Source organism: Bufo bufo, chromosome 1 (assembly GCF_905171765.1).
Source record: "Bufo bufo chromosome 1, aBufBuf1.1, whole genome shotgun sequence".
NCBI lineage: Eukaryota > Metazoa > Chordata > Amphibia > Anura > Bufonidae > Bufo > Bufo bufo.
The window spans coordinates 816,210,094-816,498,451 of NC_053389.1; the positions used below are offsets into that span (position 1 = coordinate 816,210,094).

Genomic DNA, 288,358 nt, shown 5'->3' on the forward strand with positions numbered 1-288,358 from the left:
AACTCGGCCCCCGCCCACATTATAGTCAATGGGGACGGAGCGGCAGTCCGGGGGCACATGTGAACTAGGGGCAGGACGGATCCGACAGGCTGTTCACCCGACGGAACAGCCTGCTGGACTCCCCTTCCACTAGTGTGAAACTAGCATCCGTAGTTCCGTTATGCGGATCTGCACAAAAAAATAGAGCATGTCCTACTATAGTCCGCATAATGCGGTCCGTGGTCCCATTGTAGTCAATGGGTCTGCAAAAAATGCGGATGATATGTGGAAAGGTGCAATATATTTTCCACAGGAAATAGAAAAAAAATAGCCCTGCCCCCTGTGAACCCAGGAAAGCAGAGTAGAGAGAAAAGCTAATTGTTCTGATACATCCCTATGGGACACCCGGTCAGAGGTGTACCACGACCGTGTCCAAAAGGACCGGTCATGGGAGGAGATTGCAAGAGAGTTGGTACCTACAGTGGGGTCTTCTGCTTCTTCATGACGTATGCCAACTCACTTTAGTGAATATATTGTAAATTATATTTTTTTTGTGCAAGAGGCCTAGTCTGAAAATGTCTTGCATTGCATACATTTAAAATTCCCTTTCTGCAAGGCATAACTTAATGCATAGCAACCGATGTCTTACATGTAAAAATAAAATTTTTGTTATACTTTAATAACAACATTTTATTCTATATTTCCAAATGTCTTTGATATGAATTGATAATAGGCCTCTTTCGCATATTTGATTATTAGGGCTCATGCACACGGCCGTTGTGCGTTGCACTGGGGACTGCCATATGCAGCCCGCAATACGGCCACGGCCGGGAAACGGCCATGTGCATGAGCCCTAAAACTAGAAGGATGTCTGTATCAGCCTCATACACACGACCGTAGGAACTCCGAGACATATGGTTCGTGAGTGGGCAATATGTCCCGGGACAGCATTGATCGTGTGCACTGGAGTAAAATCATACTTTGAGCTATAAATCAAATTTTGTTTTGTAATTTTTAATGAATAATTATAAAATAATAATTTTTATTTTTAAAATACTTTTTTTCTTTTCAGTAAAATAGATTAAAAAAAAGGTGGAATACATGCAGAGACCAATTTAGAAGGGAAGTTAACGCTAAACAGCGCAGTGGAGATGGCGGGTTAAAAAAAACGTACATGTACAATGTAATTACGAAATTAAGTAAATTTTATATTATATATTTATAGTTTATATAAATTTTAATATATAAAAAATTCATTATATATATTTTTTAGACAATCTGGCTCAAGACCTCACTCTACAGATGCAGATACACAGGAGAGGCGTCTGCAACTGAAACACAGAAGATTTACCGATTGCAGAAGACATCATACAGGCCACCGCAGAAAGGACCCCAGTTGGTGCAGCACCAGTTTGCCGTTCATCTGGCAGACAAAGGCGACGTCCTCTGATCGATTCTGATTTAGATGTTCGAGGCCAGATTGATAGTCTGGTTTTCGAATATTGAAATTGAAATCAATCACACAACAAGGAAGAAGTAACTTTAAAAGGTCCTGCTCCTTCCTTCCCAGAAGAACGGCAAACGCGGTGGATTTCTGCGGTTGTGCTAATCGATCAATTTGCTGGGCCTCAAGAGCCGCACGATGTAGTTAATTTTTTGTAACATTCAAGAGACAAAATGCTAAACATTCAAACCCCTCCTTCACGTCTTCACAGACCAGATCCCCCTATTGTTCACACCCCTGGCCCTTTTTCGCGTGAATTATTTGATTTGTATTTTTTTTTGTTATCATAAAAAAATATTATATTGTTACTATTGTGTATGTATTTTATCTTTAAAAATGTAATATTTTTTAAAAAGTATGTTTGTTTTTAATATTGATGACCTATTATCTGTTTAGGTCATTATTATTAAATAATATTTTAGAAAAAATTATTTTTTTACAATTATAATAAGGCCTCATGCACACAGCCGTTGCCAGGCCATCGCCGTATTGTGGCTCGAAAACAGCTTGAATGGGTCCGCTATCCGGAAGATGCGGTGCTGTGCTGTGCGGAACGGAAGCACGGATCGGAAGCCCACGGAAGCACGCCGCGTTTCTGTCCGTGCCTCCGCACCGCAAAAAAATAGAAAATCTATTTTTTCACGGACCCATTCAAGTTGCGGTCCCCAATACACGGAACGGCCACACGACAGAGACTCATCTTTTTAATGATACAGTACCTAATGACTTCAATTTTTTTAAATCACACCAATGCTTGAGCAGCATTTAGGATGAGTAAACAGTAGATGTTATCATGTCCCCTCCCCTTTTAAAGGGGTTGTCCGGGTTCAGAGCTGAACCCGGACATAACCATATTTTCACCCCAGCAGCCCCCTGACAAGAGCATCGGAGAATTTCATGCTCCCATGCTCTCCCTTGCCCTGCGCTTGATCGCGCAGGGAAGGGGCTCTTTTTGTTAAAACAACACATTGCCGGGCAGATGCTTCCGGCAAGCAGTGTGTTTGGTGACATCACCAGCTCTGATGGGCCGGCTTTAGCACTGCCCTAGCCTTTTTACAGGCTAGGTCAGCGCAGAAGCCCACACATTAGTGCCGGTGACATCACCAAACATACTGCTTGCCGGAAGCATCTGCCCGGCAATGTGTTGTGCGCGATCAAGCGCAGGGCAAGGGAGAGCATCGGAGCATGAAATTCTCCGATTCTCTTGTCAGGGGGGCTGCCGGGGTGAAAATGATGATGTTATATACTTACCTTTTCTGCGTCGAAGTTTATTCTTTGTGGATTGCGGGCCTGATTACGTCTGGTGTTGTCCTTGTTCATAGCTGAACGCAGACATATCCCATTATAAAAATGGGACATGTTCGTGTTTAGCTGTGAAGTCATACATAAATTTAAATTAATATTAAAATGATTAAGTAATTTTTAATCCACGTCAAGGGTCCTCATTCTCTTGCGAGTCCCTAATCTAAACTAACAACAGGGGATCTAACTGAACTAAGAAAATAAAAATTTAAATAAAATTTAAAACCAGATTCCAGCTGAATTCAACGACTTCCACGGATGGCGTCCAACTGCCACGACAATGCCCCCTCAAGACTGCAGTAGTAGTCGGCATAGAGTTACCGAACAGCTAGTCCAGCCGTTCCAGGGCGTCAGGTCTAAAATGACAGAAGATGTCATATTTAGGCCCAATTCTGCATCTGTGGAGGCATCGTGAATCCTGGTCAAGTTGTGTAGCAGTACACAGGCCTGTATCACCAGGATGGCATTGTTCGGATTCATCTGTATGGATGACATGAACACTCTCCACTTTGTGGACAGTATTACGAAAGCGCACTCCAAATACCGACAGGCACGAGTCAATCGATAGTTGAAGATGTGCTTCCGGTCATCCAGATCACGTCTAGGGAAGTGCCGCATCAGGTGGGGTGACAATGCGAATCCTTCATCTGCCACAATCACAAATGGAGCCGGCGGACCTGCAGATTCAGGAAGTCTACTGGGCTCTGGCAGGGCAAGCTGGTTTGTCTGAAGCCGTTCACCCATTCTGGAAGCACTAAAGATGCGGACGTCTAAAGTGCTCCCATAGGCCCCGATATCCACAATTACAAACCTGTAGTTACTGTCAGCCAAGCCATCGGCACTACAGAAAACAATTGTTTGTAATTGAAGTATCGGGACAATGAGTGAGGCCGCTTCTTTACACGGATGTGTTTGCCCCAATGCAGTTAGGAAACTGCGCAGATTGGTGAAATCCCTCGGTGATATAAAGCCAATCTTCCGCCTTGGGGATGGGCATCACCACTTCTCTGCCAAGTCACTGCCAGATGACTTGGAAGGTATGAAAGACGATCCCAGAGATTGTTGAGATCCCAAGGAGAAACTCGAAATGCAAAGATGCAAATGAGTTTCCTGTTGCAAGGAATCTAAAAAAAAATGAAAAAATGTTTTAATAACCATTTACATAAGTTAATATTCAATATATAGTATTAATTAACATGATAAAATTCACTTACCTCAAGGTGACTATCAACCTTTGCTCTGCTGCGATGCTGAACCTCATACTGGTGTCCATGAAAGTCAGGTCAGGATGAAGACAGAACAGCAGGTGATCAAATGCTTCCATGGACTTCCACGGCAATAGTTTTTGAATTTGATGGGGTCACGTCGCAGCTCGTTATACAAGGTATGAAATTGCCCTTTGTGAAGGCGCTGAGCAACAATGGGATAGACCCACTGCCGTCTCCTCTTTCTCCCCGGTTCTTCGTCCAGCATCGATGAACGCCGTCCGAATCGCTGAGAAAGAATCCTGTGAAATAGTACTTTATCCATAAGGTCTTCTGCCATGATGGTCGCTGAGAAATAGGAAGAAAACTATGCAACCCAAGCATAGGGGCACTTAAAACTTGTGGGTATCCAGTTTGGGCCTTTGTCAAAACAGAAGGAAGAAGAAGAAAGAGCACCAAGACTACCAGTGAGGGCGAGAAGCATGACAGACGCAAGAACATGGTTATTCCATATGTAGCTGGGGTGTCTGAGAAACTCAAAAGGATTTTTAGTAAACATCACATCCCTGTCTGCTTTAAACCCAGCAACACACTGAGGCAACAACTGGTTCACCCCAAAGACCCAACGCCTAAACACAAGATGGAGAACATTGTGTACGCAGTCCAGTGCAATGAGGAATACTCAGAACTGTATATCGGCGAAACAAAACTACATCAGCGTATGGCTCAGCATAGAAGAGCCAAAACCTCTGGTCAAGATTCAGCCATGTACTTACATCTAAAAGAAACAGGTCACACCTTTGAAGACAGTTAAGTACGTGTTTTGGATAAGGAGGCCGATTGGTACAAACGAGGTGTGAAGGAGGCCATCTACGTAAAAATGGAGAAGCCAAGCTTGAATAGAGGCGGGGGGGTTAGACATCTATTGTCTGCCACATACAATGCTGTCTTGACACCTTTTTCTGGGAAGTCTTTATCACCTACTGACTCCAATTAGGATAATGGCATCAACACCTTTGACCCCATGCTGGGTATAATGACGCCTGACCCCATGCTGGGTATAATTACCAGATGTTGATTCAGTTACATATTTATTCCCAGAGAATTCTTGTACAGTCACTCAGAATTGAGAAAGCTCGTTGGAAGAACAAGTGAAACGTTTTCAAGAAATCTACAGTACGTCCAGTTGCCTTGATTTATTCTTTACAGATATACCATGACCTGGATAAATGAGAACCTTCCCAGACATACAGCCAAGCAAAGGTTTCTCACACAGCTCTGAACGACACCAAAACGACACCACAGTGTGCTGTCCGCATCGGCATTTCCGTTCCGCATCCGCATTTCCATTCTGCAAAAAAATAGAACATGGCCTATTCTTGTCCGCAATAGCGGACAAGAATAGGCATTTTCTATTATAGTGCCAGATCCGCAAAACACTTATGGAAATGTGAATGGACCCTTAAAGTGAAGAAATAGCTTGGTTATTAGGGGATAACTCTACTGTACTGTGTTCTTGAGGTGAAGTATAATGTGAGGTAAGTAATTATGAGATGTAGAGATGAGCGAATCTTTCAAAAATTCGATTCGCCGGTTCGCCAAATTTTTGGGGAAAAATTTGGTTCGATACAAATAAATTTGCAGCGAATTAAGTTAAAAAACTGATATTTCCTGGCTGCAGAGAGCCTTTATAGGGGTGTAGAACACTGTGCCTTGCAGTAACACGCATAAGGAGTCTGCTGTGGTAGGGAAATAATGCTGTGAGTTAGTATGACATGCAGATGACAGGCGTCGCTCTTAGAATCACTGCACACTTCACTTATTAGGGCAGTCACGGGGCCAAAACTGACCAAATAACTGAAGTATCAACTCAGCCTTACAGGTCAATGTTAGTGCCAAGAAGAAGCGCACTCCTTTTACTCCCTCATCAGCTGATTCCACATAGACGTCTACAGAACCTGTTCTATTAAACGCTTATACAAGTAGAGCCCCCGACAGAGTGGAGAGGGTGTCAGCAGTAAGTTTGTGTTGACGTCACTGATTAATTTGCCCTTCCTCTGATCCGTCAGAACAATAAAACGGATCTTGTCTGTGGAGTATCCGCCTTCACTTGATCAGCATTTGGTCAGTAATCCATCAGTATTGCTAATGCCAAAAAAAACAGGAGTGATCTAAAACAGAGATGTTTTGTACCCACTCCTGCTTTTGTCTACCAAATCATAAGCCAATTCTGATGGGACCATACAGGCCTTACAGCTGCTACACAGACAGGATCTGTTGTGCATCTCATTTTTCCTTCCTTCTGACAGATCAAAAGAAAGGTCAAATAAATAATGATGTCAGCCAGGCCGAAAGCCAAAATAGTGGACCAGTCATGAAGTGGGGAGGGTGGGAACAGCATGAGAAGTCCACAGAGTGGACCTATGACATAGTGGTGAGGTGGAAGCAGCATGAGGAGACCACAGAGTGGCATAATTACAGGGTCTGGAGGTTGAAGCAGAATGAGGAGGGCACCGAGTGGTACAATGACACAGTCTGGAGTTGGCAGCAGTATGAGGAGGCCACCGAGTGGCAAAATGACAGACTCTTGAGGTGGCAGCAGTATGAGGAGGCCACCGAGTGGTACAATGACAGAGTCTGGAGGTGGCGGCAGTATGAGGAGGCCACCAAGTGACACAATGACAAACTCTTGAGGTGGCAGCAGTATGAGGAGGCCACCGAGTGGTACAATGACAGAGTCTGGAGGTGACGACGACAGCAGCAGCATCAGGAGGATACCACAGAGTGGCAAGGTGACATAGTGTGGAGATGGCAGCAGCAGCATTAGGATACCACAGATTGGCTAGGTGACATAGTGTGGATATGGCAGCAGCATCAGCATACCACAGAGTGGCAAGGTGACATAGTTTGGAGATGGCGGCAGCAGCAGCATCAGGAGACCACAGAGTGTGAAGGTGACATAGTGTGGAGATGGCAGCAGCAGCATCAGGAGACCACAAAGTGACCCGGTGACAGAGTGGGTGAAAGAAGGAGCACTTGGCCTCAGATGTGTGGCATCAGGCGGGTGGCAGCATCAGAGTAGTAGCTGAGGCAGGTAGCCAGAAGAAACCAGTCTCTTTTGTCAAAGTGTTGGTGTGGCACTATGGATGATCTAGTCTGATGCATCAGGCATTGGTGGGTGGAAATCCTGACTGATCCACACCTGACTCATCTTGACAAAGGTCAGTCTCTCCACATTTTGGGTGGACAGGCAAGTTCTCCTTGGGGTAACTATGGCCCCGCCACACTAAACACCCGCTCTGATGCCACCCTACTGGCCAGGCAGGCCAGCTTTTCCAGGGCAAACTCTGCTAGTTGCAGCCACAAATCCAGTTTGGCTGCCCAGTAGTCCAGCGGATCTTCAATGTGGGTTGGACGGGTGCTGTCCAAGTATGTCACCACCTGCTGGTTCAGGTCCTGCTCCAGGTCTACCTGCTGCTGCTGGTGAATAGTTTCTTCACTATGACTTACTTCTACCGCCGCTGCTTCCGTGAACCCCTTTACAACTACTTCCCGGGCAGGTAGGCTGCTGCGAAGCAGGTGGTCTACCCTGGGGACGTTTGGCTCCCCACCTCCCACTGCTGCCACCCTGCTGACTCCCAGCAATGCTACCACCTTGCTGGCTCAGCCGCTGCCTCACGGCAAGCTGCCAATCTCTTCTCCCAATGACGATGAAGCCCCTTTTGCACCCGGCTCCAAAGTGCGATCGGCTTCATTATCATCGAGTAGAGTCTGCACGTCACTGATGTCCTCCTCAACGGTCTCTGGGTCAGGAGCCTGACAGCTCGCAACACCACCTCCCACGCCACTCTCCTCACCACTACTTGCCCGCCTAGCGGAGTAAGCGGAGGATGTCTCCTCCAGATCTTGGCTGGGCAGTAGCTGTTGACCGCCCTCTAGTAGCTCATCCTCGCTGAAAAATGGAGCTGAGCCTACAGCATATAATACTTCTCGCGGTGAGGGAGCAGAAAAGGAGAGAGGCAGGTTGAGGACAGGTGAGGGCACAGGGCCTGCTCCCGGGCCATGCCAACTAAGGGTTGTGTCTGATGAACTTTTTTCTGGGGGTGTCTGATGTCACTTGGGATGAAGTGGATGATCGAGTTAACCAATCAAGAACCGCTGGGTTGCTGGTCAAGACACGACCGCTATATGACACTGGGAGCTCAGGCCTCTTGCTGCGACTCCTGCTGCCACGCCCCCTTACTCTGCTGTGTCCTTTGCCTGCGCCAGAAACATTTAGGCTTCTGCCACTACTCTGTGCATGGCCTGACACTTCTCTGTCTGACATACTTTTAGCTGAACTAAATAAATTAAAAGCAAATTAAAACACCCCTAAAAACGACGAATATATTTTTATTTCTGTACTGAAATAGGCCACTAATCGCTTTCACCACAAATAACTGCAACAGTGAAGTGCGTATATATTTTTATTTTTGCACTAAAATAGGCCACTAAAGACTTTTCAGCATAGCACTTGCACCCCAATAACAAGAACAAATTGCTGGAATGACAGAGCTGTATAATGGCTATTTGGATCCCCAAATAATCTTTCTCTGCACTTGTAAATCGCTTTCCTATCACTGTCCCTAGCGCCTTCTGACGTCTCTCCCTGCACTAAGATGCTGTAAAATGTTTCCTCCCTATCCTTTCCCTGCACTTATAAATATTTTTTTCATTTTTTTTTTCACAATGAGGTTTTTCCTTTTGCTGTCACTAGTGCCTTCTCACGTCTGTCCCTGCACTCAGAACGCTGGAAAATGTCTGAGTCCAAGATGGCAGCCGTATTTATAGGGCTGTGACATCACAAGGCTGGCTGGCTGCTGATTGGCTGCATGCAGGGCCTTCCCAGAATTCCTTGCCCCATGTCCTCACACGTGTAGCTGCCATTTTAGGAAAAATTGTGATTTGCTACCACACAGCGCAAGGAAATTCACATTTGTTGCTGATAAAATTCCACTTCATCAGCTTCGATTCGCTCATCTCTAATGAGATGTCTTCATTAGTTTCAAATGTGTGACAAACTAACGATACAGGGACAGAAGAATGTATCATATAACAGTAATAGGTACACCAGCGTTCCACAAATGGAGAGACTTGTACTTCAGATCTGCCAAAGAGCTGGTCTGAAGGAAAGGAGGCTCTTACAATTAGGAGCTTCGATTCACATAATATGTCTATCTGTCTAGATTTGCTACACCAAAAAACAGGTCATGGGAAAGTAAAATGGGACGGGGTGGGGTTGGGAGGGAGACCTGCTGGGCTATGTAAGGCCAAGAACAAGTGTGTCATGGCAAGCTCCCTATTTCAATTCTCTATAGATGTTTATAGATATATAGTGGGTAGAGGGACCAGACCAAGTAAAAGCTGGGTGTCGGAGGGGCAGTAGAACAGATAATAGGGGTCTGGTGTTGGTTATGGCGTATTGTGGGGATTAGTAAAAACAAATAATCCAGTTATAGTGCATATAGCAACAGAAAAAGCTAGTATCTGCGAGACTTGCTTAACAATAGACATCCAGTATGGAATTATAAGCTGGCAAGTCCACCATAAATGGTAGTAAGTACCAGCTGCCACAGGTGCCCTCCTGAATACAGGGAGTGCAGAATTATTATGCAAGTTGTATTTTTGAGGATTAATTTTATTATTGAACAACAACCATGTTCTCAATGAACCCAAAAAACTCATTAATATCAAAGCTGAATATTTTTGGAAGTAGTTTTTAGTTTGTTTTTAGTTTTAGCTATTTTAGGGGGGTATCTGTGTGTGCAGGTGATTATTACTGTGCATAATTATTAGGCAACTTAACAAAAAACAAATATATACCCATTTCAATTATTTATTTTTACCAGTGAAACCAATATAACATCTCAACATTCACAAATATACATTTCTGACATTCAAAAACAAAACAAAAACAAATCAGTGACCAATATAGCCACCTTTCTTTGCAAGGACACTCAAAAGCCTGCCATCCATGGATTCTGTCAGTGTTTTGATCTGTTCACCATCAACATTGCGTGCAGCAGCAACCACAGCCTCCCAGACACTGTTCAGAAAGGTGTACTGTTTTCCCTCCTTGTAAATCTCACATTTGATGATGGACCACAGGTTCTCAATGGGGTTCAGATCAGGTGAACAAGGAGGCCATGTCATTAGATTTTCTTCTTTTATACCCTTTCTTGCCAGCCACGCTGTGGAGTACTTGGACGCGTGTGATGGAGCATTGTCCTGCATGAAAATCATGTTTTTCTTGAAGGATGCAGACTTCTTCCTGTACCACTGCTTGAAGAAGGTGTCTTCCAGAAACTGGCAGTAGGACTGGGAGTTGAGCTTGACTCCATCCTCAACCCGAAAAGGCCCCACAAGCTCATCTTTGATGATACCAGCCCAAACCAGTACTCCACCTCCACCTTGCTGGCGTCTGAGTCGGACTGGAGCTCTCTGCCCTTTACCAATCCAGCCACGGGCCCATCCATCTGGCCCATCAAGACTCACTCTCATTTCATCAGTCCATAAAACCTTAGAAAAATCAGTCTTGAGATATTTCTTGGCCCAGTCTTGACGTTTCAGCTTGTGTGTCTTGTTCAGTGGTGGTCGTCTTTCAGCCTTTCTTACCTTGGCCATGTCTCTGAGTATTGCACACCTTGTGCTTTTGGGCACTCCAGTGATGTTGCAGCTCTGAAATATGGCCAAACTGGTGGCAAGTGGCATCTTGGCAGCTGCACGCTTGACTTTTCTCAGTTCATGGGCAGTTATTTTGCGCCTTGGTTTTTCCACACGCTTCTTGTGACCCTGTTGACTATTTTGAATGAAACGCTTGATTGTTCGATGATCACGCTTCAGAAGCTTTGCAATTTTAAGAGTGCTGCATACCTCTGCAAGATATCTCACTATTTTTGACTTTTCTGAGCCTGTCAAGTCCTTCTTTTGACCCATTTTGCCAAAGGAAAGGAAGTTGCCTAATAATTATGCACACCTAATATAGGGTGTTGATGTCATTAGACCACACCCCTTCTCATTACAGAGATGCACATCACCTAATTTGCTTAATTGGTAGTAGGCTTTCGAGCCTATACAGCTTGGAGTAAGACAACATGCATAAAGAGGATGATGTGGTCAAAATACTCATTTGCCTAATAATTCTGCACGCAGTGTATAACTGTATTGCCGTCTTCAGGACGATACAGTTTCATACTGTGGTGAGGGTGAAACTATGTTGTGCTGCACTGTGGTATTTGGCTTTGCTGAGGCAGTATTCTTTGTTTTGCTATGGTATTGGGTTCTGTTGGGGTGGTGGTATTTTCTTCTGCACTACAATACTGCTTGCCCTGCCTACTTCTGGTGGCCCTGTCTTTTGTTGCTCTGCCTTCTCTCAATTTTGACCCACCTACAACATGGGGCCACTTTTAGGTCTTTTCCAGGGCCGTAGTTTGTAGCCACTTTCTTGAATTTTAGTGGCCTAAATTTATCTTTCAAACTCGTTTGCCATGCCTTTAAGAAGGAGGGTGTGGTGTCAACAAGTGACAGTAATAAATGTTCATAAATGGTAGAGACAGTTTTCTTTGGTGGACTGGGTTTAGCTGAGAACTCTTTCGACTATGTGAGGACGCAACCAAAACCGTGTGCTTTTGAAACAGACTAATATGGTTGGGAAAACCTAATGAATAAAAGAGTGTTAATGTTTTTGCCATTAAGTTGTAAGATAGCTTCAAATGGAAATAGATTCAGTGCCTTGCAAAAGTATTAACCTCCCTTGACTTTTTTCGTGTTTTGGTGCCTCACAACCTGGAATTAACATGGATTGTTTGAGAATTTGCATCATGTAATTTACAGAACATGCCGACAACTTTGAAGATGTTTTTTTATTTTATTGTAAAGCAAACAACAAATAGGACAAAATAACTGAAAAAGTCAATGTGCAGAACTACTCACCCCCCTAAAGTCAATACTTTGCAGAGCCACCTTTTGCGGCAATCACAGCTCCAAGTCGCTTTGGATAAGTCTCTATGAGCAGTCGCCACATCTTACCACTGGGATTTTTGCCCGTTTCTCCTTGCAAAACTGCTCCAGCTCCTTCAAGTTGGATGGTTTGCGCTTGTGAACAGCAATCTAAGTCTGACCACAGATTTTCTATTGGATTGAGATCTGGGCTGTGACTCGGCCATTCCCACACATTAACATGTTTCCCCTTAAACCACTCAAGTGTTGCTTAAGGGCTCTTTCACACCTGCGTTGTTGTCTTCCGGCATAGAGTTCCGTCGTCGGGGCTCTATGCCGGAAGAATCCTGATCAGGATTATCCTAATGCATTCTGAATGGAGAGAAATCCGTTCAGGATGCATCAGGATGTCTTCAGTTCCGGAACGGAACGTTTTTTGGCCGGAGAAAATACCGCAGCATGCTGCGCTTTTTGCTCCGGCCAAAAATCCGGAACACTTGCCGCAAGGCCGGATCCGGAATTAATGCCCATTGAAAGGCATTGATCCGGATCCGGCCTTAAGCTAAACGTCGTTTCGGCGCATTGCCGCATCCGACATTTAGCTTTTTCAGAGTGGTTACCATGGCTGCCGGGACGCTAAAGTCCTGGCAGCCATGGTAAAGTGTAGTGGGGAGCGGGGAGCAGTGTACTTACCGTCCGTGCGGCTCCCCGGGCGCTCCAGAGTGACGTCAGGGCGCCCCAAGCGCATGGATCATGTGATCACATGGATCACGTCATCCATGCGCATGGGGCGCTCTGACGTCATTCTGGAGCGCCCGGGGAGCCGCACGGACTGTAAGTATACCGCTCCCCCGCTCCCCACTACTACTATGGCAACCAGGACTTTAATAGCGTCCTGGGTGCCATAGTAACACTGAAAGCATTTGGAAGACGGTTCCGTCTTCAAATGCTTTCAGTACACTTGCATTTTTCCGGATCCGGAGTGTAATTCTGGCAAGTGGAGTACACGCCGGATCCGGACAACGCAAGTGTGAAAGAGGCCTTAGCCGTGTGTTTGGGGTCATTGTCCTGCTGGAAGGTGAACCTCCGTCCTAACCTCAGATCACGCACAGAGTGGGACAGGTTTTGCTCAAGAATATCCCTGTATTTAGCACCATCCATCTTTCCCTCAACTCTGACCAGTTTCCCAGTCCCATCCCCCCAGCATGATGCTGCCACCACCATGTCTCACTGTGGGGATGGTGTTCTTTGGGTGATGTGATGTGTTGGGTTTGCGCCAGACATAGCATTTTATTTGATGGCCGAAAATTTAAATTTTAGTCTCATCAGACCAGAGCACCTTCCTCCGTACTTTTGGGAGTCTCCCACATGCCTTTTCGCAAACTCACAACGTGCCTTTTTGTTTTTTGCTGAAAGTAATGGCTTTCTTCTGCCACTCTGCCATATAGCCCAACTCTATGGAGCGTACGGCTTATTGTCGCCCTTTGTACAGATATTCCAGTCTGCAGCTCCTCCAGGGTTACCTTAGGTCTCGGTGCTGCCTCTCTGATTAATGCCCTTGTTGCCCGGTCTGTGAGTTTTGGTGGGCAGCCGTCTCTTGGCAGGTTTGCTGTTGTGCCATGTTCTTTCCATTTGGTTATAATAGATTTGATGGTGCTCCAGGGGATTATCAAAGATTTGGATATTTTTTTATAACCTAACCCTGACTTATACTTCTCAACAACATTGTTCCTTACTTGTTTGGAGAGCTCCTTGGTCTTCATGGCAGTGTTTGGTTAGTGATGCATCTTGCTTACGTGTTGCAGCCTCTGGGGCCTTTCAAAAAAGGTGTGTATATGTAATGACAGATCATGTGACAGTTAGATTGCACACAGCTGGACATCATTTCACTAATTATGTGACTTCTGAAGGTAATTGGTTGCACCAGAGCTTTTTATGGGCTTCCTAACAAAAGGGGTGAATCTATTTCTAAACAATCGTTTTATTTATATATTTTTCTCATTTCACTTCACCGACTTACACTATTGTGTTCTGATCCATCACATAAAATTCATAACAAAACATTGAACTTGAGGCTGTAATGTAACAAAACATGAAAAAAGTCAAGGGGGGGGGGGGTGAATACTTTTGCAAGGCACTGTATGTGGTGTTAGTGGAGATAAAGGGTTGTAAAACTTGTGGTGGAGTCTTAGTGCCAGATAAGTATAAGTCAATCATTTTCTAGATGCTTGATTATTGTGTATTTATCAGCTTCTATATTTTATGACCAATATATGTTTTAGTGACCATGAGATCAGAGGAAGATGGATCAAAGGTTAGAGTATATCAGATATTCATAGTCCTCCGCGCTAGAAAACTTTTAGCCATTAAACTATCATGAAGTATACAGAGACATTTTTCTAATGCATATTAATGTTTGGGTGTGGTCATATTTGTCCAATCAATTACTGCGAAGTATACAGGAGGTGTAACTTTCCTTATGCATAATAACGTGCTGATGTGGGAACAAATATTAATGTAACCGTGATGTCATGTACGAAAAGGCGTTGATGTTTATGTACTGCAGTAGACTGCGGCATTTTAAGTTATAATAATAACATGGTGTTTAAGAAGCTATCGTTCAAGAGATATTTTACGATTTAATCGTCCAAGACCGCCCAGCTTTCGACAGTCTGCAATTTCAAGCTGGAAGAAGACACTGTCTTTCTTCTCAGCACCTCATGTCCCTTCTAGTCGAATACAGAAAATCTACTGTCTGCCATACAGTCTCTAGATTTCAGTCTTTAGAATTTACTGTATAGAATCGACTCCTAAAATCCACTGTTTGGAATCTACTCTCCAGGGTATACATTCTAAAATCCAATCCTTACAATTCACTCTGTAGAGTTCACCCTCTAGGACAGTGTTTCCCAACCAGTGTGCCTCCAGCTGTTGCAAAACTACAACTCGCAGCATGCCCGGACAGCCAAAGGCTGTCCGGGCATGCTGGGAGTTGTAGTTTTGAAACAGCTGGAGGCACACTGGTTGGGAAACACTGCTCTAAGATACATTATCTAAAATCCACTCTTTAGAATCTATTCTCTAGAGTCCTCTCTCTAGGACAGGCAGACTGCGATCTGAATACGGACTGCTGTTGCTAGAAGTCTGGACCCCTGCAGGTCCCACTCAACTGTATGTGCATCCTCAGGTCACATATATAGTCAAATGGTGAAGTATTTAAATAAGAGGCAATATGGGATCATCATTCTGTGAGGGGGCATCATTCTGTCTTGGGGCACTTAAAAGGGTTCAGCAGTTTTTGGAGATCATAGATCATCAGCATCTGATCGGCGGGGTCTGACACCTGGGATCTCCGTCGATCAGCTGTTTGAGGAGGCAGCATCGCTGGCAGTAGCGCCGCGGCCTTCTCGCTGTTTACTGCAGGCCCAGTGACGTCACGACTAGTATCAATGGCCTGGGCGGGGCTAAGCTCTGTTCATTTGAGTGGAGCTTAGCCGCGCCCAGGCCAGTGATACTAGTCGTGACATCAGGACACCAGGAAGAAGTACAACAGCGACTTAAAAAGATTAAAATAGACAAATCGCCAGGACCGGATGGCATACACCCCCGTATCCTAAGGGAATTAAGTAATGTCATAGCCAGACCCTTATTTCTGATATTTGCAGATTCTATACTGACAGGGAATGTCCCACAGGATTGGCGCATGGCAAATATGGTGCCAATATTCAAAAAGGGTCCAAAAACAGAGCCCGGAAACTATAGGCCGGTAAGTTTAACATCTGTTGTGGGTAAACTGTTTGAAGGTTTTCTGAGAGATGCTATCTTAGAGCATCTTAACGGAAATAAGCAAATAACGCCATATCAGCATGGCTTCGTGAGTAGGGATGAGCGAACCCGAACTGTATAGTTCGGGTTCGTACCGAATTTTGGGGTGTCCGTGACACGGACCCGAACCCGAACATTTTCGTAAAAGTCTGGGTTCGGGTTCGGTGTTCGGCGCTTTCTTGGTGCTTTTTGAAAGGCTGCAAAGCAGCCAATCAACAAGCATCATACTACTTGCCCCAAGAGGCCATCACAGCCTTGCCTACTATTGGCATGGCTGTGATTGGCCAGTGCAGCATGTGACCCAGCCTCTATATAAGCTTGGGTCACGTAGCGCTGCACGTCACTCTGCTGATTCAAGCATAGGGAGAGGTTGCTGCTGCGACGTTAGGGCGAGATTAGGCAGATTAACTCCTCCAAAAGACTTAATTCAGTGATCGATCTCCAGCTGTGGATCATTGAAGTGCTGATATTGACTTGCTCACTTTTTTTAGGCTGCCCAGAGCGTTTTTATATCACTTTTTTCTGGGGTGATCGGCGGCCATTTTGTGGCTTGTGGTGCGCCAGCACAAGCTACCACCAAGTGCATTTAACCATCAATAGTGTGGTTATTTTTTGCTATATCCTACATCAGGTGCAGGCTGAGCCTGTGTCACCGAAGTGCATTTAACCATCAATAGTGTGGTTATTTTGTGCTATATCCTACATCAGGTGCAGGCTGAGCCTGTGTCACCCAAGTGCATTTAACCATCAACAGTGTGGTTATTTTTTGGCCATATACTACATCAGCTGCAGGCTGAGCCTGTGTCACCCAAGTGCATTTAACCATCAACAGTGTGGTTATTTTTTGGCCATATACTACATCTGGTGCAGGCTGAGCCTGTGTCACCCAAGTGCATTTAACCATCAACAGTGTGGTTATTTTTTGGCCATATACTACATCAGGGGCAAGTTGAGCCTGTCACCCAGCGCCTAAAAAATAGGCCTGACATTTCTATTCCTCCAAATCAGTACAGTTTTAGCTGGTCAAGTTATATTTAGTGACCGTAAAAGCACAGTTTTTGTTCTGGGTTGAAAAACTATTCCCAAATTTGCCATTCTCAAAATTAGTAGTTTCTGCTATATCAGGCCTACTTTAAATCTATCCCAAAAAGGATATCTTAGATTGAAGGTGCTGATAGTGTCATTCTGAAAAACTTAACACACACGCTACCGTGCAGATACAAGTTTAATTCTGTGATTAAAGGTATATCTGTCACACAGAGCGTAAAAAATAGGCCTCACATTTATATTCAACCAAATCTGTCATTACTGGTGTGCCTGTATTAGTGTAATACGGTACCTAAATAGATAGCCAGATAGTGTTAGGTGTCTGTAAAAAAAGGCCTGAATTTTAATTCAATACATTGGCCCGAATAATATTTTTCTTATTGTGGTGAACGGTAACAATGAGGAAAACAACTAGTAAGGGACGCGGACGTGGACATGGTCGTGGTGGTGTTAGTGGACGCTCTGGTGCTGGGAGAGGACGTGGCCGTTCTGCCACAGCCACACGTCCTAGTGAACCAACTACCTCAGGTCCCAGTAGCCGCCAGAATTTACAGGGATATTTGTTGGGGCCCAATGCCGTTCTAAGGATGGTAAGGCCTGAGCAGGTACAGGCATTAGTCAATTGGGTGGCCGACAGTGCATCCAGCACGTTCACATTATCTCCCACCCAGTCTTCTTCAGAAAGCGCACAGATGGCGCATGAAAACCAAGCCCATCAGTCTGTCACATCACCCCCATGCATATCAGGGAAACTGTCTGAGCCTCAAGTTATGCAGCAGTCTCTTATGCTGTTTGAAGACTCTGCTGCCAGGGTTTCCCAAGGGCATCCACCTAGCCCTTCCCCAAGGGTGGAAGAGATAGAATGCACTAACGCACAACCACTTATGTTTCCTGATGATGAGGACATGGGAATACCACCTCAGCACGTCTCTGATGATGACGAAACACAGGTGCCAACTGCTGCGTCTTTCTGCAGTGTGCAGACTGAACAGGAGGTCAGGGATCAAGACTGGGTGGAAGACGATGCAGGGGACGATGAGGTCCTAGACCCCACATGGAATGAAGGTCGTGCAACTGACTTTCACAGTTCGGAGGAAGAGGCAGTGGTGAGACCGAGCCAACAGCGTAGCAAAAGACAAAGAGGGAGCAGTGGGCAAAATCAGAACACCCGCCGCCAAGAGACTCCGCCTGCTACTGACCGCCGCCATCTTGGACCGAGCACCCCAAAGGCAGCTTCAAGGAGTTCCCTGGCATGGCACTTCTTTAAACAATGTGCTGACGACAAGACCCGAGTGGTTTGCACGCTGTGCCATCAGAGCCTGAAGCGAGGCATTAACGTTCTGAACCTTAGCACAACCTGCATGACCAGGCACCTGCATGCAAAGCATGAACTGCAGTGGAGTAAACACCTTAAAAACAAAGAAGTCACTCAGGCTCGCCCTGCTACCTCTTCTGCTGCTGCCGCCTCGGCCTCTTCTGCTGCTGCCGCCGCCTCGGCCTCTTCCTCCGCCTCTGGAGGAACGTTGGCACCTGCCACCCATCAAACATGGGATGTACCACCAACACCACCACCTGCGTCACCAAGCATCTCAACCATGTCACACGGCAGCGTTCAGCTCTCCATCTCACAAACATTTGAGAGAAAGCGTAAATTCCCACCTAGCCACCCTCGATCCCTGGCCCTGAATGCCAGCATTTCTAAACTACTGGCCTATGAAATGCTGTCATTTAGGCTGGTGGACACAGACAGCTTCAAACAGCTCATGTCGCTTGCTGTCCCACAGTATGTTGTTCCCAGCCGCCACTACTTCTCCAAGAGAGCCGTGCCTTCCCTGCACAACCAAGTGTCCGATAAAATCAAGTGTGCACTGCGCAACGCCATCTGTGGCAAGGTCCACCTAACCACAGATACGTGGACCAGTAAGCACGGCCAGGGACGCTATATCTCCCTAACTGCACACTGGGTAAATGTAGTGGCGGCTGGGCCCCAGGCGGAGAGCTGTTTGGCGCACGTCCTTCCGCCGCCAAGGATCGCAGGGCAACATTCTTTGCCTCCTGTCTCCTCCTCCTCCTACTCAGCTTCCTCCTCCTCTTCTTCCACCTGCTTATCCAGTCAGCCAGACACCTTCACCACCAACTTCAGCACAGCCCGGGGTAAACGTCAGCAGGCCGTTCTGAAACTCATATGTTTGGGGGAGTTGTGGCGGGGTATAGAACAACAGACCGACGAATGGTTGCTGCCGGTGAGCCTCAAGCCCGGCCTGGTGGTGTGCGATAATGGGCGAAATCTCGTTGCAGCTCTGGGACTAGCCGGTTTGACGCACATCCCTTGCCTGGCGCATGTGCTGAATTTGGTGGTGCAGAAGTTCATTCGCAACTACCCCGACATGTCAGAGCTGCTGCATAAAGTGCGGGCCGTCTGTTCGCGCTTCCGGCGTTCACACCCTGCTGCTGCACGCCTGTCTGCGCTACAGCGTAACTTCGGCCTTCCCGCTCACCGCCTCATATGCGATGTGCCCACCAGGTGGAACTCCACCTTCCACATGCTGGACAGACTGTGCGAGCAGCAGCAGGCCATAGTGGAGTTTCAGCTGCAGCACGCACGGGTCAGTCGCACTGCGGAACAGCACTACTTCACCACCAATGACTGGGCCTCCATGCGAGACCTGTGTGCCCTGTTGCGCTGTTTCGAGTACTCCACCAACATGGCCAGTGGCGATGACGTCGTTATCAGCGTTACAATACCACTTCTATGTCTCCTTGAGAAAACACTTAGGGCGATGATGGAAGAGGAGGTGGCCCAGGAGGAAGAGGAGGAAGAGGGGTCATTTTTAGCACTTTCAGGCCAGTCTCTTCGAAGTGACTCAGAGGGAGGTTTTTTGCAACACCAGAGGCCAGGTACAAATGTGGCCAGACAGGGCCCACTACTGGAGGACGAGGAGGACGAGGATGAGGAGGAGGTGGAGGAGGATGAGGATGAAGCATGTTCACAGCGGGGTGGCACCCAAAGCAGCTCGGGCCCATCACTGGTGCGTGGCTGGACGATGACGATACACAGGACGATGACGATACGCCTCCCACAGAGGACCTCCTTACCTCTGGGCAGCCTGGCACACATGAGCGACTACATGCTGCAGTGCCTGCGCAACGACAGCAGAGTTGCCCACATTTTTACGTGTGCGGACTACTGGGTTGCCACCCTGCTGGATCCCCGGTACAAAGACAATGTGCCCACCTTACTTCCTACACTGGAGCGTATTAGGAAGATGCGCGAGTACAAGCGCACGTTGGTAGACGCGCTACTGAGAGCATTCCCAAATGTCACAGGGGAACCAGTGAAAGCCCAAGGCGAAGGCAGAGGAGGAGCAAGAGGTCGCCAACGCAGCTGTGTCACGGCCTGCTCCTCTGAGGTGATTCTCTGCTGACATGAAGCCTGAATCTCTGTTATGGGACCTCTCTCCTCTGCCTGGGTGCCTGGGCCTAAATATGTGACAGTGGCCTGTTCCAGTGGTGGGTGACGTGAAGCCTGATTCTCTGCTATGACATGAAGACTGATTCTGTGCTGACATGAAGCCAGATTCTCTGTTACGGGACCTCTCTCCTCTGTCTGGGTGCCTGGGCCTAAATATGTGACAGTGGCCTGTTCCAGTGGTGGTTGACGTGAAGCCTGATTCTCTGCTATGACATGAAGACTGATTCTGTGCTGACATGAAGCCAGATTCTCTGTTACGGGACCTCTCTCCTCTGCCTGGGTGCCTGGGCCTAAATATGTGACAGTGGCCTGTTCCAGTGGTGGGTGACGTGAAGCCTGATTCTCTGCTATGACATGAAGACTGATTCTCTGCTGACATGAAGCCTGAATCTCTGTTATGGGATCTCTCTCCTCTGCCAGGGCCTAAATGTGTGACAGTGGCCTGTTCCAGTGGTGGGTGACGTGAAGCCTGATTCTCTGCTATGACATGAAGACTCATTCTGTGCTGACATGAAGCCAGATTCTCTGTTACGCGACCTCTCTCCTCTGCTATGACATGAAGACTGATTCTCTGCTGACATGAAGCCTGAATCTCTGTTATGGGACCTCTCTCCTCTGCCTGGGTGTCTGGGCCTAAATATGTGACAGTGGCCTGTTCCAGTGGTGGGTGACGTGAAGCCTGATTCTCTGCTATGACATGCAGACTGATTCTCTGCTGACATGAAGCCAGATTCTCTGTTACGGGACCTCTCTCCTCTGCCTGGGCCTAAATATCTGACAATGGACTGTTCCAGTGTTGGGTGACGTAAAGCCTGATTCTCTGCTATGACATGCAGACTGATTCTCTGCTGACATGAAGCCAGATTCTCTGTTACGGGACCTCTCTCCTCTGCCTGGGTGCCGGGGCCTAAATATATGACAATGGACTGTTACAGTGGTGGGTGACGTGAAGCCAGATTCTCTGCTATGGCATGAAGACTGATTCTCTGCTGACGTGAAGCCAGATTCTCTGCTATGGGACCTCTCTCCAATTGATATTGGTTTATTTTTATATATTTTATTTTTATTTTAATTCATTTCCCTATCCACATTTGTTTGCAGGGGATTTACCTACATGTTGCTGCCTTTTGCAGCCCTCTAGCTCTTTCCTGGGCTGTTTTACAGCCTTTTTAGTGCCGAAAAGTTCGGGTCCCTATTGACTTCAATGGGGTTCGGGTTCGGGACGAAGTTCGGGTCGGGTTCGGATCCCGAACCCGAACATTTCCGGGAAGTTCGGCCGAACTTCTCGAACCCGAACATCCAGGTGTTCGCTCAACTCTATTCGTGAGTTTCTATGAGGAGGTAAGTTCTAGACTTGACAGCGGCGAATCAATGGATGTCGTATATCTGGACTTCTCCAAGGCATTTGACACTGTACCACATAAAAGGTTAGTATATAAAATGAGAATGCTCGGACTGGGAGAAAACGTCTGTATGTGGGTAAATAACTGGCTCAATGATAGAAAACAGAGGGTGGTTATTAACGGTACACACTTGGATTGGGTCACTGTCACTAGTGGGGTACCTCAGGGGTCAGTATTGGGCCCTATTCTCTTCAATATATTTATTAATGATCTTGTAGAAGGCTTGCATAGTAAAATATCAATTTTCGCAGATGACACTAAACTGTGTAAAGTAATTTACACTGAAGAGGACAGTATACTGTATATACACTACAGAGGACAGTATACTGTATATATACTACAGAGGACAGTATACTGTATATATACTACAAAGGACAGTATACTACTACAGAGGGATCTGGATAGATTGCAGGCTTGGGCAGATAAGTAGCAGATGAGGTTTAACACTGACAAATGTAAAGTTATGCACATGGGAAGGAATAATGCAAGTCACCCGTACATACTAAATGGTAAAACACTCGGTAACACTGACATGGAAAAGGATCTAGGAATTTTAATAAACAGCAAACTAAGCTGCAAAAAACAGTGTCAGGCAGCTGCTGCCAAGGCCAATAAGATAATGGGTTGCATCAGAAGGGGCATAGATGCCGGTGATGAGAACATAGTCCTACTACTTTACAAATCATTAGTCAGACCACACATGGAGTACTGTGTACAGTTCTGGGCTCCTGTGAACAAGGCAGACATAGCAGAGCTGGAGAGGGTCCAGAGGAGGGCAACTAAAGTAATAACTGGAATGGGGCAACTACAGTACCCTGAAAGATTATCAAAATTAGGGTTATTCACGTTAGAAAAAAGACGACTGAGGGGAGATCTAATTACTATATATAAATATATCAGGGGTCAGTACAGAGATCTATCCCATCATCTATTTATCCCCAGGACTGTGACTGTGACGAGGGGACATCCTCTGCGTCTGGAGGAAAGAAGGTTTGTACACAAACATAGAAGAGGATTCTTTACGGTAAGAGCAGTGAGACTATGGAGCTCTCTGCCTGAGGAGGTGGTGATGGGGAGTACAATAAAGGAATTCAAGAGGGGCCTGGATGTATTTCTGGAGTGTAATAATATTACAGGCTATAGCTACTAGAGAGGGGTCGTTGGTCCAGGGAGATATTCTGATCGCCTGATTGGAGTCGGGAAGGAATTTTTATTCCCCTAAAGTGAGGAAAATTGGCTTCTACCTCACAGGTTTTTTTTGCCTTCCTCTGGATCAACTTGCAGGATGACAGGCCGAACTGGATGGACAAATGTCTTTTTTCGGCCTTATGTACTATGTTACTATGTTACTGGGCTTGCGGTAAACAGCGAGAAGGCTGCGGCGCTACTGCCAGCGCTTCTGCCTTCTCAAACAGCTGATCGGCGGAGATCCCGGGTGTCGGACCCCCGCCGATCAGATACTGATGATCTATTGAGAGGATAGATCATCAGTTTATAAAAACTGAGGAACCCCTTTAAGGAATTATCTTGGGGCATTAGGGGCATTATACTGCATGGGGAAACTATGGGCGCATCATGCTTTGTGTGGGGAGGAACTATGAGGGCATTATACTCTGCAGGGGAACTAGAGGGGCACCATACTGCCTGAGGGGACACTAATGGGCATCATTACTGCCTAGGGGACCCTAAGGATCATCAATATTTAGAGATGGCACTAAGGGGTATAATTATTTTTAGGTGGTGTGAGAAATATAGATTAATATTTACTGTCAGCCATGTCCTCACACCCCCATTTGCTGACAGAAAGCAGAGGTAGTGAACTCCACAGGAGGGCCCTGCTTCAAAGCCCCCAGCCCTGATTGTCATTTGATTCACCTCTTGGCAGGTTCATCAGTATACATGCAAAATAAGTTTCCACCCCCCAGCCATCTGAGTGTCAGCTGGCAAGGAAGAAAGCCCCAGGGGGTCCAGGCTTCAAGGAGGCCCCAGGTGGAGAAGGTCACACCTCAGTCCACCAGTTTGGAGCCAAGCTAAATCCTGCAGGAACACCCCCAGCAGGAGGTATCAGCCCGCCCAGGATCAATGAGACCTCCCAGACATGTTGGTACCTACCTTTCATAAGGAATTATGAATCGCCTGGCCATCGCAGGCGCAAACCGGATACATATTTGTGTCCCAGTGGCCACGATGTACGAGCCCATGGTCTTTGTTTAATGGGACAAGGTCAGGGGAGGGAGATATCCATATCTCCCCATAGAAACCACATAACGGTACCAGGTTTGGACTCCAGAACCCAGGCGGATCCGTTGGTCCCAGAACCATCTCCCTGTGACCTTCTGGACTGGAGCTATGAACCCTAAAGGGTTTTGTGGGTCATTTGCAGCCAGTCCAGCATAGGGGGATTGGACCCCTCCCAAAGGCTGGGAGGGGAGGGGCCGGCTACCAGTTAAAAGACTTGTGCCAGCAAGAGGGCGGCGTCTTTCTCTGAAGAAGGGTCACATCTTACAACTGTGTTTAGAGGGACCCAGGAACTAGCTGAGATCACGGCCCTTCATGTGGACTCCAGTAAAGAGCATCTCACAACCAAAAGGAACTGTAATGACCGGCATCACACAAAGGGAGGGAAATGGGAAGGCCCTGTCCAAGGGAGAGGGAAAGGTGGTGACCCCTGACTCACCTTGCGGCTGGCACCTGACTGCCCTGACGTCCCTAGACGGGTTCCTCACCCGTACGCCGATCATGTGCCTAAACCCTGGCTTTCCCTAAGATGAGCCCTATGAGGTGAACGGGGCGGTGGGATCACTAGTCCGCACCACTGACACTAAGAGGAAAACACCAAGGTGAGGACAGACAATACAGACAAACATATAATCCCAGGTGGGCGACAACAGCAGACCACAAAGGCCCAACAGGGATCCGGAGGGTAACATTCTGGAACAACAACCAGGGAACACAGCTACACAGCTCCAGTGGGTCAGTATAGAAGTCCAGGCAGGAAGCTCTATATCTGGCAACCAGAGAAGTGGGAGAGGGGAATATAAGGAGGTTGGGAGTGCTGGACAAGAAACAGCTGAGGAGAAGGAGCTACGGATCCCTGAGTGAGCCAAAAAGGGTTGCAAGGCAAACCCAGAAAGCTACTATAAAGAAACAGCACTATCTTTCTACATAGAGCACGCAGCCACCCGCTGCGACTTCCTGACCCCGGGTATAACGGAGTCAGGCGTGGCTCTTGACACCCTCGTGACAGGAACTTTCATCTTACCCGGTAACTGACTTTAACACTGCTTAACCCTGTTGTACCCATATAATCTGTATCTGTAACCTCAGACCACTGTATATATTCTCTGTGTATATTGTGTTAAATCTAGTGTGCCCTTACGGCGATTAAATATATAATTTAATCTTGTGCTATCTTGAATCTCGATCACGAATCCCCACGTCCGTGTTTTGGCCTAGTTATAAGCTACCGCGGGTTGGTTTCTGACCCTATATAATCCCGTTAGCGGACCGGGCTTATATCAAACGAGAAGCTGGTGGCAGATTTCCCAGGCTGAGACAGCGCTGTTTTCACTGCGCAGTGAAAAGGCTCTCGCAGCTTGTTGCCTCTCTGTGCCCGCGTGAACAGGAGGTGTGTGTGTAAACTGTACCAAGCTGACCGTACCTGCTCCTCTGGAGGGCGTACCGTCACGTTTTTGGTAAACCCGTGACCATACTGCGCTCGTGAGCTTGACGTAGGCGACGTCAAGCGGGCACGAGGTGTGGTATTCGTCACAGGTGACACTAAGAAAGTATCCTTGTGTGTGGAGACATTAAGGGGACATAAATACTGTGTGTGGGGGGCACAAAGAGGATTGAGTGGGATTAGAGGTGAGGCCTATTCTTGTACTGAATTACATGCCACTGGCATTGTCCTTTCTTAAATTTTTTGTGGCTCGGACCTTCACTCTACCCACATACAGTATGTGGACTTAAAAAAATACTTGAGTAACCTTGTACTAGGATATACTCTCTAAAATACAATCACTAGAATCCCCTCTTTACAAACTACTCTAGAACTCACTCTTTAGAACTCACACTCTAGGATACTCTCTTTAAAATCCACTGTCTAGAATCCACTCTCAAGGATACACTCTCTAAAAACCAATCCATAGAATACATTTTCATTTATTCACTGTTCAGAATTCACTCTTTACAATCCACTCTTTAGAACTCACTCTCTAGAAGCCAATCTTTAGAAGTCGATCTCTAGAACCCGCTGTTTGAATGTGACTACTCTTAATTAACTCTTTAACATCCACTCTTTAGTGCCCACTCTCTAAAATCTAATTTCTAGAATGGAATCTTTTAGACCCTACTCTGTAACCCACTCCCTAGAATCCAATCTTTAGAGCCCACTCTCTAGAATCCACACTCTAGGATTTAATCTCTAGAACTCTCTCTATAGAATACACTCTTTAGGCTGCCATGAAATAGTAATAAACTTACTTCACTAAAGTCCCATGTTTGTCCATTTTACCAATCTCGGCTGCTTTTCAAGGCCACCAAACACGTCACAATGATAAATACCCTATTATAACTTCTTATCTACTTTTCACTAATGCCTGACAGTACTCTTTACTTAGTGTAATACCTTTATTTAGCTGTACATGTCCTGTTTGTGCCCCTGGATTGCAATTAATTAAAGGGAAGCTTCCATCAACTTTTTGTATTACATATTAGCCTATATGTGACTAGTCTATGAATTATTGTTTAATTAAAAAAACAATTTTTTTAGTTCACTATGAGCTCTTTGACTTCTTCCTTTGTATTTTTAGCATGGCGAACAGTCTTACTTAAAGGGGTTTTCCGAGATATTTTTACTGATGTCCTATCATCCGAATTGATCATCAGTATCTGATTGGTGGGGATCCGACACCCAGGACCCAACCGATAGTTCTTTGAGAAGGCACCAACACTCGCAGTAGTGCTGTGTCCTCCTCGCAGGTTACCAAGCACAGTGCCGCACATTGTATAGTGGTTGTGCTTGGTATCGGAGCTCAGCCCCAGTCACTTCTATGGGGCTGAGCTGCTCCTAGACCATGTGAGTTATGAACGTGATGTCACTTGGCTTTGGGAAAAATGCTAGAAGTCCGCGGCGCTACTACTAAGGATGTTGCATCTTCATATAGCTTATCGGCATGGGTCCCGGGTGTCGTACCCCCACTGGTCAGATACCGATGACCTATCCAGAGGTCATCATTAAAATATCTCAGAAAACCCTTTAACTGTCTCAGTCAGATCATCACCATAACCATAGAGGGAAAGGGGTGAGATTCACAGATTACACCAATCTTTGTCTACAGTCGTGGCCAAAAGATTTGAGAATTACATAAATATTGGAAATTGGAAAAGTTGCTGCTTAAGTTTTTATAATATTAATTTGCATATACTCCAGAATGTTATGAAGAGTGATCAGATGAATTGCATAGTCCTTCTTTGCCATGAAAATTAACTTAATCCCCAAAAAAACCTTTCCACTGCATTTCATTGCTGTCATTAAAGGACCTGCTGAGATCATTTCAGTAATCGTCTTGTTAACTCAGGTGAGAATGTTGACGAGCACAAGACTGGAGATCATTATGTCAGGCTGATTGGGTTAAAATGGCAGACTTGACCTGTTAAAAGGAGGGTGATGCTTGAAATCATTGTTCTTCCATTGTTAACCATGGTGACCTGCAAAGAAACGCGTGCAGCCATCATTGCGTTGCATAAAAATGGCTTCACAGGCAAGGATATTGTGGCTACTAAGATTGCACCTCAATCAACAATTTATAGGATCATCAAGAACTTCAAGGAAAGAGGTTCAATTCTTATTAAGAAGGCTTCAGGGCGTCCAAGAAAGTCCAGCAAGCGCCAGGATCGTCTCCTAAAGAGGATTCAGCTGCGGGATCGGAGTGCCACCAGTGCAGAGCTTGCTCAGGAATGGCAGCAGGCAGGTGTGAGCGCATCTGCACGCACAGTGAGGCGAAGATGGAAGATGGCCTGGTGTCAAGAAGGGCAGCAAAGAAGCCACTTCAGGGACAGATTGATCTTCTGCAGAAAATATGGTGAATGGACTGCTGAGGACTGGGGCAAAGTCATATTCTCCTATGAAGCCTCTTTCTGTCATGAGGGTGTCAAGAGCCGTTATACCCGGGGTCAGGAAGTCGCAGCGGGTGGCTGCGCGCTCTATGTAGAAAGATAGTGCTGTTTCTTTATAGTAGCTTTCTGGGTTTGCCTTGCAACCCTTTTTGGCTCACTCAGGGATCCGTAGCTCCTTCTCCTCAGCTGTTTCTTGTCCAGCACTCCCAACCTCCATATATTCCCCTCTCCCACTTCTCTGGTTGCCAGATATAGAGCTTCCTGCCTGGACTTCTATACTGACCCACTGGAGCTGTGTAGCTGTGTTCCCTGGTTGTTGTTCCAGAATGTTACCCTCCGGATCCCTGTTGGGCCTTTGTGGTCTGCTGTTGTCGCCCACCTGGGATTATAAGTTTGTCTGTATTGTCTGTCCTCTCCTTGGTGTTTTCCTCTTAGTGTCAGTGGTGCGGACTAGTGATCCCACCGCCCCGTTCACTACATAGGGCTCATCTTAGGGAAAGCCAGGGTTTAGGCACGTGATCGGCGTACGGGTGAGGAACCCGTCTAGGGACGTCAGGGCAGTCAGGTGCCAGCCGCAAGGTGAGTCAGGGGTCACCACCTTTCCCTCTCCCTTGGACAGGACCTTCCCATTTCCCTCCCTTTGCGTGACGCCGGTCATTACATTATATCTGGCCCTTATTTTATGAAGGTAAAAAAAACAAAAAAAAACAAAAAACTTTTTCTTTCTACCTACTTAGAATCCAGTATGGATCCAATTGCTGCTTTGTCAAAGCAACTTCAAGGCCTGTCTTTGGAGGTGGCAGGATTGAAGGCGTCGGTCCTCCAGCAACAGCAGCAATTGCAACAGACTGCAAGCCCAGCGGTTGCTACAGGTAACCAGGTTGTTGCGGAACCCAAGGTTGCTCTTCCTGACAGATTTTATGGGGGAAGGGACAAATTTGTGACGTTCCGTGAGGCCTGTAAATTATATTTTAAGCTGCGCCCTTACTCCTCTGGTAATGAAGAACAGCGGGTGGGGGTTGTTATTTCCCTGCTGCAGGGGGACCCGCAATCCTGGGCGTTCTCTTTGCCCACTGATTCCCAGGCTCTCCGGGCAGTGGATAAATTTTTTGGGGCCTTGGGTCTCATATATGACGACCCTGACCGAGTCGCACTGGCTGAATCCAAATTACGGAGACTCCTACAGGGAGAGCGGCCAGTAGAGGAGTATTGCTCAGAGTTCCGTAGGTGGGCTACGGATACCCAATGGAACGACCCGGCTCTCAGGGGTCAGTTCTGCTCTGGGTTATCCGAAAGGATTAAGGATGCGCTTGCATTATATGAGACCCCCTTTTCCCTTGATGCGGTTATGTCCTTTCTATCAGAATAGATAGACGTCGTAGGGACAGATTGAAAAATCCGGAGCAATTGGTAACCCCTCCCAAGCAGCAGTTAGTCTGTACGGACTTAGACGAGCCTATGCAGCTAGGAGGAACTACTCGTCAGGTCCATCCTCCTGAGGCTCGCCGTAGGCGTGGGGTTTGTTTTTTCTGTGGGAAGAGGGGTCATTTTATTAATGTCTGTCCTTCCTTCCTCAAAAACAAAAGACCGTCGGAAAACTACTAACCCCAGGCTGTGTGGAGGATGTCAGCCGGGGGGTATACGTTTCCTCCATACGAACATCACAATTTGTGTTGCCAGCGGTTGTTGTTTTTGGCGTTAAGACGGAGACTATTTCTTTTTTTCTAGACAGTGGAGCAGAAGTAAATTTGATAGATGCCCATTTTGCCCACACTATGGGTTTGTCTCTCTGTACGCTACAGAGACCTATTCCCATATTCGCTATTGATTCTGCTCCTCTGTCTCAGAGAAACCTCACTCACATTGTCCATAACTTACACCTTCGGGTAGGGGACCACCATAACGAGTTGCTTTCATGTTATGTTCTGGAGGGGCTTCCCACTCCGGTGGTGTTGGGTCTTCCCTGGTTGGTAGCGCACAATCCAGTGGTGGATTGGCAGGCCAGGGAGATATTGGAGTGGAGTGAGCATTGCAGAGAAAATTGCTTAAATAGCAATTGCTTAGTCGCCTCCATAGCTACCCTACCTACATTTGTTTCGGACTTTGAGGATGTTTTTTCTGAAAAGGGTTGTCAGAAGTTACCACCTCACCGTCCTTATGATTGCCCGGTTAACCTGATTCCCGGTTCAAAATTACCCAAGACCAGGTTATATAATCTTTCGGGTGCAGAGAGACAAGCCATGAAAGATTATATCTCCGAGAGCTTGGCTAAGGGACACATCAGACCCTCTTCTTCACCCGTGGCTGCAGGGTTTTTCTTCGTTAAAAAGAAAGATGGGGGCCTGCGTCCTTGCCTAGATTTTCGCGAATTAAACCGGATCACCATCCGAGACCCATACCCTCTTCCTCTCATTCCTGACCTGTTTAATCAGATTGCGGGTGCTAGGTGGTTCTCCAAACTTGATCTTAGGGGGGCCTACAATCTGATTCGTATCAAGGAAGGGGAGTAGTGGAAGACGGCTTTTAACACCCCTGAGGGGCATTATGAAAATCTAGTCATGCCTTTCGGTCTGACCAATGCCCCTGCTGTCTTCCAACATTTCGTTAATGACATTTTTAGTCATCTTATCGGCAGGTTTGTGGTGATATACCTAGATGATATTTTAATTTATTCGTCTGATCTGAAAACACATGAGGTGCATGTCAGACAGGTACTGCAGGTCCTACGGACGAATAAATTATATGCTAAAATTGAAAAGTGTGTCTTCACCGTTCAGGAAATACAGTTCCTAGGTTATTTATTATCTGCTTCAGGTTTTCGTATGGATCCTAGGAAGATCCAGGCAATTTTAGATTGGGATCTTCCTGAGAACCTCAAAGCACTGCAATGGTTCTTGGGCTTCGCAAATTTCTATAGAAAATTCATTAAAAATTATTCGGTGATTGTAAAACCCCTTACTGACATGACTAAGAAGGGGACTGATTTTTCTAAATGGTCTGACGCCGCTAAAATTGCTTTTTCCTCTCTAAAAGAGAGGTTTACCTCGGCACCTGTACTAATCCAACCTGATGTCTCCCAGCCTTTTATTGTTGAAGTCGATGCGTCAGAGGTGGGAGTGGGGGCGGTGCTGTCTCAGGGTCCGTCTCCTGGCAAATGGCGTCCTTGTGCTTTCTTTTCTAAAAAACTATCTGCAGCAGAAAAGAACTATGATATTGGCAATAGGGAACTAATAGCTATTAAACTAGCGTTTGAAGAATGGCGTCACTTTTTAGAGGGGGCAATCAACCCCGTCACTGTGATTACGGACCACAAAAACCTTCTGTACCTCGAATCAGCTAAGCGTCTCACCCCTAGACAAGCTAGGTGGTCGCTATTTTTTACTTTGTTATTACCTATCGTCCTGGGGCAAAAAATACCAAGGCCGATGCATTATCTCGTTGTTTGCCTGGAGGGGGTAATGTGAGTGATCCGGTACCCATTCTACAAAGAGGAGTGGTTGTCTCTGCGGTACACTCTGTTCTGGAGGGGAAGGTGTTAGAGGCCCAGGGGGACGCTCCGGTCTCTTGCCCCTCAGAGAAATAGTTTGTACCGTTGAACCTGCGTCTCGAATTATTAAAGGAACATCATAATTCGGAACTTGCTGGGCACCCGGGTAGTAAAGCAACCTTGGGGCTATTGTCTCGTCGTTTTTGGTGGCCAAGGTTGCGTCAGGATGTAATGGATTTTGTGTCTTCTTGTTCTACTTGTGCGCGCGCGAAAGTCTCTCATACACGTCCTGCAGGGTCTTTATTGCCACTTGTCATTCCCAATAGGCCATGGACACATCTGTCAATGGATTTTATCACTGACTTACCTTTGTCTGCGGGTAAAACAGTTATCTTGGTAGTAGTGGACAGGTTTAGCAAAATGGTACACTTCATTGCGTTACCCGCACTACCTAATGCTAAGACTCTTGCTCAGGTATTCATCAGTGAAATCGTGAAGCTTCACGGGGTCCCTTCCGATGTTGTTTTGGATCGGGGAACCCAGTTTATTTCTAAATTTTGGAAAGCTTTTTGTTCCCGTTTGGGGGTACACTTGTCCTTTTCCTCAGCTTTCCATCCTCAGTCGAATGGACAGACTGAGCGTACCAACCAAAACCTTGAGACATATCTAAGATGTTTTGTGTCTGAAAACCAAGAGGTGTGGTCATCATATTTACCGTTAGCCGAGTTTGCCATAAATAATCGCCGTCAGGAATCTACTGGTAAGTCACCATTTCTTGGTGCATATGGTTTTCATCCCCAATTCTGTACTTTCAAAGAGGGGGGGTCTTCTGGGGTTCCCGAAGAGGAACGGTTTTCGTCATCTCTTTCATCGGTATGGCTGAAGGTGCAAGCTAACTTGAAAAATATGGGAGGTAAATATAAATGCATGGCTGATAAGAGACGGTCGCCAGGTCCGGACCTAGGAGTGAATGACTATGTGTGGTTGTCTACTAGGAATATTAAATTAAAGGTTCCCTCTTGGAAACTGGGTCCTAGGTTCATTGGCCCTTACAAAATAGTAGCCATCATTAACCCCGTGGTTTTTCGCCTGGAGCTACCTCAGACTTTTAAAATCCATAACGTCTTCCATAAGTCGTTACTCAAGAAATATGTTCCACCTCTAGAACCGTCACCGCTGCCACCCCCTCCTGTTGTTGTGGATGGTAATCTAGAGTTTCAAATATCCAAAATTGTTGATTCTCGTCGGGTCCGCCGCTCTCTTCAATATCTGGTGCATTGAAGGGGTTACGGTCCCGAGGAAAGAATGTGGGTTCCAGCGTCTGAGGTAAACGCCGACAGGTTAGTTCGGGCTTTTCATGCCTCTCATCCTGAGAGACCTAGTTCTGAGTGTCCGGAGGCCCCTCGTAGAGAGGGGGGTACTGTCACGAGGGTGTCAAGAGCCACGCCTGACTCCGTTATACCCGGGGTCAGGAAGTCGCAGCTGGTGGCTGCGCGCTCTATGTAGAAAGATAGTGCTGTTTCTTTATGGTAGCTTTATGGGTTTGCCTTGCAACCCTTTTTGGCTCACTCAGGGATCCGTAGCTCCTTCTCCTCAGCTGTTTCTTGTCCAGCACTCCCAACCTCCTTATATTCCCCTCTCCCACTTCTCTGGTTGCCAGATATAGAGCTTCCTGCCTGGACTTCTATACTGACCCACTGGAGCTGTGTAGCTGTGTTCCCTGGTTGTTGTTCCAGAACGATACCCTCCGGATCCCTGTTGGGCCTTTGTGGTCTGCTGTTGTCGCCCACCTGGGATTATATGGTTGTCTGTATTGTCTGTCCTCTCCTTGGTGTTTTCCTCTTAGTGTCAGTGGTGCGGACTAGTGATCCCACCGCCCCGTTCACTACATAGGGCTCATCTTAGGGAAAGCCAGGGTTTAGGCACGTGATCGGCGTACGGGTGAGGAACCCGTCTAGGGACGTCAGGGCAGTCAGGTGCCAGCCGCAAGGTGAGTCAGGGGTCACCGCCTTTCCCTCTCCCTTGGACAGGGCCTTCCCATTTCCCTCCCTTTGCGTGACGCCGGTGATTACACTTTCCGATTGTTTGGGGCATCAGGAAAAAGGCTTGTCCGGAGAAGAAAATGTGAGCGCTACCATCAGTCCTGTGTCATGCCAACAGTAAAGCATCCTGAGGCCATTCATGTGTGGGGTTGCTTCTCATCCAAGGGAGTGGGCTCACTCACAATTTTGCCCAAAAACACAGCCATGAATAAAGAATGGTACCAAAACACCCTCCAACAGCAACTTCTTCCAACAATCCAACAACAGTTTGGTGAAGAACAATGCATTTTCCAGCACGATGGAGCACCGTGCCATAAGGCAAAATTGATAACTAAGTGGCTCGGGGACCAAAACGTTGACATTTTGGGTCCATGGCCTGGAAACTCCCCAGATCTTAATCCCATTGAGAACTTGTGGTCAATCCTCAAGAGGCGGGTGGACAAACAAAAACCCACTAATTCTGACAAACTCCAAGAAGTGATTATAAAAGAATGGGTTGCTATCAGTCAGGAATTGGCCCAGAAGTTGATTGAGAGCATGCCCAGTCGAATTGCAGAGGTCCTGAAAAAGAAGGGCCAACACTGCAAATACTGACTCTTTGCATAAATGTCATGTAATTGTCGATAAAAGCCTTTGAAACGTATGAAGTGCGTGTAATTATAATTCACTACATCACAGAAACAACTGAAACAAAGATCTAAAAGCAGTTTAGCAGCAAACTTTGTGAAAACTAATAATTGTGTCATTCTCAAAACTTTTGGCCACGACTGTAGATCGATCAAGAGAACAATTCTACATCTATTATTAATAATGAGGATTACCCTACAGATAACACATTTCCCTCACAGCAGCAGTAAACTGACAATGGGTTCCCTAGGAAGTCTTATCATTTGTGCTGACTGCTACACAAGGACAATATGTTGTAATGAATTTTCAATAGCAAAATTAAAAACAGCCAATAATTGTAAAAAAAAAATTTCTATGAATTCTGACTTTAAAAATATACCTATTTCAGTAGTGGTTGTTCAGTTGGGATGTCCTCTCAGCCAGTCACTGACCACAGTGGTGACTTGTCTCAGTCAGTGATTGGCTGGGTGAGTTTTTTAGAAATTGACTGGTGTGATGTGCTATTCACTATTATGACATCACAGCAACTATCCATGTCGGCAGTTTTCCATCAGAGATTTAATGCAGATTCGCAACCTCACAGCAAACCGGCTGCTACTGTGAGACTGTGAACTAACCTACATGTTCAGCTAAATATGATATAAATTGGAAATATTTGTAATAATTTTTTACTGCTATATATATTTTTAACTTTCAATTTTGTTTATAAATACGCATTTGTTCAATCTGTGCAACACCAGATAGCAGAGTGCCCTTCATTATATATATATTTCTTAATTACTCTGTTGACGGTGGTTGTGTCGTGGAGTGTGCACCTGGACCATAATTTTGGGCTAGTTGAGCCACTGTGACTTTGAGTTTTTCTTGCTATTCCCGGGGACGGGCATCAGAATGGCAGCATCAGGGCACTGGTGAGGTAAGTAATGCTTCTTTTATTTGTTTTATTCTTTCTTTTTTCTAACCCACTGGACATTCCCTTTAGCCTATAGTCTACACATCTACTGGATTCCAATCTCCATGCTTTCTGACTGTATAAGTTGGTGTTCCCCGCATTTGTTCCCTTTGTATTTGTTGGTAAAGTTTATGTATTACTTAACATCCATAATAAGTTTGGGTAGGGTTTTTGCCAGCAAGTCAATCCTATGAGGCTCTACAGGCCTCTACCACTTTAGGACCTAGAGTGGGATAGTCAGAGCAGGTCCTACACATCTGCTACCAAAGACTCGCTTCCCCTTCCACTGGATGTTCAGAACAACTGAAGCCAGACTAAGGAAATTTCCCATACAGAACTGCCATGCTGTGTCCTCTACATGATGTTGGGATGAGTACATTGGGGTTGTCATGTTACATCTCATGACTTCTGCCACAGTTACCCAACATTGTGACAGACATAAAGGTTGTGACACAACATTATGTCACAGTCAGGAGATTATGTGATGTCATGGGATATTAAGTCAGGCCAGGAAAAGTGCAAAGGGGGGGGGGGGTGTTTCTGTCCTTTACTTCTGGAAATGATATGCAAAGTAACACAGTTTCGACACATGAACTTCAAACACGTTGCTTCTCCATTAGCTTATTATGACCATGGTCAGTCTTAGAGATGCACACTTTGTGCATTACCACCCCTGCTGAAGGAGCGCACTACAGACGGCATCAGAGGCAAATGTTAATACTGATGGTATAGTAGTGGTGTATATTGTTATGTGGTGCTGTCTGAACTTCTTGTGGGGCACTGCCACTTGCACGACATGACCAACAATATGCAACGTGCAGAACATCATGCAATTTAAACCTAACCCTGACCCAACATTAAACAGCCCACCTGCTCTTTTAGACTCAAGTACGATATGTGAGGGTTTCATCACATTGTTACCTAAATATCTCCTGATTTTGTGGGAAAGCTTGGGTTTCTCATACAATATAAGAGATTAGTGCAAAGAGTAACATTTAGTTATGTGGAGATGTGACAGTGAAGAATACGCCCATTATTGCTCTCCCGGGCACACAGAGCCGGCTATTGTGAAATCTGTGATTATTTGGATGGAAACTTTGTATTCGAAGCCATGGTTTGTAGGGGAGGGTTAGCAGCTGGCAAACATTCTCCACAGATCAGGTTTTTCAGTACTTCCTGATTCTAGGTAAATTTTTAAGCAACTGTCCAGTTACAATGTGTGATTCACCTCAGAAAGCATTTTGGCTTGGGGAAAGTGGTGATTAGATGTTGTCATCCTTGACATCACGAAAAGGAAATCAATCTACTATTCCATATTGAGTACATGATATGTTGGTGCAATTACAGTTGAAAAGATGTTGAGTTTCCTTGAAGAATAGGCCCTCAATCACTTTTCTGGTGGGCCTAAGATAACCAAGTTTAAAAGTGAATTGGAAACCAAAAGCATCTTGATGGTGGCTTTGAACAAGGCTGGTCTGATTCAACAAAAGTGTCCCAACCGCAACAAGGTCCATGCAGTCAAGAAGCAGAAACACCACTTGAAGCGGCCCATGGAGCAGATCACAAGTTACTAGGGGGTCTTTTTTTATTATATTTGAGAGTTATCTAAAACACAACCTACTATTCCATAGTGATATGTTTTAAGCATGAGCTCTCATATCATTTCTCTAGTGGGCCCAAGATATCCAAGCTTGACAATGAGTATAGCCCAAAACAAAAACAGCACAGTACTACCCAAACTGGACAAAAAATGCTCCACAAATGGGTTTTGCATGCAATGGTGGCTTTTTGGACAAGTAAGGGAGTGACCTATCAGAGGACCAGTGAGTGTAGAGAACTAGTGTTGAGTGAACCCGAACTTCAAAGTTCGGGTCCATACCAAACTTTGCGGGTTCGGGTACCCAGACCCAAACCCGAACTTTGCCGTAAAATTTTGGGTTCGAGCATTTAATAAAGCTTGTTGAAGGGCTGCAGAGCAGCCAATCAAGCTTTTAAGCTGTGGGCACTTAGAAGTCATCACAGCCATACCTAGTAATGGCATGGCTGTGATTGGCCGGTGCATCACGTGACCCAGCCTCTATACAAGCTGGATCACAAGTAGCACCGCCCATCAGCTCTGAGTAGTGCAGGGACAGGAAGCAGGCAGCTGAAGTGAGGGAGAGAGTTAGGAATCTCATCTGGATATTTATTCTGTGGGTGACATATAGTGCTTTTTTGTGGGTGCAATACACCAGCTTTGTACCCCTGACACAGAAATATAATAATTAATATGGCTGTTAATTCTGTGGGTGACCTATAGTGATTTTTTGTGGGTGCAATGCACCATCTTTGTACCCCTGACACAAAAATATAATAGTTAATCTGTCTGTTAGTTTGGTGGGTGACATATACCCATTTTTGGTGTGAGGTACACCTGCTCTGCATACGTGACAGGGAAATTAATATAGTTAATCCATCTGTTAGTTCAGTGGGTGATCTCAAAGATTAAGGAAAGCATCAAATAAGGGACGTAGCCTTGGTTGTGGTGCTACTGGTGTTGGGGGAGCTCCTGTTGCAGGGAGAGGACATGGTCGATCTGTGCCAGCTACACGCACAAGTGAAACACCTTCCTCAGGTGCGAGTAGGCGACAGAACGTTCAGCGTCATTTTGTAGCCCCGAATACCGGTGTACGAATGGTGAGGCCAGAACAAGTAGAGGTGGTAGTAGATTGGATGCCTCCAGTTCCTTCACATTGTCTCCCACCAAGTCTTCTGCTGAAAGATCAGAGTTGGTACCTACAGCCCATGGCCATCTGTTTTTCACCTCACCCCTTTGCAAATCACCCAAGCAGTCTGAGCCCCAAGTCATGCAGCAGTCTGTTATGCTTTTTGATGACTCTTCTGGCAGGGTTTCCGTGGCCCATCCACCTAGCACTGCCCCAAAAGTCGAAGAGATTCAGTGCACTTATATCCAACCACTTATGTTTCAGGATGTGGACATGGGAAGACCACCACAGCACGTCTCTGATGATGACGAAACACAGGTGCCAACTTCTGCGGCTTTCTGCAGTGTGCAGACTGGAAAGGAGGACAGGGGTGAGGAGTGGGTGGAAGATGATGTGGAGGATGATGAGGTCCTAGACCCCACATGGTATCAAGGTCATGCGAGTGACAAGTGCAGTTCGGAGGAAGAGGTGGTGGTTACGCAGCGCCAGCCGCACAGCAAAAGAGGGAGCAGGGTGCAAAAACAGAGTGCCGTCCCCTAGCCAGTATGCCTGCTACTGCCCACCGCACCAAGGGACTGAGCACACCAAAGCGAGCTATAAGGAGTTCCCTGGCGTGGCAGTTCTTCAGACAATGTGCTGACGACAAGACGCGAGTGGTTTGCACGCTGTGCAATCAGAGCCTGAAGCGAGGCTCAAACGTTCTAAACCTGAGCACCAACTGCATGACCAGGCATCTAAATGCAAAGCACGAGCTGCAGTGGAGTAGACACCTCAAAAACCACAAAATATCTCAGGATCCTCCTGCTCCCTCTTCTGCTGTGGTCTCGGCCTCTTCCTCTCCCTCTAGAGTGACAGTGGCACCTGTCAGAGGATGTGGCAGTAACACCACCACCTCCACCACCGTCACGTCAGCAAGCATCTCCATACTGTCCCATGGAAGCGTTCAGCTGTCCATCCCCCAAACACTGGAGAGAAAGAGGAAGTACCCCCCTACCCACCCGCGATCCCTGGCCCTGAATTCCAGCATTTCAAAATTCCTGGTCTTTGAAATGCTGTCATTCCATCTGGTGGAGACAGAGACATTTAAAAACCTTATGGCGGTGGCTATCTCACAGTCCGTGGTTCCCAGCCGGCACTACTTTTCCAGACGAGCCATCCCTGCCCTGCACAACCAAGTGGCGGACAAAATCAGGTGTGCACTGCGCAACACCATCTGTGGCAAGGTCCACCTAACTACAGATACGTGGACCAGTAAGCACGTGCAGGAAAGTTATATCTCTCTAACTGCACACTGGGTAAATGTAGTGGCGGCCGGGCCTGAGGCGGATAGCAGTTTGGCGCATGTCCTACCGCCCCCGAGGATTGCACGACGTTTCTCGTTGCCTCCTCCTCCGGTCAGCATAACACCTGCACAACCAACTTCAGCACAGCCAGGGGGAAACGACAGCAGGCTGTTTTGAAACTCATCTGTTTGGGGGGAAAATCCCACACCGCGCAGGAGTTGTGGACGGGCATGGAACAACAGACCGATGAGTGGTTGGTACCACTGAGCCTCAATCCTGGCCTGGTGGTGTGAGATAATGGGCGAAATTTCGTAGCAGCTCTGGGCGTAGCCAGTTTGACGCACATCCTTGCCTGATGCATGTACTTAATTTGGTGCAGAGGTTCCTGAAAAATTACTCCGATATGTCAGAGCTGCTGCAGCTGTATGCCCTTTTCGCGTTCTCACCCTGCTGCTGCTCTTCTGTCTGCGATGCAGCGTAACTTCCGCCTTTCCGGTCACCGCCTCATATGCAACATACCCACAAGGTGGAACTCCACCTTGCACATGCTGGAGAGACTGTGCGAGCAGCAGCAGGCGATAGTGGAGTTTCAGCTGCAGCACGCACGGTTGAGTCGCTCTGCGGAACAGCACCACTTCACCACCAACGAGTGGGCCTCCATGTACTCCACCAACATGGCCAGTGCCGATGACGCCGTCCTCAGCGTTACTATCCCATTTCTCTGTCTCCTTGAAAAAATGCTTCGGACAATGATGGAAGAGGATGTGGCACAGGAGGAAGAGGAGGAGGAAGAGGGATCATTTCAATGGTTAACAGGCCAGTCATTCATAAGTGGCTCGGAGGGTGGGTTCTGGCAACAACAGAGGCCAGGTACACAACTGTCCAGCCAGGGCACAATTCTGAAGGAGGATCATGATGAGGAAGGGCAACTGTGTTCACAGCAGGGTGGCATCCAAAGCAGCTCATTGGCATCACTGTTGCATGGCTGGTGGGATACAGAGAACACAGACGATACACCTCCCACAGAGGACAGCTTGTCGTTGCCTTTGCGCAGCCTGGCACACATGAGCGATTACATGCTGCAGTGCCTGCTAAACAACGTCAGAGTTGCCCACATTCTAACCAGTGCTGATTACTGGGTGGCCACCCTGCTGGATCGCCGGTACAAGGACAATGTGCCGTCCTTAATTACGTCACTGGAGCGTGATCAGAAGATGCGCGAGTACAAGCGAACGCTGGTAAATGCGCTGCTGATGGCATTCCCACCTGACAGCGGGGGCACAGTGGAAGCACAAGGCAGAGGAGGAGGAGGGAGAAGTCGCCAACGCAGCTGGGGCACCACCAGCACCTCAGAAGCTTTGTAAGCACGCCACAAAAACCAGCACCACCATCTGATACATTTTGTCTTAGCAGGAGGCAGCGTTTCAGCAACGTGGTGGAGCAGTATGTGTGCACACGCCTACATGTACTGACTGATGGTTCTGCCCCCTTCAACTTCTGGGTCTTCAAATTGGGCACATGGCCTGAGCTTGCCCTTTACACCTTGGAGGTGCTGGCCTGCCATGCGGCCAGTGTATTGTCCGAATGTGTGTTTAGCATGGCGGGGGAGGTGGGGGTGATCACAGACAAGCGTAGCCGCCTGTCCACAGCCAATGTGGACAAGCTCAAGTTCATTAAAATGAACCAGGCGTGGATCCCACAGAACTTGTCCGTACCTTGTGCTGAGTAGACAAGTACCGGCCGCACCCAGCCATTGTTAGACTCCAGCGCACTTTCTCTGTGCATTCTCTTTTCCATTTCCCAATGTTTTGGGGCCTTCCCAATTTTATATATATAAAAAAACTTTTAAAAAAACAAACAAACAGTGTTTGCTACCTCCTCCACTTCCACCTACGCCGCCACGTCCACCGCCTCCTCAACCTCCTACTCCACTTTGACCTCCGCCTCCTAGTTCAAGATTATTATTATTATTATTATTATTATTATTTTCTTTTTTGTTATTTTAAATCATTTCCCTACCAACATTTGTTTGCAGGGCAATTGTCCTGCTCTAACCCCCATTTTGCTTCCTTTTGCAGCCCTTTAGCCCTTACTACGACTATTTTACAGCCATTTTAGTGCACCAAAGTTCGGGTCCCTATTGACTTCAGTGGGGCCCGGGTTCAAGTTCGGGTCCCGAACCCAAACTTTGACACAAAGTTCGGCCGAACCCAAACATCCACCTGTCCGCTCATCTCTATAGACAACCACATCAGGGCTTATGAGGGACGCAGGCTATCAGAGGAGTGAAGCGAGTGCAGGGCCGGAGCTCATATAAGACATCACTCTCCTGCTTGTGCCCGCTCTGCTAAAGCCTGACACAGTACTTTTATGCCAGGCTTTAACATGTCAGCACTGAAGGCATCTGAACTTCAGGTGCCTATTTTGCACAAAAAGGTAAAAAAATTATAATAATAAAAGTACATAGGAGATATTGAAATATTAATTTTAGGACATTTAATGTTTCAATAAACTAAACTTAAAGGTTTATAGGTACTCTGTACAGAACATGGTCATGTTTTTTATTGAGTCCAGGGACTTGCTCATAACTCAGTCCTGTGTCAAGGCCTTAGTCTCAGAATATTGATTTCTACAGATATTGTAAGTGTCAGAGATTAGACAAAGTTACATGTATTACGCAGACAGGTTTATTTGCACAGCCTTGCAGCATGGTCAAACACACAACTACATCTCCAGCGCCTCTGCTCTATTGTCCCCATCCAGAGCTCTGGCAATATAGCAATATCAAAGGGATCTTAGGGGGCATTTACTAAGACTGAGCGAATCGAAGCATCTGAAGCGGAATTCGATTCATAGCGAAGCTTAATTTCTTCGCGCTTCGTGGTAATGAATCAGTTTTTCCTAAAATGGTGGCTGCACGTGTTACAAAGTAAAAGTAAGAAGCCTAGGAACACAAGATCACCCATAATGCCATAAAGCCAGCCAATCCGCAGATAGCCATCCCGTGTGATGTCACAGCCCTATAAAACCCTCAACCCGTGCTGTCTCCGCCATTGTCCTGTGAGCTCAGGATAGGGAAAGACGTAAAAAAAACGCATGTGTTGCACACTGTTAATAGGACAATATTGAAGAGGGAGAGTGCAGGGAGAACACAGGGAGAACACAGGGAGACTATGGGGAGAGTATATCACCGTGTGCATCACTGCCATGCACGACATTCATAGTTAATCCGTTCTGTTAGAGATACAGTTACTGTGGCTCAGTATTAAAGGCAGGTGTTATACACTGCCTGTCCAAAAAAAAAGCGCCACCAAAAAAAAGCCTTTAGCTTTGATTACGGCACACATTTGTTGTGGCATTGTTTCGATAAGCTTCTGCAATGTCACAAGATTAATTTCCATCCAGCGTTGCATTCATTTTTCACCAAGATCTTGCATTGATGATGGTAGAGTCTGACTGCTGCGCAAAGCCTTCTCCAGCACATCCCAAAGATTCTCAATGGGGTTAAGGTCTGGACTCTGTGGTGGCCAATCCATGTGTGAAGATGATGTCTCATGCTCCCTGAACCACTCTTTCACAATTTGAGCCCGATGAATCTTGGCATTGTCATCTTGGAATATGCCCGTGCCATCAGCGAAGAAAAAATCCATTAATGGAATAACCTGGTCATTCAGTAGGTTCAGGTGGTCGCTGACCTCATTCTTGGAGCACATACTGTTGCTGAACCTAGACCTGACCAACTGCAGCAACCCCAGATCATAGCACTGCCCCCACAGGCTGGTACAGGAGGCACTGGGCATGATGGGGGCATCACTTCATCTGCCTCTCTTCTTACCCTGATGCGCCCATCACTCTGGTAAATCCTGACTCATCAGACCCCATCACCTTCTTCCATTGCTCCAGAGTCCAATCTTTATGCTTCCTAGCAAACTGAAGCCTTTTTTTCTGGTTTGCCTCACTGATTAGTGGTTTTCTTACGGCTACACAGCTGTTCACTCCCAATCCCTTGAGTTTGCATCCTGCATGTGCAAATGCTCCTACTTTCACCATTAAACATAGCCCTGAGTTCTACTGTTGTTTTTCTTCGATTTGATTTCACCAAACGTTTAAGTGATCGCCGATCACGATCATTCCGGATTTTTTCCCGCCACATTTCTTGCTCGAATACTATGGGTCCCCACTATCCTTTCAGTTTTTAATAATGCGTTGGACAGTTCTTGACCCAATTTTAGTAGTTTCTGCGATCTCCTTAGATGTTTTCTCTGCTTGATGCCAATGATTTGACCCTTCTCAAACAGACTAACATCTTTTCCACGACCACGAGATGTGTCTATCGACAAGGTCGTTTAAGAAATGAGAAGCAACTCATCGCACCAGTCGGGTTAAATAACTTATTGCCAGCTGAAAGATAATCGCCCATGCAGTAATTATCCAATAGGAGGCTCCTAACTATTTGCTTAGTTAAATCCAGGTGGTGACTTTTTTTTTGGACAGGCAGTGTATATTGCCGTTTGCATCACTGCTGCTGCTCCCCTCCCTACTCATGGGATCACTACTGTTACTGCCACATATGGAGCGGGCTCACTGCAGCAGCCTACTCCATATATTCCCTCAGCCACTGTGACCTACGAGTATAACTGAATTAATTAGTAACAAATCAAATTTCTTGGCAAACTTTGACTAATCGGTCGAATCGAATTTTTCAAAACTTTCGTTCATCTGATGTTTCATTCCCTAGTCTTAAAGGGTTTCTATCATCAGAAATTCTGTTATGTAGCTGACTCACATTAGCGATGTGCCCGCCCTGCTCCTCTTGAGTGACGTCCGAGTTAGCTGGATCGCTGAAGAAATCCCTTGCCTGCTCAGTCCACTTCGTATTTGGCGCAGGCGCAGTGAGTGAAGGATGCGCTCCTGGTGCCGGCTTCCTCACTGTGACGTAGTCGGCTCAGGCGCAGTGAGGAAGCCGGCACCATGAGCCTGTCCACTCACTGCGCCGAATACAGAAGTGGACGGCGCAGGCGCAGGATTTCTTCAGCGATCCAGCTAACTCGGACGTCACTCAAGAGGAGCGGGGCGGGCTAAACTGAGGACCTGGGCGGGATAAATGGTTAGTAGACCGAGCCTCTAGGTGCTGAATCAACGCCCACGTAGCACCTAGAGGCTCGTTAGCATATTTAAAAAGTGTGTTTTTTAGGAGAACGGCGGCAGGGACAAAAGTATAAAGAACACTGTTATGTAGAAAGTGTGCTGGAGTACAGTTGTAGCAAGCGTAATCTATACCGGTGCTGCCCACTATAGACTTCTCGTAGAGTGTCTATGATATTTGCACAGCCAAGCAGACTTAAGAAAGCAACGGCTACATAAATAGCATAGCATGCCTAAAAAATGACGTACTAAACAAACAGCTGTAGATGTAAGTCTTGTCCGAGACATTTTGGAAATAAATATCAATATACAAGTCCAAATGGATAGAAGAAGACTTCCACGGCACCTCCGTATGGTGAAAAAAATGTGTCCTTTATTCACCCATGCAATCAATCATTGCTTGAAAAAGGTCCCAGTAGGAGGACTGAATCATTGCATGGGTGAATAAAGGACACATTTTATTTACCATATGGAGGTTCTGTTGAAATCTTCTCCTACCCATTTGGTAAATTTGTAGGATCCACAGCGCTGGCACTCTTTGCACTTTTTGTCTTTTTCACAGTGCTGTTCCAATTTTTCCAATGTATATTGTAGGAAGGCGCAAGGGGGCCGTCATTGACAGAAGATATGTGTCACCGAGATTCCTGGCCTCGGTGAGGTAAGAGCCGGTAATTTTAAGTGTCAGAGGCAGCTAGTGCTGACTGACACTATTGGTTATTTAGTGTGGCTGTAAAGCCGATCCGGGCCGGCTCTTACTGGGAGCAGCCAAAGTGCAGGGTGGGTGGCTGTTCCCCACATTCCAGGCCGGGTTTTGGTTAGGGATATAAAACCCAGCCAGCAGTCTTAGCTGTGTGGATTATCCTCCATTTGCCAGTGGAGCTTTGCCAGTCTCTGTGTTGGAGCCTGAGAGTTTGGACCGGGATTAAGGCCTGCTATCTTGTTTGGATGAAAGCACGTGGACTTCTGTTTCACCCAAGGACTTATGTGTTGCTGCCTGGTGTGAACAAACACCAGACGCAAGGTGACAGTTTTTTCCTTGAAACTGACTTTTTGTTGTCACTTTCCTTATGTGTGAATAAAACACTGCACTGTTTAAGTTAAAGACGTTGTCGATGCCTCTATACTGCGTCCGCATCCGACACCAATTGTGGGGATTTGCTATGGTAGACAGGCTTGCGGATGCAGTAAAGAGGCAACGACAACGTCTTTAACTTAAACAGTTCAGTCGTGCACTCCTGACCAGCCTGTTTGACTCATAGGCTGATTTTAATTAGCATGAGTATAAAGCTTAGCCTGCTCTCCCCCACTTACTGGAAGCCTTTTGGCACCAGGAGAGGTAAGGAGTGGGGAGTGGACTCGGCATGTATGTTGGTACTTGCATTCTCTGGATTCAATGGAGGCCATTTTGGCACCAAAAATGATAAAAGCCAAAGGGGGCCCAGCATGCATGTGGAACCTACACCCCCTGAACTTCATGTTCGCTGTCATGGCACATAACAGGTAGAATTTAGTGTTAGGTTCCCGTCTTACAGAGATCGCCTTGACGTGTGGCAGACGGGCTCAAATAATTTTGTACAAAATGTATTTGTCAAGCATCTCTAATTTATAAGCATAGCATTAGCATTACAATACGTTTTTTGCACTTTATTTGGTTTGCAGAGAGCTGTTACATTGTATGTTTTGTGTTAATTTAATCTTGCCTTAGTCAATATTTCTATACATTTATTATGTTCTACTGTAAATAATAAAGATTGATCTGTGAGAGTGTAAGCAGGATATAATAGTCTATATCTGAACTAACTAATCTTACTAATACCTTCTAGGTGAGTAATCTCCTCTAATGTAAGAATAGCCCCCGCCCTAAAAAATTGAGAAATGTAATTAATGCCCGAATTTATCCAAAACGTATCTTGTGACATATTCAAAAACTCTCCCAAGTAAACATTTCCCCAAATTGGCGTAAAATCTAATGCAGCAGTAAACTTCTAATACCTTTCTCATATAATGCCACACTTTTACAAGAAGACGCACCATGGCACACCATGTAGGTGCCTTCATTTGCTTCAATTGTCCCGATTCCAGTAGCACAAATATACTTTTGTATCCTGAATTATGAACCAAATCTTTTAACACGGGGTCTTGCTGCCATTCCCTTATATTTTGCAACTGGGCTGCCAGGTAGTAACCTCTAAAACAAGGAACACCCAATCCTCCTGAACAACCAGGATAGTGCAAATATCTTATTTTGATTCTGACACATTTTCTGCCCCAAATCAACTCGCTTAGTAGCTTGTCAATGAGTGAGAACGTGCTGTTATCAATTGTGGGGATTTGCTCTAGTAGACAGGCTAGCGGACGCAGTACAGAGGCAACCACAAAGTCTTTAACTTAAACAGTTCAGTGTTTATTCACACATAAGGGAAAACAAAATGACAGTTCGCAGTCTTGGTGTTCGTTCACACCATGGAAAGTCCACAGAATACAAACATTCACCTTGTTAGCAGTTTCTCATCAGCGGTCCCCAGCAGGCTTTAGGGGCCTGTTTTACAGCATGCGGCTCTCAGCCCTTTTGCACGGCATACAGTACAGACCAAAAGTTTGGACACACCTTCTCATTCAAAGAGTTTTCTTTATTTTCATGACTAGGAAGGCATCAAAACTATGAATTAACACATGTGGAATTATATACATAACAAACAAGTGTGAAACAACTGAAAATATGTCATATTCTAGGTTCTTCAAAGTAGCCACCTTTTGCTTTGATTACTGCTTTGCACACACTTGGCATTCTCTTGATGAGCTTCAAGAGGTAGTCACCTGAAATGGTCTTCCAACAGTCTTGAAGGAGTTCCCAGAGATGCTTAGCACTTGTTTGCCCTTTTGCCTTCACTCTGCGGTCCAGCTCACCCCAAACCATCTCGATTGGGTTCAGGTCCGGTGACTGTGGAGGCCAGGTCATCTGGCGCAGCACCCCATCACTCTCCTTCATGGTCAAATAGCCCTTACTTTCAAAGTTTTCCCAATTTTTCGGCTGACTGACTGACCTTCATTTCTTAAAGTAATGATGGCCACTCGTTTTTCTTTACTTAGCTGCTTTTTTCTTGCCATAATACAAATTCTAACAGTCTATTCATTAGGACTATCAGCTGTGTATCCACCTGACTTCTCCTCAACGCCACTGATGGTCCCAACCCCATTTATAAGGCAAGAAATCCCACTTATTATACCTGACAGGGCACACCTGTGAAGTGAAAACCATTTCAGGGGACTACCTCTTGAAGCTCATCAAGAGAATGCCAAAAGTGTGCAAAGCAGTAATCAAAGCAAAAGGTGGCTACTTTGAAGAACCTAGAATATGACATATTTTCTGTTATTTCACACTTGTTTGTTATGTATATAATTCCACATGTGTTAATTCATAGTTTTGATGCCTTTAGTGTGAATCTACAATTTTCATAATCATGAAAATAAAGAAAACTCTTTGAATGAGAAGATGTGTCCAAACTTTTGGTCTGTACTGTACATCTTCAGATCCCAAACCACAGAGACTCCACAGCTTCACTGTGAGATAGAGGATAATCCACCACACCTGACAGTGCTGACTGCTTTTTATAAGCCTTCCAAGACCCAGCCTAAAATGTGGGGAGTAGCCACCCACCCAGCACTTTGTCTACTCCCAGTAAGAGCTGTCCCGGATCAACTTTACAGCCATACTAACCAGCTGAAGTGTCAGACTGCAATCTGCAATTCTGACACTTCAGGAAAAAAAAGTCTCTTACCTCACCGAGGCCAGGAACCTCGGTGACACGTACCGACTATCAATCATGGCCCCTTGTTCCTTCCTACACAATCCACACTGGTGCAGCCATAAACTGATACAAAAGTTAAAGAAGAATAATCATTTTAACCCCTTAAGGACCTATTTCACCTTAAGGAGTATAAAGCTTAGCCTGCTCTCCCCCACTTACTGGAAGCCTTTTGGCACCAGGAGAGGTAAGGAGTGGGGAGTGGACTCGGCATGTATGTTGGTACTTGCATTCCCTGGATTCAATGGAGGCCATTTTGGCACCAAAAATGATAAAAGCCAAAGGGGGCCCAGCATGCATGTGGAACCTACACCCCCTGAACTTCATGGTCGCTGTCATGGCACATAACAGGTAGAATTTAGTGTTAGGTTCCCGTCTTACAGAGATCGCCTTGACGTGTGGCAGACGGGCTCAAATAATTTTGTACAAAATGTATTTGTCAAGCATCTCTAATTTATAAGCATTGCATTAGCATTACAATACGTTTTTGTACTTTATTTGGTTTGCAGAGAGCTGTTGCATTGTATGTTTTGTGTTAATTTAATCTTGCCTTAGTCAATATTTCTATACATTTATTATGTTCTACTGTAAATAATAAAGATTGATCTATGAGAGTGTAAGCAGGATATAATTGTCGATATCTGAACTAACTAATCTTACTAATACCTTCTAGGTGAGTAATCTCCTCTAATGTAAGAATAGCCCCCGCCCTAAAAAGTTGAGAAATGTAATTAGTACTAATACATCTTCAGATCCCAAACCACAGAGACTCCACAGCTTCACTGTGAGATAGAGGCTAATCCACCACACCTGACAGTGCTGACTGCTTTTTATAAGCCTTCCAAGACCCGGCCTGCAATGTGGGGAGTAGCCACCCACCCAGCACTTTGTCTACTCCCAGTAAGAGCTGTCCCAGATCAACTTTACAGCCATACTAACCAGCTGAAGTGTCAGACTGCAATCTGCAATTCTGACGCTTCAGGAAAAAAAACGTCTCTTACCTCACCGAGGCCAGGAACCTCGCTGACACGTACTGACTATCAATCATGGCCCCTTGTTCCTTCCTACACAATCCACACTGGTGCAGCCATAAACTGATACAAAAGTTAAAGAAGAATAATCATTTTAATAAGTGAAATTCTATCCGCCATTGATAGTAGCAATTTAGACCAAATCGCGATCTTGGCTTTTATTTTTTAATTAACGGGGTAATGTTAAGTGGAACAAAGCCATCTATAGAGGAAAAAAACTCTTATGCCCAGGTACTGAAAGGATTCCTGTGACCCCAGTATCCTCACTCCCCCTGTGTTATTCTCATGGACGTTCCTGTGGCAGGTGCCAGGAGATCAGTGAGACTGGCAACACGTGGTTTGATCTGACAGGTTCCTTGTGGATCAATTTGTGTCTGTGTTGTTTCTGGTGATGGCCACACCACTTGCCTCAGGTGTTGCTTATGTGGTCATTTATCCTTCCCTATTTATTGTGGCTTCTCCCACCATGCTGTGCGGTTTATAGCTTCTGTCTGGTTTTGGATTGCTGGTGTTTGAATCTCGGCGGAGTTCCTGTGCTTCCATTGCTATTTGAAGTTAAAGGTGTTGTCCGAGTTATGAAAAAAAAAAGATATAGCACTGTAAATGTGATGGTCAGCGATATATAACTAAGCTAAGCAAGTTTTAGGCAAAAAAAAATTATCTATTTCCTAATTTCCCTGGTTCTGGCCCTTTTTTTTACTTGCAATAAAAACAATCTCTGCCCCTCCCCCTGCACTGCTAAGGGAGTGAATACAAGTGCTGCCCTGAGTGACATGTCTGCCTGCTGGGAGACTCAGCAGCGTGTTGTTTGTGTAGAACTACAAGTCCTAGCTGTACAATGACACTGCTGATACACACAGGATCTTCTCCCTAACTGCAATGCTCGGCAGAACTTCTCTTTCAGCTCCTGTTCCCAGCATTTGTCTCTTCACTGCTGCAGCTACACAGTAAAGACTTCAGCCCTGGGTCTGTGCAGCTGAAGGGGTTAAGAATCCTGGAAAGAGCAATAAGCAGCAGCCGGCAGTGCAGGGGGGCGTGGCCAGCACAGTGAAGTCTCGATCTCTCAGGCTTGTGCACAAACACTATCAGAGCAGGGAGAGAAGCTGACATCACAGGTCATGTGACCCTCAGTGACATCTGAGAAAGCAGCCACTGGAGATAAAGTGAGTAAATTGAAAAGCTGTTACATTTGCCTATTTAGAAAACATAGAAAGAATAAAAAACTAACTCAGACAACGACTTTAAGTGTCTTCTTCCCCTTTTGTTGATTGTTTGGGTTATATTGTTTTGCTCTTTTCCCTGTCATTTGTGATTAGGCCTGAGGATTGTCTCTTGTCCTGACATCAGGGTCCTACAGGGTGAATTAGGACTTTAGGTTACTGTGTATAAACTCACCTACCTCTGGGGTCAGTTCATATTTGCAGCCAGTCAGGACTTTGACTAGGGTTTCTGTAGGAGGTGACCAGCTCCTTTCCCTAGTTTCCAGGCCTTTTCCCCTTACCCCTTTCCCTCCTACATTCAGGGTGGGTTTCCCTCCCACACCAAAACATGACAGTTATCCAGCATCATATCCTCCAAAGGTAGCAAAATAGTTTTGTTCCAATTATTCTCCAACCCTGACATACCCCCGAACTCCTCCACACTATGTACAATATTTGGTAAAGTATTCGGGGTATAGCCTAAACAAAATAAAATATCATCAGCATATAAAGACACTTTACCTACACTCCCATCCTCTCCAAAGCCTCTTATTGAATCATCTTGCCTAATCTTTAAAGCCAAGGGCTTAAAAAAAAATCAAACAAAAGAGGAGATAAGGGGCATCCCTGACGCATACTTCTCGATAATATAACAGAAGGAGGATGAATAATCGACTCTATAACTTTCCTGAGTCTGATAGACAATAGCTTGGCGATAATTTTAATATCTGTACTAAGCAGAGATATTGGTCTGTATGCACCGTCCGTCAGATCTTTCCCCTTTTTGCCTATTAGCACAATAATAGCCTCCATCATAGATCTTGGAAATTCCCCCTCCTGGACTGAGTCACAAATGACCTCATCCATGCAGGGGAGCAACACATCCTGGTATCTCCTATAGACCTCGAAGGGTAAACCATCTGAGCCCGGAGAAGTATTACCGTGAATTGATTTCAGGGCACTCTGTAGCTCGCTCACAGAGATCGGTGCATCCAGAGCAGATCTCTGCTCCTCAGATAGTCTTGGGAATTCAATGTGGTTAAAATATTCTTCTATCTCCTGTTCAGTTGTCTTTCAGTTCTATATAGGCCTGTAAAATAACAGTAAAAGGCGTCTCCAATTTCATCTTGACTGTATAAAGTATTACCTTGTAATGACCTTATTTCAAATATGGAGGGGGCGCTGCCCTGATTCTTCACAATGGCAGATAAGAGCCTACCAGGCTTCCCTGATTCTCTGAAGGCATTGTAACCAGAAAAAAAAAATCTTTTGTTGTGCTTTTTCGTACATAAAGTCACCGTACTTCCGCTGAGCATTTATCAGTTCCTCCCTCTTAACATCTATCTGATTATCATAGTATTCTTGCCCTTCTTTAAAGGGGTTCTACAGTTTGTTTTAACTGATGATCTATCCTCTGGATAGATCATATGCATCTGATCGGCGGGGGTCCGACACCCGGGACCCCTGCCGATCAGCTGATTGAGAATGCAGCAGCGTTCAAGCAGCGCCACTGCCTTCTCACTGTTTACTGGCCCAGTAATGTCACGACTAGTATCGACTGGCCTGGGCGCGGCTAAGCTCCATTCAAGTGAACAGAGCTTAGCCCCGCCCAGGCCAGTTGATACTAGTCGTGACGTCACTCGGCCAACGGTAAACAGTGAGAAGGCCGCGGTGCTGCTGGAGCACCGCTGCCTTCTCAAACAGCTGATCGGCGGGGGTCCCGGGTGTTGGACCCCCACCTATCAGATGCTGATGATCTATCTAGAGGATAGATCATCAATTAAAACAAACTGTAGAACCCCTTTAAGTTCCCTTTCTCTTAATGCAAAATCCCTCCTCATAGATGCTATTCTTCTCATTAGAATTCCCCTAATAAAAGCTTTCATAGCATCCCAAACATAATACATTCTCGTGGAGCCCTTATTGATATCCCAAATTGTGGAGCTCTCGTCTTGAATAGATCAATGTTCCGCAATGAGACTCAGTGCGCCTTAACCCTCCGGCAAATCCACCCCTGCTACTCCAGCCAAGATCAATCTCCAACAACAAAGGGGAGTGGTCCGAGACCGACCTTGGCTCATAACATATTCTAACCACACTACCCGCATATCCATGGTTAATTAATGCCATGTCAATGAGGGACATAGAAGCACCTTTTCTGCTACGACAAGAGAAGGCCTTAGTAGAGCCATTTCTATATCTCCAAATATCAGCGATACCCGTTTCTCTTCAAAATTTTGCCAGTGGAGAAGTAAATCTACTGGGAGCACCCTCCCCTCCTGCTAATCCTGTCCAATTCTATATCCATTACACAATTAAAATCACCAATAATAATTGTTGCACAGCTTTCCCTCTGTTCCATAAAAATTACCAATTGTCCTAGTATGTATAGGGAATATGGCGGAGGAATATAAATAAATGCAAGAATTCATTTTGTGAAATTTAACCCCTTAAGGACCCTGCCATTTAACCCCTTTAGGACCCTGCCATTTTTCACCTTAAGGACCAGGCCATTTTTAGCAAATCTGACATATGTCACTTTCTGTAATGTTAACTTTAAAACACTTTTAGTTATCCAAGCCATTCTGAGATTGTTTTGTCATTATATATTGTACTTTATGACAGTGGTAAATTTGAGTCAAAATATTTCATTTTTATTTATAAAAAAATACCAAATTTACCCCAAAAATTGAAAAATTTGCAAATTTAAACATTTTAATTTCTCTTTTTTTAAAACAGATAGTGATACCTCCTAAAACAGTTATTACTTTACATTTTCCATATGTCTACTTCCTGTTTGGATCATTTTGTAAATGACATTTTCTTTTTTTGGGACGTTAGAAGGCCAATCACTGGCAACAGGAGTCGTCCCAGAAGATTGGAAATGAGCAAATGTTGTGCCCATTCACAAGAAAAGTAGTAGGGAGGAATCGGGCAACTATAGGCCAGTAAGCCTGACATCAATAGTGGGGAAATTAATGGAAACCATACTTAAGGAGAGGATTGTGGAACATCTCAAATCCCATGGATTGAAAGATGAAAAACAACATGGGTTTACTTCAGGGAGATCATGTCAAACTAATCTTATTGATTTTTTTGATTGGGTGACTAAAATAATAGATGGCGGAGGTGCAGTAGACATCGCTTATCTAGACTTTAGTAAGGCATTTGATACTGTCCCACATAGAAGGCTTATCAATAAATTGCAGTCTTTGGGCTTGGACTCCCATATTGTTGAATGGATTAGGCAGTGGCTGAGGGACAGACAACAGAGGGTTGTAGTCAATGGTGTATATTCAGACCAAGGTCTTGTTACCAGTGGGGTACCTCAGGGATCTGTTCTGGGACCCATATTGTTTAATATCTTTATCAGAGAAATTGCAGAAGGCCTCGATGGTAAGGTGTGTCTTTTTGCTGATGACACAAAGATTTGTAACAGGGTTGATGTTCCTGGAGGGATACACCAAATGGAAAAGGATTTAGGAAAACTAGAGGAATGGTCAAAAATCTGGCAACTAAAATGTAATGTTGATAAGTGCAAGATAATGCACCTGGGGCGTAAAAACCCAAGAGCAGAATATAAAATCAGTGATACAGTCCTAACCTCAGTATCTGAGGAAAGGGATTTAGGGATCATTATTCAGAAGACTTAAAGGTAGGCAGACAATGTCATAGAGCAGCAGGAAATGCTAGCAGAATGCTTGGGTGTATAGGGAGAGGCATTACCAGTAGAAAGAGGGAGGCGCTCATGCCGCTCTACAGAGCACTAGTGAGACCTCATTTGGAGTATTGTGCGCAGTACTGGAGACCATATCTCCAGAAGGATATTGATACTTTGGAGAGAGTTCAGAGAAGAGCTACTAAACTGGTACATGGATTGCAGGATAAAACTTACCAGGAAAAATTAAAGGACCTTAACATGTATAGCTTGGAAGAAAGACGAGACAGAGGGGATATGAGAGAAACTGCTAAATACATAAAGGGAATCAACAAGGTAAAAGAGGAGAGAATACTTAAAAGAAGAAAAACTGCTACAAGAGGACATAGTTTTAAATTAGAGGGGCAAAGGTTTAAAAGTAATATCAGGAAGTATTACTTTACTGAGAGAGTAGTGGATGCATGGAATAGCCTTCCTGGAGAAGTGGTAGCTGCAAATACAGTGAAGGAGTTTAAGCATGCATGGGATAGGCATAAGGCAGGGGCGTAGCTAGAAATGCATGGGCCCCATAGCAAAAAAATGTATGCCCCCCCGTGCCATCCACAGATCCCTCCTCCCCTAAACAGTGCCATCCACAGATCTCCCCCCTAAACAGTGCCATCCACAGATCCCCCCTAAACAGTGCCATCCACAGATCCCCCCTAAACAGTGCCATCCACAGATCCCCCTAAACAGTGCCATCCACAGATCCCCCTCCCCTAAACAGTGCCATCCACAGATCTCCCCCCTAAACAGTGCCATCCACAGATCCACCCTAAACAGTGCCATCCACAGATCCCCCCCTAAACAGTGCAATCCACAGATCCCCCCCCTCATAACAGTGCCATCCACAGATCTCCCCCTAAACAGTGCCATCCACAGATCCCCCCCTAAACAGTGCCATCCACAGATCCCCCCCTAAACAGTGCCATCCACAGATCCCCCCCTAAACAGTGCCATCCACAGATCCCCCTACAGTGCCATCCACAGATACCCCTCCACGCCGCTCACAGCAGTATATTTATAAACTAATCAGTAACTACTTTAACTTTAATCATTGCTCATTGCTGAGCTCTTTACTTGGATTATTTGGATATCTTACTTTGTCTTAGCTCCGGTAATAGCAGGCAGTGCGGGGGGCGGCGCTCACTCACTGACGTCACGCGCCTGCGCCGCCTAGTGGAAGGAGCAGGCGCGTGACGTCAGAGAGTGAGCGCCGCCCTCCTGCACTGCCTGCTATTACCGGAGCTAAGACAGAGTAAGATATCCAAATAATCCAAGTAAAGAGCTCAGCAATGAGCAATGATTAAAGTTAAAGTTGTTACTGATTAGTTTATAAATATACTGCTGTGAGCAGCGTGGCCCTATATATTCTAACCCCCAGGCAAGCGTCCCTGTCACCATGGGAACGCCTGGGGGTTAGAATATACCATCGGATTTGAGTTTTTACGATCTCACTGAGCTCGTGAAAACTCAGATCCGATGGTATATTCTAACCCTCAGGCAAGCGTCCCCGTCACCATGGGAACGCCTGGGGGTTAGAATATACCATCGGATCTTCTGAGTTACTCAGTGGCCTGGCTGGAGCCTCCACAGCCACTGTGTGGGCCCGGCCCTGCGTGCGCCCTGCTCCAGTCCTGACTCCTCCCCAGCCAGGCCCGAGCCTCGGACCGCCCGCGCCCCGCCCACTACACTAGTCTAGTGTAGTGGGCGGGCGGTCCGCGGCTCGGCCCTGGCTGCCTGTGTGTAAATAAAATAAAAAAATCAACAGAAGTCGGCACGGACGGGCCCCCAGTGGCGTAGGGCCCCATAGCCACTGCTATGGTTGCTATGGCGATCCCTACGCCACTGGCATAAGGCCATCCTTCATATAAGATAGGGCCAGGGGCTATCCATAGTATTCAGTATATTGGGCAGACTAGATGGGCCAAATGGTTCTTATCTGCCGACACATTCTATGTTTCTTTCTTCGCATTATGTGTGGAGAGACATCCTGCTTCATCAATCTTCAAGCCAAGAGTGACATACTTTCCTTGGACACAAGTCTATATCGCCCCTCCTGATTGGTTGATACTGCAAGGCATTATGGGCAAGTCTGCTGGCCGAGTCATGTGATCCCCCGTCTTCATTTTCTATGTTATGCTATGCACACTGCTATATCGTGAAATGTAAAATGGTGGATGCCATTTTCAGCAATTCGTACAAATCAAATCTCTAAAACGCTGGCTTCATTTGAAATACAAATTTTGGGAAAATTCTAAGCACATTCATTTAGTTTAGAATCAATTAACTCGACTCTAACCTCAATAGGTTCACATGCTTGGTAACGTAGTCTTCTTTGATCCCCTTTTATGGTCATCTGTTGGATATTAAATTCACAATCAGACAGCTTGTCACAACATATTTTGCAATAGATACTGTACAATGGACACTCTTGCGGAAGGTTGAATGTGAAGCAGGTTGCCGATATGAGGATATTTCTCATCTCACATGTCTTGAAGAAGAGCACCTCCGATTGCTAAGGGAGGAGCGATTGATAGACAGATACGGTATTTATAGGAATATTAGATGATTTCAGTAGTTTTCCCTTCTAGTCTTGACGTTAATGTTGTGAAATACATCTTCCTCCCCTATAAATAGCTCCATTCACAGCCTTGTAAATCAGCGTTAATGTCACCAGCTCCTGTCCATTTCATTGTTTATAAGTCTGGAGTGGAGCCCAGGATTGATGTGATTGCAAAACCTCTTTTTGTGGTTGTGAAGAATCTCTTGAGAATTTGTGAGAGTGCAGGGTTGTCAGGCCAACACAAACGGAAAACTACAAATACCCGTAGTCGTGATCCATGCAGAGTGATGAACTGATCTTCATCGGATCTTCTGCTGAAGTGAGGACATTGTTGTCACATTCAGGGTGATGGAGCTAAAGTCAGCTGGCATCACATACGCAGATATTTTTTTTTGTTTCCTCAATGTGACCAAAGACCGGACAGATGTTTGTTACATATACTTTTTTTAATTTATTTTTTATAACAAAGCCCATAATGATAAAGTGAATACAGAATGTGAGAAAACTTTGCTAATTTATTGTAAAGGAAAAACTAAAATCCTGCATTGACATAAGTCTTCAGACCCTTTACTCAGGACTTAGTTGAAGCCCCATTTGGCAGTGATTACAGCCTTTAGTCTTCTGGGGGATGATGCCACAAGGTTCGGACACCTGGATTTGGGGATTTTCTTCAGATCCTCTCCAGCTCTGTCAGGTTGGATGGGGACTATTCATGGACAGCCATTTTCAGGTCTCTCCAGAGATGTTTGGGCTCTGGCTGGGCCACTTAATAACATTCACAGAGTTGTTCCTAAGCCACTCCTGTGTTGTCTTGGCTGTGTGCTTAGGGTCATTGTCTTGTTGTAAAGTAAACCTTTAGCCCAGTCTGAGGTCCAGGGCTCTGGATCAGATTTTCATTAAGAATATCTCTATACTTTGTTCAATTCAGCTTTCACTCAACTTTGACCAATGTTCCTGTCCCAGCCACTGAAAAGCATCACCACAGCATGACGCTGCCACTACCATGCTTCATTGCAGGGATGGTATTGGGTAGTGCCTGGTTTCCTCCAAATATGACACTTAGAATGAAAGTCAAAAAGTTAAATTTTGGTTTCATTAGACCAGAGAATCTTGTTTCTCAAAGTCTGAGAGTCCATTAGGTGCTTTTTTGCAAACTTTCATCTGTCTTTTACTGAGGAGAGGCTTTTTTCTGGCCACTCTGCCATAAGCCTAGATTGGTGAAATGCTGCAGTAATGTTGACCTTCTGGAAGTTTCCTCCATCTGTACTCATGATCTTTGGAGCTCAGCAAGTGTGACTATTGGTTTCTTGGTCACCTTTCTTGCCAAGGCCCTTTTCCACTGATTAGTTTGCATGGTGGTGAGGGTGTTCTAGCCCTCTAAGGGGGCCAATAGTTAAGTTAAAAAAAGAAGCATATCCAGAGGATGATAAGAGGACCTTCTACACACATGCTGTTGGCCATACCAGTGCCGGAGGCTCCACACCAATAGCGTGTGTGTAGCTACACCAGTCCTCTTATTATCCTCTGTCTATGCTTCTGTTCGGCTCCTGATGACGCTAATATAAGCAGAAACGCGTAGAGCTATGGAACGGGCAGGGGGATCGTGCTGTGGACAAGCATGGGTAAAACCTATAGGAGCAACTATCAGATAAGTGAGAGGGATACCGTTCCTGTCTTACAGTGTAGTATTAGTCAGCTCCAGCAAGCAATGGCTGACCCCAGCCTATCCTAACACAGCTGTAGCTTTTAGGAATTAGGGGAACCAGCCATTATTGGGGTCGAGGGAGTTAGACTGAGCCATATTTGGCCAGGTGGGCTCCACGTGTGATTGACCCGCATGGTGGACTAGTGGGGGATATTTTTGGTTCCCCATACCTCCCCACCAGGTCACACTTATGTGTGTGTGCGGTCTTTACGCCTTCTTACCTGGTTGAGTGATGTAGTTGATATCGGTGGTGGCAGCTCTCCTGCCGTTTACATCGGTACTTTTTCTTTTGTGTTTTGTTCCTACCTACTTTTAATTATATTTCAATAAAGAATTATTATTTTGTTTTAAACGTTACCCCACACTAGCAGTGATTTAATTTTTTTTCGTCAATGATGATGATTTTTTTAAAGGTTTTTATTTTTTTAAAGTAAAAAATAAATAAAAATACACTAGTTTGGTATCGCTGGATTGAGCTGTGATGTCAAAACCCGAAAAACCTTGGTGGAATTGTGTTTCTTTTTTTCAATTTAACCCCACAAAGATTTTTTTTTCCTGTTTTCCAATAACAGAAATGGTGCAGTTAAAAAATGCATCTTGTCCCACAAGAAAATAAGCCATCATATGGCTATGTGAACGAAAAAATAAAAAAGTTGTCGCTATTTGAACGTGGGGAGGAAAGAACCAAAATGCAAAACCAAAAATGGGTCTGGTACTTAAGGGGTTAAACTACAGGTTGAAATCTGTTGAGCACTGCTGATCCAGCAGAGTCATGGGAGTTGCATTAATGTTTTTTGTATTTTAAAAAGTTTAGCATTTTTATATGTTTTTTTTTTAAATCTCATAGTACCGTATAGAGGCTTTAACATTCCACTTTATATTTTTTTCAACTAACAGTATTGCGGCTCACACATTTGGACAGGCCCCTATTAATACAAATTTGCCCTCAAAAACATACTTGTGGGGATCTTTGTTTTGGGCTGTCACCATTGTGATCCAGCCTGCCATTTACCATAGAACCAGGCTTCCTGTGCAGGGCTTCTTGATCACACCACTGAAGGCATTTTCAGTCGGGACCAATGGCAAGAGTAGGGCTATGTCAGTTCAACTCATGTGTGAAAGAGGAAGAACAGCGGAGGATCTAGGCGCAAATGGCGACAAGACTACAAAGTCTTGAAGCCATTTTGCAATTCTAAGTCGCATTTGCGACCATTTTGGCCGCCATCTGGAGTTGTGGAGAAGTCGGCCCAGTTCTCCATGAACACAAACCCTTCCTTCCTGCACCAGCTTCTGAGCCACTTATTTAACTCCCTAAGCTCCCGTTGTCTCACTACCTTGGAGGTCTTGGACTTGAGCTTCTCTCCTAGTTCCCTAAAATCATTTTTAAGAACCTTCCATCTCCCCCTGACTTTGTCATTGGTGTCAATGTGTGCCATAACCACCGGGTCTTCCCCAGCCCCAGCTAGCAATCTGTCAATCAGATCCACAATATGCCGAAACCGAACACCCGGAAGACAACACACTGTCGGCATTCACGGTCTCGACGACAGATGACCCTGTCTGTCCTCCTAATAATAGAGTCCCCTACCACCAGCATCTGTCTGACCTTTGCTGCACTCCTTTTCCCATCCTTCCTGCAGTGGTCAGCCTCCTGGGTGCTAGGAGAAAAGCCCTGCTGCAGTGTTGCTGGCCTTGGGATTTCATCCCTAATATCAGCCCAACATCTCTCCAGGTTTGCAATGCCCCTAGGTATTGCAAGCTGCCGACTTTAGATCCAAGATCCGGGCTTCCAAATATGCAACATGATTGCATCTAGTGCAAATGTATTCACCCTCGAATGGCTCTTCAAGGCACGCATACAAAGCACAGGACACACACTTGGCATTTTCCATGGAGCACATGTTTTAAATGGGAATGAAGAGTAAAGAAGGAAAATAGTAAATATGAGTTAGATTTAGACCCTGTCTGCTGTAGTTGGAGGACTAGCTAGAATCAAGCCAACAACACACAAGGAAAATCTTTCAAACCTTAGTTTCTTGCTCCTTGTCTTAAACTCCGGTTCTTTAAACTCCACTTATTCACAAGCCCACTTAGTACAGCAAGCCCAGGTAGAGTGAGCTCAGGATGAGTTCAGTGGTGCAATTAATAGCAATTATACGATACCCATATAAATAGTGACCACCAGTTGTAACTAGAAAATAATGAAGGCAGTGGACCCCTAGGTCTCCAAGGTGGTGACCCCAGGGAACATGACTCATAAAGAGGTTTCACTGATGTATGAAGAGGTTTCTACATTGTGAAATCCATAAACTGATATGGAAAGGGTTTGTTGCCATGAGATAACCCCTTTGAATGCTGCATTATACCTCAATGTGACAGTCATGCTAGAGAATGTTAGGGGCTTCTGTTCTGCATGGACCATCAAGGATAACCTGATGTAAAGCCTATGACTTGCAATGACTCATCCTTAACAGTGAGTAAAACAAATACTCAAGGAAGATCAGTGGAGACTCATCCTTCTACTCAATGTTGCATCTGAACAGCTGAAGATATGAACTCAACAAAACAGAACACATCGTGCTCTGCACCATCAATAATGATCAGATTGTTCTGGAAAATAACCTCTAATTTGTATGGAATTTCAATAAAATGTGATCCACCTTAATTTGGAATATTTACATCTAGTTTTCTTGGACAAAATAAACAGTAAAATACTGAGGTGTGCCATGAGGCATACCAGAGATAAAATACTTGAAAAGAAGACAACTATTAAAGAGTGGGAGAAGAATAGGGAAGCACATGAATGCCAGGGACCACAAGGAAATGCCAAGACGAAGAGAAAAGGAATTATTGATCTACAAGGTGATGGAGTTAGGAATGGCAAGCCAGGGTGAAGGAATAAACTGTAAGATCATTTATCCTCTTAAAGGAGCTGTCTCATTAGACAACCTCAGTTCATATGTCCTATTAGGTCACATGGATCTCCTTGAGGGGGTTCTACCTCTTGGGCTTACTCCTTATGAACCAGAACAGTGTCAGACTGTAATGGCACCTCATGTTCTTGAGGACATGAGCTGTTCATATATTACATAGATGGACATTCATATCTCCCCTGATGGGAAAAATGTCTGGATGCATGTAGCTTTCCCTACATAATGGGTGCTGTGAGCTGGTATCCATATAAAAAAGATCGCTTTAAAGAGTTCTTCCAAGACTTAAGTATTGATACTGTATCCTCAGGGTAGATCATCAATATCAGATTGGTGGGAGTCTGACAACTGATGCTCCTGCCCATCAGGTCTTCTTAGTATACCAAGCACAGCGCGATACACTGCAGAGTGTCTGTGCTTGGTATTGCAGCTCAGTCCCCTTCACTTGAAGGAACTAAGCTGCACAAAGGCAATGTGACTGATGGACATGACGTCACAGGCTGAAGAAGAGGCTGCTGTCCTCAGCCTAGCTCTGCAGCCCCTTCCAACAGCTGATCAGGGAGGTTGCCAGTTGTTGGTATTGAAGACCTACCCTGGAAAAAACATTATGAAATTCTGAGTAAACACAGGGGGCCCTTCACTTAGGACCATGCTCTGAGCCAGAGTGGACCAGTACATCCATACATTACATGAACAGCACATTGATTTCAATGGGCACCATTTAATGCTCAATTCTCCCTGTAGTGGCGGGCAATGGAATTATGTCAATAAATTAAGGATTAAGTGTGCCTCCTCTCCCCTACTGGTGACTGCTTGTGTGAATAGTAAAAAGTGAAAAGCTCCTTATACAAACATAAGCTCACCACTTTTCTGACTCTGGTCGGGGAAACATATACCATATTACATATGTAGATACAATTTCAGAGGATATGAAATTTTCTATATTACTCTGCACTTTAGACTATTGGACTTCAGTATGACACAGCTATACTATGCCACCTGGACATTCTCCCGGAAAGGGTTTCCTTGGATATTATTCTTATCAGATTTGGATACTAGTGATTTTGTGTAACTGATTCTGTTCTGTCTTCATACACGTTCACACAATGTGCAGTCTGACATTCAACATAAACCTTTCCTGTCTTCCAAATAAGAGGACTGTTCTTTGTTTGATTGGCAAAACAGGATTGTTTGATTGATTGGTAAAACAGGAGTATTTTGTAAAACTACAAGAAAACAAATAGCATGTATAAGTATAAAGTATAGCATAGCATGTACTATAACATTTTCATTAACACTGAAAGCACATGGTAAAATGGCTGCCTATACATAGGATTACATGTCTAGCTAACAGTAGTAACAACTACCCTGAGTAACAGTTACAACCAGCTGAACAGCTCTGCAACACACAATATCCCTGAAACAAAGGTAGATCTCTCACCAGATATGCTTTTACAAGGATGGTGGAGTTTGAGAAGGAGATATGCAAAAGGACAGCTCTGCTGATGTGTCCTGAAAACTGGAACTTCTCTTTCCCAGGATGCTTTGCACTCCCACAATGCAGTAGTCTTTGTAACAGGAAAAACAAAGTGTAATACAACTTAACACCGTTAGATGGTGCTATAACCACACTAATCACTACAGAAATACTAAAACTGGGGCAGATGTGATCTGTAATGATTCTCAACTCTGCTGGGCAGAACAGATTCTTCATATTTACTTTCCCTGCTATGCTACATACAATTTTCATGTTTTGTTATAATTTTGTGTTACACCTACTGTTGGATTATTTTCAGGGAGCTTTAGAATATGAAATGTATGATGTTCTTGTATTATCTAGTATAAGAGAGATAGCTATGTATGTATTGCTTCCAAAGTCCATATTATTGTCTTTCTAGTGTCTGAAGAAGGTCCGGTGAAGGACTGGAAACGTTCACCTGTATATGTTTCTTTGTGGAATTCTTAAATAAATGCTCATATGAACAATATCAGAGTGCCAAATCTTATTACGGTACTGAATATGGACTAGGATCCTACTTGAGCACCTGTTCAACTATGCAGTAGTGTGTATTCTCCAGCTCATAAACTCACCATCAACATGTGACAGTAGTCAAAGGTGTCCAGTTTTTTTTTTATCTACCTCTGGACCTAAAACTTTAGATGTAAGGGCTGTATGTAAATACATCTAAAAAAAACAAACAAAAACATAATAGCTGTTGTACAAATGAGAGTCATTTCTCACAATCTCTGTCTCCTCAAGACCTCTGGCAACCTATGTCCTGGCACAAGAAAAGGTTTCTTACATTAGCTGTTCATCATTACATCAACCACTGCAAAAATATTGACCCACAGTGCCTCTATAGCAGGGGTCTCAAACTCAGCCAGATATATGGGCCACGCACAGAGAAATATTTACAGTTCACAGCCCAAGTGCATTTCAAATAAGATACAATACACGTGTCGAACTCACCGCCCTGCGTTTTACTTCGCCCGAGATTGACCCCAAGAGCTTCTCTAGTTATGAGAGAGGTGTCACTACTTTTTGTGGCGTTCTAATCAGTTATCAAAAATAAATTTCACATGGATGGACAACTCCTTCTTAATGCAGACCCCATACTGGACCCTAAAATTAATAAGGACTACCAATTCATACAGGCCTCAGATCAGCACCCAGATTCATACGAACCCCAGATTAAACACCTAATCCATAGACACCCCAGATCACACCCTAAATTTATTGAGACCCCTAGATCAGACTCATTGATTTATACAAACCCTGTGATCAGACCTCAAACTCATATAAACTCCAGATCAGACTGCAAACTTATACGGACCCCAGATTACACCTCAAATCAGACCCCAAATTTATACAGACCCCCACTTTGCATTCTAAATGTATTCAGACCCTCAGAATAGGCCACAAATTCACACAGACCTGTATGCTTTCCGGAAATAGGGAAGTGCATACACCCCAGACAAGGACCAGGGAGTCATGAGTAGTATCAGCGCAGCACTAGTGGTGTCATACTCCCCGCTCCCTGGGCCTCCTGTCCTATACTAATGAGCACGTCCTGCTTGACGTATTGCAGGCCGCACAAAATTACCACGGGCCACATGTGCTCCGCAGGACACGTGTTTGACACCCCTGCCCTATAGGGTTGGCATTAGACAAACCAGAGTTTAAGATAGCCTCCTATTGCTCCCAGTCAGGTCAACGTGCAGTCCTATTCTTGCTGTCCAAATGACAGGACCCACAATGGAACCCCTATGGATCCAGATATAAGTCAAACATGCTGGTCGAGCACCACTAGGATTTGTCCTATGAGGGATCTGCCACTACATGCTTTAGTGCCAACGCAACATACCTGCCTCCATACAGCCCATATATGCAACCCATAAGGTTCACGATAAACATGTATACAGCACAGGACCCAAACAACCCTCCACAGGCAAAGTTGGAGTCATTGTCAAAATAATTTTTCTTTTGGAGCCCTCTGAAGCTCCATGAAGATATCAACTTGTACAAACACTTATCTGATTGAGCAGAAGCCAACGGACAATATGTACTTGTAATACTCGCTGTAGGCTTTAGTTTCTTACCCCCTTAGAATTGAGTAAATAGAACGTGAGCCTATAAAGGCTCCACCATGCAGAAACATGCCAATCACAGGGCACAGATGAAAAATAATTATGTTTTGAAGATTACCTGGCCAGGGCTTAACTAATGTTTCTGAAGCAAGACCCCCCCCAGCCGGAGGAGAGTCCAAGGGCTCAAACCCTATGATCATGGAACCCCAGAAATATTATGGTCCTCAATCATTTCTATTGGTGTGCTACAGGTCTTACCATTAGATAAAACTTAAAAATAGTAAGACTCCCCTAGGTCCATCTTAAATGTGTCTCCATAGGTCAGTCTTCTGTGTGACTTAAATCATCACCCAACCTTTCTCTAACCCTGTTTACACATGAATAAAATAAGGGAAGTTTTAAGCCTTTTTCAAAGCTTTCCTTCAGGTTTGCGCTAATGATTCATATTTTATCACCGGCTTTTCATGGATTATAAGGTTTTGTCCATAATTACACAGATTTATAACGTGTGGTAAATAATTCCCCATAAATCTATACAGCAAGGCAAAGTCATCCAAAGGTGGCTGAAGTCTGTGACAGCATTTATTGAGTGAGAGAGTTTTTGTTAGCAGATCTCGTTAATAATTAATGGTCCTTTATGTTGCAGCACATGATATACGCAGGAGGTGCTGAAGAGCGCGCAGCAGGTTAATGTCTCACAGACAGGTCGAGTTTATGTGACCGCTCTTATCGCCAAACACTAAAAACAACACCCCTCTCATTGTACATTGACAGGACCATGACATGGACAACGTATCATTCCTATAGTTCAAAAAATAACAGGACTAAAAAATATGGCTTATACAGGGCATTTGAAAAGTCTTTAGACCCTTTCACTTTTTCACATTTTGTTATGTTCTGGCCTTGTGCTAAAATAAAAAAAAGTAAATTTTTTTTACCCCCATCATTCTGCACAGTCCTCCATAATGAGAATGTGAAGCCAGAATTTTTTAAATCTTTACAAATTTATTGTAAAGGAAAAAAACTAAAATCTTGCATTGACATAAGTCTTCAGACCCTTTGCTCAGGACTTAGTTGAAGCTCCTTTGGCAGTGATTCCAGCCTCCAGTCTTCTTGAGGATGACGCCACAAGGTTTACAAATGGATTTGGGGATTTCCTGCCATTCTTCTCTGCAGATCCTCTCAAGCTCTGTCAGGTTGGATGGGGACCGTCGGTGGACAGGCATTTTTAGGTCTCTCCAGAGATATTCAATGGGGTTCAAGTCAGGGCTCTAGCTGAGCCACTCAAGGACATTCACAAAGCCTCTCCTGTGTTGTGTCTTGGCTGTGTGCTTAAGGTCATTGTCCTGCTGGAAGGTGAACCTTCGGCCCAGTCTGAGCTCCAGAGCTCTGGATGAGGTTTTTATGAAGAATATCTCTGTACTTTGCGCTCTTCAACTTTCCCTCAACCCTGACCAGTCTCCCTATGCCAGGCGCTAAAAACACCCCCACAGCATGATGCTGCCACCACCATGTTTCACTGTAGGGATGGTATTGGGAAATGCCTGGTTTCCTCCAGAGACGACAGTTACCAAAAACCTTACATGATGACAAGATGATTTGTGTTACGACAAAGTACATTCCGTGTGCTATTAATCACCAAATCCTGTGGAGTGAAAAAACAAGCACTGCCGTAAAAAAATTGTTTGCCCATTTTTAGAGGTGACAGTTGTTCCTGGTCATCAAGCAAAGCATGTCAGGTTAAGAGAACCTGAGTAAAGCCTCATGCACATGACAGAGCCAAGCCGATGACAGCAGATGAAGGAAGCTCTCAGTACAGTGTGGGGTACAGTATAAGAAAGCACTGCTTCTAGGAGAGAATATTGCCATACATACAGCACCCAATGGAGCATGTGGAGGCCATTCAGGCTCCGCCATGTAGATGAGCCCTTAGGACATATTCACACAGTGTAGTCTTAGATGCAAATGTTTATCCTACATGTTGTTATATTTAGGATCCGTATCACACTGACCTCGAGTATGGCGTCCACTATTGGCTCATCCTGTTCCTTTCATTGTTATGTGGAGACCTGTGGCAGAATTTTGGTATCATGAGGAAAGTATGTCTTTTAGAGCAGAGTATTTTCCTCATGGAGGCATCATACCATGACATGGAGCGCCTATAGTCTCACACGTGACTAAACTATGGCTCCCTTATAGGGGTACAGTAGATACAGCCTCTACTGTACCTCCATATATTCTGTTTTCGTACAGAAGGATACAGAGAAGGTTCTTCCTTATTGCCCTGTCCGACTCTAAAGTCATTTTTCAGATGTTTACGACATTAATTTGAGGAACAAAATCCAACACCCTCATTACTCAGATGAAAAAGTAGATGCTTTCTTAAGGGATTTTCCAGACCACTATTAGGGCTCTTTCACGCGTCAGTGAATCACGGATGTGTGCTGTCCATGTTCTACATGGACCACTCGCGTATCCTTCGACTTTAGTTTGTGTATTTACACATCAGTGGATTTTCACAGACTGTGGATTCGTGGTGACACCATGGAAGCATGCCCTATTTGATTACAAACACCTCACACACATTATAGTCTATGCTTATACGCAGGAGTCGCCATCCATGTTTGATGCATAGTTTTCACGGACCATTGGTAGGAGATCCTTTGGAACAGGGATCATCCACCTCCCGCACTCCAGCTGAAACTACAACTCCCAGAATCCTCCTTTCACTTCTATGGGCGTTACAATAACAGCCGAGTAAGTGTGCATGCTGGGAGTTTGCCGTGTGCCGTAGGTTGCTGATCCCTGCTCTGGAAACAAATTTTCAGCCTAGCAGTGTCCATGGAATATGGATGGCACACTAGGATATGCCACCATTGTCTTATAGGTGCGAGTCGTATATCAGGAACGGAGCCCCGCAAAGTGGTGGCTGGAGGACTCTGGTCCGGCCACCACCAAGGGCTCTCCCCATAGAAGTGAATGGGAGCGCACCGCACATGACCGGCCGCCGCTTCCATTCACTTCTATGGGCCCAAAGGGAATAGCCGAGACAGTGTCCGGCTATTTTTGGAGGCCACATAGAAAATGAATGGAGGATGGTTGACAGTCATGCGAGGTGCGCTCCCATTCACTTCTATGGGGGGAGTGCTCTTGATATAGGTGTGGGTCCCAGAGGTAAGACCCCCACTTATAAGACAATGGGGGCATATCCTAGTGATATGCCCGCCTTGTCTGAGATGAGACAACCCCTTTAATAACTTTCAGGATTAAAAAAAACATGGCTGCGGTCTTCCAAAAGCAGTGCCACACCTGTCCTCAGGTTGTGTGTGGTACTGCAGCTTCTCCCCATACACTTCAGTGGAGCTCAGTTGCAATACTAGACACAACTTGTAGACGGGTGTGGCACTATTTCTGGAAGAAAGCAGACATGTTTTTTTCAAAATAAAGGAAGTAGCTCAGGTCTCTCATGTCCAACATTAAATTATTAGGGCTGTTTCACACGAGCGAGTCCATTGCGGGAATCACGCTCCGTGTCTGAGTGTGATCCTCCGCTCTGGACTTGCAGGAGCGCACGGCATTATCATGATTTATAATGCTGTGTGTCTCTGCTTGACCTTATTTCTACAGAATCATACAGCTTTATGTCAGTATGATTCTGTGGAAATAAGGTCAAGCAGAGACACATAGCATTATAAATCATGATAATGCCGTGCGCTCCTGCAAGTCCAGAGCGGAGGATCACACTCAGACACGGAGTGCGATTCCCGCAATGGACTCGCTCGTGTGAAACAGCCCGAAGACAATTACAAATTGTTGGGAAGAGAGGAGAAATACTTTCATCGCGTGCTTCTCTTCTTCTAGATGATGCACCCCCCATCGCAGTCACAGTCTAGGTATGTTTAGCTATGCACAGTATTTGCCAATGCCGCCATTGTTCTTTATATTAGATCAGCAGGTAATTTTGCTTTCCTTTACTCGCATGACCGGCCTTGGGACCTTGTGACTGCAGGATGATTGAAGAGACATGGGCGAGATTTATGGGCATTTGTATACTGTGAATCACACTGTGAAAGTTTCGGTTATCATCAGTTATAAGAAAAGGTGTTGAATGAAAAAAAGATCCAAAATAATAGATCCGTGCCTACGGGAACACCGGTTAGGCTACTTTCACACTAGCGTTTTTTGCGGATCCGTCATGGATCTGCAAAAACGCTTCTGTTACAATAATACAACCGCATGCATCTGTCATGAACGGAGCCGGTTGTATTATGTCTTCTATAGCCATGACGGATTCGTCTTGAACACCATTGAAAGTCAATGGGGGTCGGATCCGTTTCCTATTGTGCCAGAGAAAACGTATTCGTCCCCATTGACTTACATCGCGGACAGAAAACACTGCTTGCAGCATTTTTCTGTCCGCGATGGGGACGCAACCAAACGGAACGGAATGCATTTTGGTGCATTCTGTTTCGTTCAGTTCAGTTTTGTCCCCATTGACAATAAATGGGGACAAAACTGAAGCATTTTCTTCCGCTATTGAGATCCTATGACGGCTCTCAATAGCGTAATTGAAGACGCTAATGTGAAAGTAGCCTTACCTGGAAGGACTCTGAATCTCAAGTGCTAAAAAGTTAAGGTGACAGAAGCTTCTGACATGTCAATCAAGTCTGTGGGAAGGTCACCAAGGTGTAGGGGTTTCATGAACTGCTGTCTACAGTCAACCAGATCTTTCTTTGCCTATGCAAGAGAGAGGCAACCATCTCAATAGAGTTACCATTTGGCGCGGCTACCTGTAAGTCAATGTCCAACTTTTCCACAAACCTTGGAGAATGACGAGAGAAAATAACCAAGCCATATTATACCCAACCGAAGACCGCTGTTTTGGGTTACTTGTTCCTCATCAGTATGGAGTAGGATTCTGGCTGGCATGTTCCAAGGCTTGTCCAATAGGTGCCACTAGCAAGACGGTTCTTTTTCTTTTGGAGATACCTCTTTCAGTAAAAGCAAACACAGAATATATGGACTAAGACTATAATTAGGGATGAGTGAAGCATAAAACCTTGTGGTACCTTGGAACCGAACCCGAGTTCGGGAAATGTTTTTTGCAGTACAAATTAATTTATGAAGTTATTGCGCGAAGAGAGACTTCACGAAGCAATAACTTCGGCTCATTGGAGCCAATATATTTGGCTGAAGTTTTATGCGAATCGACTTCGTATGTTTCATCCGAAGTCGATTCGCTCATCCCCAACTATAATCACTAAATAAAATGAATAGGAGGAATTTGGCAAATAATTTTGATCAAAGTCATTTGTGCACATCTACTAGGACAAGATGGCCACTTTCTGGATGGGAACCTACTCTACGATACCGCTCTCTGTGCCATCCAGCCTCCTGATTCAGGGTAAGCAGGTTCCACATTTCTCTCAGTGCCAACAGGCCTCTGGATTTAGGGAGAACACACTACAGCTATACGTTTTTTTGCGTTCCGTATACGGGCCGTATTTTGATTCCGTATACGGAACCATTCATTTAAACGGGTCCGCAAAAGATGTGGACAGCACTCTGTGTGCTGTCTGCATCCGTTGCTCCGTTCCGTGGCCCCGCAAAAATTATGAGGCACGTCCTATTCTTATCCGTTTTGCGGACAAAAATAGGAATTTCTATAATGGGCCTCCTGTTCCGTTCCGCAAATTGCGGAAGGCACACGGGCAGCATCCGTTTTTTTTTGCACATCCGCAAAAAACGGCACGTTCGTGTGCATGAGCCCAAAACAGCCTGTGGAAAGGTTGTGCACTCCAAACTTCACCCATCCTTTTCATGGGCCGATTTTAATTAGTGCGGTATAATAGCTGAAGTCTGCTCCGGGTGGCACGTAGAGAATTTTCACAGAGTAGGTTCCCATCCAGAAAGGGGCAATCTTGCCATGATGGAAGGTCATAAATCTGTGATGGCTAACCTCCGGTAAGACTACAACTCCCAATCTGCCGAATTGCTTGGCTGTTCTCAGAGCTCCATAGAAATGAATGGAGCATGCTGGGAGTCGTAGTTTCACCCCTACAGCTGGAATGCCGGGGGTTTGCCATCACTGTCATTAGGGATTGATCAAAATATATTTGCCAAGTAGTTTATTTCCATTTTATATAGTGAATATAGGATAAGTCGATATACTCTGTTTGCAGAGTACAACCGTTTTGTGTTTGCTTTTACCTTTGCCGTTTCAGCCGTGCTGACTGACCTTTGTCTTTGCAATAAGTTTCCATATAGAGCTGGTCTCCATACAGAGAGCTAATATCTCCCCTAGGCCGTGTCCGTGTAAGGAGGGGTTGCAAATGAGAGAAAGATCTCTCCCCCTGTGCTGCCTCCAGTGACTTCTGGGGAATACAGGAACTTTTCTTCACGTCATCACCCCTCGATGCTCCAGGTGGCAATACAGGAGCTTTTCTTTATGTTATCACCCTCCTACACACTCCTAAAGTGGATATGTCCTCTGATTAGCACATATAGGGATTTTTTTTCTGCTCACATACAATCACCCAGGCGCCATTTATCGACTGTGAGTCTAATGTCTACTGGGGACTGGAGAGAAGAGATTTTTGGATTTATCAGCTGATTATTGGAAGTTATTGTTTGTGCTCACACATTCATAAGGGGTGTGTGGGAAATCTGTACATCTCCGACTTTCATGACTAGGAGGAGTTGTGTCTCCGATGCTCTGATTGGGCCAGCATGTTTCATAAAACATTAGTTTACTGCAAAATTACATGAAAGCACCCATGATTGCTGGTGTCTATGTTATCAGTTCGGGGTGTCATTAGATTTTTTTTTATTTTCTGTGAAAGTTGTTTTTTTTTTTTTTTTTTTTTAGAAAGGTGGAGTACAACCATCCTCCTGATCTAATGTAATACAACCAATAGTTTTTTCGGTTAACGTAGCACTGAATATTGTAATACCAAATCATTGGTCATTTACGTCCCTCTTGATGTTCCCCCAAAGAGCCCAAACCTCAGTTGGAGCTGGTGGAGATGACCCATAGCGAGCTTCTAGAGGAGTTAAACATAGGAATGTTGTGATGTAGTAGCTTTGAGATTCACAGTAAGGACAGCTCTATACATATATATATATATATATATATATACACCGTAGATGGATCCTCATCATAATTAAAAATACACACACCAACAGGAAACCAGCCACGCTGTGATGTGTAAGGAGAACATTCAGTCACTGGTTCTGGTTGCACCTTGTGCAACTATGAAAAGGGACCTCTGCCCTTATGCCTTGGGTGTGACAGTCATTAGCAAGAGCGCGCCCTTGTGTAACTCTTAATGCATTACAATGGGTTGCAAGAGTAGGCCATGTGCCTCCAACATGAAAAAAAAAGCCTTGATATCTAGACTTGTACAAGATCTCTGACTGATTTCACTGACACTTAGGATAAATCCGTGGGGCATGCCATAAGTTTTTTTTTTTGCTATATATGTTGTTGCTTAAAATGCACTCCTGGTTTAAAAAAACTCAAAGAAGGCACAAAAAAATCTAGATCGGATCAACAGGAAGACAGACCGTTAATTAAGAGACAGTAATATTTTTACTCTAGACCGCCTAGACCATGTTGTTTATGGCGCCTCCAGGACGGTCCCTTTAAATCTGGATGTTTGGGATTTGATGACTTGGATCCTGTCGCAAACAGATGAAGCAAAAGTCTGGCTTATTATGAAGATAAAGTAATTTGATGTTAAGACAGTTCCTTTCTCTGCATAATAAAAGAAGTGAAGTGTGCCAGATCCTTACCTGCAATAAGGAAAATACTTGTGAAGATAGTGTTACCCAGACAATGGGGCAGTGTGATCTTTATCTACAGATTACACACGAACACTCCGCTGCCTGCAGAACACATCATCCTCCGTCCAGAAAGTATTCACACCCTTGTACTATTTTCACATTTCGTAAAAAGGTGTTTTCCAGAGGGTACAATATTGATGACCTACCCTCGGGATCAGATTGTTGGGGGTCTGACTTCTGGCACTACTGCCAATCAGCTATTTCAAAGGGCCACAGTGCTCAGACCAGCGCTGTGGTCTCTTCACAGCATGCCAAGCGCAGCGCCGTCCATCGCATAGGACGCAGCCTGGACACATTCACTTGAATGGGACTGAACTGCATATAGGCCATGTGCCCAACGAATAGGACGTCACTAGCCTAGATACAGGCAATGGAGCATGGGGGGCTCTTCAGAAGGCTGATCGTGGCGGTGACAGGAGTTGGACCCCCACCGCTCAGATAGTGATGACCTATCCTAAGGATAGGTCATCAATATATTACAGCCAGTAGATCTTGTTAGGGTACTTTCACACTTGTGTTGCTGGATTCCGGCAGGCAGTTTCGTCACCGGCAATCTGTACGCAAACGGAAACCATTTGTAGATGGATCGGGATGTGGATCCGTCTCACAAATGCATTGCAATACTGGATCCGTCTCTCCGGTGTCATCCGGAAAAACAGATCCGGTATTTTTTTTTTTACATTTTTAAACCGGAAGACCGGATCTGTCAATGCGGCAATTTTAATGCACTAATACATTACAATGGAAAAAAAAATGCCGCATCCGGCATTCCATCAAGTGTTCAGGATTTTTGGCCTGAGAGAAAAATGCAGCATGCTGCATTTTTTTCTCCGTCCAAATACCGTAAAAGGACTGAAGTGAAGACATCCTGAACGGATTGCTTTCGATTCAGAATGCATTAGGATAAAACTTTTTTTTTACGGTATTGACCCCTAGGACAGAACTCAATACCGGAAAACTTTGACGCAAGTGTGAAAGTACCCTTAGGTTACAGCTTTTTCCAAAAATGGGCAATACTCATTTTATGTTTTCAAAAACTGCTTAAAAAAATTTAAATGTGGGATTCCAGCCAAAATCGACCGACATCCAATTGTGGTACTGTCAACTGATTAGACATTACTTATCAAGGCCCCAGACATATCGAAGTAAGTGCCCAAAGTCATGCAGTCGAAAGAAATGTCTGTAAACCTACAAGATTGTATCAAGGAACTGATTTGGTGAAGGGTAGGTACCAAAGAAATTGCAGTATTGAAGCTCTTGAACACGGGCCAACTTATTCCTACATGGAAAAAGTCTGGAGACAATTATTCTCTTGCTAGAGTTAGTAGTTTGGCTAAAATGAGCAATGGGGAAAAAAGGGCTTTCGGTCAAGTAGTTAGTCAAAAATCCAACAGTCAATCTGACAGACCTCCAGAGCTCTATTGTGAATATGGGAGAACCTTCCAGAATGACGACCATCTATGCAGCATTCTACCAATCAGGCCCTTACGGTAGAGTGGCACATGACAATCTGCTTGGATTTTGTCAAAAGGCATTTAAAGAACTCTCCGACCATAAGAAAGATGATGAAAGCACAACTTAAGTTGACCTGAATGCCAGGCATCGTGTCTGGAGTAATCTGCACACTACTACTTACAGTCAGGTCCATAAATATTGGGATAGCGACACAATTCTAACATTTTTGGCTGTATACACCACCACAATGGATTTGAAATGAAACAAACAAGATGTGCTTTACCTGCAGACTGTCAGCTTTAATTTGAGGATATTTACATCCAAAATCAGGTGAACGGTGCAGGAATTACAACAGTTTGCATATGTGCCTCCCACTTGTTAAGGGACCAAAAGTAATGGGACAATTGGCTTCTCAGATGTTCCATGGTCAGGTATGTGTTATTCCCTCATTATCCCAATTACAATGAGCAGATAAAAGGTCCAGAGGTCATTTCCAGTCTGCTATTTGCATTTGGAATCTGTTGCTGTCAACTCTCAAGATGAGATCCACAGAGCTGTCACCATCAGTGAAGCAAGCCATCATTAGGCTGAAAAAACACAACAAACCCATCAGAGAGATAGCAAAAACATTAGCAAAGGCCAAAACAACTGTTTGGAAAATTCTTAAAAAGAAGGAACGCTCCAGTGAGCTCAGCAACACCAAAAGACCCAGAAGACCACGGAAAACAACTGTGGTGGATTACCGAAGAATTCTTTCCCTGGTGAAGAAAACACCCTTCACAACAGTTGGCCAGATCAAGAACACTCTCCAGGAGGTAGGTGTATGTGTGTCAAAGTCAACAATCGAGAGAAGACTTCACAAGAGTGAATACAGAGGGTTCACCACAAGATGTAAACCATTGGTGAGCCTCAAAAACAGGAAGGCCAGATTAGAGTTTGCCAAACGACATCTAAAAAAGCCTTCACAGTTCTGGAACCACATCCTATGGACAGATGAGACGAAGATCAACTTGTACCAGAGTGATGGGAAGAGAAGAGTATGGAAATTGAAAGGAACTGCTCATGATCCTAAGCATACCACCTCATCAGTGAAGCATGAAGGTGGTAGTGTCATGGCGTGGGCATGTATGGCTGCCAATGGAACTGGTTCTCTTGTATTTATTGATGTGACTGCTGACAAAAGCAGCAGGATGAATTCTGAAGTGTTTCGGGCAATATTATCTGCTCATATTCATCCAAATGCTTCAGAACTCATTGGACGGCGCTTTTTTAAGGGAAAGAAGTGGAATGTTCTGCAATGGCCAAGACAATCACCTGACCTGAATCCGATTGAGCATGCATTTCACTTGCTGAATACAAAACTGAAGAGAAAATGCCCCAAGAACAAGCAGGAACTGAAGACAGTTGCAGTAGAGGCCTGGCAGAGCATCACCAGGGATGAAACCCAACGTCTGGTGATGTCTATGCGTTTCAGACTTCAGGCTGTAATTGACTGCAAAGGATTTGCAACAAAGTATTAAAAAGTGAAAGTTTGATTTATGATTATTTTTATGTCCCATTACTTTTGGTTCCTTAACAAGTGGGAGGCACATATGCAAACAGTTGTAATTCCTGCACCGTTCACCTGATTCGGATGTAAATACCCTCAAATTAAAGCTGACAGTCTGCAGGTAAAGCACATCTTGTTTGTTTCATTTCCAATCCATTGTGGTGGTGTATAGAGCCAAAAATGTTAGAATTGTGTTGATGTCCCAATATTTATGGACCTGACTATTATTTGACCAATACCATCCATATGTTGAAGCATTGTTGTGGTGGTATTAGCATGCTCTGGGGATTTTTTTTGCAGCAGGAAGAAACTACTGATGATCTAGGTAAGAAGAACATAGCAAAATGCAGAAAAATTATTGAAGAAAACCTGCTCCATAGTGCTCTGGACCTCAGCTTCACCTTCTAACAGGACAGAGACACTAAATACAGTATTCATACAGTAAATGTCCTTGAGTTGCCCCGCTGTAGCCCAGACTAATGCTGGTCATACATATTCAATAGCTGTCGGGCACTTACATGTTCGGTTATGTGTGCATGGGTTGTCAATGAGGACAGAAGATAAAGCCACCACCAGACACTTCTGGTAGCAGCTTATCTCCTGGAGAACACAAGTATTGGACAAAAAGATTAAGTTCAACCATCCATTTCTCCCCCAACATCACGTGTCAAGGGAGATTCGGACACTTTCCATACACATCAGACAGTCGGCCAAACCCGACTTTCTATATCGTTTCGGTCAACAATAAACTAATGTGTATGAGGGGTTTGGACCTAAACAAACATCAGTAGAGATATTCAAAAATAGTTGAACCTGACAGCTTTTGAGGGTGTAAACCAGGGGGGATACTTTCTCTGTGCACTTTTTACTAATACAGATTATCAATATGCACCGACTGCTACAGAATCGATCTGTATACTGATCCCAAGTATCTATATATGGCAGTACCAACTGTGGTGACTGGCATTCAGAGACCAAAAAGTTATACTGACTGTCCAAAGTACTATATCTGATGGCGGTCTACCAAGTTTTCCGTGCCTGGTAGAAGTCCAATCTTCTCTATCTTGTTTCATTACAATCAATCATTTTGCCTTTTTCTGCATACTTCTTTGGAATCGATAGCAGACGCGGGAAGATCACGTGGGCTGTACCAGCCTGGGTCTACTTGGCATGTGTTAGTTGACATTTCAAGCCCTTTGATCTATAGCTGTGGTTTGGGCTCCGTCCAGCCATAACATTACCAGATCCTGTTGAGGTAGAAAGGAAGGTGTCGTATGACATGCTTAAGGGCAAAAAGCAGGTAAACTGGGTGTATGGTCATAAATTGATCGAGCACATATATAAAGAGACCTGTACTTTCTGTTATCGTGGAGATGTTTCTCAGGAACGTGTTCAGTGCTGTTAACTTCAGCCTAAGTGAACCCTCATTAAATACCTGACCATCAGTATCACTTCCAGCCTTGAAATTTAAAGGTCAGTGTTGTAACACATGAAAGCAAATAAAAAGGTGAAGAGCAGACCAACATCTGTTCTCACTAAAGCCTTCTACTAGTGACCAGAAAGCACATTTTTACTATATATATTTGCTAGATTACATAGTAGATGACGTGACCACTCAACTCAGTCCCACTGGGCGATGGAGCACTCACCATCTTAGACAGTCGAGAGACAACTGCATCGGAAGCCATGTCAGAGTAGGAAGGGAAGCCCATGGGAATGGCAGCTTGCTACAAATATAAGGTTTACGCCTTATTTATAGCTTCGGGTTAACTTGCCTGACAAAAAACTGTTAAAATGGCCGTAACTATAAGAAGAAAGCACCACCCACCGGGCTGAGCTAGTTCGGCAGGGACCAATCAGGAAATGTAGGTGTATCAGTCAAATGCACCCCCTGATCGTATACATGTAGGTTTCTTTAGCAGTAGTACAGTAGGGACCATGCATTGCATGGGTTTTTATTTTTGGGTGATCGAGATGTAGTTTACAAAAAACGACTGTATAAAGAGGCATTATCACCCTGGTTAGGTAAATCCAAATAAAATACTTTCCATAATACGAGAGCACTAGAGGAATAAATAATAAAGCCATAGGGCCAGCAATGTTAAGCCATCCACTTAGATGAAGCATGCAGAAGACATAAAATCATTCAGGGGCGGACAGGGAACTTAAAGTGGCCCTGGAAAAAAAAAAAATATGTTGTAGGTGGGTCCAAATGGACAGAAGGTTGGAAACACAAGTAGGCAGGGACAACAGTAGCATAACATCTTCCTTGGTTACTCGTATTATTGAGCGTACAGACGTGCTCGCTTTAGTATTAGCCCAAGTCTATATATTGCCTTCACCAATATCTTTATTTTATGCACTTATATAGCGCTACTATATTCTGCAGCGCTTTACAGACATTAGCATCCAACTGTCCCCAATGGGGCTCACAATCTAAGGTCCATCTCAGTCTGTCTTTGGAGTGTGTGAGGAAACCGGAGAACCCGGAGGAAACCCATGCAAACATGAGGAGAACATACAAACTCCATTATCCTCTATATCAGGGGTGGCCAACCTGTGGCTCTTGAGGCACATGTGGCTCTTTGCTTCTTCAAGTGAGGCTCTAGCCGTGAAGACAGGAAGCAGTAAGGCCGGCTCACTCTCCATCCCATGCTCAGATCTCTTTTCCTGATTGGGCACTGTTGCTACTTTGCAGCTCCAGCTCACTCTTCACTACGTCCTGATGCACACAGTGTGAGAACGTAGTATGTGGAGACACGCACTATGACCTGACGTTGTGCTCATCAGGTCACAGTGGAGAGCGTGTCAGACCTGCAGAGTAGCAGGTGCCCGAGCAGGAGCCCAGTGCCTGATCAGGAGAGGGAAGAGATTTTTTTAAATGATAGAACTGAGCATGGGGGTCTGATCTGAGCATGGGAGGTTCTGATCTGAGCATGAAGGGGGGTCCTGATCTGGGCAATGGGGTTCTGATCTGAGCATGGGGGGGGGGGGGGGAGGGGTCCTGATCTGAGCAATGGGGGTCTGATCTGAGCATGAGTGAGAAGATCTGAGCATGAGGGTTCAGATTTGAGCATGGGGAGCAGGATCTGATCATGGGGGTCTTGTTTGAGCATGGGTTGGTCAGGTCTGAGCATGGGGAGTCAGATCTGAGAAGGGGGAGATCTGAGCACTGAGGGTCTGACACTGAGAGTCTGATTTGTGTTGTCTGATCCGAGCATTGGGGGTCTTATTTTGGGGTCTGATTTGGAGGTCTGATGAGGTTTGGGGATCTAATTGTAGGTCAGATTAGGATTGGGGATCTGATTTAGGAGTCTGATCTGAGGTCTGATGAAAAATATATTTTTAGTTTTTTTTCTCCTCTGCTAATGAAAAATAAGAAAAAAATATTTTTAGCACACCTCAGATCGGATGAAAAATATATTTTGTATCTTATTTTTCTTTGCTAAAACCTAGATACATCTTGTAGGGTGAAAAATTGGGTGACTAGTGTGTAATTGTATAGCTTGTGGCTCCTGGTTGTCATACTTTTTTTTTTTTTGGGCTCTTTGTCTATGTAAGGTTGGCCACCCCTGCTCTATATGCATATAGTCCAGTAGTATATAGTCTGTTTACTAATGGCGATTATTGTTTCTTTTTACGGAAGTATATAGATACGTTTTTTCATACTATCAGCTGAACTCTTTACATTATCATACTGTGAGCATTAAAGCTTTCATTATCTGCTGTATGCACACAGTTATTAGATATTGAATTCATTCATCAGTGGTGGTTTTTTCTTTGGACCAATCAGTCCTATATGACACTATATGGGCCTTGAGGATTTAAGTTGATTTGCACATATTTTTTCCTTTATCTTTAAAGGTTGATGATATTTTTGTTGATGTGGTCCCCTGATGAACCGACTCTATTACACGGGTCAGGGAAACGCGTTGGGACAAAGTAAAATATCGGGCACATATGATGGGGGCTCTACTTATCTGGGGGTAATCATAAAATCTCAATGCCATTGGATCTATAGGTGCAGATTTGATATGTGCATGATACTCATATTATTCATTTTTTTGTTTTTGATGTATATCTGGACCACTGACATTATATACTGGACAAACAGTTATAGTAGGTATTGTATTGGGTGGTGGTACCTATCCCTTGTCAGGGACATATAGGGTGAATAGGAGGTTCCTGACACAGGTTTGCCCGTATCGGGGCGGCCATTATGTTTTTGTAGGCAGGGACTTCATTTTATAGGGCGAGTGTGAGGGTGTCACGAACCAGCAGGTGTGAACGCACTTTGCCACGTGTCCTACCTCCTCTAAGGGCGCTTGTCTAAGTGAACCCCACGATCTTCACAGTACCCCTAATGGTGGGGATAGACTTTCCCGAAGGGAACACCAGGTCGCTACCTCTTGAGGAGGATTGGCACATGAGGCAGCTGGTCCAGGTGGACCTGGAGGTACCTGAGCGAGGTACCACAGGTACAGACGTAGTCAGCAGGCTGAGTCGTAACCAGGATCAACAGTGCAGGACCGAAGGATGAGGCAGAGGAGAAGTCAAACAGGCAATAGGTCAGGACAGGCGGCACAGATACAGGTCAGGCAATCCTGATCTGCAACAGGAGAGTCAAGGCAAACAGGGATCAAACAGGTAGCAGAGTCCAGGTACGAGTCAGGAACACAATTAGATATCAGGAACCTATGCAGGACAAAAGAACCTTGACACTGAGGGATCTGGGAGGGGGATGAGCCACATATATGTACAGGAGGGCTAGGATTTGTCAGCAAGATGAAATGACCTAACCCATAAAGCACAGGAAGTGACGTGCGCCGGCCCTTAAAGGGGTATTCCCATCTTAGACAATAGGGGCATATCGCTAGGATATGCCCCCATTGTCTGATAGGTGCGGGTCCCACCACTGGGACCCGCACCTACAAGGAGAACGGAGTGGAGAAAGTGGAGGAGGGTGCACTGCGCATGCGCAGCCGCCCTAAATTCATTTCTATGGAGCCGCCGAAAATAGCCGAGCGCTGGCTCGGCTATTTCCGTCACGGCCCCATAGAAATGAATAGTAACGGTGGCCGCGCATGCGCGGTGCGCTCCCATTCACTTCAATGGGAGAGGCGGGGAGCTGTGCCTGGTGGTGGACGGAACCCGGGGTCCTCCAGCCACAATTCTCCCCGGCTCCGTTCTCCTTGAAGGTGCTATCAGACAATGGGGGCATATCCTAGCGATATGCCCCCATTGTCTAAGATGGGATAATCCCTTTAAGGAAGTGCTGCAGGGAAAAAGCAGCAAGCATGCTGTGGCCAGGGCTGAGAGGAAACTGTGGAGCGGATCCCAGAACAACAGTACCTACAAGGACAGAGCCCAGGACTGCAGCGGTGAATGGAAGCACTGGCAGCAGTTCACCGCTGAACACGGCACCCGGGACCGTGGCGGCAAGCAGGGGAACAGCGGCGCACAGCAGCCACTGTTACAGAGGGGAAGATATTTTCTTTTCCTCAGCCTACCAGTCAAAGTTGTTTTATTGGCACAATTTGGGTTATTTTTAATATCCTCAATAAAGGTTACGTTTTACACTGGTGAAGGTGCTCTGTGATTATACTTGATTTAGTTACACTAGTGAATGACTCGGATTACTGATATCCTTATTGATCAGATCGGTGACCTGTAGTATCTATGGTCAGTCCGTCCCTGAAATCATTTAACCCCATAGGTTAACCCTATAGCCTGCAATGTAAATGTCCACTGCGCTTCTCTACGCAACAATAGGTTGTCTATTTTTCCCCTTCTTGGTGACGGTCTGATATGTTCAATTCCATGGAAATAAATGACCAAGGCAAAGGTGAAGCACCATTAGGTGTAGCCTCTTTCTTACAGATATCACACATATGCTCCTCAACTCTTCTTCTGAACTCCTTCATTTTACTCACATATTTCTTCATACAGATACATGTGACCATGGGCGAACTGACCATAGACCCTACAGGGAAATTTCCTGGAGGGCCACCCAAGTCCTCCTGTGGGCAGCCAGCCAGGTGATAAAGATCTGATGCTCTCAGCATTAATAAATGTAGGCAGTATTTTGTGCTGCACTGTATTATTTTGCTCTGCCTTTTGTCAATTAGGATCTGCCTACAAGCTGGGGCCACTTTTAGTTTTTTTTCCCCAGGGCCATTTTTAGTTCCTAGTCGGCCCTGCACGTGGCCACGTACATGACTTCAATTGTTCTACAATTTATGAATGATCGTGTTTCATAGTTGCACCCAGTGGTTGAATTCGTTATCTGTTGCCTTTCTTGATTGTTTTGCAGACTACACAGTTACCACAACTAAATCTACCCAATAGTTTAGATGAGAGCCGTGTCTCTTGGATCGGGGTCTAAAAAATAACTATGCACCAATCTATCCTTTAGATAGCTCATGGCTGGTCTTTTCCTTATTAGAGGGCCATCATCCTCGTCTGATCTCAGTATCCCCCAATGGGTTTCCAGAATTTTCCTTACTTCTTTATTGGCACAAAATCATTATCTGGGCCAATTTCCTTAGGATGGAGCAACCTCTCATGATCACAATCTAATTAAATATAACAATTAAAAGATAACAACAAATTCTGGGAATATCTTTTTGCTGCCATTCCAAAAGGATGAAAAAATTGTCAATGACCCTCATCGATAATCCCGTGGACAAGGTTCATCCATCCATTCCCTCATCTAAAACCACTTTCGTTTCCCACCAGCCCAGGTAGAGAACGGAAAAAAAAAAAGGCCATCAAACAAAAATATTATGTCCTAGAATGAACCGAATGAGACACACGACAAACTCACTATGTCTGGAGAGATGTGAAGCTGTATGGGCATTCCTACAAGAAAGGGGATCACATCTCTTCTCATGTAGGATGGAAATGTACAGGGCTTCCACATCCTGGTGTATTTTCTTCACAGTATACCCCACTCAGCCTTCTCAAGGCATCTATAGCGTCTCTTACATATGACCTCTGTATTTCATCCAGAGATGCTTTTTTTCTTTCTATGCCGGCCACTATTGGTCTCCCCTTCAAAGGTTCCAGACGTTCATTAATTTTTGGTAGATTGTAGTAGGGGCAAGTCAGGAACAAACCCTAATAGTGGCCCTCATATTGTAGGTGGGTCCAAGATGACAGAAGGCGAGCAACCTCAAGTAGATGGGGCCAACACAAGTAGGAGGGGTCAGCAATACCACAGTGCAACACAAAATACCTGAAGCAGTCTCAGTGGTGACCATCAATAGCTGCCACATTCTGTCCTCCTTAAAAGGTGAGATGTGGACTACAGCACCAAGCCAGGCCTAACTTCATCATGCTGCCAGTCCTCCCACTAATAATGACCTGATATTGCCCCCAGTAATATGCTCCTTAAGTGGTCCAAAAAAGAAGAAAAGAAAATATAATACCTAATTTCTGTTCCAAGTCACCGCCTCTGATGCCCCATTTGTACACTGCCTCATATAGTGGCCCATGAGGTTGAACAGCAGGGAGCCAAGGGCTCAAAGGCCCCGCTGCGGGTATTCAATTGTGTCACCTGAGGACAGTAATACAATTGAATTCAGGAAGGCGCCTGTGGCCTCCGGCAAGGTATAGGAAGAACCTGATGCTCCCGGTGTTAATTACCCCTGAGAGCATCAGATCATTATGTACCACTGGCAGTAAGGAGGGCTTGGGTGGCCCCATGATCATTGTCCCAATGGGAAAATTCCTTTTAGGGTCTATGGCCAATGCGCCCCTGGAGTATATGCTACCACCACTGGATATTGTGGTAGCAAGAAGGCCAGTCCATTCTTACAGATTGGCTTCTTCATGATTCCTTCTAATTCCTGATTGTATGCCTCGGTGGGATTTGACTGAAGAATGTTATAACACCTTTTACAAAGATACTGGGACTGGGAAAGATCTTTGCTTGGTTATCCTGATACCTAGTCACCCTCTGCCTTGCCTGAATTGATATGTGGGGAAGCTAATGGGAACAACAAACAGTTTAACCCATACCCCACTGTTTTACGGTAGTAATAACCATGAAGAGATCAGTGCCAGTCACAAACACTCATTTCTTCATGGTCATCGCATGTACAACACCCAGATTTCCAAACCGCAGGGTCGCCAGTACTTATTAAATTCACCGGTTTGCCAGAGACATCCATAATTTGGCCTCACAACTATCAAGCTGAATGTGGTTCACAACCATCAAGTTGAATGTAGATCGCAAGGCACGAAAGGCCGGGGACCTCTGTTTCAAGTCCTATCGCTTGTAACCTCTTGCATGTCCCATGAGAAAGGAGACGTGTGAGATACTTGGCCGATAGGTTAAAAGATAGGGAAAACCCCACCAATCACGCACAGAATTATTACTCCACATTACAGCCACAGTTACACCGTGCTGAAGCATACAACACACACACATACGGAAAAAAAAGGGGGGGGGGGGGGAAATGGACTCTTCGCCCTTCCTCCCACCATCAAACAAAGAGTCATTTTTGCTGAAATATCATTTTATTTACATTAGCTGTAAATCAAATCTTTTATAAATACAGGGTAAGCATTATAACAGGTCTCAGCTGTTAAACCGGTTCTTCTACCAAAAGATAGCAGCTACATCACAGTCCCTTTATATATATATAAAAAAAAAAAACAATAATGAATAAACTTCAGAGAGGAAAAGAGCTGCTACATCCACATGAAAACCTGCCCTGTATGCATTAAGGTGCAGTACAACCATTGCCTTGGTCATTTATGAGAACATTGGGTAGGAGACATGCCTTAGTCATTTATGAGAACATTGGGTAGGAGACAACCACATTTTTTTGGGACTTTGCCGTGCAGGAACTTCCACTGGTATGGCCAGGGCTACAGAAGACACTTAAAACGATAACATCTGAACATGGTGAACTTCGTAACGCCATGGAGTCCACTACCATCTGTAAACCGCCTTCTCCATCAGACATTTGAAACTTGGGTTTAAGAAAGTCTGTAGAAACTATATGTGAAGAAATGGAAATATCCTCTAAGACGAAACAAGTGGTTTTGCTTTTTAATCTTTCGAAGTAGGGTCGACTGGATTTTCCTACAAGAACTTCATGAGTTTAGACTTTTAATCTTTGGCATGAAACGTAACACACCATTGGCAACAACCACCAAGAGAGCAACCACTTTGTGGATGGAACCAACGATGGCCTTTCTGTTGGCAAGCATTGGGTGGCATCATGTCTACATGGGACACTTCCATTATAAACACAAGGAACTTCTTCTAGCCAGGACGTAAATGTTGTAAAACTGTTGATGTCAATCTCAAGCGATGACTCAATTTACCAAACACAATGGTCTTTGATCAAGACAGGTTTATGATCTTCTGCCCACGACGTCCATCCATTTCTCAGCCAAAAGGATCTCCCTAAACAAACTAAATAACTCGCTTTCGCTATGTCATTGTCTTTTCACACAATACGGCTGGGGCCCTTAACAACAAGTCTCAAAATATTTATCTGGGGTCCAGAGACTTAATAAATAATCTGGAAAAATACCTCATTGTCTAGATCTCTAGAAAGGATTAATCTCGGAGACAGCTGACAAAAAGGACTGCGCTGCCACCCCTGGAACACAAATAAAAAAAGAAATAAAAAAAGCTGGCACACTTCTGACGAGGACTGAGGATTACACAGCGGAGGTGTAAAGACGAGCTGAGCTCTAAACCTGACAGCCTGAAAAACAGGTCGCGTAATACCAAGGGGCGTGACAAATTACGATCCAAGACAAACTAAGGACCTGCGAGGCGTGAAAAAAAGTCAAAAGAATAATAATTGTTTTAATTGTTTTTGCAGTTGAAGCTTAATCTGGCCATACGTGGATGGATCACAGTCCGGAAAGGGTTGAGGATAACGAGAGCTTCCAACACGCACACAGAAGAAAGATACAAATCCCATTTACAGCGGCGATAATAGCCTTTAATAGCCTTAGATACCGGTCGGGTTGGTTATCGATGAAGCGTCCAAGTCATTGATGTTAGATCATAAATTATCTTGTGAGAATTCGGCGACCAGGCCAGGGTTTAGTGGCCGTAAATTCCATTATAATTGCATGATTAGAGATCAAGGTACTGCGTGAAATATAATAAAAAAAAACAAGGCCTTGTGATGCATTTTTCCATTTATTTGGACTTTGAAATAGCCAAACCGATGAGGCCAGCGATCCCTGCGGCTCCCAGGGCCATTCCGCCTACAATCGCCATGCCGACCAAACCCTCTAAAACGAGAAAGAAAACAAGACATGAGAACGTTCCTTTTCTTCCAGTACTTGGCTCTGTGCCTGAAGAGGTCCCATGCCTCCCCTTACTATATACTGAAGACATTCCCACCCTGAAGAACTCCGGTCCCCTTCCCTACACTTCTTTGTATCTAATACAGACACCTTCATGTCCTTCCCTTACTACTCTGTGCACTCAGTACATTCATGTTCACTACTATCTCCCCCTTATCTCTGTACTGACGCATTTCGTAATTCTCCTACTCTGTTCTGTACTGGATACATTCCCTTCCATGTATTACTCTTTTCTGTACAGGATGCTTTCTCATTTTTCTCCTAAAGGGACACTTCCTACAGAAAGGGGTACTTTTATAACTCAATATTCATAGAAAACAGATAGATTCAGATTTTTTTTGCCGTTCTCTCTCATTTCGGAAGTAATATACTGTCCGTTTAATGATGCTGTGATGGGAAGATGTTATCTGCAGGGTAATCCTCATGATACTAGTAGTTGTAAGACTAGGATAAAAAATATGACCGCTCTAATGTTCTCTCAATAGGTCTAGATCAGGGATGGCCAACCTGTGGCTCTCCAGCTGTTGCAAAACTACAACTCCCAGCATGCCCAGACAGCCTACAACAGGGCATGGTGGGAATTGTAGTTTTACAACAGCTGGACAGCCGCAGGTCTAGATAAAGATGCCCACAGAAAAAGACTTAGAGCGTCACACTTTACACTAATCAATGCAGTGTTCCTCAACTCCAGTCCTCAGGGCCCACCTGCCGGTCAGGATTTGAGAATATCCCACAGAGTGAATACCTGTGGTAAGTCCTGACGCCCTAACACTAATTATGTCACCTAAGGAAATCCTAAAAACATGACCTGTAGGTTGGCCCTGAGGACCCGAGTTGGCCAACACTGCTCTAATTGAGTCGCTCATCCCTCTCAGTGATGGTCTGACTGAAAAAGTCAAATGAAATGGTCTGCGGTGGTAAAAGTCCAAGCAAAGGAAGTTAAAGAGCCAGGACTGGAGGCAGAATACTAGAAGTGACTCCAAAAATGATACTCAGGAAACCTTACAAAAAAATATAACTATTCTAGAATATTAGCTGTTAACATGTGATAAATGATGGAAGTGCCCCTTTAAGCCAGTCATGAGATAACCATTCACCTAATACTTTCTGATCCCCCCCATACACGTGTGCTCAAATGGGAGAGGGAAGAAAGCCGCTATTAGACAAGTCTGATGCCGCTATTTCCTCCCCAAAAACAAAAGGATCGGGCACATGTTGATAAAAAGCAGCCAGATGCTCGTTTTCTCAGACATCTGGTGTCAGGTGGAGAGTCAGGAGGACCCATGGACATCTGATGACATAGGTCAAAGGGTCCATTCACACGTCCGCAATTTAGTTCCGCATTTTGCGGAACGGAATTGCCGACCCATTAATTTCTATGGGGCAGCATGATGTGCTGCCCGGACACAGAATTGCGGACCCGCACTTCCGGGTCCGCAATTCCGTTCCCGAAAAAAATAGAACATGTCCTATTCTTGTCCGCAATTGCGGACAAGAACAGGCATATTCTATTAGTGCAGGCAAAATGCGGAACGCACATTGCCGCTGTCCGTGTTTTGCGGATCCGCAAAACACGTTGCGGAGGTGTGAATGGACCCCGATGGGTATGGCCAGCTTTTAAGAACTTGCCCATTACACTATCTTGCTGCTTCTACACCTTGGACACATTCTCCTCCTCAACTCTGTTCCAAGTAGCTCACCTTTCACTGCTCTTCAACAACGCTCCTCTTTGTTCCTGACACTTTCCGATATTTTCCTTGATTTATGTGACCATACATATTAGAGCGGGCATGGCCAACCTGCGGCTCTCCAGCTGTTGTAAAACTACAACTCCCACCATGCCCTGCTGTAGGCAGTCTGGGGATGATTGGAGTTGTAGTTTTGCAACAGCTGGAGAGCCGCAGGTTGGCCACACTTGTATTAGAGGAAAGCCAGCGATTTCAACAGGATCAGCCTTCTAATGTGCATGAGGGTGTCCTGACTTTCCTCCGATACTAGACGTCAGAAGAAGGTAGCACCAGGCAAGCTTGACAATGCTTTCCCACAGGAGATATCTCCTCACTTCATGGGTACCTTTAGGCAATTGTATATCACTCTTTAGCCACAAGATGAGCCCCATCCCTGCTCCTCTGTTACTCCTGACCTGAGGTCCTGTCTTTGATTACCTTTTTGCATCTTTTTCTCTATCACCTTCTCCAGCTCCAGAGCCTGTGTGTTCTTCGGTTCCTTACTGAGAAGCGTCCTCACATACTTAAGAGCTTTCTCATATTCCTGAGAACAGAACCACATTGGAAGTTACTCCACCAATTACTGAAGGACCCTCCAAATTCCTACACCAAAAGTAAAAATATAGGAGGTGGGCGACCGCTTTACCCTCACCTTTAATCTGTGGTGGGCCACTGCCAAATAAAACAGATAGTCTCGCTGCTCATCTTTACTGCCCTTTGGTAAAAGATCTGGAGGAAAGAAAAAGCACAGAACTTCAGGATATTACTGGCTGGTTAAATGTACACCTTTGGGGGCATTTTACTCATTTTGGGGCTAAAATTATTTTTTGGTCAATTGGTCTTTATAAAAAAAAAATGCTCAGCTGTTTCTAAAATACATGGGTTAAAAATGGGTTTGAAAACGGCCACAGTCTGTTTTACTTCTAACTGATCTCCTGACTTTCATAAACACTTATTTAAGCCATGATTGACGAGAACGGCGTGATAACGAGTGTTTGGTTGGGGGTCCATATTGGCAAAAAAATAAGATTCTCTGTCTCGCACAGGTGGTTGGGAATGGGGGTAGTCTTTCGTTCTTTGAGTTGGCACAAAGAGAAGATATATCTTAGAGATGGGATGGGGGATTAGTCGAATCCACGAATCCCTCGAATCTTGCTGGATTCGTGGACTCGAATCCCGACGTAATTTACCTGATACGAATCCGATGGGAGGGACTGGGAGGAGGAGCTGGGGGCCGGTGCGTTCACTGTGATCCGGCCCCTCCGCTCCAGTACAGTTATAAAATGTGTATTCTATTAATAATAATTCATGCTGCCCCCTCTGTCTGTAGTACATTCAATATATCCGACTTACAGGGATACTGACATCGTAATGCAGGCCGGCCGGGCAGACGAGCGGCAGAGTGACTGACTGACGTCACCTGCCTGCGCCGCCTGCTTCATTCATAAAGCAGGCGGCTCAGGCAGGTGACGTCAGTCAGTCACTCTGCCGCTCGTCTGCCCGGCCGGCCTGCATTACGATGTCAGTATCCCTGTAAGTCGGATATATTGAATGTACTACAGACAGAGGGGGCAGCATGAATCATTCATTATTAATTAAATTACACACTTTATAACTGTACTGGAGCGGCAATAGGGGGTCTGTGGATTACACTGTTAAGGGGTGGGGGGGGGGGGTCTGTGGATGGCACTGTTATGGGGTGGGGGGTCAGTCTGTGGATGGCACTGTTATGGGGTGGGGGGGGTCGGTCTGTGGATGGCACTGTTATGGGGTGGGGGGGTCTGTGGATGGCACTGTTATAGGGTGGGGGATCTGTGGATGCCAGGGGGAGAGGTGAGAGGCACTATGATACTACTGGCACATGGGGGGGGGGGGGGAGGCACTATGATACTGGCACATTATGAGGGGAGATGGCACTATGATACTGGCACATTATGAGGGGAGATGGCACTATGATACTGGCACATTATGGGGGGAGATGGCACTATGATACTGGCACATTATGGGGGGAGATGGCACTATGATACTGGCACATTATGGGGGGAGATGGCACTATGATACTGGCACATTATGGGGGGAGATGGCACTATAATACTGGCACATTATGGGGGGAGATGGCACTATGATACTGGCACATTATGGGGGGAGATGGCACTATGATACTGGCACATTATGGGGGGAGATGGCACTATGATACTGGCACATTATGGGGGTGGTGGCACTATAATACTGGCACATTATGGGGGGAGATGGCACTATGATACCGGCACATGGGGGGGAGATGGCACTATGATACCGGCACATGGGGGGGAGGAGAGAGGCACTCCGCACTTGATACTGGCACATGATTAGGGGGGCATCTATGGGGACACTTACTGGCACATTATTGGGTGGCACTGTGGGGCCACTTCTTATTGGCACATTATTGGGGGGCACTATGGGGGCATCTACTGAGGCCACAAAGAAGGGGTATTTTATATGGGGGGCTCTGTGTGGTACTAGTATTATCAGGGGTATTTTCTGCAGTATAGTATTGAGGAGCGGCACAGTATTGGGGGTGTTAGGATGATTTGTCCAGAAGATGGGAGGATGATGGAAAAGTAGTAAACTAAGATTTTTTTTTGTCAAACTGCAGAGACGAAAAATGGCCGAAAAATGGTGGTCTGGTCTGAAGGGAGAAGATGAGGAAAGAGAACATCTACATCAGAGGAGACGTCACTGGATGTAAGAGGTATGGGGCTGTATTACCCTGTATGTTCTGTAGTGATAGGAGCAGGGGTCATCGCGGTCATATAGGGTGTGACCGTGACTGGGAGGCGGAGGTTCAGACAAACTGACGCGGTCTGACTTTGTTTCTTACACCGTGCGTTCACACAATTATGTACAGGATTCGTAGGATTCGATATATTCGAGAACCTTTTCGGATTCGGATTCGAAAAAAATTGGATTCGTCCCACATCTAATATATCCAATTTATCTCGGTTTAGGCATTTTCTGTTACGTTCGGCACCTTTTAGTCGTTGTTTGGCATAGACACTTCCACATGAAGCCGGCACAAAGAGGGTTAAGATTTATCCACTTTATAAATATCTACTTAAAGCGTGATTTCATAATCTACGCTCCCCCCCCCCCCCCCGGGCCCAGGGCTGGAGGAGAAGGGATTGCCCAATGATTCCATTAGATGACTGGGATATTATATTGGTAAATTTAGGATTAGTTTCTTATCATTTTAATCACATTTTGGTTCAATTTAATATTTTACACAATCTATATTACACCTTTACGGCTTAACAAATGGGGTCTGAGAAACACTTCTAACGGTCCGCGGTGCGATTCACCGGACGCCGATCGTCCACCTATGTCTCCGACTTGTACAGAACTAAAAGAATATTGCAGACAATTCATAACTTTATTACCCAAAAACTGAAAGTGGCGATTCCATTTATGGTGGAGTCTTGGATTCCGAGTTGGGTGCCATAAATATAAAAGGACTCTTTTGGTTAAAATAATGTTTTTGGCGAGGCTCTTGATTCTCATCCAATACTCCAAGTATAAACACATGGTTAAATCTCGTTAATAAGATTAAAGGGTTTCTGTCACCCCGCAAAACTCTTTTTTTTTTTTTTTTGGATAGTTAGATTGCTCATAGTGCGATATAGCAGAATATAATAGTCTTACTTACTTTCATGCGGCCGATTCTTTATAAAACGAACTTTTATAATATGTAAATGAGGGCTCTACCAGCAAGTAGGGCGTCTACTTGCTGGTAGCTGCTGCAGAAATCCGCCCCCTCGCCGTGTTGATTGACAGGGCCAGCCGTGATCTCCTCCTCCGGCCGGCCCTGTCAGTAATTCAAAAATCGCGCGCCTCGCGTCATTCGGCGCAGGCGCTCTGAGATGAGGAGGCTCGTATCCTCAGCACTCCCTCAGTGCGCCTGCGCCGATGACATCACCGGAAGAGAAGACGTCATCGGCGCAGGCGCACTTAGGGAGTGCTGAGGAGACGAGCCTCCTCATCTCAGAGCGCCTGCGCCGAATGACCAGAGGCGCGCGATTTTTGAAATACTGACAGGGCCGGCCGGAGGAGGAGATCACGGCTGGCCCTGTCAATCAACACGGCGAGGGGGCGGATTTCTGCAGCAGCTACCAGCAAGTAGACGCCCTACTTGCTGGTAGAGCCCTCATTTACATATTATAAAAGTTCGTTTTATAAAGAATCGGCCGCATGAAAGTAAGTAAGAGCATTATATTCTCCTATATCGCACTATGAGCAATCTAACTAGCCCAAAAAAAAAAAAAAAAGAGTTTTGCGGAGTGACAGAAACCCTTTAAGGGCTCATTCAGACAGCCGTATGCTGTCCGCAAAAATACTGAATGCTGTCCGCAAAAAAACAGATCCGCAAAAAAACGGATAGCATTCAGTATTTTTGCGGACCCATAGACTTCAATGGGGCCCATGTCCTGATTTTCACGGACAAGTATAGGACATGTTTCATTTGTTTTGCGGAACCGTGGAATAGAAAAAGGGCCCCATAGTAGTGAATGGGTCAGCATCTAATCCGCAAAAAACGGATCCGCATTTCTGCGGATAGCATACGGCCGTCTGAATGAGCCCTAAAAGATATGAAAATATTTTATATAAAACAAAGAAACTGAGGATAAGGCCTTTTTTTCTCCTTTTATGTTCCGTTTTTTGCGTTCCATATACAGAACCATTCATTTCAACGGGTCCGCAAAAAAAACGGAAGGTACTCCGTATGCCTTCCGTTTCTGTATTTCCGTTCAAAGATAGAACATGTCCTATTATTGTCCGCATAACGGACAAGGATAGTTCTGTTTAACAGCTATTAGGGCCAGCTGTTCAGTTCCACAAAAAACGGAATGTACAGGGACGTCATCCGTATTTTTTGTGGATCCTTTTTATTTGCAGACCACAAAATACTGAAAAAGCTACACGGCCGTGTGCAAGAGGCCTAAAGGGTTCAAGGTATGGGGAGAATGGAATTTTTTATATTTTTCTGGTTCAACCTCCTCACTATCCCCTTTTCGTATTTTTTGATGGTGGGGGGAGGGGTAAGGGTTAAGAAAATGGAAATAATAATTTTGATGTTTTGTTTTGTATGGAAATATTATTGCTTGATTTTTCTAATAAAAAATTAGATAACGTCATGACATCATCACTTGTTTCTTTGGTGCCACGATTGGCTTTCTTGGGGCCCATCGGCTGGGGGCCCCGAGTGATACAAGTGGCTCCAGAGTAACTGGTTAGGAAACCATGCAATACACGACTTTCTATTCCTCTTACTAGTAATTTGTGGGTACATGCGTAAAACGGAGTTCGGGGTAAGGCCTCATGCACACGACCGTGCTGAGTTTTTTCGGTCCGCAAATTGTGTATCCACAGAACACGGAGTGCTGCCGTTCGCATCTTTGGCGGCTCCATCGAAAGCCACAAAAATTGCAGCTCGGATGCGGACCAAAGCAATGGTCGTGTGCATGAGGCCTAAAAAGGTTTTTAGATCAGTGATGATCTGACTCCCTGCAACAGCCCCACACATTGATTAGTGGCTGTGAGCGGTACTGCAGCTCACTCCCTCTCACGCTGTGGAGATTGTTGGGCCCCAGCAGCACCAGATGTGCTCCAATGAAACAAGTGCTGTCAGGTCATTACTAAAACTTGGCAAAGAACAAAACCAATAAAAAAAAAAAAATAAAAAAATAAAAAAATAATATATAAAATTTGTGTTTATAAAGCTTCACATGAGCCGTCATGATGGGATTCAAAGAAAACGCACTGCGCCAGCTTGCAAACAGACTGATTTTTAACCCTTGTATCTCAAAAACTGCTGAACATTCTTAATAAAGACCAATTGAAAAAAAATTACCTTTAGGCTGGGTTCACACGAGCGTGTCCGGATTAGTTCCGGATGCGTCCCGGTGTGTTGCGGCAAACCCGCGCGAGTAGGAATGCAATTGCAGTCAGTTTTGACTGCGATTGCGTTCCGATGTTCAGTTTTTATCGCGCGTGTGCAATGTGTTTTGCACGCACGTGATAAAAAACCGACTGTGGTACCCAGACCCGAACTTCTTCACTGAAGTTCAGGTTTGGGTTCGGTGTTGTGTAAATAGTATTATTTTCCCTTATAACAAGGTTATAAGGGAAAATAATAGCATTTTGAATACAGAATGCTTAGTAGGTGATGTACCATGTGATTGGAGCATGTGATCTGACGTCACCAAAGGTCCTTTAGCCCATAGTTCATCTTTTTAAAGAACTAAAGACCGGGAGAACTACGCGAACAAGAGGAGAAGGTGAGTTAATTTTTTTTATTTTTTAAACCTCAATTGATCACCTATTAAGCATTCTGTATTCAGAATGCTATTATTTTCCCTTATAACCATGTTATAAGGGAAAATAATACAGTGTATAGACTGTCACCTAGCAACCATGTATGAAAATCGCACCGCATCCGCACTTGCTTGCGGATGCTTGCGATTTTCACGCAACCCCATTCACTTCTATGGGGCCTGCGTTGCGTGAAAAACGCAGAATATAGAGCATGCTGCGATTTTCACGCAACGCATAGGTGATGCGTGAAAATCATCGCTCATCTGAACAGCCCCATTGAAATGAATGGGTCCAGATTCAGTGCGGGTGCAATGCGTTCACCAACCGCATTGCACCCGCGCGGAAATCTCGCCCGTGTGAACGCAGCCTTAGTCTAAAATGAGTGAGACGCAAATCATAAAAAAATTAATTGCCCCAAAGGTTTTAAACGTTGGCGCATTTGTTGATCACAGGAGGTATCACAATCTTGCTCCTTATAGACTTATTATAGAATATGTCCTCCTTGGAAGTTTTCAGCCATGCAGCCAAACCCCCTCTGTGTCCACAAGGTTTAGCCATCAGGAACCGTCCTTGGTTTTGAGCCCTGAGGAGAGTCTTCTCCGTGCAGCAGACATCGGGCATGGCGGCATGTGACAACGACATGAATCCGGTCCAAACCTTTCGGCACTGAGTGAATACTGAAAAACCTAAGCAAGCATCTCACTGGCCGCCATAAGAGGACGCAATACATCCAACAGGACAACTTCCCAGTCGTATAAGAGACGCCCAAAGTAACTAAAAAAGTGCCAGCCGTTGCGCTTACCTTCCAAAAACCCTGCCCCTTTCTGGATGTCGGAGGTGTACTTGCTTCGGATCAAGCACCAGGCGTACTCGAACTGCGTGCTCTTGCTCAGCGATCCTGCAGAGATTTCGGCTAGATACTTCTTCTCAAATCTCTGTAAATCCAAACACAATCAGAAACGTAATGATTTGGGAAAGCAATAGTTACTGTGCAAATGTAGAACAAGGGCGAAGAAACCGGAAGCAGAATTTTATCTTAATGAGCCCTGACAAGACAACGCCTTCCAAAAAGTGGGCGCCGGGGTGCCCTGGTCCCTTCTCAACCACTGGAAGCTAACCATGGCCAGGTAGGGAGCTCCTTGCAGCAGCCAGGAGATACAAGGCTGGAAGACTCCTCCATGATACCCATGTACCGCACTAGGTTGAAATACAATGTCCACTAGACCCCCTCTATAATATCCATATATCCCAATAGATTGAAATGTAATGTCCAGTAGACACCCCCCTATGATATTCATATACACTAAAAGGTTGAAATACAATGTTCGGTAGCCCCCTCTATGATATCCATACACCCCACCCAATAGTTTGAAATACAACGGCCGGTAGACCCCCTCTATGATAACTATATGCCCCGATAGGATAAACTAGAACATTCGGTAGCCCCGTCTATGATACCCTATACCCCACCCAATAGGATGGAATACAACAGCCGGTAGACCCCCCTTCTATGATACCCTATACCCCAATAAGCCACATGGACGTGCCTTCATAAGGTAAATGCTTTACATGATCACCATGGACAAGCTGCGAATGAAGGTGGTCAGTTTGAGTCCAGCGGTGGTTCAGTACTGTCACGTTGTGTGGGTACGCCATAGCGACAAGCGCGGAGAATGCGGCCCCGGGTTGGGCATGTATGTAAGCTCTGCACTCTGAGGCCTCTTGGCTCTTCCTATAACTTCAGCTCACAAGCATGACAAGGTAAAGGGTTATGACAAACTCCGTTGGAGGTGACTCCGAGGGCACATTTGAAGAGCAAATTACTTCCATACTTGATGCCGGAGTGTGAAGGACACGTCTGTCATATGGCGACATCTCTTAGAACGTCACTCTGCAAATGTGGTGACTCAACCCATCAACACACTGGGAAAAACGCCTGAGGTGTCTCCTTCCTGGTGGACAGATTCCCAAAACAGGAGATGGACGGCAGCCAGGGGGTCAAGTTGATCATTTCCAATTCATGCCATCCAGAATTATATGGAGGCGTAAGGCTGTAATGTGAAATCATTCACAGGAACGAGTTAAGGACGTGATGGGAACCGTGTATTACCCATCCAGGAAGGGCACAGCGACTAAGGAATAACCGTCTGGAGAAACGTCAGAGTCACCTGAAATTCAATCGGATGCTAAGTATCACAATGGACAAATTTTAGGGTAAGGTCAGGACGCTCTAAGGAAGGGGGGCTTCTGGCTCAAATGAATGACATCACAGTAACTCCAAGGCTATGATACTGTGCCACTAGAGGTCGTAATAACGCCTGTACAAGCGTCGCAAAGTCTTCTTCTTTAAGGTGTACCGATACGTCTTAGACTTTTCCTGCCTTTCATCGGCGCAGGGCACACTGAACGGCACGGGCAGCGAAGCGATGCTGCGGCCTGAAACAACCAATAACAAAGCTCCTTACAGCAAGCAGCTTTGTTATTGGTTGGTTTGAGCGGCACGCCTCTCTGAAGCTGCGGTGCGCGATGTAACTACATGCGCACACCATCTGCACAGGACAGCTCTAGCAGAGGGTGCTGCCAACACCCTAAAGAACCCGGAGCACCATGTGCAGGAACTAGAGCAGGGTTCACCCTCCGGTCCCAGCTGCTGCTCAGGATGAGCCCAGTAAGTTAGCTCCTCTCCGCCTATGCTGAGAGGAGCTGTGGGTAGGGGTGGCACCAGGTATCGTACAGTATGTGTATTCATCCACGGCATATGGACACAGAAGGAGCCTCCAGGGTGTGTATGCTCTGAGGAGTGGGCCCTGTACATGTGGAGGGCGGTGGCAGGAGGGCCTGTGTCCTACTGTGGTCCTCAGGCCTCTCTGCAGTACTTAGGCTGAAAGTGGAGCTAGTCGCTCTCCATAGCGCTGGTTCACTCCCATGTTACGGGTCATACGTGTGTGTGTGTGACATGTCATAGGATCCACTGGTGTGGACAAGGACAGGGTCCCAGAGCTAATGGACCTACGTGCAGCTGTATGCCACCTATAACCAGAGGGCTGCTGCGGCCTACTCATTCCGTCAGGGGAGCCGTCACTTTTATGACTGACCTGTGATGAAGTACAGAGGAGATCCACTATATTGGACTTTATCACTTCGCTAGAATTGCCTGATGTTATTAAGACAAGTAATGGTCCCCTCTATAAACACCCACCTCTTAGGGCCACGTTCACACCACCGCTATTTATTTCTGCCGTTCTGCTCCGTAAGAGGAGCAGAACAATGAAAATGTCGGAAGCGCTGGATCGGACAGAGCTGAACAGACTCCATGACTCCAGACTGACTATGATGGGATCCATTCAGTTTCTGCACGGGATCCTGTCTTTTTACCAGACAAAAAAGTCCTGCATGTAAGGCCTCTTTCACACGGGCGTTGCGGGAAAAGGTGCGGGTGCGTTGCGGGAACATGCGCGATTTTTCCGCGCGAGTGCAAAACATTGTAATGCGTTTTGCACTCGCGTGAGAAAAATCGCGCATGTTTGGTACCCAAACCTGAACTTCTTCACAGAAGTTCGGGCTTGGGATCGGTGTTCTGTAGATTGTATTATTTCCCCTTATAACATGGTTATAAGGGAAAATAATAGCATTCTGAATACAGACTGCATAGTATAATAGGGCTGGAGGGGTTAAATGTTTTTTTTTAAAAAAATTAAAAAAAATGTAACTCGCCTTAATCCACTTGCTCGCGCAGCCCAGCTTCTCTTCTGTCTTCTTTTTTGCTGTGTGCAGGAACAGGACGTGTGGTGACGTCACGCCGGTCATCACATGGTCCGTCACATGATCCATCACCATGGTAAAAGATCATGTGACGGACCATGTGATGACCGGAGTGACGTCACCACAGGTCCTTTTCCTGCAATCAGCAAAGAAGGAGATGCCGGCTGCGCGAGCAAGTGGATCAAGGTGAGTTAAATATTTATTTATTTTTAATTAACCCCTCCAGCGCTATTGTACTATACATTCTGTATTCGGAATGCTATTATTTTCCCTTATAACCATGTTATAAGGGAAAATAAAAATGATCGGGTCTCCATCCCGATCGTCTCCTAGCAACCGTGCGTAAAAAAATCGCACCGCATCCGCACTTGCTTGCGATTTTCACGCAACCCCATTTACTTCTATGGGGCTTGCGTTACGTGAAAAACGCACAAAGAGGAGCATGATGCGATTTTCATGCAACGCACAAGTGATGCGTGAAAATCACCGCTCGTGTGCACAGCCCCATAGAAGTGAATGGGTCGGTATTCAGTGCGGGTGCAATGCGTTCAACTCACGCATCGCATCCGCGCGGAAATCTCGCCCGTGTGAAAGGGGCCTAATGCTTTTTTGTCCGGTCTTTTTGACAGAATCTGCAACGGAGGCTCCAAACACAGATGTGAACAAGCCCTTCACATTCTGTAGGCCTACGTATTATTTCTATTACTGCAACTTTTGCCCTCCTCCTCGGCTAAAAATAAACCATCAAAAGCGCTCAGGACCCCTATGAGCCAGAAGAAAGAGCCACTCGGTGAGAACAGCTCTTCTTCTGGTGGACTCCAGCCATCTTTGTGTTACATGGACAACCATTCATCTGAACGGCCAACCTGTAATTATACAACGGAAATGCAATGGATAAAGCCATGGCTGGAAGTTTATGATGGGGTAGTCCCTTCAGTGACACAATCTCAACCACACATACAGTCAGTGCTCCAGACAAAAAAAAAAAAAAAACCTAGTAGCCATTGGCTCCTGAACTGAAAAATTTAGTCGCCAAATCGAAACCAAATCAAAATTTTGGTATCGTGACAACGCTACGCCGGTCAGATCGCTGTAGGGTTGTTTCGATACCAAAATATTGATTCGCTTTCGTCACCATAAAAAAGTATTACAATACTCAATACCACGAAAAAAAAAAAAAAAACACCAAAAAAAGCCGCGTGCATTTCGCATTTTATGAAACGTTCGGCCCATAATAGAACAGTCCGATCCTATTTTTTGGGGTGACAAGGTGACAAAAAAATGGCAAATCGCATGTTTTTTATTTATTTATTTCTGTTACGGTGCTCACCGCATAGGAGATATTTTTTAATAATTTAATAGTTTGGACTTTTCAGACGCAGCGCTATGTAATATAATTTATTTATTTATTGTTTATATATTTTATATGTAAAATTGGGAAAGGGGGGGGGGGATTTAAACTTAATATTTTAGGGTACTTTCACACTAACGTTTCCGTCCTAGGGGCTCTATACCGGAAAAGAACTGATCAGTTTCATCCCCATGCATTCTGAATGGAGAGTAATCCGTTCAGGATGCATCAGGATGTCTTCAGTTCAGTCTTTTTGACTGATCAGGACGGAGATAATACCGCAGCATGCTACGGTTTGATCTCCGGCGAAAAAAACAGAAGACTTGCCCGAATGCCGGATCAGGCATTTTTTCCCATAGGAATGTATTAGTGCCGGATCCGGCATTCAGAATACCGGAAAGACGGGTCCGTCCTTCTGGCCTGTGCATGCGCAGACCGGTAAAAATGTGAAAAAAGATACAAGACGTATCCGTCTGTCTGCATGAGAAGCAGAGAGACAGATCCGTTCTTGCAATGTATTTGCGAGATGGATCTGCATCCGGATGCGTCTCATAAATGCTTTCAGTCACATCCAGATCAGCGGATCCGGCGGGCAGTTTCGACGACGGAACTGCTTGCCGGATCACACTGCCGCAAGTAGCCTTAGTGTTTGTGTTTTTTTTTTTCTTACCTACTATTAGCCCCCTTAGGGGCTGGAACCCTTGTCCTATTCACCCTTAGGCCCCTTTCACACGGGCGAGATTTCTGCGCGGGTGCAATGGGGGAGGTGCACCCGCACTGAATCCCGACCCATTCATTTCTATGGGGCTGTGCACATGAGCGGCGATTTTCACGCATCACTTGTGCATTGCGTGAAAATCGCAGCATGCTCTATATTGTGCGTTTTTCACGCAACGCAGGCCCCATAGAAATGAAGGGGGCTGCGTGAAAATCGCAAGCATCCGCAAGCAAGTGCGGATGCGGAGTGATTTTCACACATGGTTGCTAGGATGAAAGTCTATTCACTGTATTATTTTCCCTTATAACATGGTTATAAGGGAAAATAATAGCATTCTTTAATACAGGAGGCTTGGTAGAAGGTCAATTGAGGGTTAAAAAAAATAAAAATTAACTCACCTCCTCCAATTGATCGCGTAGATGCCGGTCTCCTGTTCTTTCTTCAGGACCTGTCAAAGGACCTGTGGTTACATCACTGGGTTCATCACATGGTACATCACATGATCCATCACCATGGTAATGGACCATATGATGAGCTCAGTGACGTCACCACATGTCCTTTGACAGGTCCTGAAGAAAGAACAGGAGACCGGCAGCTACGCGATCAATTGGAGGAGGTGAGTTAATTATTTTTTATAAAAATTTTTTAACCCTCATTGGCACTGCGCCACCAATGTTTATTATACTGAGGTGTTGGGGGAAGGGGGCGCACTGCGCCACCAATGTTTATTATACTGGGGTGTTGGGGGGGGCACACTGCGCCACCAATGTTTATTATACTGGGGTGTTGGGGGGGGCGCACTGCGCCACCAATGTTTATTATACTGAGGTGTTGGGGGAAGGGGGCGCACTGCGCCACCAATGAAGATAACTGACCTGTTAATACAAATACAGGAGGCAGGTGCCAGAATCAAATAGCCGGCACCCAACATCTATGACAGGGAGCTGCGATCAGCGGCAGTTAACCCCTCAGGTACCGCACCTGAAGGGTTAACTGCAGCAGATCGCAGCTTCCTGTCATAGAGGTTGGGTGCCGGCTATTTGATTCCAGCACCCGCCTCCTGTATTTGTATTACAGGTCAGTTATCTTCATTGGTGGCGCAGTGGTCACAGCCCCTCCCCTCCTCCTCCTGCCTCTTCTTATTGGCTGCGGCGGCAGTACAGGGGTAGAGAGACTCCTCCTCCACTGCGCTGCTGAGAAGAACATCGTCGGCGGGCAGAGAACTATCATCTGAGAAGAGCAGCGGCGGCGGGTCTAGTCGCAAATGGCGACAAGACTAAAAAGTCTTGTCGCCATTTGTAAATTTTAAGTCGCATTGGCGACCATTTTGGTCGCCATCTGGAGCCCTGACTAGGTAGAGGGGCTAAGTGATCCTCAACATGTATAGAAGGTAAGAATGGAGGGAACTAACAGCAACTAATACAATTCTGAAAACAGCCTTTAATCTGACTAAAGTCAGGATGTCCACCAGAAGAAAAGCAAAAGGACTTCTCTACATTTTGTACACCTCAGAGGGGTTAACAGCCTAGGAAAAGTATAGCTGTCTCTCCTCAGTGACACCAACCACAAGTTGTCACCCAGTAGGCTCAGAAATGTTTATACAATCCTGTGACAAGTGTCTGAACACAAGTCTGGCAGGAGACACCTCAGTGTATACTTAAGACAACAGCACTTAGCAACTCTGTACAAGAAGAGACATGCTCTCTTGAGGTATCAGAGATGTATGGAGAGGACAGGTTATGGACTGGAGATGACATGTGAGGAGGTATCAGGAGATGAGGTCAGAGATGTATGGAGAGGACAGGTTGTGGGCTGGAGATTACATGTGAGGAGCTATCAGGAGATGAGGTCACAGATGTATGGAGAGGACAGGTTGTGGACTGGAGATGACATGTGGGGAGGAATCAGCAGATGAGGTCAGAGATGTATGGAGAGGACAGGTTGTGGACTGGAGATTACATGTGGGGAGGTATCAGGAGATGAGGTCAGAGATGTATGGAGTGGACAGGTTGTGGACTGGAGATGACATGTGGGGAGGTACTGGTTCCAGCCCTGTTATCCTGGGGGTGCTCTCACAGGAACATTTGTGGCCATCGGTAGGTCTTCTGATTTACAGATTTTCTGGGCTGCAATAGGATTCGTAACCTAAAATGATAGGAGGTCTATGCTAGGGTTGTTGTGGGTATCGAAACCCAATCGATACTTTTGTCCGGGTATCGATACGATACCGGGATTTGACATTTATCGATACTAGGCTGCCCTACTGCACAGCATCTAGCATCAGAGAACATGGAGCGCTGTCAACTCTCCCTCCCCCTGTGCCGCTGCTGCTGCCGCCAATAAGAAGATGGAGGGGCGGGCGCACTGTGCCACCAATGATAGAGGACCTTTCACGGGTCCAAACATTGTAAACTATCAGGACATGTAGAGCGACGCCCAGGGATCTCACTGCACTTACTATTATTCCTGGGCGCCGCTCCGTTCGCCCGCTGTGGCCCCCGGTATATTCTCCCGCTCTGTATGCTAATTGCTAGCATCGGAGAAATGGGGAGGAGCCTGCCCTTTTTCTCAATGGGCGTTCCTTCTCCCTGGCTGTAGCGCTGTCCAAGAAAAGCGCAGAGCGTCACAGCCAGGGAGAAGGAACGCCCATTGAGAAAAAGGGCAGGCTCCTCCCCATTTCTCCGATGCTAGCAATTAGCATACAGAGCGGGAGAATATACCGGGGGCCACAGCGGGCGAACCGGAATAATAGTAAGTGCAGTGAGATCCCTGGGCGCCGCTCTACATGTCCCGATACTTAGTTTACAATGTTTGGATTCATGAAAGGTCCTCTTTAACTTTTAATACAGGAGGCGGGTGCCGGCAGCAGAATAACACAGCCGGCACCCTGCCTCTGACTCCTGTATTAAAGGTTAATTATCATTGCTGGTCCAAGTAAAATCCAGGCAGCGCTCCTCTTGTAAAAACCGCAGGGTCTTTATTCACACATGTGACAAAATAGGCAACGTTTCCATCCCCTTCCGGGATCCTTCTCAAGCCAAGTGCACAGACCAACATCCTGCTGGTGTCTATATACATGTCCAGCTATTTATTACACGTGTACAAAATTACTTAATCAAGTGATTACAATTAATAACAGCTGATACCAAGTCACCTCCTGCTATTGAACAAATTCAGTCCATTCAAGTATTTCCAGTGTCTTCTCGTAGGGTGATCTCGGTACATATCCCCAAACACATCTTTGCATAAAGTGCACCTTCTCATAAAAATGTATATAAACAATCACATACAGTTGCAAGAAAAAGTATGTGAACCCTTTGGAATGATATGGATTTCTGCACAAATTGGTCATAAAATGTGATCTGATCTTCATCTAAGTCACAACAATAGACAATCACAGTCTGCTTAAACTAATAACACACAAAGAGTTAAATGTCACCATGTTTTTATTGAACACACCATGTAAACATTCACAGTGCAGGTGGAAAAAGTATGTGAACCCCTAGACTAATGACATGTCCAAGAGCTAATTGGAGTGAGGTGTCAGCCAACTGGAGTCCAATCAATGAGATGAGATTGGAGGTGTTGGTTACAGCTGCCCTGCCCTATAAAAAACACACACCAGTTCTGGGTTTGCTTTTCACAAGAAGCATTGCCTGATGTGAATAATGCCTCGGACACAAGAGCTCTCAGAAGACCTACGATTAAGAATTGTTGACTTGCATAAAGCTGGAAAGGGTTATAAAAGTATCTCCAAAAGCCTTGCTGTTCATCAGTCTACGGTAAGACAAATGGTCTATAAATGGAGAAAGTTCAGCACTGCTGCTACTCTTCCTAGGAGTGGCCATCCTGTAAAGATGACTGCAAGAGCACGGCGCAGACTGCTCAATGAGGTGAAGAAGAATCCTAGAGTGTCAGCTAAAGACTTACAGAAGTCTCTGGCATATGCTAACATCCCTGTTAGTGAATCTACGATACGTAAAACACTAAACAAGAATGGATTTCATGGGAGGATACCACAGAGAGAGCCACTGCTGTCCAAAAAAACATTGCTGCACGTTTACAGTTTGCACAAGAGCACCTGGATGTTCCACAGCAGTACTGGCAAAATATTCTGTGGACAGATGAAACCAAAGTTGAATTGTTTGGAAGAAACACACAACACTATGTGTGGAGAAAAAGAGGCACAGCAAACCAACATCAAAACCTCATCCCAACTGTGAAGTATGGTGGTGGGGGCATCATGGTTCGGGGCTGCTTTGCTTCGTCAGGGCCTGGACGGATTGCTATCATCGAAGGAAAAATGAATTCCCAAGTTTATCAAGACATTTTGCAGGAGAACTTAAGGCCATCTGTCCACCAGCTGAAGCTCAACAGAAGATGAGTGTTGCAACAGGACAACGACCCAAAGCATAGAAGCAAATCAACAACAGAATGGCTTAAACAGAAGAAAATACGCCTTCTGGAGTGGCCCATTCAGAGTCCTGACCTCAACCCAATTGAGATGCTGTGGCATGACCTCAAGAAAGAGATTCACACCAGACATCCCAAGAATATTGCTGAACTGAAACAGTTCTGTAAAGAGGAATGGTCAAGAATTACTCCTGACCGTTGTGCACGTCTGATCTGCAACTACAGGAAACGTTTGGTTGACGTTATTGCTGCCAAAGGAGGTTCAACCAGTTATTAAATCCAAGGGTTCACATACTTTTTCCACCTGCACTGTGAATGTTTACATGGTGTGGTCAATAAAAACATGGGAACATTTAACTCTTTGTGTGTTATTAGTTTAAGCAGACTGTGATAGTCTATTGTTGTGACTTAGATGAAGATCAGATCACATTTTATGACCAATTTGTGCAGAAATCCATATCATTCCAAAGGGTTCACATACTTTTTCTTGCAACTGTATTATATAAAAACACAATAAAATCGCTTGGCTATAGTTAATTCATCAGGACAGAGAGGCGCGTTCTGCAATTGAATGCAATTCATCCAGATTGCTGTTTTTTTTTTTTAATTCGTTACATGTATTTCATGATTTTTTGAACAACATGGATACCAACATAAAATTCACGTTAACAGCCTCGAGTGAACGGGTGCAATTCTTAGACACGCAGGTTTATGTGGACAATGGGAGCCTACATACAGATTTAAATATCAAAGCGACAGAGAAAAATACGATTCTACATATTTCGAGTGGACACCCACGAAGAACGATCAGGTCATTACCTTACGGCCAAATGTTGAGAGTAAGAATTGTAGACAATGAGGAACACGCGGAAGGCGCTTTAAAAAAAATTGGAAAACTCATTTGAAAAAAGTGGTTACCCAAAAAAGGTAATTCAGGAGAACAGGATTAAAGCTGCCCAAATAACTCGTGATACTTTGTTAAATGTTAAAATGAAACTAATACGGAGAAGATACCGTTTGTTACGACATTCAATGAGCCGAGTCCGGCAGTGGAGCGCATTGTGCGTTCACATCGGGGTGCACTGAGGAGCGGATTCCCTGCGATTTCGGCCTTCGCTGCACCTCCTTTGAAACGTTCCAGAAACATCAAAGACCGAGTGGTGAGAACAGAGGTAGAGGGGCAGAAAAAACAGGTCCAGCAGACTCTAAAACTAAGAGGACAGGTTGTTACCCATGTCTGCGATGTGTGAATTGTAAGTATCTACAGAAGGGCAGGGAATTCGCGCATCCGCAGACGGGTGAACGATTTGAGATTAAAGAATACTTGACTTGTGATTCGTCGTGGGTCGTATATGTATTATGGTGCCCAGGTCACTTGCTGTATGTAGGGGAGACTACGTGTGATATCAAGGCGAGACTAAATAACCATCGACCGTCTATCAGAGATAAAAGGAAGGATCTGCCTGCGGCTAAACATTTCTCGGAAAAGCAGCATAAGGAACAGGATCTGAGATTTATGATCTTAGAAAGAGATAGGCCTCATGCACACGACCGTTTTTTTTTTTTTTTTAAGGTCCGCAAAAACGGGGTCCGTAGGTCCGTGATCCGTGACCGTTTTTTCGTCCGTGGGTCTTCCTTGATTTTTGGAGAAACCACGGACATGAAAAAAAAAAAGTCGTTTTGGTGTCCGCCAGGCCGTGCGGAGCCAAACGGATCCGTCCTGACTTACAATGGGGACGGATCCGTTTGACGTTGACACAATATGGTGCAATTGCAAACTGATCCGTCCCCCATTGACTTTCAATGTAAAGTCAGGAGTCCCTATTAATATACCATCGGATCGGAGTTTTCTCCAATCCGGTGGTATATTTTAACTTGAAGCGTCCCCATCACCATGGGAACGCCTCTATGTTAGAATATACCATCGGATTTGAGTTAGATCGTGAAACTCAGATCCGACAGTATATTCTAACACAGAGGCGTTCCCATGGTGATGGGGACGCTTCAGGTTAGAATATACTAAAAGAACTGTGTACATGACTGCCCCCTGCTGCCTGGCAGGTGCTGCCAGGCAGCAGGGGGCAGACCCCCCCCCCTCCCCTGTATTTAACTCATTGGTGGCCAGTGCGGCCTCCCTTCTCCCTCCCCCCCTAATTAAACCCCCCCCTTATCATTGGTGGAAGCGGAGAGTACCGATCGGAGTCCCAGTTTAATCTCTGGGGCTCCAATCGGTTACCATGGCAGCCAAGACGCTATTGCAGTCATGGTTGTCATGGTTACTTAGCAATAAATAGAAGCATTATACTTACCTGCGATGTCTGATCGGCCGGTAGCTCCTCCTACTGGTAAGTGAAAGGTCTGTGCGGCGCATTGCTTATAGCACAGACCTGTCACTTACCAGTAGGAGGAGCGCCCGGCCGGTCACAGACATCGCAGGTAAGTATAATGCTTCTATTGCTAAGTAACCAGGGCAGCCAGGACTGCAGTAGCGTCCTGGTTGCCATGGTCACCGATCGGAGGCCCAGCGATTAAACTGGGACTCCGATCGGTACTCTCCGCTGCCACCAATGATAGGGGGGGGGGGGAAATTGTGTTAACTACAGGGGAGGGAGGGGGGCCCACTGGCCACCAATGAATTTAAAACTGGGGAGGGAGGGGGGTCTGCCCCCTGCTGCCTGGCAGCACATGATCTCTTACAGGGGGCTATGATACGCACAATTAACCCCTCAGGTGACTTGAATGGGTCCGTGAACCGTTGTCCGTCAAAAAAATAGGACAGATCATATTTTTTTGACGGACAGGAAACACGGATCACGGATGCGGCTGCAAAACGGTGCATTTTCCGATTCTTCCACGGATCCATTGAAAGTCAACGGGTCCGCGAAAAAAAAATGGAAATCGGCACAACGGCCATGGATGCACACAACAGTCGTGTGCATGAGGCCTTAATGTGTTGATAGAGGAGGGGATAGACTCACTCTTCTGAAGAAATGAGAATTAAAATGGATACATCGCCTTGATACATTGAAACCCCATGGGTTAAACATTGATTACCGGGTTACGGTGGGTATGAGATGGGGGGCATGGGCTCCCGCTGCATGATCTCCAGATACATCATTACATTGAGTGCAGAGACCAGATATGAATTTTTGCATTGATAACGATTTTTGTTTTGTATTACAGATATGTGGCTTCATGGGACGAGAGAGGCGTCCTGCAAGGTGACTGAATAGTGTCAATGATTTTTTAGGCGTTATGTGACATGGATGGTGTTTATACACCATGTCGCATGCGGGTATTGACGGTAATTCACACCGACTCTCAAGCCTGCGATTGTGTGTGGTGAAGCGTCACGGACGTGGTTTGGATGAGTGACTGCGCAGGAATAAATTAGGGCGTTGAGCTGCATTGGATTAAAACTGCATAACTACAACGAGTGCGAGGATAAAAGATGCCCCAAAAAAATGTTACATTTTGTATGCTGCAGCGGCTGGATGTGCACTCGCGTCACTGGATTCCTGTGCAGAGAGGACGTCGGAATGAGCGCATTCATATATAAATGAATTCTTCAGATGGGTGGTGTTCACACCATGCGTTTTAAAAAAAACCCATCAAGCTGGATGAATTGCATTCAATTGCAGAACGCGCCTCTCGGTCCTGATGAATTAACTATAGCCAAGGGATTTTATTGTGTTTTTATAATACACTTGCACTTTTATATAATATGTGATTCTTTATATACATTTTTAGGAGAAGGTGCACTTTATGCAAAGATGTGTTTGGGGATATGTACGGAGATCTCCCTACGAGAAGACACTGGAATGGACTGAATTTGTTCAATAGCAGGAGGTGACTTGGGATCAGCTGTTATTGATTGTAATCACTTGATGAAGTCATTGAGAAGCTGGACATGTATATGGACACCAGCAGGATGTTGGTCTGTGCACTTGGCTTGAGAAGGATCCCGGAAGGGGATGGAAACGTTACCTATTTTGTGTCACAAAGGCTCCGTCTACCTTCACAAAATGCCGCCGCCCAGCGCGTCCCTCCAGCCCGCCCATCTCCTCCGGAATGCGATCCTCCCTGTGAGCCAGCGGACGAATTCTCGCGCATGCGCCGTGCGTGTCTGTATTCGGCGCAGGCGCAGTGAATGTCTGACCGCTTTCTGCACAGACATCTCCACTGCGCCTGTTCCTCGGAGCACTAGGACGTCATCGGCGCAGTGGAGATGTCTGAGCAGGGAGGCGGTCAGACATTCACTGCGCATGCGCCGAATACAGACGCGCACGGCGCATGCGCGAGAATTCGTCCGCTGGCTCACAGGGAGAATCGCATTCCGGAGGAGATGGGCGGGCTGGAGGGACGCGCTGGGCGGCGGCATTTTGTGAAGGTTGACGGAGCCTCTAGGCGCTAATGACGCCCCCATAGCACCTAGAGGCTCATTAGCATATAGATATAAGTTCTTTTATTAGCGAAACGGCTGCACCAAAAGCTATTATATTAGGATTGTTTGGGAGAGCAGACACCGGCGGATCGCTAGTGTCTGACAGCTAAATAGGTGAAAACCAAGTGGTAGAAACCCTTTAAGTATAAATCATCCCTTTCCCTATTTTACATATGAAATATATAAACAATAAACAAACAGCACATATCGCCACGGCCAAAAAGTCCAAACTATTAAACTATAAAAAATAAATCAGAGAGATGGCGGGGCTGTAACGCAGTCAGCTGTTGTCCGTACAGTGCAGAACTGCGATGGGTTAGTTGCAGATTTCACCCTGTGCTCTAGCGCCATCTGCTGTCTCTTTACAGGAACTGCACCCGCTGTGTGGTCCACGTGAGAGACACGTCTGCCAGGAATAACAAGGGCGATGGGCAGCATTTTTTATTTTTTTTTGTCTCTCTCTGGGACATCCATAGGAGCCCCGGGACCTGGAGAGAGCAGTCTCACCCGGCTCTCCCCGCTCTGACCTCTGAACTCTACTTCTGCCGGCGCATGATCTCAGGGCAGCGAGGAATCCTAGCGCTGGAGGTGATGTGGGTGCTCACCATGATGACCCCCACTGTACCAGAGCTGGTCATGGTGATGGGGGCTCTTTAACCACCTAACTGCCGGGCAGAAGTGGAGGGGGATATATCTCCTGACTGGCAGCCGCTAGAAGCGTGGTCTGGTTTGAAAACTGGCATTCCGGGCCAAAAGACGAAAAGGAGAAAGTCCAAGCTAAGCAGGAGACGAGGAATAGTCGCAGGCAAAATCGGCTTTTGCTTTCAGCTCTATTCACCGCCCCTGATTTCTAACAGTGATATCTTCCCATGTACTGAAGATATTGCTGTCATTCTGGTATTGTTTGAAAGCTTGAAATGTCAGCTTTCAAACAATACCAATCTACATATCTCAGAGATATGAGCAGCTAAAGCAGCCGCCCAGGTCCTGGGGCTCCTATGGAGGCCACAATGTTAGTGGAAGACTGTAAATACTAAAAAGCCCCCCCCCCCCCCTTCTCCGTCAGTCTGTAGGAGAACGAGGGAGCAGCTGCGGAGCCGACGGCTGCAGGAGGTAATAGAAGTCGGTGATTTTTACCACACAGTGAACGCCGTAAATAAATTCCACGAAATAATGTAAAAATTGCTGTTTTTTGTTTATCTTTCCGCCTAAAAATAAAAGTAATAAAAAGTTATTTAATACACTTAAAAAAGCGCAAAATGGTTCCTAAAAAAAACCTACATGCACGCAAACGCGTTTTGTTTACATGTCCGTTCTGTTTTTTTTTGCGGATAGGATGCGAACCCATTCATTTCAATGGGTTCGCAAAAAAGGCGGACAGCGCACCGCGTGCTGTCCGCATCAGTATGTCCGTTCTGTAGCCCCGCAAAAAATAAATAAAAATAGAACGTGTCCTATTCTTGTCCGTTTTAGGCACTAGTACAATGGATCCGCAAAAATTCCATTACCAGAACCCCGGCCCACCTTACTTTTTACAATGGCGGCCAATACTCCGGGGCGTGCCGATGACATCACTGCCCATATATGGACATCGCCAGGCCGTGGAGCGGACAGCTGCTGGCATGGTGGACATGGGGGCGTCACCCGGACTGCACAGGGCCCACTCCAACCTCACCCCCTTTTAACCCTTAGTGAGCTGTGAAGGCTCGCTCACACAGCGGTTCCTGCCGCGCTTCTTCACTTCAGATGCTGGAGAACCCACCGCCGGGCCGTGAACGTCAGCGCTACGTCCCACTGGCGCCAGTATCCGGGGGCGCGGTGTCCGCTCCCGAACTCTGGGGACAAGATCCGCAGTGTCATCGGCAGAGCGGACCTGGGGCGTTCCCTGGTGATGGCGTCTGTGCCGCCGCCACGTCGCGCTGTCCTCCTGACTCTGACAGGAGGAGTAAGTGAGGGCAGCAGACGCCCCGGCGCGACACTAATTATTGACACTGACGCAACCGCGTTAAAAACCGCATAAAGTATATGGCGTTGTCGCCCATAGCAACCATACAACAAGCTGCCCTTTTCCCTTTGCTGCAAGCTGATTGGTTGCTGTGGGTTACCGCGCCACGTTCACGACACCTGGGCGCAAACTGCAGCGGTGTCAGGCCACGCCCCCTTTACCTTGTCTAGTCCCAGACACAGTATGAGGTCACCCAGCAGCAGTGAAGTCATACACAGGCTCTGTCATTACTACTCCTCCTTCTCACCATAAGATCCTCCACGGCCACCAGATCGTTAAGCACGGCTTCCATCGTGACCGGAGTGACGCCCCAGCCCCGACACTTCCGGTTATGAGAGCCTCGGCCTCACAGCTCCCGCGCCGCCATCTTAAGTGAGGTCAAAGGAAACCGTCGTGGGCGAGAAAGAAGGAGAAGGAAGCTGACGCGCCATGTTCACTACTGGCAAAACAGCGTCGCGTCATGACGTCACACGACCACGCCCCCTGTAACGGGCTGTAACCCTATTATTACATGGGGTGATTAACCGTTTAATGACCGCACTGTAAAACATTAGAATGAGACATTCTTTATTTTTCTAGATTTTGAGCAGTTTTCCTGCCCCTTTAATGTCTGTGGAGTTTAACCCTTTTACTTCTCATGTATTATTCTATGACATGGTGTTTGCCCTGACAGGTTATTACCTCGCCGTTATGTACGACGTCTCAGGCGTTATCATTTCCGGACGGCGCCCGTTTTTACGCGTTAATCGTCGATATATTCTGTCGTTATTTCTGGTTTGTGACGTTTAACCCCTTCAGTTTTCCCCTATTCCTGCCCCGCTGTCGCTTTATGTGGTGATAACTCTGGAACATCCTCGGGTTGTTTTCTCGTGACACCTCGTACCTCATGTCAGTGGTAAATTCGAGTCACCTTTATTTAGGAAAAATTCCTAAATTTACCGAAAATTTTCATACGAAGCCACTCCCCCTCCGCCGCGTCTGCCCTCCCTTAGTCTCTGCTCTAACCTCCCTCCTCCCGTCCGTAATCCCGCGCATGCGCCGATGAACGCCATATCGGCGCGTGCACATTAAATGAGCGCAGTCGGGCCGGGGCATCGCAGTTTACCGCGCGTTATGGCGTTCATCGGCGCATGCGCGGGATTACGGATGGGAGGAGGGAGGTTAAAGCAGAAACCAAGGGCGGGCAAACCTGAATATACATTACTCCGATTCTGCCGTTTACAGACATAGCCCATATGTGGCGGTAAACTGCTCTATGGGCACGTGGCAGGACTTAGAAGGGAAGGAGCGCCATATGGATTTTGCAGTGCGGATGGATTGGTTTACAGGCGCCATTGGTTTTTATTTTTCGGGTGATTGTCTTTTGCGGGGGCTCATTTTTTAGCAGGATGAGACGACGTTTTCATTGGTGCCATTTTTTGATCACTCAATATGACGCATTTTGTAAAGCAAGGCGACCAGAAAATGGCGGTTCTGGTACGGTTTTTATTTATTTTATTTTTACAGCATTCCCCTCATCATGTGGTATTTTTATACAGCAGGTTGTTTACGGATGCGGCGATACTCAATGCGTCTATCATTTTTATTTTTATTTAGTTTTAGGACTCGTGCACACGACCGTTCCGTGCATTGGGGACCGCAATTTGCCGTCCCCAACGCATGGTCAACCTCCGTGCGTGCGGCGGCCCGGGATGGATCCAGACCCACTCAACTTGAATGGGTCCATGATCCGTCCACACCGCAAAAAAATAGAACATGTTCTTTTTTTTTTTTGCGGTGCGGAGGCACGGATAGAAAGACCGCGGAAGCGCTCCGTAGTGCTTCTGTTGGGGTTCAGTGCCTCCGTTCTGCACCGCAGCTCCGGATTCCGGACCCACTTTGGGGTACATAGAGCTTTTTGACCGCTTGGTATTACACTTTTTGTGAGGCAAGGTGACATAAAATGTCTGTTTTGGCATAGTTGTTATTTTTACAGCGTTCACCTGATGAGGTGTATCATGCGATATTTTTATAGAGCCGGTCGTTACGGACACGTCGATGCCTAAGATGTCTACTTTAGGGGGTTGTCCGGAATCAAGATTTTTGAAGGTCCCCCCCAGATGTTTTTAGGTATTTTTACACGTCGGCAGGGCTCCTACAGTCCCCCACTGATTGTTTACCTCTCTGTGAGCGGTATCTTCCCGCCTCACTGCTTTCTGGGTCCCAGCGCAGCATCGCGTTTCTCCTCCGTGCAGCCGCCCCCCTAATTCATATGCCGTCTCCCCCATAGTCACGCCCCTAAACGCCTCCTTCCTTGCTAAGAATGCGCCCTGCCCGGTGACATCACCGGACCAGAGGGGCGTGGCTTAGCGCAGTGTGTTGCCGCCTAGTTACTGCCCCTCCATGCGCTCAGAATAATTACTGAGGCTGATGGTGACGTCACCGGGCTCCCTGCGAAGCGGAAGAAGAGGCTTCGCTATGCAGAAAGGGACCCGGTACGTCACTGACTGCGACAGAAACTGCGTCAGAAATGTCTGGTAAGGGAAGGACAGGCACGGCCATTGTACACATACACCAATGTCCCCAATCCCCGACAACCCCTTTAATTACGGGAAAAGGGTGCGATTTTACTTTAATTTTTTATTATGTAAAATACTTTATTATTTTTTTTACTTTGTTTTAATAAATTTTTTGTCCCACTATTGGACTAACTTTTGGGGGTCTGCTTCCCTGTACAATGCATTACAATACATCTGTAAGTGTATTACACGGTGTAAGGGCTCATGCACACGGCCAGAAAACGGATCCGCAAAAATTATAGCATGAGATCCATGTGCATTCCGTATTTTGCGAGGCACAGCAGCCGGCCCCTAATAGAACAGGACTATCCTTGTTGGTAATGCGGACAATAATAGGACATGTTCTATTTGTTTGCGGAACGGACATACGTAAACGTACGTTTTTTTTTGGCGGACCAATTGCAATGAATGGTTCCGCATTCGGTCCACAACAAAAAAAATGGAACGGACACGGAAAGAAAATACGTTCATGTGCACAAACCCTAATACACTTACAGCCTGCTTGTGAGACCCCGGGGGCTGCGCGATGCCTATGGAAGGCACCCCCCCCCCTTCACTAACCCCGCTGACCGCGGCATACAAGCAGCGCATGCAGCATATGCACGAACATATCAACCCCGGTCTTATAGCAGCCGCGTTACTTATCCCTCTGCCATAGGACATCCCTAGATAATACAGGCTTAACCCATTAGCTCAAAGGAAAAAGAAGTATAGGAAATAGCTCACCCACTCGCATCCACTATGAGGTGCTCTAGTCTATATGTGAACCACCCTTCACGGCTGAAAAATACATAAAATGTTGGAAGACTGGCACTCTCAACATATGGAGTCGTAGGTTTAATTGCAGATCACAAAGTTTATTATGGGTACATAAAAGGTTAAAAAATAAATAAATAAAATGTGCAAATCAATACACTATTAATAAATGATCACAGTCTGGTATCAATAATGACAAATGTATCAAGATGAAAAGTTCACTTTGTCAATGTTGCAGATCCTTGAAAAAAACGGCAACAAAAAAAGGAACCTCCCTCTTGTTCGTGATAAAGAAGATCCAATATTTAGATGTTTCAATTATATTGAGCTTTGAATATGATGTTTCTTTTTATATCACAAACAGGCTATAAAATTCGGCAGTTCAATATATATTTTTAGTAACATCCGCTCTGTGGGTATACTTTAATGAAAATCAGTCCCTTTGATGTTTCAGGGTATATGAAATACCAACCCGCTGTGCGGGCTTATCTTTATGTTGGTCCGACACTCTGAGACAGTGTGTGAGTGACAACCCACTATGTGGGCTTACCTTCTCCTTTGTGTCGGACAGTCACCCAAGTATTTTCGCAGCTGTTGGGAGCCGGCGTCCCAGCTGGTCCTCAGTCAGCGTTCCTCGTGGAGTCGGAGACAAAAATCGTCGCTCCGGAAGTGACGTAGCGGCACTTGGGATTTTTTTCTTTTGTATTTTCTTCTGCCAGTTACCTGTGGCTCAAGTTTCGTTGCATCCAATCGGGGTTACAGTGCACTGTTGTCCCGCAGAATGTTATAGATATCTTCTTATATCTGGGTCATATATAGATCTTTGTTCAGATCGCAGGAAACCAAACGCGTTTCGAGGACGTCTCTCCTCTTCTTCAGTGGTAATGACCCTACTCCATATTTGGTTGGTTTTTATACTTCTAGTTGGAGATTCCAAAAATCAGACATGGAGTATTTATCAGCATCATTTTATTCGATTCTAAATACATTGGATGTCATTTTTTCTTTTTCCATATATATCTTTACCATTTTTTCTCATCTAGTATTTCATAAATGGTATTATTTTTCAATTTTTCTACTTGCGTTTTTATTGCGTTTTCAGTGCGTGTTTTATTTGGCACATGCGTTTTTTTGACAGAAGCTGCAGATCTTCTCAAAATATAAGGTCCTTCAAGGATTTTATTGCAGCAGCTTTAATTAAGCTTTTATGGTGATTTTTATCGCCCATTCTTGAAAGCCATATCTAATTAGTCCATTTGTCATCTTTCACCATGTGTTATGTAATATTCAACATCATAAACACATATAGTTTTATATTATAAGAATCAATCCTATTATAAAAAGTATATATTTTATAAAAAAGGGTATATTATATAAAATGTAAACTGCATATATTATAATTCCCCTAAAATGTGACGTCCTATTCGGATTGTTCAGAGTATAATGGATATTGTACAAATATTTATCCAATTATTAATATTATGTGGGTTTGGCCACCAATCCACAGGATATAGGAGTTCATTCAGTTTTATGGCAATGGTTCTTCTTGGGATTATACGTTGTTTTCTAGATATACAATATTGGATACTCAGCTAAAGTGTAAATCAAAGAAATTTCCTAGAGCCGAAATAAGCCCAGAAATGATGGCCTTCCAAAAAAATGTGGAAACAGATCTAGAACGGATGAAAGAAAAAAATTGCAACAGAAACAACTTAACTAGAGGAGAATTTAAAGCCCTACAGGAACTCCAGAAAGAAAACAACATAATTATACGACCTGCTGATAAGGGCGGCGCAATAGTTATTTGGGGTCAAGAACAATACCATAATGAATGTATGAAACAACTTACAGACCAGTCCACATATAAATTGATTAAAGTTGACCCTTTGACAACATTTAGAGCCTCTTTATTAGAATATTGCGACAGAGGATTACAGCAGGGAATCCTTCAAGAGTACGAATATAAATTTATTATGGGCACACCGGGGAGATTGCCAATATTTTACTGTTTACCAAAAGTACATAAGGACTTGACCAATCCCCCCGGTCGCCCTATCATATCAGGAATAGGTTCCCTGACATCCAATCTGTCGCAGTATTTGGATACTTTACTTCAGCCCCTTGTTAAAAAATCTATGTCTCATATTAGAGACACAACACAAATAATTAAAGAATTAGAAGGTTTGGACGTCCAACCAGAATGGATTATAAATACATTGGACGTCCAATCACTATATACCGTAATAGATCACAAGCAGGGAGTTGAGGCCCTCAAAAATCAACTAAAAGAAGACAACACCCTTAAATTAGAACAGATAGATTTTATTGTGGAGGGAGTGGATTATATTTTGCGCCACAACTATTTCATGTTTGAGGAAGACTTTTATTTACAGTTGAGGGGCACCGCCATGGGGACCAGGTTCGCCCCCAGTTACGCCAATTTATTTTTGGCCCAGTGGGAACGGGAAACCATTGGTCCCAAGCTGGGGGAGGACCTGGTCCTATGGCGACGTTATATAGATGATATTATTTTTATTTGGCGCAAAGATGAGATCAGCTTATCGAAATTTCTGGAAGATTTAAATGACAACAAATATAATCTGCGCTTTACGGCTGGACTAAATACAGAAAAAATAGATTTTTTAGATATTCAGATCATCAAGAAAGAAAACAAATATGTTTGTAATACCTATCACAAACCCACAGCAAAAAATGGGTTCATCCTTTTCTCAAGTTGTCACTTGCCAAATTGGCTTATGAATATTCCTTTCGGGCAGTTTCGACGTATTAAAAGAAACTGTACGGAAGAAACCCAATTTGAAAAAGAAGCCTCTACAATGAAAATACAGTTTAAAGAAAAACTCTACCCAGAAAAATTATTGGGTGAGGCATTAGACAAAGTGAGAAAATTGGACAGAACCACCTTTTTTGATGACACTAAAGCGCAGAAATTAAACCAAAACTCGGAATTTAGGATGATCCTACCGTATAACGCTTGCTCCAAACAGATAACTGGAATCATAAAACGTCATTGGCACCATTTCCTCCATGACAAGATCATTGGCCCACTACTTCCAGCAAATCCCCTCATAACTTATACCAAAGCGCCTAATTTAGGCATTCAGATAGCGCCAACCGTTAAAAGAAAGCAGAAGAAAATAAATCAAACCTGGTTAAAACCAGATGGTTTTTTTAGATGTGGATCCTGTATGGGATGCAAAAAAACTAAATTTCCCAAAAAAACAGAAAAAATCTCCTCAACTCAGAATACATTTTCGATGGAGATTAAAGGTTTCTTGACGTGCAACTCCTCCAGCGTGGTCTATCTGATCCAGTGCCCATGTAATAAACAATATATTGGGAGGACCAAACGACAATTAAAGGTACGCATGTCCGAACATCTTAACAACATAGCCAAAGGCTGTGAAAACAATGCTTTATCAAGGCATTTCAAAGAAATTCATAATAAAGATGGTGGAGGCCTTTCTTTCCTAGCACTGGAGCAGATAGATCATGACTGGAGAGGCGGTAATCACATTGAAAAAATGTCAAGGGCAGAATCGAAACGAATTTACGAGTTTGGGAGCCTTATACCTAGAGGATTAAATGCAGATCTGGAGATTTTTGGCTTTCTTTAAGACTATGGGTCATATGTTTCTCTCTGACAGGGACTCGCATGCTTAACTGTTAATCAGTGCTGCGGCTCTCTCTCGGAGACAAACATGTGTACCCCTTTCCTTATCCAATATTGTATATCTAGAAAACAACGTATAATCCCAAGAAGAACCATTGCCATAAAACTGAATGAACTCCTATATCCTGTGGATTGGTGGCCAAACCCACATAATATTAATAATTGGATAAATATTTGTACAATATCCATTATACTCTGAACAATCCGAATAGGACGTCACATTTTAGGGGAATTATAATATATGCAGTTTACATTTTATATAATATACCCTTTTTTATAAAATATATACTTTTTATAATAGGATTGATTCTTATAATATAAAACTATATGTGTTTATGATGTTGAATATTACATAACACATGGTGAAAGATGACAAATGGACTAATTAGATATGGCTTTCAAGAATGGGCGATAAAAATCACCATAAAAGCTTAATTAAAGCTGCTGCAATAAAATCCTTGAAGGACCTTATATTTTGAGAAGATCTGCAGCTTCTGTCAAAAAAACGCATGTGCCAAATAAAACACGCACTGAAAACGCAATAAAAACGCAAGTAGAAAAATTGAAAAATAATACCATTTATGAAATACTAGATGAGAAAAAATGGTAAAGATATATATGGAAAAAGAAAAAATGACATCCAATGTATTTAGAATCGAATAAAATGATGCTGATAAATACTCCATGTCTGATTTTTGGAATCTCCAACTAGAAGTATAAAAACCAACCAAATATGGAGTAGGGTCATTACCACTGAAGAAGAGGAGAGACGTCCTCGAAACGCGTTTGGTTTCCTGCGATCTGAACAAAGATCTATATATGACCCAGATATAAGAAGATATCTATAACATTCTGCGGGACAACAGTGCACTGTAACCCCGATTGGATGCAACGAAACTTGAGCCACAGGTAACTGGCAGAAGAAAATACAAAAGAAAAAAATCCCAAGTGCCGCTACGTCACTTCCGGAGCGACGATTTTTGTCTCCGACTCCACGAGGAACGCTGACTGAGGACCAGCCGGGACGCCGGCTCCCAACAGCTGCGAAAATACTTGGGTGACTGTCCGACACAAAGGAGAAGGTAAGCCCACATAGTGGGTTGTCACTCACACACTGTCTCAGAGTGTCGGACCAACATAAAGATAAGCCCGCACAGCGGGTTGGTATTTCATATACCCTGAAACATCAAAGGGACTGATTTTCATTAAAGTATACCCACAGAGCGGATGTTACTAAAAATATATATTGAACTGCCGAATTTTATAGCCTGTTTGTGATATAAAAAGAAACATCATATTCAAAGCTCAATATAATTGAAACATCTAAATATTGGATCTTCTTTATCACGAACAAGAGGGAGGTTCCTTTTTTTGTTGCCGTTTTTTTCAAGGATCTGCAACATTGACAAAGTGAACTTTTCATCTTGATACATTTGTCATTATTGATACCAGACTGTGATCATTTATTAATAGTGTATTGATTTGCACATTTTATTTATTTATTTTTTAACCTTTTATGTACCCATAATAAACTTTGTGATCTGCAATTAAACCTACGACTCCATATGTTGAGAGTGCCAGTCTTCCAACATTTTATGTATTTAACCCATTAGCTGCCAGGGATATACAATAGTAACACAGTACTGGAGGAACACAGCTTTCCAGTGCCCTCTGGTGGTGAACCTCATGTAAGTGCGCTCCTGGAGAAAAAAAGGATTTCTCAAAACTGGTGTAAAGGAAAACTGACTTATTTGTCCACAGCAACCAATCAGATTCCTCCTTTCATTTTCCAAAGGAGCTGTGAAAAATATAAGGAGGAATCTGATTGCCAGTCTTTAATTTTTATAAATCTCCCCTAATGATGTAAAGACCAAAAGAATAAAAAGAATAAAAAAAGAAACAGCCCTAAGTAATTGATAATTAGGAAAAGAAGCAAACAAAGCAAACAGACGAGCGCTGGTACGGAGATATTCCAGGCATAGTGCAGTAGTATATATATACACTGCTCAAAAAAATAAAGGGAACACTTAAACAACACAATGTAACTCCAAGTCAATCACACTTCTGTGAAATCAAACTGTCCACTTAGGAAGCAACACTGAGTGACAATCAATTCCACATGCTGTTGTGCAAATGGGATAGACAACAGGTGGAAATTATAGGCAATTAGCAAGACACCCCCAATAAAGGAGTGGTTCTGCAGGTGGTGATCACAGACCACTTCTCAGTTCCTATGCTTCCTGGCTGATGTTTTGGTCACTTTTGAATGCTGGCGGTGCTTTCACTCTAGTGGTAGCATGAGACGGAGTCTACAACCCACACAAGTGGCTCAGGTAGTGCAGCTTATCCAGGATGGCACATCAATGCGAGCTGTGGCAAGAAGGTTTGCTGTGTCTGTCAGTGTAGTGTCCAGAGCATGGAGGCGCTACCAGGAGACAGGCCAGTACATCAGGAGACGCGGAGGAGGCCGTAGGAGGGCAACAACCCAGCAGCAGGACCGCTACCTCCGCCTTTGTGCAAGGAGGAACAGGAGGAGCACTGCCAGAGCCCTGCAAAATGACCTCAGCAGGCCACAAATGTGCATGTGTCTGCTCAAACGGTCAGAAACAGACTCCATGAGGGTGATATGAGGGCCCGACGTCCACAGGTGGGGGTTGTGCTTACAGCCCAACACCGTGCAGGACGTTTGGCATTTGCCAGAGAACACCAAGATTGGCAAATTCGCCACTGGCGCCCTGTGCTCTTAAACAGATGAAAGCAAGTTCACACTGAGCACATGTGACAGACGTGACAGAGTCTGGAGACGCCATGGAGAACGTTCTGCTGCCTGCAAATCCTCCAGCATGACCGATTTGGCATTGGGTCAGTAATGGTGTGGGGTGGCATTTCTTTGGAGGGCCGCACAGCCCTCCATGTGCTCGCCAGAGGTAGCCTGACTGCCATTAGGTACCGAGATGAGATCCTCTGACCCCTTGTGAGACCATATGCTGGTGCGGTTAGCCCTGGGTTCCTCCTAATGGAAGACAATGCTAGACCTCATGTGGCTGGAGTGTGTCAGCAGTTCCTGCAAGACGAAGGCATTGATGCTATGGACTGGCCCGCCCGTTCCCCAGGCCTGAATCCAATTGATCACATCTGGGACATCATGTCTCGCTCTATCCACCAACGTCACGTTGCACCACAGACTGTCCAGGAGTTGGCAGATGCTTTAGTCCAGGTCTGGGAGGAGATCCCTCAGGAGACCGTCCGCCACCTCATCAGGAGCATGCACAGGCGTTGTAGGGAGGTCATACAGGCATGTGGAGGCCACACACACTACTGAGCCTCATTTTGACTTGTTTTAAGGACATTACATCAAAGTTGGATCAGCCTGTAGTGTGTTTTTCCACTTTAATTTGGAGTGTGACTCCAAATCCAGACCTCCATGGGTTAAAAAATTTGATTTACATTTTTTTATTTCTGTGTGATTTTGTTGTCAGCACATTCAACTATGTAAAGAACAAAGTATTTCAGAAGAATATTTAATTAATTCCGATCCTGGATGTTATTTTTGTGTCCCCTTTATTTTTTTGAGCAGTGTATAATATCTCCATATAGTGCTCCAGTATACTGCAATATGGTGCCCACATATTACCTCCATACTGTGCTAATCACGGCACCATAGTTTTCTAACAATATCTATATGCAGTGCCCAAATAATTCCGCCCTACATGTCTCAGATTACTGCCATACAAGGCTACAATACCTGCTATGCTGTCCTCCTCATTACCATAGAAGTGACGCACCCCTGTACATGACGGAGACCCCAGAGCGCTGCTTGTCTGTACTAATGTGGATGTATTAACCACTCTGCCATTCAACCGGAACCACCACCGCTTTCTGCTGCTTAAAATATAGGCGTCTAATTGTGTGCAAGGAATACAGTGTATAATGTCCCTATAGTACAGTGTATAATGTCCCTATAGTACAATGTATAATGTCCCTATAGTACAGTGTATAATGTCCCTATAGTACAGTGTATAATGTCCCTATAGTACAGTGTATAATGTCCCTATAGTACAATGTATAATGTCCCTATAGTACAGTGTATAATGTCCCTATAGTACAATGTATAATGTCCCTATAGTAGAGTGTATAATGTCCCTATAGTACAGTGTATAATGTCCCTATAGTACAGTGTATAATGTCCCTATAGTACAATGTATAATGTCCCTATAGTACAGTGTATAATGTCCCTATAGTACAATGTATAATGTCCCTATAGTAGAGTGTATAATGTCCCTATAGTACAATGTATAATGTCCCTATAGTACAATGTATAATGTCCCTATAGTACAATGTATAATGTCCCTATAGTACAATGTATAATGTCCCTATAGTACAGTGTATAATGTCCCTATAGTACGGTGTATAATGTCCCTATAGTAGAGTGTATAATGTCCCTATAGTACAATGTATAATGTCCCTATAGTACAGTGTATAATGTCCCTATAGTACGGTGTATAATGTCCCTATAGTAGAGTGTATAATGTCCCTATAGTACAGTGTATAATATCCCTATAGTACAGTGTATAATGTCCCTATAGTACAGTGTATAATGTCCCTATAGTACAATGTATAATGTCCCTATAGTACAGTGTATAATGTCCCTATAGTACGGTGTATAATGTCCCTATAGTAGAGTGTATAATGTCCCTATAGTACAGTGTATAATGTCCCTATAGTACAGTGTATAATGTCCCTATAGTACAGTGTATAATGTCCCTATAGTACAGTGTATAATGTCCCTATAGTAGAGTGTATAATGTCCCTATAGTACAATGTATAATGTCCCTATAGTACAGTGTATAATGTCCCTATAGTACAGTGTATAATGTCCCTATAGTACAATGTATAATGTCCCTATAGTACAATGTATAATGTCCCTATAGTACAGTGTATAATGTCCCTATAGTACAGTGTATAATGTCCCTATAGTACGGTGTATAATGTCCCTATAGTAGAGTGTATAATGTCCCTATAGTACAATGTATAATGTCCCTATAGTACAGTGTATAATGTCCCTATAGTACGGTGTATAATGTCCCTATAGTAGAGTGTATAATGTCCCTATAGTACAGTGTATAATATCCCTATAGTACAGTGTATAATGTCCCTATAGTACAGTGTATAATGTCCCTATAGTACAATGTATAATGTCCCTATAGTACAGTGTATAATGTCCCTATAGTAGAGTGTATAATGTCCCTATAGTACAATGTATAATGTCCCTATAGTACAGTGTATAATGTCCCTATAGTACAATGTATAATGTCCCTATAGTACAGTGTATAATGTCCCTATAGTACAGTGTATAATGTCCCTATAGTACAGTGTATAATGTCCCTATAGTACAGTGTATAATGTCCCTATAGTACAATGTATAATGTCCCTATAGTACAGTGTATAATGTCCCTATAGTAGAGTGTATAATGTCCCTATAGTACAATGTATAATGTCCCTATAGTAGAGTGTATAATGTCCCTATAGTACAATGTATAATGTCCCTATAGTACAGTGTATAATGTCCCTATAGTACAGTGTATAATGTCCCTATAGTACAGTGTATAATGTCCCTATAGTACAATGTATAATGTCCCTATAGTACAGTGTATAATGTCCCTATAGTAGAGTGTATAATGTCCCTATAGTACAATGTATAATGTCCCTATAGTACAGTGTATAATGTCCCTATAGTACAATGTATAATGTCCCTATAGTACAGTGTATAATGTCCCTATAGTACAGTGTATAATGTCCCTATAGTACAATGTATAATGTCCCTATAGTACAGTGTATAATGTCCCTATAATACAGTGTATAATGTCCCTATAGTACAACGTATAATGTCCCTATAGTACAGTGTATAATGTCCCTATAGTACAGTGTATAATGTCCCTATAGTACAGTGTATAATGTCCCTATAGTACAGTGTATAATGTCCCTATAGTACAATGTATAATGTCCCTATAGTACAGTGTATAATGTCCCTATAGTAGAGTGTATAATGTCCCTATAGTACAATGTATAATGTCCCTATAGTAGAGTGTATAATGTCCCTATAGTACAATGTATAATGTCCCTATAGTACAGTGTATAATGTCCCTATAGTACAGTGTATAATGTCCCTATAGTACAGTGTATAATGTCCCTATAGTACAGTGTATAATGTCCCTATAGTACAATGTATAATGTCCCTATAGTACAGTGTATAATGTCCCTATAGTAGAGTGTATAATGTCCCTATAGTACAATGTATAATGTCCCTATAGTACAGTGTATAATGTCCCTATAGTAGAGTGTATAATGTCCCTATAGTACAATGTATAATGTCCCTATAGTACAGTGTATAATGTCCCTATAGTACAATGTATAATGTCCCTATAGTACAGTGTATAATGTCCCTATAGTACAGTGTATAATGTCCCTATAGTACAATGTATAATGTCCCTATAGTACAGTGTATAATGTCCCTATAATACAGTGTATAATGTCCCTATAGTACAACGTATAATGTCCCTATAGTACAGTGTATAATGTCCCTATAGTACAGTGTATAGTGTCCCTATAATACAGTGTACAGGGAGTGCAGAATTATTAGGCAAGTTGTATTTTTGAGGATTAATTTTATTATTGAACAACAACCATGTTCTCAATGAACCCAAAAAACTCAATAATATCAAAGCTGAATATTTTTGGAAGTAGTTTTTAGTTTGTTTTTAGTTTTAGCTATTTTAGGGGGATATGTGTGTGTGCAGGTGACTATTACTGTGCATAATTATTAGGCAACTTAACAAAAAACAAATATATACCCATTTCAATTATTTATTTTTACCAGTGAAACCAATATAACATCTCAACATTCACAAATATACATTTCTGACATTCAAAAACAAAACAAAAACAAATCAGTGACCAATATAGCCACCTTTCTTTGCAAGGACACTCAAAAGCCTGCCATCCATGGATTCTGTCAGTGTTTTGATCTGTTCACCATCAACATTGCGTGCAGCAGCAACCACAGCCTCCCAGACACTGTTCAGAGAGGTGTACTGTTTTCCCTCCTTGTAAATCTCACATTTGATGATGGACCACAGGTTCTCAATGGGGTTCAGATCAGGTCAACAAGGAGGCCATGTCATTCGATTTTCTTCTTTTATACCCTTTCTTGCCAGCCACGCTGTGGAGTACTTGGACGCGTGTGATGGAGCATTGTCCTGCATGAAAATCATGTTTTTCTTGAAGGATGCAGACTTCTTCCTGTACCACTGCTTGAATAAGGTGTCTTCCAGAAACTGGCAGTAGGACTGGGAGTTGAGCTTGACTCCATCCTCAACCCGAAAAGGCCCCACAAGCTCATCTTTGATGATACCAGCCCAAACCAGTACTCCACCTCCACCTTGTTGGCGTCTGAGTCGGACTGGAGCTCTCTGCCCTTTACCAATCCAGCCACGGGCCCATCCATCTGGCCCATCAAGACTCACTCTCATTTCATCAGTCCATAAAACCTTAGAAAAATCAGTCTTGAGATATTTCTTGGCCCAGTCTTGACGTTTCAGCTTGTGTGTCTTGTTCAGTGGTGGTCGTCTTTCAGCCTTTCTTACCTTGGCCATGTCTCTGAGTATTGCACACCTTGTGCTTTTGGGCACTCCAGTGATGTTGCAGCTCTGAAATATGGCCAAACTGGTGGCAAGTGGCATCTTGGCAGCTGCACGCTTGACTTTTCTCAGTTCATGGGCAGTTATTTTGCGCCTTGGTTTTTCCACACGCTTCTTGCGACCCTGTTGACTATTTTGAATGAAACGCTTGATTGTTCGATGATCACGCTTCAGAAGCTTTGCAATTTTAAGAGTGCTGCATCCCTCTGCAAGATATCTCACTATTTTTACTTTTTCTTAGCCTGTCAAGTCCTTCTTTTGACCCATTTTGCCAAAGGAAAGGAAGTTGCCTAATAATTATGCACACCTAAAATAGGGTGTTGATGTCATTAGACCACACCCCTTCTCATTACAGAGATGCACATCACCTAATATGCTTAATTGGTAGTAGGCTTTCGAGCCAATACAGCTTGGAGTAAGACAACATGCATAAAGAGGATGATGTGGTCAAAATACTCATTTGCCTAATAATTCTGCACGCAGTGTATAATGTCCCTATAGTACAGTGTATAATGTCCCTATAGTACAGTGTATAATGTCCCTATAGTACAGTGTATAATGTCCCTATAATGAGAACATGTATCCATCATGCCTTGTTACCACTGTGCAGGCTGGTGGTGGTGGTGTAATGGTGTGGGGGATGTTTTCAGGGCACACTTTAGGCCCCTTAGTGCCAATTGGGCATCGTTTAAATGCCACAGGCTACCTGAGCATTGTTTCTAACCATGTCCATCCCTTCATGACCACCATGTACCCATCCTCTGATGGCTACTTCCAGCAGGATAATGCACCATGTCACAAAGCTCGAATCATTTCAAATTGGTTTCTTGAACATGACAATGAGTTCACTGTACTAAAATGGCCCCACAGTCACCAGATCTCAACCCAATAGAGCATCTTTTGGATGTGGTGGAACGGAAGCTTTGTGCCCTGGATGTGCATCCCTCAAATCTCCATCAACTGCAAGATGCTATCCTATAAATATGGGCCAACATTTCTAAAGAATGCTATCAGCACCTTGTGGAATCAATGCCACGTAGAATTAAGGCAGTTCTGAAGGCAAAAGGGGGTCCAACACCGTATTAGTATGGTGTTCCTAATAATTCTTTAGGTGAGTGTATAATGTCCCTATAGTACAATGTATAATGTCCTTATAGTACAATGTGTAATGTCCCTATAGTACAGTGTATAATGTCTTTATAGTACAATGTATAATGTCCCTATAGTACAGTGTATAATGTCCCTATAGTACAGTGTATAATGTTCCTATAGTACAATGTATAATGTCCTTATAGTACAATGTGTAATGTCCCTATAGTACAGTGTATAATGTCCCTATAGTACAATGTATAATGTCCCTATAGTACAACGTATAATGTCCCTATAGTGCAACTTATAATGTCCCTATAATACAGTGTATAATGTCCCTATAGTGCAATGTATAATTGTCACGAGGGTGTCGAGACCCACGCCTGACTCCGTTATACCCGGGGTCAGGACGTCGCAGCGGTTGGTTGCACGCTCTATGTAAGATAGGGCTGTTTCCTTATGGTAGCTTTCTGGGTTTGCTTTGCAAACCCTTTTTGGCTCACTCAGGGATCCGTAGCTCTTTCTCCTCAGCTGTTCCTTGTCCAGCACTCCCAACCTCCTTATATTCCTCTCTCACACTTCTCTGGTTGCCAGATATAGAGCTTCCTGCCTGGACATCTATTCTGACCTTCTGGAGCTGTGTTGCTGCGTTCTCTGGTAGTTGGTCCAGAACGCTACCCTCCGGATCCCTGTTGGACCTTTTTGGTCTATTGTGGTCGCCCACCTGGGTGCATGTGTTTGTCTGTTTTGTCTGTCCTCTCCCTGGTGTTTCCCTCTTAGTGTCAGTGGTGCGGACTAGCGATCCCACCGGCCCGTTCACTACATAGGGCTCATCTTAGGGAAAGCCAGGGTTTAGGCACGTGATCGCCGCACGGGTGAGGAACCCGTCTAGGGACGTCAGGGCAGTCAGGTGCCAGCCGCAAGGTGAGTCAGGGGTCACCACCTTTCCATCTCCCTTGGGCAGGGCTTTCCCTTTTTTCCTCCCTGTGCGTGACATCAGTCATTACAATAATGTCCCTATTGTACAGTGTGTAATGTCCCCATAGTACAATATATAATGTCCCTATAGTACAATGTATAATGTCCCTATAGTACAATGTATAATGTCCCTATAGTACAATGTATAATGTCCCTATAGTACAATGTATAATGTCCCTATAGTACAATGTATAATGTCCCTATAGTACAATGTATAATTTCCCCTATAGTACAATGTATAATGTCCCTATAGCACAGTGTATAATGTCCCTATAGTACAATGTATAATGTCCCTATAGTACAGTGTATAATGTCCCTATAGTACAATGTATAATGTCCCTATAGTACAGTGTATAATGTCCCCATAGTACAGTGTATAATGTCCCTATAGTACAATGTATAATGTCCCTATAGTACAGTCTATAATGTCCCTATAGTACAATGGGTAATGTCCCTATAGTACAGTCTATAATGTCCCTATAGTACAATGTGTAATGTCCCTATAGTACAATGTATAATGTCTCTATAGTACAGTGTATAATGTCCCTATAGTACAGTGTATAATGTCCCTATAGTACAGTGTATAATGTCCCTATAGTACAATGTATAATGTCCCTATAGTACAGTGTATAATGTCCCTATAGTACAATGTATAATGTCCCTATAGTACAGTGTATAATATCCCTATAGTACAATGTATAATGTCCCCATAGTACAGTGTATAATGTCCCTATAGTACAATGTATAATGTCCCCATAGTACAGTGTATAATATCCCTATAGTACAATGTATAATGTCCCCATAGTACAGTGTATAATGTCCCTATAGTACAGTCTATAATGTCCCTATAGTACAATGTATAATGTCCCTATAGTACAATGTATAATGTCCCTATATTACAATGTATAATTTCCCCTATAGTACAATGTATAATGTCCCTATAGTACAGTGTATAATGTCCCTATAGTACAATGTATAATGTCCCTATAGTACAATGTATAATGTCCCTATAGTACAGTGTATAATATCCCTATAGTACAGTGTATAATGTCCCCATAGTACAGTGTATAATGTCCCCAAAGTACAGTCTATAATGTCCCTATAGTACAATGTATAATGTCCCTATAGTACAATGTATAATGTCCCTATAGTACAGTGTATAATGTCCTTATAGTACAGTTTATAATGTCCCTATAGTACAATGTATAATGTCCCCATAGTACAATGTATAATGTCCCTATAGTACAATGTATAATATCCCTATAGTACAATGTATAATGTCCCTATAGTACAATGTATAATGTCCCTATAGTACAGTGTATAATGTCCCCATAGTACAATGTATAATGTCCCCATAGTACAATGTATAATGTCCCTATAGTACAATGTATAATGTCCCTATAGTACAATGTATAATGTCCCTATAGTACAGTGTACAATGTCCCTATAGTACAGTGTATAATGTCCCTATAGTACAATGTATAATGTCCCTATAGTACAGTGTATAATGTCCCTATAGTACAGTGTATAATGTCCCTATAGTACAATGCATAATGTCCCTATAGTAAAATGTATAATGTCCCTATATTACAATGTATAATATCCCTATAGTACAATGTATAATGTCCCCATAGTACAGTGTATAATGTCCCTATATTACAATGTATAATATCCCTATAGTACAATGTATAATGTCCTTATAGTACAATGTATAATGTCCTTATAGTACAATGTATAATGTCCCTATAGTACAGTGTATAATGTCCCTATATTACAATGTATAATATCCCTATAGTACAATGTATAATGTCCCTATAGTACAATGTATAATGTCCCTATAGTACAGTCTATAATGTCCCTATAGTACAATGTGTAATGTCCCTATAGTACAGTCTATAATGTCCCTATAGTACAATGTGTAATGTCCCTATAGTACAATGTATAATGTCTCTATAGTACAGTGTATAATGTCCCTATAGTACAGTGTATAATGTCCCTATAGTACAGTGTATAATGTCCCTATAGTACAATGTATAATGTCCCTATAGTACAGTGTATAATGTCCCTATAGTACAATGTATAATGTCCCTATAGTACAGTGTATAATATCCCTATAGTACAATGTATAATGTCCCCATAGTACAGTGTATAATGTCCCTATAGTACAATGTATAATGTCCCCATAGTACAGTGTATAATATCCCTATAGTACAATGTATAATGTCCCCATAGTACAGTGTATAATGTCCACTATAGTACAGTCTATAATGTCCCTATAGTACAATGTATAATGTCCCTATAGTACAATGTATAATGTCCCTATATTACAATGTATAATTTCCCCTATAGTACAATGTATAATGTCCCTATAGTACAGTGTATAATGTCCCTATAGTACAGTGTATAATGTCCCTATAGTACAATGTATAATGTCCCTATAGTACAATGTATAATGTCCCTATAGTACAGTGTATAATATCCCTATAGTACAGTGTATAATGTCCCCATAGTACAGTGTATAATGTCCCCATAGTACAGTCTATAATGTCCCTATAGTACAATGTGTAATGTCCCTATAGTACAGTTTATAATGTCCCTATAGTACAATGTATAATGTCCCCATAGTACAATGTATAATGTCCCTATAGTACAATGTATAATATCCCTATAGTACAATGTATAATGTCCCTATAGTACAATGTATAATGTCCCTATAGTACAGTGTATAATGTCCCCATAGTACAATGTATAATGTCCCCATAGTACAATGTATAATGTCCCTATAGTACAATGTATAATGTCCCTATAGTACAATGTATAATGTCCCTATAGTACAGTGTACAATGTCCCTATAGTACAGTGTATAATGTCCCTATAGTACAATGTATAATGTCCCTATAGTACAGTGTATAATGTCCCTATAGTACAGTGTATAATGTCCCTATAGTACAATGTATAATGTCCCTATAGTAAAATGTATAATGTCCCTATATTACAATGTATAATATCCCTATAGTACAATGTATAATGTCCCCATAGTACAGTGTATAATGTCCCTATATTACAATGTATAATATCCCTATAGTACAATGTATAATGTCCCTATAGTACAGTGTATAATGTCCCTATAGTACAGTGTATAATGTCCCTATAGTACAATGTATAATGTCCCTATAGTAAAATGTATAATGTCCCTATATTACAATGTATAATATCCCTATAGTACAATGTATAATGTCCCTATAGTACAATGTATAATGTCCTTATAGTACAATGTATAATGTCCTTATAGTACAATGTATAATGTCCCTATAGTACAGTGTATAATGTCCCTATATTACAATGTATAATATCCCTATAGTACAATGTATAATGTCCCTATAGTACAATGTATAATGTCCTTATAGTACAATGTATAATGTCCCTATAGTACAGTGTATAATGTCCCTATATTACAATGTATAATGTCCCTATAGTACAATGTATAATGTCCCTATAGTACAGTGTATAATGTCCCTATAGTACAGTGTATAATGTCCCTATATTACAATGTATAATGTCCCTATAGTACAGTGTATAATGTCCCTATAGTACAATGTATAATGTCCCCATAGTACAATGTATAATGTCCCTATAGTACAATGTATAATGTCCCTATAGTACAATGTATAATATCCCTATAGTACAATGTATAATGTCCCTATAGTACAGTGTATAATGTCCCTATATTACAGTGTATAATGTTCCTATAGTACAATGTATAATGTCCCTATAGTACAATGTATAATGTCCCTATAGTACAATGTATAATATCCCTATAGTACAGTGTATAATGTCCATATAGTACAATGTATAATGTCCCTATAGTACAATGTATAATATCCCTATAGTACAGTGTATAATGTCCCTATAGTACAATGTATAATGTCCCTATAGTACAATGTATAATATCCCTATAGTACAATGTATAATATCCCTATAGTACAATGTATAATGTCCCTATAGTACAGTATATAATGTCCCTATAGTACAATGTATAATGTCCCTATAGTACAATGTATAATATCCCTATAGTACAGTGTATAATGTCCCTATAGTACAATGTATAATGTCCCTATAGTACAATGTATAATATCCCTATAGTACAGTGTATAATGTCCCTATAGTACAATGTATAATGTCCCTATAGTACAGTCTATAATGTCCCTATAGTACAGTGTATAATGTCCCTATATTACAATGTATAATGTCCCTATAGTACAATGTATAATGTCCCTATAGTACAGTGTATAATGTCCCTATAGTACAGTGTATAATGTCCCTATATTACAATGTATAATGTCCCTATAGTACAGTGTATAATGTCCCTATAGTACAATGTATAATGTCCTTATAGTACAATGTATAATGTCCCTATAGTACAATGTATAATGTCCCTATAGTACAATGTATAATGTCCTTATAGTACAGTGTATAATGTCCCCATAGTACAATGTATAATGTCCCTATAGTACAATGTATAATGTCCCTATAGTACAATGTATAATATCCCTATAGTACAATGTATAATGTCCCTATAGTACAGTGTATAATGTCCCTATATTACAGTGTATAATGTCCCTATAGTACAATGTATAATGTCCCTATAGTACAATGTATAATGTCCCTATAGTACAATGTATAATATCCCTATAGTACAGTGTATAATGTCCCTATAGTACAATGTATAATGTCCCTATAGTACAATGTATAATATCCCTATAGTACAATGTATAATGTCCCTATAGTACAGTGTATAATGTCCCTATATTACAGTGTATAATGTCCCTATAGTACAATGTATAATGTCCCTATAGTACAATGTATAATGTCCCTATAGTACAGTGTATAATATCCCTATAGTACAGTGTATAATGTCCCTATAGTACAGTGTATAATGTCCCTATAGTACAGTGTATAATGTCCCTATAGTACAATGTATAATGTCCCTATAGTACAATGTATAATATCCCTATAGTACAATGTATAATATCCCTATAGTACAATGTATAATGTCCCTATAGTACAGTGTATAATGTCCCTATAGTACAATGTATAATGTCCCTATAGTACAATGTATAATATCCCTATAGTACAGTGTATAATGTCCCTATAGTACAGTGTATAATGTCCCTATAGTACAATGTATAATGTCCCTATAGTACAGTGTATAATGTCCCTATAGTACAATGTATAATGTCCCTATAGTACAGTGTATAATGTCCCTATAGTACAATGTATAATGTCCCTATAGTACAGTGTATAATGTCCCTATAATACAATGTATAATGTCCCTATAGTACAATGTATAATGTCCCTATAGTACAGTGTATAATGTCCCTATAGTACAGTGTATAATGTCCCTATAGTACAATGTATAATGTCCCTATAGTACAATGTATAATGTCCCTATAGTACAATGTATAATGTCCCTATAGTACAATGTATAATGTCCCTATAGTACAATGTATAATGTCCCTATAGTACAGTGTATAATGTCCCTATAGTACAGTGTATAATGTCCCTATAGTACAACGTATAATGTCCCTATAGTACAGTGTATAATGTCCCTATAGTACAATGTATAATGTCCTTATAGTACAATGTATAATGTCCCTATAGTACAGTGTATAATGTCCCTATATTACAGTGTATAATGTCCCTATAGTACAATGTATAATGTCCCTATAGTACAATGTATAATGTCCCTATAGTACAATGTATAATATCCCTATAGTACAGTGTATAATGTCCCTATAGTACAATGTATAATGTCCCTATAGTACAATGTATAATATCCCTATAGTACAGTGTATAATGTCCCTATAGTACAATGTATAATGTCCCTATAGTACAATGTATAATATCCCTATAGTACAATGTATAATATCCCTATAGTACAATGTATAATGTCCCTATAGTACAGTGTATAATGTCCCTATAGTACAATGTATAATGTCCCTATAGTACAATGTATAATATCCCTATAGTACAGTGTATAATGTCCCTATAGTACAATGTATAATGTCCCTATATTACAATGTATAATATCCCTATAGTACAGTGTATAATGTCCCCATAGTACAATGTATAATGTCCCTATAGTACAGTGTATAATGTCCCCATAGTACAATGTATAATGTCCCTATAGTACAATGTATAATGTCCCTATAGTACAGTGTATAATGTCCCTATAGTACAATGTATAATGTCCCTATAGTACAATGTATAATATCCCTATAGTACAGTGTATAATGTCCCTATAGTACAGTGTATAATGTCCCTATAGTACAATGTATAATGTCCCTATAGTACAGTGTATAATGTCCCTATAGTACAATGTATAATGTCCCTATAGTACAGTGTATAATGTCCCTATAGTACAATGTATAATGTCCCTATAGTACAGTGTATAATGTCCCTATATTACAATGTATAATGTCCCTATAGTACAATGTATAATGTCCCTATAGTACAGTGTATAATGTCCCTATAGTACAGTGTATAATGTCCCTATAGTACAATGTATAATGTCCCTATAGTACAATGTATAATGTCCCTATAGTACAATGTATAATGTCCCTATAGTACAATGTATAATGTCCCTATAGTACAATGTATAATGTCCCTATAGTACAGTGTATAATGTCCCTATAGTACAGGGTATAATGTCCCTATAGTACAATGTATAATATCCCTATAGTACAATGTATAATGTCCTTATAGTACAATGTATAATGTCCTTATAGTACAGTGTATAATGTCCCCATAGTACAATGTATAATGTCCCTATAGTACAATGTATAATGTCCCTATAGTACAATGTATAATATCCCTATAGTACAGTGTATAATGTCCCTATAGTACAATGTATAATGTCCCTATAGTACAGTGTATAATGTCCCCATAGTACAATGTATAATGTCCCTATAGTACAGTGTATAATGTCCCTATAGTACAATGTATAATGTCCCTATAGTACAATGTATAATGTCCTTATAGTACAGTGTATAATTTCCCCTATAGTACAATGTATAATGTCCCTATAGTACAATGTATAATGTCCCTATATTACAATGTATAATGTCCCTATAGTACAGTGTATAATGTCCCTATATTACAATGTATAATGTCCCTATAGTACAATGTATAATGTCCCTATAGTACAGTGTATAATGTCCCTATAGTACAATGTATAATGTCCCTATATTACAATGTATAATGTCCCTATAGTACAATGTATAATGTCCCTATAGTACAATGTATAATGTCCCTATAGTACAGTGTATAATGTCCCTATAGTACAATGTATAATGTCCCTATAGTACAATGTATAATGTCCCTATAGTACAGTGTATAATGTCCCTATAGTACAATGTATAATGTCCCTATAGTACAATGTATAATATCCCTATAGTACAGTGTATAATGTCCCTATAGTACAATGTATAATGTCCCTATAGTACAATGTATAATGTCCCTATAGTACAATGTATAATGTCCTTATAGTACAGTGTATAATTTCCCCTATAGTACAATGTATAATGTCCCTATAGTACAATGTATAATGTCCCTATATTACAATGTATAATGTCCCTATAGTACAGTGTATAATGTCCCTATATTACAATGTATAATGTCCCTATAGTACAATGTATAATGTCCCTATAGTACAGTGTATAATGTCCCTATAGTACAATGTATAATGTCCCTATATTACAATGTATAATGTCCCTATAGTACAATGTATAATGTCCCTATAGTACAATGTATAATGTCCCTATAGTACAGTGTATAATGTCCCTATAGTACAATGTATAATGTCCCTATAGTACAATGTATAATGTCCCTATAGTACAGTGTATAATGTCCCTATAGTACAATGTATAATGTCCCTATAGTACAATGTATAATATCCCTATAGTACAGTGTATAATGTCCCTATAGTACAATGTATAATGTCCCTATAGTACAATGTATAATATCCCTATAGTACAGTGTATAATGTCCCTATAGTACAGTGTATAATGTCCCTATAGTACAGTGTATAATGTCCCTATAGTACAATGTATAATGTCCCTATAGTACAGTGTATAATGTCCCTATAGTACAATGTATAATGTCCCTATAGTACAGTGTATAATGTCCCTATAGTACAGTGTATAATGTCCCTATAGTACAGTGTATAATGTCCCTATATTACAATGTATAATGTCCCTATAGTACAATGTATAATGTCCCTATAGTACAGTGTATAATGTCCCTATAGTACAGTGTATAATGTCCCTATAGTACAATGTATAATGTCCCTATATTACAATGTATAATGTCCCTATAGTACAATGTATAATGTCCCTATAGTACAGTGTATAATGTCCCTATAGTACAGTGTATAATATCCCTATAGTACAATGTATAATGTCCCTATAGTACAATGTATAATGTCCTTATAGTACAGTGTATAATGTCCCCATAGTACAATGTATAATGTCCCTATAGTACAATGTATAATGTCCCTATAGTACAGTGTATAATGTCCCTATAGTACAATGTATAATGTCCCTATAGTACAATGTATAATATCCCTATAGTACAGTGTATAATGTCCCTATAGTACAGTGTATAATGTCCCTATAGTACAATGTATAATGTCCCTATAGTACAGTGTATAATGTCCCTATAGTACAATGTATAATGTCCCTATAGTACAGTGTATAATGTCCCTATATTACAATGTATAATGTCCCTATAGTACAATGTATAATGTCCCTATAGTACAGTGTATAATGTCCCTATAGTACAGTGTATAATGTCCCCATAGTACAATGTATAATGTCCCTATAGTACAATGTATAATGTCCCTATAGTACAATGTATAATATCCCTATAGTACAGTGTATAATGTCCCTATAGTACAATGTATAATGTCCCTATAGTACAATGTATAATATCCCTATAGTACAGTGTATAATGTCCCCATAGTACAATGTATAATGTCCCTATAGTACAGTGTATAATGTCCCTATAGTACAATGTATAATGTCCCTATAGTAGAGTGTATAATGTCCCTATAGTACAATGTATAATGTCCCTATAGTACAGTGTATAATGTCCTTATAGTACAATGTATAATGTCCTTATAGTACAGTGTATAATTTCCCCTATAGTACAATGTATAATGTCCCTATAGTACAATGTATAATGTCCTTATAGTACAGTGTATAATGTCCCTATAGTACAATGTATAATGTCCCTGTGGCGAAACCAACCTCGCCACTGGGTTTTGGAGAGGACTGGCTGCTGGCCTCTTGCCCCAGGATTATGGGCCATATACTAACTTTTAAACCCCTGAACCGATTCAAGTGAATTTTGGATAGGTTTGTCCCCACGTTATACTGTTTGAATTAATGTAAGTTATATGTATGGCCAATGTAAACTCACAAAGTTGTAACAATCTATAATAATTGTAACTTGTCAGCTTGGGAGGAAAATGCTGGGTGTGTTTCTATTGTGCCATTGTCCCATTGTGTGTTTAAATGGTGATGTCTGTCCTGTTGTATCTACATGTGTATTGGCGATCTCCCTTTGTTCTGAGAGATAATTGGATTGCTCCTCAGGTTGTCTCCAGACAGAGGGGAGGAGACCATGATGCATTGTGGGGATATGTTGTCCTATGTCCCAGTCTTCATTCTGGTCCTCTGGGGGCGTGAACGATTGGTTGCTGTAGTTGCATTGTATGTGTTGTTAATTACTGATTGGTTGTATTTCAAACCCCTGTGGGCAGTACTATGTTTTTGGTTTGTGAATAAAAGAGGCTGTACGTGAAGTACAGTCAGTTCCTGTTTCACCTTCAACATAGAGCCTCGTCTCATGTGTGTGGGGATTGCTATACGTGTATACTCCCCTGGCTATAACTACTAGCTCTTTTAAGGGCTGTTCCTGATCTCTGGTTTTAGGAGAGGTCCACCCACTGGAGCCTGGAGCCTTGTCGTAGGTCCAGGGTGGGTAGGAGACGGTGAGACCTCAACCAAGCTTCGGCGGTTCGTGGGGTCTGCAGTGCGTACGGCGTCAAGTGGAGTGCTTGGAGTCCTCGGAAAGCACTAGGAGCATTCATTCAACGGAGGTACCCGGTCGGTGTACCAGGTGATCCGTTACATTGGTGGCAAGCAGTGGGATGGCGTCCTAGTGTGAGGAGAAGCAGCTCGGAGACACCGTTCGTGGAGTTACAAATTGAGGGCAACGCTAGTATCCGTACAGCGCCCCTGGGAGCAGAGGTATCCAGCGACTTGGAGCAGACAAGTATGGAAGGCTCTGAAGATGACTGGCTGGCCGAGGTGAGGCAGCGAGTGGCCCAGTATGGAGGTAATGTGTCCATGGATATATACCAGGCCATCTGGAACCAGGTCACAGCCAAGCGACATGCAAGGATGGAACGAGAATTCCGACTGGCGAAAGAGAGCGAAATTGCCCAGCGGAAGGAGTGTTACAGCAGCCGAGCAGAGGCTGCATCCGAGGAGGTTAGCAGTCTCCCCCTGAGGCGGCCAGAGGAACCCGAAGTAGGGGTCCTCATAGACTGGTCCTGTGAGGAACCACAACAGGCAGGTGGAGACGGGACCGAGGTCTCTCCACCGGGATGCTGGGCAGCTGGCCCAGACGCTCAACAGCAGCCGGAGTTGCCAGGTGTGGACGCAGGTGGTTCTTACTCGCAACTGTTGAGGGACCTCACAGACTGGTCCTGGGAGGACCCACAGATGGCAGGTGGAGATGGGACCGAGGTCTCTCTACCAGTCCTACAGGGATGCTGGACGGTTGGTCCAGATCTCCAGCCATCTCCGCAGGGATACCAGGAGGAGGAGGTAAGCGAGCCCTCCCCTTCCCAGGTACTTCCCAACCGAGTTCTGGGGGCAGGGGATGAGCCTGCGATATCCACTGATCTCTCTCCCCAACCACAGGGGGACAGCACCCCTAACTCCGATGGTGCAGATGGGACCACGGTCTCTGCACCAGACCTACCGAGATACTGGACGGCCGGTTCAGATCCCCCACCAACCCTGCAGGAATGCCAGGAGGAGGAGGTAAGCGATTCCTCCTCTCCACAGCCGATCTGCAACAAGGTCCTGGGGATAGGATTCCCTGACCACATCCCAGCGGAAGAGCTGGCATCTGGGCAGAGCGCAGTCGGCCTCTGCCCTCCCCTATCCTCTTCTCCAGAGCCGGACTTCCCACAGGCTACCCCAGCAGAAGAGCTGGCATCTGGGCAGAGCGCAGTCGGCCTCTGCCCACCAAGTACCTACAGCTCCAAGCTGGAGAACCACAAGGAAGCGAGGAGTAGCAGATGCCCACTCAACAGCTGGGGACATACAGAACAGAGCCAGGCCCCAAGATTCAACAGGTCCAGTATTGGGTTGTGGTTGGACTGCCAGACTAACTCCGGTACTGACCGTGAGGTCAGGTATCTGGTTAGTCTTCCCTGGGAGGGGGAGATGTGTGGCGAAACCAACCTCGCCACTGGGTTTTGGAGAGGACTGGCTGCTGGCCTCTTGCCCCAGGATTATGGGCCATATACTAACTTTTAAACCCCTGAACCGATTCAAGTGAATTTTGGATAGGTTTGTCCCCACGTTATACTGTTTGAATTAATGTAAGTTATATGTATGGCCAATGTAAACTCACAAAGTTGTAACAATCTATAATAATTGTAACTTGTCAGCTTGGGAGGAAAATGCTGGGTGTGTTTCTATTGTGCCATTGTCCCATTGTGTGTTTAAATGGTGATGTCTGTCCTGTTGTATCTACATGTGTTTTGGCGATCTCCCTTTGTTCTGAGAGATAATTGGATTGCTCCTCAGGTTGTCTCCAGACAGAGGGGAGGAGACCATGATGCATTGTGGGGATATGTTGTCCTATGTCCCAGTCTTCATTCTGGTCCTCTGGGGGCGTGAACGATTGGTTGCTGTAGTTGCATTGTATGTGTTGTTAATTACTGATTGGTTGTATTTAAAACCCCTGTGGGCAGTACTATGTTTTTGGTTTGTGAATAAAAGAGGCTGTACGTGAAGTACAGTCAGTTCCTGTTTCACCTTCAACATAGAGCCTCGTCTCATGTGTGTGGGGATTGCTATACGTGTATACTCCCCTGGCTATAACTACTAGCTCTTTTAAGGGCTGTTCCTGATCTCTGGTTTTAGGAGAGGTCCACCCACTGGAGCCTGGAGCCTTGTCGTAGGTCCAGGGTGGGTAGGAGACGGTGAGACCTCAACCAAGCTTCGGCGGTTCGTGGGGTCTGCAGTGCGTACGGCGTCAAGTGGAGTGCTTGGAGTCCTCGGAAAGCACTAGGAGCATTCATTCAACGGAGGTACCCGGTCGGTGTACCAGGTGATCCGTTACAGTCCCTATAGTACAATGTATAATGTCCCTATAGTACAATGTATAATGTCCCTATAGTACAGTGTATAATGTCCCTATAGTACAATGTATAATGTCCCTATAGTACAATGTATAATATCCCTATAGTACAGTGTATAATGTCCCTATAGTACAGTGTATAATGTCCCTATAGTACAATGTATAATGTCCCTATAGTACAGTGTATAATGTCCCTATAGTACAATGTATAATGTCCCTATAGTACAACGTATAATGTCCCTATAGTACAATGTATAATGTCCCTATAGTACAGTGTATAATGTCCCTATAGTACAGTGTATAATGTCCCTATAGTACAGTGTATAATGTCCCTATAGTACAGTGTATAATGTCCCTATAGTACAATGTATAATGTCCCTATAGTACAGTGTATAATGTCCCTATAGTACAGTGTATAATGTCCCTATAGTACAATGTATAATGTCCCTATATTACATTGTATAATGTCCCTATAGTACAATGTATAATGTCCCTATAGTAAAGTGTATAATGTCCCTATAGTACAGTGTATAATGTCCCTATAGTACAGTGTATAATGTCCCTATATTACAATGTATAATGTCCCTATAGTACAATGTATAATGTCCCTATAGTACAATGTATAATGTCCCTATAGTACAGTGTATAATATCCCTATAGTACAGTGTATAATGTCCCTATAGTACAGTGTATAATGTCCCTATAGTACAATGTATAATGTACCTATAGTACAGTGTATAATGTCCCTATAGTACAGTGTATAATGTCCCTATAGTACAATGTATAATGTCCCTATATTACAATGTATAATGTCCCTATAGTACAGTGTATAATGTCCCTATAGTACAGTGTATAATATCCCTATAGTACAGTGTATAATGTCCCTATAGTACAGTGTATAATGTCCCTATAGTACAGTGTATAATGTCCCTATAGTACAATGTATAATGTCCCTATAGTACAGTGTATAATGTCCCTATAGTACAATGTATAATGTCCCTATAGTACAGTGTATAATGTCCCTATAGTACAATGTATAATGTCCCTATAGTACAGTGTATAATATCCCTATAGTACAGTGTATAATGTCCCTATAGTACAGTGTATAATGTCCCTATAGTACAGTGTATAATGTCCCTATAGTACAGTGTATAATGTCCCTATAGTACAGTGTATAATGTCCCTATATTACAATGTATAATGTCCCTATAGTACAATGTATAATATCCCTATAGTACAGTGTATAATGTCCCTATAGTACAGTGTATAATGTCCCTATAGTACAATGTATAATGTACCTATAGTACAGTGTATAATGTCCCTATAGTACAGTGTATAATGTCCCTATAGTACAATGTATAATGTCCCTATAGTACAGTGTATAATGTCCCTATAGTACAGTGTATAATATCCCTATAGTACAGTGTATAATGTCCCTATAGTACAGTGTATAATGTCCCTATAGTACAATGTATAATGTCCCTATAGTACAATGTATAATGTCCCTATAGTACAATGTATAATGTCCCTATAGTACAGTGTATAATGTCCCTATAGTACAATGTATAATGTCCCTATAGTACAGTGTATAATATCCCTATAGTACAGTGTATAATGTCCCTATAGTACAGTGTATAATGTCCCTATAGTACAATGTATAATGTCCCTATAGTACAATGTATAATATCCCTATAGTACAATGTATAATGTCCCTATATTACAATGTATAATATCTCTATAGTACAATGTATAATGTCCCTATATTACAGTGTATAATATCTCTATAGTACAATGTATAATGTCCCTATATTACAATGTATAATGTCCCTATAGTACAATGTATAATGTCCCTATAGTACAGTGTATAATGTCCCTATAGTACAATGTATAATGTCCCTATAGTACAATGTATAATGTCTCTATAGTACAGTGTATAATGTCCCTATAGTACAATGTATAATGTCCCTATAGTACAGTGTATAATGTCCCTATAGTACAGTGTATAATGTCCCTATAGTACAGTGTATAATGTCCCCATAGTACAGTGTATAATGTCCCTATAGTACAGTGTATAATGTCCCTATAGTACAATGTATAATGTCCCTATAGTACAGTGTATAATGTCCCCATAGTACAGTGTATAATGTCCCTATAGTACAGTGTATAATATCCCTATAGTACAATGTATAATGTCCCTATATTACAGTGTATAATATCTCTATAGTACAGTGTATAATGTCCCTATAGTACAGTGTATAATGTCCCTATATTACAATGTATAATGTCCCTATAGTACAGTGTATAATGTCCCTATAGTACAGTGTATAATATCCCTATAGTACAATGTATAATGTCCCCATAGTACAATGTATAATGTCCCCATAGTACAGTGTATAATGAATCCCAAAATTGGAATAATTTCTGGAACAATTAAATGCTAACGATAGAGGTCTAATTTTTACTTCAAACATTAAAAATAAGACAGAAAATTTAGACCTATCAATTGAAGTACAAGAAGGCAAATACAAGTGCAGCACGTTTCAGAAATCTATAGCGACCAATAATTTTAATCCGTTCTCCAGTTGTCACCTCCCAAGGTGGTTGATTAATATTCCCACCGGACAATTCCGAAGAATCAAACGGAATTGCACAGAAGAAGCCAAATTTGAGGAGGAAGCTATTAAAATGAAATCCTATTTTGTTGAAAACCATTATCCTATAGAACCAATAGACGTAGCTTTAAATACTGTAAGACAGCTGCATAGGAAAACCTTCTTCAATGAAAGACAACAGGTGAAGAGTGACAATGAACTTTTAAATATTAGATTTATACTCCCTTTTAATACTAATTATAAGAAAATCCAAAAAATGATTGGATCCTATTGGTCACATTTACTTAGTGACAAGACAATTGGACACCTCCCACCTCATGCACTTTACAAAAGCCACTAATTTGGGCCTAAAGGTAGCACCGTCTGTCCCAAATAAAATAAAAAAAAACAAGTACTTTGAGCTCATTCTTAAATATGAAAGGATTTTATAAATGTGGAAGATGCATAGGGTGCAAATTTAATAATCTATCACGTAAAACGGTAGAGGTACGCTCAACCCAAAATAATTATACATGGAATATTGAAGATTGTATTTCCGGCAATACATCTAGGGTGATCTATTTAATTTAATGCCCATGCAACCGACAGTACATAGGTCGGACAAAACGAACGATGAAAATAAGGATTAACGAACACATTGCAAATATTAAAAAAGGATACGATAAACATGCATTATCGAAACACTATAAAGAAGTACACAATTGTAATCCAGGAGGCTCAAAATTTATGGGACTAGAGAAAATAGACCAACACTGGAGAGGGGGTGACTTTATTCAGAAAATGTCTAGAGCAGAATCTAGAGAGATTTATGAATTTGGATCCATATTACCTTTTGGATTAAATTCCGATATGGAGTTGTTTGGGTTTTTTTAAGGTCGGCGTCCCATCCCCGATGGCGGATCCCATGTTTGGCCCTCTATCGGCACTGGGACCCGCTCTCTGGTTTGGGAATCCGACCTATCCCTTACCAATCCCATCACTGTCAGCAATTTACAGAATTTCATCAATGGATTTTTTGCAATTATTTTGCTATTTTATGTTGTTGTATGCTCAATCCTAACATTTTATCGATTTTAGGTCTATCGTATGATCCATACAATTTTATTGAGTAATATTTAGTAAATGTACAGTACAGACCAAAAGATTGGACACACCTTCTCATTCAAAGAGTTTTCTTTATTTTCATGACTAAGAAAATTATAGATTCACACTGAAGGCATCAAAACTATGAATTAACACATGTGTAATTATATACATAACAAACAAGTGTGAAACAACTGAAAATATGTCATATTCTAGGTTCTTCAAAGTAGCCACCTTTTGCTTTGATTACTGCTTTGCACACTCTTGGCATTCTCTTGATGAGCTTCAAGAGGTAGTCCCCTGAAATGGTCTTCCAACAGTCTTGAAGGAGTTCCCAGAGATACTTAGCACTTGTTGGCCCTTTTGCCTTCACTCTTTGGTCCAGCTCCCCCCAAACCATCCTGATTGGGTTCAGGTCCGGTGACTGTGGAGGCCAGGTCATCTGGCGCAGCACCCCATCACTCTCCTTCATGGTCAAATAGCCCTTACTTTCAATGTTTTCCCAATTTTTCGGCTGACTGGCTGACCTTCATTTCTTAAAGTAATGATGACCACTCGTTTTTCTTTACTTAGCTGCTTTTTTCTTGCCATAATACAAATTCTAACAGTCTATTCAGTAGGACTATCAGCTGTGTATCCACCTGACTTCTCCTCAACGCAACTGATGGTCCCAACCCCATTTATAAGGCAAGAAATCCCACTTATTAAACCTGACAGGGCACACCTGTGAAGTGAAAACCATTTCAGGGGACTACCTCTTGAAGCTCATCAAGAGAATGCCAAGAGTGTGCAAAGCAGTAATCAAAGCAAAAGGTGGCAACTTTGAAGAACCTAGAATATGACATATTTTCAGTTGTTTCACACTTGTTTGTTATGTATTTAATTCCACATGTGTTAATTCATAGTTTTGATGCCTTCATAGTCATGAAAATAAAGAAAACTCTTTGAATGAGAAGGTGTGTCCAAACTTTTGGTCTGTACTGTATGTATTTATAAACATCAGATATAGTTCATATTACACACAATACGAGACTGCAATGAATTCAACTAAGAAAGGGGAAAAACGCACTTATAGCGGAACAAACGCAACAAAACCGCACAAAAACTGCAAGTGGCGGAAAACCATAAATCCCGGATTATCTCACCACAGCTTGTGGATGACCTTAAAAGCATTTAAAAAGGAGGAGGTTGGGAGTGCCGGATATGACCACTGAGGAAGGGATGTGGAATCATCCCGAAACGCGTCTGGGATATCGGACACTCTGGTGAAACCTCCGCAACAACTAATCTTTGCATGGCCATGCTAGATTTTATATTCGTATGAACCGAATACAAATATCTTCAACAAACTAATCGACGAACAGAGCTAAGTGACTCGGCTCACCGGACGGAAGTCCCGCTCGTACCACCGCGAGATTAGGTGAGATCGTCGATTAACACGAGCAACGAGGAAGTATTTGGGTCCTCAGCTCACAGCCTGCATACAGTCAGGAACAGGATCTCGGAATCAAACGTTTAAGGAGGTAAGAATCCTCTCCTTTCCTAAGACTATAAGCCGCATCTGCATTTAATTGGACCGCTTGCTCCAGACGGCTGTTTATAGCCTTGTTTAAGACTACGAGGCCACAGAGTTCTATATGCAAACTGTTCTATGTGGATGACATTAACCGGGACAGTTTGTGTGGCAGTCACCACGAGCCGCAGAAGGTGAAATAACTATTACAGCACCTATTGACGTGTATTGTACCACGAGACAATTCACATTGATACTAAGATTTTATTATTTCATCACTTGTTTCACAGTATTTCTTATATGAACACAAAGACACTTATTATATTTGGATCCCAGGATTGATTGTTATCATTATTTTCCTTTTTCTTTGATATAATCACTGAGCACCTTTCAGTGTTATTGTGGTACACACCACACGTCATCTTAAAGCGAACCTGTCACCATGATTTTGCGCATAGAGCTGGGGACATGGGCTGCTAGATGGCCACTAGCTCATCTGCAGTAAATGATATGAGTCCTGTAGCCGGAGATGAGTCAAGCGGAAAGGAGCCCAGCACCGCCCCGCGTCCTCCGAATCTCCTCCTTGCCGGCTGACGTCACAGAGCTGGAGCGCCGAAATCTCGCGATGCGCGAGCTAGCGCATGCGCAGTGTCGGCATCATGTTCATTCCCTGTGCTGGCATCAGCACAGGGAACGAACTACGCATGCGCTAGCTCGCGCATCGCAAGATTTTGGCGCTCCAGCTCCGTGATGTCAGCCGGCAAGGAGGAGATTCGGAGGACGCGGGGCGGTGCTGGGCTCCTTTCCGCTTGACTCATCTCCGGGTACAGGACTCATATCACGTAATTTGCATATCACTCAAAACGGTTTTTTAACACAATAAAAGCGCAGAGAGCTATGGGGACTGGGTATTGCAGATGTGCTAGTGGCCATCTAGCAGCCCATGTCCCCAGCTCTATACACAAAATCCTGGTGACAGGTTCCCTTTAACATCTATTACCTTATTGCTGCTGCTGTTTATTGCTACAATGGTTGTCTAATAGTTGCTGCTATCCATTGCTACAATTGCTATTCATTGCATATTCTCCTAGATACCTATTGTGGTCATAATTAACATTTATGGTCGTTCAGACCAAATCCTAGGAATTTTTAATATTTGTGATTGTATATTTTAGATAATATAATTTACTGTATGAATTACCGATAGATATACCTATATATTTAATAAATACTATTTCATGCCATAGAGTGAGTGCTCGCTCGTACTACCTTTTTTTCCCATTAATTCTATTAATTGAGGCAGGGTGTCCTCAATTTGAGTTTGCAGCACCGTACCACCCACAGACAGCGGTGAGCCACTCCATTGAACTTAACAGTGTATAATGTCGCTATAGTACAGTGTATAATGTCCCCATAGTACAATGTATAATGTCTCTATAGTACAATGTATAATGTCCCTATAGTACAATGTATAATGTCCCTATAGTACAGTGTATAATGTCCCTATAGTACAATGTATAATGTCCCTATAGTACAGTGTATAATGTCCCTATAGTACAGTGTATAATGTCCCCATAGTACAATGTATAATGTCTCTATAGTACAATGTATAATGTCCCTATAGTATAATGTATAATGTCCCTATAGTACAGTGTATAATGTCCCTATAGTACAGTGTATAATGTCCCTATAGTACAGTGTATAATGTCCCTATAGTACAGTGTATAATGTCCCTATAGTACAATGTATAATGTCCCTATAGTACAGTGTATAATGTCCCTATAGTGCAGTGTATAATGTCCCTATAGTACAATGTATAATGTCCCTATAGTACAGTGTATAATGTCCCTATAGTACAGTGTATAATGTCCCCATAGTACAATGTATAATGTCCCTATAGTACAGTGTATAATGTCCCTATAGTACAATGTATAATGTCCCTATAGTACAGTGTATGATGTCCCTATAGTACAATGTATAATGTCCCTATAGTACAGTGTATGATTTCCCTATAGTACAGTGTATAATGTCCCCATAGTACAATGTATAATGTCCCTATAGTACAATGTATAATGTCCCTATAGTACAGTGTATAATGTCCCTATAGTACAGTGTATAATGTCCCTATAGTACAATGTATAATGTCCCTATAGTACAGTGTATAATGTCCCTATATTACAATGTATAATGTCCCTATAGTACAATGTATAATGTCCCTATAGTACAGTGTATAATGTCCCTATAGTACAGTGTATAATGTCCCTATAGTACAGTGTATAATGTCCCTATAGTACAATGTATAATGTCCCTATAGTACAATGTATAATGTCCCTATAGTACAATGTATAATGTCCCTATAGTACAATGTATAATGTCCCTATAGTACAATGTGTAATGTCCCTATAGTACAGTGTATAATGTCCTCATAGTACAATGTATAATGTCCCTATAGTACAATGTATAATGTCGCTATAGTACAATGTATAATGTCCCTATAGTACAGTGTATAATGTCCCTATAGTACAGTGTATAATGTCCCTATAGTACAATGTATAATGTCCCTATAGTACAATGTATAATGTCCCTATAGTACAATGTATAATGTCCCTATAGTACAATGTATAATGTCCCTATAGTACAATGTGTAATGTCCCTATAGTACAGTGTATAATGTCCTCATAGTACAATGTATAATGTCCCCATAGTACAATGTATAATGTCGCTATAGTACAGTGTATAATGTCCCCATAGTACAATGTATAATGTCCCTATAGTACAATGTATAATGTCGCTATAGTACAGTGTATGATTTCCCTATAGTACAATGTATAATGTCCCTATAGTACAATGTATAATGTCCCTATAGTACACATGCTTGAAAAATCAGGTAATGTTGCAGCCGCTGCTGTCACAGCGGCCGGAAAAATTGATATTTTCCAGGCAGAAAGTGCCCTAAAAAAATTGAGGCTTGAACCCTAGTTGGTGGCGGAGAAGTCACGCAAGTCATCCGGCATTCAGAGATAAAATACAGCAGCGTGTGGACCATTTTTAGCCCAAGGCATCTCATCTCATCAGGCCTTTTTTAGTCAAATGTATCGCCCACTGTCAGTCCCTTTGGGATCCATCCCTCATTCATCTTAATAAAGGTGAGGTAATCTAGACTTTTTTGACCTAGGCGACTTCTCTTCTCAGTGACAATACCTCCTGCTGCACTGAAGGTCCTTTCTGACAGGACACTTGAAGCGGGGCAGGCCAGAAGTTCTATCGCAAATTGGGATAGCTCAGGCCACAGGTCAAGCCTGCACACCCAGTAGTCAAGGGGTTCATCGCTCCTCAGAGTGTCGATATCTGCAGTTAAGGCGAGGTAGTCTGCTACCTGTCGGTCGAGTCGTTCTCTGAGGGTGGACCCCGAAGGGCTGTGGCGATGCGTGGGACTTAAAAAGCTTGCATGTCCTCCATCAACAACACGTCTGTAAAGTGTCCTGTCCTTGCTGGTCGTGGTAGGAGGAGGATTACTTTCACCTCTTCCCCTGTTAGATTCCCGTTGTGCTGTGACATCACCCTTATACGCTGTGTAAAGTATACTTTTTAACTTGTTTTGGAACTGCTGCATCCTTTCCGACTTCCGGTAATTCGGTAACATTTCAGCCACTTTCTGCTTATACCGGGGGTCTAGTAGCGTGGCCACCCAGTACAGGTCGTTCTCCTTCAGCCTTTTTATACGAGGGTCCCTCAACAGGCACGACAGCATGAAAGACCCCATTTGCACAAGGTTGGATGCCGAGCTACTCATGTCCCGTTCCTCGTCCTCACTGATCTCACTGAAGGTCTGTTCTTCCCCCCAGCCACGTACAACACCACGGGTACCAGATAGGTGACAACGAGCACCCTGGGATGCCTGCTGTGGTTGGTCTTCCTCCTCCACAAAGCCACATTCCTCCTCTGACTCCTCTTCCTCAGACTCCTCTTCCAGCGTTGCCGCAGGTCCAGCAAGCGATGCTGATAAGGCTGTTTCTGGTGGTGATTGTGACCACAACTCTTTCTCTTGCTCTTCACGCTCATCTACGGCCTGATCCAGCACTCTTCGCAGGGCACGCTCCAGGAAGAAAACAAATGGGATGATGTCACTGATGGTGCCTTCTGTGCGATTGACTAGGTTTGTCACCTCCTCAAAAGGACGCATGAGCCTAAAGGCATTGCGCATGAGCGTCCAGTAACGTGGCAAAAAAATACCCAGCTCCGCAGAGGCTGTCCTAGCACCCCGGTCATACAAATACTCGTTGACGGCTTTTTCTTGTTGGAGCAGGCGGTCGAACATTAGGAAAGTTGAATTCCAATGTGTCAGGCTGTCGCAAATCAAGCGCCTCACTGGCATGTTGTTTCGCCGCTGAATATCTGAAAAGTGCGCCATGGCCATGTAGGAACGCCTGAAATGGCCACACACCTTCCTGGCCTGCTTTAGGACGTCCTGTAAGCCTGGTTACTTATGCACAAAGCGTTGTACGATCAGATTACACACATGTGCCATGCACTGTACATGTATCAAACTTGCCTAAATTCAATGCCGCCAACAAATTGCTTCCATTGTCACACACCATTTTGCCGATCTCCAGTTGGTGCGGAGTCAGCCACTGATCCACCTGTGCCTTCAGGGCGGACAGGAGTGCTGGTCCGGTGTGACTCTCTGCTTTCAGGCAAGTCAACCCCAAGACGGCGTGACACTGTCGTATCCGGGATGTGGAATAGCCCCTGGGGAGCTGGGGGGGTGCAGTTGATGTGGAGCAAGACGCAGCAGCAGAAGAGGACTCAGCCGAGGAGCTTAGCGAAGAGGATGGAGTAGAAGGAGTAGAGGAGGTGGCAGCAGGCCTGCCTGCAAGTCGTGGCAGTGTCAACAACTCCTCTGCAGAGCCACGCATTCCATGCTTGGCAGCCGTCAGCAGGTTTACCCAATGCGCAGTGTACGTGATATACCTGCCTTGACCGTGCTTTGCAGACCAGGTATCAGTGGTCGGATGGACCCTTGCCCCAACACTGTGTGTCAGACATTCAATTACTTCCTTTTCGACAATAGAGTACAGGTTGGGGATTGCCTTTTGTGAAAAGAAATTTCAGCCGGGTACCTTCCACTGCGGTGTCCCAATAGCTACAAATTTTTTGAAGGCCTCAGACTCCACCAGCTTGTATGGTAAAAGTTTTTTTTTTTAATGTAATCTACTGTCTGTGACACCAGATATGAGTGGCACTGTGCACTGGCAGTAGTTGGCACAGTACACGCTGACGCTGTAGGCCTGACACACACGCTTGCAGCCAAGTAACTGCAATTATATTACAGTCAAAATTGCTGGTTTTTTTTTAAATGTAATCTACTTTGACACCAGATATGAGTGGCACTGGTGGCACTGTTCACTGGCAGTAGTTGGCACAGTACACGCTGACACTAAAGGCCTGACACACACACTTGCAGGCAACTAAATGCAATTATATTACAGTCAAAAAAGTTTTTTTTTAAATGTAATCTACTGTCTGTGACACCAGATATGAGTGGCACTGTGCACTGGCAGTAGTTGGCACAGTACACGCTGACGCTAAAGGCCTGATACACACCCTTGCAGGCAACTAACTGCAATTATATTACAGTCAAAAAGTTTTTTTTTTTTTAAATGTAATCTACTGTCTGTGACACCAGATATGAGTGGCACTGGTGGCACTGTTCACTGGCAGTAGTTGGCACAGTACACGCTGACGCTAAAGGCCTGACACACACGCTTGCAGGCAACTAACTGCAATTATATTACAGTCAAAAAAATTATATATTTTTTTAAATGTAATCTACTGTCTGTGACACCAGATATGAGTGGCACTGGTGACACTGTGCACTGGCAGTAGTTGGCACAGTACACGCTGACGCTGTAGGCCTGACACACACGCTTGCAGCCAAGTAACTGCAATTATATTACAGTCAAAATTGCTGTTTTTTTTTTAAATGTAATCTACTTTGACACCAGATATGAGTGGCACTGGTGGCACTGTTCACTGGCAGTAGTTGGCACAGTACACGCTGACACTAAAGGCCTGACACACACACTTGCAGGCAACTAAATGCAATTATATTACAGTCAAAAAAGTTTTTTTTTAAATGTAATCTACTGTCTGTGACACCAGATATGAGTGGCACTGTGCACTGGCAGTAGTTGGCACAGTACACGCTGACGCTAAAGGCCTGATACACACCCTTGCAGGCAACTAACTGCAATTATATTACAGTCAAAAAGTTTTTTTTTTTTTAAATGTAATCTACTGTCTGTGACACCAGATATGAGTGGCACTGGTGGCACTGTTCACTGGCAGTAGTTGGCACAGTACACGCTGACGCTAAAGGCCTGACACACACGCTTGCAGGCAACTAACTGCAATTATATTACAGTCAAAAAAATTATATATTTTTTTAAATGTAATCTACTGTCTGTGACACCAGATATGAGTGGCACTGGTGACACTGTGCACTGGCAGTAGTTGGCACAGTACACGCTGATGCTAAAGGCCTGACACACACGCTTGCAGGCAACTAACTGCAATTATATTACAGTCAAAAAAGTTTATATTTTTTTTAAATGCAAGCTTTTGTGACACCAGATATGAGTGGTGGCACTGGGCAAGTGGGCACAGTATACGCTGTGGGCCTGACACACACGCTGGCAGGCAAATGCAATTAGATTACAGAGGGAATTAAAAAAAAAAATCTGACTGATATACTAGCCCTAAAAAGGGTTTTTTGGGGTGCTGTCAGGACGCTGTCCTTACGGCAGATCAGAAGAGTCTTTCAGGACTGGAGTGGACACTGAATACACTGGCCTAGCTATCGATTTCCCTATTAAATCAGCAGCAGCTACACTGTCCCTCCTCTCACTAAGACTGCAGCTTCCGAATGAATCTAAAATGGATGCTGTCCAGGAGGTGGGAGGGTCTGGGAGGGAGGGTATGTTGCTGATTGGCTGGAATGTGTCTGCTTACTGTGATGTACAAGGTCAAAGTTTGCTCAATGATGACAAATAGGGGGCGGACCGAACATCGCATATGTTCGCCCGCCGCAGCGAACGCGAACAAGCGATGTTCGCCGGGAATTGTCCGCCGGCGAATAGTTCGGGACATCTCTAGTTTTGACCAGCAACCCAGTGGGTCTTGAATGGTTGACTCGATCTTCGACTTCATCGCAAGTGTCATCAGACACCCCCAGCCAAGAGTCGGTGGGTTCGTCAGACACAACCCTTAGTTGGCATGGCCCAGGAGCAGGCCCTGTGCCCTCACCTGTCCTCAACCTGCCTATGTCCTTTCTGTTCCCTCAGCCAGAGAAGTATTATATGCTGTGGGCTCAGCCCCACTATACAGCAAGGATGAAGTATTAGAGGAGAGTCAGCAGCTACTGGCCAGCCAAGATGTGGAGGAGACATCCACCTCTTTCTCCGCTAGGCAGGCAAGTAGTTATGAGGAGAGTGGCGTGGAAGCTGGTGTTGCGAGCGATCAGGCTCCTAACCCAGAGACCTTTGAGGAGCACATCAGTGACATGCAGACAGTACTCAATGATGATGAAGCCGATCGCACTTGGGATTCGGGTGAATTAGGGGCTTCATCATCATCGGGAGAAGAGAGTGGCAGCTTGCCCGTGAGGCAGCGACGGAGCCAGTGTGAGGTCGGGAGCCAAACGTGCCCCCCAGGGTAGACCACCCACTTCGCAGCAGCCTACCTGCCCGGAAAGTAGTGGTGCACAGGCTCACAGAAGCAGCGGCGGTAGAAGTCAGTCAGTGCGGAGTGTTGGGGGTAAAATCACCTACTCGGCGGAGTGGCAGTTTTTTGTTATCAACAAAACAAAACAGTTTTTTGTTAAGACGCCGGAGGAGGTGAACATGGTCATTTGTAGAATCTATGGGCAGAAGGTGAAATGTGGCCAGGGTGCCAATGTTGGCACCACGGCCCTGCGTCAACATATGCAGCATCACCATAGAGTGACCTGGGAGAACCGTGGCTCCGATGTGGTGGTCCAGCCTGCCGCAGCAACCGCTGCATCACCAAGTGACACGAACCCCATTTCAGGAAGTCAACACTCCACCACCTCAGTCGAATGGAGCTGTCTGTCCTTCCCATTATCTGCTGGTCCTGATGCTCCTCCTCCTCCTACTCCTCGTCAGTCATTCCGTCAGCAATTGATCACCGAAGCGATTGCCAAGAGACAACAGTATGCGTGCACTCATCCAATGGCGTAAAAACTGAATGTGCTCCTGGCCAAGTTGATGGTGCTGCAGTCCCTCCCTTTCCAATCGGTGGACTCTGCACCTTTCAGAGAAATGAAGGCTTGTGCCGAGCCGAGGTGGAGAGTACGAAGCTGTCATTTCTTTGCCAAAAAGGCAGTACCAGCCTGCACACGCATGTAGAACAGAAAGTGGGCCAGTCCTTGAGCCTGTTGATGTCTGCCAAAGTGCACAGCAGCGCCAACGTGTGGAGCTGTAACTATGGTCAGGGACAATACATGTCCTTTATGGCTCACTAGGTGAATGTGCTTCCTGCACAGATAAACCAGCAACTTGTCCAGGTGACGCCGCTTCCGCCTCCACATTCTCACGCCGTTGGTACTGCGACAATGTCTGCCTCTGCCTCCTCATCCCCCACCTTGTCCTCGGCCTTCACTGCAGGGACAATTCACTGTGCCCTCCACCATACCACATGTGCAGGGCACGGTGGTGTCACGCTGTTCTGCACCTTGTTTGTCTCGGCGAACTGAGTCACACAGGGGAAGAACTGCTCCGTGTGCTTCATCAAGAAATCAAATCCTGGCTTTCTCTGCGACAACTTGAAATCGTAACCATGGTTACCGACAACAGGAAAAACATGGTGTCGGCGCTGCGTCAAGGAGGGCTGAGCCGTGCACCCTGCATGGTACATGTCTTCAATCTGGTTGTCAAGCGGTTCCTGAAATTTTTCACCCATCTGTAAGGCTGGGTTCACATGAGCGGATGCCGTGCGTGGCATCCGCTCCGTGAAAGAGTGCCAAGACCCGATGCAGACTGCAGAGGCACGGAGCATTAACATGATTGATAATGCTCCGTGCCTCTCTGTGACCTCTTTACTACGAAATCACAGTGACAACTGTGATTTCGTAGTAAAGAGGTCACAGAGAGGCACTGAGCATTATCAGTCATGTTAATGCTCCGTGCCTCTGCAGTCTGCATCGGGTCTTGGCACTCTTTCACGGAGCGGATGCCACGCACGGCATCCGCTCGTGTGAACCCAGCCTAAGACATCCTAAAAATGGCCAGGAAACTTTGCATGCACTTCAGCCACTCGTACACCGCAAAGCACACCCTCCTTGAGCTGCAGCGGCAGAATGGCGTCCCCCAACATAGGCTAATATGCGACGTTTCCACCCTCCATATGTTGGACCGACTATACGAACAGAGAAAAGCCATAAACAATTTCTTGATAATCCAAGTGGACAGGAGTACTCCCCTGTGTAACTTTGATGTCAGCCAGTGCTAACGCGTGACACCTGCCGTTTGCTCAGGCCTTTGAGGAGGTCACGTTATTTGTCGGTCGCCAGGACTATGGGATGAACAAAGTCATTCCACTGCTTTATGTCCTGGAACAGATACTGGTAAATCTGGCTGGTCAGAGGACTGGAGACGTGGCGCCTAGATCTCACGGCCACATGAGCCCTGTGGTGGCTGAACTAGAAGAGGGAGGAGGAGGACATTGGAGCACAAGCAATGGGTAGCCAAATGGGTGTTTTTTCTACACAGGTGACAGGAGAGGAGGAGCAGCAGCAGCCGGAGGTGCAAGAGGGAGATGAGAAAGACGAAGCAGATGACCCAGAAACACTGTGGCAGTATGCAGTGGAGATGGAGGCAGGGAGTCCCTCTGAGTTACTTGCGCAAATGGCCCGATGCATGCTCACTTGCTTGCGCAGTGACAGCCGGATTGTCACCATTCGGCAGAGGGTTGACTACTGGCTCTCCAGCATGTTAGACCCTCGCTACCAGTCCAAAATGGGGGCCTTTTTTATACCTGCTGAGAGGGAGGACAAACTGAACTACTATCGAGACATCCTATGTAGTCAGTTGGCCCCATCCTCTCGCAAGTCTGACCGGGCAGCCCTCTGCGCTAACGTTCCACTGCCATGACTGCTGGTGAGGGGTGGGGTGGCAGGAGCAGTACCAGCTCCATCAGCAGCAGCCTGAGTCTAGAGTCGCTGATGAGCAGCTTTCTTCACCCGCATAGAGAAGAAACTACTCACTAGCAGCTAGAAATAGAGCAGAACCTGAACCAGCAGGTGATGGCATACTTGGAGTGCACCCTGCCAGCCGTCATTGAATATCCGCTGGACTACTGGGCAGCCAAACTGGATTTGCCCTGGAAAAGCTGTTCTGCCCGGCCAGTAGTGTGGCATTAGAGCATATGTTTGGTGCAGCGGGGGCCATAGTTACCCCAAGGAGAGCTCGTCTATCCATCCAAAATGTGGAGAGACTGACCTTTGTCAAGATGAATCAGGCGTGGATCAGCCAGGATTTCCACCCACCAATACCTGATGCATCAGATTAGATCATCCATGCTGCCTCACCGAAACCTTGACAAAAGAGGCCGGTTTCTTCTGGCTACCTGCCTCAGCTACTATTCTGATGGTGCCACCCGCCTGATGCAACACATCTGATGCCAAGTGCTCCTTCTAACTCCCACCATTGTCAGCGGGTACTGTTAGTGCAACCCACCTCCTCACTCTGTCACCAGGTGTCATGCCCCACTCTGACGATGTGTGGAGGTCGGCCAGGATAGCAGCACGAGTTTAGTATTTGTTTTGGTGCCGTGCTGGATCCACCTCTCATCAAGTGCACTGGGTGGAGTCATTAGTTTAAATGGCCTCCAGCTAAGTGGAGTTCAGGGTTTTGTCAGTCCAGGCTGGAGGACACAGCACACCTACCATCAAGGTCTGCCTGTGGGCTGAGCAGTGCAGGGAAAGAGGTCAGGGATAAAATAGGAGGTGACCCTTCCCCTGTCTCTCGTCCAGAGCCTGGTTGGTGTGTTATCTTTTATACTGAGTGCACGTCCGCTGTGACATTATAATCCGCCATACTGTGACTGCCATTGCTCAGCGTTTATGTAATGGCGTCAATTGATGCACTGGTTGACCGCATGCAGGGTTTGTCCCTGGAGGTTGCGGATATGCGTAGTTCGGTCACACAGTGTCAGAGGGTGCTGGCTTCAGGTACAGGTCAAATTGTTGGGGAGCCTATAGTCGCTCTTCCTGAGAAATTTGCAGGGGGTACTGATGATTTTTTCCGTTTCAAAGAGTCATGTAATTTGTACTTTCGATTGTGCCCATTTTCATCAGGTAATGAGGATCAGAGGGTGGGTATCATCATGTCTTTGCTTAAAGGGGACCCGCAATCCTGGGCTTTTTCTCTGCCGCCCGGTTCTCTGGCCCTCCGGTCGGTGGAGGAATTTTTAAAGACCTGGGATTGATTTATGATGACCCAGATCGAGTTTCGATGGCAGAATCAAAATTGCGTAACTTACTACAGGGTAAACATACTGCTGAGGTTTACTGCACATAGTTTAGGAGGTGGGCTACTGAGTCGGGGTGGAACGACCCCGCGTTACGTAGTCAGTTTTGTCAGGGGTTATCTGAAAGGTTGAAAGATGCCCTGGCTTTTCATGAATACCCAGATACTTTGGAGAACGCAATGTCTTTGGCTATACGTTTGGATAGACGTATCAGAGAGAGGTGTAAGGGTCCCTCCGTGAAGGGGATTCCTCCCGCGTGTGGTTTTGTTTCATCAGCTGCCCAGGGTGATATTGCTTGTTACTCTGGGGTAGGGGAGGAACCCATGCAGTTAGGTCAGATATCTTGCCATTCGGATAGTACAGACTTTCGAAAATTGCACAATCTATGTTTCTATTGTGGGAAGAGGGGTCATTTTGTTTTTTCTTGTCCATATGTTGAACCACAGGGGGAAGAGATAAAGAAAAAAGAAAAAAAAAAAAAAAACTTCCCTCACACTGGGTAGTATGAATGGTGTGGTGGAGCAGACTGGTATGCAAGTTCCCTGCAGTTCTCATTTTCTCCTTTCAGCTATGGTGGCACTAGAGTCTAGAAATGTGTTTGTTGATGTTTTTCTTGATTGTGGTGCTGGGGTAAATTTAATTGACTTTCTGTTTCTTCAGGGTCTGGGACTAAGTACTTGCACGTTAGAGAACGAGATTTGTGTTTTTGCTATTGATTCTTCCCCTCTTTCTCAAGGGAGCCTTACTCACGTTGTTCATGGTATTCATTTAAGGGTGGGTGATGCACATGCTGAGATTATTTCCTGTTTCGTCATGAACGATTTGCCAGCTCCAATAGTTTTGGGGTTGCCATGGTTGTCTAGACATAACCCAATTATAGACTGGCAAGCGAGACAAATCATTGGTTGGAGCAAGTTTTGTTCGGATAATTGTCTTGTCACATCTATTTCTGAAGTATCCGTTACGGCCTTGCCTCAGTATCTCTCAGATTTTTCAGACGTATTTTCGGAGGGTGGGGCTCAGGAATTGCCCCCTCATCGTGACTATGATTGTCCAGTGAATCTCATTCCGGGGGCTAAGTTGCCTAAGTCTCGGCTCTACAACCTCTCTCAACCCGAGAGAGAGGTCATGCGAAAGTATGTCACCGAGAGTTTGGCAAAGGGTCATATTAGACCATCTAAGTCCCCAGTGGCTGTAGGTTTGTTCTTGGTGAAGAAGAAAGATGGATCACTGAGACCGTGTTTGGATTTACGGGAGCTGAACCGTATTACAGTCCGGGATCCATATCCCCTGCCTTTGATCTCTGATCTTTTTGATCAGATTGTTGGAGCCAAGGTGTTCTCCAAGTTGGATTTGAGAGGAGCATACAATCTGATCAGGATCAAGGAGGGGGATGAGTGGAAAACGGCCTTCAATACGCACGAGGGTCATTTTGAGAACCTGGTAATGCCTTTTGGGTTGACGAATGCGCCAGCGGTATTTCAGCGATTCGTCAATGATATTTTTCATCACGTGGTGGGGAGGTTCGTAGTAGTCTACCTAGATGACATTTTAATTTATTCTCCTGATCATGTGAGACAGGTTTTGACGATCCTTGTATGCCAAATTGGAGAAATGTTTGTTTGCGGTGCAAGAACTTCCATTCTTGGGATACATGCTTTCTGATTCCGGTTTTCGTATGGACCCCGAAAAGGCCCGGGCGGTTCTGGAGTGGGACCGACCGGAGAATCAGAAAGCTTTGATGCGGTTTTTGGGGTTTACAAATTATTATAGAAATTTTTTTTTTAATTATTCCACGCTAGTCAAACCTCTTACTGATATGACCAAGAAGGGCGCTGATGTCTCTGTCTGGTCGGATGAGGCATTGCAGGCCTTTTCGGCTATTAAGGAGCGTTTTGCGTCTGCTCCCATTCTGGTGCAGCTGGATGTATCTCAGCCATTCGTGGTCGAGGTTGATGCATCAGAGGTGGGGGTTAGGGCGGTGCTTTCGCAGGGTCCTTCTCCTGGCAAGTGGGTCCCGTGTGCCTTCTTCTCCAGGAAGCTCTCGGTCGCCGAGAGGAATTATGACGTTGGAGATAGGGAGTTGTTAGCTATCAAGTTGGCCTTTGAAGAATGGCGTCACTGGTTAGAGGGGGCTTCTCACCCCGTTACTGTATATTCAGACCATAAGAATTTGGCTTACCTGCAATCTGCCAAGCGTCTGAACCCTAGACAGGCCAGATGGTCATTGTTTTTTACCAGGTTCAATTTCGTGGTTACCTTTCGCCCAGGGGTCAAGAACGTCAAGGAAGATGCCTTGTCTCGCAGCTTCCCTGGGGGAGGTGATTCAGAAGATCCAGCGCCGATTTTGGCGGATGGAGTGATGGTCTCCGCTCTGTACCCTGAATTAGAGATGGAGGTATTGGGAGCTCAGAAGGGGGCTCCTGGTTCGTGTCCCCCAGGGAGGTTGTTTGTTCCTGAGGGCCTACGATACAAGGTGTTCAAGGAACATCACGATACTGTTCTCGCTGGACATCCTGGTGGTAAGTCCACCTGTGATCTGGTGTTCCGGAGGTTCTGGTGGCCAGGGTTGCGTAAGAGTATTGAGAATTACGTGACAGATTGTGAAACCTGTGCTCGGTCAAAGGTTGCTCATACTCGACCGCCTGGTTCACTTCTTCCATTGTCTATTCCATCTCGTCCTTTGACGCATTTGTCCATGGACTTTATTACGGACCTGCCGAGTTCCTCCGGGAGAACAGTGTTTTGGTGGTAGTCGACCGTTTCAGTAAAATGGCTCACTTTATACCACTAACAAGTCTGCCTAACGCTAAGACTCTTGCGCAGATTTTTTGTGGATAATATTGTGAAATTGCACGGTATTCCTTCGGATGTGGTCTCTGATAGGGGCACGCAGTTTGTCTCCAGGTTTTGGAGGGCGTTCTGCTCTCGACTTGGCATTCAACTTTCTTTCTCGTCGGCTTTTCATCCACAGTCGAATGGTCAGACGGAGCGTACCAATCATAACCTGGAGACCTACTTGAGGTGCTTTGTGGCTGAGAATAAGGAGGACTGGTCCTCATTCTTGTCCTTAGCAGATTTTGCATTGAATAACCGTAGGCAGGAGTCCACGGGTAAGTCGCCATTTTTTGGCGGATACGGTTTCCATCCTCAGTTTGGTACCTTTTCTGGGTCTGATTCCTCTGGGATGCCAGAGGAGGAGAGATTCTCTTCTGCCTTGTCCTCTATTTGGCGGAGGATTCAAGGGAATTTGGAGAGGATGGGTGAGAGGTATAAACAAATGGCTGACAGGAGACGTGAGAATGGTCCGGACCTGTGTGTGGGTCATCTGGTGTGGTTGTCCACTAAGAATATCAAGATGAGAGTGCCATCTTGGAAACTGGGTCCAAGATTTGTTGGTCCGTATAAAATTTCTGTGGTGATCAATCCTGTGGCGTTTCGACTGGATCTGCCGCAGACTTGGAGGATCTATGATGTCTTCCACAAGTCTTTACTAAAAAATACTTCAATTACTCTTACCGGTAATTTGTTTTCCATGAGCCCATGACAGCACCTGTGAGAGATCCTCCTCCTTCCGGACAGGAAACAGGAACTTCCCAGATCTTTAAATTGGTCCCTTGCCTTCCACCGCTCAGTATTTGACAAGATTCCTGGGACCAGCAATGCACCTATATATAGTGAAAACTAAAAACACAAGCGAGAAAGCATACCAGAAAAAAACTCTGCGCCAAATTTATGCCAGGCATACCTCCTCTTTGGCACAATATTAAAGAATAGATCTCTTTCTTTTCATCCTTTTTCTTTTTCTTTTTTTAATTTTTTTAGGGAGGGAATTATGTAGGTGCTGTCATGGGCTCATGGAAAACAAATTACCGGTAAGAGTAATTGAAGTATTTCCATTACGCCCCAATGACAGCACCTGTGAGAGACTACAGTCGTGGCCAAAAGTTTTGAGAATTACGTATATTGGAAATTGGAAAAGTTGCTGCTTAAGTTTTTATAATAGCAATTTGCAGAGACTCCAGAATGTTATGAAGAGTGATCAGATGAATTGCCATGAAAATTAACTTAATCCCAAAAAAAACCTTTCCACTGCATTTCATTGCTGTCATTAAAGGACCTGCTGAGATCATTTCAGTAATCGTCTTGTTAACTCAGGTGAGAATGTTGACGAGCACAAGGCTAGAGATCATTATGTCAGGCTGATTGGGTTAAAATGACAGACTTGACATGTTAAAAGGATGGGGATGCTTGAAATCATTGTTCTTCCATTGTTAAACATGGTGACCTGCAAAGAAACGCGTGCAGCCATCATTGCGTTGCATAAAAATGGCTTCACAGGCAAGGATATTGTGGCTACTAAGATTGCACCTCAATCAACAATTTATAGGATCATCAAGAACTTCAAGGAAAGAGGTTCAATTCTTGTTAAGAAGGCTTCAGGGCGTCCAAGAAAGTCCAGCAAGCGCCAGGATCGTCTCCTAAAGAGGATTCAGCTGCGGGATCGGAGTGCCACCAGTGCAGAGCTTGCTCAGGAATGGCAGCAGGCAGGTGTGAGCGCATCTGCACGCACAGTGAGGCGAAGACTTTTGGAAGATGGCCTGGTGTCAAGAAGGGCAGCAAAGAAGCCACTTCTCTCCAAAAAAAACATCAGGGACAGATTGATCTTCTGCAGAAAGTATGGTGAATGGACTGCTGAGGACTGGGGCAAAGTCATATTCTCCGATGAAGCCTCTTTCCGATTGTTTGGGGCATCTGGAAAAAGGCTTGTCCGGAGAAGAAAAGTTGAGCGCTACCATCAGTCCTGTGTCATGCCAACAGTAAAGCATCCTAAGACCATTCATGTGTGGGCTTGCTTCTCATCCAAGGGAGTGGGCTCACTCACAATTTTGCCCAAAAACACAGCCATGAATAAAGAATGGTACCAAAACACCCTCCAACAGCAACTTCTTCCAACAATCCAACAACAGTTTGGTGAAGAACAATGCATTTTCCAGCACGATGGAGAACCGTGTCATAAGGCAAAAGTGATAACTAAGTGGCTCAGGGACCAAAACGTTGACATTTTGGGTCCATGGCCTGGAAACTCCCCAGATCTTAATCCGATTGAGAACTTGTGGTCAATCCTCAAGAGGCGGGTGGACAAACAAAAACCCACTAATTCTGACAAACTCCAAGAAGTGATTATGAAAGAATGGGTTGCTATCAGTCAAGAATTGGCCCAGAAGTTGATTGAGAGCATGCCCAGTCGAATTGCAGAGGTCCTGAAAAAGAAGGGCCAACACTGCAAATACTGACTCTTTGCATAAATGTCATGTAATTGTCGATAAAAGCCTTTGAAAACGTATGAAGTGCGTGTAATTATATTTCACTACATCACAGAAACAACTGAAACAAAGATCTAAAAGCAGTTTAGCAGCAAACTTTGTAAAAAATAATATTTTTGTCATTCTCAAAACTTTTGGCCACGACTGTAGACTAGATAACTATTAGGGAGGGACTACAGCCTGCAGCACCTTTCTCCCAAAAGACATATCCTGTACAGATGAAAGGTCCAACCTATAGTGCTTGTAAAACGTAGAGGGGGAACTCCACGTTGCAGCCCTACAGATCTGTTCGATGGTAGCGCACCCTTTTTCTGCCCAGGAAGAGGCTACTGCCCTGGTGGAATGGGCTGAAAAATCTGAAGGAACCTGACAATCTGATAGTGAATATGCCAGACCTATCGCTCTCTTGATCCATCTGGCTAAGGTACAGCTTGTAACTTTCGAGCCCCTGTTCTGACCCTGAAACTGAACAAAGAGTTGTGGGGTTTTTCTAAAGCCCTTCGTAGACTCTAAATATGCACAGACACACCTTCTAACATCTAAAGTATGAAAGGATCTTTCTCCTTCATTCTTTGGGTCCTGACAAAAGGAAGGGAGAACTATTTCCTGAGACTTATGGAATACCGACACTACTTTGGGCAGGAATGCAGGATTCGGTTTGAAAACAATTCTATCCTCCAGAATCTGAGTATATGGTGGGGAAGAGGACAAAGCGGATAGTTCTCCTACTCGTCTGGCAGATGTAATGGCCACTAAAAATACGGTCTTATAGGACAGCATCTTTAAGGGGATGTCCCCCAGAGGTTCAAACGGAGCCTTGGTTAGAGCAGAAAGAACCAGGTTAAGGTCCCATGGAGCTGACTTAGATTTAACTATAGGACATAGTCTAGAGCAGCGGTTCTCAACCTAGGGGTCGCAACCCCTTTGGGGGTCGATCGGCCCTTTCCGGGGGGTCGCCTGAGGCTTCCTATTGTGGGTTGCCCGCACAACGGCAGCGGCCCCTTATCCTCGCGCACAGGAAGTGATGTCCTATCACTGCCTGTGTTTGAAGGAGCCTGACGTCTGTCTGCTGAGGTCCGAGTTTTTTCGTTAATGACACCGCCGCTGAGCACCACTGCCACCAATGATTTAATTGAGCCTGGCTAATTTTATTTTAATTATTTGGCTGAGCAAGGCTTAATTTATTTGGGGGGACATGAAGCACCGCTGATTTATTTATTTGGGGGACCCTGAGCACTTCTGATTTATTTATTGGGGGGACCCTGAGCACCATTGATTTATTTATTTGGGGGAAACCTGATGCACCACTGATTTATTTATTTGGGGGTACCCTGAGCACCGCTGATTTATTTATTTGGGGGAGACCTGAAGCCCCGCTGATTTTTTTATTTGGGGGACCCTGAGCACTTCTGATTTATTTATTTGGGGGGTACCCTGAGCACCACTGATTTATTTTTATTTTTTGTGGGGGGGGGGGTACTGTGAGCACCACTGAGTTATTTATTTGAGGGGTACTGTGCGCACCACTGATTTATTTTTTAGGGGGTATTTGTTGTTTATTATTTATTTAAAAGTTATTTATTTGGTTTACAAATATTTTGTATTTATGCTAAAGTTCTGTGGTTATGAATAAATACTTGTGTATTTGAATTAACATTTGGTGTATTGGTGTCTGTGCGTGTTTTTGGTGGGTCATCATAACAGTAGCAAAATTAGTTATGACGTAGCAAGGAAAAAAATGTAATGGTTGGGGGTCACCACAACATGAGGAACTGTATTAAGGGGTCACGGCTTTAGAAAGGTTGAGAACCACTGGTCTAGAGGATCCCTTAATGAACCTTTTGACCCAAGGATGAGTAGCCAATCGAAAATCAAACAGGACACTCAGTGCCGAGACCTGTACCTTGAGAGTGCTGGGTTTAAGCTTTTTGTTAAGGCCTTCCTGTAAAAAGTTTAAAATTAACGGGATGTTGGGTGAGCTCAAGTCTAAGCCTGGACCTGCAAACCGAAGGAAGGTTTTCCATACTCTCAGATAGATTTCGGAGGTGACTTTTATCCTACTAGCTAGGAGAGTCCCAATGACTTGTTCTGATAGGCCTCTAGACCTGAAGAATGTCCTCTCAAAATCCAAGCTGTCAGGTGGAGGTTCTTGACTTCCAGATGACGTAGAGGGCCCTGATATAATAGGTCCTGTCTTTCTGGAAGCACCCAGGGATCGGCTATTGATAGTCTCCTCAACCAAGCAAACTAAACTCTTTTTGGCCAGAATGGTGCTATTAGTATCATTGTAGCCTGTTCCCTCTTCTGGATCACTCTGGGCAATAGGGTGATGGGAGGGAAGCATAGACTAGGCCCTTCAGATTTATCATCAGCCTGTTGGGCTTGGGGACCAGAAATAGGGTTGAATAAAAACCCTCTAATTGTTCGTCCTTTGGGACTGGAACAAGGACTACCTTCTCCAGGAGGTTGTTTATTTCCTCCGAAGGTGCCACCTGTTTTGGAGAATTTTGGTTTAATAAAGTAATTTTGAATGTCCTGGGTGGTAGTCTCTTGAAGTCTAGGCGATAGCCTTCCCCTATAACATCCTTTATCCAGACGCTTGCGGTAATATTTTGCCAGGCCGGAAAAAATAAGGAAAGACGACCGCCTACTTGGGGTCTGGCGTCATTGTTGAGTGGAACTTGATGTTTGAGGTCTGGATTTAAACAGCACACCTTTGGATTTATCAGAACTCCACTCCCTCCTTATCTTTTGATCCCCAAAACCTTTCCTTCTTTCATTGATCCGAAATGGCTTCCCCTGTTTAGGAAAGGACGGTGCTGGAAATCCTTTTTTCTTATCAGATGCCTTATCTAAAATATCATCTAAGGCTGACCCAAACAAAAAATCTCCTTGGCAAGGGAGGGCACAAAGCTTAGATTTTGAAGCTACATCGCCCTTCCACCCCTTCAACCATAATGACCTTCTGGCGGAATTGGACAATGCAGCCGCCCTAGCGGAAAGCCTCAATGCGTCAGCAGAGGCATCAGAGATGAAGTCCACTGCACTGGACATAGTTGGTATCGCCTCCAGCAGCTGATCCCTAGGAGTCTTGTTCTCTATATGAGACTCTAATTCCTCCAACCAGAGCTTTAATGACCTTGCCACCGAGGTAGTCGCTATATTTGGTTTAAAGGCAGAAGTGGAAGCTTCCCAATTCTTCCTTAAGTATGCATCAGCCCTTTTGTCCATGGGATCTTTAAGGGACCCTAAATCCTCAAACGGGAGAGCTGACTTCTTATTTATCTTAGCTACGAGAGCGTCTACCTTCGGTACCTCCTGCCAAGTTGATACTTCTTGATCGTCAAAGGGGTACTTTCTCCTGACCGCTCTAGGGATAAAGAATTTTTTATCGGGCTTCTCCCATTCGCGTTTAATTAGGTCCTTGATAAAGTCCTGAATGGGGAACACCCTAGACTTTTTAGGCTTTAGGCTCTCAAACATTAGCTCTGGTCTAGACCTGGACTCCTTTTCTTCCTCAAGCTCCATCGTGGATCTAACCGCCTTCAATAGTAGATCTGTATTTTCCACTCTAAATAACGGCTTCCCTGTCAAATCCTCAGAGGAGGAATCTGAGTCTGCAATAGCGCCCTCCTCAGACCCAGAGTCCATAGAATCCTCCACTATCACCTTTTGGGCCCTCTTATGCCTGGATGAGCTAGGCAGGGATTTTTTAAACTCCTCCACAGAAGAACGTACTTCATTTTTAACTAAATCTTGGATACTTTGCAATAAAGATGGCGACTCCTCTGCCACTAACTTATCCAGACATGGTTGACAACATGTTTTGGGGTAAGACGGATCGAACTTCCGCTTGCAAATTCCACACTCTTTAGCTCTTTTGTGGGAAGCTTTCTTTGGGGCTTCTTTAACCTGCATTTAATAAAACAGCCCAATCAGTTTAACCTGACCATAATAATAACTCCCCAAAGGGAGATGGTGGGGGTTAACCCCTCTTACCCCCAGGAGTACCATGCTTGGTTCCGAAAGCTGCTCCTGTCTGTCGGTGCGCTGTTGTACTTCCCCTTCTTCTTGCATGATAATGCTGCCTCAAGGGGGGCCAATGGAGGGCTGTAGGTGCCGCCTGGCGTCCGGTCAGTATCTGCCTGCTGCTGCTCGCTCCACGCTGGCTGGCCGGCGTTCCCTTTTTCAAATGGGCCACGCAGCGCCCGCCATGTATAAGCTCCTTCCCTTCCGGCCGGTGGACCGCACGCGTCACTTCCGGTGCGACGCGCACGCCCAGCTCAGCCAGCCTCAATAAGAGGAGAAGACGTACCTCCCTCCTCACCCTGCAACTTCGCCGGCAGGCAGGTCACAAGGCAGCTACAGGATTCCCCCCATGGCACCGAAGAAGGGAAAAACAGCAGACGCCGGGCTTCTCAGCGGCTCCTAGTGGAGACTTACGCCGACAGGTACCTCCACTAGGTTTCCCTTTAACCCTAGAGGTCCTGCAGCCGAAAAATTGACCTGGAAAGAAATCCTCCTGTCCCTGGACAGGAAACAGGAAAGAACTGAGCGGTGGAAGGCAAGGGACCAATTTAAAGATCTGGGAAGTTCCTGTTTCCTGTCCGGAAGGAGGAGGATCTCTCACAGGTGCTGTCATGGGGCGTAATGGAAAATATGTTAAACCGGTGGTACCATCGCCATTGCCTCCTCCTCCTGTTCTAGTCGAGGGAAACTTGGAGTTCGAGATCTCCAGGATTCTCGACTCGAGAGTTCTGCGGGGTTCCCTCCAGTACCTGGTGCACTGGAGGGGATACGGTCCTGAGGAGAGGATGTGGGTTCCGGCGTCAGATGTCAACGTTAGCCGACTGGTGAGGGCCTTTCATAGGTCCCATCCGGATAAGGTTGGTCCAGGGTGTCCGGAGGTCACCCGTAGAAGGGGGGGTACTGTCATGCCCCACTCTGACGAGGATAGCAGCACGAGTTTAGTATTTGTTTTGGTGCCGTGCTGGATCCGCCTCTCATCAAGTGCACTGGGTGGAGTCATTAGTTTAACCCCTTAAGGACCTAGGACGTACCGGTACGCCCTATTACCCGAGTCCTTAAGGACCCAGGACGTACCGGTACGTCCTGACTTAAAATCGGAATTCCGGCGCCGCAGGGGTTAATCGGAACGGGATTTCGGCTGAAATCATTCAGCCGGCATCCCGTAACAATGCAGGGGGGGGTCATTTGACCCCCCCGTATCGGCGATCGCAGAAAACCGCAGGTCAATTCAGACCTGCGGTTTTCTGCGTTTCCGGTCCATTCGGGGGTCCTGTGACCCGATGAACCGGAAAAAGACTGCGATCGGTGGCGTAATTATACACCACCTATCGCAGTCCGAGGATTTGAAGAGGCGGTGCTGGCTCTGGTGCTGAATGCCGCTGTCCAGGGTGCTGATTGGTGCAGGGGAGAGAGGCGCGAACTTCAAACTTCCTGCGCTCCTCTCTCCCCTCCTCTTCCTGTCCAGCACCCTGACCGTGCAGCATCGTCCAGCACCAGCTCCTGTGTCCCCCTAATCGGAATCCATCACCCTCCTGCACCCATCGCCACCCAGGTAGGTTAGGGTCAGTGAGCGAGAGGCACCGTTAGGCAGGGAAAGAAGGGAAAAGTAAGTTAGGAAAAAAAAGAAAAAAAAGTACTTTTATTCCAAACTTCCATCTAACCCTAACCCAGACCCCCCCTGCCACTTGCCCCCCCCACCAGCCCCCCCACCCAAAGCGCTGGCAGCACAGGGACATTCCTCCAGTTCTATGAGGCAGTCCTCAAGGACCTGATCTTTTCGGACCGGGAAAGAGCAGGCCGGAGTACCTCGGGAGTTGGAGGCGCCCGGATCGTCCCTGGCCAACACTTTCCAGGTGTGGTCCCCCATACTGGAAAGAAGGGACGAACCCAAAAAAAGTGCAGAGTGTGTCACAAGAGGGGGACACGGAAGGACACCACTACTCAATGTGACACTTGCCCCGATCATCCGGGCCTCTGCATTATCAATTGCTTCAGGGAGTATCACACTTCCATGGAGTACTACATTTTTATAATCCTCAACAGTCCACTAGAGAACATAAAACACTATGGCTCTCAGACTTTGGAGACACGGAAACAATTTTTCTTTCCCCAAAAAATATTAGTTTTAGTGCAGGCATCCTCAAACTGCGGCCCTCCAGATGTTGTAAAACTATAACTCCCAGCATGCCCAGACAACCTACAGCCATCAGCAGGGCATGGTGGGAATTGTAGTTTTACAACATCTGGAGGGCCGCAGTTTTAGGATGTCTGCTTAGTGTCTCCAAAGACTCAGAGCCATACATATTGGGCATCGTCGCGTGCGTAAAAGTCGTCGCTATAAAAATAACTTTTGACCAAACGCCTCGGATGAACGGTGTTAAAAATATAAAATAAAAACTGTGCCAAAACACCCATTTTTGGGCAAAATTTCAATTTGAATCCATTTTGCCGGTAATAAAGCAAGGGTTAACAGCCAAACAAAAATAAATATTTATTGCCCCGATTCTGTAGTTTGCAAAAACACCCCATATGTGGTCGTAAATGGTTATATAGCCACACGGCAGGGCATAGAACGAAGGGAACTCCATATGGTTTCTGGAAGGCAGATTTTGATGGACAGTTTTTTTTTTTTTGACACCATGTCCTATTAGAAGCCCCCCCTGATGTAGCCTAGACTAGAAACTCCAAAAAAGTGACCCCATCTAAGAAACTACACCCCTCAAGGTATTCAAAAGTTACTTTACAAACTATGTTAACCCTTTAGGTGTTCCACAAAACCAAATAGTGAATGTAGAAACAATTTTAGAATTTAATTTTTTTGTTACATTGCCTCAAAAAAGAGTAATATAGAGCAACCAAAAATCAAATTTACCCCAAAAATAGTCCCAAAACAACAACCACCTTATCCCGTAGTTTCCTAGATGGGGTCACTTTTATGGAGTTTCTACTCTAGGGGTGCATCAGGGGGCTTGAAAGGGTACATGGTGTCAATAAACCAGTCCAGCAAAATCTGCCTTCCAAAAACCATATGACGTTCCCCTTCTTCTATGTCCTGCCGTTTAGCCAAATAGTAGTTTACGACCACATATGGGGTGTTTTTGCAAACTACAGAATCAGGGCAACCCATTTTCAGTGTTGTTTGGCAGTTAACCCTTGTTTTACTCCTGGAAAAAATGGATTATATTGGAAAATTTTCCAAAAAATAGAAATTTCAAAATTGTTTCTCCATCTGCCATTAACTCTTGTGGAACACCTAAAGGGTTAACAAAGTTTGTAAACCCAGTTTTGAATACCTTGAGGGGTGTACTTTCTTAGATGGAGTCACTTTTTTGAAATTTCTATTCTAGGGGTGCAACAGGGGGCTTCAAATGGGACATGGTATAAACAAAACCAGTCCTGCCAAATCTGCCTTCCAAAACCCATATGGTGTTCCCCTCCTTCTATGTGCTACCGTTCGGCCAAACAGTAGTTTACGACCACATATGGGGTGTTTTTGCAAACTACAGAATCAGGGCAACCCATTTTGAGTGTTGTTTGGCAGTTAACCCTTGTTTTACTCCTGGAAAAAATGGATTATATTGGAAAATTTTCCAAAAAATAGAAATTTCAAAATTGTTTCTCCATCTGCCATTAACTCTTGTGGAACACCTAAAGCGTTAACAAAGTTTGTAAACCCAGTTTTGAATACCTTGAGGGGTGTACTTTCTTAGATGGAGTCACTTTTTTGAAATTTCTATTCTAGGGGTGCAACAGGGGGCTTCAAATGGGACATGGTATAAACAAAACCAGTCCTGCCAAATCTGCCTTCCAAAACCCATATGGTGTTCCCCTCCTTCTATGTGCTACCGTTCGGCCAAACAGTAGTTTACGACCACATATGGGTTGTTTCTGCAAACTACAGAATCAGGGCAACCCATTTTGAGTGTTGTTTGGCAGTTAACCCTTGTTTTACTCCTGGAAAAAATGGATTATATTGGAAAAATTTTTAAAAAATAGAAATTTCTAAATTGTTTCTCCATCTGCCATTAACTCTTGTGGAACACCTAAAGGGTTAACAAAGTTTGTAAACCCAGTTTTGAATACCTTGAGGGGTGTACTTTCTTAGATGGAGTCACTTTTTTGAAATTTCTATTCTAGGGGTGCAACAGGGGGCTTCAAATGGGACATGGTATAAACAAAACCAGTCCTGCCAAATCTGCCTTCCAAAACCCATATGGTGTTCCCCTCCTATGTGCTACCGTTCGGCCAAACAGTAGTTTACGACCACATATGGGGTGTTTTTGCAAACTACAGAATCAGGGCAACCCATTTTGAGTGTTGTTTGGCAGTTAACCTTTGTTTTACTCCTGGAAAAAATGGATTATATTGGAAAATTTTCCAAAAAATAGAAATTTCAAAATTGTTTCTCCATCTGCCATTAACTCTTGTGGAAGACCTAAAGGGTTAATAAAGTTTGAAAAAACAGTTTTGAATACCTTGAGGGGTGTAGTTTCTAGAATGGGGTCATTTTTGGGAGGTTTCTATTATCTAAGCCTCACAATATGACTTCAAACCTGAACTGGTCCATAAAAACTGGGATTTTGAAGATTTCTGAAAAATTTCAAAATTTGCTTCTAAACTTCTAAGCCTTGTAACATCCCCAAAAAATAAAATATCATTCCCAAAATGCTACAAACATGAAGTAGACATATGGGGAATGTAAAGTCATCACAATTTTTGGGGGTATTACTATGTATTACAGAGGTAGAGAAACTGAAACTTTGAAATTTGCAAATTTTTCAAAATTTTTGGTAAAAATTGTATTTTTTTATGCAAAAAAATTAACTTTTTTGACCCAATTTTAGCAGTGTCATGAAGTACAATATGTGACGAAAAAACAATCTCAGAACGGCCTGGGTAAGTCAAAGCGTTTTAAAGTTATGAGCACTTAAAGTGACACTGGTCAGATTTGCAAAAAATGGCCTGGTCCTTAAGGTGAAAATGAGCCCGGTCCTTAAGGGGTTAAATGGCCTCCAGCTAAGTGCTCTGAGCGGATTATACTGATCATTTTGGTCTGGGAAGTTTGGAGGGAAGGTTGGCTGTCAGTTCCTGCTCTCAGAAGATAAGTGTCATTTCTTGTTTGGTTGTTTGTGTCAACTTCACCATCTCAGGGAGTTCAGGGTTTTGTCAGTCCAGGCTGGAGGACACAGCACACCTACCATCAAGGTCTGCCTGTGGGCTGAGCAGTGCAGGGAAAGAGGTCAGGGATAAACTAGGAGGTGACCCTTCCCCTGTCTCTCGTCCAGAGCCTGGTTGGTGTGTTATCTTTTATACTGAGTGCACGTCCGCCGTGACACCAGGTCACTCTGTGGTCTCCTCATGCTGCTGCCACCTCCACACTATGTCACCTTGCCACTCTATGGTGTCCTGATGCTGCTGCCACCTCCACGCTATGTCACCTTGCTACTCTGTGGCCTCCTGATGATGCTGCTGCCACCTCCACACTCTGTAATTGTGCCACTCTTTGGTCTCATCCTGATGCTGCTGCTGCCGCCACCTCCACATTCTGTCATTGTGCCAGTCTGTGGCCTCCTGATGCTGCTGCTGCCACCTCCACACTGTCATTGTGCCACTCTGTGGCCTCCTCCTGATGCTGCTGCCACCTTCAGACTCTGTCATTGGGCCACTCTGTGGTCTACTCATTCTGCCTGCTACCACCTCAACACTATGTCAAAGGGCCACTCTGTGGACTCCTAATGCTGCTGCCACCTCCACACTATATCACCTTGCGACTCTATGGTCTGCTGATGCTGCTGCCTCCTCCACACTGCCACCTCCACACTAGGTCATGGTCTACTAATGCTGCTACCACCTCAACACTATGTCAAAGGGCCACTCTGTGTTCTGCTCATGCTGCTGCCACATCACTTCTCTGTGGTCTCCTCATACTGCTGCGACTTCTCCACTCTGTGGTCTACTTATGCTGCTGCCACCTCAACACTATGTCACTGGGCCACTCTTTGGTCTCCTCATGTTGCTGAAACCTCACCACTATGTCATAGGGTCACTCTGTGGACTTCTCATGCTGTTCCCACCCTCCCTACTTCGTGAGTGGTCCACTATTTTGCCTTTCGGCCTGGCTGACATCATCATTTATTTGACCCTTCTTCTGATCTGTGAGACGAACAACAGATTCTTTGTGCCTCCCAATAATTTCAATGGGAGACAGCTCTGAGGATCATGGACCACTAACTAAAAGCTGTCTATGACAAAATTCTGCAGTAAAGCCCACTGTGTGATTGGCCCCTTAGACAGATTTCAGGTTTCAAAAGTTCACCTATATGATTAGAACTGTGTAAGAAATGTAGGAGACAAATTGATGACTGAATGATTCTACTGTATCTAGATGCTGCTTTGACAGCCTGTCTCCATACAAATGGACCTCCGAATCACAAACTGAATAGAGATCTACTCTGTATAGAAAGCCACCATCAAGGATAGAAAGGAATTAATCTCCCACTGTCTCCAGGAGAACTTCTTCTCTTGTCTCATCTACCGAGATGCTTGGTATCTGTGTGGGCAACTCATTTCAATTCCCACTTGGTGCTATTCTGTGGTCAAGATTTGTTGACTGCTTTGCTTGACACTGTACCATGCAGCTTTGAACGTAGATTAGCTCTAAAAATGATTGCTCTCGCTTCTAGGGAAGCTCTGACAAGGCTCTAAGGGTTACGATGAATACATAATACTGCAGCAAGCTTTCAGTTATGGAACTTCTACGGGGGTTGAGATCTTACCGTCAGCGAGTGGTGTATGCAGCTCCCTATTTAAGGATGGTGCAAGGAAACAGTTGTAACTTAAGAACATTGGTCTTATCAATCACATTTGGGGCAACACGCTTGGCGTCTTTCTTTGTAGGCAGTCTGTGTTTGCAGCCATGATAACTTTTGTAGTATGACGCACACACCAAATACACAGGTGTCTACAAAAGTATCTCTTTTTGTAACACAATCTCACACTGTCTGATATACCATTTTACACAGATAATTATTTATGGAAAGGTGGCTGGTCTTTCCCTGCTGACCTGGCTACTAGAGATTGCCTTGAGGTTCGCCCGGCAGTCGTTTCGCTGTGAATTTTGCTTGTTCGCGATTCGCCGAACATGCGAACATATGGCGATATTCGCATCCGCCATATTCTTTTGCATTGCGCCGAACTTTGACCCATGACACTTCCATCAGGTGGGACAGGACAGCCAATTGAGACGTTTCAGCGCATGGACACACCCCCACCCTATGAAAAGAACCCGATCTGGCCGCCATTTTACATTTAGTCTTTTGTCACTGTAGGGAGAGGTTGCATTGTGGAGCAGGGACAGGCTGTTAGAGACACTAAACGCTAGCTAATAGGGCCACAAAAGTCCTTTTAAAGACTGGTATAGGTGTGCTATACTTAGAAAGTATATTATAGTGCATTTGTATTGTGCAGCAGTTGTGTGCGGTTCTGCTGCGATACCACAGGTATTTTTTTGGGACAAGCGTTACACCGGCTTCAACAAAATTGTCGGGCTTCGAACCCGTGACCAGCCACATCCCAGGCGGTAGCCCTGCTTACTAGGCAACTGTCCTCTCTGGACATTCCTCCCTGAAACCTATTAGGTAACCTCAGTCTTGCCAAGCCTTGCTCATCACCCTTGATTCCCCACACCTGGTACTTCCCTATATAAGTTCAGCCCCTTGCACTCCAGCTTGCTGATTATTGAGCTCCTGAGCCTTGATCAAGCGTCTCCTCATCTGCTGCTCTTGCTACTACTGGAAGTCCACTGCTGACCAGGAATTGCCTACCGACTACTCTTCTGCTTTGTCCCTACCTACTGAACTGCTACTGCCGTTGCCATCCGTATTGTCTGACCACGCTTACTGCCGCCTGCCCTGACCCACCGCCTGCCTACCGACTACACCTCTGCCAGACTTCCTGCACCTACTACCTGCCTGCGGTCCTTGCCACTGGGCTCCACTCCTACCTCCAGCCAGCGGTCCTCTGACTCAGGTGAGCCTGTAGGACTGTTACAGAATAATCAGCCTCACTATGGAGTCCGCAATGGCCACTCTGCGTAAGCAGGTCTCCGAACTTCAAGAATTTGGTACTACATATCAGGAGAAATTTGCCCAGCTCCAAGGCGTAGTCCAAAGCCAACAGAGGGAGATTATTTAACTACAGAGGCAACTCCTGGACGTCCGCGGCGCGCCCGCAGACACCCGCATGCCACTCCAATCAAGATTCAGCGGCGACAGACGCCAGTATCGGGGTTTTCTAAACCAATGCCGCATCTATTTTCAGATGTACCCGGCCCCCTTCACCACCGAGAAAAAGAAGGTGCTATTCTTGGTCAATCTCCTGACAGATGAAGCATTAGCATGGGCATCACCATACGTGGAGACTAACAGTGTCACGGCTGTTTGTGAGCAACAATAGTATACACAGTAAAAGAGCTACTGACCAGACCCAAACTAGGGAGGATAAAGGGTGACCCCTGTCAGACCCTCAACGCTCTCCCTATTCTGCTAAAGCACATGCCCGGATCCAAATGGCGGAACGAGGCATGCCCACGTGCCTAAGACTGATGACCACTGTAACCCCTACAATAGTGGAATGGGCACGGCCACCGGTGCCCTACTCAGTATATGGAGGGAACCGTGGCCACCTCAGATCCAGTCAGAAAATAATCAGGCACACAACAATGTCTGTACACTTAGCTGAAGGTGTTGCAGCCGCAGAGAAGACGGATCCAAGGACAGCTGGCAATATCCGGAGTGCTTGCTGCAGCAGAACACAGGTCCAGTGAACTGATAGCTACAAGTGAAGATACTAAAGCAAGAGCTACAACTGAAATGAGAACTATAATCCACGCCCTACAATAGGAGGAGGGGTGATATAAAGAGAGGGAAATCAAACGCATGAGGAACAGCTGGGAGGAAGGAAACCAAAAGTAAACAGAGCAGTGAGAACTCCTCCCAGCTCTAGTAGTGACATCATCACAGGGGTGGAGAAACAGCGCTGTGAGAACGTCCCAAAGCTCTGGTAGTGACAAACAGTCAGCTCCTGGACAACCTAAACAACTTCATCACCGCCATGAGATAAGTCTTCGATGACCCCAACCGCTGTGCGACAGCCAAGGCGCGACTACATGGTCTGCGGCAAGGGAGACGCTCCGTCGCCGAATACACCACCGAGTTTCGCCGTTGGGTCACGGACACCATCTGGAACCCAGCGGCACAGAGAAGCCAATTCCGGCGAGGCCTGTCCGAATTAATAAAGGACGAACTCGCCAGAGTTGAGGCCCCGGACGATCTGGATGACGGATAGATCAAAGACTCTCCGAGAGGAAGAAAGAAAGACTCTGGTCCTCGGACCACAGACCCACTTACTCCTTCTCTTCCACCGCCCAGCGCGACCCCCAGTCAGTAACTGAACCTATGCAGGTCGACGCTCTACGTAGGTCTCTATCCACAGCTGAGAAGGAGAGAAGGCTGCCCGAAAACCTCTGCCTCTACTGTGGGGAGCCGGGTCATTTTGCCATCAAATGTCCTCATAAGATTCGAAAGACTATTGCCGTCACGGAGCTAAAGGAGCAACCACAGACTCCAACCCCGCCAGCAGCCCCTGAAAATAACAACACGGCGGCTCATGGATCCCACTTCATCATCCCCATCCTCATCGACATTGAGGGGCGACAACTCCCCTGTTCAGCGATGTTAGACTCCGGGGCGGGAGGCAACTTCATGGACCTAACCTTCGCCCGCGAAAAGAACATTCCACTGACAATCAAGGCAGCCCCCGTTGACCTGGAAACCGTCGACGGATCCCCACTCTCCTCGGGGCGGCCACTCACGAGACCACCGAACTACAACTCCTCATAGAACCAGATCACCGTGAAAAGATCCACTTCTCACTGATCGCCTCCCCGAAGTTCCCAGTGATCTTGGGCATCCCATGGTTGGCCACCCACAACCCCTCGGTGGACTGGGAAACCCGCTGCATACGATTCCCGTCCGAGTTCTGCTCGCTAAATTGCTCCCACAAACCCGTCCTTCCACCCGAAGACACCACCATCTCAAAACTATCCGTCAAGGATTTGCTACCCCCTCAATACCGCGAGTTCCAGGATGTCTGCGACAAGAAAAATGCAGAGAAGCTGCCACCACACCGACCCTACGACTGCCCTATAGAACTGTTGCCCGGGGCCGAAATACCCTTTGGCAGTATCTACCCCCTCTCAGAGCCTGAACTCAAGGCTCTGAAAGAGTACCTGGACGAGGACCTGAGGAAGGGGTTCATCCGGCAATCTACCTGCCCGCGGGAGCCCCCTTTTTCTTCGTAGAGAAAAAAGACTCCTCCCTGCATAGACTACAGAAAGCTTAACGACATAACCGTAAAAAAACGGTACCCACTCCCACTGATTTCAGAACTCCTCGAGAGACTTCGGGCAGCGAAGATCTTCACTAAACTCGACCTTCGAGGGGCCTGCAACCTCGTCTGAATCCGCCCTGGGGACGAATGGAAGACCGCCTTCCGGACACGTTATGGTCATTTCGAGTACCTGGTCATGCCTTTCGGACTCTGCAATGCTCCCGCCACCTTCCAGCACTTCATTAACGACGTCCTCAGGAACATGCTGGATCTGTTTGTAGTCGTTTACCTGGACGACATCTTGATCTTCTCTGAAGACCTCGAGCAGCACCGCGAACACGTCCGCAGGGTACTGCAGAGACTCCGACAGAACTATCTCTATATCAAGCCGGAGAAATGCGAGTTTGAGCGAACCACCACTCAGTTCCTGGAATACATCATCTCCCCAGAGGGCCTAAGTATGGACCCGGGGAAGGTCCAAGCTGTGATGAACTGGCCCGTTCCGAGAAACGAGAAGGAGATACAAAGATTCATTGGCTTCGCCAACTTCTATCGGAAGTTTATCCAGAACTTCTCCAAGGTCATAACACCAATCACCCAACTCACCAAGAAGGCAGTCCCCTTCTCCTGGACACCCGAGGCCCAGGAGGCCTTCACCAAGTTGAAACTCCTCTTCACTTCTGCCCCAATCCTAATCCACCCGAACCCCGAGCTCCCACTTACAGTCGAAGTGGATGCATCAGACTCTGCGGTGGGGGCAGTTTTGTCACAACGGACAGGGGAGAGGATGCTATTACACCCATGCGCATATTTCTCCCGCCAGATGTCCTCCTCCGAGAAAAACTATGACATCGGGAACAAAGAACTATTGGCGATCAAGGATGCCTTCTCCGAGTGGAGACACCAGCTGGAGGGAGCTACCAACCCCATAATCGTACTAACTGACCACAAGAACCTCGAGTTCATCCGCAGCGCTAAGAGACTCTCAGCCAGACAGGCCAGATGGAGCCTATTCTTTTCCCGCTTCAACTTTCTCATCACCTATCGCCCCGGATCAAAAAACGGCAAGGCTGACGCCCTCTCCAGAATGTTTTCCGAGCCCTCACAGAGTAACAAGGGCCAAAATAACATCTTACCCGAGAGAAGGATCGTAGGGGCCACCTACTCTAAAGAACTCCTGGGCACAATCAAAGAAGGATACGAAAATGACCCTTTCCTCGCCCACCCCACAGGGAATATCAGCCTTACGTTTAAGAACGGTCATTGGTTTCATCAGGACCTACAACTATATGTACCAGAAATCGCACGGCTCGAAGTGCTTAAACTCAACCATGACTCCAAGCTGGCCGGCCATTTTGGCACAAGAAAGACCCAGGAGCTTCTCTCCCGCTCCTTCTGGTGACATCAAGAGGTACATCTCCTCGTGCACGGTCTGTGCCCGCAATAAGACTCCTCGTTCCTCTCCCGTGGGTCTGTTACAACCCCTCCCTATTCCCTCCCGCAACTGGGGCTCGATCTCCATGGACTTTGTGGTAGACCTTCCTCCTTCAAAAGGGATGAACACCATCCTGGTCGTGGTCGACCGTCTCACCAAGATGGCCCATTTCATTCCCTACAAAGGCATACCCACCGCCAAACAGACGGCCGATCTTATTCTCAGGTCTTCAGGCTGCATGGGATCCCAGACGACGTGGTCTCCGACCGAGGCGTACAATTTGCCTCAAAGTTCTGGAAGAACTTCTGCCTGGCGCTCGGGGTTAAAGTGAACCTGTCCTCCCCTTTCCACCCTCAGTCAAATGGGCAGACTGAGAGAACTAATCAGACCCTAGAGCAGTACCTACGCTGTTTCAGCTCCCACCTGCAGGATGACTGGCTTGACTATCTCCCCACGGCCGAGTTCGCCTACAACAATGCTGAGCACAGCTCAACCAAGCACAGCCCCTTCTTTGCTAACACAGGCTCGCACCCAATGTTCATTCCCCACCTGCCCGTCGCCTCCACCCTCCCAGCAGTGGCCGAACGCCTAACAACCCTACAGGAGGCACAAAAGAACATAATAGACAACCTCCAGCTCGCCCAGAGGCACTTTAAACAGGGAGCAGACAGACGTCGCAAACCCACCCCGGACTTCCATGTGGGAGACAAGGTGTGGCTATCCACCAGGAACCTCAGATTGAAGGTCCCCTCCAAAAAGTTGGCCCAAAGATACATGGGTCCATTCCGGATCACCGCACAAATCAACGAGGTCACGTTCCGGCTCGACCTTCCGGACTCCATTAGGGTGCACCCTGTCTTCCATTGCTCACTCCTCAAACCATACGTGGAGAAAACCTTCACAGGCCGCCACTCGCCCCCTCCACCACCCGTGAGGTACAGGGTGAAGAAGAATACGTTGTCGCAAAGATCCTCGACTCCAGGATCCACCGGGGAAGACTACAATACCTAATTGGGTGGGAGGGTTACCCTCCCGAGGATAACTCCTGGGAGCCAGAAGAAAATATCCACTCCTCCAGACTGGTAAAAGAGTTCGACCAACGGCACCCCGGTAAGCCTGCCCCTGCGGTGCCCGGAGGTCATCTTGGAAGGGGGGGGAATACTGTCGGGATTCGAACCCGTGACCAGCCACATCCCAGGCGGTAGCCCTGCTTACTAGGCTACCGTCCTCTCTGGACATTCCTCCCTGAAACCTATTATGTAACCTCAGTCTTGCTAAGCCTTGCTCATCACCCTTGATTCCCCACACCTGGTACTTCCCTATATAAGTCCAGCCCCTTGCACTCCAGCTTGCTGATTTTTGAGCTCCTGAGCCTTGATCAAGCGTCTCCTCATCTGCTGCTCTTGCTACTACTGGAAGTCCACTGCTGACCAGGAATTGCCTACCGACTACTCTTCTGCTTTGTCCCTACCTACTGAACTGCTACCGCCGTTGCCATCCGTATTGTCTGACCACGCTTACTGCCGCCTGCCCTGACCCACTGCCTGCCTACCGACTATGCCTCTGCCAGACTTCCTGCACCTACTACCTGCCTGCGGTCCTTGCCACTGGGCTCCACTCCTACCTCCAGCCAGCGGTCCTCTGACTCAGGTGAGCCTGTAGGTCTGTTACAAAAATACGGATTTAGGGGTGCGATATACCTGCTTCCACCAAATATTGATTCAGGGTTTCTATATACCTGATTCCACTAAATACTTATTGAGGGGTGCATTATTGATAAAGACGCCCTAAATTAGGGCATTTTAGATACACTCTGGTGTTCCAGATCAATGTACCCCCCAGGGGTTAATATCCACGCGTGGCTGAGAGACTAGACGCTGACACATAGATGGTCAATGCAATCTCTCACTTTTATTACATGGGATAAGCCGTATACACATCTTTAGAAGAGGGCAGTCCTCTCTGAGGCTAAAACATTGTTTCATTGGTCAAAAAGGAAGAAGAGATAAGAGAGAGGAGATAATACACCTGCATCTGCGCACTGGGCCCTACTTTGGAATGTGAACTAATGTAAACATCTGGTTACCATCGCCATTTTGTAATGGCTTCTATTCTAACAATAATACTGCATACGTCATATGTGACACTTCAAAGAGGTGCTTCTCTATAGGCAGTGGATAATATATATCATCAAGTCATATGATTGGTCTACGCATTCCACCACACTCCATGGGACACCTGCAGAAAGATGAGAAATCAGACACTGCCCGCAGCACTTTGCCCCCCTTCCTCTTCTGCTTGAGACAAAGAGAAGGGTGGGGGGGAGGCACTTGGAGAAGAAAAAGTTTAACTCATTACAGTCCTAGATATACAAAATATAGAATAAAATTCACACATCTTTAACAGTCCCCCCTTGAATTTCATTCTCTCCCTAAACCTAACTATCTGTCCCAATGCTCCGCCTCCTCTTCACCAGCTTCCATGACAAGCCATAGCTAGCGAACAGCCTCCCGTGACACTGGATTTGAGCACGGGGAAGTCAGATGATCTTTCCCTAACTGGCGTTGACATTATATGGGGGGGACTGGAGGTCATCAGTGCTTCTGATTTTCTGGATCGATGTTTTCATACAATTTTCCATATTCTTTTGAGTCAAGATCAACAGTCACACAAGGGAAAACCAGTCTCAACACTTCCTTGAAATCAATCCAATTATGCTTTCTTTAAGCTTTACTGTGCTTGTGGTCAACAACACTCGGAATGGACCATCAAACCAGGGTTTTAGGACTTTTCTAACGTGTCTTTTTCTACCACCCAATATCCAGACACAAGTGGGTGGGTTCCTGGTACTTTATCAAAACCTGGAAGTGAAGCAAAAACTCGAAAATGTACTTTAGTGAAATGCTTGTACAAACTGATCACATAATCTGCCAGACAACCATGTTGCATCTGAAGCTGCTGTGGGAAATAAATCCTATCCTAGGGGCTGACCCAAAAAGGACCTTTTAGGGACAAAGGCCTGTCTCACGGTTAGGCGTATACCTTACTAAAAGAGGGCTACCAGCAGGCACTCTAAGGCTTTTGAATCTTTAACTTAGTGTCCCGTTCAGTTCCTTTTCCCTACTCTACTGCTGCTTTGTGGATATTACGAAGCATGTAAGGCCTGTCCTACACCCAAAACCTTCATCATCTCCTGCATCACTTTACCTGTGAAGTGAACACCTGTGTCACTTTCAATGATCTAAGGTACCCCATACCTGCACACAACTTCGGCCATAATCTTCTTTACTTCTTTGGGTACGGTTTTGGCCATCCTGAAAACAAGTCATCACATATCAATACATACTCATACATACCCACCATGGGTAGTTTAAGGTAGTCTGCAAATGTTGAAAGAGATACAAAAAGCAAGACGTGTTTCTTGGGTACCTTAACCACCTTGCCCACGTTGTTGTGGGCACAACCGTTTATCCTTGAGTATGTCTGACTGTTACAGTGCTGAACCCTGGGGCGTACCATATGCTACGTACTAAATCACACATAGCAGTTTTTGTCTGGTGCGTCACTCCATGGGTTGCCTGTGCCACCGTGGATTAGAGGGACCTGGGAAGGTAAAGTTTCCCTTCTTATTTGTAGTCCCCCCTTTTCCATCCACCAGTCCCTTTCCTCCTTCCCCATCTGGTTCTGTAAGGTCTTAAGAACTTTCGGGAGACAGGAGGAGTTATTTCAGGGACCTGAACTGTGGCCACTTAAGACAGGGGTCTGCTTAGGTAATCTGGCAGACATTTTTGCCGCCTGATCTGCCGTGGCTTTCCCCTTTGCCTCCTCTGCATCTGTTTACAGTGGCCTTTCGTTGCTATCATCACCTCTCATGTTAGTGACAAGAGGGCTTCCATCAGAGACCTCACTGCTTCCCCATTTTCGATGGGTTTACCTGAAGCGATCAAGGAGTCTCTGGCTTTCCATGTGGGCCCATAGTCATGGGCTATCCCAAAAGCACACCTGGAATCAGTGTAAATGTTGGCTGTTTTTTCCATCTGCATATCTGCAAGCCATCTTCAGAGTCTTTTAGCTCCACTTCTTGAGCAGACATGTGTGGTAGTTCACGTTTAATCACCACTGCCCAACCTGTGTAGTACCTGCCATCCTGGCCATACCTCGATCCATCCATAAAGAGCACATGATCTAGATTACCTAATGGCTGATTTACCAAATCCCACTACCTCTTGTGACATCATCTGCAAACAGTCAGGAGCCTCTTCCTTTGAATCTGGAAGAAAAGTTTAAAGTGCGGTACCCTAACTCTTCCCTCCCCCCTTGGTCCAGAGGCAACAGGGTGGCTGGGTCCAAAGTATTACACCTTTGGAGAGCAACATTGTCAGGCAACAAAATGGAACACTGCATTCTCAAATAACGGGCAACAAAACAATCATTTGGATTGTACGTTCATGAGGATAGATGTAATATCACCATCACTTTGTGGTTCAGAGCTATCTCAGAGCTTTCATCAAGCATAGCTAGTACAACTACTACAGCTCTGATGCAGAAAGGGGCACCTCTGGCCACGGGATCAAGTCTGACTGAATAATATGCTATGGGGCATTATTGCTGGCCATGCAGTTGGGTGAGGACAGCTGAGTCATGGCCACTCACTTCATAAGAATACAATCTAAATGTAATAATCTGATAGGCCCAGTATGGGGGAACACAAAATTGCCAGCTCTAGGCATAAAAAGCATCTACCACCTCATCTGTGAAGCGGTAGGGACTAAAGGACAAATCAATCACAGTGGAGTGAGCAGGGGTAATGGGAACCTGAGCCAACAAGGGGTGTGTGTGTGTGTATTGGGCACGCTGTGGGTGTTAGAAACTGTGGCTTCATTAACTGCATGTAGGTCATGTACCATCCAATGGTGAGTGGATTTGCTTTTCTCAGCTTCTGGGAGTACTGATACAAACATGGACCAGGGAATTTTATCACTAATGGCCAACAAAGTTCCTGGTCGTTGAGGGCACCTGTAAGCTTCACAGTGCCGTCCTCCTGATGTGAGATACCAGCATGTACTTTTGACAGCAAATCTGCACCTAGGAGGCAACAAGGGGCGTTACCACTGACCAGCAAACGGGCAAGCGCATCTTGGTTAGGGGCAAATCTAATATGGATGGTTTCTGTTGAAAAAGGAGCGTACTACTTTCCCATCCACTTCTACCCAAAGACTGGTGTCCTTGGAGAGTAAATCAGGGGAGGCCATGTTTGCTGTGCACAACTGTCTTGGCTGCTCCAGTATCAATCAAAAACGGGACTACTTCTTTATCACCCAGAGTGAGGGATATCATTGGGCCAGACTGAATCTGCTAAAAATGTTTAAAAGTAGAGCCGATACTGGATTTCCTGTTTCCTAATCTTGATCTAACTCCCCCCCTCCCTGTCTTTGTGTTCTCCTTATAACAAAAAAACATGGGTGTTTGTGGGGACGGACAGTGATCCGGGCATGGTCAACATAGAATACAATCCTCTCGTGTGGTGTGGACGAGGAGTACCACACACAGCACAACACTCTCTCTTCTGGGATCTGGGTCCCACAGACTCTGCAGGCCCATCATAGGGTGGCAGACTTACTTTTTCCTCACTTCAATGAGGCGTTTGACATCAGGGCTGAAGCAATGCCAAAGGAACACTACTATGGTTGGCACCACTGAACCACCCAATGCCGCTTGATGTTACTCTGCATTTTGGCTTACATTTTGGCTTACAGAAGTATCCAACTTTCCCTATCGCGGAATTAATAGACTGGAAAACAAAACAGGACTTCTCATCTTCCATGGGAGTGTCTTATAACTAGGGGATGGGCACAAGGGCTGTCGTTGTCTGTAACGTCCACCCCTATCCTCCTCCCTTCGCTCTGAGTCATCTAAGTCCACCCCCTTCAGTCGGACGCTGTGGTCCCCCTTTTGTCCATCAGTAATCTGCCAGCTGTCCATTAGAACAGAGCTCTAATGTTTAGCACAACACTTAACATGTAACACGTACTGTAACTTCAAACATTGAAACAAACAGATCTGACAATACAGACATGAACACACAAAGGGCCCATAAGAAACTTTTCATTGACTTTGATAAAAAAAAATGTACAGCTTGATCAATGCTGTTGGCACCAATAAAAACCAAAAACTTCCAAGAAAAATAAAATAAAATCCTCCATGCGCATATTATTTAAAAAACAAATACCGTACTCCATACGCATTCATATACATTTTCATGTACTCATTTTCATTAACAGCTCATAATCAGTCTTCACACATATTCGCCTCAATTACAACTCAAAGCCACAACCATTCACATTCCACTGAATCATTTATGTCTTCCAACCCACATTGTTTCATACTAAAACTTGCAGCACAGACAAACACAGCTTTCCTGGAAACCGATAGCCACACCACACCCAGAATTGCTGATGGTCTGTCGCTGTAAGACAATATACATGTTATAATCATACAGTCATTTTGTTAAAAGCTGGATTCCCACAGTACACTGTTTGGGAAAGAAGAAAAAAAAGATTATTGAACAATTCTTTGTCTTCTATAATAATATTACACATATAACATCACTTACTCTGCATGATTCCCTGCCCCCATGATTCCCTCCCCCCTTTCCCTGCTCCTCTTGTCTCAGGAATGTTTCTGTGTGAAGGCGGGGGGGAAAGTGAATCTCTCTATTTCACAGTTCCATTAACTGACCTTCCTTTGTCTGTGAGCACCATGATATGGTGGTGATTCATCTGGTCCCACAGTATACATATACATCTTTGTTTTTTTGTTTTTTTTTATCCCATCTTTCTGTCCCTCCAGTTGCCATAAATCGACTTGCCGCTCGGTGCCATGCCTGTGTTGCACCTAATAATCCTTCATCATTCAGCTTTCCCTGACACTGCTCTGTTTTCTCACTCGTTAAAACTCCCCCTTCAACATCACCGGAGTTCTGATGCCCTCAATCTGTAAGCTCTAACTTCACAGTTTCTTACAGATTTTCATCCCTGTTGCCAGCCGGGCGACCTTCTGTCCGGGGCCACACTTTCTCTAACATTCTTTGTCACATTTTAACTTTCAATTCTCCATATCACATCCTATAATCTCCCTCTTTCCTCGCTACTAGCTAGGGGCTGTATTTTCTCCTTCTTTATAATACTGGGACTGACCCATCTTAACAACAGTATTTCAAACTGACACACACACAAAACAGAGGAGTGATCAGCACCTTTAGCCCTTTCTTCCGCAGACAAAGGATTCACCCTCCCCACTGGTTTGCTCAAATCTGACTATCACGTCTGACTAGTCAGCTGGGACTCCCCGCACGTCTTCCCCAAAACCAGGGGTCAGGTGGGCTCCGTCGCGTCTTCCTGGGGTCAGGTCAGGTAGTCTCCGCAGTCTTCCCTTTGATCAATGAGTCATGTGGAACTACCATCTTCCTAGGGTCAGGTCAGGTAGTCTCCGCAGTCTTCCCTTAGATCAATGAGTTATGCGGAACTACCGTCTCCCTGGTCAGGTCAGCCGGAGTTCCTTTGTCCCACACCTCGGCGCTACAGCGCCCCCTTCCAAACCAGGAGGTTACTGTCCCCTCCCTTTGTCTGCGGTTTTACCGTCTGTGCTCAACTCACTCCTCACATAAATCACAGACACACACAAAACATATACACACCAGACTATTGGTTCAATAGACTCTAAGCTTTCAGCATTACAGCCGACTACTATACTTACATCAGTACCACCCCACAGCGGACTGAGCTATCTGAGCTATCTGAGCATGACAAAGTAAATAGCAGAAAGGCAGCTGAGATAAAAAGTTCTCTCACCTTTCTTTGAGGTTGCAATCCTCTCCCCTCTGCCGTTCGTGAAGCTCAGGTGCCCGTCTTGTCAGCTGTTTGATGCTACATTCTCTCAGAGTCCCTTCGTGGTCGCCATTTTGATAAAGTCGCCCTAAATTAGGGCATTTTAGATACACTCTGGTGTTCCAGTTCAATGTACCCCCCCCAGGCGTTAATATCCACGCGTGGCTGAGAGACTAGACGCTGACACATAGATGGTCAATGCAATCTCTCACTTTTATTACATGGGATAAGCCGTATTTACATCTTCAGAAGAGGGCAGTCCTCTCTGAGGCTAAAACATTGTTTCATTGGTCAAAAAGGAAGAAGAGATAAGAGAGAGGAGATAATACACCTGCATCTGCGCACTGGGCCCTACTTTGGAATGTGAACTAATGTAAACATCTGGTTACCATCGCCATTTTGTAATGGCTTCTATTCTAACATATGTGACACTTCAAAGAGTTGCTTCTCTATAGGCAGTGGATAATATATATCATCAAGTCATATGATTGGTCTACGCATTCCACCACACTCCATGGAACACCTGCAGAAAGATGAGAAATCAGACACTGCCCGCAGCACTTTGCCCCCCTTCCTCTCCTGCTTGAGACAAAGAGAAGGGTGGGGGGGAGGCACTTGGAGAAGAAAAAGTTAAACTCATTACAGTCCTAGATATACAAAATATAGAATAAAATTCACACATCTTTAACATTATACCTGCTTCCACCAAATATTGATTCAGGGTTTCTATATACCTGATGCCACTAAATACTTATTGAGGGGTGCAATATACCTGCTATTACAAAATACTGAATAAAGGGGTATTCTCATCTTAATAATCATACCTTATTTCTTTAAGTATGTACCAATGATCATTTTTGCCAATATAAACTATTATTCAATGTCTACCTTTCTAGGTCAAATATTGTGGATTGTACCCCAGTGTTTGATTTTGGTCTCCCCTAGAAACATCCACCTCCTCTGGAGCGAGTCCCTGGGCCGCGCTTGCACATAAGCTCCTCTTCTTTCATCTTGCCTGCCGCTCAGTCATCACATGAGCGCACACGCCGCCCAATGCTGCGCATGCCCAGAGTGTTGCTGCTTCACAAACAGAGCCGCGCATGCTCTGTATGCAGCGGCCGTAGAGGGAAAGAATGGTGGAGGAGGAGGGGAGCTATCAGCCTTCAGCAGCGCAGCCCCGATCAGTGAATGGTGAGGAGAACGGGGCTGCGCTGCTGTGTAACTGTGCCGACCCCCCCCCCCCCCCCTTTCAGGTGGTGGAGGAGGAGGAGGAGGAGGAGGGGAGCTGTCAGCGTTCAGCAGCGCAGCCAGGGTCAGTGAATAGTGAGAACGGGCTGCGATCGAATAGAGAAATACACTGATGTAGCAGAGCTGAATATGCCGCAGATATGACACAGTGCTGGATGGAATAGAGAAACACACTGATGTAGCACAGCTGAATATGCGGCAGTTCAGACAAAGTGTTGTTGGAATAGAGAAACATAACTGATGTAGCAGAGCTGAATATGCCGCAGATCTGACACAGTGCTGGAAGGAATAGAGAAACACACTGATGTAGCAGAGCTGAATATGCCATAGATATGACACAGTGCTGGATGGAATAGAGAAACACACTGATGTAGCAGAGCTGAATATGCCGCAGATCTGACATAGTGCTGGATGGAATAGAGAAACACACTGATGTGGCAGAGCTGTATATGCCGCAGATATGACACAGTGCTGGATGGAATAGAGAAACACACTGATGTAGCAGAACTGAATATGCCGCAGATCTGACACAGTACTGGAAGGAATAGAGAAACACACTGATGTAGCAGAACTGAATATGCCGCAGATCTGACACAGTGCTGGATGGAATAGAGAAACACACTGATGTAGCAGAGCTGAATATGTCGCAGATCTGACACAGTGCTGGATGGAATAGAGAAATACACTGATGTAGCAGAGCTGAATATGCCGCAGATCTGACACAGTGCTGGATGGAATAGAGAAACACACTGATGTAGCAGAGCTGAATATGCCGCAGATCTGACACAGTGCTGGTTGGGGAGGAGAAGATAGATGTAGCAGAGCTATATATGCATCTATACTGATAAAAGGTCTATGGTTTATATACAACTTTAGTAGAGCTGTATTGGAAAAAATCTGCATCAGTGCTGGTCGGTGGGGGATGGTCATGTTATATGGGAGTCAAAAGAACAGATCATATCGCTACTGGCGGACATGCTTGTGGGCTAATGTATAGTAGTGAATTATTGTTTGGCTGCACAGAATGGGTTTGTAAAAGATAAGACAGGTTCTACGTGTAAAACTGTATTAGACTGCAGGACAGTGACCTTTTACTGTGTAAATAAACTGACCAGTGCTCTCTGAGTGACAATTCCCCAGCAGGGGGAGGGGCCTCACACTCTGCAGGCTGCTACACAGGCGAGCACGTAGGACTGATCTCTCAGTGTGATGTCATAAGGAGGCGTGGCTGGCCTTCACTTGAACTGGCTAAGCCCGCCCATCCTTAGAAGCTAGGAAGCAGGAAGTGAATGCTAAGCTGCCTGCAGGTGAGGATGAAATAGCAAGATGAGAATACCCCTTTAAGGGGTTCTATAAACCTACTTCCACAAAGTACAGATTTAGGGGTGCGATATACCTGCTTACACTAAATATTGATTGAGGCCTGCGATATACCGGCTTACACAAAATACTGATTTAGGGGTGCATTATACCTGCTTCCACCAAATATTGATTCAGAGGTTCTATATACCTGATTCCACTAAATACTTATTGAGGGGTGCAATATACCTGCAAATACAAAATACTGAATAAGGGGTTCTATATACCTGCTTCCACAAAATACAGATTTTGGGGTGTGATATACCTCCTTCCACCAAATATTGATTCAGGGGTTCTATATACCTGATTCCACTAAATACTTATTGAGAAGTGCAATATACCTGCTATCACAAAATACTGATTAAGGGGTTCTATATACCTACTTATACCAAATATTGATTGAGGCCTGCGATACACCGGCTTCAACAAAGTACTGATTTAGGGCTGCAATATACCTGCTTCCACCAAATATTGGGGACCTCGGAGGAATTCAACACCTGTGATGACCATGTGTTATCGAATTTCACCTATTATCATTTGGGGTTTATTCAACAGTAAAATTGTTATACGGTGACCTCCTAATGTACCTCCATCTACATTATCAATTGTTCTTTTCTGTCCGGTGAATGCCTAATGTTTGGGGCCTGTACTCCACTGGCCTGCAGTAAAATTGATATTGAAGGACCTTCTAATATACCTCCAGACACATAATTACTTTTCTGTCCGGTGAATGCCTAATGTTTGGGACCTCGGAGGAATTCAACACCTGTGACGACCACGTGTTATCGAATTTCAACTATTATCATTTGTTTTTTTTTCAAGAGGGGAGATTTCGTTAGCCATGTTTTTATTCCAATTTTATATTTTTAGTTCTTTTAAACATATGTATTTGACATGTATTTGTACTGGCCTGCAGTACATTTTTTTTATCCAGTAACCGCCTAATATACCTCCAGCCACATAATCACTTGATATTTTCTGTCTGGTGAATGCCTAATTGTTGGGGCCTGTACTCCAGTGGCCTACAGTAAAATCTTTATCCAGCGACCGCCTAATGTACCTGCAGCCACATAATCACAAGTTCTTTTATGTCAGGTGAATGCCTAATTTTTGGGGCTTCGGAGGAATTCAACACCTGTGACGACCACGTGTTATCGAATTTCACCTATTATCATTTGGGGTTTATTCAAGAGGGGGGATTTCGTTAGCCATGTTTTTAATCTAATTTTATATTTCTAGTTCTTTTAAACATATGTATTTGATATGTATTTGTACTGGCCCGCAGTTACATTTTTATCCTCTGACCGCCTAATGTACCTTCAGCCCCAGAATCCAAAGTTCTTTGCTGTCAGGTGAATGCCTATTGCCTAATTTTTGGGGCCTGTAGTGGCCGACAGCTAAATTTTTTATCTCAAGCCACATAATCACACCCTTGTCTCACTCCTCTGCCTCTCATTATGGTGGCATATGAACCGCATTCCCCATAAGGACCTTCTAATGTCACAGGGTCATGTGACTGTACCCCCCACCCCGTACTGTGCCCCTCACCCCGTACGGTGCCCCCTTATACCCTGCATTGTGCCCTCTTACCACACCCTGTGCAGTGCCCCTAGTCATTCCCTGTATTGTGCCATCTTATTCCCTTTTATATGGTCACGGTATGGCGGTGCTATCCGGTCACTGTACAGAGGTGTTATCCGGTCAATGTATGGCGGTGGTATCCAATAACTGTACGGTCATAACTGTATCCCTTTTCCTGCCCACGCCATTTTTTTTAGACCTGGCATGAGCGTGAAAAATATGCAGATTGAGGTGCTAAGGGCGTTTGCGCCACAATCTGTATCAGAAATACGCCTAACATAGACTTATTTCTATATAATAAATGACCCCCTAATTGTATTATTATTCGGGGGTAGGGATAATATCTTTATATTATATCGATTCTAGTGTATTATACTGTGTCCTGTATTTCGCAGTAGAAAAATGATCCTTGGGAAACACAGTCCTCATGCCTGACCGCCAGGACCAGGTAGCGCTCTGTCAGTACATGGCGGCCTCCCCTCTCCGCGACGCTGCTCCGCCGTGTACTGGTGCTTGTTCTGACACTAGGGCTGGGTTCACATCCTATTTTTGCCATCCATTTAATGCATACCAAAAATGTATGCGTTAACAGATGCCTCAGACTGATGCCGTACAGTGGCGTCCGTTCACCATACAGTTCCATGGTAGAAAAAAATGTACTTTAACATATGCATTTTTTAACTGGACTCTGCAGGATACAAAAATGTGGAGTGCTGCACATTTGTATACATCAAACCGATAGGAAATAAAAATTTTCTAGGCTCCAGCAGGGCACATTTTTGAGAGTTTTTCTTTAAGACGCATAAAAATGGCCCCTGATTAAAATACATATTTTTTGTGGAAATTTTTGCTAATGATCCCCCTCTTGTATGTCACTGTCCATGTTGTGGGACTATTTGTGCACTCATAGTTTATATTTGGTGGCTGCAAATATGACCTGAAGGTTTTTCAGGTTCGCCTGCTATTAAGGTCAATGGGCGCGATGCGAACGCGCGGTTCGTGAACATTTGATCACGAACGTGCGTTCGCGAAACGTCCGGGCCGATGTTCGTCCATCACTACTGGCTACTAACAGATCCTCTGATGCTCCAGGCTACTACCCGAGCTCCAGGCGACCCTTCTCTGATGCAGGTTTTGTTTTTGCTGCAGCAGCCCTTTAGGCCCTGATGTAGTGCACCAATTGATACGTGCTCATCACCTCCACTAGCTAGCTAACTACCATGCAGAATGCAGCATGTTGTTTATCCACCAGTTACTGGCACTCAATGCTACTGTCTTGTGTCTGACCATGTTGTCCTCTTAGGAACCTCTGTTTAAAAACTCAAAGAACATGCTCATTTGAGTGGGGATATCCTAGGTGTGACCCCCTACGCTGTCCTTTGACTCTGACCAACATTACTGTGTTACTTGGCAGTTTACTCTTACAATGTACAGTATATACAGTGCGGTATACCTCTTATGTAGGAACATCAACATCCTTCTTGAGGGTATATGGCTCACATGGGCTCTGTATCACAAGCTGGCTGTGAGGTCACAATTATCAGTATACAGCTTATATATAGTATGAATATACAGGGTGTTTAACCCACAGTAGTGCACATATCAATACTTTGCTGGTGCTTTTTACAGCAAACAGTTCAACTTGGATGGTATTGGCATTAAAACTGGGTCAACGGTAGCCCATACCAACGGGTAGTATAATGGTGTTTAAGTGCAAAAGTATATGGATTTTCCTGTAAGAGGGAAAATCTCACACTGGACCTAATGCATGGACCAGCAGGAGCAGCTTTTGGGACAGTCCAAATGGAGTCATGTATGGTGAAAGTTTCAGGATTTGGAAGATTAAGTAGGAAATATGAAGGTGGAGGCATCAATGCAGGTTGTCGAGAAAGACGTGGTATTTTCAAAGATTTCATCATGGATTCTGGATGACATAGAGGAACCAGTGGAGCAGGTTTTACCTGCATCTTGGTTTATTTAAATTTGCGACATAGTCTTAGGAACACGTATAACCTGTTGTAATGAGCTCCTCCCCTTCTCTGAGTCTTCATCAGCTGTGATGGAGAACACAGTGTCCATCATATACGTCACTAAGAATTGGCTGGTATGGGTTGTGGTGAGAAGTCCTTACAAGAGACACTTACACAATCCTCACTCTTCCTCATTGGGAAGGAAATAATTATAGGAAAGTATCTCTCCTGGGAGTGGTGCCAGGAGAGTATTATACAGTGTTATCTCAGGAGCTCTGCTATTCTTCACATAGACTCACATCCAGGAGCTCCACATGGATCCACATGCAGCAGGTATGTAGCTATATCTCCCCCCACATATCAAGACGCCTGCTACTTATCTTATGAGACTGGCCTGAAAGCATCACTGAGACTACAGAATCCCAGACTAATCCTTATCATACATGTAAACGGGAGGGGGGGTGTTATTAATAATATTAACCCTGTCCTGTCCATCCCCTTTGATCTGCCGCGTCTGCTTGTTATCGAACCTCTACCCTCAGTATATTGGATAATCTTCTGTTAGTTTGTAATCATTCTGTCTTTACCCTTATCTTTCCACCACTGATCATAGCTGTGCCCTGATGGAGCAGAGCTGCAGTATAAATCATGGCTGTCTATGAACGTTCTCATTCTTCCAGGTTATGGTGTACTGGACTTGTTGTATTTTTCTTTCTTGGAGACATTTTGATAGTCATCTGTCTGACTTGTACAATAAATCTCCAGCATTAAAGAGGTTTTCTGAGATTCAAATACTGATGCCTATCTTCAGGATAAGTAATTCATGTAAGATCTGCAGGAGACCAAAGCTGGGCTGTTTGAGGAGGCCAAGGCTAATGGTGACTGCACTTGCTATTGCAACTCACTTGAATGAGCCTGAGCTGCACCTAGGTGCCTTGATGAAGGTAATTTCACATGGCAAGGAAAAGCCGGAGTGCCGAGGCCTTCTCAAACAGCTGATGGGAGGTGGTCCCGGGTGTGGGACCTCCAGTGATCAGAAACCAATGACATATCAGAATCTTGGAAAACCCCTTTAATTACTGGTGACTTGTACCTCAATCATAAAAGTAAGCTGTAGATCGCATTTGAATAACTGAATCTGGTGATTAAACTGCCTTGGGAAAGGTGTTAGCACAGCTTGGTAAGTGGCAGACTACCCCAGAGACCAATACAAGATGTAGCTAAGCTGGAGTCACTACTAATACTGTATATAAATCAAGGTATTCGATAGCAAAGGTCAGACTAGCCCCCTCCATTATGGTACCTGATTTAGGGCAAAAGTGCTTGTTACACAGTAGCAAAGACAATGGGAAACGAATTGATAGTTATACCCCTGTAGACATGCACTGTATTGTGTACAGTTACATTTTCTTCTCCATTGCTCTCTGGTGTCAACCATTTCTCTGTAGGACAATGTATTATCCGCTGTATCAGCCGTAGTGCTCCCTAGTACTTGTAATTCCAGGCTGATCAGAAGATGGTTGACTGTAGGACATGGGAAGCCAGATCCAGTGCCCACAATCTGTTGTTATCTTTTGATATCATTAAAGGGAACCTGTCACCGGGATTTTGTGTATAGAGTGGAGGACATGGGTTGCTAGATGGCCGCTAGAACATCCGCAATACCCAGTAACCATAGCTCTGTGTGCTTTTATTGTGTAAAAAAAACGATTTGATACATATGCAAATTAACCTGAGATGAGTCCTGTCCCTGACTCATCTCACGTACAGGACTCATCTCAGGGACAGGACTCATCTCAGGTTAATTTGCATAGGTATCAAATAGTTTTTTTTTACACAATAAAAGCACACAGAGCTATGGGGACTGGGTATTGCGAATGTGCTAGCGGCCATCTAGCAACCCATGTCCTCAGCTCTATACACAAAATCCCGGTGACAGGTTCCCTTTAAATTTTATAATTTCACTGCAATAAACTTCAGATTACCAATCACCAACCAATTGTCAGAGGTGACAAAGGCCACGTTACATGGTGGTGGTTAGGGTTTCCTGCACTTGGGGCATATATTCAGCTTCTCCACCTAATTAAATACCCTGGACAAATTGGTGTGCACCCTGACACGGTCACCCAGCACCTGGGACACATGGACGCGAGCAACAATCTAGTGATTAGGAAACATCTGGAAGAGAATGCAACAAGCTTTAACCCTCTACCTCATCAGCACTAGCATTTTAGTTTTTGCTTTGGAGCCCCATCTCCACTGTGTACCAATCTTCAGAAGAATCCAGCACTCCTCATCTTGTATATGAGGTGATGTACATGTGTATATGAGGCATTTATGTATCTACTATTTATACAGGACATCCCTGGAACAATGGACCTGTTCAAACCCAACCTCAATGGCAGAGCATGCCTCCACCATACCACCAGAACCAGCTCTACAACCCCAGGGCGATGGTGCCCCTAGGACTGGAGCTTCTTGTAGAGGTAAGAAATCTTATGTGACATTCATCCCTGTACATTATTGGGTGGAATTTTTTTACTTCAATCTATGGGCTGGATGTGGGTGGGATGGAGGTTGTGGTATTAATTAATCTATCTCATGACCCTGTTTCTTTATCTGTAGGAAGAAGAAGTTATCCTCCAGAAACAAGGTGAAAAAGTATAATCTGGATTAGGGGCATATATAGAAATCATGAGGCCCCATAGCAAAACTCAGAAATAGGCCCCCAATAAAAAGTAAACTTTTTGCACTAACCTAATAAGGACATTATCAGTACATTTTATGTGCATTGTGTTTGTAATGGCAGAACTGGGTTAAAATGGCAGAACTAGAGCTAGCTGCATACAGATATAGATAGCCACCACTAGGTGGAACTAAGGAGCTTACTGCATACAGATATATACAGCCACCAGTAGGGGGAGCTTAGGAGATTCCTGCAAACAGATATATACAGCCACCACTAGAGGGAGCTCAGGTACTTACTACATAAAGAAATATACAGCCACCACAAGGGGGAGCTCAGGAACTTACTGCATACATGTATAGACAGTCACCATTAGAGGGAGCTCAGGAGATTACACCCTCTAGATATATACAGCCATGATTAGAGGGAGCTCAGGAGATTACTGCATACAATATAAACAGCCACCACTAGAGGGAGCTCAGGAGATTACTACATACAGATATATACAGCCACCACTATGGGGAGCTCAGGAGATTACTACATACAGATATATACAGCCACCACTATGGGGAGCTCAGGAGATTACTACATACACATATATACAGCCACCAGTAGGGGGAACTCAGGAGCTTATGGCATACAGATATATAGAGCCACCACTAGGGGGAGCTCAGGAGATTCTGCATACTGATATGTACAGCCTCCACTAGAAGGCGCTCTGTAGATTACTGCTTACAGATATATACATCCAGCACTAGATGAAGCTCAGGAGCTTTTTGCTTACATATATATACAGACACCAGTAGGGCAGCTCAGGAGATTACTACATACAGATACAGTATATACAGCTATCACTAGCGGGAGCTCAAGATCTTGCTACATACAGATATACACAGACACCACTAGGGGGAGCTCAGGAGATTACTGCATACATATATAAGCAGCCACCACTAGAGGGAGCTCAGGAAATTACTGCATATAAATATATACAGCCACCACTAGAGGGAGCTCAGGAGTTTACTGCATTCAGATATATACAGCCACCACTAGAGGGAGCTTAGGAGTTTACTGAATTCATATATATACAGTACAGACCAAAAGTTTTTTTATTTTCATGACTATGAAAATTGTAGATTCACACTGAAGGCATCAAAACTATGAATTAACACATGTGGAATTATATACATAACAAACAAGTGTGAAACAACTGAAAATATGTCATATTCTAGGTTCTTCAAAGTAGCCACCTTTTGCTTTGATTACTGCTTTGCACACTCTTGGCATTCTCTTGATGAGCTTCAAGAGGTAGTCCCCTGAAATGGTTTTCACTTCACAGGTGTGCCCTGTCAGGTTTAATAAGTGGGATTTCTTGCCTTATAAATGGGGTTGGGACCATCAGTTGCGTTGAGGAGAAGTCAGGTGGATACACAGCTGATAGTCCTACTGAATAGACTGTTAGAATTTGTATTATGGCAAGAAAAAAGCAGCTAAGTAAAGAAAAACGAGTGGCCATCATTACTTTAAGAAATGAAGGTCAGTCAGTCAGCCGAAAAATTGGGAAAACTTTGAAAGTAAGGGCTATTTGACCATGAAGGAGAGTGATGGGGTGCTGCGCCAGATGACCTGACCTCCACAGTCACCGGACCTGAACCCAATCGAGATGGTTTGGGGTGAGCTGGACCACAGAGTGAAGGCAAAAGGGCCAACAAGTGCTAAGCATCTATGGGAACTCCTTCAAGACTGTTGGAAGACCATTTCAGGGGACTACCTCTTGAAGCTCATCAAGAGAATGCCAAGAGTGTGCAAAGCAGTAATCAAAGCAAAAGGTGGCTACTTTGAAGAACCTAGAATATGAAATATTTTCAGTTGTTTCACACTTGTTTGTTATGTATATAATTCCACATGTGCTAATTCATAGTTTTGATGCTTTCATAGTCATGAAAATAAAGAAAACTCTTTGAATGAGAAGGTGTGTCCAAACTTTTGGTCTGTACTGTATATATATATATATATTTATACACACATACAGCCACTACCACCACAATATATGGCTATATACAGTCCTAGTACAATAGTACCAGTTGTAGTATATACATAGTACTCACCATAGTGCCAATAGTAGCAACTGTAGTATATATGCAGTACCGACCATAGTGCCAGTAGTACAAAAATTCTGGACCAAGTGTGGCTTCCAATATATCTCTGCAGAGCTTGCTACCCAACTTTCCCAGACTGCTGAAATCCAAATTTGCCTAGTTATGTAGTGATAAATCTCTTAGCTGGGCCACCTTGCTGTTCAGGGTCCTGGAAAAGCTGGGTGACAAGACTGTGGAGCTGTAATAAGGACTGATAAATATTAAAGGGCTTCTGTCACCCCACTAAACCGTTTTTTTTGTTTTGTTTACTAATAATCCCTATACTGCAAGCTCTGCATACATAAGTTAAATAATCATTTTGGTTCAGTAGAATTTGATAAAAAGCTATTTTTAAAATATGCAAATTACCTTGCTATCAGCAAGTAGGGCGGCTACTTGCTGGTAGCAGCCGCATCCTCCGATCCTAATGACGCCCCCTCCGCATTGTGATTGACAGGGCCAGGAAACGGAATCGTTCTCTGCTGGCCCTGCCTGTTAGCATTCAAAATCTGGCGCATTTGAATAACTGAATCTGGTGATTAAACTGCCTTTGGAGAGGTGTTAGCACAGCTTGGTAAGTGGCAGACTACCCCAGAGACCAATACAAGATGTAGCTAAGCTGGAGTCACTACTAATACTGTATATAAATCAAGGTATTCGATAGCAAAGGTCAGACTAGCCCCCTCCATTATGGTACCTGATTTAGGACAAAAGTGCTTGTTACACAGTAGCAAAGACAATGGGAAACAAATTGATAATTGATAGTTATACCCCTGTAGACATGCACTGTATTGTGTACAGTTACATTTTCTTCTCTATTGCTCTCTGGTGTCAACCATTTCTCTGTAGGACAATGTATTATCCGCTGTATCAGCCGTAGTGCTCCCTAGTACTTGTAATTCCAGGCTGATCAGAAGTTGGTTGACTGTAGGACATGGGAAGCCAGATCCAGTGCCCACAATCTGTTGTTATCTTTTGATATCATTAAAGGGAACCTGTCACCGGGATTTTGTGTATAGAGTGGAGGACATGGGTTGCTAGATGGCCGCTAGAACATCCGCAATACCCAGTAACCATAGCTCTGTGTGCTTTTATTGTGTAAAAAAAACGATTTGATACATATGCAAATTAACCTGAGATGAGTCCTGTCCCTGACTCATCTCACGTACAGGACTCATCTCAGGGACAGGACTCATCTCAGGTTAATTTGCATAGGTATCAAATAGTTTTTTTTTACACAATAAAAGCACACAGAGCTATGGGGACTGGGTATTGCGAATGTGCTAGCGACCATCTAGCAACCCATGTCCTCAGCTCTATACACAAAATCCCGGTGACAGGTTCCCTTTAAATTTTATAATTTCACTGCAATAAACTTCAGATTACCAATCACCAACCAATTGTCAGAGGTGACAAAGGCCACGTTACATGGTGGTGGTTAGGGTTTCCTGCACTTGGGGCATATATTCAGCTTCTCCACCTAATTAAATACCCTGGACAAATTGGTGTGCACCCTGACACGGTCACCCAGCACCTGGGACACATGGACGCGAGCAACAATCTAGTGATTAGGAAACATCTGGAAGAGAATGTAACAAGCTTTACACCTCTAACTCATCAGCACTAGCATTTTAGTTTTTGCTTTGGAGCCCCATCTCCACTGTGTACCAATCTTCAGAAGAATCCAGCACTCCTCATCTTGTATATGAGGTGATGTACATGTGTATATGAGGCATTTATGTATCTACTATTTATACAGGACATCCCTGGAACTCTGGACCTGTTCAAACCCAACCTCAATGGCAGAGCATGCCTCCACCATACCACCAGAACCAGCTCTACAACCCCAGGGCGATGGTGCCCCCAGGACTGGAGCTTCTTGTAGAGGTAAGAAATCTTATGTGACATTCATCCCTGTACATTATTGGGTGGAATTTTTTTACTTCAATCTATGGGCTGGATGTGGGTGGGATGGAGGTTGTGGTATTAATTAATCTATCTCATGACCCTGTTTCTTTATCTGTAGGTAGAAGAAGTTATCCTCCAGAAACAAGGTGAAAAAGTATAATCTGGATTAGGGGCATATATAGAAATCATGAGGCCCCATAGCAAAACTCAGAAATAGGCCCCCAATAAAAAGTAAACTTTTTGCACTAACCTAATAAGGACATTATCAGTACATTTGATGTGCATTGTGTTTGTAATGGCAGAACTGGGCTAAAATGGCAGAACTAGAGCTAGCTGCATACAGATATAGATAGCCACCACTAGGTGGAACTAAGGAGCTTACTGCATACAGATATATACAGCCACCAGTAGGGGGAGCTTAGGAGATTCCTGCAAACAGATATATACAGCCACCACTAGAGGGAGCTCAGGTACTTACTACATAAAGATATATACAGCCACCACAAGGGGGAGCTCAGGAACTTACTGCATACATGTATAGACAGTCACCATTAGAGGGAGCTCAGGAGATTACACCCTCTAGATATATACAGCCATGATTAGAGGGAGCTCAGGAGATTACTGCATACAATATAAACAGCCACCACTAGAGGGAGCTCAGGAGATTACTACATACAGATATATACAGCCACCAGTATGGGGAGCTCAGGAGATTACTACATACAGATATATACAGCCACCACTATGGGGAGCTCAGGAGATTACTACATACACATATATACAGCCACCAGTAGGGGGAACTCAGGAGTTTATGGCATACAGATATATAGAGCCACCACTAGGGGGAGCTCAGGAGATTCTGCATACAGATATGTACAGCCTCCACTAGAAGGCGCTCTGTAGATTACTGCTTACAGATCTATACATCCAGCACTAGATGAAGCTCAGGAGCTTTTTGCTTACATATATATACAGACACCAGTAGGGCAGCTCAGGAGATTACTACATACAGATACAGTATATACAGCTATCACTAGCGGGAGCTCAAGATCTTGCTACATACAGATATACACAGACACCACTAGGGGGAGCTCAGGAGATTACTGCATACATATATAAACAGCCACCACTAGAGGGAGCTCAGGAGATTACTGTATATAAATATATACAGCCACCACTAGAGGGAACTCAGGAGATTACTGTATATAAATATATACAGCCACCACTAGAGGGAACTCAGGAGATTACTGTATATAAATATATACAGCCACCACTAGGGGGAGCTCAGGAGATTACTACATACAGATATATACAGCCACCACTAGAGGGAGCTCAGGAGATTACTGCATACATATATAAACAGCCACCACTAGAGGGAGCTCAGGAGATTACTGCATATAAATATATACAGCCACCACTAGAGGGAGCTCAGGAGTTTACTGCATTCAGATATATACAGCCACCACTAGAGGGAGCTTAGGAGTTTACTGCATTCACCTTCTCATTCAAAGAGTTTTCTTTATTTTCATGACTATGAAAATTGTAGATTCACACTGAAGGCATCAAAATTATGAATTAACACATGTGGAATTATATACATAACAAACAAGTGTGAAAGAACTGAAAATATGTCATATTCTAGGTTCTTCAAAGTAGCCACCTTTTGCTTTGATTACTGCTTTGCACACTCTTGGCATTCTCTTGATGAGCTTCAAGAGGTAGTCCCCTGAAATGTTTTTCACTTCACAGGTGTGCCCTGTCAGGTTTAATAAGTGGGATTTCTTGCCTTATAAATGGGGTTGGGACCATCAGTTCCGTTGAGGAGAAGTCAGGTGGATACACAGCTGATAGTCCTACTTAATAGACTGTTAGAATTTGTATTATGGCAAGAAAAAAGCAGCTAAGTAAAGAAAAACGAGTGGCCATCATTACTTTAAGAAATGAAGGTCAGTCAGTCAGCCGAAAAATTGGGAAAACTTTGAAAGTAAGGGCTATTTGACCATGAAGGAGAGTGATGGGGTGCTGCGCCAGATGACCTGGCCTCCACAGTCACCGGACCTGAACCCAATCGAGATGGTTTGGGGTGAGCTGGACCGCAGAGTGAAGGCAAAAGGGCCAACAAGTGCTAAGCATCTCTGGGAACTCCTTCAAGACTGTTGGAAGACCATTTCAGGGGACTACCTCTTGAAGCTCATCAAGAGAATGCCAAGAGTGTGCAAAGCAGTAATCAAAGCAAAAGGTGGCTACTTTGAAGAACCTAGAATATGACATATTTTCAGTTGTTTCACACTTGTTTGTTATGTATATAATTCCACATGTTTTAATTCATAGTTTTGATGCCTTCATAGTCATGAATATAAAGAAAACTCTTTGAATGAGAAGGTGTGTCCAAACTTTTGGTCTGTACTCTATATATATATATATATATATATATATATATATATATTTATACACACATACAGCCACTACCACCACAATATATGGCTATATACAGTCCTAGTACAATAGTACCAGTTGTAGTATATACATAGTACTCACCATAGTGCCAATAGTAGCAACTGTAGTATATATGCAGTACCGACCATAGTGCCAGTAGTACAAAAATTCTGGACCAAGTGTGGCTTCCAATATATCTCTGCAGAGCTTGCTACCCAACTTTCCCAGACTGCTGAAATCCAAATTTGCCTAGTTATGTAGTGATAAATCTCTTAGCCGGGCCACCTTGCTGTTCAGGGTCCTGGAAAAGCTGGGTGACAAGACTGTGGAGCTGTAATAAGGACTGATAAATATTAAAGGGCTTCTGTCACCCCACTAAACCGTTTTTTTTGTTTTGTTTACTAATAATCCCTATACTGCGAGCTCTGCATACATAAGTTAAATAATCATTTTGGTTCAGTAGAATTTGATAAAAGCTATTTTTAAAATATGCAAATTACCTTGCTACCAGCAAGTAGGGCGGCTACTTGCTGGTAGCAGCCGCATCCTCCGATCCTAATGACGCCCCCTCCGCATTGTGATTGACAGGGCCAGGGAACGGAATCGTTCTCTGCTGGCCCTGCCTGTTAGCATTCAAAATCTGACGCCTGCGCCGCGGCCGTAAGTATCTTCAATCTGCGCAGGCGCACTGAGAGGCGGCCGCTCGCTCCTCAATGCGCCTGCGCCGGGTGTAGATGTGACGTCATCGGCGCAGGCGCATTGAGGATGGAGCGGCCTAGCGAGTGGCCGCCTCTCATTGCACCTGCGCAGATTGAAGATAGGTACGGCCGCGGCGCAGGTGCCAGATTTTGAATGCTAACAGGCAGGGCCAGCAGAGAACGATTCCATTCCCTGGCCCTGTCAATCACAATGCGGAGGGGGCGTCATTAGGATCGGAGGATGCGGCTGCTACCAGCAACTAGCCGTCCTACTTCTGGTAGCAAGGTAATTTGCATATTTTAAAAATAGCTTTTTATCAAATTCTACTGAACCAAAATGATTATTTAACTTATGTATGCAGAGCTCGCAGTATAGGGATTATTAGTAAACCCAAAAAAAAAAAACGGTTTAGTGGGGTGACAGAAGCCCTTTAAACCTACCTAAATAAATCCCCCTCCTCACTCCTAAATAGTGCCATAGCTAGGCAGATTTGCTTTCAGGGTGCTTGGATAGTTGGATTAACACCATGTGGAACTGTGATAGATAATTAAATATTTTACATCGACCAAGACAAATGCCCCTCATCCTCCTAAACAGTGCCATTATAGGGCGTAATGATCGCGGTCGCAGAGGGTGCGACCGTAACTGGGCTCTGCACGAAAGGGCGCCCGCAGCCCCGAACGTGCTGCACTCAATTCTAACTTGTAAGTGCAAGACAGACCCGCCGTGGGAGGTCACGGGTCTTGCTCTCGCAGGATCACAGCTGGAATGACGCGTCGGTGCCGCCAACGGGATTGTGCGACTTAAGCTCTCAGCCCGCGAGTAGGGACCTGTGAGAGGAACAGTTGGTATTTTTTTTTTGCTAATGTATGGCACACACCGGCTTCATACGGGGGGGATGATCAGTGGTGCAGCAGGCAGCAGCACTAATGTCTGACTCTTAATTCAGAAAGGGGGGGCCCGAGCCGAACAAATGAGGGCAGGTGGCAGCAGCCAGGAAATAATGAGGTGGCAAAATAAATGAAATATATACAGAGAGGGGCAAAAAATGAAATATATAGGGCGAAATGAAATATAATGAGAGAGGGGGCCACCGACAAAACCTTGGCAATAATAACCATGAGCACCGCCGTGCCCTGCCGGCCATATGAGGGCACGGCACCACTGATCATCCCCCCCGTATGAAGCTGGGGGGGAGGGGGTCCCAATTTAAAGTTTGCCCTGGGGCCCGTAGAACTCTAGTTACACCACTGGTGCCATAGCTAGGCAGGTTTGCTTTTCAGGGTGCTGGGAAAGCTGGGTTCCAAGGATATGGAACTGTAGTAGATAGCAGAATACCAAATATACCATTTCTAAATATTGCCATAGCTAGACCGATTTTCTTTTTAAGGTCCTGGGAAAGCTGGGTCACTATCACGTGGAACTGTAATATGGAATGTAGAATACTAAATCTGCCAATATATATCCCCCTCCTCACTCCTAAATAGTACCATAGCTAGGAAGAATTGCCTTTCATAGTCCTGAGAAAGTTGTTTACTTGCATAATGTAAGGGTAACATTTCCCTGATAGTGTGTACAGATCCACAAGACTTTTAATCCAGCTTTCCCACACTGATGGATGTCACATTTGCTTAGACAGACAGAAATATCCTTCCTGCCTATATAGGCACACTGTCATGACGGACAGTATCTCAGATATACAGACAACCAAATAAACAAGTGTCTAGGCGAGATGCTGGGGAATGGTCACTTCCTAGCATATCCTTGACTTCTGTCCCTACGCTGCTAAGCCCACATTCAGACCTTGATGGTAGGAATAATGTGTCCTCGTGCCTGGACTGCAAACACCCTAGAATCCCTGAGATGGTGAAAGGGGAGAAGGGGCAGAAGACACACAAACAGCCTAGACCGCAAAAACAGGAACCAAACTTATCTGAGCTGGAACAGACAATCCTTCCTTCCTTGAATCCAAGGCCAGACTGAATTCTATAACCCGCGCGGCCCTCTGGGAGTGAAGGCAATTTAAGCCAATGACCTCACCCAGAGCACCTGAAGGAAGGCGGATCCAGCATGATTCCAAAACAAAACAAAACAAATGGTTAGACACGTGCTGCCAATCTGACAGACCTCCGCACACCGTCCGAGCAGGGAATGACACACACTTGACAAACTTTCCTTAGCAACCCATTTGTTTGTTTTACAATTTTTACATGCTGCCCCTTTAATCAGCTCTTGGAGGCATATTACATGCCAAAAAAAAAAAATTGAAAAATGTAATAAAATCAAATAAGAAAATAAATAAAAATGCCCACAATAACAGAAACAGTCGTCATCATCGCACCCCAATTAACGTGAAACTATACATATTACATATCAAAATGATCGACACAAAATAGGGATTTTTTTTTAGGGACTGAACAATTTATTTGGGTGTTTGTATTTTTAAAGAATAAGAAGCTATAGTGTGAAAGTTTTCCATAAATAAATAAAAATAAAAAGAGTAAAAAAAAATTAATTAAAAAGTCTTATTTGTCGCAAAACAAATAAAAAGTTACAACCGTTAACCACCACGTGAGCTAAATCACGAAAAAGTGTCTGGCCATTCAGACCTGTTCACGCCTGGTCACTAAAGGGTTAACTAATTATTGCCTTTCTTGCTAATAAGGAAAATTGCTTATTGGTTATCGCATGGAGCGTGTCACATGGGCATACACTCCACCCTCTGCTCAGCCGATCGCTTCTAACTCCTCTTTTTACGAATGGTGGAAGGTCTCAGTACTCAGACCCCGACCAAGCAAAACCTTTGACACGTGTACAGTATGTCTCTCTATGACATATGAAAAGTTTCAAAAAAGTGCAATTACTCTTTAAGTGGTTAAGAAGAATCAGGACAACTGCTCCCCAATCCAACTAGGCCCACCACATTTCCTTTCTGCTTTGTGGAAGTAACCTGAGACATCGCTCTTCACATTCTCTAAACTTACTGAGATTATTCTTTAGCTTTCTTCAACAGATCTGGGCAGAATCTCTTCACCATACATCGGGAGTCAGAGTGCTGTGGACCAGGCTTCAATGTAAGGTTTCGAAATCCATACCAGAAGGACGTGGTGTCACTGTATGCGGAATCAGGGGGATGTTGCTGGGGAGGATACAGTCATGTAAGCTCCTGAGTGCCTTGTTTAAAATATTCTGTGTAATGCGTAGTTAATCTGTGCTGGCGCGGCAAGGAAATTTAACAAAATTTACTAGACTGAGTAGATATGAGTGGTAACTGTGGATGAGGGAATTGTGGAGATGGAGGAGGTAGTTTGGAGATTCAGGAAGGGACTGTGGAGATGGAGGAGAGATTGTGGACATTGGGGAAGGGACTGTGGAGGTGAAAAAAGGTATTGTAGAGATGGAGGAAGGGACTGTGGATGTGGAGAAGGGACTGTGGAGATAGAGGAAGGAACTGTTAAGGTGAGGAGGGGACTGTGGAGGCAAAAAAAAGGTATTGTGGAGATAGAGGAGGAACTGTGTAGATGGAGGAAAGGATTGTGGATATGGAGGAGGGAACTATGGAGATGGAGGAAGGCACTGTGGGGGTGAAAAAAGGTATTGTGCAGATTATGGATAGACGAGGTTAACATCACAGTTTATTTTTCCAATCTTTTTTTAGACAAATCCTGATGAACTAGAATGCATTGCTATTTGTTATATACACTTGAACGAGGTGATAGATTCCCTTTAATTTTGTGTGCGGTTTGGTACTTTTTTGTAGGTTTACTAACAGTTGCCAGAGGTCAGAATTCAGGAAACAAGCAGATGACTAGTTTATTCCCTTCAAAATTGACACTAGCTCTATAAAGGTTTTATGATCCTGTAGTGTAAATGGTAATGGCATTGAAGATTTGTAAAGGCGTTGTTTAATACCAGCATTACGCCCTCATAGGGTAAAAGAAAATTATAGGAGCTCTAGACCCCCCTCTTTGAGCAAGATTTTCCCTGAAGAGGCTATAACTAGAGATAAGCGAATTCCAAAAAATTTTGATTCAGTCGGTTCGCCGAATTTTCCTAAAAGATTTGATTCGATCCAGATTTATTTGCAGCAAATCACAGTAAAAAAAACTGCTATTTTCTGGCTGCAGAGAGCCTGTATAGGGGTGTAGAACACTGTGCCTTGCAATAACACACATAGGGAGTCTGCTGTGGTAGTGAAACAATACTGTGAGTCAGTATGACATGCAGATGACAGGCGTCACTCTTAGAATCACTGCACACTTCACTTATTTGGGCAGTTAAGGGCTCTTTCACACCTGCGTTATTGTCTTCCGGCATAGAGTTCCGTCGTCGGGGCTCTATGCCGGAAGAATCCTGATCAGGATTATCCTAATGCATTCTGAATGGAGAGTAATCCGTTCAGGATGCATCAGGATGTCTTCAGTTCCGGTACGGAACGTTTGTTGGCCGGAGAAAATACCGCAGCATGCTGCGCTTTTTGCTCCGGCCAAAAATCCGGAACACTTGCCGCAAGGCCGGATCCGGAATTAATGCCCATTGGAAGGCATTGATCCGGATCCGGCCTTAAGCTAAACGTCGTTTCGGCGCATTGCCGGAGCCGACATTTAGCTTTTTCAGAGTGGTTACCATGGCTGCCGGGACGCTAAAGTCCTGGCAGCCATGGTAAAGTGAAGCGGGGGAGCAGTGTACTTACCTTCCGTGCGGCTCCCCGGGCGCTCCAGAGTGACGTCAGGGCGCCCCAAGTGCATGGATCACGTGATCGCATGGATCACGTCATCCATGCGCATGGGGCGCTCTGACGTCATTCTGGAGCGCCCCGGGAGCCGCACGGACTGTAAGTATACTGCTCCCCCGCTCCCAGCTCCTACTATGGCAACCAGGACTTTAATAGCGTCCTGGGTGCCATAGTAACACTGAAAGCATTTGGAAGACGGTTCCGTCTTCAAATGCTTTCAGTACACTTGCGTTTTTCCGGATCCGGCAGGCACCTCCGGCAACGGAAGTGCATGCCGGATCCCAACAACGCAAGTGTGAAAGAGGCCTAAGGGGCCAAAACTGACCAAATAAATCAAGTGTGAGCTCAGCCTTACAGGTCGATGTTAGCCCCAGGTATAAAGAACCGTGCAGAGGCTCAAGATCCTACTGTAGCGTGAAAGAGCGCACTCCTTTTACACCATCGTCAGCTGATTCGACATAGATGTCTACAGAACCTTTTCTATGAAACGCTAATAAAAGTAGAGTGTCAGCAGTAAGTTTGTTTTGACGTCACTGATTATTTTGCCCTTCCTCTGATCCGTCAGAACAATAGCCCCCAGAAAAACGGATCCTGTCTGTTGAGCATCTGCCTTCACTCAGTCAGTATTTGGTCAGTAATCCATCAGTATTGATAAAGCCAAAAAAACAGGAGTGGATCCAAAACAGAGATGACAAGTGAATGAAATATTTGCATGTCTTCTGTGTTTTGTACCCACTCCTGCTTTTGGCTACCAAATCGTAAGCCAATTCTGATGGGACCGTACAGATCTTACAGCTGCTACACATTTTTCCTTCATTCTGACAGATCAGAAGGGTAAAATAAATGATTATGTCAACCAGGCCAAAAAGGCAAAATAATGACCCAGCAGCATGAGGATGCCACAGAATGGCCCAGTGACATAGTGTTGAGTTAGTAGCTCAAGGAGGGTGTGCTTTGCGGTGTACATGCAAACTTTCCTGGCCATTTCTAGGATGTTTTGCAGATGAATGAAAGACTTCAGGAACTGCTTGACAACCAGATTGAAGACGTGTGCCATGCAGGGCACATCGCTCATCCTTCCTTGACGCAGCGCTGACACCATGTTCTTCCCATTGTCGGTCACCATGGTTCCGATTTTGAGTTGTCACAGAGAAAGCCAGGATTCAATTTGTTGATGAAGAACACGGAGCAGTTCCTCCCTTGTGTGACTCTGTTCGCCAAGGCAAACTAGGTGCAGAACAGCGTGACACCACCGTGCCCTGCACATGTGGTATGCTGGTGGGGCACTGTGCATTGTCCCTGCAGTGGAGGCTGAGGACACGGTGGAGGATGAGGAGGCAGAGGCGGACATTGTCGCAGGACCAACGACGAGGCGGAAGCGGCGTCACCTAGTCAAGGGTACGATTTGGATGGTCAGGAACCACATTTACCCAGTAGGCCGTGAAGGACATATATTGTCCTTGACCATAGTTACAGCTCCACACGTCGGAGCTGCCGTGCACTTTGGCAGACACCGACAGGCTCAAGGACTGGCCCACCTTCTGTTCTACATATTTGCGCAGGGCTGGTAATGCCTTTTTGGCAAAGAAATTACGGCTTGGGACTCTCCACCTCGGCTTGGCACAAACCATCAGTTCTCTGAAAGGTGCAGAGTCCACCATTTGGAAAGGGAGAGACTGCAGCACCAGCAACTTGGCCAGGAGCACGTTCAGCTTCTGCGCCGTTGGATGAGTGCACGTATACTGTTGTCTCTTGTAAAACACTTCGGTGGTCGATTGCTGACAGAATAACTGATGAGGAGTAGGAGGGCGAGTAGCAGGAGCATCAGAACCGGTAGATGATGGGAAGAACAGACAGCTCTATTTGTTTGAGGTGGTGGAGCCTTGACTGCCTGAAATTGGGTGCGTGCCACTGGGTGATGCAGTAGTTGCTACGGCAGGCTGGACCACCACATTGGAGCCACGGTTCTTCCAGGCCACTTTATGGCGACGCTGCATATGTTGACGCAGGGCCGTGGTGCCAACATTGGCACCCTAGCCACGCTTTATATTTTGCCAAAGATTCGGCAAATGGCCATGTTCACCTCCTCCAGCGGCTTAACAAAAAACTGCCACTTCGCCGAGTAGGTGATTTTACCCCCAACACTCCGCACTGACTGACTGCTACCGCAGCTGCCTACATGAACCCCTGAACCACTACTTTCGGGGCAGGTAGGCTCCTGTGAAGAAGGTGGTCTACCCTGGGCATGTTTGGTTCCCGACCTCCCACTGCTGCCACCCTGCTGAATCACGGCCACGCTCCCGACTTGCTCTGTCCACTGCTGCCTCATGTGCAAGCTGCCACCCTCTTCTCCGGATGATGATGAAGCCCCTTCATCACCTGGCTCCCAATTGCGATCAGCTAACAACCGCTCGCAACACCAGCTCCCACGCCACTCTCCTCATCACTATTTGCCCGCCTACCAAAGGGAGCGGCGGATGTCTCCTTCAGATCTTTGCTGGGCCGTAGCTCCTGACTGTCCTCTAGTATAGTGGACTAGTTGTATAGTGGAGCTGATCCCACAGCATATAATACTTCTCTGGCTGAGGTAACAGAAAAAAGCAAAGGTAGGTTGAGGACAAGTGAGGGCACAGGGCCTGATCCTGGGCCATGCCAACTAAGGGTTGTGTCTGATGAACTCACCGACTCTTGGCTGGGGGTGTCTGGTGTCACTTGGAAAGAAGTGGATGACCGAGTCAACCATTCAAGAACTGCTGGGTTGCTGGTCAAGACACAACCGCTAGATTCCACCAGGAGCTCAGGCCTCTCGAAGTGACCCCTGCTGCTGTAAGCTGTGTACCTGGGTGGGCTCCCCAGGATACAGCGAAGTCACAGACGAGAAAAGCGACACAAACTCCATCTTTTAGTAACCAATAAAACTTTACTAAACATTGACAACCAACATAACGATGTAAGAATACACAATAATATTTCCCCACCCTTGAGTCCTGTCCTAGTCTGGCTAGCCAACCCTAACTCGGTGGCGTGCACAGCAGAGCCTGAAAAGTCGATACTCTGCCGTGGAATGCAACAACCCTGACCAATGGCGCACACAGCAGAGCCTGAAAAGTCGATACTGTGCCACAAACAATCCCGGGCAGCCTGCCGAATACAGATCCTACCTATCTAACTAATGGCAGGTACAAGCTCAGTCTCAAATTCTTCAGGTACCACTAAAACAGTGCGATGAACACAACAAAACCCGGGTTCACTGACCTGATACCATCTGGTAACAGAGGATGTCTCTCATCAGTATAGTTCCAGGCCTGTAAGCACACCTGCGGCTTTCTTTCAAAGCTCCAATCAGCTCTGCTGGAGACAATCCCTTCTCCTGAGGATAGGAACTGGGTACGGAACGGGTGACAGTCCCTCTCTACTATCACCACGATCAATGCAGGACACTCCAATGCCGTGTTGAGACTGGCTTGTGTCTCACACACACCATCCTCCCAAGATGTCTGACTCTCTCCTTCCTGTTCTTCTCAGAAAACAGCCTGCATGAGTCATCAGCTCCTTTGCATATTGAAATTCAGCAGTCACTTGAGCTGTGTGGGGAAACAGAGGCCTCTATTGCCCAAAATGCCAAATGGCAGTTCCAATACAATTATGCACAAACATTATACAGGAAGAGCTGTTCTAACAATCTCACATGCCACCCCACTAGAGGATGTATCTGTGGAGGCACAACAGCATTGGGCCTCGCTGACATTCTCAGATTGAGGGGCTCAGAAATACTGGGGATGTCAGGCATATTTGACAAGGGAGGAGCTGTTGACTGCTCAGCATTACACCTATGTGGCAAACCTGCCACAGTCGGAATCTCTGTGGACACCTTGGCAGGGACAACCTACCATTCCTCCTCTTCCTCATCTGAGAGACTCTCCTTCATACTCTGAGCGTGAGGAGGCACCCCCTCCACGCACACAGGCTCATCAAAATTGCAACGTCTAAACATATTACGGTGCAAGTTTTGTAAGGGTCCCTATGTCCCTACTGGCTCTACCTCATAGACCGGAATAGCGTAGTCTACCCTTCTCTTCACCGTATATGGAACCGCCTCCCACCGTCAATCCAACTTCCCAGACAACCGTTTTGGCTTTGACCATCACCCGATCACCCAAGGCATACCCATATTTCTGCACTGGTCTTGGGTTATGGTGTACCACCTGTCCCAGGCGCTCCTCCTCAACCTTGTGAACCGCTCTCAGCCGGCAGTGGGGCTCCTGCACCCATGCGCTGGTACTTCTCGTGGGGGCTCCATCGGTTTAGGCATGTGGAGATCTTCAATCTCGCGTCTGGCTCTTCCAAACATGAGCATATGTGGAGAGTATCCGGTGGTATTGTGTACCCTGTTGTTATAGGCCCACATCAACTCGGGAAGGTACGCGGGCCACCAAGCTTTTTGACTGTCTTCCACAGCATCTGAAGCAAGGTGCAAGGTGCAATTTAAGCGTTCGCACGCCCCGTTTCCTTGTGGATGATATGGAGTGGTGCGGGAGCGTTCAATCCTATACAGCTGGTACAGTTAGTTCATTAGAGTACCCTGAAATCATGCTCCCTGGACAGAATGTATCCTCCGTGGTCATCCAAACACCTGCATAAAGTGTTTACAGACAGCTTCGGTGGCCGACTGCGGTTTGGTCTCTGGTGGGCACAGCCTCCACATACTTGGTGAAATGATCTGTCATGACTAGACAGTACAAGTGTCCCGAGGTAGAGTATCCAATCTGTACATAATCGATCATCAGATTTTCAAGGGGTGCTGAGGTGCGGATGGTCTGCACAGGAGCCCGCTGTACTCTTTCTCAGCCCGCAGGATCGACACTTAAGACATGCTGCGGCCACCATGTCGGCCAGATCTGGACAGTATACCAGCCGTTGAAGTCACTTGAACGTTTTGTCGCTCCCGAAATGAGCTCGCTTTCATGAGCTTCCCTGGCGGCCTCTGGTCCCAAGGACATGGGAATGACAATCTGTTGCCGGTACTGCAGCTCTGACTGTAAGTAAATGGTCCGGCACATGAGGCCCTGGGTAATTGACAGCTTGTCCCACTGCCTCAACAACTTCTGACCCTCTGGGGTCAGACAGGCTCGTTCTTTTGGCCGAGGCCAGATCTTGCTCCCATTCTTTCACTTTCCACAAATCCCGGCAGCCATTCTGGACTCTCTCCCAATCAGCCAACATTTTCCCTACCACCAGGGTTATTCCAGATGCCACCCCACTTGAATTTGTTACATCTGGGAACAGAGGTAAGTGACCAAAATCAGGAGTTTCAGTTTCCTCTAACTCCTCATCGGCTCTCTGAGTCAACTGTCCTACTGGAACTTGAGAGATTGCATCCGCGTTGCCGTTCTCCCTACCGGACCGGAACTTGATGCGGTATTGGTAATTAGAAAGGCAGGCCAACCATCTTTGCTCGAGTGCACCGAGCTTGACATTCTCCAGGTGTGGTAACGGGTTGTTGTCTGTCATAACGGTCACTTCTGAACCAGTCAGGTATTTCGCAAACCTTTCGGTCATGGCCCACACCAGTGCCAGTAGTTCCAGTTTAGAGGAGCTATAGTTATCAGGGTTGCGTTCTGACTCTCTTAGGGACCGGCTCCCATAGGCGATGACTCTCTCCCGTCCATCCTGGACTTGGGATAGTACGGCCCCCAGACCATGTAGGCTTCCGTCAGTATACAGCAGGAATGGGGTATCAAATCGCGTATAGGCCATGATCGGGGCATTGGTCAGCGCCTCTTTCACCGCTTCAAAGGCCTCTTTTTGCCGGGGCCCCCAGTCAATGGGATGTTTCTTTGGGCCCCCAGCTGTGCCTTTTAGCAACTCGTTTAACAGGCCCACTAGATGAGCAAATTTGTCCATAAACTTCCTGTAGTAGCCAGCCAGTCCCACGAACGCCCGTACCTCTCGTAGTGTACTTGGCCTGGGCCACTTCTGAACGTCCTCCACCTTGCTGGGGGCCGGCTTTACCCCCTTCTGGGTGACCACATGTCCTAATTACTCTATCTGCTGTCGGAACAGGGCTTGATCTTGAGCCATGGTCTCTTAGCCGTCCCAAGACTTGTCGCAGCTTCTGGAGGTGATCTTCAAAGGAGGCCCCAAACACTACTATGTAATCCAGGTATATCAATACTGATTCGAAGTTGAGGTCCCCCAGACAGTGTTCCATCAATTGCTGGAATGTCCCCAGAGCATTGGAGAGGCTAAAGTGCCTCTGTTTGAACTCGTAGAGTCCCATAGGTAGAATGAATGCCGTCTTAGCTTTGTCCTTCTTGGCCACCGGCACCTGCCAGTACTCACTAGCCAGGTCAAGAGTCGAGAAGAAATTTGCTTGGCTTAGGGCTGACAATGACTCCTCAATCCGCAGGAGGGGGTAGGCATCCCGGTCAGTCTGAGCATTCAGCTTCCGATAATCCACGCAGAACCGGAGACTCCCATCTTTCTTCCACGCCAAGACTACCGGAGCAGCCCACGGACTTTGACTCTCCTGGATCACCCGGTTCTCCAACATGCTGGCCATCATATCTTTCACCTCCTGGTACATCTTAGGTGGGATTTGCCAGTATCGTTCCCTGATCAGTGCAGCATCGCCGGTTGGGATTTCGTGTTCGATGGCAGTAGCACACCAAAAGTCCTTGTCATGTCTCATAAAGGCCCCTTGAAATTCCCAAAGGGTGTCTTCCAGCAGCTTTTGTTCCCCCAGGGTCAGAGTTATGCATTCCACCCCCATCTGGGCCATGATCACTTGACCGTTCCACTCCGCTGTCGGGGTTTTCCTTGAATGGATGTCCACAGCATAGGTCCAGGCTGATCTCCTATCAGGCTGTAGCTTGAAGCCCCTTTGATGAGCGATACCCCCTTCGGACACATAAACTGGCCAGCAGGGTGTTTCTGGGGATGGTTAACTCGCAGTCCTCAACATTACAGCAGCGTACAGGCACACATCCATCCTTCACAATGGCGAGGGCCCGGGCTACCAGTGGGCGAGTCTGCGTTTCTTCTTGATAAGCGGGCTCGATCAGGACCTCCAGTCCATTCAATCATCGTCCAGCCCCCACCGGCAGCATCAATATTCGCTCTTGTCTAGGGGGGATCTTCACCGGGTTCCTCCGTGGCACCCTCAGATCTTCAATGGTCCGACCGGACATGTTACTCTTTTGCAGGCTATAGCTCCTCACCGTCTGTTGTAAAACCTTCTGGGTAGGCCGGTGTGTGGTGGCCCGTTGCCAATACTTCCGCCCTTCCTTGGCATAGAGTTGATGGTCTAGGTCTCTCAGTACATTAATGCCCAGGGTCACGTCCATTCCTTTCCAGGACGAATAGTCCATCAGCACGGCCCCCTTCTTGTCGATGTCTTGCCCAAACAGTCAGATCCGCATCCAGACTATCCCGCGGACACCCATCTCTCTGTTATCGGCAGCTGTCAGCCTGATGACGCTACCATTTTCGGGCTCCATCATATGCTGTAAGTGCCTCTCGAAGAACTACAGAGGCATAAGGGTGCACTATGACCCTGTATCGACGAGGCAGCAGACCTTCCGGCCTTCCAACTCGGCTTCTAATACGGGGCTGCTGGCATACAGATCATGTTCTTTACGCAGAGGGCTTAACTTCTGGTGCACCGCCTCAGGACGCCCAGCTACTTCAGCTGTTGGAAGTTTAACGTCGGCTCAGACGCTACTTGTTCTGGGTACTCTCTGGCCATATGGCCGTACTTTTGGCAAGCCCAAGCCCGCCTCCTCATCTGGGTTTGTTCTGGGTGGAGTGGCATGAGGTGTGGGGACCGTTTCCGGAGGCCGGGACGGCTCTGCCTTTATCTAGGTCACTTCCAGACGAAGCTCTTTCAATTCTGCCCACAGGGCCTGGACCACATCCTTTAACCCCTTAAGGACACAGCCTTTTTACACCTTAGGACCAGGCCATTTTTTGCAAATCTGACCAGAGTCACTTTGAGTGCTGATAACTTTAAAACGCTTTGACTTATCCAAGCCGTTCTGAGATTGTTTTTTCGTCACATATTGTACTTCATGATACTGGTAAAATGAAGTCAAAAAAATTATTTTTTTGCACCAAAAAATACCTAATTTAACAAAAATTTTGAAAAATTAGCAAATTTCAAAGTTTCAGTTTCTCTACCTCTGTAATACATAGTAATACCCCCAAAAATTGTGATGACTTTACATTCCCCATATGTCTACTTCATGTTTGAATTATTTTGGGAATGATATTTTATTTTTTGGGGATGTTATAAGGCTTAGAAGTTTAGAAGCAAATCTTGAAATTTTTCAGAAATTGACAAAAACAAAATTTTTAGGGACCAGTTCAGGTCTCAAGTCACTTTGCGAGGCTTACATAATAGAAACCACCCAAAAATGACCCCATCTAAGAAACTACACCCCTCAAGGTATTCAAAACTGATTTGCATACGTTGTTAACCCTTTAGGTGTTGCACAAGAGTTATTGGCAAATGGGGAGGAAATTTGAGAATTTCATTTTTTTGTCTAATTTTTCATTTTAACCCATTTTTTCCACTAACAAAGCAAGGGTTAACAGCCAAACAAGACTGTATCTTTATTGCCCTGACTCTGCCGTTTACAGAAACACCCAATATGTGGCCGTAAACTACTGTATGGCCACACAGCGGGGTGTAGAGTGAAAGGTGCGCCGTTGGGTTTTTGGAGGGCTGATTTTGCTGGAGTGTTTTTTTGACACCATGTCCCATTTGAAGCCCCCCTGATGCACCCCTAGAGTAGAAACTCCATAAAAGCGACCCCATCTAAGAAGCTACACCCCTCAAGGTATTCAAAACTGATTTTACAAACTTTGTTAACTCTTTAGGTGTTGCACAAGATTTAATGGAAAATAGAGATACAATTTCAAAATTTCACTTTTTTGGCAGATTTTCCATTTTAATATTTTTTTTCCAGTTACAAAGCAAGGGTTAACAGCCAAACAAAACTCATTATTTATGGCCCTGATTCTGTAGTTTACAGAAACACCCCATATGTGGTCGTAAACCGCTGTACGGGGACACGGCAGGGCGCAGAAGGAAAGGAATGCCATACGGTTTTTGGAAGGCAGGTTTTGCTGGACTGTTTTTTTTTTACACCATGTCCCATTTGAAGCCCCCCTGATGCACCCCTAGAGTAGAAACTCCAAAAAAGTGACCACATTTTAGAAACTACGGGATAGGTTGGCAGTTTTGTTGGTACTAGTTTAGGGTACATATGATTTTTGGTTGCTCTATATTACATTTTTTGTGCGGCAAGGTAACAAGAAATAGCTTTTTTGGCACCGTTTTTTTTTTGTTATTTACAACATTCATCTGACAGGTTAGATCATGTGGTAATTTTATAGAGCAGATTGTCACGGACGCGGCGATACCTAATATGTATACAATTTTTTTTATTTATGTAAGTTTTACACAATGATTTCATTTTTCAAACAAAAAAAATGTTTTAGTGTCTCCATAGTCTAAGAGCCATAGTTTTTTCAGTTTTTGGGTGATTATCTTAAATAGGGTCTCATTTTTTGCGGGATGAGATGATGGTTTGATTGGCATCTATTTTGGGGTACATATGACTTTTTGATTGCTTGCTATTACACTTTTTGTGATGTAAGATGACAAAAAATGGCTTTTTTTACACCGTTTTTATTTATATTTTTTTACGGTGGTCATCTGAGGGGTTAGATCATGTGATATTTTTATAGAGCCGGTCGATACGGACGCGGCGATACCTAATATGTATACTTTTTTTTTATTTAAGTAAGTTTTACACAATGATTTCATTTTTGAAACAAAAAAAATAATGTTTTAGCGTTTCCATAGTCTAAGAGCCATAGTTTTTTCAGTTTTTGGGCGATTATCTTGGGTAGGGTATGATTTTTGCGGGATGACGGTTTGATTGTTACAATTTTGGCGTACATGCGACTTTTTTGATCACTTTTATTACCTTTTTTGGGAAGTAAGGTGGGCAAAATTTAAATTTCATCATAGTTTTTTATTTTTTATTTTTATGGCGTTCACCGTTCGGGTAAAGTAACATGACCGTTTTATATATCAGGTCGTTACGGACGAGGCGATACCAAACATGTGTAGGGAATTTTATTTTTTTCATTTTTAATCAGTGATAAATGTGTTTTTTGATTTTTACTTTATTTTCACTTTTATTCACTTTTTTTTTGACCCAGACCCACTTGGTTCTTGAAGATCCAGTGGGTCTGATGTCTGTATAATACAGTACAGTACAATATATATTGCACTGTACTGCCGCACGGCAGTGATCGAAAATACACAGGGCGTACATGTACGCCCTGTGTCCTTAAGTACCAGGGCACAAGGGCGTACCTGTACGCCCTATGTCCTTAAGAGGTTAAGGACTCCGATTCTTCAGACTCCGAACAGTCCCTTGTAACATGCGTGCTATTCACTACTCTCGCTGCCGCATGTATGGGCTCTTCCTCTCTCTCTACGCCGGCTAAGTAGACGTTGTAGAATGTTATGTCGTTCATTGTTCGGGTCATCTCTTGTAATTTGTCTAGTAAGAATTTATTAAAGAGCCCCACTATGAACTGATCTCGTAGTAGCTGGTCCACCTCCCGGAAGGCGCCCATGGTCTCATCGTTGTATCTCATTCAGCATCTCCTGTAAAGCATTGGAATATTGCATCAGGGTCTCGTCCTCTTGCTGGGATCGGTTAAAGAAGTGACTCCATAACTGTACCACTTTGGCACGCCCCCCTTGGGCTCTCTCTAACACGGAGAATATTTTCACTAGGGTATCTCTCTTGGAGTCAGGCCTTACCATCACTGTCCGCCGGAAGTCACCCTCTAGGGCTCCTAATGCAACCTCTGCAGTTCGGAGGTCAGGTTACACATTTTAACCGCACTTCGCACCCTTTCATTCCAGCCCTGCAATGTCAGGTCATACTTTTGCAGATGACGCAGCAGTGCCCCTACGGGGATGTATGATACTGGGGTAGCCATGTTGTTGGGGCAAGCTGGTATTGTGCCTGTGCACCCTGGGCTGGGACCTAATCCGGCACCACTGGCGCCAGGGGACGGTCTCTTTGCATATTGAAATCCAGCAGTCACTTGAGGTGTGTGGGGAAACAGCGGCCTCTAGTCTACCAAATGACAGTTTCAATACAATTATGCACAAACATTATACAGGAAGCCACGGCCCTTTACTCTGCTGCGACCTGTGCCTGTGCCAGAAATATTTAGGCCTCTGCCAGTCCCCTGTGTAGGGCCTGTCACTTCTCTGTCTGACATACTGTTAGATTAAATAAATAAATAAAAAGGAAATTAATACACCCCAAAAAAGCTGTCATTTACTAACCTCACCACACAACGGCTAATAAGCCCTTATTTTTTTCCACTAATACAAGCCAAAAAGGGCTTTAGAACATATAACTGCACCGCACAACGGCTAATAAGACGTACAAATATTCCCTAGTAATACACCCTGTTAATGGCACTTGCACCCCAATAACAAGCAAGGTTTGCTGGAATTAGAGGTATCATCTATTGCAAACCTGAAAACAGCACTACAATGGCAATTTAGATCCCCAGTCAGTGCAGCAAGGTGTAATAGGATTGTTCCCATTACCCAGGCTGTACACTCTCCTATTGGACCCTGTTCTGCTTTAATACTGTGGAATGATTCCTCCCTATCCTTTCCCTGCACCTTGAATAATCTTTCCCTGCACTTGTAAATCTTTTTTTCAGCACAATAAAGTCTTTCCTCGCACTGTCCCTAGCGCCTGCTGACATCTCTCCCTGCACTAAGTACACTGGAAAATGGCAAAATCCAAGATGGCTGAGGCTATTTATAGGGCTGTGACATCACAGGGCTGGCTGGCTGCCGATTGGCTACATGCATGGCATTGTGGGTAATCCCTCATTCACAGAGTTCCTTGCTCCATGTCCTAACATGTTCAGCAGCCATTTTAGGAAAAAATGTGATTCGTTACCATGAAGCGTGAGGAAATTCGGATTCGGTGTGAATCAAATTTTCCCTGAAATTCGGATCGAATTCCACTTTGTCAACTTCGATTCGCTCATCTCTAGCTATAACTTTCCCAACAATAACAACTGATCACTAGAGCTACCAGATGCCCGACCCACACTGTCCAGCTGATTACTGGGTCTAATTCACAAAAAGTTGTCTTCTTTTCCCCCAGGTAAGGATCTCTGTTTTTCCTGCGTGCACTATCGGTTTCATCAACATTAAAAACTTTACTCGGAAAATGAGTGTCTCCATCCGAATGAACTCTGGAGAGCTTGTGTTCACTGCTGAGCTGCCCTTATCAGGCTCTGAGAAAATTATTGAGGTGAGGTTTAAAATCTGAAGGCATCAAGTAATGCAGGAGGCCCATTGGTTTCTTTAAAGTCATTTGCAGACAGTGATTCTTTTTCTCTGATGGTTGCATCATCCATGGTACAACATTTATTAAGGTCCATCCATGAATTATTCATATGAAGGTGTGCCGTGTGGTGTTCCATCACCAAAGAACACAAGCAAGCATCCTTGAGGCAGAGATGCGTTGATTTCCTTGCATGAATGTATGTCGTTAACTTCAGTTGAATATCCAAGTCAAAACATTGAGTAAATATCCTTAACTTTTCCACAGATACTCAGTGTAAATGGATCTTGTCCTGTGGCCACGATAACTACGCAGGGACAAAATTGTGACGTCGTTTTCCAGTTTCCCATGGACATGGAGGCTACATTGAAAACTCTTATCTTGGCTGCATTCGTGTACATGGTGAGTTGTAGATACCAGGGATGGTCCTAGGAAAAAAACTGTGAGGATCTACATTGAGCTATTCCATCTCCAGCTCTGTAGTCAAAAAGTATTTCTTATAAATATGCACAAACATACACATTTACCACAGATAGGAGCTCCAGCCGTGTGTGTGTCCGTAAGTGTGAGGGAAACTATCTGATGATTGTTCTGGTGGAAAATGTCCATCAGATTCCTACAAAAGCTGTTCAAAGTCAGTGGGGCTGTACTTCTTGAAATGGCCTCTCTCTGATTCTGTAAACATCATTCTGTTTGTGGCTTAACACTTCATGCAGGTTACACAGTACATATACTGTAAGATTCCCATAGAACAATTACATTTACACAGGATAATGACACTGACACTTGGGGTACAGGATAATGACACTGACACTTGGGGTACAGGATAATGACACTGACACTTGGGGTACAGGATAATGACACTGACACTTGGGGTACAGGATAATGACACTGACACTTGGGGTACAGGATAATGACACTAACACTTGGGGTACAGGATGATGACATTGACACTCGGGGTACAGGATAATGACACTGACACTTGGGGTACAGGATAATGACACTGACACTTGGGGTACAGGATAATGACACTGACACTTGGGGTACAGGATGATGACACTGACACTTGGGGTACAGGATAATGACACTGACACTTGGGGTACAGGGTAATGACACTGACACTTGGGGTACAGGATAATGACACTGACACTTGGGGTACAGGATAATGACACTGACACTTGGGGTACAGGATAATGACACTGACACTTGGGGTACAGGATAATGACACTGACACTTGGGGTACAGGATAATGACACTGACACTTGGGGTACAGGATAATGACACTGACACTTGGGGTACAGGATAATGACACTAACACTTGGGGTACAGGATGATGACATTGACACTCGGGGTACAGGATAATGACACTGACACTTGGGGTACAGGATAATGACACTGACACTTGGGGTACAGGATAATGACACTGACACTTGGGGTACAGGATGATGACACTGACACTTGGGGGACAGGATAATGACACTGACACTTGTGGTACAGGATAATGACACTGACACTTGGGGTACAGGATAATGACACTGACACTTGGGGTACAGGATAATGACACTGACACTTGGGGTACAGGATAATGACACTGACACTTGGGGTACAGGATAATGAGACAGTGACACTTGGGGTACAGGCTAATGACTCTGACACTTGGGGTACAGGATAATGACACTGACACTTGGTGTACAGGATAATGACACTGACACTTGGGGTACAGGGTAATGACACTAACTCTTGGGGTACAGGATAATGACACTGACACTTGGGGTACAGGATAATGACACTGACACTTGGGGTACAGGATAATGACACTGACACTTGGGGTACAGGATAATAATGCTGACACTTGGGGTACAGGATAATGACACTGACGCTTGGGGTACAGGATAATGACACTGACACTCGGGGTACAGGATAATGACACTGACACTTGGGGGACAGGATAATGACACTGACACTTGGGGTACAGGATAATGACACTGACACTTGGGGTACAGGATAATGACACTGACACTTGGGGTACAGGATAATAACGCTGACACTTGGGGTACAGGATAATGACACTGACACTTGGGGGACAGGATAATGACACTGACACTTGGGGTACAGGATACTGACACTGACGCTTGGGGTACAGGATAATGACACTGACACTTGGGGTACAGGATACTGACACTGACACTTGGGGTACAGGATAGTGACACTGACACTTGGGGTACAGGATAATGACACTGACACTTGGGGTACAGGATAATCACACTGACACTTGGGGTACAGGATAATGAGACATTGACACTTGGGGTACAGGATAATGACACTGACACTTGGGGTACAGGGTAATGACACTAACTCTTGGGGTACAGGATAATGACACTGACACTTGGGGTACAGGATAATGACACTGACACTTGGGGTACAAGATAATGACACTGACACTTGGGGTACAGGATAATAACGCTGACACTTGGGGTACAGGATAATGACACTGACACTTGGGGTACAGGATAATGACACGCTGACACTTGGGGTACAGGATAATGACACTGACATTTGGGGTACAGGATAATAACACACTGACATTTGGGGTACTACAGGATAATGACACTGACACTTGGGGTACAGGGCAATAACAAACTGACAACAATTCATTCACATACAGTATAACAGACATCTTGAGATGAACCATTTCAGAGCAGATATAAATAAGAAGATGTTACACCGGTTACTATGTTCTCTATTCTTTTGATAATTATATCTTATGTTGTTTTTTCCCCTTTTCTGAACAGAGATATCAACTGAGTAAAATGTCCAGCAGCAGCAGCTCCTCGGCTTATCACAGGCGTCGGAACACTGCCAATCACGATGACGACCACCGTTGGGGTCATGGAGGCTTCAATGGACATCCTGTTGGTGGAGGTTTTGGTGGAGGTTTTGGTGGAGATTTTGGTGGAGGTTTTGGTGGAGGTTTTAGTGGAGGGGACTGTGGAGGTGGAGGAGGGAATTCTGGAGGTGGAGGAGGAGACTGTGGTGGTGGAGGAGGGAACTCTGGAGGTGGAGGAGGAGACTGTGGTGGTGGAGGAGGGAACTCTGGAGGTGGAGGAGGAGACTGTGGTGGTGGAGGAGGGGGCTGTGGTGGTGGAGGAGGAGACTGTGGTGGTGGAGGAGGGGGCTGTGGTTAATTGTGTTTCTTCATTTCTTGTGTTCACCATCATTGTGACAGTCAGTCACTTTTACCCTATGTAAGAATCCTCAGCCACCCCAACATCTGTCTCTGTGATCTCACTTAGACCTTATACTGATTTCTTGGTTCTCTTTGACAGTTCTTCACAGACTATTATCCATGTCATGTACTAGGCCATAGTATACTCTAGCTGTTCTATTTGATATGGACATCTAAGCTGAAAACTATGCCAAAGCTTCAAGAATGTTTTTTTATATCCTTGAGTTTACAAATTCCCAAAGTAATTTTTTTCATTTTCAAAACTTTAGCCACGAGGGTAACATCCATAACTATTCCATCACATACAAAAATAATTACTAAATAAAACAAATGCAGCTCTCACCTGTTACATCTGTTGTGAGCTCGGTTATCACCCTGGACACGGGTGCTGCCTGGAAATTGAAAAAAGAGTGAAAAGTCCAGCTCTAAACAACAGTGAGTACTTTATTTGCAGTGCAGTAAAAACTTCCAACTCTAAAGTGCAAGAAATAGTCTACGCGTTTCGGACCTTAATCATGACATGCATCACATATATTAAAGTTTTCTATATACTCCTCCTGCACCTATCCACAATGATTAAGGTGTCACAGGATCGGAAACTAATTAATAAAATCAGAACACATGATATTCTTCCTTAAAACATTCACATTCTCATAAAATCAAAGATCCAAACAATGCAATGGTTAGCGGAGAATTTTTTATCAGTAATGCTGTAAGATCAAATCACGTCTCTTATTTAAACCTGTAGGAAAACATGTACTTAACTGGAACATCCAGAAAGCCCCTCTATTCGCAGGAACCATCGAAGGGCCACTAACGCAAGGTTATGTGGAATGTTAGTATACAGGGACACCACGTCTGCCGTGATCCAGGCACACGTGTCTCTCCATTCAAAATCCTCAAACGCCTGCAAGACCGACCTGGTGTCCCTGATATATCCAGAAAAAGTGGAACAAGGGGTTGGAGAAGGGAATCTACCCATTCTGGTAATTTTTCTGAAAATGATCCTATCCCCGCTACTACGGGTCTCATAGGCGGGGGAAAAAACATTCTTATGAGTTTTTGGCAATGCGTGAAAAATAGATATAATGGGATGAAGTACATCGATATAATCTATTTCTTTCTGATTGAAAATTCCCATCTCCAAACCCCTAGCCAAAATTTGTGAGATTTTTTCCTGAAATGATAAAAGGGGGTTGCCACTTAGTTTTTTATATACTGACACATCATCTAACATTTTCTCCACCTGTGTTCTATAGAAGGAACGTCTAACACTACCCCCCCCCCCCCACCCCTTATCAGCCTGTTTAACCATCAAATCCTGTCTCTGTTTTAACTCTTGCAAAGCTTTGAGTTCACCTGGGGACATGTTTTTATTTGTTCTAGGGACTGAAATATTTTAAATTTTTATTAACATTCATCTTAATTCTGTCCTGTAAAATACAAAGATCCCTCTCCACTAATTCTTGGAAGCGATCTAGAGAGGCGGAGCGTGACCGCAAGGGATAGAAATCCCTATTTGGAGTTTTAAAGTGTAAAGAGGTATGGGTCAATGCAGCGCTCTCCCGCTCTGCTCACATTTCCTGTAGGGAGCAAACATGCATCATTTCTTTAAAATTCATGTTGACACCTAAAATGTCATATATATTGGCAGTCTGTGCTCCTTCGACAGGGGAAGTAACAATGGATTCATCGCATGGTAAGACTTCACTCGTAGTGAAGTGGACAGGACCTTTGAGTCTACGGCAAATCACCAAAAATTTTAGGTTAATGCTTTTCACTCTTTTTTCAATATTCCATCACGTAGATCAACATAGCAACATCTTACCTAACAGGACTGAAATCCAGTAAGGCTATGTAGTCCAGCCTTCTATAAGAGAAGCGCAAAGGATGAAAAACGAATATAACTTTACTGCTTTACTTTTCAAACTTAGTTCCAAGGGTCCAAATTTATGGAAAATATGGTCACAGTTAGAGTGTGTTCTGCGTTTCAAACGTATAAACGACTTTCTCTGTTTTCCTGTGAGTTTAACCTTGTAATGTACTTCGGAAAAAAAATCCTCAGTAAAGTTATATTGTTCTTCATCCTATGAGCTGAGGGAACCTTTTTACTTTTGTAAAGAAGGTCAAGCTCAAAGCAAGTTACCAGCAAATGACTCTACATACTGTACCTGGATTGTGCTGAGCTGGATTTCGATTTATTTATTAAGTCCAACTTTGTATCCTGTAGTGTTGATCCAGAAGAAGAAAAAATAAACTTAGTTACTAACTGTCCTCAAGTTTGGAGAATACAACTAGAGGGGGTGATGGCACCTCAGAGGAACCACATACGCGCTTATGAGACATCCATAGGAGGGTTCATTGATTTGCCATTATCATTTTTCTAAGCATTGGGTCACCACTTGTAGTACTGTAACACCCCAGAGTGGTGTCACTACTTCTGCACCTTGCTACTGTCTTTATTGGTCTAACCTCATGTCATCTTATGCATTTATTTCCAGGTCCTCCACACTCTGCATTTCTAATGTTATGTAGCTGTTCATATGTAATGGGCCTGGTCCACCAGCAGGTGGCAGCAAATATGGCAGAGCTATACTTAGATAGGATGGAACTTTCCATTCCATTCTAACCCCCCCTCTGGAGAGAGGTGGGCGAGTCCCACTTCCTGCAGGAAGGGTGGGGACCAGTTTCTAGTTAGTCTAGTTTACCCCCTGCTAGGGGACAGGTGTGCAGGGGCACGTCTCTGCTGGATCTGCCCACGCCAGCCAGAGCACCTTAAGCTCTCCTGGCCATGGTGCCAAAGTAAAAAGCCTCAGGAGCCAGGAGGAAAGTTCCCTGGCATAACCATAAGTCAGACCAAAGAGAGAATTGCGGCATACAGAAGTAACAGTATATTAAGCATGCCTGTCAGTACAGCAGAGAGAGAGAAAGCAAGCAGAGTTATTGAAGAAGCCTGCCAGTTTAATACTAAAGCCTGCTGGGACCAAGACAAAGCTTGAAGACTGTTTCTGATGAATGTTTATTCAAGTAAAGCTGCTGTTCAACTACATACAACGTCTGGACTGAATCTTTCTTTCAAATCCCTCAATTATTCCCCCTATTTATTGCTTCAGAGCCAAAGCCTGGGATCCAGCCGTATCCAGGTAGGAGCACCGTGACACACATAAAGAGACATTTGGACCACACCATTACTCCACTCTGCATTTCGTACACCTGGGACGTGATTTATAGTAGGGCCCTGGGGGGAGGCCTCCAGTTGCAGTACCTAATTGTAATACTTAAAGTCATTGTATGCGGTCCTTGGAGAGAAAGAGCCCAGTTCTTGTTGGTGCCATCACTCAGCAAGAACCCGTGCAGAGCTCCCGTTTCTGCATTCTACAGAGAGGCATTCTCCAGGATTCATATATTAATGAACTATCCTCAGACAGTCCAAAATTAAGAAATAGAGGCAGCACCCAATTAGGTAATGGTGAAATAAGGATGTATTTTTTTGAAATCCTGTACCTTGATTGTTACTAGAACACATCTTTATTTCACCATTACCTAATTGGGTGCTGCCTCTATGTCTTCATTTTGGACTTATAGAAGGATTTACAATGGGCATAGCTCCTATTGGGGCATGCACCTACTTTCCTTGTTTTTGGATTTGCCAGGTGGTGATGTATACATTTTTCATGGCTATCCTCAGATAGGTTATCAGTATGAGATCAGCAGGGGTTTAACTCCCAACACCCGCGCCAATCAGACCTTCCTGACACCTTTCCAAGCACTTCACAATTTATTATGTAGCTGCTGTGCTTGATATTGCAGCTCAGCCCCATTCACTTGATGAACACGATGTCACAAGGCCCAGGAAGAGGACAAAGCACTCACACCGACTCTTCATACAAATCATTAGTGGTGGTCCCAAGAGTTGGACCCCCACCAATCTCATATTGATGACTAATCCTGAGAGATCCCAGAGAACTCCTTTAAAGATAATTTGTCTGAAAATTGTGGGAACGGTCAGCCCCAGAGTGGTGTTACTACTTCTGCACCTTGCAACTGTCTTTATTGGTATAACCTCATGTCATTTTATGCATTTATTCCAGGTCCTCCACACTGTGCATTTCTAATGTTATGTAACTATTCATGTAATGTGTCTGGTTCACCAGCAGGTGGCAGCAGATATGGAAGAGCTATAGTTAGAGAGAGTGCAACTTACCATTCCATCCTAACCCCCCTCTGTAGGGGAGTGGGTCAGCCCTACTTCCTGCAGGAAGGGTGTGGCAGAAGTCCTAGTCAGTCTAATTTACCCCCAGTTAGGGGAAAGGTGTGCAGGGGCCCATGCCAGCCAGAGAACCCTAAGCTCTGCTGGCCATGGAGGGAAAATCTTGAAGCCTCAAGAGCCAGGAGCAAAGTTCCCTGGCATAACCTAGAGTCAGACTACAAAGGGAAGTGCAGCATACAGAAGAAGCTGAGTTAAACAGCCAGCCTGTCAGTACAGCAGATTCAGAGAGAAACAGATATAGCATGGAGATATAGAGTGGAGTTTGCCTGCCAGTTTCATGCTAAAGCCTTCTGGAACCAAGACAAAGCCTGTAAACTGCTTGAAGAAACGTTTATTCAAGTAAAGCTGCCATTGGACTTCATCTCAAGATCTGGACTCAAGTTATTCTTTTATCCCTCAATGAAGCAGATGAGGGGGATGTCAGTCCAGGGACAGGACTGCTGCAGCCAGACCCTTCCTCTGCCAGTCAGGGGAATGTCATCTCCAGTAAGCAGGGGACCAGGAGAGCAGGGCAGGCCAGACAGGTGCTGGTAGTGGGAGACTCAATTATTAGGGGTACAGATAGGGTGATCTGTCACAAAGACTGGGATTGTCGAACGGTGTGTTGTCTTCCTGGCGCTCGAGTTCGACCTGAATCGGGTTGACAGATTACTGGGAGGGGCTGTAGAAGATCCAGCGGTCATGGTCCATATCGGTGAAAAGAAAGATCCCAGCAGACGAGTCTTCAATGCTTGCAAAGTTTTAATGCCTGTAACAATAGTCCATCAAAGGGACGCGTTTCGGCTCAATTGCCTTTCTCAACAAACCGATCCATATCGGAACCAATGACAAAGTTAGAGGTAGGTGGAGTGTCCTTAAAAATGATTTTAGGGATTTAGGTCCCAGGCTTAGGGCAAGGACCTCAAAGGTAGTATTTTCCGAATTATTACCTGTACCACGAGCCACACAAGAAAGGCAGTGGGAGATTAGGGAGGTTAACAAGTGGCTCAAGAACTGGTGTAGAAAGGAGGGGTTTGGGTTCCTGGAGAACTGGGCCGACTTCTCTATCGGCTACAGGCTCTATCGTGGGGATAAGCTGCACCTCAATGGGGAAGGGGCAGCTATGTTGGGGGAGAAGATAGCTATCAGGTTGGAGGAGTGTTTAAACTAGGGACTGGGGGGGTAATTACGTTATAGGATGGGAAGATAGTGCAGATAGAGACCGGGGGCAAGGTAATGGGACTGGGGGAGGAATGGAAGGAGGGACTAGAACAGTTCAGAAGGAAAGGTTTAGGGTAAAAAATATACATAAACCTCTTAATTGTATGTATATTAATGCCAGAAGACTGACTAATAAAACTGGTGAACTGGAATTGATGTGTGATGTGTGAGGAGGACTATGACATAGTGGGAATAACTGAGACATGGCTGAATGATAGCTATGACTGGGCGGTTAATGTACAAGGTTACAGTCTGTTTAGAAAGGATCATCAAAACCAGAGAGGGGGAGGGGTCTGCCTTTATGTAAAGTCCTGTCTAAAGCCCACAGTCCGAGAAGATATAATTGAAGGACATGAACATGTGGAGTCACTGTGGGTAGAAATACATGGAGGCAAAAACAACAATAAATTACTAATAGGAGTTTACTATAAACAACCTAATATACCAGAGTCCACAGAAAATCTGCTACTAAACGAGATAGACAAGGCGGCAAATCATAATGAGGTGGTTATTATGGGGGACTTCAACTACCCAGATATAGACTGGGAAACTGAAAGCTGTACATCTCATAAATGAAACAGGTTCTTGACAATAACCAAAGACAATTATCTCTCCCAACTGGTTCAGGACCCGACTATAGGGACAGCCATACTGGACTTAGCATTAACCAATAGACCTGACAGAACAACAGACGTGCAGGTTGGGGGACACCTGAGAAATTGTGACCATAAAGTAATAACCTATGAATTGTCATTCAAAAAAGTGTTTCTTCAGGGAGGAACAAAAATACCAAACTTCAAAAAAGCTAAATTTAGCCAACTAAGAGAGGCCATAGGCGTAACTAACTGGGACAAAATCCTCAAAAATAAAAATACAGCCCAAAAAATTGAATATTTTTAAAGCATCCTAAAATCTCATTGTGAGAGGTACATACCTTATAGGAATAAAGGGTTAAGGAACAAGAAAAAAACAAATGTGGATAAATAGAACTGTAAGGAAAGCAATAAATTACAAAAAGAAAGCATTTGAATCACTAAAACAGAAGGGGAGCCAGGAAGCACTGAAAAACTACAAACCGGATTCCAAAAAAGTTGGGACACTAAACAAATCGTGAATAAAAACTGAATGCAATGATGTGGAGGTGCCAACTTCTAATATTTTATTCAGACTAGAACATAAATCACGGAACAAAAGTTTAAACTAAGAAAATGTACCATTTTAAGGGAAAAATATGTTGAATCAGAATTTCATGGTGTCAACAAATCCCAAAAAAGTTGGGACAAGGCCATTTTCACCACTGTGTGGCATCTCCCCTTCTTCTTACAACACTCAACAGACGTCTGGGGACCGAGGAGACCAGTTTCTCAAGTTATGGAAATAGGAATGCTCTCCCATTCTTGTCTAATACAGGCCTCTAACTGTTCAATCGTCTTGGGCCTTCTTTGTTGCACCTTCCTCTTTATGATGCGCCAAATGTTCTCTATAGGTGAAAGATCTGGACTGCAGACTGGCCATTTCAGTACCTGGATCCTTCTCCTACGCAGCCATGATGTTGTGATTGATGCAGAATGTCGTCTGGCATTATCTTGTTGAAAAATGCAGGGTCTTCCCTGAAAGAGATGACGTCTGGATGGGAGCATATGTTGTTCTAGAACCTGAATATATTTTTCTGCATTGATGGTGCCTTTCCAGACATGCAAGCTGCCCATGCCACACGCACTCATGCAACCCCATACCATCAGAGATGCAGGCTTCTGAACTGAGCGTTGATAACAACTTGGGTTGTCCTTGTCCTCTTTGGTCCGGATGACATGGCGTCCCAGATTTCCAAAAAAAACTTCGAATCGTGACTCGTCTGACCACAGAACAGTCTTCCATTTTGCCACACTCCATTTTAAATGATCCCTGGCCCAGTGAAAACACCTGAGCTTGTGGATCTTGCTTAGAAATGGCTTCTTCTTTGCACTGTAGAGTTTCAGCTGGCAACGGCGGATGGCACGGTGGATTGTGTTCACTGACAATGGTTTCTGGAAGTATTCCTGAGCCCATTCTGTGATTTCCTTTACAGTAGCATTCCTGTTTGTGGTGCAGTGTCGTTTAAGGGCCTGGAGATCACGGGCATCCTGTATGGTTTTACGGCCTTGACCCTTACGCACAGAGATTGTTCCATATTCTCTGAATCTTCGGATGATGCTATGCACAGTTGATGATGATAGATGCAAAGTCTTTGCAATTTTTCGCTGGGTAACACCTTTCTGATATTGCTCCACTATCTTTCTGCGCAACATTATGGGAATTGGTGATCCTCTACCCATCTTGGCTTCTGAGAGACACTGCCACTCTGAGAAGCTCTTTTTATACCCAATCATGTTGCCAATTGACCTAATTAGTGTTAATTGGTATTCCAGCTCTTCATTATGCTCAAATTTACTTTTTTCAGCCTCTTATTACTACTTGTCCCAACTTTTTTGGGATTTGTTGACACCGTGAAAATTGGAATCAACGTATTTTTCCTTTAAAATGATACATTTACTTGGATTAAACGTTTGATCTGTCATCTACGCTCTATTACAAATAAAAAATTGACATTTGCCATCTCCACATCATTGCATTCAGTTTTTATTCACAATTTGTTTAGTGTCCCAACTTTTTTGGAATCCGGTTTGTATAAGTAAAAAAATAGAATATGTAAAAAACAAATAAAAGCAGCAAAACTAGAGACCGCGAGATTAATTGCCAAAGAGAGCAAAACTAACCATAAAATGTTCTTCAATTATATAAATGGTAAAAAGTATAAATCTGAAGGTGTCGGCCCTCTACAGAGCAATGAGGGGGGAGTCGCAGAGAGCGACGAGGAGAAAGCAAAGCTATTAAATATTTTTTTCTCCACTGTATTCACTGAGGAAAATAAACTGTCAGATGAAATGCAGAATGTATAAGTAAATTCCCCATTAAAAGTGCCCTGTCTGACCCAGGAAGAAGTACAGCGGCGTCTTAAAAAGATAAAAAAAATGGACACATCGCCAGGACCTGATGGCATACACCCCCGTATCCTAAGAGAATTAAGTAATGTCATAGCCAGACCCTTATTTCTGATATTTGCAGACTCTATACTGCCAGGGAGTGTTCCACAGGATTGGCGCATAGCAAATGTGGTGGCAATATTCAAAAAACGTCCAAAAACAGAGCTCGGAAACTATAGGCCGGTAAGTTCAACATCTGTCGTGGGTAAATTGTTTGAAGGTTTTCTAAGAGATGCTATCTTGGAGGATCACAATAAAAATAAGCAAATTACGCCATCTCAGCATGGCTTCATGAGGAATCAGTCATGCCAAACTAATTTAATCAGTTTCTATGAGGTGGTAAGTTCTAGACTTGACAGCCGTGAATCAATGGATGTCGTATATCTGGACTTCTCCAAGGCATTTGACACTGTACCACAAGGTTAGTATATAAAATGAGAATGCTCGGACTGGGAGAAAATGTCTGTATGTAACTGGCTGTCACGGATGGTGTTTGCAGAAAGCTGGAACTTATAAATAAACATCCGACTGGCTTGATCCCAAACTAAGGAGCATATGGGTGAGCCCTATAAAACCCCTAGAGCTCTCCCTGACTGCTATGCCCATGCAAAGGTCTTTATGGTAGACGATTACATGCCCACGTACCTGATACTGTGTGACACCTGAAAACCCTATAATAGTGAGGGAACACGACCACTGGCTCCCTGCACTTAATACGGACAGAGTCAGGGTCACCTAGAATCAAGCCAGCAAGGAAACACAAATAAAGGAAAAAGACTTATCTGAGGAATCAGCAGTAGCAGCCTCCAGCAGTGAACAACTCATCCAGGAAGAAGTATAAACCGCAAAGTGAGGCAGTATGGGAGTTAATGTCCGCCACTGGGACCCACATCCTCTCCTCAGGACCATAACCCTCCCAATGAACAAGGTACTGGAGTGAACTGTGGATAATGCGAGAATCCACAATCCTAGAGACCTGAAATTCAAGATTACAATCAACAACAATCGGAGGAGGAGGCAAAGAGGAGGGTACAGTGGGTTGGACCTAAGGTTTTAATAGGGACCTGTGAAAAACATTATGGATCTTCCAAGTCTGAGGAAGATCAAGACGGAAGGCAACGGGATTGATGACGGACAATAAACTTAGGACCCAACTTCCAGGAGGGAACCTTCAGTTTGATATTCTTTGTAGACAACCACACCAGAACACCCACATTCAGGTCCGGACCAGGCACACGTCTCTTATGCGCCACACGCTTATATCTCTCACTCATCCTCTTCAGATTGCCCTGAATCTTTTGCCAAATAAATGACAAAGACAAGGAAAATCTCTCCTCATCAGGTAAACCAGAAGACCCTTCTCCAGAGAATGTCCCAAACTGCGGATAAAACACATATGCACCAAAAAATGGTGACTTATCAGAGGACTCCTGGCGACGGTTCTTTAAAGCAAACTTAGCAAGGGACAAAAAAGAACACTAATCCTCCTGATTCTCCGCCACAAAACAGCGCAGATATGTCTCCAGATTCTGATTGACGCGTTTGGTCTGACCATTCGACTGCGGGTGAAAAGCAGAAGAGAACGACAACCGAACCCCCAAGCGAGAACAGAAGGCCTTCCAGAATCTGGAAACAAATTGCATGCCCCTATCAGAAACGATGTCTGAAGGAATGCCATGCAATTTAACAATGTGATCAACAAACGCTTGCGCCAGCGTCTTAGCATTGGGTAACCCAGGAAAGGGAATGAAATGCACCATTTTGCTAAAATTCTGGTCCACTACTACCAGAATCACAGTCTTGCCCGAGGAACGAGGCAGGTCCGTAATGAAGTCCATGGAAAGATGCGTCCAAGGATGAGAAGGAATGGGTAACGGGAAGAGAGAACCCGATGGCCGTGAATGATGGACCTTGGAACGAGCCCAGGTCTCGCAGGCTGCCACAAAACAACCGTCTTACGAAGAGCCGACCACCAGAATCTCTGAGCAATGAGATCCACTGTGGCTCTACTCCCCGGGTGCCCAGCAAGGACAGTATCGTGGTGCTCCTTAAAAACCTTGTGTCGTAAAGCGAGAGGCACAAACAACCTCCCAGGGGGACAAAGATCAGGAGCCTCTGCCTTGGCTGCCTGAACCTCTGCCTCCAAATCAGGTTAAGAGCAGAGACGACCACCCCTTCAGCCAAAATGGGACCCGGGTCTTCAAAGTTCCCCCCTCCCGGAAAACAACGTGACAGGGCATCCGCCTTCACATTTTTAACCCCAGGGTGGAACGTAACAACAAAATTAAACCTAGAAAAGAACAAAGACCATCTGGCCTGTCTCGGGTTCAGATGCTTGGCCGATTCCAAGTAGGCCAGATTCTTATGGTCTGTAAACACGGTAATAGGGTGTCTGGCTCCCTCTAACCAATGACACCATTGCTCAAAAGCTAATTTGATGGCCAACAACTCCCTATCTCCCACATCGTAATTTCTCTCTGCAGAGGAGAGTTTCCTTGAGAAATAGGCACACAGTCGCCATTTGGCAGGAGAGGGACCCTGATATAAGACAGCACCCACACCCACCTCAGAAGCGTCCACCTCAACAATAAAAGGTTGAGAGACATCAGGTTGTACCAAAATGGGAGCGGAAGCAAAACTCTCTTTGATACTAGAAAAGGCTTTAAGCGCATCTACCGACCACGAAGAAAAATCTACCCTTTTTAGTCATATCAGTGAGTGGCTTAACAACAGAGGAATAATTCAAAATGAACTTTCTGTAATAATTGGCAAAACCCAAAAACCGCATCAGCGCCTTCTGATTCTCAGGAAGCTCCCAATCAAGCACAGCGCTGACCTTCTCAGGGTCCATGCGAAAACCAGAAGCGGAGAGAAAAAAACCAAGAAATTGAATCTCCGGAACTGCAAACACACATTTTTCCAGTTTAGCGTACAATTTATTCTCCCGCAGAATCAGCAAGACCTGACGTAGGTGGTCTCGATGAGTTTTGAAATCAGGAGAAAAAAATCGAAATGTCATCTAGATACACCACTACAAATTTCCATATTAAATGATAAAAAATGCTGTTCACAAAATGTTGAAGATGGCCGGAGCATTCATCAAACCAAAGGGCACAACCAAATTCTCGAAATGACCCTCAGGGGTATTGAAGGCCGTCTTCCATTCGTCCCCTTCCCTGACCCTGACTAGGTTGTATGCCCCTCTTATATCCAACTTAGAAAAAACCTTAGCCCCAACAATCTGGTTAAACAGGTCTGGGATCAGAGGAAGCGGGTATAGGTCACGAATCGTGATACGGTTCAGCTCCTTAAAATCCAGACAAGGTCTTAAAGAACCATCTTTTTTCTTATCAGGCTCTCAGAGATATAAATACGCATAGCGACTCTTTCAGGTTGGGAGAGATTGTATAAACGTGATTTTGGCAGCTTGGCTCCTGGGATGAGATTAATAGGGCAGTCGTACTCCCGGAGTGGGGTCAACTCCTGGACACCACTCTCGGAAAACACATCCGAAAATTCAGAGAGAAAAGATGGCACAGTCTTGGTAGAAACCTCTGAAAGAGACGCCGTGAGGCAATTCTCTCTGCAAAACTGACTCCAACCATTTATTTGCCTTGCTTGCCAATCAATGGTGGGGTTATGTTTAGTGAGCCAGGGTAGCCCCAACACTAGAGGAGTAGGTAATCCGCTTAAGACGAAACATGACATATCCTCAACATGAGCGTCACCCACAGTCAAACGGATATTGTGAACTATGCCCTTTACCGATCTTTGAGAAAGTAGAGCGGAATCGATAGCAAAAACAGGTATATCCTTTTCCAAAGTGCATACCTGGAAACCATGCGTTATAGCAAATTGATTATCAATGAGATTGACAGCTGCTCCACTATCTACAAAAATCTCACAAACAATGTTCTTGCTGTTAAATGAAGTAATTGGAGGGCACTCAAATATCTGACTACATTCAAGGCAGGATATCAATAATCCTAATTTATTCACATAAAACTAATGTATTGGCATAAAATTCATAAAATATACATACATATAATATAAAACATAAATGTATACATATGTCCATGTAGTAATACTCAGTCAGCCCTGTGACCATGTATCATTGTCATGGTCTTACCTTCTTGCTGTTCTCCTTCGTTTGACATGTGCTGGCGGCCATCTTGGTTTCTGGGTTTCTTGTAGCCTTCCACCCTGCGGCTCCTCCTTCCCTCTGGGAGGAGCTGGATGCCTAGCTCATATATATAGGAGGTCTGTGGCTTCAGTTCCCTGCTTGGTCCTCCTGTGTTCCCATGCTTCTAAGACTGCTGCTGCTTCTGGTTCCTGATCCTGGCTTCGTCTGACTACCCTGCTGGTTCCTGATCCTGGCTTCGTCTGACTACCCTGCTGGTTCCTGATCCTGGCTTCGTCTGACTACCCTGCTGGTTCCTGATCCTGGCTTCGTCTGACTACCCTTCTGGTTCCTGATCTCTGGCCTCTCAAAGACTCTGCTTCGGTTTCACCATTCGTTTGGACTTTTGCTTCACAGCTTTATTTTCAATAAAGCCTTCTTATTTTCACTTATCTCTTGTTGTACGTCTGGTTCATGGTTCCGTGACATTAGGACCAAGCCATGAGTTCTGACGGTACAGGGCCATCCTCGCTACCCATGCTGGTTGCCAGACTTGATCAGCAGGATCACCTGTTGGGTCGGTTCGCTGTGGCGTTGCAAACCCTGCTTGAACGCACGGCTCATTTCGCTCCCGTTGCCGATGGGTCGGTTGTCGCTCCTACTGCCGCTCCGGTTGTTGCGCCAGAGTCTACCCCGACACCTGTTGTTGCGCCTGCGGTGTTTCGGGGTATGACCGGTTCTGCCCCTCTTCCACAGCGCTTTGGGGGAGAGCCAACTCAGTGCCGAGGTTTCCTTAACCAGGTGGGCATTTATTTCGAGTTGCTGCCACATGCCTTTCCTACTGAGAGATCAAAGGTGGGCTTCTTGATCTCGCTGCTCTCGGACAAGGCCTTGGCCTGGGCCAGCCCTTTATGGGAGAACAACAATCCGGTGGTTGCCGAGTTTTCCGGTTTTGTTGCTTCTCTTCGGAAGGTATTCGATGTGCCGGCTCGTGCTGCCTCTGCCGCGAAGCTCCTTATGTCCATCAGACAGGGTTCACGATCCGTAGCTGAATTGAGTTTCGTACCCTGGCAGCAGAGGTGGGCTGGAATAATGAGGCTCTGGTCGCTGCTTTCTCTCATGGTCTCTCGGATGCCTTGAAGGATGAGGTTGCAGCTAAGGACCTACCAGTGGAGCTCGAGTCTCTTATTTCTTTCCTGATTTTGATTGACACCAGACTCAGGGAGAGACCTTCCTTTAAGGAGAGCCTGCGGAGGTCTTCTAACAGATTGGCGCCTACGTTTGCTGTCCCACCCGTGCCTCCCTCTCCTCCCACGCCTCCTGGGGATGACTTGTCTGGGGGTGAACCCATGCAGCTGGGGTTTGCTCGCCTGTCCGAGGGGGAGAGGGTACTCCGGAGACGCGAGGGTCGATGCATGTACTGTGGTCTCGGTGGGCATTTTCGGTTGGCATGTCCGAACCGTCCGGGAAACGCTCGTACCTGAGATCCTGTCGGGGGCAGATCTTGGGTGGAGTCTCCTCGTCCCCGGTTTCCCGTGTTGACAAACCACTGATCACTGTTGTCCTCTCCTGGGTCGGGGGCTCGGTGACGACCCAGGCGTTGGTGGACTCTGGTGCTGGTGGTTTGTTCATTGATAGTGTGTTCGCTGCCGCCAATTCCATTCCTCTGCAGGCTCGAGGTTCCCCACTGGCTCTTGAGGCGATAGACGGCAGACCCCTTCTGTCGTCACACGTGACTCATGAGACCCTTCCAGTGGGGATAGCCATTGGTGCCGTTCACAGAGAGTCGGTCTGCCTCCAGGTTATTTCGTCTCCACACTACTCGGTGGTCTTGGGGTACCCCTGGCTCCAGAAGCATAATCCGACTTTCGATTGGAGATCGGCCGAGATCCTCTCGTGGTCACCGCAGTGTGGGGCTAGTTGCATCCATGGGTCTGTCAAGTTGCTGTGTACTTCCTCGGACTCTCTGTTGCCTCCTGAATACGAGGAGTACCGGGATGTATTCGATAAGGTGCGTGCGGTTGCCCTACCTCCGCACCGCCCATACGATTGTGCCATAGAGTTACAACCTGGTGCCGTTCCTCCTCGTGGCAAAGTCTATCCACTGTCGGTAGCGGAGAATGAGGCCATGGAGGAGTACGTGAGGGAGGCGCTTTCACGCGGACACATTCGCAAATCCTCGTCCCCGGCAGGGGCTGGATTTTTCTTTGTGAAAAAGAAGGGCGGTGAGTTGAGGCCTTGCATCGATTACAGGGGTCTCAATCGCATCACGATCAAGAACGCTTACCCGATACCCTTGATTTCCGAGCTGTTCGATCGCCTTAAAGGGGCCACGGTCTTTACCAAACTCGACCTGAGGGCGGCATATAACCTGGTAAGGATCAAGGCGGGCGATGAGTGGAAGACCGCGTTTAACACCAGGACCGGTCATTATGAATCCTTGGTTATGCCCTTTGGGTTGTGCAATGCGCCCGCAGTCTTTCAGGAATTCATCAACGATGTTTTCCGTGACCTGTTGCAGCAGTGTGTGGTGGTCTATTTGGATGACATCTTGGTATATTCTGAATCCATGGAGGCCCACATTCTGGATGTCAGACGAGTGTTGCAACGGTTACGAGAGAACAAGCTGTTCGGTAAGCTTGAGAAATGCGAATTTCACCGATCCCAGGTAACCTTCTTAGGTTACATCATTTCCGCTGAGGGGTTCTCCATGGATCCTGAGAAGGTTTCGGCTGTCTTACAGTGGCCCCAGCCCAGTGGTCTTCGTTCCCTGCAGCGCTTTTTGGGCTTCGCCAATTATTATCGGAAGTTCATCAGGGACTTTTCCATGCTGGCCAAGCCTCTCACGGATCTGACCAGGAGGGGCAGTAATTCCCAGGTCTGGCCGCCCGAGGCCATCCGAGCTTTTGAGGCCCTAAAGTCCGCCTTTGTGTCGGCTCCGATTCTGTCCCATCCCAACCCTGGGTTGCCCTTTGTCCTCGAGGTGGACGCGTCTGAGACGGGAGTAGGCGCCCTTCTGTCTCAGCGTAGAACACCAGAGGGTCCTCTGCTTCCTTGTGGGTTTTACTCCCGGAAACTGTCTTCCGCGGAGTGCAACTATCAGATTGGTGACAGGGAGTTATTGGCCATCGTGCAGGCCCTTAAAGAATGGAGGCACTTGCTCGAGGGTTCGGTGGTTCCGGTTCTCATCCTGACGGACCATAAGAATCTGACCTACCTTTCTGAGGCCAAGAGATTGACACCACGTCAGGCCAGATGGGCTCTGTTCTTGTCACGTTTTAATTACGTGGTCTCCTACCTACCCGGTTCCAAGAACATCAGGGCGGATGCCCTATCACGGCAGTACTCCGAGCTGTCCAGGGAGGAGTCGATTCTGACTTCGGTCATACCTCCGAATCAGATCCTGGCCGCCATTCGCACCAGCCTGACCTCTCCCCTGGGTGAGCAGATTTTGGCGGCTCAATCTGGTGCTCCCTCTGGGAGACCCAACGGCAGATGTTTTGTGCCTGAGGAGTTGCGCACTCGGTTATTGCGAACCTACCATAACTCCAAGACCGTGGGGCATCCTGGAAAGAATCAGCTGTCCTGGGCTGTTTCACGTCTGTTCTGGTGGCCTTCCCTACGTTCCGACATCGCCGCATATGTAGCGGCATGCTCCGTTTGTGCCCAGAGTAAGTCCCCTCGGCACCTTCCGTTGGGCCTTCTGCAACCCATAGCCACCGGGGAGCGCCCATGGTCACACCTGGGGATGGATTTCATTGTGGACCTCCCTGCATCCCGAGGCCATACGGTCATTCTCATGATTGTGGATCGGTTTTCCAAAATGTGCCACTGTGTTCCTCTCAAGAAGTTACCCTCTGCACAAGAGTTGGCCACGATTTTTGCCAGGGAGGTCTTCCGGTTGCACGGTTTGCCCAAGGAGATTGTGTCGGATCGGGGGAGTCAGTTTGTGTCCAGGTTCTGGCGCGCCTTTTGCTCCCAGTTGGGGATTCATCTCTCCTTCTCCTCGGCCTACCACCCTCAGTCCAATGGGGCTGCAGAACGATCCAATCAGGCCTTGGAGCAATTCCTTCGTTGCTATGTCTCCGATCACCAAGACAATTGGGTTGACCTTCTGCCTTGGGCTGAGTTTGCCAGGAACACGGCGGTGAACTCTTCCTCTGGGACGTCTCCCTTCATGGCCAATTATGGGTTCCAACCTGCCGTGTTACCGGAGGTATTCTCTCCCCAGGATATTCCGGCTGTGGAGGATCACCTTTCCGTCCTACGTGCTTCTTGGGTACAGATCCAGAATTCCCTTGAGGCCTCTGCGCAGCGCCAGAGACTCCAGGCTGATCGCAGACGAGCGCCTGCTCCTTCCTACCAGGTCGGAGACCGTGTATGGTTGTCCACCCGCAACCTCAACCTTCGAGTGCCCACTCCCAAGCTGGCGCCTCGCTTTGTTGGTCCCTTCCGAGTGCTTCGCAGGGAAAACCCGGTAGCCTATGCCCTTGCGCTTCCTCCTGGCATGCGGATCTCTAACGTGTTTCATGTCTCCCTGTTGAAGCCACTGGTGTGTAATCGTTTCACTTCCTCGGTTCCTCGGCCTCGTCCGGTCCGAGTGGGCAATCATGAGGAGTATGAGGTGAGCAACATCCTGGACTCACGCCTGGTCCGCGGTCGGGTGCAGTTTTTGGTCCATTGGCGTGGTTATGGTCCAGAGGAGCGTTCCTGGGTTTCCTCCGCAGATGTCCATGCTCCTGCCTTGCTCCGAGCCTTCCACGCACGCTTCCCTCAGAAACCGTTTTTTGCTCCGCGGAGGAGAGGCCCTTGAGGGGGAGGTACTGTCATGGTCTTACCTTCTTGCTGTTCTCCTTCGTTTGACATGTGCTGGCGGCCATCTTGGTTTCTGGGTTTCTTGTAGCCTTCCACCCTGCGGCTCCTCCTTCCCTCTGGGAGGAGCTGGATGCCTAGCTCATAAATATAGGAGGTCTGTGGCTTCAGTTCCCTGCTTGGTCCTCCTGTGTTCCCATGCTTCTAAGACTGCTGCTGCTTCTGGTTCCTGATCCTGGCTTCGTCTGACTACCCTGCTGGTTCCTGATCCTGGCTTCGTCTGACTACCCTGCTGGTTCCTGATCCTGGCTTCGTCTGACTACCCTGCTGGTTCCTGATCCTGGCTTCGTCTGACTACCCTTCTGGTTCCTGATCTCTGGCCTCTCAAAGACTCTGCTTCGGTTTCACCATTCGTTTGGACTTTTGCTTCACAGCTTTATTTTCAATAAAGCCTTCTTATTTTCACTTATCTCTTGTTGTACGTCTGGTTCATGGTTCCGTGACAATCATCGCCAGGTCGGCGTCAATCGTAAATGTCCACGCTAAATATAATCGCCTGATGGCGCTTGAGTCACTTATGATTGTCCGCACTAGATGACCCGTTCAGGCGTCTGCATGCAATGGGAATCACTGGTATAATATTTTCAAATAAGCCCCATAGGGCAGAATACTTTACCCCTCTTCTGTTCCTGTGGGCTCATCCAGCATAAACTCACCCGGCGTCCCGAGCGGTTAGCAGGTCTCAAACGTGGTGTCCCACGTGACCTAGCTGTGTCTCACGTATTACACACTGCTCTGTGAAAGGCTGGTGATGCGCTGGGTCTTAGAGTCCGGACCGTATGTTGATCTTTATATCAGATGTCGTTTCACAGGGGGTCCGAGGGGTAGGATGCCCGATGCTGTTGGCACCTCAATATTCCATAGTGGAGTTCTGTGCTGTCATGAACCGTACGCGTTTCGGGGATCAAGCCCCTTCCTCAGCGGCAATGACAGCTACTAGAATCACTTATCCTTAAATATCCTCCTTGTAGGAAAGCATTCTGGAACTTTGGTCACATTAGGCACCTGATCTGAATCAACTCATTTACAATCAAACAAATTATTCAACATACTTTACAAAAAGGGGTCACATATCCTCACTTGGACTTCCTAAACGCTTTGTATGTCAAAAAACGCAGTGTTTGCAAAAAAACGCACCTATGTTTTCTGTGCGTCCCTTGTCACAACTGCATCCCTAGTAGATTCTGTTTGATCACTCATTATTAACTGGACAATGTATCAGACAACACATGAAAAATAACACATGAAATACTTCAGTCACTCATTTAAAAACGTATTAAATTCTACTTAGGCCAATTAAAACACAAAATTATACATTCATTTAGAAAAAACGCATGATATTTACAAAAAACGCATCATATTTACAAAAAACGCATTATAAAAAACGTCTTCTCTTTCGGTGACGTCATCGGCGCAGGCGCATGGAGGGAGTGCTGAGGAGGCGAGCCTCCTTATCTCAGAGCGCCTGCGCCGAATCAACACAGGTGCGCGATTTTTGAAATGCTGACAGGGCCGGCCGGAGGAGGAGATCGCGGCTAGCCCTGTCAATCAACAAGAGGAGGGGGCGGTTTTCTGCGGCTGCTACCAGCAAGTAGACGCCCTACTTGCTGGTAGACAGGTAATTAGCATATCGTAAAAGTTATTTTTTTGCCAAATCTACTGAACGAAAATTATTAATAACATAATGTATAGCAATATCGCAGTATAGGGATTATAAGTACACAAAAAAAAAAAAAAAAGAGTTTAGTGGGGTGACAGAAGCCCTTTAAGGATCGTAATCTATATATCCACCTGCTTAAAGCAGAGTGTGCTTGGCTTGCATGCTGACCTGCATTCCCTGGACTTTGTGTGGCTGTCATGGCCCATAAACAGGTAGGAACTAGTGTTAGGGACCACTCAAATGAGACGACCTTGACATGGTGAGTGGCTTATTACGCTTTGGCCAAAATGTACACCAATGTCTCATCCAGCATGGAGGCAGGGCAGAGTGCTGGATGTAGAGTGCGATCACATTTTCATTTTCCGTTTGTATATGTATTTCGCCATAGTGATGTGCACCTACAGGCAGGTTGTGCTGACCCAACCCCCCACATTTTTTCTTTGTAGTATATATCCACCTGGCCTCCTCCTGAAATAGTTTCTGGTCCAAGTTACCACTTCTGGGGCCTAGTTTTATTTTTGAAAGACCCCAGAATTGTAGAGCATCCAGATTGTTGTTGTGTACATATGAGATATGTCTATACAGAGATGTGTCCTTTTTCGTATTGATGGCACTTATATGTCCGGAAATTCTTCTTCTTAATTCCTGCATCATTTTTCCCACATACAGTTTCGGGCAGGTGCAGGATGTGACATATACAGTACTATGCCACTACTCCGACAGTTAAAAAAGTCCCTGATGACATATTCACGTCCGTCCACTGGATTTCTGAATTTCTTAATCTTCAGTAAGTATTTGCAGAAAGTACAATTTCCACAGGGAAATGAACCCATTACTTTTGGTTTCATCGATAGTTCATTATCCAACTGTGCGCTAGGGAGGAAGCTGTGGACTAATTGGTCCCTAAGATTTTGTCCCCTCCTATATGTAACACTTGGATAGGGGGGCAAGACATTGTTCAAATCCGAATCACTGGTGAGTACTCTCCAATGCCTTCTGAGAATATGCATTATAAGTTGGTGGCTCCCATTGTACGTGCCAATACACCTGATTGTCTTGGTCTCGGGTGGGGAAGTTTCTCTGTTTTTCTGTAAAAGGAGATCCTCTCTTTTTTGACTTTTGCTTGATTGAAAGCGCTCTTTAAAGATTTTCTTGGGTAACCTCTCATCCTAAAGTGTTTATACAATTCATCTGCCTCCCTCTTGAAGGCCTCCTCTGTAGCACAGTTTCTTCTGGCCCTCAAATATTGTCCAACAGGTATTCCATTCTTCAATGCTGTTGGATGTCAGCTGGACCAATCGAGGAGGCTATTTGTAGAGGTGGGTTTACGAAATATATTCGTCAGAATGCGTACGTCCCTGTCCTTACAAATTTTTAAATCCAGGAAACAGATATCACTAGGATGTATCTCAAAGGTGAAATGCATTCCAATACTGTTGTCATTTGGTTTATTAACGAATTCGAGAAAGACTTGCTTATCTACTTCCCAAAACAGCAGGACATCATCGATAAATCTGCCCCAGAATGAAATATGCCTTGTGAATGATAAAAAAGTCTTCGAAAACACAATTTGGTCCTCCCACCACCTTAAAAATAAATTAGCAAATGTTGGTGCGCAAGGCGTGCCCATTGCGGTACCTTTCGTCTGATGATAAAAGGTATCGTTACATAGAAAGTATATTATGTGCATTTGTATGCTACCAGAAAATACTGATTGAGGGCTGCGATCTATCAGCTTCCACAAAATAGTGGTAGAGGTTTTCCATATACCTGCGTCCACAAAATACAGATTGCGGGTTTTGATATACCTGCTTCAATTAACAACTGATTGAGGCCTGCCATATATCAGCTACAGACATAGTGCTGTGATGTCACAACAATACTTAGTGCACCAATCACTAATATCTACTGAGATCTAATAAAATGTGAAGCTGTGTGTACTGCGGGAAAAAAAAAAACGCATCATAGGGATTTTCGCCATGGCGCATTTTTTTTAACACTCTATCTGCATGTAAAGCGATTGCTCTGACTGACATGCATGTGAAATGTAGTCAAATACAATGCTTTAATGTCAAATTACTTACAGTGATTCTTCCTCAACGTCGCGAAAATTGCTGCCAACCATCTTTTCTGATCGCATCCAACTTCGGTCTGGTGGAAACTAATTACTGTAGTAGGCCACGCCTATTTTGCGCATGCACATACGTGAAATTACATTGCCGATATTTCGCAATAAAAAAATTTAAATAATGAATGGAGATCGCAAATCCGCATAATACTTCTGGTATGTCACTGTCCATGTTGTGGGACGATTTGTGCACTTCTAGTGAGAATTTGGTGGCTGCAAATATGACCTGAAGGTTTTTCAGGTTCGCCTGCCATTCAAGTCTATGTGGCCCGCTGCGAACATTTGAACTTACAACTGATCAGATAGTTAAAAAGGTTCTTAATATAATTAAGAATATAATATAATTAAGAATATAATCAATAATGGGAAGTTTTCTTACAGAGAAAACCTGTTTATGACAGAAACACTAATCATAAAAGGCAGGTCAAAACACGGGTCTCAATTATAAATCAAGCTGCCCATTATACCGTAGTGTTTCTTCTGCATTTTCCTGTTATTTTTCAAAATGCTAACAAACCACTAGCTGGTACAATTCTTCTCACTAGAGAGCACCCTTGCCATGTGACGTTTTAGGAGGACACCCCCCTTCATCATTCATGATGGCATGGGCTCACTCAGGTGTTTTCTACCTAAGACTGACACATACAGAGTTGGCTGGCCCACCAGCGTACCACAGGGTCTTCCAGTGGACCCAGGCTCTAATACTGTACATTAGTGTGCCCCAAAGGTCCAAGAGAAAAAAAAAAAAAGTTGGCCTTTTTTGGAGTCACTTTCCACTGGGGTCTATTTCTATGATTCAAAACTTATTCGATTTTATTAATAATATAGGGGTTGGGCCCAAGAGTAATTTCCTCTGGTGAGTCCAAAGCACCCTGGGCTGGCACTGGACACATATCCATATTAAACAATTATAAAATTACGAAAATCATTCCTTAATGATTATGAGAATACATTAAGAGAACATTTTTCTTATAACCCTTTTGGTTGCAATGTTTTAAGTCTCACAAGAACACCTCCATCTGTAATAATCGTCTTATTTCCGTCTTGGACTTCATCTACTATCTCTCATCTCAATTCACTTAAATTATGTCCATAAAAAAAAAAAAAGTTTAGCAACAGAAGTGTCACAGAACAACCATTTCGATTGCTCAACTTCCTGCATTTCCTTCCTTCCATTCTTTTGACCTATTTATGTTCATTCTATCATTATGGTCTATATGTTTGTCCTATGTAACTCTATCCACACAGGCACTTTTACAAGTAAATCTAATTTTTGGTTTCACAAGTATAATATTCACATCCAGGAATCAAATTCCCTTTAGTAGGATGATAAATATAATCTCCTTTGAAGATACCTTTACAGTACTGGCAACCCAGACAGGCAGATTTACCCTTCCTCTGGAAAGTCAGAAAAGTCTACCAGTCAGAAGCTTATCTAGAGAAGCTTTGGTTGAGGAATCCCTTGTTAAAACTAGATTGGTCATCATACATTGCATTGTTCTTCCGACATACTGCAACCTGCAAGGACATTCCATTAAATACACTACAAACGAGGACCCACAATCAAGGTATGTTTCAATAGGAAATTTTTAAGGAAAAAGTTGAGCTTTCCTAAAAAATAATTGGGCAACGTTAACATCTGGTGCCTCCATATCTAAAGACTCCTGGTGATGTGGTCATGACTAGGGTTGAGCAAATCCGAACTGTAAAGTTCGGGTTCGTACCGAACTTTAGGATTTTTGAACTCTAGACCCGAACCCAAACTTTTCAGTAAAAGTTCGGGTTCGGGTTCGGTGTTCGGCGATTTAATGGCGCTTTATGAAAGGCTGCAGAGCAGCCAATCAACAAGCGTTTAACTTGTGTGCCATTAGAAGTCATCACAGCCATGCCTACTAATGGCATGGCTGTGATTGGCCAGAGCAGCATGTGACCCAGCCTCTATATAAGCTAGAGTCACTCTGCTGTGCTTAGTGTAGGGAGAGGATGCTGCTGCTGTGAGGGAGATAATAGGACAGAATCTTTAATCTGTGCTAAAAGTGCTTGTTAACTCAGCGATCTACATAGATTTTGTTTTGTGGGTGCAGTGCACAATCTTTTTACCCTGCCCTGAGCCCAGTGACCCAGAAAAATAACCTTTATTCGTCTGTTAGGTGGGCGGCGGCGGCCATTTTATGTGTGCAATTTAAGCTTGAAATACTGCAATAATTTTCTGGGTTATTTTGGCAATACCCTCCATCTGGGGCCTATGCCGCATTTGTCAGTGTGCAATTTAAGCTTGAAATACAGCAACAATTTTCTGGGTTTTAAAAAACACCCTTTTTGGGCAAAATACTAAATTTTACAGCCCTTGCTGCATCTGTCAGTGTGAAATACAAGCGTTATATACTGCTGTCATATTCTTTTATTAAAAAAACACCCATTTAGGGCAAAATCCTAATTTTGCGGCGTTTGCTGCATCTGTCATTGTTAAATACAAGCTTGAAATACTGCAATCATTTTATGGGTTTAAAAAAGCACCCCTTTTTGGCAATACCCTCCATCTGGGCCCTATGCAGCATTAGTCAGTGTGAAATTTAAGCTTGAAATACTGCTATCATTTTCTGGGTTTTAAAAAACACCCTTTTTGGGCTAAAGACTAAATTTTACAGCCCTTGCTGCATTTGTTAGTGTGAAATACAAGCGTTAGATACTACTGTCATATTCTGTTATTAAAAAAACACCCATTTTGGTCCAAACACTAAATTGGCGGTGTCATGGTCTTACCTTCCTGCTGTTCTCCTTCGTTTGACATGTGCTGGCGGCCATCTTGGTTTCTGGGTTTCTTGTAGCCTTCCACCCTGCGGCTCCTCCTTCCCACTGGGAGGAGCTGGATGCCTAGCTCATATATATAGGAGGTCTGTGGCTTCAGTTCCTTGCTTGGTCCTCTTGTGTTCACATGCTTCTAAGACTGCTGCTGCTTCTGGTTCCTGATCCTGGCTTCGTCTGACTACCCTGCTGGTTCCTGATCCTGGCTTCGTCTGACTACCCTTCTGGTTCCTGACCTCTGGCTTCGCAAAGACTCTGCTCGGTTTCACCATCCGTTTGGACTTTTGCTTTACAGCTTTATTTTCAATAAAGCCTTCTTATTTTCACTTATCTCTTGTTGTACGTCTGGTTCATGGTTCCGTGACAGGCGGCCTTTGCTGCATCTGTCAGTGTTAAATACACGCGTTATATACTGTTGTTCTATTCTGTTATTAAAAAAACACCCATTTTGGGCCAAAAACTAAATTTGCGGCCTTGGCTGTATCTGTGTGTGTGACATACAAGCTAGAAATACTGCAATAATATTCTGGGTTTAAAAAAACTAAATTTGCGGCCTTTGCTGCATCTGTCAGTGTTAAATACACACGTTAGATACTGTTGTTCTATTCTGTTATTAAAAAAACACCCATTTTGGTCCAAACACTAAATTGGCGGCCTTTGCTGCATCTGTCAGTGTTAAATACACGCGTTATATACTGTTGTTCTATTCTGTTATTAAAAAAACACCCATTTTGGGCCAAAAACTAAATTTGCAGCCTTGGCTGCATCTGTGTGTGTGATATATAAGCTTGAAATACTTCAATAATTTTCGGGAATAAAAAAAAACACCCATTTTGGGCAATACCCTACATCTGGGGCCTATGCTGCATTTGTTAGTGTGACATACAAGCTAGAAATACTGCAATAACATTCTGGGTTTAAAAAAACACCCATTTTGGTCCAAATACTAAATTTGCGGCCTTGGCTGCATCTGTCAGTGTGAAATACACGCGTTAGATACTGGTGTTCTATTCTGTTATTAAAAAAACACCCATTTTGGGCAAGATCCAAAATTTGCGGAGAATGAGGAGAGCGTCAAATAAGGGACATGGCCCCGGTCGTGGTGCTGCTGGTGGAGCTCCTGTTGCAGGGAGAGGACGTAGTCGATCTGTGCCAGCTACACGCACAAGTGCAACACCTTCCTCAGGCGTGAGTATGTGACAGAACCTTCAGCGTTATTTGGTCGGGCCTAATGCGGCTCTACGAATGGTGAGGCCAGAACAAGTACAGGCGGTAGTAGATTGGGTTGTTGACAGTGCCTCCAGTTCCTTCACATTGTCTCCCACCCAATCTCCTGCTGAAAGATCAGAGTTAGCACCTGCAGCCGATGTCCATCAGTCTTTCACCTCACCCCCTTGCATATCAGCCAAGCAGTCTGAGACCCAAGTCATGCAGCAGTCTCTTTTTGATGACTCTGCTAGCAGGGTTTCCCAGGGCCATCCACATAGCCCTGCCCCAGAAATGGAATATATTGAGTGCACCAATGCTCAACCACTTATGTTTCAAGATGAGTACATGGGAGGACCACCTCAGCACGTCTAGGATGATGACGAAACGCAGGTGCCAAATGCTGTGGCTTTCGAAAGTGTGCAGACCGACAAGGAGGGCAGGGGTGAAGACTGGGTGGAAGATGATGTGGAGGACGATGAGGTCCTCGACCCCACATGGAATCAAGGTCATGCGAGGGACCTGTGTAGTTCGGAGGAAGAGGCGGTGATCGCACAGAGCCACCAGCACAGCAGAAGAGGGAGCAGGGTGCAAAAGCGGACTGGCTGTCCCCTAGACAGTACGCCTGCTACTGCCCAACGCAGCAAGGGACCGAGCACACCAAAGCCAGCTCCAAGGAGTTCCCTGGCGTGGCAGTTCTTCAGACAATGTGCTGACGACAAGATACGAGTGGTTTGCACGCTGTGCAATCAGAGCCTGAAGCGAGGCATAAACGTTTTCAACCTGAGCACAACCTGCATGACCAGGCATCTAAGTGCAAAGCACGAGCTGCAGTGGAGTAGACACCTCAAAAACCAAGAAAGGTCTCTGGCTCCTCCTGCTTCCTCTTCTGCTGCAGTCTCGGCCTTTTCATCCACCTCTGGAGTGACAGTGCCACCTGCCACCCCGCTAACAGAGGATCTGCCAGCAACACCAACACCTGGCTCACCAAGCATCTCCACAATGTCACACGGAAGCGTTCAGCACTCCATCTCCCAAACACTGGAGCGGAAGAGGAAGTACCCCCCTACCCACACACGATCCCTGGCCCTGAATGACAGCATTTCAAAATTACTGGCCTTTGAAATGCTGTCATTCTGTCTGGTGGAGACGGAGAGTTTTAAAAGCCTTATGGCGGTGGCTGTCCCACAGTACGTCGTGCCAAGCCACCACTACTTTTCCAGTTGTGCCATCCCTTCCCTGCACAACCAAGTGGGGGACAAAATCAGGTGTGCACTGCGCAACGCCATCTGTGGCAAGGTCCACCTAACTATGGATGTGTGGACCAGTAAGCACGGTCAGGGACGTTATATATAACAGCACACTGGGTAAATGCAGTGGCGGCTGGGCCTGAGGCGGATAGCAGTTTGGCGCATGTCCTCCCGAGGATTGCAGGGCGCTTCAGTTTGCCTCCTATTGCTTCTTCCTCCTACTACGCTTCCTCATCCTCCACCGCCTCCTCATCCGGTCAGCATAACACCTTCACCACCAATGTCAGCACAGCCAGGAGTAAACGACAGCAGGCAGTTTTAAAACTTATCTATTTTGGGGACAAACCCAGGGCAGTTTCTAGGGAAATTTACGAACAGGGCGAACATCAAAAAAGTGCCCCCCTCCCCGGGTTGTGGCCGGATCTCTGCCATACCCCATTGTAGTTGATGGGGGCGGTGGGCATTCAGTCTGGAGTGCCGGATCCAGTGAATTCCTGCAGGCTGTTCTCTGCTGGAACAGCCTGCCAGAATCACTAACGCAGTTGTGAAGAGAGCCTAATACAGTGCCACATACCTCTTACACCCAGTGACATCTCCTTTGATGTAGATGTTCTCTTTCTTTATCTTCTCCATTCAGACCAGACCGCCATGATGATTTCTTTCAGCCATCTCTTCTCTCTGCAGAGTTTGAAAGACAACTTAGTTTCCTACTTTTCCATTATCCTCAAACCTTCTCAATATCCCATCATGCGCCCCCAAAACTATACTGCAGAAACAGATAAACCCCGTGAAAATACTAGTTACACACAGATAGTGCCCTCTTCAATAATTATTGGAACACAATGCTCTAAAAAATAACTGCACCCAGCAAATAATGTCCTTGACACTAATAGTGTAACCATAATGTCCCCCAAAAATAACTGTGCTAAAATGATACTGTGCCAGGGTGCCCCCACAGTAATAGTGCTCCCCAAAATCCCAACAAATGTAATAATTCTGTGCCAGAGTGCACTTAGTAGTAATAGTGCTTCTACAGTGCCCCCAACAGTAATTGTGTCCCAGAAGTACAGTAATAATGTTCCCATAGTCCCCCAGTTGAAATAAAGCCGACCATAATGCCCATGGTAGTAATAATTCTCTTTATAATGTGTCACAGTAGAAAAACGCCCCCTTATAATGTGCGCCAGTACAAAAAATGCCCCTTTGTGTTTCAGTAAAAAATAAATAAAAATCTCTTAGTGCCCCCAGTAGAGCCAATGTCCCCAGAGTGCCCTCATGTGTTCCAATGACCCGTACTGTGTGCCACTAGAAAAAACACTTAGTGCCCCCAGTTCAGCTTAGGTACCCATAGTGCCCCTATAATTTGTGCCAGTATAAAATGCTCCTATATAGTGCCCCCAGAAGATGCCCCATAGTGCTCATCCCCCGTCCCCATAGTGTCCTCCATAATGTGCCAGTATAAAATGCCCCTAAAGACTGCCCCACATAGATGCCCACATAATGCTCCTCTCCCCCCTTCCCCATAGTGGCACCAAAATGGGTGCCAGTATTAAATGCCCCTATATATTGCCCCCATAGTGCTCTTCTCCCCCACTTCTCCATAGTGCCCCACATAATTCGTGCCAGTAAATAGGGCCCCCAGTAAATGCCCCCATAGTGCTCCTTTACCCCCACTTCTCCATATAGCCCCCAATAATGCGTGCCAGTACATAGGGCCCCCAGTAGATGCTCCCATACTGCTCCTTTCCCTCTTCTCCATAGTGCCCCCATAATGTGCCAGTATATAGGGCCCCCATAGTGCCTCCCCCTCTTCTCCATAGTGCCCCCCCCCCATATTTTGGCAGTATATAGGGCCCCTATAGTGCTTCCCCCTCTTCTCCATAGTGCCCCCCCCCATATTTTGGCAGTATATGGGGCCCCCATAGTGCTTCCCCTCTTCTCCATAGTGTCCCCCCATATTGTGCCAGTATATAGGGCCCCCATAGTGCTTCTCCACTTCTCCATAGTGGCCCCCATAATGCTTCCCCCTCTTCTCTATAGTGCCCCCCATATTTTGGCAGTATATAGGGCCCCCATAGTGCTTCCTGTCTTTTCTATAGTGCCCCCCCATATTGTTGCAGTATATAGGGCCCCCATAGTGCTTCCCCTCTTCTCTATAGTGCCCCCCATATTGTGGTAGTATATAGGGCCCCCATAATGCTTCCCCTCTTCTCCATAGTGGCCCCCATAGTGCTTCCCCTCTTCTGCATAGTACCCCTCCATATTGTGCCAGTATATAGGGCCCCCACCCCCTTCTTGCCACAGTATACTATAAATAATAAAAACAATAAACACATATACTTACCTTATGCTGCTGACCAGTAATGCAGACCTCTTCCGGCCTGTGTTCTGCACTGTACGGCTCAGGCGGCACGATTACGTCATTGCGCCGCCTGCACCGGCCTCTGATAGGCTGCTAGGCACTAAGCCTGTAGCCTATCAGAGGAACAGGCAAGGGAGACGCCTCTCCCCTGCCCCGCACCGTTTATCTGTATCGCTGTCCTGAGGACGGTGATACAGATGAATATGGAGATGAGCGCTTCCACAATGGAAGTGCTTATCTCCACTCCTGCTGCCTCCGGACAGAAAAGGCCCCCTTCCGGCGCTGGGCTCTGCTGACGGCACCCCCCTTTTCTGTCCTGAGAGATGCGCCCCGTGCTGTTGCACCCTCGCCCGGCTGTAGAAACGGCCCTGGACAAACCCCACACAGCGCAGGAGCTATGGACGGGCATGGAACAACAGACCGATGAGTGGTTGGTGCCAGTGAGCCTCAAGCCCAGCCTGGTGGTGTGCGATAATGGGCGAAATCTCGTAGCAGCTCTGGTACTAGCCGGTTTGACGCACATCCCTTGCCTGGCGCATGTGCTGAATTTGGTGGTGCAGAGGTTCCTTAAAAGTTACCCCGATATGTCAGAGCTGCTGCAGAAAGTGCGGGCCGTCTGTGCGCACTTTCGGCGTTCTCACCCTGCTGCTGCTCGCCTGTCAGCGCTGCAGCGTAACTTCGGCCTTTCCGTGCACCGCCTTATATGCGACGTGCCCACAAGGTGGAACTCCACCTTGCACATGCTGGTCAGAGCAGCAGCAGGCGATAGTCGAGTTTCAGCTGCAGCACGCACGGGTCAGTCGCACTGCGGAACAGCACCACTTCACCACTAATTACTGGGCCTCCATGCGAGACCTGTGTTCCTTGTTGCGCTGTTTCGAGTACTCCACCAACATGGCCAGTGCCGATGATGCAGTTCTCAGCGTTACTATCCCACTTCTATGCCTCCTTGAAAAAACACTTCGGGCGATGATGGAAGAGGATGTGGCCCAGGAGGAGGAAGAGGGAAATTTCGTAGGGTTTCCGGCCAGTCATTCCCAAGTGGCTCCGAGGGTGGGTTCCTGCACCCACAAACACCAGGTACACAATTGTCCAGCCAGGGTACAGTTCTAGAGGATGACGAGGTGGAGAATGAGGAGGAGGAGATGGAGGAGGAGGAACATGTTCACAGCAGGGTGGCACCCAGACCAGCTCATGGCCATCACTGGTGCGTGGCTGGGGGGATACAGAGGACACAGACAATACACCTCCCACAGAGGACAGCTTTTCGTTGCCTCTGGGCAGCCTAGCACACATGAGCGATTACATGCTGCAGTGTCTCCGCAATGACCGCCGAGTTGCCCACTAGTGATGGACGAACATCTGCCAGGACGGTTCGCGAACGCGATCAAATGTTCGCGAACCGCAAGTTCCCATTCATTTTAATGGCAGGCGAACATGAAAAACCTTCAGCTCATATTTGCAGCCAAGAAATAATTACTATAAGTGCACAAATATCTCACAACATGGACAGTGACATACCAGATGTATTATTCGAATTTGCAATCTCCATTCATAATTTTTTTCAATGCAAAATATTGGCAATATAATTTTCGCGTACGCGCATGCGCAAATGCACTATGAAGAAAGTATATTGGTACATAACACCCCGCTTCAACCAGTTTTTTGGGGGGCGACTGGTATATCACACCAGTAGAAATTATTTGTTCCAATAGCGCTTGTCCCTCTATATACCTGCAGTACAACTGACGCACAATACAAATGCACTATAATATACTTTCTAAGTATATTATAACATTGTACAAGGAAGGCAATCCATTAGAATATACAGTACAGACCAAATGTTTGGACACACCTTCTCATTCAAAGAGTTTTCTTTATTTTCATGACTATGAAGGCATCAAAACTATGAATTAACACATGTGGAATTATATACATAACAAACAAGTGTGAAACAACTGAAAATATGTCATATTCTAGGTTCTTCAAAGTAGCCACCTTTTGCTTTGATTACTGCTTTGCACACTCTTGGCATTCTCTTGATGAGCTTCAAGAGGTAGTCCCCTGAAATGGTCTTCCAACAGTCTTGAAGGAGTTCCCAGAGATGCTTAGCACTTGTTGGCCCTTTTGCCTTCACTCTGCGGTCCAGCTCACCCCAAACCATCTCGATTGGGTTCAGGTCCGGTGACTGTGGAGGCCAGGTCATCTGGCGCAGCACCCCATCACTCTCCTTCATGGTCAAATAGCCCTTACTTTCAAAGTTTTCCCAATTTTTCGGCTGACTGACTGACCTTCATTTCTTAAAGTAATGATGGCCACTCGTTTTTCTTTACTTAGCTGCTTTTTTCTTGCCATAATACAAATTCCACATGTGTTAATTCATAGTTTTGATGCCTTCAGTGTGAATCTACAATTTTCATAGTCATGAAAATAAAGAAAACTCTTTGAATGAGAAGGTGTGTCCAAACTTTTGGTCTGTACTGTACATGAAGATAAAACGTAACCTTTAATAATGTTACTATGAGGGTCCATTCACACGTCCGTAAGTGTTTTGCAGATCCGCAAAACACGGACACCGGCAATGTGCATTACGCAATTTGCGGACCGCACATCGCCGGCACTATAATAGAAAATGCCTAATCTTGTCTGCAATTGCGGACAAGAATAGGACATGTTCTATTTTTTGGCGGAAACGGAAGCACGGATGCGGATCCACAAATGCGGACAGCACATTCCGGCCCCATTGAAAATGAATGGGTCTGCACCTGTTCCACAAAATTGCAGAACGGATGCGGACCCATTTTGCGGACATGTGAATGGAAAAGATATCCCTCAAAATGAAAATAAATTAAATTATTAAAGTTAAGCAAAAAGCATAGATGTGGTCGGCAATAACAAATGGTCGGCGGCACCAAATCAGAAACCATATGTCCTACCACAATACGGGGGCTTACAGTGCACATCCATGAATCCAGGAGGGGAAGCAAAAACATCCATCCCTGGGCTAGATGATGATGTGGTATTGAAGGACAGGGTGGGCAAAGAACTGTCCCTGATATTGCCCTACAGGGGGGTGCTATTCTGGCCCTGATAGCCTAACCACAGACCACCCGCCCTGATAAGAGCGACCCCGTCCGGAACCTTACCCTATATAAGAATGGCCCTAGTAAGCCCCTAGCCCCTGGGCCCCTGACTTCCAGGTGATCACTATATAGATCTATGTGTTTTTGACTCATTATAAAAGTATAAGTATATCGCACCCCTCTGTGTATCACACATATCGATAGCACACCTATACTTATACTTAAAGTTACTTTTGTGGCCCTATTAGCCAGCGTTTGGTCTCCCTAACAGCCTGTCCCTGCTCCACACAGCAACCTCTCCCTACATTGGCAAAACACTGAATGTAAAATGGCGGCCAGATCAGCTCTATTTATAAGGTAGGGGGTATGTCCATGTGCTGAAACATCTCAATTGACTGTCCTGTACCACCTGATGGATGTGTCATGGGTTAAAGTTCTTCACAATGTAAATTAATATGGAGGGAGCAAATATCTCCATATGTTCGCATGTTCGGCGAATCGCGAACACGCAAAGTTCGCTGCAAAACGACCGCTGGGCGAACCGCAAGGCCATCTCTTACTGGGTGGCCACGCTGATGGATCCCCGTTACAAGGACAACGTACCGTTCTTAATTCCGTCAATGGAGCATGATCGTAAGATGCGCGAGTACAAGCGTACGCTGGTAGGCGCGCTGCTGGTGGCATTCTCACCTGACAGCGGGGGCACAGTGGAAGCACAAGGCGAAGGCAGAGGAGGAGGAAGAGGTCGCCAACGCAGCTGGGGCACCACCAGCACCTCAGAAGGCAGGGTTAGCATGGCCGAAATGTGGAAAAGCTTTGTCAGCACGCCACAACAACCAGCACCACCAGCTGATATGGAACGTCTTATCAGGAGGCAGCATTTCACCAACATGGTGGAGCAGTATGTGTGCACACGCCTACACGTACTGAATGATGGTTCTGCCCCATTCAACTTCTGGGTCTCCAAATTGGGCACATGGCCTGAGCTTGCCCTTTACGCCTTGGAGGTGCTGGCCTGCCCTGCAGCCAGTGTATTGTCTGAACGTGTGTTTAGCACGGCAGGGGGCGTCATCACAGACCAGCGCAGCCGCCTTACCACAGCCAATGTGGACAAGCTCGCGTTCATTAAAATGAACCAGGCATGGATCCCACAGGACTTGTCCGTACCTTGTGCAGAATAGACATGTCCCCTCACTCTGATGTTATGTCTGCGACCTCTATTGTCAAGGTCTTCCAAATGTCTGGTGTTGTCCCGGACAGACTGGGAGTATCTTGATATAGTAGATTGGAGATGAGCAATATATTGCGGGTTACATCATGCTCTGTTTCCAGAGAATCCACACGGGCCGTAATCTGTTTAAAGTCCTGACGCAAGGACGAGATTTCGGTTTTACACGTATTTCTCACTTCTTTTATGAGATTCCTAAAGTCTTCCTTAGTGGGAAGGTGCTGTAAGGATTTTTGTAGAGAAGCGGAAGATTGTGATAATTGCATGGCACTATCATCAGTATCATCATTCATGTCAGATTGTAAGTCCCATGGGATATCTTCCCCATCTTGTCTCCCCTTGGCCTGAGGATGGTCTAAGGGGTCATCAGGTGGCTCTGCCCAGTCCCTTCTGCGCTGGGACGATGTGGCTGGAGGGTTGTTTCGCTTAGGTGCCATCTTTGGTGGCATGTCTGTAGTATACGGGAGTTGTAATACCCGTTACTACCAAAGGTCACTTGGTGTGCTGTCGTCCCTCCTAATTATGGGAAGTTGCTTTATGTCAGTTTTATAAAATGTAATGTAATGTGTGTATTTTCCTGTCACTGAAACTTGCACTTACAGGCCTGCTAGGGGTGTCATTCCTACTTCTAGTCCATAGAGGGAGCTAGGGAGCCCTAGTTTATTTAAGGCCAGACAGGGAAGTGCAAGGGAGACGGAGTCTAGTTTCAGTAAGCTACAGTTGGAGATTAGACAATGTCTGAGACAAGTCCAGGCCTGAAGCCTGCTGTTCAGGAGAAGATTCCCTCCTGAATACCCATATGCAGAAGCAGGAACATCTTAGCCTAAGGGCCTGAGGAACCATTCAGAAGCTAGGAGAGACTGAGGCAAAGATCAGAGGAGCCAGAGGTACTAAGAGAAACAGAGGAGGTACTTATTTAAGCCATAATCAAGGATATAAAGCCAGACTTAGGTTAATGGGCCTTGGTGAAGAATTGCTACATTCCAGGATCAGACAGAGTTAGAGTGCAAGCTCCTTTGCTGCAAGTCCTGTGTTCAACACTCTGTAATTACCCTGCTGTACTGAATTGCCTGCATCGACCGAATTGCAAAATCGACCGTATGCTGAGGAACTGCGTTTCCAATATTGTCTCTGCCTGCAAACTACTAAAGTTGAAGTTCTGTTTTAAGACTACGTTTCCTCAATTTATTCCTGCATCCGCAAACGGCGTGCCACCGTTTACTTGGCACTGGCGTCACGAACTATTCCTACCTATACCTGCCCTTGCAGAGAGTCAGCTGTACCAGGTTAGTGTATATTGCACTACTACACCCAGAAACACCTACTACGCACAACTTGAGTACACTGCATGTCTGCTGCTGAATCGTGCACCAGAGACTGCCCAGTAATGCCTAGTGTCCTTGGCTGCGCAGCGGGGTTGTAAACAAACTCCTCGGCCAGCGGTGATATGGGGGAGCCGGTTAGCTGCAGTGTCTTGCTGTGGTCAGAGCGCTGAAGCAGGGGAGGTTCGCTTCCGTCTCCTCCTGTAATGGCGCCTGCGAGAGTCTCGCGCCTCAGGCCCCAAGAAGCAGTCGGAGCTGCAGTACAGCGATCCAGGTATGCTGCGATGCGGTGGGTCCTCAGATTGGGTGCCGGGCTGCCTTAGAGGGCAGCGATTTCCTAATGGGACACGAACACTGGGCTAGTGAGGCTCCTGTGGTAAGTCAGGGCGGCGGAGCTCTTCTCCTACACTTCCATCTTTCCGGACGGCCGAGCCACGCCCCCCGGAGGGAGGCTTTCAATGGGTTGGCTGTAAGAATGAGCTCATATCCGAAGTGACCAACACATATTCAAACCGTCCTCTTCTTGCATGCACGGTAGGATTGCTACCCACAACTGTTTCTCTGTGGATGGAAATTGTCAGCGCCCGCAACAGCAGAATGCAGCATCTCTCGCAGCAAGGCCTGGAAAAGTTATGGCCGGACTGAAGGGCGTTGCCTTAGGGGAGGGCATCATGACGGGGGTTTGGTTTAGGGAGACCCCTGGTAGTTGGTTAGGTGGAGTTTAGTGGAGATGGGAGGAGGAATCTGGGAGAAGGGGGATTGGGTGGTTTGAGTACAGGGGTGGGGTCAAGGGGTTAAATAGGGTAGCAGTGAAAAGGACAGGGGCCATTTTGTGAAAATCTGAGGTGAACTCCCGCCCACCCTCCCCTTTTTTGTTGTAGGTTTTAGGGGAAAGAGTTTTTAGTGTGTAGAAGGGCAGGCAGGGCTGTGTAGGTGTCACGGTGGCTGTGGCGGGGGGAGGTCCTTGAAGTTGGTCATATTCACAGAGGAGGATGCTGGGAGGGCTCCATGGTGGGGGCTGGACTCCCAGTGGTGACGGATTTTAAAGGGGCCATTCAGTGGTGCTTCTGAGCTAGAGGGCAACGGCTGGAGGCAAGGTGGCTCACTCAGTAGGGTTTTTGCAGTTATTTGGGGGCTTCAAGGACCTCCCCTCGGGGGGGGGGGGGGGGAACTGTTATTTATAAATTGTTATGTTTATTTGTTAATAAAAGACGGCTGCTGTGGCCGATTTATTCCAAGATCGGTGTCTGTGTGTTATTTGGGGACAGGTTGAATTGAGAGTTGGGTGGAGTTAGGTTCGGGGATTTGGTAAATATAGGGAGTGTTAGGGGTCGGACGGCAGATAACCAATACCCCTGTCATGCTGTATTCTGACAGCCCTCTGTGATGCTGGTAACATGTCCGCCATTTTGTGTTTGTACCCGGGGTCTAAGTACGTTGCCACCCAGTCCTTGCCCTTCATGCTTTTTATATGGGGTCCCTCTTCAAACACTGGAACATGAAGGCACCCATTTGCACTAAATTGGAAGCGGTGGAGCGCCCTGTCTCCTGCTTATCGTCCGGGATGATGTCGTCCTCGGTCTCCTCCCCCCATCCACGGACAACACCAGGGACCTCTGAAAAGTTTAAAGCCTGCTCTTCATGCTCCTCCCCCCAGGCACCATCCTCCTCTGACTCCTCCTCAGACTCCTGCTGACTTGTCTCAGAAGGAGTAGCCCCCCATGGGAATTCATCCAGCATTGCAACTTTCTCATCTTCCAGCTCCTGCTCCTCAATGACTTGATCAATGACATGACGCAATATACACTCCAGAAAGAAGGCGTAAGGTACGATGTCACTGATGGCGCCCTCGCTGCGACTGACCAGTTTGGTGATCTCATCAAATGGCCGCAGAAGTCTGCATGGGTCGCGCATGAACAGCCAATGGCACGGTGAAAAGAAACAAAGCTCCCTAGAACCTGTCCTGCTGCAGAGTTCGTACAGGTAGTCGTTAACAGCACGTTGCTGCTGGAGCAGCCTATCAAGCATAAACAAGGTGGAGTTCCAGCGCGTCGGGCAGTCACAAATCAGACGTCTGACGGGCAGGTAGTGTCGCTGCTGAACTTCAGCAAGGTGAGCGATGGCCGTGTAAGATCTAAAATAGACAGCGATTTTCCTGGCCTGCTGCAAGACGTCCTGGACCATGGGGTATTTGGCAATGAATCGCTGCACAACTAAGTTCAGGATGTGTGCCATGCACGTGTGTCATTTTGCCCTGTTTCAGAGCGCTCAGCAGATTGGCACCGTTGTCGCACACCACACTAACTGTCAAATTGAGTGGAGTTAGTCACTGATCGGCCTGTGACCGCAGAGCTGAAAGCAATGCAGGACCTGTGTGGCTCTTGGCTTCAAGGCACAACAGCCGCAGCACAGCATGACAATGTCTCACCTGGCACGTCGAATAGGTTCTGGGGAGCTGGGGGGTGCAGCAGAAGAGGCGGTAGCAGTGGAAAAGGAGGAGTCAGCCGAGGAGAAGACGGAGGATGGAGTAGGAGGAGGAGAAGAAGAGGCAGGCCTGCATGCAATCCATGGTAGTAACACCAAATCCACACGGGTGCCACAGGTTACATGCTTGACAGCCGTCAGAAGGTTCACCCAGTGGGCAGTAAAAGTTATGTACCTTCCCTGCCGTGTTTGCTAGACCACGTGTCTGTGGTCAGATGTATCTTGGCACCGCACTGTGTGCCAGAGATACATTCACTTGCTGCTGAACGTGGCCATATAACTCTAGGATGCCCTTCTGGGAGGAATATTTCCTTCAGGTGACGTTCCATTGCGGTATGCCAATGGCCACATATTTTCTAAAGGCCTCCGAGTCTACCAGTTTATATGGCAGTAGTTGGCAGGCTAGCAGTTCCGACAACCAGCGGTCAGCCATTGGGCAAGAGGGTTATCTGGCGTCATCAACTTTTTACGTTCGAACATTTGGGCTATGGAAGCCTGCCTTTTGACAGATGAACGCGACGACGGCACGGTGGAAGGTGGAGTGGAGGACAAATGGGAGGATAGAGGAGAAGAGGCCGGAAGTGGAGCGCTGGGAGTGAGGCTTTGTGGGTTCTGATGGTGTTGCTCCCACTGTGCTCGGTGATGGGAGGCCAGGTGCCTTCTTAAGGCGGTCATCCCTAGGTGAGTGATGGGCTTACCGCAACTTATGCGTTGACAGCACAGGCTGCAGATGGCAACACTATTGTCAGCAGCTGACAAGTAAAAAAAAGTCCACACTGCGAAGCCATCTGCCGGCGTCCTGGGAGCGCAAGATGTGACCGTGCATAGTGGATGGCTCGCTCCAGATACATTTGCAGTCTGCTTTTTGCCTCCTGTGCACTGCGAGTTCTGCCTGCTTCTTCTCCTTCTACCCCCTATCTGCTGGTCTGTCTATCCCTCTGAACTCCCCTCCTCTTCCTTTCTTGTGGGCACCCACGTGACATCCATCGACACGTCATCATTGTCACCTTCACCACCACTGACATTAGAGATCTCGGAGTAGGCAGCAACAGCGGGGACCTCCGTCCTGGGGCTGATCTGGGTACTGTCGTCAGACCGCTGGGTGGCGGCCGTTGCTACCTCCTCTTCCTCATCCGATGCCAAGAATGGCTGCACATTGGTAAGGTCTAAGAATGGATGGGAAAATAATTCCTCTGACTTGAGTGGCGGGGCTATGGTGTTGGTGGTGGTGGTGTCTGTGCGGGTGCACACAGCAGAGAGTGAGGAGGGTGCAGATACAGAGGATGAGGAGGGTGTAGAAGCGGAAGGCTGGGTGAGCCACTCAACCAAGTCTGGTGCGTCCTTTGACGTAATCGCACGCACCTTCTCCAACTTCCCACTTAGGCTCCAGCCTGGTGCATCTGCCCGACCCTTACCACCCCTGCGGAATGGCCTGCCTCTTCCTCTGCCTGTCATTTTCAAAATGACCCTGTGACAAAGTCCTTATAGAAGATCAGTATTTGTGGAAGCAGGTATATTGCAGGCCTCAATCAAAATTTGGTGGAACCCGGTATATCAATTGCCTCTATCAGTATTTTGTGGAAACAGGAATATAGAACTCCTTAATGAGTATTTGCTGGAAGTCAGTAAATAAAACCCCTTATCAATATTTGGTGGAAGCCGGTGTATCGCAGGCCTCAATAAATATTTGGTGGAAGGCGGTATATCAATCCCCTCTATCAGTATTTTGTGGAAACAGGTATATAGAACCCCTTAATGAGTATTTGATGGAAGCTGGGTTATCAAACCCCATAATCAATATTTGGTGAAATCCGGTGTATCGCAGGCCTCAATCAATATTTTGTGGAAGCCAGTATATTAATAGAGATGTCGCGAACATAAAATTTTCCGTTCGCAAACGACGAACGCAAATTTCCGCAAATGTTCGCGAACGGGCGAACCGGGTGAACCACCATAGACTTCAATAGACAGGCGAATTTTAAAACCCACAGGGACTCTTTCTGGCCACAATAGTGACGGAAAAGTTGTTTCAAGGGGACTAACACCTGGACTGTGGCATGCCGGAGGGGGATCCATGGCAAAATTCCCATGGAAAATTACGTAGTTGACGCAGAGTGTGGTAAGTTGAATTCGAAATGTGATTAATATAACCTGCATTAATCGCATTGCGATTACAACTTAGATCTGAGTTCCTAATGGTTGTATTGCTAGAATTGACGAATATAACGAATATAGCACTATATTCTCAATCTTCGTTATATCCTAGCAATACAACCATTAGGAACCCAGCTCTAAGTTGAATTCGCAATGCGATTAATATAACCTGTATTAATCGCATTGCGATTACAACTTAGTCAAATTTGGGACACTGCAGCTTCAGAATGACTCTAAGATGGATGCTGTCCTTGCTTTTGATAGGAGGTGGGAGGGTCTGGGAGGGAGGGTATGCTGATTGGCTGGAATGTGTCTGCTGACTGTGAGGTACAGGGTCAAAGTTTGCTCAATGATGATGTATAGGGGGCGGACCAAACATCGCATATGTTGGCCCGCAGCGGCGAACGTGACAAGCTATGTTCGCCGGCGAATAGTTCGGGACATCTCTATATATTAATCCCCTCTATCAGCATTTTGTGAAAACAGATATAAAGAACCCCTTAATGAGTATTTGCTGGAAGCTGGTAAATTAAACCCCTTAATCAATATCTGGTGAAGCCGATGTTACGCAGGCCTCAATCAATATTTGGTGGAAGCCGGTATATCTATCCCCTCTAACAGTATTTTGTGGAAACAGGTATATAAAACCCCTTATTGAGTATTTGCTGGAAGCAGGTATACAGAATCCCTTAATGAGTATTTTGTGGAAACAGGTATATAGAATCCCTTAATGAGTATTTGCTGGAAGCGGGTATATAAAACCCCTTAATCAATATTTGGTGGAAGCCGGTGTATCGAAGGTCTCAATCTATATTTTGTGGAAGCCATTGTATCACACCCCTCAATCAATATTTTGTGGAAGCCGATGTATCACACTTCTCAATCAGTATTTTGTGGAAGCAGGTATATCACACCCCTTAAACAGTTTTTTAAGGAGCAGCAGGTATATAACACTTATTCCAATAGCATTTGTCCTTCTGTATAGCTGCGGTCATTGCCATGATCTTGAGTAGGGAAGGCCTCCATAACAACTTTGCTGTTTGAAGCTATCTTAAGCAGTCTGAGGTTTGAACAGGAACGCATACTTTGAGTCCTTTTGAGCAGACTGATTGCAGCCTGGTGAGGGAAGCGACTTTAAGCCATCGTCTACATAAAAGTCTCTTTTAACAAAGTTCTTAACGTCCTTTGCATAGTCTTTTTCACCTTATTAGGCAGAGAGTCTGAGTCCATAAATAGCGACTGCAGGATAGGGGCTGTTGCCAAAAACATGCACCTTTATGCAATATTCTGTGATGTCTTGGGCAGGGTCATTGTCCCTGAACCAAAAGAATCTCAAGAAGTTCCTGTGCTCTTCTTTAACAAAGAAACAATAGAACATTTGTTGTATGTCGGCAACTATAGCAATGGATTCTTTACGGAATCTGATGAGTGTGAGATTGTGGAACAGCTCTGCATGTATAATGTTTGTGCCTGAATTGTATTGAAACTGTAATTTGGCATTTTGGGCACTAGAGGCGACTGTTTTGCAGCTACAGCCAGCACACTCTGGGATTTGCATATGTAAAGCAGGTGATGACTCATGCAGGCTGCTTCTGTGTGAACCAGAAAGTCTGAGCTGATCTGACATGAGGGAAGGATTGTTCTGTGAGAGACTGAATCCGATTCCATCCTGGCTTGCGGATGTCCACTTACTGGATCCAGCTCTTTGAAAGAGAGATTGTCCCAGGAAGACCATTTACAGTGTGTGGACAGAAGCCTTATTATCAAGCAAGGCTTCTCGGTTGCTGAGAGGTTGGTGGCCATCCCGGGAAAGCGGCATCCTCGGACCCAGAACGGATGCAGGTTAGTACACCTGGTTACCGATGGTATTATACTGTGTGGCGTCTGAAGTAACAGAGACTAGCCTAGGCCTTGCATTAGTTAGATAGATAGGGTTATATCTTTTGCTAGGCCTTACTGTACTGGACTGCAGCGCAGTAATTGACTTGCAGGCTCTGCTGCGTCTGCCACCGGCCAGGTGCGTCCTCTGTAGCGGCACAGCACGACTTGCAGGCTCTGCTGTGTGCGCCATCGGGCTAGGCCTGTCCCTCGGACAGGGACGGTGACTGTGAGCCTGGGGGATAACTTAGTCTGTGTATACTTGTATTGTTGTGTTGTTACTATTGTTAAAGTAAAGTTTCTGTTTTTGCATATAAAGCTATTGTCAGTGTCGCTTTTCTTGTCTGTGACTTCGCTGTATCCTGGGGAGCCCACCCCGGTACACGACTTACAACTTGGCATAGTCGGCAGGATACAGTGACCTTTATGGACGGGAACGCGGCGTGAGACCGCCCCCCCCGGCGAGAGTGGTGCCGGATCAGGACCCAGCCCAAGGTGCACAGGCGCAAGTCCAGCTTGCCCCCAACAATATGGCTAGCCCAGTAAGATACATCCCTGTAGGGGCACTGCTGCATCATCTGCCAAAGTATGACAGTAGAAACATGACATTGCAGGACTGGACTGAAAGGGTGCGAAGTGCGGTTAAAATGTGTAACCTGACCCCTGAACTGCGGGCAGAGGTTGCGTTGGGAGTCCTAGAGGGTGACGTCAGGCGGACAATGATGGTAAGGCCTGACTCTGAGAGAGATACCCTAGAGAAGATATTCTCCCTGCTAGAGAGAGCCCAAGGGGGGCGGACCAAACTGGTACAGTTACGGTTGTGTTGTTACTATTGTTAAAGTAAAGTTTCTGTTTTTGCATATAAAGCTGGTGTCAGTGTCGCTTTTCTTGTCTGTGACTTCACTGTATCCTGGGGAGCCCACCCCGGTACACGGTTTAAATGAGGACACCTAGAAGCGTGTTGTTGAGGTCTGGTCCTGTCAAAAGAACATCATTGAGAGAGACTCTCTCATATTGTGAACTGGAGTCAAATACTACTCGGATTCGTCCTGGCTTCTTAGGGTGGTAAATGCCGAAGATTGGCAGATACCAGCATTCTTCCTTTTCTTTTAGGGGTGGAGCTACTTCTGCATGACTGTTCTCAAATATCTTGTTCATGAATAAGAAAAAATGTTCCATCATCTCTGGTCTTTTCTGAAAGTTGCATTTGAGTGAAGAGAAGTGTTTTAAGGCGTGATCCCTGTTGTAGGGAAGATGGCGTCTCTGTGTTTTGAAAGGCAGTGGTGCAACCCAGGTGTTTGTTTTATCCTTGAAGAATCCTTGTTCCACTATGTTTAAGAAGGCCTCATCTTCAATAGAGGGGGCTATCTTGTGGTCTTCCTTTGTCCTCTGGAACACCATGCACCACAAGAATGGCTCTTGATTTCTGTAAAGTCAGGATATAGCACACTTGCCAGCTTCTCTCTTATAAAGAATCTGTTAGGACAAGGCTAAAAGAGGGATGGACGTCCGTTCTCCAAGGTATTCGTGTAGAGAGAATTCACCGTGGTCGGCTTGTGTACAGTCGTGGCCAAAAGTTTTGAGAATTTGATAAATATTGGAAATTGGAAAAGTTGCTGCTTAAGTTTTTATAATAGCAATTTGCATATACTCCAGAATGTTATGAAGAGTGATCAGATGAATTGCATAGTCCTTCTTTGCCATGAAAATTAACTTAATCCCAAAAAAAACTTTCCACTGCATTTCATTGCTGTCATTAAAGGACCTGCTGAGATCATTTCAGTAATCGTCTTGTTAACTCTGGTGAGAATGTTGACGAGCACAAGGCTGGAGATCATTATGTCAGGCTGATTGGGTTAAAATGGCAGACTTGACATGTTAAAAGGAGGGTGATGCTTGAAATCATTGTTCTTCCATTGTTAACCATGGTGACCTGCAAAGAAACGCGTAAAAATGGCTTCGCAGGCAAGGATATTGTGGCTACTAAGATTGCACCTCAATCAACAATTTATAGGATCATCAAGAACTTCAAGGAAAGAGGTTCAATTCTTGTTAAGAAGGCTTCAGGGCGTCCAAGAAAGTCCAGCAAGCGCCAGGATCGTCTCCTAAAGAGGATTCAGCTGCAGGATCGGAGTGCCACCAGTGCAGAGCTTGCTCCGGAATGGCAGCAGGCAGGTGTGAGCTCATCTGCATGCACAGTGAGGCGAAGACTTTTGGAAGATGGCCTGGTGTCAAGAAGGCCAGCAAAGAAGCCACTTCTCTCCAAAAAAAACATCAGGGACAAATTGATCTTCTGCAGAAAGTATGGTGAATGTACTGCTGAGGACTGGGGCAAAGTCATATTCTCCGATGAAGCCTCTTTCCGATTGTTTGGGGCATCTGGAAAAAGGCTTGTCCGGAGAAGAAAAGGTGAGCGCTACCATCAGTCCTGTGTCATGCCAACAGTGAAGCATCCTGAGACCATTCATGTGTGGGGTTGCTTCTCATCCAAGGGAGTGGGCTCACTCACAATTTTGCCCAAAAACACAGCCATGAATAAAGAATGGTACCAAAACACCCTCCAACAGCAACTTCTTCCAACAATCCAACAACAGTTTGGTGAAGAACAATGCATTTTCCAGCACGATGGAGCACCGTGCCATAAGGCAAAAGTGATAACTATATCACAGGAGCCAACTGCCTAAAATATAGCTTTTAATAAAAACGCTTAAAAAATTACACAGAGGTCCCTCACATGGGGACTAATAAACATACAACACTTACAAACAAACACTGGAGGCCAGTGGAAAGTGACAGACAGGGTGGCTGATCGTGATGGTACACCCAAAAGACAAACCATCCGGGTCCCTAGTGTGTCCCTATGGTGTCCCTGACCTTGTCTCAGCCCAGAGATGTACCCTGATGGTGGGAACACTCCGTCCCCGTGCCTAGCCTGTCTGTCCTTAAAAGGCCCTTGTAGCAAATAGACCCATATGGATGTCCGGGTCATGCATCAACAATAATTGAAAAAACGAGCAGGAGTGACGGTTACTCCACAGCAGTCAACAAGGAAGATAATCACAGCAGTGTAAATCAATTACCGACCATGTTAGAAAAGGCTAAATCAAATCAAGGGAGGATGGTCCAGCATAATATCTGAATCCCACGGTATGACAACAATGTTTACAGCACCACGGGGATGATATCCATCTGCCATAGACAGTGAAATGATAAAGTCAATATATCAGGATAGATAGCACTTCTACCAACATCATGATGTATTACACTCAGTTTAAAGTCTCAGTCTCGACGCGTTTCCCCTTCATTCCAAGGTTCATCAGGAGACTATATCAAGAAGTATAGAAAAAATAGGTTGCTGCTATAATGAAGCGGCTACATGGCAACTTTTCAAAAAGATAAAAGAAAAGAACCAAAATTGCTGGAGCACCCCGAGGCGGTGTTCCACTGTTGTAGACCAATACGATAGTGCAGGAAGTGACAGGGTAATAGAGATGAATAATCATATATATACTGTACTTATCCGGTCCTGAGGTCTCTCCATATAGTGGTCCGCAGTCAGGGGTACTCCAGGGGGCTGAAAAATGATGCTCCAATTTGCAGATCCACACACTGACTACTTATACCCACCAGGTAGGGGCGGTCCCCCATTGTCCTGCACCAATCACCTTACCCCCATTACACCATGTGACCTAACATACAGATAAACTAAGCAAGGTTTAGGAAATACCACTATACTGATGATAGAGTATTCACAAGAACACTGATTATTGGGTCTAAGATGATACCGATATCTAAATAGGGCTCTCTTACCTACTTCCCTAGTGACTGTATGTCCCAGATCGTTGTTGGAACGCACGCCGAGATTTCCAAGACGGCCGTGCGTTCCACCTCCGGCACCCAATCACCGCCCGCCTGCGTCATCAGTGCGCTGCAGGCCCAGGCTCATGCGTTCCATAGCGGCTGCAAGGGGGTGTGGTTATGCGTTCCACCGTCCGAACAGCACCACCCCAGCCCCAATTTGCCGGCAAGATATGTTTACTCCTGTCAGGTGGATCAGACAGGAGTACTACACCAAAATATAAGGATAAAAAATCCAATAAAGAGGACCCATAGGGAAATAGGTGAGAATCAGTGAGCAGGCTAAAATGATGGAGTATATCAAGATGATAGGTCCAGGTAGAGGAGTGAGTGGCAAGTATAAAGGGTCACATCAAGGCAGAGAGGGGCTTCTGAACAAATTCCCGGCTATACAAGTCATGTGTAGAATCGCATGTAATTTGCAAATGAAGTATAATTTATAAGGTATATTTTTAATAAATGGATACAATAAAGTAGATGATATACGGGCCATACTAATGTATATAGGTCCTAAATTCAGAATATTAACACTTCACGTGTCGATAGGCTTTTGGTCATTTGTCAGAAGAGGATGAAGTAGCGGGTAGACCAGAGGCAGGAGTACCAGGAGCCGAAAATCACAGAAAGCAAGTGAAGGTAAGTTGTTCATTCAAACCCGCTGGAGATTGCGACTGGAACCGGAAGATCCACTCAGACTCCTTCTGGAGGATCCTGCGGTCCCAGTCGCCCCTCCTGGGTGAGGGTCTGACCAATTCCAATGCGGAAAAACGAAGTAATCTCGGATCTCCGTGATGAGCTTCCCACATATGATTCGCAAGAGGGGTGTCTTTTTTGTTTTTAACCACTTCCCATCTGGGCCCTTTGCCCCCTTCCTGACCAGGCCAAATTTTGCAAAACTGACATATCTCACTTTATGTGGTAATAACTTTGGAACACCTTTATTTATCCAAGTCATTCAGAGATTGTTTTCTCGTGACACATTGTACTTCATGATAGTCATAAATTTGAGTCAAAATATTTCACCTTTATTTATGAAAAAATCCCAAATTTACCCAAAAATTTGAAAAATTCGCAATTTTCTAAATTTCAATTTCTCTGCTTTCAAAACAGAAAGTGATACCTCATAAAATAGTTATTATTTAACATTTCCCATATGTCTACTTTATGTTGGCATCATTTTGGAAATGTCATTTTATTTTTTTAGGGCGTTAGAAGGCTTAGAAGTTTAGAAGCAATTCTTCAAATTTGTAAGAAAATTGCCAAAACCCACTTTATAAGGACCAGTTCAGGTCTGAAGTCACTTTGTGGGGCCTACATAGTGGATACCCCCATAAATGACCCCATTGTAGAAACTACACCCCTCAAGGTATTCAAAACCGATTTTACAAACTTTGTTAACCCTTTAGGCGTTCCACAAGAATTAAAGGAAAATGGAGATCAAATTTTTAAATTTCACTTTTTTGGCAGATTTTCCATTTTAATCAATTTTTTTCTTTAACACATCGATGGTTAACAGCCAAACAAAACTCAATATTTATTACCCAGATTCTGCGGTTTACAGAAACACCCCACATGTGGTCGTAAACTGCTGTATGGGCACACGGCAGGGCGCAGAAGGAAAGGAACTCCACATGGTTTTTAGATGCCATGTCCCATTTGAAGCCCCCTGATGCACCCTTACAGTAGAAACTCCCAAGAAGTGACCCCATTTTGGAAACTAGGGGATAAGGTGCCAGTTTTATTAGTACTATTTTTGGGTACATATGATTTTTTGATCATTCATTATAACACTTTATGGGGCAAGGTGACCAAAAAATTGGTTGTTTTAGCACAGTTTCTATTTATTTATTTTTACAGCGTTCACCTGAGGGGTTCAGTCAAGTGACATTTTTATAGAGCAGATTGTTACGGACGTGGCGATACCTAATATGTATACTTTTTCTCATTTATTAAAGTTTTACACAATAATAGCATTTTTGAAACCAAAAAATTATGTTTTAATGTGTCCATGTTCTGAGAGCTATAGTTTTTTTATTTTTTGAGAGATTTTCTTATGTAGGGGCTCATTTTTTGCGGGATGAGGTGACGGTTTTATTGGTACTATTTTGTGGGACATACGCGTTTTTGATCACTTGGTGTTGCACCTTTTGTGATGCAAGGTGACAAAAATTGCTTGTTTTGACAGTTTTTTTTATTTATTTTTTACGGTGTTCACCCGAGGGGTTAGGTCATGTGATATTTTTATAGAGCTGGTTTTTACGGACGCGGCAATACCTAATATGTATACTTTTTTTTATTTGTTTCACTTTAACACAATAATAGCATTTTTGAAACCAAAAAAATTATGTTTTAGTGTCTCCATGTTCTAAGAGCTATATATTTTTTATTTTTTGAGAGATTTTCTTATGTAGGGGCTCATTTTTTGCGGGATGAGGTGACGGTTTTATTGGTACCATTTTGTGGGACATACGCGTTTTTGATCACTTGGTGTTGCACCTTTTGTGATGCAAGGTGACAAAAATTGCTTGTTTTGACACAGTTTTTTTTATTTATTTTTTACGGTGTTCACCCGAGGGGTTAGGTCATGTGATATTTTTATAGAGCTGGTTTTTACGGACGCGGCAATACTAAATATGTCTATTTTATTTTATTTTTTCTATTTTTTTTATTTTTTTTTATTCCTTACTTGGGATTTTTTTTTTTTTTTACATGTGAACCTTTTTTTTATTTTATTTTTTCAACACTTTATTTTATTTTTATTTTATTTTACACTTTTCGTCCCCCATAAGGTCATACAAGACCTCTGGGGGACATTTACTTCACTTTTTTTTTTTTTTTCACAGTTGATTTCTCCTGTAACTGGGGCTGAGATAGTAGCCCCAGTTACAGGACAAATGCACCCCTATAGAGGCTGTACAGCAGCAATCCTGCGCTGTACAGCCTCACAGCAGGGCTGATCGAGGTCTCTGAGAGACCTCACACAGCCCCTGCACTCTCCGGTCCCGGCGGTCACATGACCGCCGGGCCGGAACAGGAAGCGCACAGCGCTTCCTGCTCTGCAGACACAGCGCTCGGTGAGCGCTGTGTCTGCAGCGATCGTGAAGGCAGGGACACCTGGGCACTGTCCCTGCCTTATCTCTGGGTTGCCCTGCTGTCACTGACAGCGGGCAACCCGATCAGCAGCTGCACGATTAGCGTGCAGCTGCTATTTCTGACAGGACGTTTTAAAACGTGCTGTCAGAAATAGACGTCCACCCATAGGACGTTTATATCCTATGGGCGGACGTGAGGCGGTTAATCTCATTAAGGTGTTCAAGTATGCGCTTCCGAAATTCTCTGAAAGGTTTGCCCACATAATCCTTAGGGCATGCGCATTGAGCCAGGTAGACAACCCCCTCGCTACGGCAGTTAATAAAATCGCGAATATCATATGTTTTCCCTGTAACCGAGCATTCGTTCATTTTGGTGTTATTGATATTTTTACATGCCAGACAAGATCCACAGCGGAAGGTACCAAGTGGTTTCCGATCCAGCCAAGTTCCCCCTAGGGACAGGCCCCAAATAGTGGCTATGCACCAGTCTATCACGGAGGCATCTGCCTCTCCTGAACGTAATGCTGGGGCGGGGGGGAAGTCTATCCGATACGTCGGGGTCCATTAAAAGAATAGGCCAGTACTTAGTAATGATATCCCTCACCTCCTGACTCATGGTGTCAAACGTAGAAATAATTCTAATGACCTCATCATTCCCTTTTGACTGTCTGGGTATCAGAAGGGTATTGCGCTCACAGAGAGATGCACTCTGGAAGTCCGTCCTAAGAATATGTTGTGGGTAGCCCCTAGTGGAAAATCTCTTTTGTAGTTTTTTAGATTCATAGTGAAAACTCTCACGGTCTGAGCAGTTCCTTCTCATCCGCAAATACTGTCCGCGGGGGATACCCTTCTTGAGATTCACTGGGTGATGACTGTCCCAATGTAATAGGCTATTGGTAGCCGTTGATTTCCTGAACGTGGAGGTGACAAGACCGTCCCTGGTTTTGGTAACCCTCACATCGAGAAATGTCAACGATTCTGGGTGAAACTCGGATGTAAAAGATAGTCCCAGGTCGTTGACATTCAGGGCCTTGATGAATAGGTCGAATTCGTCCGAGCTGCCACTCCAGATGATGAAGACATCGTCAATATACCTGGTCCAGAAGACGATCTTGTCACCCCACCAAGGGAGTATGTCAGGAAAGACCACTTGGTCCTCCCACCAGCCCAGGAGGAGGTTCGCATAGGTTGGGGCACAAGGACTGCCCATCGCGGTCCCCCTGAGCTGGTGGAAGAACTGCCCATCAAAAAGAAAAAAGTTGTGTGTGAGCACAAATTCAAGAAGAGTTATCACAAAGGAGTTATGTATCTTGTGGCTAACTGCCCTTGTTTTAAGGTACGCAAATGTAGCCATAAGGCCCTTCTCATGGGGAATCGAACTGTAAAGCGATTCCACATCAACACTACCAAGAGACCACGATGGATCGATGCTCAGTGCTTCTATTTTGCGCAAAAAATCCATTGTGTCTCTTGTGTAGGATGGAAGGGAAGACACAAAGCTTTTGAGTACACTGTCTATGTATATACCACTGTTCTGAATATTAGAGCCCACCCCTGATACAATGGGGCGGCCTTTGAGGGGGGACGTTCCCTTATGGATTTTTGGTAAACCATAGAATGTTGCTGTCTGGGGTTTTGTAGGGAGTAAGAAACGATATTCGGCATCACTGATCACCTGGCTTGTTAGACCATCCTTAAGTATAAGTGTCAGGTCTCTCAGAAAAGATTCCGTGTGATCAGAGGGTAATATCCGGTAACAATTCTTGTCATTCAACAATTGTTTACACATATGTTTATATTGCAAATGCCCCATCACTACCAGGTTTCCCCCTTTATCTGCCGGTTTTACTATAATTGAGGCATCTTTTTCAAGATTTCGCAATGCCTCCGTCTCCTCCCCAGACAGATTGTGAAAGTAACGAATGCTTGGTTACAGGGAAAACATATGATATTCGCGATTTTATTAACTGCCGTAGCGAGGGGGTTGTCTACCTGGCTCAATGCGCATGCCCTAAGGATTATGTGGGCAAAACTTTCAGAGAATTTCGGAAGCGCATACTTGAACACCTTAATGAGATTAAAAACAAAAAAGACACCCCTCTTGCGAATCATATGTGGGAAGCTCATCACGGAGATCCGAGATTACTTCGTTTTTCCGCATTGGAATTGGTCAGACCCTCACCCAGGAGGGGCGACTGGGACCGCAGGATCCTCCAGAAGGAGTCTGAGTGGATCTTCCGGTTCCAGTCGCAATCTCCAGCGGGTTTGAATGAACAACTTACCTTCACTTGCTTTCTGTGATTTTCGGCTCCTGGTACTCCTGCCTCTGGTCTACCCGCTACTTCATCCTCTTCTAACAAATGACCAAAAGCCTATCGACACGTGAAGTGTTAATATTCTGAATTTAGGACCTATATACATTAGTATGGCCCGTATATCATCTACTTTATTGTATCCATTTATTAAAAATATACCTTATAAATTATACTTCATTTGCAAATTACATGCGATTCTACACATGACTTGTATAGCCGGGAATTTGTTCAGAAGCCCCTCTCTGCCTTAATGTGACCCTTTACACTTGCCACTCACTCCTCTACCTGGACCTATCATCTTGATATACTCCATCATTTTAGCCTGCTCACTGATTCTCACCTATTTCCCTATGGGTCCTCTTTATTGGATTTTTTATCCTTATATTATTGGTGTAGTACTCCTGTCTGATCCACCTGACAGGAGTAAACATATCTTGCCGGCAAATTGGGGCTGGGGTGGTGCTGTTCGGACGGTGGAACGCATAACCACGCTCCCTTGGAGCCGCTATGGAACGCATGAGCCTGGGCCTGCAGCGCACTGATGACGCAGGCGGGCGGTGATTGGGTGCCGGAGGTGGAACGCACGGCCATCTTGGAAATCTCGGCGTGCGTTCCAACAACGATCTGGGACATACAGTCACTAGGGAAGTAGGTAAGAGAGCCCTATTTAGATATCGGTATCATCTTAGACCCAATAATCAGTGTTCTTGTGAATACTCTATCATCAGTATAGTGGTATTTCCTAAACCTTGCTTAGTTTATCTGTATGCTAGGTCACATGGTGTAATGGGGGTAAGGTGATTGGTGCAGGACAATGGGGGACCGCCCCTACCTGGTGGGTATAAGTAGTCAGTGTGTGGATCTGCAAATTGGAGCATCATTTTTCAGCCCCCTGGAGTACCCCTGACTGCGGACCACTATATGGAGAGACCTCAGGACCGGATAAGTACAGTATATATATGATTATTCATCTCTATTACCCTGTCCCTTCCTGCACTATCGTATTGGTCTACAACAGTGGAACACCGCCTCGGGGTGCTCCAGCAATTTTGGTTCTTTTCTTTTATCTTTTTGAAAAGTTGCCATGTAGCCGCTTCATTATAGCAGCAACCTATTTTTTCTATACTTCTTGATATAGTCTCCTGATGAACCTTGGAATGAAGGGGAAACGCGTAGAGACTGAGACTTTAAACTGAGTGTAATACATCATGATGTTGGTAGAAGTGCTATCTATCCTGATATATTGACTTTATCATTTCACTGTCTATGGCAGATGGATATCATCCCCGTGGTGCTGTAAACATTGTTGTCATACCGTGGGATTCAGATATTATGCTGGACCATCCTCCCTTGATTTGATTTAGCCCTTTCTAACATGGTCGGTAATTGATTTACACTGCTGTGATTATCTTCCTTGTTGACTGCTGTGGAGTAACCGTCACTCCTGCTCGTTTTTTCAATTATTGTTGATGCATGACCCGGACATCCATATGGGTCTATTTGCTACAAGGGCCTTTTAAGGACAGACAGGCTAGGCACGGGGACGGAGTGTTCCCACCATCAGGGTACATCTCTGGGCTGAGACAAGGTCAGGGACACCATAGGGACACACTAGGGACCCGGATGGTTTGTCTTTTGGGTGTACCATCACGATCAGCCACCCTGTCTGTCACTTTCAACTGGCCTCCAGTGTTTGTTTGTAAGTGTTGTATGTTTATTAGTCCCCATGTGAGGGACCTCTGTGTAATTTTTTAAGCGTTTTTATTAAAAGTTATATTTTAGGTAGTTGGCTCCTGTGATACACTTTTCTATGTACAACTACCCACCACGCATTTAATTTGTCTTTGAAAAAGTGATAACTAAGTGGCTCGGGGACCAAAACATTGACATTTTGGGTCCATGGCCTGGAAACTCCCCAGATCTTAATCCCATTGAGAACTTGTGGTCAATCCTCAAGAGGCGGGTGGACAAACAAAAACCCACTAATTCTAACAAACTTCAAGAAGTGATTATGAAAGAATGGGTTGCTATTAGGGATGAGCGAACCCGAACTGTATAGTTCGGGTTCGTACCGAATTTTGGGGTGTCCGTGACACGGACCCGAACCCGAACATTTTCGTAAATGTCCGGGTTCGGTGTTCGGCGCTTTCTTGGCGCTTTTTAAAAGGCTGCAAAGCAGCCAATCAACAAGCGTCATACTACTTGGCCCAAGAGGCCATCACAGCCATGCCTACTATTGGCATGGCTGTGATTGGCCAGTGCACCATGTGACCCAGCCTCTATTTAAGCTGGAGTCACGTAGCGCCGCACGTCACTCTGCTATGATCAGTATAGGGAGAGGTTGCAGCTGCGACGTTAGGGCGAGAATAGGCAGATTAACTCCTCCAAAAGACTTCATTCTGTGATCGATCTGCAGCTGTGGATCATTGAAGTGCTATTATTGACTTGCTCACTTTTTTGAGGCTGCCCAGAGCGTTTTTAGATCACTTTTTTTCTGGGGTGATCGGCGGCCATTTTGTGACTTGTGGTGCGCCAGCACGAGCTATCACCAAGTGTATTTAACCATCGATAGTGTGGTTATTTTGTGCTACATCCTACATCAGCTGCAGGCTGAGCCTGTGTCACCGAAGTGCATTTAACCATCAACAGTCTGGTTATTTTTTGGCCATATACTACATCAGCTGCAGGCTGAGCCTGTGTCACCCAAGTGCATTTAACCATCAACAGTCTGATTATTTTTTGGCCATATACTACATCTGGTGCAGGCTGAGCCTGTGTCACCCAAGTGCATTTAACCATCAACAGTGTGGTTATTTTTTGGCCATATATTACATCAGGGGCAAGTTGAGCCTGTCACCCAGCGCCTAAAAAATAGACCTGACATTTCTATTCAACCAAATCTGTACTGTTTTAGCTGGTCAAGTTATTTGTAGTGACCGTAAAAGCACACTTTTTTTTCTGGGTTGAAAAAGCATTCCCAAATTTCCCATTCTCAAAATAACTAGTTTCTGGTATTTGAGGCCTACTTGAAATCTATCCCAAAAAGAAAATCTTACATTGAAGTTATTGATAGTGTCATTCAGAAAAACCTAAGACACACGCTAGCGTGCTGATAGAAGTGTCATTCTGTGATTAAACCTATACCTGTCACACAGCGCAAAAAAAAACAGGTCTCACATCTTTATTCAACCAAATCAGCACTGTTTTTGCTGGTCAAGTTATTTGTAGTGACCGTAAAAGCAGACTTTTTGTTCTGGGTTGAAAAAGCATTCCCAAATTTCCCATTCTCAAAATAACTAGTTTCTGGTATTTGAGGCCTACTTGAAATCTATCCCAAAAAGAAAATCTTACATTGAAGGTATTGATAGTGTCATTCAGAAAAACCTAAGACACACGCTAGCGTGCTGATAGAAGTGTCATTCTGTGATTAAACCTATACCTGTCACACAGCGCAAAAAAAAAACAGGTCTCACATCTCTATTCAACCAAATCTGCACTGTTTTTGCTGGTCAAGTTATTTGTAGTGACCGTAAAAGCAGACTTTTTGTTCTGGGTTGAAAAAGCATTCCCAAATTTGCCATTCTCAAAATTGTGGTGAACGGGAACAATGAGGAAAACATCTAATAAGGGACGCGGACGCGGACGTGGACATGGTCGTGGTGGTGTTAGTGGACCCTCTGGTGCTGGGAGAGGACGTGGCCGTTCTGCCACAGCCACACGTCTTAGTGAACCAACTACCTCAGGTCCCAGTAGCCAGCAGAATTTACAGCGATATTTGGTGGGGCCCAATGCCGTTCTAAGGATGGTAAGGCCTGAACAGGTACAGGCATTAGTCAATTGGGTGGCCGACAGTGGATCCAGCACGTTCACATTATCTCCCACCCAGTCTTCTGCAGAAAGCGCACAGATGGCGCATGAAAACCAAGCCCATCGGTCTGTCACATCACCCCCATGCATATCAGGGAAACTGTCTGAGCCTCAAGTTATGCAGCAGTCTCTTATGCTGTTTGAAGACTCTGCTGCCAGGGTTTCCCAAGGGCATCCACCTAGCCCTTCCCCAGGGGTGGAAGAGACAGAATGCACTAACGCACAACCACTTATTTTTCCTGATGATGAGGACATGGGAATACCACCTCAGCACTAGTGATGATCGAATATGCCCATATTCGAATTCGCGATATTTCGCGAATATTTCGTAAAATATTCGCGATATATTCGCAAATTCGAATATTCGTATTCGTCATCATTTAATTGCGCAAGATCATTGTTACTGGCAGGCAAAGGCAGTATTCGTACAAAATCGATTACATCATATTTACCTAGTGCAATAAAATATACCATCTACATGTTATCTGCTTTTCAATCTTTATTTACCATGTATTAAATAATCGCTAATATTGCGCATGCGCATTGCGATCAATATTAATTAGAATAACGCGACCGGCGGACATGACGTCTTTGTATGCGACGCGACGCGCAGTTGGCTGGCAGAGTTGCAGACAGTAAGAAGATGGTGCGCCGCACATTTAGCGATCGAGAGGAAAAACTGCTTATAACTGTAAGTATCAACTTTTAGTCTTGTTCTTAATGTGAATGCATATTAAAACCTTTTATAGGCGCGTATGCGAAATTATGCTAATTTTTTTTTTTTTATGTCTTGATTTTTCTGGTGATTTTTTTTTTTTGTGGCTTGGATTTTATGTATATAAAGCTGACAAGTAATTAATTACATGCATACTGTACATCCATCCACACAATAAACACCACACATATAGTTCGAAACACTATATACCACTTAACCACTTCAGCCCCCCTAGCTTAATCCCCCTTTATGACCAGACCACTTTTTAGAATTCCGCACTACGCTACTTTCACCGTTTATTGCTCCGTCATACAAATTACCACCCAAATGAATTTTACCCCCTTTTCTTCTCACTAATACAGCTTTCATTTGGTGGTGATCAATGTGGATGAAAAAATCTCTAAAAAATGTGCAAAAAAAAAAAAAAAAGAGGGGAAAGCTGTAAAACTGCGATCGCTAAGGGACCCTTAGGCCTCATTCACACGTCCGCAATTATGTTCCGCAAAATTTTGCGGAACGGAATTGTGGATACATTCAATTCCATGGGGACAGGCTTTGTCCTGCTCAGATCCGGAATTGCGGATCCGCATTTCCGTATCCGCAAAAATGTAGAACATGTCCTATACTTGTCCGCAATTGCGGACAAGAAAAGGCATTTTCTATATAGTTCTGGCAATGTGCGGATCCGCAAAATGCGGAAAGCACATTGCCGGTGTCCGTGTTTTGCGGATCCACATATCCACAGATCCGCAAAACACATACGTTCGTCTGAGTGAGCCTAAAGGGGGGTGATCAGTGACAAGGGGGGGTGACGGGGTGATCAGGGGGGTGACATGGGTGATCAGGGGTTAATCAGTGAGAGAGGGGGTGGGGGGGGCTCTTGTGTGGTGATTGGTGCAGATACTTTCATTTTCCTCCGGTGGTCCCAAGCAAAAGGGACCACCAGAGGAGGGTGTAGGAGCCATATCAGACGCTGTTCACAGAACAGCGTCTGATATGCGTTTTTTTTAACAATCTGCAGCCTGCCAGCGACCGATCATTGCTAGCAGGCTGCAGATTAATTTCTCCTGCGGCGATTACAGCTGCGCACCGCGCAGGCGGCCCGGCGCGTCTTCTCGCCTCTAGCGAGAGGACGCGCCGGCGCTTCCAGGAGGAAAAAACCTCCCGCCGGCAGGACGCGATTATGCGTCCGCCGGTCGGGAGGCGGTTAACCGCAAACACGGGTAATCTATAGATCCGAGTTTATATTGTCTGTCAAAATCTTTTTCGGCAGATCGCCAGTATTTGCTGGTTCATTTAGCATTACCCAGGGTGCACCACGGGGAGGCGAACCAGCTGTACACCCCATAAAGTACCATCACTTAATAGACGGGTACTATATTCTAGGCACTATATAACGCACCAATACTGGGCATGAAGCTCCTGTTCCACCACATCCCAAAGATACTCTATTGGGTTGAGATCTGGTGACTTTGGGGACCATTTTAGTTCAGTGAACTCATTGTCATGTTCAAGAAACCAATTTGAAATGATTAGAGATTTGTGACATGGTGCATTATCCTGCTGGAAGTAGCCATCAGAGGATGGGTACATGGTGGTCATGAAGGGATGGACATGGTCATAAACAATGCTCAGGTAGCCCGTGGCATTTAAACGATGCCCAATTGGCACTAAGGGGCCTAAAGTGTGCCCAGAAAACCTCCCCCACACCATTACACCACCACCAGCCTGCACAGTGGTAACAAGGCATGATGGAGACATGTTCTCATTCTGTTTACACCAAATTCGGACTCTACCATTTGAATGTCTCCTAATCATCAGATCAGGCAACATTTTTTCTAGTCTTCAACAGTCCAGTATTGGTGACCTCATGCAAATTGTAGCCTCTTTTTCCTATTAGTAGTGGTGATGAGTGGTACCCGGTGGGGTCTTCTGCTGTTGTAGTCCATCCGCCTCAAGGTTGTGATTGTGGTGGCTTCACAAATGCTTTGCTGCATACCTCGGCTGTAACGAGTGGTTATTTCAGACAACGTTGCTCTTCTATCAGCTTGAATCAGTCGGCCTATTCTCCTCTGACCTCTAGCATCCACAAGGCATTTTCGCCCACAGGATGGCCGCATACTGGATGTTTTTCCCTTTTCACACCATTCTTTGTAAACCCTAGAAATGGTTGTGCGTGAAAATCCCAGTAACTGAGCAGATTGTGAAATACTCAGACCGGCCCGTCTGGCACCAACAACCATGCCACGCTCAAAATTGCTTAAATCACCTTTCTTTCCCATTCTGACATTCAGTTTGGAGTTCAGGAGATTGTCTTGACCAGGACCACCCCCCTAAATGCATTGAAGCAACTGCCATGTGATTGGTGACTAGATAATTGCATTAATGAGAAATAGAACAGGTGTTCCTAACAATTCTTTAGGTGAGTGTATATTATATGCTTGTATCTTTTATCTTGCAGAGAATGGTAAAGAAGGGGTATGACCGTACCAGGCGGCATGACTCAAAAAAAGAAATAGTTCGCAGCATACAACAAATGCTGAGAGAAAAATTCGCCCGCGAGCACTCTGAAAGTGCAATAGTAAAGAGGTGGTCGGACCTAAAAGGCGAGACCCAGAATTCGTCAGAGAAATATCTGAAAGAGTCTGCCCCGGTAAGATGCTTACTGTAACATTACACAATGTGGATGAGAAATAATGTAATGTACAGTGATGTCTAGAATTATTCATACCCTTGTCTTATTATCACATAAAGTTACGTTAAATCCAAAATACAGCTATCATATATACAAAGACGTTATTCACACTAAAATTAATTATAAGCGATGTACAAAAGGCATTATTGTGGTCCCCCTTTCCATACCAAGGAGAGAAATTCCTGTTTAATTGCAAAAAAAAAAAAAAATCTTGGTATCAACATAGGAAATAACATTAAAGTAATAGCAACATATATACAAAGAACAACTTCACATTAAACTGAAAAATTATAAATTAAACTATACCATACGCTAAGCTATAGATGAAATATAGAATGTATTTTAGGTATTATTTTTTGAAACTATTTACAAGTAATACTGGAAACCCTACCCTTACTATAAAACTAGCTAAAAGACGTTCTACTACCCTAATAATAAACGATGTACCAAAGGCATTATTTAAAAAATATATATATATATATTTCCTTGTGTACTGTTTTTTTTTGAGTAAACATAACTAATTTCACATAAAATTATGTTATTGTATGGTCTCTGATTATTATGCTTATTGATCAGGTTTCCACCATTAATTGTCTCTTGTCAAAGTTCTAAATTTTGGTGAAGACCAAGTCCGCCCCTGAATTTTGTCCTTGTAGTTGTTAATATGTCAAAGGATAGACCTTTCTATCCCCCTTTCCATACCAAGGAGATAATTTCCCTGTTAATTGCAATAAAAAAGCTTCTGGGTATCGACATAGGGATTCCCTGTCAAAAAATACATAACTCCAGGGAGGCTGATAATTTTAACAAGGTTAACATGGCTAACCCAAGAGACATAGATGTCTCTCCAATCATCAACATTTGACTTAATATTAAAGGACTTTAATAAAAAAAAATTAAAAATTAACCGCATAAGATACAGATTAATGGTTAAATTGTTTAGTTATATTCGTTGATTTTCCTGTCTAAATCATTAACAATGTGTAATTACAGGCCAGCCTGTTCCAACAGTGCGCTCAACACCTGCGCACCGGGATATCCACGTGGTGGAGGTCTCTGAGGAGGAGGAAGAGGAGGCAGGCCCCCCCACCGCGATGGAGACGAGCGACACTGCTCCCCCAGATGTCGCCGAACATGTGGAGGTGGAGGTGGAGGAGGAAGGCGGTCCCTCTCAACCCCACACCTCACCGGCTGCCGCAATACCTCCGGCCGAGGTGACCGAGGAGGAGGAGGAGCAAGAGGTGGCCGCACAGTCAGAGGAGGAGGAGGAGCTTGTGACCACCCCACAGCAGGAGGGTAAATATCTACAAAAATCTTTATAAAAATAACTAACAAACCTAATTCTACTTAATTATACTATCAAAGGTAGTTTTGTAATCTTGGTTAGAATTTTTAAAGTAAAAAGTAAGGGTGGGGTTTGAGCAAGGAATGATGGGTGAATGATAAGGGACAGAGCGGCTAGTTTTAACTGGTCTCCCTGTGTCCCTGAGCCAACACCCTGCTGGGTAATGAATGGCAAAGGAAAACAGGGTAGGGAAAAAGGAACAGAAAACCAATACATATTACAGTACACATTTAAACAAATAAAAAAAAGCCTTGATGGCGGTCAGGACACACAAAATGGAATTAAAGTGTAGCCAGAGTCCAGGTACACACACTAAACAGTCAATAATATTAATGTAATAGCAACATATATACAAACAACAACTTAACAGTAAACTGAAAAATTATAAGGTAAACTCTACTAAACTCTAAACAATTCATGAAATATATAAATTTTTAAACTATTGTTTTATCAACTATTTACAAGTAATACTGGAAACGCTAGCCATATTACAAAACTATATGTTAACATACGTACAAAGACTTCATTCACAATAAGCCTAAATAAAATTATTTTAACACTAATCTAGTCTCAAAAATCTTCAAAATATATAATTCTATTGAACACTATATAAAAATCTATTTACAAGTTAAAATGGAAACACTAGCCATACCATATAACTAAATGCTATCTTACATACCTAGACTATATTAACACTAACCCTAGTAATCATTTGAACGCTAATAAACAAAATAAATTAATATAAATTATTTAATTTTTTAACATAAAGTATACTTAAAATATTTACAATTAACAAAAAAGGAAATACTAGCCATACTACAAAAATAATTGATATAATATATACAAATACACTGTTCACACTAACCGTAATCACTAATTTAACCGAATAAAAGTATAACCTAATAAAAAAATATATATATAATCTTTTGGAATAAATCATATTTCATACATTTAAACAGTTAACTATTAACACTAACAATACTACAAAACTGAATTCCATCAATGCCTACAACTGTGACTGATTATCTCTATTTTTATCTTTCACCATAGGGATAAATAATCTAATTAAAAAAATAAAAGGGGTCATAAAAGACCAAAAAAAAAAAAGCGAGGCTTTCCGCCTCCAAATGCAAGAATTGGAGAAGAGGCACCGGCTCCTGGAGAGGCAGAACCAGCGGGATCTGCGCGAGGTCCTGGACCAATTGGAACAATTAAAGAAGCACCGTTAGCTTCTTTGTTTTATTCATTTTATATGTTGGGGCTGAGAGGGGATTGTTATTTTGTTTTATATATATATATTTTTAATTAAAAAACAAAAAAAAAATCAGATAGAGCATAGTCTGATTAAAATATTTTTTTGATTCCAAATTCAAAGTTTCTGTTCTTTTGTTAAAGTATGTACTATATAACTTTGAATTAAGCAAGATTTAGTCCAGTTTGTGAATTATGCAGAGTCCAGTCAGAAAGTGTAATGTCATATATATATTAACAGTGCAGTATAATGCCTACACATAACTTAATCAGGACATTGCAGCTAATCAATTTTATTAGGTATACTTAAAGCAATACAAATTACCTAAATTTAATCCAAAAAAACAAAATGTAAGATAACGGTGTCGTGTAAGGCCCACACAGATAAATACACTAGTTGAGGACAGCAGCAGTGTAAAATAACGGTGTAGTGTGAGGCCTCACGGATTACATACACTAGTGGAGGACAGCAGCATTGTAAGATAACGGTGTAGTGTGAGGCCTCACGGATTACATACACTAGTGGAGGACAGCAGCAGTGTAAGATAACGGTGTAGTGTGAGGCCTCACGGATTACATACACTAGTGGAGGACAGCAGCATTGTAAGATAACGGTGTAGTGTGAGGCCTCACGGATTACATACACTAGTTGAGGACAGCAGCAGTGTAAGATAACGGTGTAGTATGAGGCCTCACGGATTACATACACTAGTTGAGGACAGCAGCAGTGTAAGATAACGGTGTAGTGTGAGGCCTCACGGATTACATACACTAGTGGAGGACAGCAGCAGTGTAAGATAACGGTGTAGTGTGAGGCCTCACGGATTACATACACTAGTGGAGGACAGCAGCATTGTAAGATAACGGTGTAGTGTGAGGCCTCACGGATTACATACACTAGTTGAGGACAGCAGCAGTGTAAGATAACGGTGTAGTATGAGGCCTCACGGATTACATACACTAGTGGAGGACAGCAGCAGTGTAAGATAACGGTGTAGTGTGAGGCCTCACGGATTACATACACTAGTGGAGGACAGCAGCAGTGTAAGATAACAGTGTAGTGTGAGGCCTCACGGATTACATACACTAGTTGAGGACAGCAGCAGTGTAAGATAACGGTGTAGTGTGAGGCCTCACGGATTACATACACTAGTTGATGACAGCAGCAGTGTAAGATAACGTTTTAGTGTAAGGCCTCACGGATTACATACACTAGTGGAGGACAGCAGCAGTGTAAGATAACGGTGTAGTGTGAGGCCTCACGGATTACATACACTAGTTGAGGACAGCAGCAGTGTAAGATAACGGTGTAGTGTGAGGCCTCACGGATTACATACACTAGTGGAGGACAGCAGCAGTGTAAGATAATGTTTTAGTGTAAGGCCTCACGGATTACATACACTAGTTGAGGACAGCAGCAGTGTAAGATAATGTTTTAGTGTAAGGCCTCACGGATTACATACACTAGTTGAGGACAGCAGCAGTGTAAGATAACGGTGTAGTGTAAGGCCTCACGGATTACATACACTAGTTGAGGACAGCAGCAGTGTAAGATAACGGTGTAGTGTGAGGCCTCACGGATTACATACACTAGTGGAGGACAGCAGCAGTGTAAGATAACGGTGTAGTGTGAGGCCTCACGGATTACATACACTAGTGGAGGACAGCAGCAGTGTAAGATAACAGTGTAGTGTGAGGCCTCACGGATTACATACACTAGTTGATGACAGCAGCAGTGTAAGATAACGTTTTAGTGTAAGGCCTCACGGATTACATACACTAGTTGAGGACAGCAGCAGTGTAAGATAACGGTGTAGTGTGAGGCCTCACGGATTACATACACTAGTGGAGGACAGCAGCAGTGTAAGATAACGGTGTAGTGTGAGGCCTCACGGATTACATACACTAGTGGAGGACAGCAGCATTGTAAGATAACGGTGTAGTGTGAGGCCTCACGGATTACATACACTAGTTGAGGACAGCAGCAGTGTAAGATAACGGTGTAGTATGAGGCCTCACGGATTACATACACTAGTGGAGGACAGCAGCAGTGTAAGATAACGGTGTAGTGTGAGGCCTCACGGATTACATACACTAGTGGAGGACAGCAGCAGTGTAAGATAACGGTGTAGTGTGAGGCCTCACGGATTACATACACTAGTTGAGGACAGCAGCAGTGTAAGATAACGGTGTAGTGTGAGGCCTCACGGATTACATACACTAGTGGAGGACAGCAGCAGTGTAAGATAATGTTTTAGTGTAAGGCCTCACGGATTACATACACTAGTTGAGGACAGCAGCAGTGTAAGATAATGTTTTAGTGTAAGGCCTCACGGATTACATACACTAGTTGAGGACAGCAGCAGTGTAAGATAACGGTGTAGTGTAAGGCCTCACGGATTACATACACTAGTGGAGGACAGCAGCAGTGTAAGATAACGGTGTAGTGTGAGGCCTCACGGATTACATACACTAGTGGAGGACAGCAGCAGTGTAAGATAACGGTGTAGTGTGAGGCCTCACGGATTACATACACTAGTGGAGGACAGCAGCAGTGTAAGATAACAGTGTAGTGTGAGGCCTCACGGATTACATACACTAGTTGATGACAGCAGCAGTGTAAGATAACGTTTTAGTGTAAGGCCTCACGGATTACATACACTAGTTGAGGACAGCAGCAGTGTAAGATAACGGTGTAGTGTGAGGCCTCACGGATTACATACACTAGTGGAGGACAGCAGCAGTGTAAGATAACGGTGTAGTATGAGGCCTCACGGATTACATACACTAGTGGAGGACAGCAGCAGTGTAAGATAACGGTGTAGTGTGAGGCCTCACGGATTACATACACTAGTGGAGGACAGCAGCAGTGTAAGATAACGGTGTAGTGTGAGGCCTCACGGATTACATACACTAGTGGAGGACAGCAGCAGTGTAAGATAACGGTGTAGTGTGAGGCCTCACGGATTACATACACTAGTTGAGGACAGCAGCAGTGTAAGATAATGTTTTAGTGTAAGGCCTCACGGATTACATACACTAGTTGAGGACAGCAGCAGTGTAAGATAACGGTGTAGTGTGAGGCCTCACGGATTACATACACTAGTGGAGGACAGCAGCAGTGTAAGATAACGGTGTAGTGTGAGGCCTCACGGATTACATACACTAGTGGAGGACAGCAGCAGTGTAAGATAACGGTGTAGTGTGAGGCCTCACGGATTACATACACTAGTTGAGGACAGCAGCAGTGTAAGATAACGGTGTAGTGTGAGGCCTCACGGATTACATACACTAGTGGAGGACAGCAGCATTGTAAGATAACGGTGTAGTGTGAGGCCTCACGGATTACATACACTAGTGGAGGACAGCAGCAGTGTAAGATAACGGTGTAGTATGAGGCCTCACGGATTACATACACTAGTTGAGGACAGCGGCAGTGTAAGATAACGGTGTAGTGTGAGGCCTCACGGATTACATACACTAGTTGATGACAGCAGCAGTGTAAAATAACGTTTTAGTGTAAGGCCTCACGGATTACATACACTAGTGGAGGACAGCAGCAGTGTAAGATAACGGTGTAGTGTGAGGCCTCACGGATTACATACACTAGTGGAGGACAGCAGCAGTGTAAGATAACGGTGTAGTGTGATGCCTCACGGATTACATACACTAGTTGAGGACAGCAGCAGTGTAAGATAACGGTGTAGTGTGAGGCCTCACGGATTACATACACTAGTTGATGACAGCAGCAGTGTAAGATAACGGTGTAGTGTAAGGCCCACACAGATAAATGATTTGGAGGACAGCAGCATTTTCACGTAGAAGATTATATTACTAAGTAGATTCAAGATCTACTTATAGCTCGTCAAAACATAGCAGAAACAGAATGCAGCATATTCTTATCTTGTATCAGGTAAGTGTTTAAAGGTAAGTTTGACAGTGCTAATAACATTCTTTCAATAATAATGAGACTTGTAAATTAACAAATTATATTATTCTGAGATTTTTGACAAAAAAAAATGTAATGCAACACACAATATTTAGTATCGCAAGCATTGTGTACAGTTTATTTGTCTACAAAATAATATACACATCATATATTTTGTGATGGTTTTTTATAATATAATTTTAAAAAATTTAATTAAAATGTACGTGGACTAATTGTGTTTGGGGAGACTATAATCGGTCCATTATTCTCCTATTTTTAAAAAATATTTATAACAACAAAAATAATAATTGAAGAAAAAGCTGATTTGATTCCAAAAATAATGTAGTGGCTATTAACTAACCAGCACGGATTACCAAAAAAAACACAATAGTGTATTTCGGATTTATTATTTATTATTTAACAATATATATTAACATCATGTGCCCATAATCCAAAAATGTTTGTCAAGAATTATCCTATAAAATATTCATGTATTTTTTGCTTAATAAATGTGGCAATAATGCTCTACTCACAAATACGGATTTCCACACGGATGAGTATAACGCCAGTCACACCCAACCATGTAGAGAGGTCAACACGGAAGTCCAGCATCCTTTCCAGGACGACAGACAACACCATGCTAGTACCCAATTCCGTATTTAAAAAAAAACGAAATAAATAAAATTAAATGAAGTTATTAGGTTTATCAATCGGTCGTGTAACATGGTCAATGAACAAGACCTTTTGAAAAGGGAAGCCCTGGTGCGTTGCCCACCATGATATAGTGAGAACCACATCCATTGCCCATTAACCCAATTTCTTCAAAATAATAAAATATTTAAATAAAACAAAACAATTTTGTAAATGAAGCATAACACCACATGATATTTTAATAACATTTCTTATTATTTAATAGATTTATTTAACTCGTGACAATACCTTTTGAACTAAGCACATGTGCCCACATAAAAAGTTTATAATAAATAACAATCAAATTCCAAAAATTTAATTTAGAAAATAATATGGATAAAATATGGTACATGCTGGTAGTCTCCACATAATCATTCTGAAAATACAGCATAAAAAAATAAAATAAAAATAATGATCACAAAATTTATAAAAAATTTGAAGTTGCCATAACAATGGCACACAATATTCCTAGTAAGCCAACAGTTTTAGGCATACACACTGTTTGACCGAAGCTCTCAATTGTATATCGGATAGGCTCATGTAAATGTGAACTTGTTATTTTAATTTGTAAAAAAATGTGTACGCAGGGATGGGAATAACTGTGGATTCTTGAATTCTTAATTTCATACTATCAGTCATTTAAAAAAAAAATTCTATAGAAAAAAGCTATTAATAACACTATCAACAGCAGCAACTAGATGTTTATCATTTAACTGAATGTCTAAACATATATTGTAGACCAACATAGGATAACAGGCAGCAGTAGGCGCTAGTAGCTACTGCAGCATTTAGAAGTTTATGGGTCAACCTTTTGACTAATAATATATCTTGAACTAAGTGAACTGAACACAACGTGTAGCAGCACGGTTGGAGTGTTTTATGCGAACCAGAAATATCCTCTCAGGAATGGGCCCCCTCCCAGACCTGGACAGCAGCAGCAGCAGCAGCGTGTAGTATAGTCGACTGGCAGAGCAGCAGGTATAATGGTGCAGCAGGAATATCCTCTCAGGAATGGGCCCCCTCCCAGACCTGGACAGCAGCAGCAGCAGCGTGTAGTATAGTCGACTGGCAGAGCAGCAGGTATAATGGTGCAGCAGGAATATCCTCTCAGGAATGGGCCCCCTCCCAGACCTGGACAGCAGCAGCAGCAGCAGCGTGTAGTATAGTCGACTGGCAGAGCAGCAGGTATAATGGTGCAGCAGGAATATCCTCTCAGGAATGGGCCCCCTCCCAGACCTGGACAGCAGCAGCAGCAGCAGCGTGTAGTATAGTCGACTGGCAGAGCAGCAGGTATAATGGTGCAGCAGGAATATCCTCTCAGGAATGGGCCCCCTCCCAGACCTGGACAGCAGCAGCAGCAGCGTGTAGTATAGTCGACTGGCAGAGCAGCAGGTATAATGGCGCAGCAGGAATATCCTCTCAGGAATGGGCCCCCTCCCAGACCTGGACAGCAGCAGCAGCAGCAGCGTGTAGTATAGTCGACTGGCAGAGCAGCAGGTATAATGGTGCAGCAGGAATATCCTCTCAGGAATGGGCCCCCTCCCAGACCTGGACAGCAGCAGCAGCAGC

The 288,358-nt window shown here is 44.8% G+C and overlaps 3 protein-coding genes across 8 annotated transcripts; 2 read left to right on the forward strand and 1 right to left on the reverse strand.

The window, feature by feature from the left end:
* Nucleotides 1-85,395: 85,395 nt before the first annotated feature.
* On the reverse strand, nucleotides 85,396-110,961 carry FIS1 (fission, mitochondrial 1). 2 transcript variants are annotated; one of them, XM_040415290.1, is made up of 5 exons: nucleotides 110,806-110,961; nucleotides 94,668-94,800; nucleotides 88,170-88,246; nucleotides 87,956-88,061; nucleotides 85,396-85,715 (listed from the first exon to the last, which is right to left on the reverse strand). In XM_040415290.1, exons 1-5 carry the CDS (start codon nucleotides 110,848-110,850, stop codon nucleotides 85,621-85,623), a joined length of 456 nt encoding a protein of 151 aa, XP_040271224.1. In that variant the 5' UTR covers nucleotides 110,851-110,961; the 3' UTR covers nucleotides 85,396-85,620. The 2 variants fall into 2 exon arrangements, with proteins under 2 accessions (XP_040271224.1, XP_040271223.1); XM_040415289.1 differs by having other exon boundaries at nucleotides 110,678-110,811.
* Nucleotides 95,748-223,987, forward strand: LOC120986624. Of its 5 annotated transcripts, none has more exons than XM_040415287.1 (10): nucleotides 95,750-96,079; nucleotides 194,112-194,239; nucleotides 194,379-194,406; nucleotides 198,334-198,461; nucleotides 198,601-198,628; nucleotides 204,618-204,775; nucleotides 218,580-218,729; nucleotides 219,030-219,164; nucleotides 221,555-221,684; nucleotides 221,733-223,987. In XM_040415287.1, exons 2-10 carry the CDS (start codon nucleotides 194,162-194,164, stop codon nucleotides 221,945-221,947), a joined length of 1,050 nt encoding a protein of 349 aa, XP_040271221.1. In that variant the 5' UTR covers nucleotides 95,750-96,079; nucleotides 194,112-194,161; the 3' UTR covers nucleotides 221,948-223,987. The 5 variants fall into 5 exon arrangements, with proteins under 5 accessions (XP_040271222.1, XP_040271221.1, XP_040271219.1 ...); XM_040415286.1 differs by lacking the exon at nucleotides 95,750-96,079 and adding an exon at nucleotides 191,988-192,086; XM_040415288.1 differs by lacking the exon at nucleotides 194,379-194,406 and having other exon boundaries at nucleotides 95,748-96,079.
* A 55,291-nt stretch (nucleotides 223,988-279,278) lies between these two features.
* On the forward strand, nucleotides 279,279-282,173 carry LOC120986627 (transcriptional regulator ATRX-like). The gene is made up of 3 exons (XM_040415291.1): nucleotides 279,279-279,533; nucleotides 280,569-280,871; nucleotides 281,971-282,173. Exons 2-3 carry the CDS (start codon nucleotides 280,670-280,672, stop codon nucleotides 282,147-282,149), a joined length of 381 nt encoding a protein of 126 aa, XP_040271225.1. The 5' UTR covers nucleotides 279,279-279,533; nucleotides 280,569-280,669; the 3' UTR covers nucleotides 282,150-282,173.
* Nucleotides 282,174-288,358: the final 6,185 nt, after the last annotated feature.

Excerpts from the sequence above, each read along its gene's own strand:
- FIS1 (XM_040415289.1), bottom strand. The coding sequence starts at position 110,770 with ATGACTTCACTGCTGCTGGGTGACCTCATACTGTGTCTGGGACTAGAC. Across the intron at positions 88,247-94,667 it reads AGGGGCAGGGTTTTTGGAAG|ATCTTTTACCAAAGGGCAGT; the intron begins GTAAGCGCAACG and ends TCTTTCCTCCAG. Across the intron at positions 85,716-87,955 it reads AGAGAAAAAGATGCAAAAAG|AGGGTTTGGTCGGCATGGCG; the intron begins GTAATCAAAGAC and ends TTCTCGTTTTAG.
- LOC120986624 (XM_040415285.1), top strand. The coding sequence starts at position 191,890 with ATGGGTTGTGGTGAGAAGTCCTTACAAGAGACACTTACACAATCCTCA. Across the intron at positions 192,087-194,111 it reads CATGGATCCACATGCAGCAG|GACATCCCTGGAACAATGGA; the intron begins GTATGTAGCTAT and ends CTATTTATACAG. Across the intron at positions 204,776-218,579 it reads GCTGGGGAGGATACAGTCAT|GTAAGGATCTCTGTTTTTCC; the intron begins GTAAGCTCCTGA and ends CTTTTCCCCCAG.
- LOC120986627 (XM_040415291.1), top strand. The coding sequence starts at position 280,670 with ATGGAGACGAGCGACACTGCTCCCCCAGATGTCGCCGAACATGTGGAG. Across the intron at positions 280,872-281,970 it reads GACCACCCCACAGCAGGAGG|GGATAAATAATCTAATTAAA; the intron begins GTAAATATCTAC and ends CTTTCACCATAG.